This window comes from Mauremys mutica, chromosome 1 (assembly GCF_020497125.1).
Source record: "Mauremys mutica isolate MM-2020 ecotype Southern chromosome 1, ASM2049712v1, whole genome shotgun sequence".
In the NCBI taxonomy this organism is placed as follows: domain Eukaryota; kingdom Metazoa; phylum Chordata; order Testudines; family Geoemydidae; genus Mauremys; species Mauremys mutica.
Window position 1 is genome coordinate 225,006,640 of NC_059072.1, and position 288,358 is coordinate 225,294,997.

At 43.1% G+C, this 288,358-nt stretch overlaps 2 protein-coding genes across 4 annotated transcripts; one reads left to right on the plus strand and one right to left on the minus strand.

Moving 5' to 3' along the window:
- Positions 1-225: 225 nt before the first annotated feature.
- On the plus strand, positions 226-166,047 carry MAP3K15 (mitogen-activated protein kinase kinase kinase 15). 2 transcript variants are annotated; one of them, XM_045015129.1, is made up of 29 exons: positions 282-668; positions 56,951-57,090; positions 61,897-61,920; positions 84,580-84,773; positions 87,000-87,168; positions 92,040-92,146; positions 104,197-104,367; positions 106,108-106,220; positions 107,324-107,483; positions 108,166-108,316; positions 108,662-108,769; positions 110,420-110,469; positions 115,851-115,946; positions 119,459-119,546; positions 125,462-125,595; positions 126,556-126,683; positions 129,102-129,232; positions 129,528-129,633; positions 141,670-141,827; positions 143,702-143,885; positions 146,783-146,957; positions 147,685-147,859; positions 150,498-150,683; positions 152,703-152,808; positions 157,394-157,607; positions 164,071-164,183; positions 164,476-164,573; positions 164,670-164,746; positions 165,404-166,047. In XM_045015129.1, the coding sequence occupies exons 1-29, from the start codon at positions 344-346 to the stop codon at positions 165,483-165,485; spliced, it is 3,963 nt and encodes a 1,320-aa protein (XP_044871064.1). In that variant the 5' UTR covers positions 282-343; the 3' UTR covers positions 165,486-166,047. The 2 variants fall into 2 exon arrangements, with proteins under 2 accessions (XP_044871149.1, XP_044871064.1); XM_045015214.1 differs by lacking the exons at positions 157,394-157,607; positions 164,071-164,183; positions 164,476-164,573; positions 164,670-164,746; positions 165,404-166,047 and adding an exon at positions 155,238-157,376 and having other exon boundaries at positions 226-668.
- Positions 166,048-166,372: 325 nt separating this feature from the next.
- PDHA1 (pyruvate dehydrogenase E1 subunit alpha 1) lies at positions 166,373-190,407 on the minus strand. 2 transcript variants are annotated; one of them, XM_045015335.1, is made up of 12 exons: positions 190,254-190,400; positions 185,385-185,399; positions 182,347-182,415; positions 178,081-178,254; positions 176,943-177,069; positions 175,533-175,624; positions 175,025-175,117; positions 172,252-172,407; positions 172,028-172,099; positions 170,889-170,956; positions 168,844-168,952; positions 166,373-166,758 (listed from the first exon to the last, which is right to left on the minus strand). In XM_045015335.1, the coding sequence occupies exons 1-12, from the start codon at positions 190,320-190,322 to the stop codon at positions 166,594-166,596; spliced, it is 1,209 nt and encodes a 402-aa protein (XP_044871270.1). In that variant the 5' UTR covers positions 190,323-190,400; the 3' UTR covers positions 166,373-166,593. The 2 variants fall into 2 exon arrangements, with proteins under 2 accessions (XP_044871270.1, XP_044871349.1); XM_045015414.1 differs by lacking the exon at positions 185,385-185,399 and having other exon boundaries at positions 190,254-190,407.
- Positions 190,408-288,358: the final 97,951 nt, after the last annotated feature.

Here is a 288,358-nt window from a genome sequence, read left to right on the forward strand (position 1 = left end):
CGCCCAGACCCCGCTCCCAACCGCGGCGCCTCCCCCCGGCTCTAGTACTGCCCCCGGGCCCCGCCCCCGCTCCCAGCTGTTTGCCACCCCCCACCCCCCACCCCCGGGTGCGGTGCGGAGCTGCAGACGCCGCCTGGGAGGGAGCCGACTTCTCCCCAGCGCGGGCAGCGGGCGGAGTCGGGGCGCTCAGCGGGTCCCTGGCCCCGGCGCCGGAGCTCCGCGGCCGCTCTGCGGAGAAGTTTCCCCAACTCCTGCCCCGCGCCCGGGCTGAGCTCCCCCCCCCCCCCGGCCAGGCGGCAGCGCCCCCATGTAGCGCGGGGCCCCGGCCGGGCGGGCGGGCGCCATGGAGGGCAGCGGGGGCGCCGCGGCGGAGCAGCCGCATTTCCTCAGCGGGGAAGCGGAGCAGCAGCCCGGGGCCGAGGCGGGCGCCGAGGCGGCGGGGCCGGGAGCGGAGGGCAGCGCCCCGGCCCCGCGGCAGCGCTCCCTGCGGGCCGTGTACGTGCTGAACGACAGCCCGAAAGCCGGGGCCGGGGCGCGGAGCCCGGAGGCCGGGGCGCTGCAGTGCCTGGTGCGAGCCTGCGAGGCGCAGGGGGCCCAGCTCGCCACCGTCAACTTCGGGGAGCTGGACTTCGGGGAGACGGCGGTGCTGGACGCCTTCTACGACGCAGGTGAGCGGGGCGGGGAGCGCAGCCGGGTGGCGGGGCAGCGCTGGGCACAGGCGGGGCTACCCCCCAATAGTAACCCCCTTATTTCCACAAGCCAACACACAGCCCGCGCCAGCGGTGCTCAGACACCTGCGATAAGAAGGGGGAGTGGGGGGGAGATGATCAGTAGGTCCGGCAATGGCTACTAGCCAAGCTCACCCGGGCTGCAACCCCCTGCTGCGGTGTCCCGAGCCTCAGTTTCCCCAGAAGCTGGGAATGGGCGCCAGGGGCTGGATTGCTGCACCATTGCCGGTTCTGTTCGTTCCCTCTGAAACATCAAGCGTTGGCCCCGTTGGAAGCCGGGCCAGACTGGGCTAGATGGACCCTTGGTCTGCCCTGGTCTGGCTATTCTTGTGTAAATAAATCGGATTCCTTTTGCCGCCAACCCCCAGACCTGCGTGGGGCCCTAAGCAGTTTCTTAGTTTGCTTATGCCTAGTGCCTCCCCTAGTTCTAGGTTTTGTCCCCCTCTCCTCTGATGTTGGGGATTGGTGACTGGAGTGTTTGGCTCCAGGGTTTTGATTCAGACTCCGCTCTGCTTAGTCTTCATCTTGCTGGCTCCCTGGGGACTGTGTGGGCAGTAGAAGATGGTGATCCCCATGCATCCCTTGAAATAAGAAGAGGAGCAGGAACAGAGCCTGCCCCAGGAGTGTGTGTGAAAACATGACAACCCATGCCAGGCAGAGGAGCTGCTGTTGGTAGCTCTAGCACATTTTAAAAGAAGTGGGCGAGATGGAAGGATGAGAGGGGGGGAGGGGCACTTGGAGGGGAGTGGGGTGAGCATGGTAATATCCTTACCTTATGTGGAGGGAAGAAAAAGTTTTTGCCCCAGAATGCCTTTGACAATGAGAACTGAAGAAACTGCCTCCACCCCCACCCCCGTGGGAGCGCTTTCATTTCCTCTATACTAGGGGTTCTCAGACCTTTTCATTGTGCAAATCTTTTAGAGAGATTGTCTTATGGACAGCTCCCTTCTGATAATCTTGCAACCCACCTTACCCACTCCCCCCACCTTTTGTGATTCCTAATAGCCTTGTGGCAGCTATTGCTTCCATGGCAAAGTGATGTTAGCCCAACGTTTAATGTACTATAGTTGGATTTTAATGAGATTTAGTAGCTGGAAGGAGGAGGAAATCTGACTAACCAGCTCTCCGGAAAGTACAAGTGCTCCATGAACCACTATCTGGGAACGTCTTCTGTTGCACTGGCACTGGATTGGAGGACTGAGGGCATTTGGTAATGGGACATAAAACCTGTCTTTAGGTCACTTAAGGGGGTTAGACACTTGAGTTTCATTGAAATTCAGGGGATTTGGACATCTAACCCCTCTTTTAGGCTCTTTTTTTAAATACCCTAGCCATAGTGTTTTAAGGGATTAAATATGATGATCTGGTTTAGCCTTCATTTTCTAGGACCATCGATCCAACACTGCACAAAGAAACTGAATTTTACATTAAAAACAAAAAATTATATAATGCTGTGTTGAAAAGCCTGTTGTCACTCTGGAAACAATCTCCCAGAAGTCCCTTCTTTCTCTCGAGGTGGGGGGAAAGCCCCGGAAAACTCTTGCGGGTCCTTCCGCTCCAGAACCCGCCGCTGAAGTGCCCCGAAGACCTGCGGCGGGGGGTCCTTCCGCCCCGGAACCTGCCGCTGAAGTGCCGGGTCTTCGGCAGCAATTTGGCGGTGGGGGCCCCCTGAATCCTCTGGGTGGCCCTGCAAGGAAGACTGGATTTTAGAGGGGCACAAGTGAATTTAAATTTTCAAGAGCTTACTTAGCAGTTGCTGAATTTGTGAATCCATAACACGATTTAAAAACAATTATTGTAGTTATTTTATTTAATAATTGCTTTAAATTTACTTTTCATTTTCTCTTGCTTTACATTACCTACTTCTGAGAGCTCCCATCCTTCTGGTTCCGATCGAATGCTGCTGATATTCCAGTTGGAAGTAGCCAGTGCTACTGTTCTTTAAAAGGGCAAAGATATTACTCTTCAATGATTTATGGCATCCTAGTCCATTAATGGTCTAAATTAAGAAGGCCATCATGCCAGTGAGGTGCGAATGGGCCTGTACCTCCTCCATTTTTCTAACCCTATTAAAAATTATAATAACTATTGTGTTTCCTTCAATTCATATTCACCCACTCAGTTTATTTTTGGTATCTTTGTTTTCATGACAATGTGCCGCAGGGAGTTGAAGAACTGCAAACTGATGCTGTATCTCCTATCTTATGATTTTTATTATAAATAAAATATGCAGTGATGTGTATAAGCCATCAAATATTAATTTTCAGAATAACAAGCAGAGAAGGCAATGGGCACAAAAAGAAGGTAGAGAATTTTCTGAAAGATGGGTGGGGAGTTTTCCTTGGGTGTGTTGGAAAGACCTCCTTCATTATGGTATAGAATAGAGCATGATCCTCTCAAATGCTGAGCCATATGAGAGAGTAACCTACAGGGCAATAGGGCCAGTTATGACGTTTGGAAAGCTTGCTCTTGATTATTTGGAATGCTCAAATCTAGTTTAAAATATATTAATTATGACATGTACAAAACATTCAGCACCTTTCTAGTTCTGCCCGGTCTATCCTTTTCTCTTCTTTTTTTGCCCTTTTGAGAGTTACAGTTCAACCTTCAAACTACCACTAAAGTATTTTCTACACTATTTACTCCATATCCTCTCTTAAAAGAGGGGGATGGAGAATCTGTAATCATATCTGTTGGCTGTATGTCATGTCATTGTTATCTTATTAATAAAAGTTAGAAACCAAAAGAAATTAAGCTTCCATATAGTAACCTGAGTAAAATAAAGTATTGTTATTCAAATAGCAGCATGGATGTACATGGGACTTTGAAGACAAAATAATCATCTCTGCTTTTAGTGTTCTGCATTCTAATTTATTCCATTAGGTCAGGAATAATGTATTCTCATATTGCACATAATTTGTTGGTTTCCAACTTCCTTTGTTTATGCCCTCTTTCCCATGTACTTCCACTCTTTCAGCCTTTCTGCTCTCCCTACTCAGTTCTTTGATCCTCTGCATTTCTGAGCTATCCCAAGAAGCAGATAATCTCATTCTTTAAAAATAAAAGTTAATGGCTACCTGCCTTTCACATGACTCATCAGGGGACTTAAAGAATGGGCAGCACGGCCTCCTGAAATACCCTAGTTACTTAAATGCACCCTCTCCCAGAACTCCACCCAAAGGTGTGAAGCTTCTGCTTAAGGTTCAACTCTCTCAGGGGCATGCAGCAGCTGTGAAGCATATAACAGCCTCTGTGCAAAGTGTGTAATACATTAATGCTTGCATTGTCTCTGTCTGGTGTGCACCTGCTACAAGCCCTGTCAGCAGTGGTGGATCCACATACATATGAGTGCTCATGATACAACTTATGTTTTTCATAATACAACTTCACAATATCAACCAGAATTTGTAAATTGCACAACCACGTTCCTAATTCATCAGACTTTGTTCCTGGAGAAAATGGACCTGAGGTGAGTGGGTCCCTGACTGAAGGAAAGGGGGTCTTTGCAATCCCAGTGTGGAGTCCCCTAATTTGCTTTTGGGGGCAGGAAGGACATTGGGACTGGGTTTGGCCCAATATGAAGTAGACTTTAGAATAAGCACATATATCTGAGACCTTCTGATCCAAAGGGTCTCTTGAGGGTATGTGATTTCTGTTGTTGTAAATGGAACACAGGTGTCAGGGCTGGTGGATTCAGGCTTGGGACAGACGTTTGTGCAGGAACACTAATATCCTTGGAGAATTTGCAAGGAGATAGGAAAATGGCTATACATTAACTGTATCCAGGAGGACATTTGACCCTATCCCATGACCAGGATTTAGTTGCTGGTGGGTAGGATGGAACACTGAAATGATAGTAGCCGTGGCTAAACACTTGTCTTACTCAGTGGTGCTAGGCAGTGACTGTGACCCCATATCCAGTCTCTTAATGGAGGCAGCGAGGCAAAGCCAGGCATCACAACCGAGAGGGCGAATTGGCCAGAGGGAGACTTTTCCTTCTCTGATTCCAAACTCTTGTGTGAGTGGCCTGTGTCTAAAAGGACACCTCATCATGCCAAGGAAGAGGCTCTGGGCAACCAGGATACCCCAAGGAAAAGAGCTAAGTAAAGCACAGTGGTGCAATGTAATCTGGACCCCACAGCGACCTCCATCATGAGATAGATACTGAGACCACACCTAATGTGTCCAATTTTATTCAAAGCCAGGATGATGCCATGTTCTGTTGGATCTGTAGATGACTGGCTAGGGTGAATGGGGCACTGGCTGACCCTTTCCAGGATTTCAGTATGCCTAGTCTGAGCTTCTGGGACATCCTGGTAAGGGTTGTCTGGATACCCAGAAGATGCTGACCTCAGCTTATTGTTCCCAAACTGTACCAGTGATAGGTATTGAATCTAGTCCATGATGAGCTGGGGTGAGGCCATTTAGGAGTAGAGTAAACTCAAAGAGGGGTGCCAGACCAATTCTTTTGGCCAGTAGTCTACCAAGATGTTCCCCTGGGTCAGTGCGCCGCCGCGGGCAGCTAGTCCAGGGGTTCCCCTGGGTCAGCACGCTGCTGGCAGTGTGCCACCGCCGGCAGCTAGCCCAGGGGTTTGGGCTGCCGGTGGCACACTGACCCAGGGGAACCCCTGGGCTGCCTGCCGGCAGCTCAGACTCCTTCTCCCTCCCAGCGCAGCGGCCACTCCATCCCATGCAATTCTTCTCATTGCCGCCGGTGGCTGGGCAGAGCTCCGTAGCTCTGCTTAGCACACGTGGCACGAGCCTGCCCACGGGTGCGACAGCAGGGCTTCTGGAGCAGAGGTGAGCTGGGGTGGGGAGGTGCCACATGGCTCCCCAGGGGGGGAAGGAGCTGCTGTGGGGGGAGGGGCGCCTCAGGGCAGGGGGGTAGGAGCTGCCACCTGGGGGTGCCTCAGGGCCGAGCTGCCGCGGAGGGGGGGCGGCGGGGGCGCAAGGTGCACCGGCCCTGGTGGTGTGCAATTTTGCTCACTGCTCTTTGTCGTCACGCGAGTCTGATTCTTCTTTATCGTTTCTCCCCTTTTCATGTAAACCAGATTTTTCTTTGTCATTATTCTCCTTTTCGTGTGAGCCCCATCCTCCTTTATCATCATAGAATATCAGGGTTGGAAGGGACTTCAGGAGGTCATCTAGTCCAACCCCCTGCTCAAAGCAGGACCAATTCCCAACTAAATCATCCCAGCCAGGGCTTTGTCAAGCCTGACCTTAAAAACCTCCAAAGAAGGAGATTCCACCACCTCCCTAGGTAACCCATTCCCTTTACGCCGCCAGGAAAACTGGATGATTCTCTATCACTTTCCTCACTTTTCCATTCCTTAGCTTAAATCTGCTAATTCCTTAGTAATAGGGCTTCCATCATTTATGCTTTGCTCCTACATTTTTTCTGCACTGGGAGGTTTGCTACTACCTAAAGCCTGGTCTATGTTGTTCTGTTTCATATATTTTCCCACCAAATTTGCCACTTGCTGCAGACTAGATTGCAATTGAGTTTTTTGCTTCCTGTACTGAGTTCCCAAAGGCTTCTTCGGGGGCATCTTCTTTTCTACGGGGGAAAACAGACAATATTAGGGAGAGCAAAAGTCTGTTTCTCAGTTTTAGAAAGTCATCAAACATTACATATTAAACATGGCAAAATAAGTAACAGTATTACTTTTATATTGTTGCACAGATAGGGGTTCAATAGATATCTCTGGTGTCTCATTAAATATGACCTGTTAGTCACTACTTACACTCTAGACTTGTGTTTTAAGACTTGAACTTTCACAATTACACAGTAAAAGGTTCACAATATTGCAGCTGAGCTTTCACTTCACTTGGTTCTTATATCTCACTGACTGGTGACGCCTTGCCCCTTGTATGCCCACAAGGGCATGGCTGACAACATTTTAGGAGGTTCGAGGAAAATGTAGTTCTCAGAAAATCTGGAAGGTTCCATGAGATCCTACAACGTTCCAGATCATTCTAGGAGGTTAGTGAAAAATGAATACACGTATGGAATACCTGAAACTTTTACTTTCTACTTTCCTTTTTGTCATTAACAGCAAAAATAGCACCCTGAGCCTGGAGCTCCCCGAGCCCGGCATCCCAGGCAGTCACCTGGGTCACCTGCCCTTAAATCCGGCCCTGGTCATATGATATGTCTTGGTCTCCATCACACATCCATTTTAATGAGGAGATATAATTGCGCTTTATTCTAATGAGATCAGGTGGCATCAGATTTACAGCGTGCAGAATTTTCTAATAAATAAGCATATGTTTGTTTACTCAGCAGCCATTGGAGTAGGTAATCTTGCCAATTTTCATCTTTGAAAAATGACTAAAGCAAATATCTAGTTTTCATATACTAAACATGTTTATCTCCAGTGTGTAACCTGAAAGATATTTTCTGCATCTTAACTCATACATGTTCTATGTAATACCTTCTCTAATGTCAAATGCAGGAAGATAGGGACAGGATTTGGATGTGAGTGTAAATCAACAGAAGTAAGGTGTGATGCTCTGTACCTTAATCAGTAAGTGCTGAAGATGGTTGAAGCAGATAAAAAGTGTACCTTGATTTCATTACGGAGAAACACTCCAGTATACTACTACTACTATTGAATCAAATAACTCAAGAAATGACAGTAAGTGAGAAAAGATATCTCAGCACTTTGTTCTTTGCCCTGTTACCATTTCTCAGTCAAGATGAATGTTTATTTTTAAGAAGCTCTTGATCCAAGTTGTTAGAGCAAGGCTCTGGTACTGGATAGGTTTTATGGACCTCAAAAATAAAATGTATAACAGATAAGAGTCAGAAAATAACTTTAGAATTACTGTAAATATCATATGAATTTGAGCTGCATATTTTGAAAATATTTTTTGTGTATGTGCATAGCAGTATATATGGCTGTAAATCAGGATAGCTCCATTGAAGTCAACCAGCTGAGGATCTGTCCCATATTATTTATAGATTGAAGCAGCAAAATCTTTTTGTTTTTTTTAAATGTGAATGTGTACATCTGCAAAATATTAAAATCTAAAATATTTTGAAGATTTCTTTATCAGAGTCCATTTTCAAGACATACAGCATAGCAGATTTAGAGTAAATCTCAGGAAAAACTTCCTAACTGTAAGAACAGTAGGACAATGGAGCAGACTGCCTAGAAAGGTGGAAGCTTCTTCACTGGAGGTTTTCAAAAGGATACTGGATAGCCATGTGTCTTGGCTGCTTAGACCCAAGAAATCCTGCATCTGGGCAGGGGGTTAGATTAGATCACCCTTGTCATGCCTTCTAACTTTATGATTCTGTGTATGTGACTAAGGGGTGGTAAATGTTTCTGAATGTGCATTCGATGACACAAGTGTGGCTGCTGAGTTAAGCCTAAAGAGGATTAGAAAGTGTTACTGGGATACCGAAGAATACTTCTAACAACAATCTATTTTAGAGGAAAGTCCTGATTCTATCCTTAGATCGTTGCCATGAAAGCCTGAAAAATGGAGTATATCCCCGTTATAAGGGCTGTCAGCAACCTCCGTTCAGCCTGGTGCATGTGGGCAAAAAGGAGAATCAATTCGTATCCCAGAGGGACTGCTGAGCAGCCTCATGCTGCCACACTGTTGCCAGTGAAGTGAAAACCTAGCAGGTCCACCCAGGGATCTGGGGTGGAGCAGAATATGACATGCATGAAAATATTGCTAATACTGTATGCAGTGGTGTAGCCACGTTAGTCCCAGGATATCAGAGAGACAAGATGGAGGAGGTAATATCTTTTATTGGACCAATTTCTGATGGTGAGAGAGACAAGTTTTTGAGCTGCATAGAGCTCTTCTTCAGCTATGTGTAGCTCAAAAGCTTGTCTTTCTCACCAACAGAATAAAATAAAAGATAAATAAAATATATTACCTCACTCACCTTGTTTCTGTATCACTACTATTGTTGAGACTGAATGGGTGATTATATGAGTAAATGTTCCCTACCCACGCTTCTCACTGCTGCTGTTTGGATGAAAAAGTTGGATCATACACTGGAGAAAAATAAGTAATGGTAAGCACTTTGGCTACATCCACTCATAAATATCTCCAGTAAAAAGTGTCATATCCTAGGCCCAGATGCTTAGAGGCATGGTCTACCCAGGAATGAGTAGAATGTATGTTAACAGTCTCAAGGCTTTGACTGCTTAGATGCAGAGAAATATTTGTTCTTTGGGGATCTCAGATTAGCATTTTAAAGGGACAATCAACTCAAATCATGTTCCTGCCTGAAAATTTTGTGACCTGTTATAAGTGCAAGTAACATGTCTATAGCTGAAAGAGATTAGAGGAAAAATTGTTTATTTTTTTAAAATGGTTTGTTTACTTTGTACAATTGATGGAATTAATGATTTTATTTTTTCCCCTTCCCCATTTATAAACCAAAGAACAGATATATGTATGTGCTTAAGACCTAGAGCAGGGGTCAGCAACCTGCGGCACGTGTGCCAAAGGCAGCATGCAAGCTGATTTTTAGTGGCATTCTGTTCCAGCCACCAGTCCCGTGCCAGCCGGGGTCCTGGCCACCGGCCCTGCTAAGCCCGCTGCCAGCCTGGGATACCAGCCGCCGGCCCCGCTCCGCTTGCTGCACTATTATTTACTTTACATACAACAATAGTTTAGTTATATAATATAGACTTAGAGAGAGAGACCTTCTAGAAACGTTAAAATGTATTACTGGCACGTGAAACCTGCCAATCCCAAGACTCGGCACAGCACTTCTGAAAGGTTGCCAATCCCTGACCTAGAGTGTCAAACTCATGCTTTGCAGAAGGCAAAATCCCAAAGATCTCCATTCATGACTTTTTTTTTTTTCGTTCTGGCCATCTGTTATTGAGGATTTGTCTAAGACAGCAGTTTATAAAAACTTGGAGTGTAGATAGTAAGGTCTTGATAAGTCTTCAAGTTTCAGTGCCATATAGTAAGAGAGATTTTACGATGATGTTCAATATTTGAAGTTTAGTTTTGGAGGGCAAAGTTTCTGTTTCTCCAGATTGGCTTTCGGGTTGCCAGCATGTCTGGCTTTTGCTTTTCTGGCTGTAATGTCTTAGTCAGTTCCATGTGTTTTTCTTATGATGCTGCCAAAATTTGTGAACTGTCAGACCTGTTCTGTGTTAATCCCAGAAAGCATTTTTGGTGTTCTTTCTTTTGTTGAGTCTCATGGCTTTAGTTTTGACCATGTAGACTTTTCAGTCCCACCAATAGTTCATAGTCTATTTGTTTTAACTTGCAGATCTCTGTGCATATGTGACAGCAGGTTGATGTCATCTGCAAAGTCTTCTACTGTGTGTGTAAAAGTTCATTGTTATACCCCTTGGTTGTTACTGAAGTTGTGGTGTGGCAAAGTTGCTGCCTCAACACAGCCCCTCGTGGCTGGATGTGGTGATGCAGCATCTTCTGCCTCCGTTTCCACAAACTTTTTAGTCTACTCTTGCCATAGGAGTGTCCTGACCTCCTGCCAGACCACTTCTGTAGAGTCCTGCTCCTTCCAGGGCTATGGAGTCCTTTACCAAAGTTCAAAAGATTGTAAACCAAACCTTCAGCCTAGCTGGGCTCAGCTGGCAGCCATCTCATCACAAGTGTGCCTCTGCTGCTCCATACTGTTAATCCTGTATAACGACAGGCTTCTGTGCCTCAGTCAACCCAAGAGACTTGCACACTCTTCCTCTTGCTTCAGAGTTCAGGCAGGCTACGCTCCTCAGGGCACATGCCTCCACTCAGGCTTCCAGGTTACACCTGGAATTCCCTGTCTGTTCAGCTCTTTCAGGCTGCTTCACAGAGAGAGGGACCTCTCTACATTTTCTCCTCTAGGTCTCCTCCCTTCATCTGGGCTCACTCAACTCTTTATGGCACCAAACCCTACTGTCCCCCAGCTGGGCTTTATTTCTAATTTCTAATTGGGCAGGTTAACTGGCTTTTCAGGTCCATATTTGTCCTTCCCTGCCCATATTAACCCTTTCCCAGGTTGTGTGATGTGAGGGAGGGAAGCATACAATTCTGCTTGTCTGCACTATGCCTGTCTGGTCAGTGAATTAAAGAGAGCACTTAAGCTCTTAGGTCCTTTACTTTTGCAGATACACATACTTTACATTATATTTTGTAAATTATTTTGAATATTCCTGTTTGAGATTAACAGTTCAGCCATAAAACCTTGGAAATCTGACTTCATGTTCTGTTTTATTGCATTTCAACGTGGTCAGAGATGTCAGATGGAGCCCTTGGAAGTAGAATGCCAACAGTGTCTGTGGCCAGTGCCTAATGATGTTACAAGCTAATTTTAGTGTTATCAACTCTCATAATTTTAACATTTCGCAATATTTGGTGTTTTTTCTTAAAGCCCCACCTTCTGGCGTCATGTGGCTTGCCCTCATAGTTGTGGAGAAAACTTTAAAAATTGACCAAAATGTAAATGCTCAGAAACCAGAAAACCAGTAAATAGAACCAAATTTTATTAATTTAAAAAAAAAAACCTCACTGTTGTTAAGCTAATGTCATGGTTTTTGAAATCTTGAGGTTAGCAATACTTGGATTGCAGTCCATAGCACATTTTTGCAAATTAATCAGAAATATGGAGGAGGGGGAGAAACATTTCTCCAACTGCAAAATGGGGACAATAGCAGAGCATGAAACTAGTTAGTCTAGTTTTACATTCAGCAATTTTATAACAAATAAGAATCTTCGTTTACCCTCCTCCCCCCATTTTGTGGACTCAGGTTGTAGAAAAGTTGATCTTGTCATTTTAGTCAAAAACAATATAAATTGAAAATGCGACTAAAGCTGAGAGCTTCTGTTGCTTTCGAGTGCTCATGTAATAAGTATTCATAACCTCAAAAGGTAGCAAAAGTTCTTTCCATGCATACAACCATACTTGGAGTGGTTAACTGCAGCACATAATGTTCCAACGTAAAACAGTGCTTTTGTTTGAATAAAATGTAAGTAGTTAAAAAAAGAATGACCTTCCACAAAAATAATCCAACCAGTAAACAAAATTATTTTTCTACATTCACTGCCTCTTTTTCCTTGAGGGACTCCAGGGTCACATTTGAAAAACTTAAATAGTGAGCTTCATGTTCATTGCATTTAGAAAACCTTTTTTATTTTATTTTGTATGACTTGAAAATAGAGCCATTAAACAGGAAAATCTTGGGGGAAACTTTCTTGACACTATCTTTAGGAACAAAATCATAACGCCAACTTCAGAATCTGAGAATAATGGAACATACACAACACATGGCATTTTTCACACGCTCTTATCTGCAGAGTTCCTTGACATCACTGGAAGGCCTCCATAAATTTCCATGACTCTCCCCCCACACACCAAAAAAAAAAAAAAAAAGCTCTTAAAGTAATTTGTCATGCTCACTGAGAATTACTGCAACAGGTCTTTCCTTTGCTGACATTCTTGCTTCCCATGAACCTTTCACAAACTAGCCCATATGGTCCAACATGTATTGTGAAATGGACAAAAATCATATTGCAGGCACTTGATTCATATCAACAAATGGTGGATTTGAGGCAATTAGTGAAATTTTGATCAACAACGACGTCATAGAATTTTACAGATACAGTGTATGGTAATGTGTCTGAGGTAAGTCTCAAGTCCTGTACCTAAAATGTTTGCATATTTGCAAGTTAAAAGATGAAAGTTTCCATACTAAATGTTGACTTTTCCTCCTACAAAATTGATGAACATAGGAGGAAACCATAGTAACTAGTTTCATGCATTGCTTTGTCATGATACACTTCTCCCCATGTAATACACTGAAAATAAAAAACAAAATGCTTCATAAACGTTACCACACTTAGGAATAATAATACTGATTTAACTCACGTTTTCCAAATCGAGAAACTTGAGGTAAAGAGCTTGTGACACGGTACATACAGCTAAGTAGGCATAGTACATACAGCTGTAAGCCCATGGAACAATTTCAGTCATAGCTCTGAAGGTATATATTATAGGTATCATCTAAGGTTGATTTGAAGCAGTTTTGAACCCTTTCACTAGGATTTGTATTTTATTTGTCCTTGACTTTTACATCAAATTATCGGAGAGATGGTCCAGATGCTGTGCAGCAATATATTTGTTTCCCTCCTACCTGTGTTAACCAAAGCATGGTTATGCTCACTCAGCTATAATTCTGCTGCTGCTAGTGACAGGGAGTGCTCAAAAGCTCGAGGAATTTTGCTCAGATCATTACCCAACATTTTGGAGCCTTATTTCAAATGTGCAAAATCTCTCAACAGGCTCTTTCATAAGACTCTCGTACTTGCTGCTTCTAATAGTGTCAGCAGTACTGAGAGAAAAACCTTTCTTCAGTGGTAATATTTCACTGCTTCCAAGCCTGACCAGAACAAAGAGTTGCAGAAACATGTGAAAATTAGAGGCAGGGGGGATTAATACAGGGGAAAAGTTATCTGATCTTGGTTCAAGTTTTGGGTGATGGCTTAGGTCTGCACTTACCTTATCCAAACTCTCTTCTCCCATCTTACTAGTACTATGAGTTAGCATTACTAACATTTGGTAGTTAGCACAGTTAAACTTATAGTGAATCCAAGTGTGTTTATTCATAGTACTCATGAATTCAGTCAGTTTCCCTCAGATAGAAGTCATGGATGTAGGATTGGGCTAATTCAGAGAATTAATCATATGGCATCTGGGTTAATACAGAGAATTATCTGCCATTTGTAAATTAACTTACAAGGTGTTTGTGAAAACTACCTCGTTGTCGTCCCAGACATGGCAGTTGAGAAAATACTTAGTGTGACGATGCGGTTCTGGCGGGACCCAACTGAGAGTGCCAAATTAGGACCAATTGCTCAAACAGGGCAGTCACAGCCCTAGGCTGGGGTTTTTCCACCTCTAAGGCAAACCAAACCAGCCAGACAAAAGGGACTTCGGTCTCACCCCACTGGCTAACCACAAGTCACACAAGCAATTTCCTTAGACACTCCAGTCTCCCAGTATCACCACCAGTGCACCCGTCCTGGGGATGAATGGTTATGAAAACCAACACCCCAATAAAAGAAAAAGGTTCTCTCGATCCCAAAGGACCAAGCCCCAGACCCAGGTCAATATACACATCAGATCTTACCCACAAATCACGCTGTTGCCAATCCTTTAGAATCTAAAATCTAAAGGTTTATTTACAAAGGGGAAAAGGTAGAGATGAGAGGTAGAATTGGTCAAATGGAATCAATTACATACAGTAATGGCAAAGTTCTTAGTTCAGGCTTGCAGCAGTGGTGGAGTAAACTGCAGGTTCAAATCAAGTCTCTGGAGTACATCCCCCGCTGGGATGGGTCCACAGTCCTTTGTTCAGAGCTTCAGCTTGTAGCAAAGTCCCTCCAGAGGTAAGAAGCAGGGTTGAAGACAAGATGGAGATGATGTATCAGCCTTATATAGGCTTTTCCAGGTGTAAGAACCTCTTTGTCCCCACTGTGGAAAATTACAGCCAAATGGAGTCTGGAGTCACATGGGCCAGTCCCTGCATACTTCGCTGAGTCATAAGGCGTGCCTGCCTTCTCTCCATGGGTCAATTGTGTAGCTGATGGTCCTTAATGGGCCATCAAGCAGGCTAAGCAGAGCTAACACCAACTTGTCTGGGATATCACCCAGAAGCACATCACCAACTTGAAATACAAACAATATAGAGCCTATATACATAATTTCAACTAAAAATGATACATGCACACAGACAGCATAATCATAACCATCAATCCATAACCTGGTCTTAGACACCTTATATGACCCCCTTTACCTAAGATTTGGTGCCACTACAGGACCTCGGTTGCAACCCATGTTCTATATGGTCCCAATTTATATCAATAACGTCACACTTAGGAATCCTGGTTTTTTTGGAATGTCATGTTTGTCTTGCCTGCAAAGAGAGTGACAGGATGAAATGGGCGTTTGGAATTTGTAAATGAAAATAGGGTTACAGGATTATACCGTGTGTGTCACTTTCAAATAGTGCCAGACCAGTCAGCTCTACTGCTCTAATCTAAGTTGAAAATGAAAATCAGCAGTAGAAAAGCTAATGTTTACAGTGGTATTGCTTCCTGGCACCAGGTTTCCTTGCTGAGCAGAATTGCTATGTGCATTGTTGTATAATGGGCCAACTGTCCACTTCAGCTACTGGCCGCTTCTCTGTTGGTGTGCTTGGAAGTCTGTGTGTCTGAATTATGTTTCAGGTGTTCTTTTTTTATCTAAATGGATATTTTACATTCATTAAATCTTTTAAAGCAAATTTGAGAAAAGGGTGTAATTATTAAGCTGAAAGCCAAACATTACATCTGCTGTTTTTACTAGTTTTATTCATGCTCCAAAGATACTGACATTATCAGTCTTACTTAGTCAAGTGGAGAAGATGCAAAGTGTATTTGTGTGAAGCAGAACGGAAAGAAACTTAAAAATGGCTAACAGCCAGAGTTCTTTTCTGTTTAATGTCAAAAAGTGCATCTGACCAAAAGTAAGTGTAGAAATTGAAAATTACATTTTCTTGATGCTTAATGTGATGACTGAATTTCTATGGAAAATAAGGATGTCACAAATCAGCATGGGTTTATGGAAGGTATATTGAGTTAGTTTAACAGGATCTTTTTGTTTTGATATTACAGATTTGGTTGATAAAGGTAATAGTGTTGATATCATATACTTATACTTTTGTAAGGCATTTGACTTGGTAGTGCATGACATTTTGATTAAAAAACTAAAATGATATAAAATCAACATGGCTCACAGTAAACGGATTAAAAGCTGTCTAACAGGTTCAATGTATTTGTAAACGGAATCATCGTGTAGCAGGGATGTTTATAGTTGGGTGCCTCAGGTTGGTTCTGAGCTCTGTGCTATTTAACATTATTATTAATTACCTGGAAGAAAACATAAAATCATCACTGATAAAGTTTGCAGATTATGCAAAACTTGGGAGGAGTGATAAATAAAGAAGCAGGCAGGTCACTGATATTTGGATCACTTGGCAACTGGGTGCAAGAAAACAATATGCATTTTAATACGGCTACATGTAAATGTGTACATCTAGGAACAAAGACTGCAGGCTATACTTACAGAATGGAGGACTCTATCTTGGGAACTAGAGACTCTGAAAAAGGTTTGGGGGTAGGCTCCCAGTGCAACGCTGTGGCCAAAGGGCTAATGTGATTGTGATGCTTCCTGGGAGTGCCCAGAATTATGAGGTAGCTCACTACCCCCTGCCCTTAGCATGAAAAAGTCTAGTCCATGCCTACCGTGGGTCAGGTCCCCGATTCCACCAGCCACAGGCAACAGAAGCACTCCCATGTAGGCCTACACAGACCCTGTTGTCTTTCCACAGGTTAGCGATAGGCACACTGCAACCCCTGAGCCCCACAAGTGTCTCCCTGGAGTGTCCAGCCCCTGATCCACTGGACACTCACAGATTTGCTGCTTCCAGAGAAACAGTACAGAAACCCCAGCTTACCACCTCAGATCACCACTCTGCTTAACAAACACCACTTAGATATATTTATAGAGAAATGCCGTATAAAGTTTATTTAGCAAAGAATAGAGATTCAGATGACAGCAAGAAGCAGCTTTGGAAACAAATGGTCACACACAGAATAAAATCATAGCACACATTCTAGAGTCTAGACTTAATTTACAAGATACTCTCATGTCTAATAAAGAATTGCTTGCTAGCACTTTACTGTCAGGTTTGCTATTACCCCCCTTCTGCGAGACACAACACAGTGTCAGCTTGCTTCCCCAGTAAAGGATCCAAATACCTTTTCCTATATCAGGACAGTCCTTTGTTCTTTTTCATAAACAAGAGACCCTAGCTGACCTTTTTTTCCCCCTGTGCTTTCCCTCTCTTGTCAATTTTGAAATCTTTGGATTAGCATCAGGCTAAGTATGTACATAGATCTCCATTGTGAACAGGGGCGGCTTCAGCGTGTGCCTGGGGTGGCAAGCTGTGGGGGGCAGCCTGCCGGTTGCTGTGAGGGTGGCAGTCAGGCAGCCTTCAGCGGTGTTTCTGTGGGAGGCCCACCGGTCCTGCAGCTTTGGTGGCAATTCGGCGGGACCAGCAGCTCACCTGCAGAACCACCGCCGAATCCGCGTGACTGGCGGACCTCCCGCAGGAACACCGCTGAAGGCTGCCTGACTGCTATGCTTGGGGCGGCAAAAAACATAGAGCCGCCCCTGATTGCGAAGCAGAATAATGCACAATACACCTATGAAAAGACTGAAAGATTAACATCTGTTACCTCCTGCCTGAAAGGAACCTGTCCGAGGCATGTTGTCTTCTCCAAGACCTTAAGAACATAATTTTCAGTATAGATACATAACTTAAATATTATTCTTATATACATTTCGCAATGATTGTGATGACCAGTGAGCTACTGGCCTTGGTAGAGACCTTACTTGTCACTCTTTAGTGAACTAATAAGCATATATCTGAGACAGAGGATCCCTGTAAACCTGTAGCATCCTCTGCCATATGACATCAAGAGGGGTCTGGGTCACAGTGGTTCTTGGGTGTATAAGTGAGAATCTAGGACAGGGATCGGTAATCTTTGGCACGCTGCCTGCCAGCTGGGCTGGTTTGTTTACCTGCTGCGTCCGCAAGTTCGGCCGATCGCAGCTTTCACTGGCCGTGGTTTGCTGCTGCAGGCCAATGGGGGCGGTGGGAAGCAGCAGCCAGTAAGTCCCTCGGCCCGTGCCACTTCCCGCAGCCCCCATTGGCCTGGAGCGGTGAACCACAGCCAGTGGGAGCCACGATTAGCTGAACCTGCGGATGCGGCAGGTAAACGAACTGGCCTGGCCCACTAGGGGGCTTACCCTGGCGGGCTGTGTGCCAAAGGTTGCCGCTCCCTGACTTAGGAGTAGGGAGGTTATTTTACCTCTGAATTTGACACTAGTGTGACTGTTGCCCTAAACTATGTCCCTTTCTGGTATCCATAATACAAGAAGGCTATTGATAAACGGGAGAGGGTGCAAAGCCACAAGCATGATTAAAAGATTAGAAAACCTGTCTTATAGTGATAGACTACTAGATAGAAACCCAATTAATTTAGCTTAACTAAGAGGAGGTTAAGGGGTGACTTGATTACAGTCTGAGTGCCTACCTGGGGAACAAATATCTGATGATGGGCTTTTCAGTCTAGCAGAGAAAGGTATAACATGATCCAGTGGCTGAAAGTTGAATCTTGACAAATTCAGGCTAGAAATAAAGTGTAAATTTTTAACAGTGAGAGTAATTAATTATTGGGACGATTTACCAAGCATCATGGTGAATTCTCCATTGGTGACAATTTTAAAATCAAGATTGGATGTTTTTTCTAAAAGAGATGCTGTAGGAATGATTCTGGGGAAGTTCTATGATCTGTGTTATACAGGTGGTCAGACTAGATGATCACAATGGTCCCTTCTTGTGTTGGAATCTGTGAATTATTGGGAGGTCATGATTTTTGGTTTTGCAAAACCAGGGGAGGCATTTAATTTTGGGGCATGATTAGTACATACAGGAATGTGGAATGTTGTTTTATTGTTCAAGTTAAATGAAATAATAACCACATCTGAGTTACTCACAGAAGAAGAATACATAAAATCAACAGATTACTTATGGAGCTACCTGGGAAAGAAAATTCTGCCCCAACCACATTGTATTATCCGCCCCACCACCTCTGACTGAGCTTGGCCCCATCACACATAAAGATGCTCAAGAAACTGTGAAAAATATTAGAGCCACAACCTCTGAAACAGAACCTCTCCACACCTGGCAGGTAAAATCCAGAGAACAACTATGGCTGCTACTAATGGGAATATCAATGCCTCCTCCAGAGGAGCTGTCGGGGAACTACAGCTGAACCTAGACTGATTGTTTCTCTCAGCTAACGCACCCAGGCTCCTGATTCCCTGAAGACTCCAGCAGGCACAGTCTTAAACCCTGCAGCAGGCCTGGGACCTTGTGGAAGGTGTGGGATGCTATTGAGCACCCATGTTTCTGCTGCCTGTTCCTGCTCTCAGCTCCCTTCTTTCTCCAAGCCTTCACTCTGGATCCCTGCTCCTGCTTCCTGCTCCTTGTCCCTGGGTTGGTTCCTGATTTCCTACACCTGACTCCTAGTCCCCTCTCCTGGCTCCTGTCCCCACCACAGCTGATAGTCTGGCTCTAATGCCCGACTCCTGATTCCCAGCTTCAGCTTGCTCCCTGGACTTGGTATTATTATTCTGACTGCAGCTTTGCTCCTGGTCTCTAGCTCTTGGCTCTGGCTCACCTCCTGGACTTGGCGAGACAGTCTTGTTACCTCTGTTTCATCCGGTAAGCCAGCCTCTTGCCCTGACCATTAGGCAAGGTCACTCATGGCCTGGTTGTTACAGTTTGAGCAGCCCAGGAACCAGGGCTGCTGGAGGTTATGATTGTGCCTGCTGGAGTTTTCAGCCAATCAGGAGGCTGGATTCATTAGCTGAATCAGCTGAGGGCAATGAGCAGGGTTTGAGTTCAGCTGTGGGTCCCTGAGAAAAGCACAGCTACTGTCCTCCTTGGGAAAAACAGAATGGGTCAGTCAATCCTCAAGAAGCCAACACTTGACCCTGATAATATTTGCAACTGCCATCTTCAAGCTCCAATTTCTGGGCAAAATAATTGAGAAGGATAGTAACCATCCAACTCCAACGCATGACATCAGCCAGCATCCTGGATTTGTCACAATCAGGGCACAGCAGGGATAGCTCTAGTGGCGCTGAAAGATTTCTCATGGTCTTGGATACAGGTAGGATCTCCATGTCATACTGCTGGACCTCTCTGCAGCCTTTGACACAGTTAACTGCAGGGATCCATGCTATTCCCACTTCTCTTCAATAGCTACATGAGACCACTGGCGGAGATAGTGAGCTGCAATGGGTTCAACTGCCTACATTATGCTGATGGCATTCAGCTGTATTCTTCATTCTCAAATGATGCATCCTCCACCACTGCTAAAAGGCTTGCAGGCCTAAAAGCCGAACTCAGACCCTAAGTCCAAAATGATGCTGATCAGAAACAGGAAATGCTTCAAAGAGCTGGCCAAGACATTGGCTCTGCCTTCCTTTAAAGGCATCCAGCCCCCATTTGTTAAAGTGGTGTGAAGTGCCACGGTCCTGTCTGACTCTTCAATGAGCTTGGCTGACCAGGTAGCATCACTTTCCAAAAATGCTTCTTTGTTTCCAGCCCACTGGGAAACTTAATCTCTTCCTCCCAAGGACCTAGCTATGATCATCCATCAGACTGGATTACTGTAACTCATTATATCTGAAGCTGAATGCAAAGATAATGCACAGGCTCTAGCTGGTACAGAATGTGATTGCCTGCCTTTTCCATTGCCCAAGGCATTGTAAGGATATCAGGACTGTACTCTAAGTCTCTTCACTGGCTTCTAGTCAGCTTCTGGTGTCATTTTCAGGCCTTGGTCCTAATTTTCAAAGCAATTAATGAACTGGACTCTAGCTACGTAAGACTTGCACTCTATGAATCACTGTGACAACTGTGCTCCTCAGAGACAAAGCAGACAACAAAGCCCACAACAAAGTATGTGAGAGCTGGGTACAAAACATTTTCTCGAGAGGATCTGGCTATGGAGCACTCTTCCAGAGGAGATCAGGTGAATCCAGTGACCATCTTCAGGAAACTTTGCAAACTCTTCCTTTTTGAGAAAGCTCTTCCTCTGCAAGAGGCACCGTTTCACAATTCAAACACCCATCTTATTTCTAACCTCTCTCAAGCAGAGTTCTGACTGTGTTAAAGGAGAAGTGCTGGAGATTGGATGAAAGACACTAGAGACTTTCAGAGTGGTAGCTGTGTTAGTCAGTATGTGTACTCAGCCTCCTTTTTGCTGATACAAAAACTATTTCCCCATGCTAATTTCCTCCCCTACTGTTACTTACACCTTCTTGTCAACTGTTTGAAATGGGCCATCCTTTTTATCACTACAAAAGTTTTTTTCCTCCTGCTGATAATAGCTCACTGTAATTGATTAGTCTTATTAGAATTGGTATAGCAACCCCCATCTTTTTATGTTCTGTGTGTGTGTGTGTAATCTTCCTACTGTATTTTCCACTCCATGCATCTGATGCAGTGAGTTTTAGCCCACGAAAGCTTATGCCCAAATAAATTTGTTAGTCTCTAAGGTGCCACAAGTACTCCTGTTCTTTTTACTAGAGACTTTGTAGTTACTATTGATTTTATATGGAAGGCACTCAGATACTATGATGATGAGCAGCAGTATAAAACACTAAGATAGCACTTCCTGGGAGGAATGCAGATGAGTTTGATAAACAAAACATCACAAAGCAACAATTTAAAAACATAGTTTAGAATAATTCTGGTCACAGATGCCAATACCTAAGAATTTTTTTCCTTTCAAAGAAGAACCTGTAACTTCCAAGATTCTGAACTATTATTGTTAAGATTAACCCAAAAGAAATAACATAATTTTTTAAAGAAGGGGAAAGAGTATAAGGAGGCAAATAATCTTAAAGTTAGATATCATTGTGGTCTGACAATGTGTTATGGTATGTAAACTGTGATGCTGACAGACCAGGTGCTAGCTCACGTTCAGGCCCATAGGCCTCACTGAACACTGACAAACGTATAGCTGGAAACCGGACTGGGTCACCTGTGTGTTAGTATTAGATTTATAAAAATGTGTTTTAGAGTTTGGATGTCATGAAATGCTTGTGAATTGCTGCATGCATTAATCTCACTTATGATATCTGTTTCCTATGTTTTAAAGTAATATTTAAGTGTTTGCTCTGTAACTATAAAAGTGTTCGCTCTAAAACTGTAAACCCCCACAGTCATCTGAGAAGCATTACCAAATGTGAAATACTTATGACAAGTCATCTCCTCTCCAACAAAAGAAGGCCTGTAACCCCCAGACAAGCCATTATGGAACATCAATGGACAAAATACTTTGTTGATTACTGCTCCCACACCCATGAAGAAGACACAAGCACTTGTCCCCTCAGCTTGAACTCTGGGAGGAAAAGACTAAAAATCCTTGTCAAGAAGAAATTGTTATCTCTATGCTGCTTGGACTCTGAGGGGCCAAGATGTCTAAACAAGAGTTCTTTAGTTCCTTGCATATTACAGCAACTTTTATTACCTTTTGGAACCTAAAACTGTAGATTGTGTATGTATATTTACCTGTTTTAACTTTTGTAAATCACTCTAATTTCTTTTTCCTAGTTAATAAATCTTTAGTTAGTTGTTATAGGATTGGCTATAAGTATTGTTGACTTTGGTGAGAGATCTAGTGTGCAATTGACCTGGGGTAAGTGACTTGTCCATTGAGTCTGGGGGCAACCTGAATATTGTTGTGATTTTTGGTATAAGGGACCATCTATCACAAAGGGGAGCTTGCCTTGGTGGCAGGCTAGATCAGAGTACCCAAGAGGACTGTCTGTGACTCCATATTAAGGCTGTTACAGGGCTTGAGGAGTTCACACTTGATACTGAGTTGGTGAAATCTAAGTATAGAACACACAACCAATTTGGGGTTTGTGCCCTGGTTTGTAACAGCCTGCCCTGCGGTTGGTATTCATTTTCCTGAGCCACTCCAGACAACGACATAAACATTTATTTCCAGTATCAGGAGGTAGCCGTGTTAGTCTGTATCCACAAAAACAACAAGGAGTCAGTGCCACCTTAAGGACCAACAGATTTATTTGGGCATAAGCTTTTGTGGGTAAAAAAACCTCACTTCTTCCAATGCATGGAGTGAAAATTACAAATGCAGGCATTATGTAATGACACATGAAGACAAGGGAGTTACCTCACAAGTGGAGAACCAGTGTTGACAGTGTTGTTTATTATTTATTTAGTTAGTTGACAGTGTTATTTATTTCCAGTGTTCTATCAGGAGATGGAGCATGTGGTTAAAGAGGTTTTAATCATCGTACTGGGAGTTGGGAAGTCCAGAGTATTAATTCTGACCGGGTTTCCTTTGTGACCTTGAACAACCCACTTGTTTGCTTCGCTTTCCCTTCTGCAGAATAGCAGTAATACCTACTGCACTCATAGTGCTGTTGTAGATACTGTTTGTAACCTGCTTTGAAAATTAAAAATGCTACAGAAGTTCTAAATATTACTGATCATTAAGTACTTGGAGACAAACTTTCCTTGTTCTGTTGGAGCCAGAGGAATTTGTGTGTGTTTATAATGTTGCTTGGTGGAGTGTAAGGTTTACTGCAACAATATGTGGCAGGTCCACAAGCTTCCAAAGAGCCTATGCTATGGAGATACATATAAATCAACAAATTGAAAATACATCTATTCAGCATCCAGACGAGGATGGGACCAGGGATTCTGTATTGTTATTTGATCCTGAGTCTCTTAGCTCAGTGTGTGTGGAAGCTTTGGAACTAGGTACACTTTAGGACACATACTATTGTTGATATAGAAATATAAATAAATTAAGGAGAATATGCACAGTGTGTAACTTAATTTGTGTGTGTCTCCTTTGTATGTGACAGAATCTGTGTGTCACGGTGTCACAGCTGTGAGTGCCAATCTCAGGTCAGACTGTTAGAAAACAGGGCAGACACCCCAAACTGGTAGCATATTGTATTGTTAGATTTCACCAAACCAGTAACAGGTATGCACTCCTGGATCACTATATTAGTCTTACCATGGAGCCACAGACAGTCCCCCTTAGGGTCTCCAGCCCCTACTTTACCACCCAGACAGATTGGCCTTTATGATGAAAGGTTATTAAAAACAAAATTCGCCACACATTAGGTTACTCCCAACCTCTAGGGGCCAGTCACTTACCCTAGGTCAGTGTATACTCTTGATCTCACCTAAAATAACACTGTAGCCAATTTTCTCTAGTAAACTAACTACAGATTTATTAGCTAAGAAAAAGAAATGAGTGTTATTGAGAGGTTAAAGCAGGTAAAATACATTTTAGGTGAATCTTAAGTTTGTAGTCCAAACGATGTCAGAGATGTAGTGTCTGCTGGTTCTCCAGAAGTGTCTCAGTTACCCCAAATGGCTTTGGGAACCTCTGTCCACTTGCTCAGAATTCCACCCTGTCAGAATTCATCAGTCCAGAGATGCAGAGTCGCTCCCAGAGTTCCTTCTTATATTTGAAAACAGCCTGGCAAGTGTCCTCAGCACAGCATGGGCTCTTGCTTTGTTGACTACCTGCAGACAAAGTTTGTGGATTTCCCATTGCTGCATGCAAAGACCCATGCTTTGAGGTTAATGTTTAATCATTTACAGTTCTGAGGCTCCAATCCTGTTTAATGGGCAATTTAGAGATAATGCATTTAGATACAGCCATTCAGACAATCTTTCATTAAGTATCAGGGAGTTTTACATATCAAGTGAACGCACATCTAAACGCTAATACATTCGTTTGATCTAGGGTTAACTAAGTACAAGGAAATACATAATGTAATGGGGTAGCAATCAACAGGTTGATAGGTAAGTGAAGACAATGTTATTAACATTTAATTAATTTTCATGATTTTAGAGCAAATGTAATTACCAGGGCATATGCCTTGTAAATGTAATGTGAGAACATCCCCCTTTGTTCTATTCAACAAGTGAATTGACTTGAACACCTATGACCTTTTAGCATTTCTTTAATATACACACATCAGTGAATTGCCCTATTGGTCTAGCCTGAGCTGGCAATCTGTTACAGCATCACACCTTTGATTTTAATTTATAGAGAGAATTGTAATTTGATGGGAAAGAAAGGGGTTGATTGTGCTTGGTTTGTGCTGCTTAATTCTGTGTCTGTTAAGGACAGAAGCCTGAAGAAGTAGGTCATTTTATGTTTGACTGTATGAATATGGGGGGTTTGTTTCAATGTGTTTTAAAATATATTTGAAAAAAACATTGAAAGAATTCATATTAAATACAAGTAAATATCTAATTTTCTAGTGAAAAATTCAAAATTTTGAAATATTTTGCAGTCTTTTCTTGCAATATCATATTGTGTTCACTTTCATGTTATCAATTTGCATTTTAGTGGGTGGAAAATACTGATCAACCTTACTATTTTTTTTTTCAAATGTTTTTCTTAAACCATGATGGCCAGTGTCTGACCTGATGGAAATGTGCAGCCTTGGCTGACTTCTGTTGCTACCCAGCCAAGGTATTCAACATTCAATGATGAGTGACCATGAAGAGGTTTGGTCTGGATAATTATCCAGAAATTCAAAGCTGATTTAAACCTTTTTTGTCTAGAAATACATCTGGCTGTATTACTGCAGGAATGGAGGGGAAAACAGCCCTTTTCATATAACTTTAAGTACATTTTAGTAAAAAATACCCCATGAACAACCTTTTTTAAGGTACTTCACCATTTTCCACTACAAGTGGTGACCCAGCATAGGAAGTGCAGAGCATTGGGAAAATTAAATAAATAAAGTTAACCTTTATAGTTAACTTAAATAAATAAGTAAGTAAGTAAATAAATAAATAAATAGATTTATTTATTTAAATAAATAAAGTTAACCTTTCTTCAGGCTTCTGTCCTTAACAGACACAGAATTAAGCAGCACAAACCAAGCACAATCAACCCCTTTCTTTCCCATCAAATTACAATTCTCTCTATAAATTAAATGGCAAAGAAATGTTCAGGGTTGGTTCAGCTTTGATTCCATTCAAATGAGTTCACCCAGCCCTAGTTAACACGGCAATAGAAATATTCTTATATGAACCTTGGCACATCTACTACTGTAGTCGGCAAGTGTGCAATGTTTGTTTCCAATTTATTTCTGTTGTGCCCATGAGCTAATCCCGCTAAAGACAGGAGACAGATTCAGCAGAATTAATAGGTTCTTACTGCAAAAAGAATTTAGGAAATAAGGTTATATGTATTCAAAGGACAGGAAAAGCAAAACGTCAGCAGTTGTGCTCTAGGCATCGATTTGTAATGCCATGCAATGCCACATCCGTATGCCAAAAATTTATAGTTGTGTAGTACATGCAGTATGTCAGTAGGAGGCAAGTTATCTAACAAATGTAGTTATTTGTTCATGAATCGTTTAAGAGATCCTGGCTTCTGACTATATATTCATTGTTGCTAAGTATTTGTTTGATAGTTTGGATGAACACCTTTTGAACCCATGGATCGCTTGTTGACTATTCAATTCAACTATTCACTGTTCATTAACTTCAGTGTGTGATTAGCCAGCTAACCCATATGCTGCCTGTTCTCCCTGTTGGATTACTGAAACGTCTTCAGCCAAAGAATAACAGATGATAAAAAGTGAATGACTCTTCCTGTTTGCCTGCATCAAAGAAGAGCTACTCCCCTAATGCTCGTTTGCACAGATGTTCGTCAATAACAAAAATGGTCACGAATGTGGTTGAATCAAATATCTATTAGAATTTGTGGGTGCTACTTTTGTAGTATTCAGGCAGCTCTAGGCAAGGATTGAACAAGCATGGAGGCTGGATTACTTTTGGTCTTTTTAAAAATAGGATTCTGGTGTGTTGGTTATGTGCATGATGGGGAAGCCTATTGCCAGTGGTGTAACCTGTTCTGTAGATGGAGGACTACGGTTGCTAAGTCTGTGACCTTTCATGAATTCTAAACGGGACATAATCATGATGGAAGGTAGGAAGGAATGGTTTAGGCAGGATATTAGGAAGAGCTTTTTTCTTTCAGTGCTTTCTTGGATTTGTCCCAAATCACCTTGAAAATAAGGAGCCCTAATTTTCAAGATGCTAAGGACCCTTGGTTCCCTTTTACTTTAATGGGAATTTGAGTACCCTAGCACTTCTGAAAATAGGTCCTAAAGACCTGAAAAACTATTACTATATTCCTTTTTTTAATAGCTGATAAGCTCAAGAGGTGATATCCTAGCTCTGATGAAGCCAAGGGCAAAACTCCTGTTAGTTTAAATGGATTCAGGATTTCACCAAAGACATTTTCAAGATAATGAAGTAGGCATAGCCATTGGATACAAGGTCCAGAATAATTTATCAGTAGCTGGCAGGATGAATAAAAATAAATGATTTTTTAAAAAAAATAACTAAAAAAAATGGATTTTTTTAAATTGGATTTTTTTTGATAAAATGCTTTTTGAGGAAATAACCTATCTAAAGATAGTTTTAATTAAGATACATTATAGCTCAAAGATATCTCATAATGTAATAGGGATTATAAATTCTAATTCTATAGTATGAGACAATATATTCATTTAATGTTTAAGAAAAGTTTTGTAAATGAGTTCCAATAGTTCTTAGATTAGGGACCCAATCTTATGTGGTTCCAGGGGCTTCTCTATAGATTATTATGTATTTGAGTCACTGCTGTATGTACTCACCAGGAATGCTTGTCTTGATGCAAAGTGAGGTGCACCAGCGGTAGGTATCCCAGTGTCCTGTGCGGTGCCCTGTGGTGCAATGCCTTTTGGGAAATTTTCACAATGTCTTGTGAGGTAGAAATGACTTGCCTGGGGTCTCGGAGAGCTAGGAGTCAAGTTCCCAGCATGCAACTTTTTCCATCCCATTATGTCATCCATATCGCATAATTTCTGCATTTAAAAAAAAAAATCCCAGAAACCCACAAGGCACTTTTTTGTGTCTGCCATCTCTGGCAGAAACATGGAGTCTGCAGAGCTCTGCACTATTCTCATGAACCTAGCAAAAATATGACCCCCGATTCTCCTGCATTTGCCAACCTGCAGAAAGTACTGCAGCAATGGGGGGGGGCACGATTTCTTGGGGGATAGTTTGCTGAGGGACACAGTGAAAGGCAATTTAAGGTGGTTGGTGGTGTTCATGGAGCATAGCACAGCTGCAGATGGTGGAGCCCCACTTCTGGGCACAAGAGACAAGCTCTGACTGGTGGGATCACATCATAATGCAGGTTTGGAATGAGAAGCAGTAGCTGCAGAACTTCTGGATGCGAAAGGCCGCATTCTTGGATCTGTGTGCCAAGCTTACCCCAACCCTCCAGCACAGGGACATCAGAACGAGAGCTGCACTGGCAGTGGAGAAACAGTGGCGATCGCACTGTGGAAACTTGCCACACTGGATTATTACTGGTCAGTGAGAAGTCATTTTGGAGTTGGAAAATCCACTGTGGAGCCAATTGTTATGCAAATGTTTTGGGCCATTAATCATCTCTTGTTACATATGACTGTGACTCTTGGCAATGTGCAGAACATAGTGGATGGACTTGCAGCAGTGGGGTTCCTGAACTGCAGTGAGGCAATAGACAAAATGGGCTGGTGCCAAAATAGGGATATGCCTATCTTGCTGCAGAGTACATCAGCAGAAAAGACTACTTTTCTATGATTGTGCAAGTGTTGTTGGATCACTGGGTACACTTCAATACATATGTGGAATGGTCAAAGAAGATGCATGATGCTCGCATCTTTCAGCATACAGGACTGTTCAGAAAGTTGCAGGCCAGGGACATTCTTTCTCAACGAGCAGATTACGATTGGTGATATTGAAATGCCAATAGTGAATCTGGGGAACTGAGCCTACCTCCTTTCCCCTGGCTCCTGAAGCTATACACTAGCCACATCGACAGCACCAACAAAAGATTCAGCTACCAGCTCAGCAGGTGCAGAGTGACTGTTGGATGTGCCTTTGATAGATTGAAGGGATGCTGGTGGTATTTACTCATTAGATTGGATCTCAGTGAGGAAAATATCTCAATGGTGATAGGTGCCTGCTGTGTCCTGCAAAATATCTGTGAGGCAAAGGAGGAAACGCTCTACCCAGGGTAGAGGGCTGCAGTGAAGCAGCTATCGGCTGACTTTGAACAATTGCTATGCATTCCGCAAAATGTGTTGTGAACTAATAAAGACAATTTTATTCTCCAAAAATAGAAATTTGAGTGGCAAAAACAGTGCCAAAAAACAATGTGCAAAAAACCACAGGTAATGTAATACAAACTTTTAACACAAATTAACAGAGTAGAGCTATACAATTGGAAAGGTACACTTCAGTGCACAAATGTAATCCAGTATGGCTACACATACCTCATTTGTGGTTTTCATAGGTTGGTGTATGTGAAGCTGTGGTTTTCCTTGCCAGCTCCTGGCATGGAGTGGTAGGGGTAACAATGCAGCCATGATGCCACATGGTGTGTTGGGGGGTCGTAGGGAGCTGCAACCATGGAGTTCTCTTAAGTGTTGCAAAAGATGAGGAGTCTGGGATTTTTGGACGTGTAACTCAACCAGGGTCTGCAGAATTTGGGTTTGCAGCCTGAGAAGACCCATTATGTCCTGTACCTCACCTTTTCCTTCTGGGACGACTCCTGTCTGCTCTTTGCTTCTCCAGGCTGTCTACTGTATTCACCATCCAGGCCCTCTGTTCACGTTCTGCTGCAGCACTGACTTGCAGTATCTCGGTGAACACGTCCTCCCTAATCCGCTTCTTTCTCCTCTTCATCAGGGTCAGGCATTCTGCAGGGCTGCGGGGGCACCTCTCAAGGCTGTAACAGAAGCTGCTGATAAAAATAGATAGGTGTATCATTGAATTTACAGTCCCATTGGAAAGATGTTTCAAAACGCTCATCCTTATTCCCATAAACGCTTTTAATAAGATGCTTATTTATACTTCGTCTTTTGAGCATCTGTGCACAGCACCGATCTCCAACCCTAGCCTTGAGGAGTTCGGGGGGCTCGGGAGAAAGGATTTTTGATAGCACAAAACAGTAAAATTTCAGTCCCTATTCCACGGGTACAAGTATAGGAAAATGGCACTGAATGCTGGCACAATTTTCCACAGGTAGTGGTGATTTTAGCTGATATCTTACACCTGAGGATCACAAAGGCATAGCTGGGTTCTGGCATCCCGAAGCTGCCTATGCCTGTATGCTGCCAACCTGTTTACTGCAGTGGTGCCAGCTGAAGTCACAGAGTGGTAGGGGAATGTGCCCTACCATGGAGGAAGAAATAGGACAGACATCCCTAGAAACTTTGCAATATCTCATGAGGATACAAGGGACATCCATATGTTTATAAGCAAAATGCTCCACATGCTCCCTTGCCTAAACAGACGGGAATGAAAAGCACGTGCCAACTCTCTCTTTTGGTTGAACCACTACCTCTTCTCATATGAGTAGAACACTAAGACGTCGATACCCGTGTCTTGTTAACTTGGAGTGGGCTGGGCAATACCTTTTCTATTTAAACATTGTTAGGAAAAATGCACACACAGGCTTACCCGAGGTCCCTTCCACTTCATCAGGCTCATCCATACTTGCTTAGACTTTGGAGTCTCCAACAGGTCCTGTCTTGCAGTATGGCTGGAGGACCTGCCATGTCTCCTCCTCCTTTCTGTTCATGGCAGAGGTCTCCTTTGAGGTATCTATGGTGGTCTGTGGAGTCCTGGTGAGGTCCCTGCAAAGTATGGCTCATTGTGAAAGCAGCAGATCTGTGGCTCAGAATCAGATCCATTGTTGGCCTTCCTGGCCTTGTGGTGTGCCTGGTGAACTTCCTTCATCTTCATGCGGAACTGCTGCTGATGCCTGTCTGTACCCCTTTGCCTGCATCCCCTGTGCAATCTGTTGGTAGCTCTCAGTGTTTCTGTACTGAGTCTGTGGCTGTGCTTGCACAGCCTCTTCTTCTCCCCAGAGGCACAGGAGATCCAGTACCTTCTCCCTGTGCCAGTTAGGAGTGTGTTTTAGTGTGTGGCGCTGGCACACAACAAAGGAGAGCTGTTAGGTATGCTCGCCAAGGTGCGCGATCAGGAAAAGGCATTTCAAAATCATTCACGTGCTTAAAAGAGGTTGGCGGCTTCTAGTCTCCGTGACTCCTAAGCAATGGAGTTTACAATTGTGACCAGAGTGGTCACTGTTGCAGAGAATGGGGCATTGTGGGACAGCTGCTGGAAGACTGTTACGGTGGACACAGGTCATGCAGTGTCTACATTCACACTGGGACGACCTCAATAGATTGACCATGGCTCTAGTCTGCGCCATTCGGGGAGGTGATTTTGTTGTGTTGCTGGACCAGGGTGCTTATGTCGGCTGGAGACAAATGCACAAATAGGTGGATTCAAGGCAACTTATGTTGACCTAACTTTGTAGTGTAGATCAGGCCTCAGGGTTAAGGGAGACTGGAATTGGGGGTTGGTATAAGTTATTTCCAGGCACCGGCAAAGCTAACAGGGCTTGTGTGGGTGAATTGCAGAATTCCACCCCAAGAGAGGTGAGGGCCTGAGGCCTGATGTCTATGGGAGTGCAGGAAGAGATAATGGTGCAATTAGCTTGGTAATGGTGACAGTAAGGACAACTCTTTTGTACCTTGACCTTTCATACTGCTTGTTAGGGTGTATCTCTACACTGGAGCTAGAAGGTATAATTTGCAGCTTGGGTAGACACACCAGCGCTAGCTTGATGAGAGCTAGCACACTAAAAATAGAAGTGTAGCTATGGTGGGAGGTGCTACCTGCCCCAAGTACATGCCTAGCTTCCAGGTGGGATTGTATGAGCCCATCCCACTGCTTGTGCCACCACAGCTTCATTTCTGTTTTTAGTGCAATTGCTGTGATTGAGCTAGTGCAGGTATGTCTCCCCAAACCAGAAATTACACCACCAGTTCCAGTGTAGACGTATCCTGCTGTGTCAGTCAAGAGGCTACTTTGTTTTCTTTGACATTTTAAAAGATATGGGATCGAACATTTGAGAGGGGTATCTGGGTGGGAATCCCCGTATGATTCTGAAAACTACAGATGAAATCTGTGACCCAGCAACCCAGTATGAATTCCATTGACTTTTATGCAATTTTACCACTTACAGCAGATCTGAATTAGGTCCTATAACTTCTTTGGAAGTTTCATTTGATTAAGAACTGAAGGATTGGGCCCTTAGACTAGGAAGTGTAATACTTTGACTCCCTTTTTTAGAGATTAGGATGTAAACTAGGATTCTCATGGGGTTTAAGGAAGTTGGATGCCCAGCTTCCTTTGAGACGCCATTGGAGTTATGTGCCTAACTTCCTTAGGCACTTTAGAAAATCCCAGTCTATGACATTTGAGTCTGTGCATTGGAGTCAAGATGCTTCTTCCACATTGCCAGGGCATCAGCAGGGAGAGCACTGAGATGACAACTCCCTGATCTCTGCTCTGGTGCCTGGTGGCACCTGTCAGGTGGGAGGTGCAATGGCAGGGAACCTTAGCCCTTGACTGAAGCATGCTAGGTTCAGATGGAATCTTTGAAGAATTTAGCTGTCAAACTGGCATGCTCTAAGTGGCCTTTACTGCAGATGTGAAAACAGCAATTTTAACTTGGCCAAATTTGAGCAGGACAGCAAAAGTCACATCTTGACACCAGTGTGACCCCTCTGCCAAATTTAAAGTTCCTGCTCCAAAGCCCTGGAGTCATTAGACCTACTTACTAAAACTGGCATACGATTTTTTTTAACATGGACAAAATATATTTTTCCCTAACCTCATTCTCAGAAGTAGCTGAATTATTTTTAATGGAACTTTGAGGGAAGGAAAGTGCAGATGAGGGGGTCAGCCTGAGGCAGACACCCAGCATGGAAAATTTCAGCCTAAAGCATTCGTTTGGCAAAGTTATAAGCAACTGAAAACAGGGTCTTATTATGGAAAGTGATAGCCTTGCCTACATGCAGTGTTGTTGTAGTCATGTCGATCCTAGGATATTAGAGAAACGAAGTGGGTGAGGTAATACCTTTTATTGGATCAACTTCTGTTGGAGAGAGAGACAAGCTTCTGAGCTTACACAGAGCTCTTCTTCAGGTCGGGGAAACTAACTCAGGCCATATCTACACTAGAGAGCTTACACTGGCACTTCTATTGGTGTAACTAAGGCTCTCCCACTGGGGCCAAAAGAGATGATAAAGTAATATTTGGTATCCTGTATAGTGTAGCAGTGTAAGAAATCTTATCATGAGGATCAATTGCTTTTCCCTTTTTCTTTTCCCCAAGTTGCAGAATAAAAAATAGGCTGGAAATCTTTCACTTCTTTTTAGTGAGTCATAGAACAAAAAAGTGTGTTTAGTAGGTTACAGATTGTTGTAATAAACCGTAAATCCAGCATCTTTATTAAGGCTATGATTTTAATGTCTAGCAAAATTATGAATTTAAGCTTCCAAGCTCAGCTTTTGAAGGTGTGCAGATTTCATTTGAGGACAGGGTCTGAGAGGTCAGATATGGAATGATTGTTTTGTAAAAAGTGTCCACCCACCGGTTTTTGTCTTATTTTTCAGTGTGAGTTCATTTGAGAGCATAGTGATTGTCTGGTTTCGCCCACATAGCTGCTGTTGGGGCATTTAGAGCACTGGATGAGATACACAACATGTGTGTCATGTGTAGCACTCTTGAATCTTACAGATGTATTGTGAGGGGTATTTACCATTTAGCAGTGGAGGTTTTGCATCTGTTGTTGTGGCAGGGTCTGATACCACTTTAAGTTGATGTGTCCTGGTCTGTGGGAAGCTTGCTTCTGATCATGAGTTTGGCAAGGTTGGGGGGTTGTTTGAAGGCCAGGAGAAGGGATTCAGAAAAGATTTCTTTTAGGATGCAGTCCCCATCGAGTATGGGTTATAATTGTTTAATGATACTCCATGTGGGATGATAGGTGACAAATAGGGGTGTGTGATCAGAGGATTTTTGTTTTCCATATTGAAGTAGTTTCTCTCAGGGTATTTGAATGGCCCTTTCTATAATGCAATCTACTTCTCTGGTGAAGGCAATTTTAAGTGTGTTAAGGTGTGTATCCCAGATTTTCTCCTTGGAGCATATTCTGTGGTATCTGATTGGCTGGCTGTAGATAACAGATTTCTTGGTGTGTTTAGGGTGGTTACTGGATTTGTGAAGGTAAGTGTGGTGATCTCTGGCTTTCTTCTGTATAGTTGTGGTTTTCCCCCCTCTTTTGTCCTATAACTGCAGTGGTTAACGGGCCACTTCATCTTAAATGGTCTCTTACAATATGTGTTAACTACTTATGCTAAACAATTTGTTCTAGCTTGTATTTAGCTGTGACACTGTGAATACCTTTCCTAGACCTAAAGAAGAGCTCTCTCTAAGGCTTGGTCTACACTAGGACTTTAATTCGAATTTAGCAGCGTTAATTCGAATTAACCGCGCACCCGTCCACACCAGGAAGCCATTTAATTCGACCTAGAGGGCTCTTTAGTTCGAATTCGGTACTCCACCCCGACGAGGGGAGTAGTGCTAAATTCGACATGGCTATGTCGAATTAGGCTAGGTGTGGATGCAAATCGAACTTACTAGCTCCGGGAGCTATCCCACACTGCACCACTCTGTTGACGCTCTGGACAGCAGTCCGAGCTTGGATGCTCTGACCAGCCACACAGGAAAAGTCCCGGGAAAATTTGAATTCCTTTTCCTGTCTGGACAGTTAGAATCTCATTTCGTGGTTGGACATCGGGGCGAGCTCAGCAGCACCGGCAGCGATGCAGAGCTCTCCAGCAGAGGAGTTCATGTAATCTCTGAATAGAAAGAGGGACCCAGCATAGACTGACCGGGAACTCTTGGATCTGATCGGTGTGTGGGGCGATGAGTCTGTGCTTTTGGAGCTGCGCTCCAAAAAACGGAATGCAAAGACCTACGAGAAGGTCTCCAAAGCCATGAGAGACAGAGGATACAGCCGGGATGCAACACAGCGCCGCGTGAAAATCAAGGACCCCAGACAAGGCTACCAAAAAATCAAAGCGGCAAACGGACGCTACGGAGCCTGCCACCACTGCCCCACCAGTGACCATGGACTCTGACGATGGGACAGTGTCGACGGCCAGTTCCTCGGCGATGTTCGCAGACGGGGAAGATGAGGAAGGGTTTGTGGAGGACGAGGCAGGCGACAGCGCTTACAGCGCTGGTTTCCCCGACAGCCAGGATCTCTTCATCACCGTCACGGAGATCCCCTACCAACCGTCCCCGGCCATTAACCCGGATCCTGAATCAGGGGAAGGAGCAGTCGGTAAGTGCTTTAACCATGTAAACTTTTATTCTTAATATAACAGGAATCTGAAGTATGTGAAAAGGAGGTCTCTCTATATATGGGGATAGAACAGAAATCCTCCTGGGAGATCTCCACGAAGCTCTCCTGGAGGTAATCGAAAAGCCTCCGCAGGAGGTTCCTGGGGAGAGCTGCCTTATTGGGTGCTCCGTGGTAGCACACTTTTCCGCGCGAGGCTTTCATGAGGTACTCAGGGAGCATTGCCTCCCCGAGCACGGCTGCATAGGGCCCTGGTTTGTGCTGGCTTTCACGCAGCATGCGCTCTCTATCTCCTTCAGTGACCGTCCTCAGGGTGATCTCGCTCGGAGACTCCTGCATCTAATTAGGGGAATTACTGTAATGTTACGCCTGGTCCAAAGTATTTTTAAAAAATCTCCGGACAGACGGCATAGCAGAGACTCAGCACGCTGCTGCGTGACGAGCGTAACGGAAAGCCAAAGAATCAAATGGACGCTCATGGAGGGAGGGGGGACTGAGGACGCAAGGTATCCCACAGTTCCTGCTGTCTCCGAAAAGCATTTGCATTCTTGGCTGAGCTCCAAATGCTTCTAGGGTCAAAAACAGTGTCCGCGGTGGGTCAGGGCATAGCTAGGCAATTTACGCAGCCCCCCACCCACCCCCAGAAGTGAAAGGGAAAACAATCCTCTCTTGACTCTTTTACATGTCACCCTATCTTTACTGAATGCTGCAGATAGACGCGATGGTGCAGCACTCAACACCAACATCCTTGCTCCCCCCACGCTATGGATGGCTGATGGTACAATATGGCTGGTATCCGTCCTCATCATCAGCCTATTGGCACATGGGGCAGTGCAAAAGGACTGGTAACCATGCCGATTACCGTCTGTCAGGTCCCCCAGTGTCAGGTGAACCTAATTTTTCATGGTAGATGGTGCAGTATGCCTGGTAACCGTCTTCATCATAGCAATAGGGGACTGAGCTTCATCAGCCCCCAACCCTTCATGTGTAAAGAAAAGATTCAATTGCCCCTGGACTAGCAGCAGGATGCTGGGCTCCTCTCCTCCACACTCCTTAATGTCCTGTCTGGACTATCATAGCAACTGGAGGCTGCCTTCCACTCATTTCTCACTAACAAGTCACTGTGTCTTATTCCTGCATTCTTTATTACTTCATCACACAAGTGGGAGGACAATGCTATGGTAGCCCAGGAAGGCTGGGGAAGAATGGAATGAACAGGTGGGGTTGTTGCAGGAGCACCCCCTGTGAATAGCATACAGCTCATAATCTATGCAGGATCTGACACAGAGCAGCTGTGCTCTCTGGTTCTCTGATACAGTGGTTCTCTAGTACACTTGCCCATATTCTAGGCAGGACTGATTCTATTTTTAGATACCAAAAAGGAGGGATTGACTCAGGGAGTCATTCCCAATTTTGGCTTTTGCGCCCCTGGCTAAGAGCAGCCAGGGGCACTTATGACAGCAGCAAATGGTGCAGTGCAAAAGGACTGGTAACCATGCCCATCTTATTACCAATTTATGGTATGGTAGATGGTACAGTATGGCTGGTAACCATCTCTGCTGTCATGCAAAAGCAAAAGCATGCTGCTGTGTAGCGCTGCTGGACCGCCTCTGTCAGCGGCATCTAGTACACATACGGTGACAGGCACAAAAGGCAAAACAGGCTCCATGGTTTCCACGCTGTGGCGTCTGCCAGGGCAATCCAGGGAAAACGGGCTTGAAATGATTGTCTGCTGTAGCTTTCCCGGAGGAAGGGATGACTGACGACATTTACCCAGAACCACCCGCGAAAATGGTTTTTGCCCCATCAGGCACTGGGATCTCAATCCAGAATTCACAGAGACAGACTAGACTGTGTTCATTGTTCGCAAAAATTTATCTTTGCAAGGAATTCACTCCCTTTTTCCCATCACACAGCTTCGACTGTCTCCAGACCCGCCACAGCATCCCCCTCACAGAGGCTGGCAAAGATTAGGCGGCGAAAGAAAAAGACAGGGGACGAGATGTTCGCTGAACTTATGGGGTGCTCCCGAGACGAGGCGGACCAGCAGAGCCAGTGGAGGGAGACCCTCTCTCTGTACCAGCGCTCACACAGCAAACGGGAGGAGAGGTGGCGTGAGGAAGACAAGCAGTCGACTCAAACGCTGCTTGGACTAATGAGGGAGCAAACGGACACGCTCCTGCGCCTTGTGCATGTTCTGCAGGACCTCAGGCAGGAGGACAGAGCCCCCCTGCAGTGTATCTGCAACCGCCCTCCCCCGCCACAAAGTCCCATACCCCCCTCACCCAAAATAACCAGAAGGAGGGGCGCCAGAGGCCGTGTAAACTGTCACTGCACCCCAGCAGAGTGCTCAAGTACCCAAAAGCTCTCATACCCTAAATTTTGAGAAGTCCTTTCCTTCCCGCCTCACCCAAGCCCCCATCCCAGTTTCATCCCCTAACTGTCTAGTTGATAATAAAAAATACTTTTCTGTTAATTACTGTTTCTGTCATGTTCTTTTAGAGGAGACTGTGTTTGAAGGGGGGGAAGGGGGTTGGTAATTTGACAGGACAATCATCTTTACCAGGGTACAGACATGGGGGCAGGATCAGCAGCAGGTCACACACACACTGCAGTCAGTACGCACCCTGGTCGGTATGGGAGGTGGTTTGCAGGTTCTGTGTGGGTGGGGGGGTACGTGACTTTGTAGCGGGGGAGGGGGGTTACAGATCTCATGCAACGGTCCCTGTCCTGGACCACAGAGCCACGCAGCAGAGGAATCTGTATCCGTCCTCCCCCGCCAAAAGGCCATATAGCCCCCGCACACAGAGTCCCAAAAAGGAGGGATGGCAGGCTCCGTTGAAACATCCAGTCCGGCACTGCAGACCGCTCTGGGAGCAGGAGCCTGTCATTCCTCGAGTTTACAGGCGGTCTTTACATCACTGCACACCCTACCCAGCACAGTCCGTGTCCCAGTTTCAACCCTGTAACGCAAAGTCATCAATAAAGAAACCTTTGTAAAGTTACAGTGGAACATGTATTTTATTTTTAAACGTGTGTTGGAAGTTGGGGAAGCGGGGTGGGCCGGGTATGTAACTGCAGATGCTAGTCAACAGTCACTTGGTAAAGAAACAGGGGCAGGTTCAGCTTCTCTGTAAAGAAACTGAACAGTCACAGGTCACGCTGCTCACTGCTCGCTGGTACTTGAAGAGTTCCTTGTCGCTGTGCAAGGCGCCTGCACAGAGCTTCACGAGCCAGGGCATTAGTGGGTAGGCTGGGTCCCTGACGATCACTATAGACATCTGCACATCCCCAAGACTTATTTTGTGGTCCGGGAAGAAACTACCTTCCTGCAGGCGTCTAAACAGACCAGAGTTCCTGAAAACACGCACGTCATGAACTTTGCCTGGCCACCCGACGTTGATGTTGGTAAAACGTCCCCCATGGTCCACCAATGCTCGCAGCACCATTGAAAAGTAGCCCTATTTCTCAGCAGCTGACTGTGGAAGAGGTGGACAATAAGGTGCGAGGAGTTGACAACGGCCATAACTGCAGCGGGATCCGTGCTCAAAGTGCTGTGGCGCCCGCGCTGTCACTGAGCAGAAAAGTGCACGAACAGATTGCCCGCAGGCGCTTTCAGGGAGGGAGGGAGGGCGTGATTGACGGTTCAATGATGACAGTTACCCAAAACCACCCTCGACACATTTTTTCCCCCAGCATGCATTGGGGGGAAATCCCAGGATTCCAATGGGCAGCGGGGAGTGCGGGAACTGTGGGATAGCTTCCCACAGTGCACCGCTTCCAAAGTCGACACTGGCCCCGTTACTGTGGACTCACACAGTCGAACTAGTGTATTTAGTGTGGATACACAACTTCGACTTCATAAGGTCGATTCCACAAATTCGAATTAAGTTGATTCGAAATAGTCTTGTAGTGTAGACATACCCTAAGCTTGAAAGCTTGTCTTTCACCAGCGGAAGTTGGTCCAATAAAACAGTGACTCTCAATATTTCCAGACTATTGTTCCCCTTTCAGGAGTTTGATTTGTCTTGCATTCCCCCAAGTTACACCTCACTTAAAAAGTACTTGCTTACAAAATCAGACTTAAAAATACAGAAGTGTCACAGCATACTATTATTGAAAAATTGCTTATTTTGTCATTTTTACCATGTAATTATAAAATCAACTGGAATGTAAATATTGTACTGTACTAACATTTCAGTGTATAGAATATAGAGCAGTATAAACAAGTTATTGCCTGTATGAACTTTTAGTTTGTACTGACTTTGCTAGTGCTTTTTATGTAGCCTGTTGTAAAACTAATAAAAAAATAATCTAGATCAGTTGATGTAATAAACACTGGGTCATTATAAAACCTAATTTCTTCCATACTAATTTTCCCCTACTGTTACTCACACCTTCTTGTCAACTTTTTGAAATGGGCCACTCTCATTACCACTTCAAAAGTGATTTTTCCTCCCTTGGTATCCTACTGTTAATTGAATTGTCTCGTTAGACTGACCTCCCACTTGGTAAGGCAACTCCCATCTTTTCATGTGCTGTGTATTTATACCTGCTACTGTATTTTCCACTCCATGCATCTGATTAAGTAGGTTATAGCCCACAAAAGCTTATGCCCAAATAAATTTGTTAGTCTCTAAGGTGCCACAAGGACTCCTCGTTGTTTTTGCTGATACAGACTAACATTGCTACCACTCTGAACCCTAGGGGTACGTGTACCCCTGGTTGAAAACACTGCAATAAAAGATATCAGAGGGATAGCTGTGTTAGTCTGGATCTCTAAAAAGCGACAAAGAGTCCTGTGGCACCTTATAGATGAACAGATGTATTGGAGCATAAGCTTTCTTGGGTGAATACCCGCTTCATCAGATGCATGCAGTGGAAAATACAGTGACAGATATAAATACACAGCACATGAAAAAGTGGGAGTTGCCTTACCAAATGGGAGGTCAGTCTAACGAGACAAATCAGTTAACATATGACTAAGTGGATATTCGCCCGCGAAAGCTTATGCTCCAATACGGCTGTTAGTCTATAAGGTGCCACAGGACTCTTTGTCGCTTTTTCAAATAGAAGATATTACTTCATTCACTTTGTGTCTAATATTCTGGAACAAACACGGCTATAACACTGCAAATTTCTTTTGAATAGGGACTTAAGTGACATTTATTTCTTTCATTATTCAAATAACAATACCTCTCTCTATCTTTAGATATTTGAAAGACAGCTTAAAGCTATTCTGAATATATTATAGATTGTCATCCACAGGTTAGCTGCATTACTTTGTGTATTTGGGGGGGCGGTGTTCTTTGTTTCCTTTTTTGTAAGGATACACAGCTTGTTGATATTTTGCCATGTTCCATTCAAGCACATTAGAGCAAAATATTTGCCTAATCCAGTCATTATTTGAATCTGTTTACACAGCTATCCCAAGACAGGAGCACAGATAAAACATCTGCACCTGGAAACATCTGAACTGTTTGGGGTTTTTTTGTAAAAAATTTTTTTTGAGTGAGTGGGAAGAAATAATCTTCATTTAATGGTAAATTTGATGTTTTTTCTTAAAACCCCAGCTCCTGGAATCAAGAGACTTCAGGAGAATCTCAACCTTTATTTAAAAAAAATAAACAGTTTCTAGCTTCAATAGTGGTATAGAAGAGCTTTAAAACCTGAAGCAAACCCATCCTAATGACTCGTAAACCAAAGCAAATAAAAAGATTCCAACATTTAATGTTTAAAAAATCATGTTTTTTTTAAACACTAGGGGTTGGCAGTGCTCATAACCTATTTTGTCATCTCTTTAGTTAGAATTAAATATAATTTCTTGGGTAATAATTTTTGAAGCAAAATAATTATGTTGGTCTCAAAATATTCGACTTTGTATGTTAGTTCTTAAATGTGCCATGCAGTCTTTTAGTTATTGAAGCTGAAAAATAAAGTCTGTCCAATTTTTCCTGTGAGACATAATAAATGAAAGAAGAGTGTGACAAATATGCAGTAGTTCTATTTTTAATATGTGTTCTGTGTACTAGAAGATGGATTGTAGCTGTGTTTGGGCACAGTTGTAACTCAACACCATGCTGCTGGTATATATTTAGTAGTTATACTATTTGGGTCTAACTGTAGCCCTATGCTGGAATTCAGTGTATTTATTTATTTGTATAGTGTACACTATATATTCACAGAGTTATAGAAATTAGAGCAGGAAAAGACCTGTCAATTTTGTCAGTCTATTGTTTTGCTTGTGTATTATTTTATTAGGCACCTAAAAAAGTGGCTTGATTTTTCAAAGGTGTTGATCTACAATAGCTTCTGTTGACTTAAGAGAGATTTGTGGGTGCTTAGTAATTCTGAAGCCAATCATTCAGGCTAGCCAGGCACTGAAGGCAATGACACCATAAAGCATCCCAGGAGCATACTCCATTGCAAAATGTTTACAGATAACAACTGAACTGATGAATGGTGCCACTTCTGATTAAAAGTCTGCAATGTAAAATCAATAAAGTAATTTTCTTTATTTCTCATGATCCCTAGCTGAATTAAAGTAAAGTACTTTTTAGGCTACATGTCTGATTAGCTCCACCAGGGACGTGCATTATTTACCATGTAAGAGCTCCCTTATTGACTCCACTATAGTTATGCATGTCTTTTGATGATTACAGACTGAATTACTGTAATATGCTTTCCTTGAGGCTACATTTCATCACTTGTACAAATTTTATTTAATCACTGGTACAAAATGTGGCCATTCGTGAATTTACAGGCTTGATCCTGCTCGCATTGAAATGAATGGATGCTAACAACTCCTAGATTTGTGTCTAGTGACAAGATGTTCTCAGCTACAGGATAGAGGAAGGCCTTGTAGTGGTGCTTCTGAGCCATGCTATCATGAAAGACTGAAGTGCAGCTCCCAGTTAGTGTTTGACAGATTCCGTTATGAAAATTGTATTTCTTAGGGCCAGATAATGATAGGTTGGTGGGAAAGTAGTTGACTTCTTTAAATATAGACACATGCACACCACAAACTAAAGTCAGGCTTGATCTACACTAGGAATTTACATCAGTATAACTTAAGTTGCGTGAGCAACTTAATGTAGTTATACTGACCTAACCCCCCACTGTAGACAGCATTATGTTGATGGAAGGGCTTCTCCTGTCAACATAGCTGCCACCTCTCAGAGAGGTGGATTACCTACACCGATGGGAGGAGTTCTGTCGGCATAGGCAGTGTCTTCAGTAAGAGCTACAGTGGTGCAGCTGCACCATTGCAGTGCTGTAAGTCTAGACAAGCCCTCCATCTCTGATCTTGGCTTGAGCTCATAGTTGTCTCTGAAAGATGTGGAAAGGAAAGAGTAATGTGGTGGGAGGAACAGAAGAACATCTAGCATCTTTCCCTCAACACATACTGATGTTAACTGGAACTGACTGGTATGTTCTATGTATTTACAGAAATTTATGGGTAATCCATTTAGGGGAATAATGTTACAACTCTTTATAATACTATCTTTTATTAAGTATCAGAGGGGAGCCATGTTAGTCTGGTTCTGTAGAAGCAGCAAAGAATCCTGTGGCACCTTATAGACTAACAGACGTTTTGCAGCATGAGCTTTCGTGGGTGAATACCCACGAAAATGACTTGCATCCGAAGAAGTGGGTATTCACCCACGAAAGCTCATGCTGCAAAACGTCTGTTAGTCTATAAGGTGCCACAGGATTCTTTGCTGCTTCTATCTTTTATTATTGTCTCCATTAAAGGAGACTACCTTATTAACTCATTCCACTGTACTACTTTTTGAGGACTTATGAATCTTTTCATTGTAACTATCATAATTTTTCTATTTGTTCAAAATGCTTATTTTATAATATCTTGGACTGGTTGAATGTAACTTTTAGTGTTATAGTAGGTTTGATGTAGTGCAAGTATGACCAGTGTCATCAGAATATATTTTCCAGGAAAATAATTTATAATATTCTAAAATTTTCTCTAAATTTAAAGCACTAGAAAAAATTATTAACTTAAAAATGTAGTAGCATATTAGTTTTTTTAATTGCTATATAGATAACTTTAGGATTTACTCTCTTTTTTAAAAGAAATTTTAAAACAAAAGTGGAAAATAGGTAAGTGAAAAGATTACTTAGATTAGTTACACAGAAATTTATTAAAGCATTTTATACTGCCACCTATCTTTGTAATAACTGAATGCTTTCCACATAACATCAAATAGCAACACTGAAGTCTCTAGTGGAATTCATGGGAGAAATGTCACACACCTTCTTGTGATCAAAACAAAACTCTCATTGGGGCATGGCTGTCATGTTTAAAATATTTCATTAATTTCCTTTTTTGTTTGTTTGTTTTGGTAGGGGCTTATAGTTAGAAGGCGTGTCAAGTGATGTGAGTGTTGTTCTTATGATGGAAAGGCTTTTCTAAAGAGGCAAGTTCTTCTTTGCTCATATCCATTACATGTTAGATGTGCATGCACCATTGCCGGAGATTTTTCCCTTAGTGATATTCAATGGCCCAGCTCTAGCGTCCTCTGGAGGTGCACACTCATGTGCCGGTATAAGGGGCACTGCTGGGCACACATGCTCTGAGTTCCTTCTTTCCTTGCCTGGCAAGGTTTTCTTCCCAGTGGTTTTTGAATTCTAACTCTTTGTTCTTCCTTACCATAGTTTAGTGTATATAGCTTCTGTAATTAGTATTAGTGTGCATGATTAGTATAAATAGATAGTTTCTGTTGTCGAGGGACTCCTCCACCCCAGGGGCTGGACATGTCCCAGTTCCGGGGCTTCAAATCTTATGCCTCCTGTGGCAAACCCTTGCCCGTGAGTGACCTGCATTCCAGCTGTTTGAAGTGCCTGGGGGAAACTCATGTGAAGGACAAGTGCCAGATCCCGGACTAAAAAAGACAGAGACATTAGGCTGAAGGCTATCCTCATGGAAGGCGCCCTCAGACCAGCCTCAGAGCTGAGCCGTTCCAATTTGGCACCAAGTACTTGGCGTTGGTGAAAAGTGCTCCTCTGGCACCAAGCTCTTCCTGGCACCATTCACCATCTCTGGTGCTGAGGAAAAAGCACAAAAAGCAGCGCACTGACAGAAGGCACTCGCCAGTGCAGAAGAAAGACCAGCAGCGGGAAGGCAGCACAGTGAGACCAATTCAGGGATGGCCCTAGATCAAATGGTGCCCCAGGCGAGGAGCAGTGTAGACGTACCCTTGATGACCTGGGAAGTGAGAGACTGGAACTGAAGATCAAACTCCATTTTCCATCACTGGGGTTGGTGAGAGAGCATTGCTTTTCCAGCCAAATATTTGATTGTTTTGATTGCAATTTGTGAGAACAGCTCACCCTCAAACTGTTTTGAAGTACTGTGTAGATTATTTTACAAATTAATTCATTTTAATATTTTATACAAACATGTAGTAACCTTCTTTTTTTAACTTATTGAGACTATGATCAAGTCCTAAACAATTAGTCCATTGGCCTCAAGGTAGGCCAACGCTGCATGCTTTTGCTACACCACGACTAAAATTCATACGGAAGACGTATATCACAAAACAAAATATGATTGCCTTGTTTGTTGTATTTGACTCATTGTATGTGATTTGATTCTAATTTGACAGGTTAGGAGTAACTCAGTGAAATGATCAGTTACATAGTATGGTATTGCTAAACTAAAGCATTCAAAAATCAGGAATCAGGCCCCAAACAATCACCACATTGGCCTAAAAATCTTGATTAAAAAATACATTTTAGGTTATTATTTGGCTTTTAGGCTTTTGATCCCTTAGCAGGGTGGATTGATTTTAATCATGATTAAAATCAGCAAGTAGGAAACCTTGATTTAAATAATAGATTTTTAAATGTGTTTTGTGTTTGTATTTTTCAGTTATTTTCCTAAAGCCAGGTTGATTTTCATTGCTTGGTAACCATTAAAACATGTTGATTTGCAACTAAATATAGCTGGTCAGAATTTACATTAAATGTAGTAATTATTTTTGCTAACCAGGAGGTTACATCATACCTAAGGCTAAGATTTTATCATGGTTATTTTTAATAAAGTTATGAACAGGTCACAGGCAATAAACAAACATTCACAGAGTCCGTGACCTGTCCATGACTTTACTAAAAATAACCGGGGGGCAGGGCAGGGTAGGGGCGAGGAATGGAGTCCCATGGGGGGATGGGGAGATTGGGGAGACTGACAGGCCATGTCCTGATGCCATGGGGGGGGTGCACAGCTCTGACTTCAGTGGCTGCAGTGAGGGGAACAGCCATGAGGGGCACACAGCTCCCACTCCAGAGCTGGCCTAGCTGCGGGACAGAGGTGTGCGGCCCCGATTGCAGCCCCCACCAAGCCCCGGCCACAGCAGGGGCTGGGGTGGGGGAAGAAGGGGCACATAGCCCTGGGAAACCGCAAGGGGGTGAACAGCTCCGGCTGCAGCCCCTGCCAAGCCTGGGGCGCTGCACAGTCTGACTTTTTTAACACTTCGCAGCAAATATGCACCACTCAGGGCCAGCTCCAGGCACCAGCTAAGGAAGCAGGTGCTTGGGGTGGCCAATATCAAGGGGCGGCATTCCGGTTGCTACTGGGCGGCACGTCCGGGTCTTCGGCGGCGGCAGGTCCCTCAGTCCCTGTCGGAATGAAGAACCTGCTGCTGAATTGCCGCCGAAGAGTGGAGTGGCACGATTGCATTGCCGCACCTTTTTTTTTTTTTTTTTTTTCCCGCTTGGGGCGGCAGAAAACCTGGAGTCAGTCCTGGCACCACTTGATGTTATTTTTATATTTAATTTAAATGATGTACTACATTGTTAAGAGCAACAAAGAGTCCTGTGGCACCTTACAGACAAACAGACGTATTGGACCATAAGCTTTCATGGGTGAATACTCACTTCATCACCCACAAAAGCTTATGCTCCAATACGTCTGTTGGTCTATAGGTGCCACAGGACTCTTTCGCTTTTTACAGATCCAGACTAACACGGCTACCCCTCTGATACTAGATTGTTAAACTTAGGTCTTAATGTAGATTGTCAATTTCAAATTTTTTTGAAATAGGTTTATTTAAAAAACCCCAACAAACCTGTGTTTAATTTAAGTTTTTAAAAAATCTGATTTTTCTTTTAAATTGATGTTTATCCATCCTGTCATTTAGCATATACTCAGGTCACATTTTCAATCTTATTTTTCTACAGCCATGGGGAGTAGAATCTTACTTAAAAAAAAAAAAAAGCCGAGATTCTCATGAAATAACATGACTCCAAGAGCTGGGGATTTAAGAAAAGCACCAAATATTGTGAGATTTGCAACACAATCATAAGAATTGGCACTACTGTTGGTGGTCAGAATCAGATTTAAGGTATATAATTATAAGTACTAGTTATGCATGGGGATAACAACTATACAGAAAACTAGTGCCTTAGCTGCAGGTATTATCATTACTTGTAATTGTCACCTGTGCTACATCTCTCCCAAAACTCAAGGTAATGGGAAGGCAGGAGCCAGGAGCTGGCATGGCTGGAGCATTGTGCTCTGGCAATGTCCAGTTGGCAGGTTGTCCTTTTGGAATTGTTGAAGCCAGGATGTAGTCTCTGCATTTCAGGTATTGCCAGACTTGTTTCATTAAGGGAATTTCAATACTTTTTGCTAAAAAGAGAGGCCATAATAGGTCAAAAAATTAGTGAGATTATCAGCATCAAACAGTGGTTTATTGAGAATAGATGTTAACAGTTGCTTCTGTAAGAGATACATCACCTCTTCCTGTTCTGAAAAGAGGTTTGACAGTTCCCTCCAATGGACTTAATGCCCCGTCATTCATTTGCACTAGCTATGGCCTATGGAGGACATGGATCCAAATTGCAAATAATAAATTTTTATCCCTGAAGTAAATGAAAATTCCCCAGAGTGCAGAATAGTTGAATCCACAGCTCCATCCAAAGTCTTGCACACCATAGACCTACTCAATTATGTCTTGTCCTCAAGTGGGAGAATTATTGAAGGTCCTATGGTACCAGTGTGACTACCCTGCTTGTTTTCAGACTAGCATAGGCCGCATTTGGCTGATAGGGGAAATGCTGCACATCTGTGGGCTATTTTGCAGTGGCAATTTCTCTTCCTTTACTACTTTCCTCTTTCTTAGAAATATAGAAACTTGATGTGAAAGCTCTTGATTTTATTTTAGATTTCACTAATAGTGCCATGAATCATAACACAGTCACATAAAGATTTATAGGGTAAGCCAGTTCCCACTCGGGTCACTTATAATTTCATGAAATTATATGTTGCTGTAGGATGTGTTTAGGGTGGAGAATTAAACTCCATCATTTAAACTTGTATATTAATGTATTCCATGCAGCATCATACAGTAACTTCAAATTCTTTTCTTCATCAAAGGCAATGTTCTCCTTCTTGTTTCAGTTGTCCCAGTTCTTTATCTCTGGCCTATCCAGTCTCTAAGATGTGCTGGTATGGAACTGTAATATAACAAACTGTACATACAGTGCTCTATAATAACACAAAGACCTAATTAGAGCTAAAGTATTGTACAATTTATTAATAGTGACGAATTACCTTAATACAATATAAACTATATGTGTACATACAATAGTTGTCACAATGAAGAAAAGTTTTAAAATGTATTGCCACTCTTCTTTTAAGAAAGAGCTGAAATCCACTTTGAAATTTTCTAGTCACAGAAATCATTTTCAGAAAGAAAAACTATTTCCCTCTCTAACCATAATATAACGGGGCAGCTAAAAATATCTTTTATACTTCAGAAGAAATGAGAAAGCACGGATGTGTCGGGGTGGATTCTTTGAACGTAATGAAGGTGATTGCTGCTGCTCGAGAAACAAACGCCATCTGAGTAGCATTGCTTCTAAAATAGAACATTTTGGTGTGTCTGCTGTCATTTTAATTAAGTGACCCTCCCCCCCCCACAGTGAATACACTGTGTATATCTTTTTGTAGTATGTTTTGAAAATCTTTCAGCGGAACTGTAAATGTGCAATTTTATATCCTCTGTATCAAGTTCGGTTAAGGAAACATAGGTCAGGCAGTACTTCGAATCTTTGAGAACTTTATTATTAACAGTTATTAGATAACCTTTATGAGGTGCCTTTGTGGGTTTTTTTGTATGAGAGGGACTCTAAGATACAGTCCGCCCTCTTTAACAGACCCTGACAATGTCACCATTAATTTACCAGTGTCAGGAACTCAGCTGCCTCTGGGCTTGGTCGTCTAGCAATCCAATGAGCTTGGGTGAGCCAAGTAAACCTTCACTAAGTGACGCAGAAAAGCCAACAGCTTACGACCTGTAGCAGCAGCAGCACTGTGACTGCTCAGTGCATTCCATGCCCACAGCTCTGCCAAACCTGCTTCCTGTCTGGCCCTTGTTTTGACCTTTGCCTGCTCTGCTCCAGCCATAGTACCTGCCTGCCTCTGACTACCCCCACGATTCTAACTCCTGGCTCTGACCACTGTCTTGTCTTCTGACCATGCCTCTTGTTCTGCCCTCTGACTCTGCTCCGATCACTAGATTGCACCGCCCACAGCATAGTGTGTGACGGTGGGAACTCTTGCTCCAGGTCTTGAAGCACACGCCTATGATACAGGAGGCTGAACCTAAGTTTGAACAGAGAGACCATGGTAGCACATTTGGTGGACAAACTATTCTGCCATGGAGGATATGAGCCAGATAAGAACTGCAGATGCATTTGATCTCTACTTGTATATCATCATGCCACTAGAACTGTGAGATGTCCCTCTGGATCTCAGGACAGCTGTAAGTAAGGTAATCCTTGCTTTTTTTTGCAACAATGCTAGATCTTCAATTCAAGTGCAAGGTCCTTTGTCACTCTAAGGAGATCTGCAGGGTTATGAATTTTAGCATTACTGTAGGGTGGGATATGGCAGTTGGGGTGAGTGTACTTTTGGAGGTGCTGGGGTAACCATCAGCAAAGTTTAGTGAGCCACCCACAAAGCTACATGCAGCAAAAAGATGACTGTGCCCTTGTCAGTAATGGGATAACAAAATTCATTAAAAGCCAGTATAGGTGACCATTGACACTCATTGGTATCAGCAGCAGCAACACCAGTCACTTGGCAAGAGCCTCTGGGCTTCCCTCCTTCCTCAACAAAGGAAGAGAACTGAGATTTAACCACATCATGTTGAGTATTTGTTGCTGCCATGTTTTGCCCCCAACCTTTTACTACTAGTTCTGTGACCCACTGGACTCAAAAGCCACTCTTCTGTCCTGAATTAACTCAGCTAGTGCATAAATAAAGCTTTCCTTTCCATTCCCAGTCCCTCAGTGTATCCTTGGAGAGGATGCTTAGAGTGCTCCAGGGAATGGGATGTCTCCTAGCTGTTCTAGTCTGGATCCTAACCATCTCAAGAAGCCAGTCCTGAAGTTTCTTTCTGTTTCACCATTAGTAACTCTGCTTTCAGTTTCCTCCTTGGCTCCCACTCTTCTTCTTCTATATTGTGCCCATTCAGTTCCAGGGGCTCTTTGTATTTCTCTGTCATGGCTGCCATGAGATCACCTGAAGTCAAGGTACCGACACGAAAAACAATTATTTTAAAAAGGAGGGGGGTGGGGAAATCCTGTTCTCCTTTCTGCCTTTTCTTCTGATGCTGCTGTCATTGTCCTGTTAATTTTGTTCTCCTTAATAATTCTCCTTTATTCTCTCTTCTCCTACACAAAAAAGTCATTAACTTAGAGTTAAGGTTCCCAAGTGTATTTTTTCACACCAGTGCAAACACTAAAAGAGCAAAGGAATTGAAGTAATGCGAGATTCATGCTCAGTGCCGTACCATCAGGATGCTCAGCTACACTTCTACTATAGTATGCACCTTTAAAACCAAATGAAAAAGATGGGGTAATGTTTTCAGTTGGCAGGATGAAGAAGAATTTCAAATGAAATGACAACCAGGAAATGCAGAAATAACGCAGAAAATATTTGCATATGATTCTGATCTTGCACCAGTTCTACACCAGTTCAACTTTTGATCAGAACCTAATGTCCCATTTTACTACTAGAGTGGCAGAAAAGGACCTTAAACTTGCCCAAATGGACAGTTAAGGATCCCATGCCTAAGCTGTGCTGATTGAGTCCATAGCTATCAGTGAAATAACTCCTGATTTTCACCAGTCTAAGGCCTGGTCTACACTAGGACTTTAATTCGAATTTAGCAGCGTTAATTCGAATTAACCGCGCACCCGTCCACACCAGGAAGCCATTTAATTCGACCTAGAGGGCTCTTTAGTTCGAATTCGGTACTCCACCCCGACGAGGGGAGTAGCGCTAAATTCGACATGGCTATGTCGAATTAGGCTAGGTGTGGATGCAAATCGAACTTACTAGCTCCGGGAGCTATCCCACACTGCACCACTCTGTTGACGCTCTGGACAGCAGTCCGAGCTTGGATGCTCTGACCAGCCACACAGGAAAAGTCCCGGGAAAATTTGAATTCCTTTTCCTGTCTGGACAGTTAGAATCTCATTTCGTGGTTGGACATCGGGGCGAGCTCAGCAGCACCGGCAGCGATGCAGAGCTCTCCAGCAGAGGAGTCCATGCAATCTCAGAGTAGAAAGAGGGCCCCAGCATGGACTGACCGGGAAGTCTTGGATCTGATCGGTGTGTGGGGCGATGAGTCTGTGCTTTCGGAGCTGCGCTCCAAAAAACGGAATGCAAAGACCTACGAGAAGGTCTCCAAAGCCATGGCACTCAGAGGATACAGCCGGGATGCAACGCAGTGCCGCGTGAAAATCAAGGACCTGAGACAAGGCTACCAAAAAATCAAAGCGGCAAACGGATGCTCCAGAGCCCAGCCCCAGACATGCCGTTTCTACGAGGCACTGCATGCCATTCTCGGTGGGTCTGCCACCACTGTCCCACCAGTGACCGTGGACTCTGAGGATGGGATAGTGTCGAGGGGCAGTTTCTCGGCGATGTTCGCCGATGGGGAAGATGAGGAAGGGTTTGTGGAGGACGAGGCAGGCGACAGCGGTTACAATACTGCTTTCCCCGACAGCCAGGATCTCTTCATCACCCTCACAGAGATCCCCTACCAACCCTCCCCGGCCATTAACCCGGACTCCGAATCAGGGGAAGGATCAGTCGGTAAGTGCTATAAACATGTAAACATTTATTTTTTAACAAAACAGGAATAAAAACTATATAAAAAGGTCAATGCATATAGGGATCGAACAGAAATCCTCTTGGGACAGTTCTACGAAGCTCTCTGAGAGGTACTCGAAAAGCCTCCGCAGGAGGTTCCTGGGGAGAGGTGCCTTGTTGGGTGCTCCGTGGAAGCGCACTCTTCCACGCCAGGCCATCCTGAGGTATAATGGGAGCATCGCCTCGACCAGCATGGCAGCATAGGGCCCTGGTCTGTGCAGGGATTCACGCAGCATTCGCTCTCTGTTTCTCCTGGAGACCCGCCTCAGGGTGATCTCGCTCGGCGACTGCTGCATATAATTAGGGGAATTACTTTAATGTTACTATTGTGAATGCTTGACTTTTCCTTTGCATAACAATGACCGTCGTTTAACAGCCACGTGTTGTAGGCTGCAGAGGAAAAGCATACAGGGATCTTTCCCGGGGACAGCCGCGAGGGGCTGGAACAGGGTCAGACTTTATGCTTTCCAGATTGCCTGCAGCAGGAGAGCACTGCTATCCATTAACTGTTAAGCAGCCTAAAGTTTACGGCTTACCAGGCCTGGCTGCTACACGGATTCTGCTGTCCTGCCCCGCTTGTCCGATCTCCAGTGCAAGACCCCAGGCAATGAAAGCGAATGCCGAAAATTCGAACTTGTCCTGAGAGCACATGAGATTAGGTGCCCTGTATGGTCTTGTTCACAGGAACTGAGTAGACTGTGTTCAGTGTTCGCAAACATGTATCTTTGGAAGGAAATCACTTCCTTTTTCCCATCACACAGCTGCGGCTCTTTCCCGAACTGCCCCGGCATCCCCCTCACAGAGGCTGGCGCAGATTAGGCGGCGAAAGAAAAAGACTCGGGACGAGATGTTCGCTGAACTGATGGCCTGCTCCAGAGCCAAGGCGGCCCAACAGAGCCAGTGGAGGGAGACCCTCTCTCAGCAGCAGCGCTCACACAGCGAACGGGAGGACAGGTGGCGGCAGGAAGACCAGCAGGCGACTCAAACGCTGCTTGGACTAATGAGGGAGCAAACGGACACGCTCCGGCGCCTTGTGGATGTTCTGCAGGACCGCAGGCAGGAGCAGAGAGCCCCCCTGAACTGTATCTGCAACCGCCCTCCCCCGCCACAAAGTCCTGTCCCCCCCCTCACCCAAAATCACAAGAAGGAGGGCGCTAGGGGCCGTGAAAACTGTCACTCCACCCCAGCAGAGCGCTCATGTACCAAACAGCTCTCATTCCCTAAAGTATGAGAATTGCTTGCCTTCCTGGCTCACCCGATCCCAAATCCCAGTTTCATCCCCCAACTGTGTAGTTGAGTATTAAAAATAGTTTGCTGTTCATTACTGTTTCCGTCATGTTTCTTTGCAGAAGACTTTGTGTGCGGGGGGGGGGGGGGGGAGGGGTTTGTTAATTGCATAGGACAGCCACCATTACCAGGGTACAGACATGGGGGCAGGATCAACAGCAGGTCACACACAGAGTGCAGTCACTAGGCACCCGGGTCACTCTGCGAGGTGTCTGCTGCCCCATGTCAGTCTGGGAGGTGTATGTTGCCCCAGGGTCCGAGCGCCTGGCATCCACAAATGGCAAGGCAGGCTGCCCTTACCATGCCCTTCCACCCTAGCCATGAACCTCTCCGATGCCCTGAGCCCCAGCCAGAGCCATCATCCCCCCACACCTACTCACCCTTCCCACACACCCCTCACCCCTTCCTGCAAACCCACCCCTTCCTGCACACCCTCCGGTAACCGTCCTCCCCCCAGAGACCGCTGTAGGAGCAGGAGCCTGTCAGTCCTCGAGTGTAGAAGCGGTCTGTACATCACTGCACACCGTACCCACCACAGTCTGCGTCCCTGTTGGAACCCTTGAACGAGAATTCGTTAGTAAAGAAAACTTTGTTAATTAAAAATGTTCCAATAACTTTATTTTTAAACGTCTGTTGGAAGGGGGGAAACCTGGTGAACGGGGTATGTAACTGCTGAAAAAAGTGAATAGTAACTGAAACAGGGGCAGGTTCAGCTTCTCTGTAAAGAGACTGGACATTCATAGGTTACCCTCTTCTCTGAGGAACCTAGCTTTCAAAGCCTCCCGGATGCACAGCGCTTCCCGCTGGGCTCTTCTAATCGCACGGGTGTCTGGCTGAGCGTAATCAGCAGCCATGCGATTTGCCTCAACCTCCCATCCCGCCATAAAGGTCTCCCCCTTGCTCTCACAGAGATTGTGGAGCACACAGCAAGCTGCAATAACAATGGGGATATTGGTTTCGCTGAGATCCGAGCGAGTTAGTAAGCTCCTCCATCTCCCCTTGAGACGTCCGAAAGCACACTCCACCACCATTCTGCACTTGCTCAGCCGGTAGTTGAAGAGCTCCTTGTCACTGTCCAGGGCGCCTGTATAGGGCTTCATGAGCCAGGGCATTAGCGGGTAGGCTGGGTCCCCGAGGATCACTGTAGGCATCTCCACATCCCCAACACTTACTTTGTGGTCCGGGAAGAAACTACTTTCCTGCAGGCGTCTAAACAGACCAGAGTTCCTGAACACACGCGCATCATGAACCTTGCCCGGCCACCCGACGTAGATGTTGGTAAAACGTCCCCTATGGTCCACCAGTGCTTGCAGCACCATTGAAAAGTAGCCCTTTCGGTTAATATACTGGCTGGCCTGGTGGGCCGGTCCCAGGATAGGGATGTGAGTGCCATCTATAGCCCCACCGCAGTTTGGGAATCCCATCGCGGCGAAGCCATCTATGACGACCTGGACGTTTCCCAGGGTCACCACCTTTGAGAGCAGTAGGTCAACGATTGCGTGGGCTACTTGCATCACAGCAACCCCCACGGTAGATTTGCCCACGCCAAAGTGGTTCGCTACTGACCGGTAGCTGTCTGGCGTTGCAAGTTTCCAGAGGGCTATGACCACTCGCTTCTGCACACTCAGGGCTGCTCGCATCCGGGTGTCCTGGTGCTTCAGGGCAGGGGCCAGCAAGTCACACAGTTCAAGGAAAGTGCCCTTACGCATCCTGAAGTTTCGCAGCCACTGTGATTCATCCCAGACCTGCAGCACTATGTGGTCCCACCAGTCCGTGCTTGTTTCCCGGGCCCAGAATCGCCGTCCCATAGCATGAACGTGACCCATTGCCACCATGATCTCCGCGGCGCGGGATCCCGTGCTTTGTGAGAGGTCTGTGCCACTCTCACACTTCATGTCCTCACCGCGCTGCTGGAGCCTCCTCGCCCGATTTCTCAGCAGCTGACTGTGGAAGAGGTGTTCGATAAGGTGCGAGGAGTTGACAACGGCCATAAGTGCAGCGATGATCGCAGCGGGCTCCATGCTCGCAGTGCTGTGGCGTCCGCGCTGTCACTGACCAGAAAAGTGCGCGAACAGAGTTCCCGCCGGCGTTTTCAAGGAGAGAGGGCGGGAGTGATGGTTGAATGACGACAGTTACCCAAAACCACCCTCGACACATTTTTCCCCCAGAAGGCATTGGGGGCTCTACCCAGCATTCCAATGGGAAGCGGGGACTGCGGGAACTGTGGGATAGCTGCCCAGAATGCACTGCTTCCAATGTCGACGCTTGCCCCGTTAGTGTGGACTCACAAAGTCGAATTAGTGTCCTTAGTGTGGATACACAAATTCGAATTCATCAGGTCGAATCCACAAATTCGACCTAAGTTAAATCGAACTACTCTTGTAGTGTAGACATACCCTAAGTGAGGTGAGAATCAGGCCCTTTAACTTTCTGTGGTATTCTGTGGTATTGGTGCTCTATGTTTAAAGCACCCAATTGGAGAGAACCAAGAATACTTGTGCATAGTAGAACCCAACTCTGAATCTCTTTACTCTTTTGTTAAGCTAGCTTGTGTTATTATTAGGGCCCTACCAAATTCACAGTCCATTTTGGTCAATTTCACGGTTCTAGGACTTTTAAAATGGTAAATTTCATGATTTCAGCTATTTAAATATGAAATTTCATGGTGATGTAATTGTAAGGATACTGACCCAAAAAGGAGTTGGGGTGGGGGGGTGGTCTGCAAGGTTATTGTAGGGGTGTTGCGATACTGCTACTCTTACTTCTGTGCTGCTGCTGGTGGCAGCACTGCCTTCAGCACTCTCACACTGGAGAGTGAAGGCAGAGCCGCTATCAGCAGCAGCACAGAAGTAAGGGTAGCATGGTATGGTGTGCCGCCCAGCTCTGAAATCAGCACAGAAGTAAGGGCAGCAATAGTGTGACCAACCTTGTGACCTCCCTGAGACTCCCTTTTGGGTCAGGACCCCCAGTTTGAGAAATGCTGGTCTCCCCATGAAATCTATATAGTATAGGCTAAAAGTATACAAAAGACCAGATTTCACAGTCCGTGATGTGTTTTTCATTACTGTGAATTTGGTAGGGCCCTAGTTATTGTTTTAACATGGCTTAATTGATTACATTTAACATATATAAATATGTGTTCAGTTTACTCGCTAGAAATCTCTTAGGAAAAGCAACCCTGTTTTTGGAGCTGGGAGAAAGAAGCTCTTTTAAATGATGTTTAAAAATATTGTGAAAATTTCTTTTCACACTGAACAAAAAAAACTTCTCTGCCTATTGAAAATAGTCATAATGAATGTACAGGGATGAATAATGTCTGCCTGAAAGGCAGGTGTTTGCCTCTGCTTTTATTTTCAGATTATCAGTTTAATGGATTAAATTATGTTCTTGCTGCTTCATACATCACCATCTAACATGCAGGCAAAGAAAATAAATTTCAGTTATTTGCTTGGTGATGCATTATGAATTTGAAAAATACAACTTTGTTTCAATAAATTATATTATGGTTCATCAACAATGCATATTGCTAAATGCAGTATCTATGTCCTACTTGCACACATTGTCTAAATTCTCTCATCAAGAAGGTGATTTTGATTTCACAGCATTGTTTCCACAAAAACAATTTACACAGGCACAAAACCCACGTCTCGAGTTTTTAGACTTGTTTTTCTGAATGTTAGTATGCAGATCCATAATCAAATTCTCTAAATTTCCCTTTGTTATATACCACTTACATTTCTTAAATGTGGTGCTGAATTATTATAAGGAAAAAAAATGTAGATTTTAATGTGTATTCAAAGCACCGTGTACTCTACATCTAGTCCTTTTGGTTTCTATAGGTATGTCTGTACTGCAGCCGGGAGGTGTAATTCCCAGCTCGGGTAGATGTACACATGCTAGGTGTGCTCGAGCTGTGTGCTAAAAATAGCAGCATGGCCACAGTGGGATGGACAGCAGTTCAGGCGAGCCACCTGGAGTGCATACCTAAGATCTCAGATGGGATTATACTCTGATGGCCAGCCTGAGCTGCCACCCATGCCACTGCAGTCACACAGCTAGTTTTAGCTTGCTAGCTCAAGCACAGCTAGCGTGTGTTCGTCTACCTGAGTTGGGAATTATGCCTCCCAGCTGCAGTACAGACATATAGCCTGTGACATTCTGTTATTGAATTCTTCAGCAAACTGGGAACTCTGTGGAAGCTTTGAGAGGATCAGTTGAATTGGTTGGAAAGTACACCAAGATGTGGCTGAGAGGCACCCAATCTGGTTTGGGTTGTGGGGACAGAGGATTCCTCTCCCTACAGCCCCCCATGATTTTTGAAGGAAGTGAACAACTAAGGAATGATGAAAGGGGGTTGGTCTCAGGAGGTGCCTCAGTGTCTTGGTACATGATTTGGGTCACTTGTGCATTAGTATGAATTGGCTACTGACCTGGTGGCTGGCTGGTGTAGTTTGCCAAAGCGGGCCCTTGAGATCTCTTGCTATAATGGAATAGGGGGTAGGCAAATGGGACTTGCTTTCCCTCAGATACAGCATTCTCCTTTCTGGCAATAGTAGTAACTGATGATGATAACATTTTAGCCATTTGTTACTTTATTTACTGCACGTGTATGTGTCTGTCTCTTCCCAGACTGATGGGAAAACTTATTTTTAAATAGACCAAAATGCCATATTGAATGTATGGATTTTGTCTGTTGCCCAAATTTAATTCCATTTTTTAAATTTTAAATTCTGTAAAATAAGAATCAGCTTGGAAATGAGTTTTGGTTTTGTTTTTAGCTGTTTCCCCCCCCCCCTTGTTACAGATGTTGCAGTAGTGGATATGAGTGATGTTTCCAGACAGCCATCACTCTTCTACCACCTTGGAGTGCGTGAAAGCTTTGACATGGCCAATAATGTTATACTCTACCATGATACCGATGCTGACACTGCGCTGTCACTTAAGGTAAGGTCTTCACTTCAAAATCCATTTTAATACAGATGTTGCAAGTGTAGAATCTCATCCTGCAAACACTTGTGCATCTTGGAAGCTTTACCCCTGTGCGTTGACTACTTAACAAAATGGGAGTATTTGTGTTTCTAAAATGACATGCAGGCATGTTTATAGGCCTATAATATGGTAATTGTTTTTCTTCAAACTGCTAGACATGGAAACAAGTGTGTAGTTCTGATTTTCATTAGCTCAGTCACAAGTAAGGTTTGTTTCTTTCTCTTGACTATTGTAAGTATGCTATAAAAAGATTTTAGGATTTTTGTTTAATAATGACACATTTCATTTGATTTAGGCCCATATTTGAACATACTTTTATTATTAGTCAGCGTACTCATCTCCATTACTATAGGTTTGCTTTGTAGTTTCTAGAGCCTGAGTGGGTGAAACTGTATGCACACACACACTCAAAAATTCATCTGCTGTTGCTGTGGGGTGAAGATAAGAAATATGTCATCACAAAAGCTTTTTATAAGCTTGTCATTTCATTTTATATTAGGGCAGGGATCGGCAGCCTTTCAGAAGCGGTGTGCCGAGTCTTTATTTATTCACTCTAATTTAAGGTTTTGCATGCCAGTAATACATTTTAACAATTTTAGACAGTCTCTTTCTATAAGTCTATAATATATAACTAAACTATTGTTGTATGTAAAGTAAAAAAGGCTTTTAAAATTTTAAGAAGCTTCATTTAAAATGCAGAGCCCTCCCAGACTGGTGGCCATGACCTGGGCAGTGTGAGTGCCACTGAAAGTCAGCTTGCATGCCGCCTTCAGCACCTGTGCCATAGGTTGCCTACCCCTGTATTAGGGCAATAAATGTTATTACACTGTAAGCACTCTGGCTAGCCATGGGCAGACTGCCCTGACACAAATCATAACTCACGGGTACGTCTGTCCGTTTTAGCAGAATAGAGGCAGACATCCTCTTCTGTGCAGCAGATTATTATTCCGACCTTCACATCCTGTAGTCTCTTTGCTGTCCCCACTGCTAAAACCTTTGTCGCAGAGTCATAGAGTTTACGACCAGAAGAGACGACTAGACCATCTACTCTGACTTTCTGTATGTCATGGGCCACCAACCCAGCATGCACACATTAAACCCAACAATGGAAATGAGACCAAAGTAAATGAGATCGAAAGAAGACTGGACTAATATTTGCCACAGGCAGAGAATTGGAGGGTCCAAGTTGCACTAGTGCTCAAGGCTGTGGTAATGGCAGGAAAACGATTACTTGAGAGCGATGCAGATAATCCTGGCCAGTGACGTGCATCCATGTGCTGCAGAGCAATGAGGGAAAAAAACCAGTATCACTGCAAATCTGATCTGGGAAATTCCTTCTGAATCCACATATGGTGATCAGTTAGGCCCTGAGCATGCCAGCAAGAACAGCCAGCCAAGCATCTGAGAAAGAGAATGCTCGATGCCATATCAGAGCCCTGGCCCTCCGGCCCCAGTGTCCCATCTCCAGCCTTTGCCATCCCTCATGCTTCAGAGGAAGGAGATTAAAAAAAATCTCCCAGAATACATTGGAGTGGGGAAGGGAAATCCCTTCCTGACCCTTACCAGTGGTTGTCTGAAACCCTGAAGCATGGACATTAGAAACATAAGACACAAACTACAGTGAGCCCCAGCGCTGTTGAGCCCTGCCCCCCACCATCACAAGCAACCTCCATTTTACAATTGCACTCATGAATTTGCCCAGCTCTCTCTGAAAACTAATTAAGTTGTTTGCCCTGACAACTCCTATTGGGAGACTATCCCAGAACCTTACCCATCGCATGGTTAGAAACCTTCTGCTAATTTCCAGCCTGAATTTTTTCATGGCCAGTTTATATCTATTCTTGTTCCAACATTGTCCTTTTTAGCTTAAATGGTTCTTTGTTCTCCCTGATATTTACCCCCCTGTAGATACTTCTGTATCTACAGAGAGCATTCATAACCCCCTCTCAACCCTTTTTTTTTTGAGAGACTAAACAAACCAAGCTCTTCCAGTGTCCTGTGATAAGATAGGCCCTCCATTCTCCTGATCTTCCTAATAGCTCTTCTCTGCACCTGTTCTGGTTTAAACTCAACTTTCTTGAATTGTGGTATGTAAATCAGCTTCTGTAACAGATGACTGGAGGCTAGCTAATGTGACTCCAATTTTTTAAAAAGACTCCAGAGGCAATCCTGGAAATTACAGGCTAGTAAGCCTAACTTCAGTACCAGGAAAATTTCTTGAAACTACTATAAAGAACATTACCGGACACAAATGAATACATTTTGTTGAGGAAGAGTCAGCATGGCTTTTGTAAAGGGAAATCATGTCTCACCAATCTGTTAGAATTCTTTGAGGGGATCAGCAAACGTGGACAAAGGTGATCTAGTGAATATAGTGTTCTGGGATTTTCAGAAAGCCTTAACAAGGTCTCTCACCAAAGGCTCTTAAGCAAAGTAAGGGATAAAAGGGAAGGTTCTCTCATGGATCTGTAAACAGGAAACAAGAGGTAGGAATAAATGGTCAGTTTTCAGAATGGAGAGATAAATAGCAGTGTCCCCCAGGGGTCTGTACTGGGACTAGTGCTGTTCAACATATTCCTAAATGATCTGGAAAAAGGGGTAAACAGTGAGGTGGCAAAATTTGCAGATGATACAAAACTACTCAAGATAGTTAAGTCCAAAGTAGACTGAAAAGAGTTACAAAGGGATCTCACAAAACTGGGTGACTGGGCAACAAAATGGCAGATGAAATTAAGTGTTGATAAATGCAAAGTAATGCACATTGGAAAAATTAATCCCAACTATACAAATAAAATGATGGGACTAAATTAGCTATTACCACACAAGAAAGAGATCTTGGAGTCATTGTGGAGAGTTCTCTGAAATCATCCATTCTATGTGCAGAGGCAGTCAAAAAAGCTAACAATGTTAGGAATCATTAGGAAAAGGATAGCTAATAAGACAGAAAATATCATAAATCCATGGTATGCCCACATCTTGAATACTGCGTGCAGTTCTGGTCACCCCACCTCAAATAAGTTATATTAGAAAAGATACAGAGTAGGGCAACCAAAATGATTAGAGGTATGGAACGGCTGCCATATGAGGAGAGATCAATAAGACTGGGACTCGTCAGCTTGGAAAAGAGATGACTAAGGAGGGGATATGATAGAGGTCTATAAAATCATGACTGGTGAGGAGACAGTAAATAAGGAAGTGTTTACTCCTTCACATAACACAGAAACCTAATTAAATTTAATAGGCAGCAGGTTTAAAACAAAGAAAAGGACGTATTGCTTCACACAACACTGTCAACCTGTCTCATTGCTAGGGAATGTTGTGAAGGACAAAAATATAACTGGGTTCAAAAAAGACATAGGCCAAGTCTGCACTACATACATACTTCAGGATAACTACGTTACTCACAGGTGTGAAAATCCATATCCCGAGCAATGTAGTTCTACCAACTTTAATCCCTGATGTAGACAGAGCCAACATAGCTACCGCCTCTTGTGGAGATGGAGTTATTAAGCCAGCGTGAAAGCTCTCTCCCATTGGCTTAGAGTGTCTTCACCAGCAGCACTGCAGCAGTGCGGCTGCACTGATGCAAGTTTGTAGTGTAGACCTGCCCTCAGATAAGTTCATGGAGGGCAGGTCCATCAATGGCTGTTAGCCAAGATGATCAGGGATGCAACCCCATGCTCTGGGGGTCCTAAGTCTCTAACTGCCAGAAGCTGAGACTGGATAACAGGGGATGGTTCTCTTAATAATTGCCCTGTTCTCCTCATTCTCTCTGAAGCATTTGGCATTGGCCACTGTCAGAAGACAGGATCATGGCCTTAGATGGACCATTGGACTGACCCATTATGGCTTCTTATGGTGACCAGAATTGTATACAATACTCCAGATCATGTCTTATCAATGCCTTGTATGATGCCTTTTACTTCCATGCCCTGGTCTTCTCCTGTCTTGATTATTATAACCTCCTCTTCACCTGCTCTGCTTTTCACTTTTTCCCACTCCACTGCTGTGCAAAAAGCCATTGCTAAATTCTGCTTATTGTCATAACATTCTAACCGTGTTGAGCACCGAACATGAGGTTCTTCATTATTTTTGTCTCTTTTCAAATCAAATTCTGTCTCATTGTCCTCTTCTCCTCCTAACTCAGACTCAGAACCTTTCCCAGTCCTTCTTTCATCTTTTTTTCTACACTCTCAAGCCATCTTGTATTCTCCTTCCACTTGTCCATTGAGCATGCTTTTCCTTTCCTTACGGTCTCTCCTTGAAAACAACTTCCTTTAGAGAGCCTTCCTTGGTTCTCCTCATGGCAGCCTCCCTCATCTGAAATGATATGCTATTTCTTTTGTATCTTAGGCCTGGTCTACACTGGGGGCGGGTCGATCTAAGTTACGCAACTTAGTCAACGTACTTAGATTGACTTACTGTGGTATCTTCTTAGTCGACAGCTGCCACTCCCCCATCGACTCTGCCTGCGTCTCTCGCGGCGATGGAGTACAGGAGTTGATGGGAGAGTGCTCGGGGGTCGATTTATTGCATCTAGACTAGAAGCGATAAATCGATACCTGCTGGATCGATCGCTGCCCGCCGATCCAGCGGGTAGTGTCGACATACCCTTAGTTTGTACCTTTACTGAGGCAGGAAATATGACTTACTCAGTCTGTAAAGCAATATGCACACTGATAGGGCTATGCAAATTATTTTTATTGAAAATAATAATCCAGACAAATGTTCCTAAACTTTTCCTTGATCTTTGTTTTCCAGGACATGGTATCTCAGAAAAACACAGTAAGTATTAAATCCTGATTTTTTTTAACATAATGTGAAGATGCCACAAATGATTTAATTTGAAGTGACTAACATGAAAAATACTCCTCAGTATTGCATAAGTGGGTTTGCCAAGTCATGCAGTAGTTGCTATAATGTAATCAAGAAGGCTACTTTGTTTAGATGCAGGGTAAATTACTGTAAATCATGCTGACTTCCTCTCCAAAGCATGTTGTTGGTGACATTTTCAGAAATTAGTTTGTCTTTGTGACTGTTGGGAAGATGTACAAAATAGATTTTATTTGACTACATGACCCTGGAGGTCTGGTGAAAAATCTTGAGAGAGATTTTAACTATTATTATATATTGTAGATGGACAACCAAGACAGCACATTTAAGAAGTTTTTTGGGGGAAGGTGTGGGGGGTGCACGCTAGGGTGCATTTTAAATTCCAGGAAACACAGAGAGAGATTCATGGTTCTGACAAAAGACTTGTGGGTGCAAAAGCTTGGTTCTCAAAACAAAGTTTTAGTATTACATTTTCTTAATATCAACTAAAACTAAACAGACCAGGAAACCAGTCCAGTATAAAACATATTTTTGGATGTTTTATTTCTATTGCATTATATATATATATATAATATGTAGACTCATATTAAAGGATGATTTAGCTCCTTCAGCAGTTACATAGCTTATTATATTTCAGATCATTAAAAGTGGCCATTCCCAATTTAATACTGTACTTTCTAAAGTTGAGAACTGACTTAATTTGTACAAAGCTGAATCCTTGCTTTATCACTTTTTGTTTCCATTTGCGCATACACCTAAAACTTGTATTCTATTTTGCATCTACAGAGCAAGAATAAAGACATGAACTTGTTATTTTGTTGTTTGAAAACAAGCAGTTTTAAAACTTTAATTGGAGTTACAGGTTAAATTTGGTAACTTTAACACACTGTGTAGATAAAAAGGCTGCTGTGTAGACTAATATATGGCTAGATTAGACTAAGTAAACATGAGTAAGGGATGTAAGGCCCTCAACCCATTTGCTTGGCCTGCCTGGTAAGGCCCATTTTAGCTCCAGATGTGGTATGGAGTATGCCCACCACTATCTCTGAATATGCTCCCTGCAAACAAGAGTAAGGGGTATGGGTGGTGGAACCTTGCTTCTGAACCCGACCTACCCTCTAGCTGGTCTAAGTAGCTGGCTAGGCGCTAGGAGGAGAAATAAACTGACTTTTTCCAGAGCTACACTCACTGCATCCCTACCAAAAGCAAGAGAGGAGCAGAGGAAATGTGATTGAGTCACAGTTTCTTCTAGGGGATGAAGCAGTTATGTGCTGCCCCTTCATTTAGGACTGATCACAAAAGCATCATCCAGCCTGTAGTAACTCCTGACACCTTTTACTAAAGTGTTTACTGGCATTTTTTTTTGGTAAAATGCCATCAGAGAGAGATACTAGTTTTAAGTTCCAAGCATGTATTCTTGACTACTTTTGGCGGGGGGGGGGTAGGGAATATGGCTTGGTTGAAATTTGATAGTAGATTATATTTAAATTTATATTCTTAATTTGTTATCTCTGATCAGTTTTATCTGAGATTACTGTGGCAATGTTGTTAAATAACAAACTAATTGCACTAGTAGATCAAAGTTTTATAACTAAGCTGAAATTACGGTCTCTGTGCATAAACAAGAGTCTGTTTTTTTCCCCTTCCAGAAGTAACTGCATGCTGTAGACAAGACTGTGTTTTGTCACTGTTACAATATTCTACCAATGCTTCATTTGAAGCTTTTGGATAAGGAGGGTCACTTTACTTCTTGGATAATTACAGTGTCAGTGTAAATGTAAATGTAAATCAGATGAAGTGAACTGCTAATTAACCCTTTAGGTTTAAATGGCAAATATTTACATTAGAATTAATGCTGATGCTGTGGTGTTTGTTTTTTGTTTTTGTTTTCTGGTTTAATTGTTCTCCATTGGGGAAATCCCAACACAAATTGGCTGTGCTTTCTGTCCGGCAGTAGAGATCAGTAGGGGAAAGACTATTTCCCATCCCTGCCCTGAGCCATGGAGAATCCGCAGAGCTGCTACTGCAGTCTTAAGGCAGTAGTGATGCCTGCGATCCCTTATGCTTTGTTGGGGGAAGAGAGCAACTGAAACTGTCCCTAGCTACATCATCCCTTTTTCCTGGCAGTGCAAAAGCAGTCCCCTGTGTGGTGTACACTAGGTGCAGAGCCACTGTGCAGAATCCTTGCCCTTAAGGACTTAATATTTTAGTGTTGCCCTTTATTCTGGAAATCTCAAATCCCAGAAAAAGGGCAAAGAAAATCACAGTGTAGAACAGTAGTTGAAACACATAAAGATGTAAACTAGATGTCAAATGTTTCCTTTGCAGTGATTGTTTCTTCATTCTAAATAAATAAGTAAACCTAGAAAAATGATTAATGTTTTCCCTTTAAGGAAAATGTAAATCATTATACTAATTCTGCTTCAGGGAAAGAGGGAGTAGAGAGAAAGTTGAACGTAAACGGAGAATGCTACATTGCAAACAGTCCAGCAGTTCATTTGGGACTTGGTCTGGGTCCATAGCTGAAACGTGAAAACCACAGAGCAGCTCTGTAAGGCTGAGTGATAAGATTGCAACATAGATTTAATAACTGATTTGAAAAGTGTAAGGGTGGGAAAACTGGGGGATGTAGCTTCCAACATCAGTAATGAAATATTTTGAGATTTGGATAAGAGTCTGTTCTATTTGACTTTGCCCAAAGCAAGCAATTAAAATTCTGTGTTGCTAATTTACTGCCCCACTGAGATGTTTAAGGCATGCAATCTACAATTCGGAGCTCAGTTCCCAAGACAGAATTGCCCTAGCGTGTACCTAAAGGTCAAAATTCTCTGTCCCTTCCATTAGGTGGTTCTTTTTGTGTGGAACTGATTGTAGCCTTAAAGGCAGTCAGCTGCTTATTTCACTCAGAGATGGTGTAGCTCTGCTGTTTCTGTCAGTCGTTATTTATAAAATAAATCACAAATATCCAGCCTTGTGGAACAGTCTCATCTTCATCTCTCTGTTACCATGAAGCAATGAAGGTTTGGGAGCTGGCTTGAGGATATATTCTTGGACTTGTAGAGAGTGTGTATGGGGATAATGTATTTTATCCTTAGAGGGAAAGGATAAACTTGTGTGTTTTATTAGGCTTCCGAACTTCTCTTCTCCAAATCACAACTGGTGGATTGTAGGAGTGCAACTTCAGAAAAACATGAAAACCAGAGCTGGTCAAAACCTTGACTTTTCACAAAAAAAATTTTGTAACAAATTTGTCATTTTTTTGGGATGAAGAATCAAAAGTCAGAAAATTTCTACTCGATTTAATGAAAACTAAGGCACAGGATCTAGAAAACACAAGACATAGAAAGAAGTGGGATTAAGCCATTTTTAAAGATTTCTAGAATCAAAGGGCAGATGGACGGTGCTTTCCAGAATAGTTCTGGCCCTGACTGCCCATCCTTCATGATATATATAAATAAAATGTCAGGGTGGTTAAGCAATGGTACAAATTGCCTAGGGAGGTTGTGGAATCTCCATCACTATTGGTTTTAAAGACAGGTTAGACAAACACCTGTCATGAATGGTCTAGTTATTATTTAGTCCTTCCTTGAGTGTCGGGGACTGCACTACATGACCTGTTGAGGTCCCTTCCAGTTGTACATGTCTATGATTCTATGATAGTGGGACGCATTTGTTTTATTTGAATGTGAGTAGTGAGGGGTGGTGAGTTAGGTACAGCTCACCCTGGAAAGCAATCACAAAATCATAGATGTGCCCGACTGGAAGGGATCTTGAGAGGTCATCAAATCAAGCTCCCTGTGCTGAGGCAGGACTAAATAAGCCTATACCATCCCTGACAGGTGTTTGTCCAACCTGTTATTAAAAATCTCCAGTGACGGGGATTCCACAATCTCCTTTGGAAGCCTATGCCAGAGATTAACTCACCTTATAATTAGAAAGTTTTTCTTAATATCTAATCTAAATCTCTCTTCCTGCAGATTAAATCCATTATTTCTTGTTCTACCTTTAGTGGACATGGAGAACAATTGATCATTGTCCTCTTTATAACAGCCTTTAACATATTTGTGATTGGGTCCCTTCTCAGTCTTCTCGTCTCAAAACTAAACATGCCCAGTTTTTTTTATCCTTTCCTCATAGGTCAGGTTTTCTAAACCTTCTATAATGTTTGTTACTTTCTTCTGGACTCTTTTTCCAATTTGTCCACATCTTTCCTGAAGTGTGGTGCCCAGAATTGAACACAATTCTCCAATTCAGGCCTCACCATGTAGACAGGGACAATCACCTCCAGTCAGGGGTGAAAGTAACTTAAGGGACTTACTGGTACGCAGGGTGACCGGGGTCCTGAGCAAGGTTGTGGGGCGGCTCTAGGCCCCTGGAAGGGGCAGGGCTTTGGGCAGAAGGGGCAGGGCTGAGGCCAGGCTCTGGCGGCAATTTAAAGGGCCTGGGGTTCTGGTTGCTGGAGCAGTAGCGGCGGCTGGGAGCCCTGGGCCCTTTAAATCATTGCTGGAGCCCTGTGGCAGCGGCAGCAGCCGGGAGCTCCGGGGCTCTGGCGGCGATTTAAAGGACCAGGGGCTCTGGCCATGGCAAGGAACCCCAGACGCTTTTAAATTGCCAGGCCCTGGGGAACCTGCCCCTTTGCCGCCCCCTTTCCCCCATCAGTGGCCCTGCCAGTATGGTTGGTTTTGTACCAGCTCTTACCGGTGAATACATCCCAGAATGATATTAGCCTTTTTTGCAACTGCATCACATTAACTCACATTCAATTTGTTATCCAATATAAACCACAGCATCTTTTCAATAGTACTACTGCTTAGCCAGTTATTTCCCATTTTATAGTTGTGTATTTGATTTTTTTTCCTTCCTAAGCTGTAGTACTTTGCACTTATCTTTATTAAATTTCATTTTGTTGATATCAGACCAATTCTCTAATTTGTGAAAGTCATTTTGAATTCTAATCCTGTCCTCTAAAGTGCTTGCAACCCCTTCCAACTTGGTGTTATCCACACATTTTTATAAGCATACTCTCTATTCCATTATCTAAGTCATTAATGAAAATATTGAACAGTACCAGACCCAGGACTGACTCCTGCAGGACCCTACTAGATACACGTTTCCTGTTTGACACTGAACCATTGATAACTACTCTGTGAGTGTGATCTTTCTAACAGATGTGCTCCCACTTTATAGTAATTTCATCTAGACTGCATTTTGCTAGTTCTCTTATGAGAATGTCATTTGGGACTGTGTCAGAAGCCTTACTAAAATCAAGATATAGCATGTCTACAGCTTCCCTCCATCCAGTAGGCTAGTTACTCTGTTGAAGATAGAAATTAAGTCAGTTTGGCTTGACAAATCCATACTGGCTATTCCTTATAGTCGTATTATCCTCTAGAAGCTTACAAATCGCTAATAACAAGGACAAAAATAGAACATGGAGATAATAGAAGGGAAATAGTTAAACTGATTTTCCCTTAAATTGGTGGTTTTCTAATGATTTAGAATTAACAATCTGATTGTAATACTCTGTATATATTAAATATGAAAAATGTTAATGCAAGTTAAGGATATATATTTAACCGTAAAGAGTTCTAGAAATGCAAAAGGTAAAGTTTTAATAGGCACACACTAATTTACCTCCAACAATATATGTTGTTGTATGTAGTTAATTACAGTGTTCATGTAATAATCTAACTAGTGATTGTATATAAGACTTCCCTGAAAGCATGTCAGCGATAAAACAAGAACATATGCTGGCAAACTTGTCTCTGTAGTATTGTAGTTATACTATAATTTCTGCAGACTTCTTTGTGTTTAAAGATTATATATAAACTTGCTGTATGTGTGTTTTCATCTTCTGTTGTATCTTTCTAATAATTTCTCTCTTCATGTGTCCTGTGTCTGTCTCTTTTTTTTTATTATTTGTATACTTCCATATTCTTTATTTTCCATGCTGTTCCATTTCAATTTGGAGCTGGCTGCAGTTGCCAACCACAAAGCTTTTCTTCAGGTCCAAGTGCCTCCTGAGTACCACAGTGGTTATGTGATAAGCAAAGTATGTATTACTTTCTATTCTGCTTTCTGGCTGAATAAAAGTAATTTTAGAATTATTTTATTACTGTGCCTTTCCAATTGTATTTACTTAAGGATATTTTAAAAATAATACTGGGCTGGCTCTTATTTTTCAGGTAACTGTTATCTTGGAATAGACGTTATTTTGAAATTATATCCTGTAGCCTAGGGATACATTGTGTTTTTTTTAAAGAGAAAGCCAAACCCTGCATTTTCAAAAAATATATTTACATTCAGACTTTTAAGATGAAGTACTGCATATAAAGTACTCTAATTTTGCTGGGAAATCAGTCATACGCAACAATTTTCTGTGGTGTCCAGTCCATCATATTTTTCTGTAGTGTTGAAAATTATCTTGATCCTTAAGACAACTGATTAATTTAACTCCCCGAGCGTGTTCAGATAGGCAATGTGTTTAGAAGCATCCAAATTCGTCTAATGAATTTGGTTTGTTCTTTGTTGTCCAATTGCATGGGTTAAACCATATTGAGAGAGTCTTTTACATGTTATCTTAAATACTCTTAAGACTTGTCTACACGGGGAACTGCATAGCTCTAGCAGCATAATTCTACCACCATAACTATGCCAGTATAACACCCCATGTGGATACTCTGATTTCAAAATATAAGTAATTTAAGGTATGGGGTGGTAGTATAATTATACTTTTGTGGAGGTATATGTACAAGTTTGCTACTCACTGGTGTTATCCTCACCTAGCTCCAAGGACCCATTGTGCCTAGCACAGTACAAACATGTAGTAAAAGAGGTTTGCTTTCCCTAAGAGCTTACAATCCTAGTTTAAGACAAGTCATGACAGATTGGTGAAACATAAAAATGAGAGGAGGGAGAATGGGATAACAGTAATATAAGCATTTTTTTTTCATAGCCTAGCTGTGTGCACAATTTGTAGATGTAGAATTTTTTTTTTTAAATAATGGTGATATATAAGCAGATCAGTAGCCGTAGTCTTAAATTGCAGCCTGTCTAACCACTATCAGCCAATAATATGCTATAGGCATCACAGTAAAAGTAGGGCAATCAGAGGCCCTATGCACACCAGGACCTCAACCTCAGGAGCAACAAGGGTTCCCTCCCTCCCTGGAGAAACAGAGTTGAGAAAAGAGGCCCCTCCAATACTTACCATAACAGCCAGTGTGTATCTGAGTGGGTGGATGGATCAGGACTGCTGCATTCCTCTTTTGTGTGTTTTTTGTGTGTCTTTTGTGTGTTTTTACTATACTATGCAGATTTCACAGGGGAAAACAGTGTTTCTTAAATGGGGGGTCCTGACCCAAAAAGGAGCTGCAGGGGGGTCGTGGCGTTGCCACCCTTACTTCTGCGCTGCCTTCAGAGCTGGGTGGCTGGAGAGCGGTGGCTGTTGGCTGGGCACCCAGCTCTGAAGGCAGTGCCCTGCCAGCAGCAGTGCAGAAGTAAGGGTGGCAGTACCATACCATACCATACCATCCGGACTTCTATGCTGCTGGTGGTGGTGGCTCTGCCTTCAGAGCTGGGCTCCCGGCCAGCAGGTGCTGCTCTCTGGCTGCTCAGCTCTAATGGCAGCGCTGCTACCAACAGCAGTGCAGAAGTAAGGGTAGCAGTACCGCAGCTCCCCTGCAATAACCATGCAACCCCCTCCCCCCTCCACAACTCCTTTTTGGGTCAGGACCCCTACAATTACAACACCATGGAATTTCAGATTTAAATAGCTGAAATCATGAAATGTACTATTTTAAAATCCTATGATTGTGAAATTGACCAAAATGGACCATGAATTTGGAAATAGGGCCCTACGCATAAGGGATGATATGGAAGAAGGGGTGAAGCTTCTTGTGGGAGAAATAGACAAGCAGATGGCTGAGACTTTTATCATTGGCCAAGTAAAGGGGAAGGCTGATAAGATAATAGAGAGGGTTAGGTAGGATGGAACTGAACTGTGAAAGACCTTGAAGACAATCTTGTATTTGTTGCAGTGGATAAGGAGGGGAGGGACCCAAAAAGGCCAGGAAGATTGTCTTAGGAATAGCATTTTGAACAGACTTCAAACTCTGCAAGTTTTTGATCAGAAAAGAAACCCAGAACTGAATCTTGCCTTGAATTTGAAATGACTTTTCACTCTCTTCCATATCAGGCTATATGCTTAATGTTAGAGGTGTTTTAGAGGAAGTCTTTTTACAATAATAGATATCATCTTCCCCCTCGACTCCAAAAACTGTAAATAAAATGGTTCTCTGTTACCATCTCTTTTGATCACTGATTCCTGCAAGGTGCTGTTCTGGTGCGCGTGGCCTAAATTGATGAATGGGTACGAGGCAGCTAGTTCATGCTGTACTTGGAAAAAATTGAAAGTGTTGCTTTTTGGGTGGGGGAAGGCTTTTGTAAGATCTTGTTTATTTGGAAATTGCCATGTTTGTTGATGACTGTGGATTGATAGGCCCTTCATGTGAGGACTCTTCATTTTTTACTGAGAGCTGAACGTGGAAACCCATGTTTCATTGATGGTCAGATATCCACCTGCCTCCCTCCAAAATCTTTTGAAGTTGTGACCTTTTCTTCTGGAGCTAGACCTTGCCACTGTAATCTGTGTCTTTGTCATCTATAAAGACAATTTTTTAAATTTCAGTAATTTTTTGTTATGGTATTAGTATTAACAACGGGCTCTATTGAGGGCTACCTTTGAAAACCACTTGTAATTTGTAACTCTTGCAGAATGCAGTAGCACAGATTCATTAAGTCCTGTAATATGCACTGGCCGTCTGTTAACCAGTGAATGTGCTTCAAATACTTTTGTTTGATTTTGAAAACCTTAAATGATAGAGGACTAGTTCAGTGGGGAGGGAAGGGGACATGTTTTCATCTTGATTCCTTTATGTCAGTGGTCCCCAACCTTTTTCGTCTGGCAGGCACCAGACAAAGGACCGTGGCAGCGGTCGAGCATCTGCCGAAATGCTGCCGAAATTCGGCGGCATTTCGGCTGCGATGCCTCTGGATGACGTCGCTTGTCGGTGTCAAGCGGCGTCATCCAGAGGCGTCGCCGCCGAAATGCTGCCGAAATTCGGCGGCATTTTGGTGGATGCTCGAAAGCCGGCCAGGACGCGGGCGCATTTAGATGCCCCTGCGGGCACCACATTGGGGACCCCTGCTTTATGTCAATAGAGATTCGTTGGTTTGGAATTACTGACTGTCCCAAGGCACGTATTTGAGAAGATGGGAGGGAGGGTCAATGTTGTTGAGGTCTTGTAGCTTTGGAAGGGCCTTAATCCTTAACCTATTGGTCATTTTTTCACTGGAAAAAAAGAAGTTAAAAGCCTAGTGAAGGCAAGGCTGGCAACTGTGACTTTAACACTAGTGAGCCTCTACTGTTAAACCCCAGGTTCCCTGTAGACTTTGACTTGACCTGTTAACTCATGTGATCATAGGTGCTGGAACTCCTGGCTTGAAGTGGTTTCCATCATGTACAGGGTTTACAGTTTGGTTCAATGCCTCTCAGCACCACCACTATACACATTGTCCCAATGCCCCTGCAGGAGATGGCTGCCTAGTCCCCATTAAGATTTTAATTCCAGTTAGCTAACTTGAGTGAGTTAGTTAATAACACACCTTTTTGTTTTTCAGTGAAGATACACCCACATTATGCCAAAACATAGCAATGGCATCCTTCCAGGAAAAGATTGTAAAACTTATTATTGTTTAGAGGTGGATTTTAGGGTTCATTTCACTGATGATTCTGATATCGCCTTCTTGAGCTGAGTTGTCTTTGTTTAGATTGTTTTTAGTTATATTCTGGTAGGCCACCTACATACCTCAATTGAAATAATTTTTTAAAATTTCCATCATGTTTTAAAGTGCTATGAAAAATAGATGTATAAATACTAAGAATTATTTCTTAAATCAGTGTATAAGTGCCAAAAAATTATTTCCTTATAGTTCACTTACAGTGTAACTGAATAATAATTCTGTACTTATTCCTTAACAACTTCATTTTAAGTTCTTAAAATGTATTGTTTCTAACTGCAAGTGCTTATTTTGCTTGTATTTTAGATTGGAAATATTTCAAACTAATTCAGATAGCTAATAACTTTAGACTATCCAAATGTTGCTATACAGTCTTGTGCAGGTATTAATTTTATTTATCTTGCACAAGTAGAGCTATAAGTTTAGCAGGCAGATACTGGTCCTGTTTGAATCACTGAGTAACAGCACTTGCATTTGCTGCACATGTGGCAAAAAAGTTAAATTGACAAGACTGTTTCCTTTAGACTTTTACACAGTACTCTCACTGATGCCAACAGGCGTTCCTGTTGATGGAACAATCATAGAATATGGCTCCAGGATCAGCTCTTACACTAGCGAGCACTTACTTATGAATGGCAGTGAAGTGTTCACCTGCACGAATAAAATCAATATATCATAGGGCTGGAAAAGTTTATTGGAATCATCTAGTTCATGGACCCTTGCTTTCTCTCCTTCTACTTTCTTACCGAGTGTTTTCTTGAATACCTCTCATGATAGTGCTTCCCCTACTAGCTCGGGTAGTTGAAATTCCTGATTGCTCTAATGGCTAAGAAATTTCTTTCCTAATGTCCAATTTGTATTTATTTTCTCATTTAATTTTAGGCCACTACAGCTTATTTTGCAATACATTTAAATACGAATTAAATCTCAAAAATATTTTGCACAATAAAGCTATTACATCATTCTGTTCCTTGCTCTTCCTAAAACATCTTGCCGCTCTTCACTTCCTCTCTACTAAACAACTTCTGCATTTCACTGACTAGTGAAATGATGATTATCTGCTGCATAGAGGGCAATTTCCTGCTCACGTAATTCTATTAAAATCCGAAGGACCATTCCTGTGATGAAAGTGAGGACATTAGGCCCATAGAGGAAAAATTCCCATTGACTTCAATGGGCATTTGATCAGTCCTATAGCTTATAAAGTGTCACGGGGTCATTTGCAGTAAAGGGGCTATGTAATGTAAAACATTCAACATCATTGCGCTTCTGGTAGCAATAATGAGAGTAATCAGCATTTAAAACTTTCCTGATTTGATGTCACTAACTTAGGTTCCAATCCTGCAACTGACTCCATGCAAGTGGACCCCTGCGCTCATGCATCTAGTTACAGGATCAGGTACTGTCTGTCAAGGTGGAATGTTTCTCTTAGGACGGTCATATAAGCATATGACCTGAGTTTGAGTCTGGATTTTTTAATATATATTCTATAGAAACAAAATAAAGTCAAACTATTGTTGTTTCTCAAATCACCACTTTGAATACGGTAGCATGTGTATGCCATGCGTATCACCTGTACTTAGTAACGCTTTTCAGTATTAACCGAGGTGTCCTGGTAAATCGCTGCCACCTGCTCACAGCAGGAGCAAGCCTCGTCTCTGCCCACCACCCTCCCCCTTGGCAACACAAGTGCTCCAATCCAGGCTCCATAAACCCCACTCTTTCCCAATGCAGGCTAGCAATTTACATGCACCACTTTACTCAGGGGCGGCTCTAGGAATTTGGCCGCCCCAAGCACGCCGGTCCCGCGGCTCCGGGGGACCTCTTGTAGGCACGCCTGCGGGAGGTCCACCGGAGCCATGGGACCAGCGGACCCTCTGCAGTCATGCCTGCGGGAGGTCCACCGGAGCCGCGGGACCAGCGGACCCTCCGCAGTCATGCCTGCGGGAGGTCCGCTGGTCCCACGGCTCCGGTGGACCTCCCGCAGGCATGACTGCGGAAGGTCTGCCGGAGCCGCCTGCCGCCCTCCCGGCAAAATGCTGCCCCAAGCGTGCGCTTAGCGCGCTGGGGTCTGGAGCTGGCCCTGACTTTACTACATTCAAGTGCACAGTTTCTTGTCTTGTGGACACCCTCAATTTACATGGATCTGCTGCCTCCGTGGAAGCAGTGTATCTCAATTTACCGGTTTCACCTCAGTTCAACACTCTCTTAGGACAAGGTGTCTATACGTGTTTATAGTAAAAACAAATTTAAGTTTATTTAACAGAGAGAGAAAGATGCAAAATAAAAGTAAAAGGGTTTGGAAAAAGACGGTTACTCACCGTTGTAACTGTTGTTCTTCGAGATGTGTTGCTCCTATCCATTCCAGTTAGGTGTGAGCGCGCCGCGTGCACTCTCGTCGGAAGATTTTTATCCTAGCAACACTCGGTGGGTTGGCTGGGCGTGAGTGAGACGTGGCAGAGTGTAAGACTGCTGAGCCAAAGGCTGCATCGTCTCTGGACTGTTGCACCAGTGCATAGTGGGAAGCAAAGGTGTGAATTGATGACCAGGTCGCCGCCCGACAGATGTCCTGAATGGGGACATGGGCCAGAAAGGCGGCAGAAGAGGCTTGTGCTCTTGTAGAGTGAGCGGAGAGATGACCAGCCGGAACCTGGCGAGCTCGTAGCATTTCTTGATACATGACGTCACCCAGCCCGAAATCCGCTGGGAAGAGACTGGCATGCCCTTCATGCGATCTGCTACCGCCATGAAGAGCTGGGGGGAATGCCGGAAAGGTTTCGTTCGCTCTATATAGAAAGCGAGGGCCCTACGCACGTCGAGGCTATGAAGCTGCTGTTCCCTACGAGATGCGTGTGGCTTCGGGAAGAAGACCGGGAGGAAGATGTCCTAGTTCACATGGAAAGCCGACACCACCTTAGGCAGGAAGGCGGGGTGTGGCCGAAGCTGCACTTCGTCCTTATGGAAGATAGTATACGGCGGGTCAGCCGTTAGGGCACGAAGCTCAGAGACTCGTCTCGCTGAAGTAATCGCGACGAGGAAGGCCGTTTTCCAGGACAAGTAGAGAAGGGAACACATGGCCAAGGGCTCAAAGGGGGCTCCCATAAGCTTGGCTAAGACCAAGTTCAAATCCCAGGTAGGAGTTGGGCGCCGTACCGGAGGGTATAAGCGTTCTAGCCCCTTAAGAAAACGAGAAACCATGTGATTGGAGAAAACGGAACGTCCCCCTATGCTGGGCCTAAAGGCGGAAATTGCCGCCAGGTGCACTTTCAAGGAGGCGATTGCGAGGCCTTGCTCCTTGAGGGACCAGAGATAGTCCAGGATCTTGGGAATAGGTATCAGGAGAGGGTTGAGACCTTTCTGATTGCACCAGAGCGCGAAACGCTTCCACTTGGCGAGGTAAGTCGACCGAGTGGAAGGCTTCCTGCTCTCTAGCAGCACCTGCTGCACTGCAGCGGAACAGTCCCGCTCAGCTCAGGTTAGCCATGCAGGAGCCAAGCCGTCAGGTGGAGGGACTGCAGGTCCGGGTGGCGAAGCCCACCGAAGTCCTGTGTTATGAGGTCCGGCCATAGCGGGAGGGGAATAGGATCCGCTACTGAGAGGTCGAACAGCAGGGTGTACCAGTGCTATCTCGGCCACGCCGGAGCAATGAGAATGAGGTGGGCCCTGTCCCTCCGGAGCTTGAGCAGCACCCGGTGTACGAGGGGGAACGGAGGGAAGGCATACAGCAGGCGATCCGTCCATGGGAGGAGGAATGCGTCCGAGAGGGAGCCCTGGGAGCTGCCCTGGTAAGAGCAGAACAGATGGCATTTCCTGTTCTCTCTGGAGGCAAAAAGGTCTATTCGGGGAAAACCCCACCTCTGGAAAATTGTGTGCACCACATCGGGACGAATGGACCACTCGTGGGAGAGGAAAGACCTGCTGAGACGGTCTGCCAGCGTGTTCTGCACTCCCAGGAGAAACGATGCCACTATGTGTATGGAGTGGGCTATGCAAAAGTCCCACAGTTGCATCGCTTCCGTGCAAAGCCGGGAGGAATGTGCTCCGCCCTGCTTGTTGATGTAGAACATCGCTGTTGTGTTGTCTGTGAAGACGGACACGCAGCGACCTTGGAGGTGGGAGCGAAAGGTCTGGCATGCCAAGCGAACCGCTCGCAGTTCCCTGACGTTGATGTGGAGGGTCAGCTCGCGGGGTGACCAAAGGCCCTGGGTGTGTAGGCTGCCGAGGTGCGCACCCCACCCCATGGCCGAGGCATCCATAGTTAGAGTGATGGAGGGGTGAGGGGGGCAGAACGGAACCCCGGCACACACCACCCCTGGGTCCAACCACCAGTTGAGCGAATCGAGGGCTGATTGCGGGATCGTGACCACCGTGTCTATAGAGTCCCTGTGCGGGCGGTAAACCGACGCCAACCAAGTTTGAAAGGTGCGAAGGCGGAGCTTCGCATATGGGGTCACGAAAGTGCACGCTGCCATGTGGCCTAGGAGGCTGAGGCAGGTGCGCACCGTTGTCGTCGGGAAGGACTGCAGGCTTTGGATGATGGAAGCCATGGCCTGGGGTCGAGGCAGAGGGAGGCAGGCCCTGGCTAGATTGGAGTCCAGGACCGTGCCGATGAATTCTATCCTCTGCGTTGGAGTCAAGGTAGACTTCTCGGCATTGATCATAAGGCCTAGGTGTTGAAACAGGCCTAGAATCTCGGCCATTTGCTGCGTTACGAGCTGCTGGGACGTTCCGCGGACCAGCCAGTCGTTGAGATACGGGTAAACATGTATCCGGCGAAGGGCCGCGGCGACCACCGCCATGCACTTGGTGAAGACCCTTGGTGCCGTGGAGAGGCCGAAGGGGAGCACCGTAAACTGGTAGTGCTGGTGGTTGACGACAAAGCGCAGGTAGCGACAATGAGGAGGGTAAATCGTAATATGGAAATACGCGTCCTTCATGTCGAGGGCGGCAAACCAGTCTCCCGGATCCAGGGAGGGAATAATGGTATCCAGGGTTACCATGCGGAACTTGAGCTTGACCAGAAATCTGTTGAGCTCTCGGAGGTCCAGGATTGGTCGCAGACCTCCTTTTGCCTTGGGGATTAGGAAATATCGGGAATAAAACCCCCTGCCCCTCATGCCTTCTGGCACCTCCTCTATGGCACCCAAACTCAACAGAGTCTTGACCTCTTGCAAGAGGAATTGCTCGTGAGAGGGGTCCCTGAAGAGGGACGGGTAGGGTTGGTGGGGGGGGGCGGCGAAACAAATTGGAGGCGGTAACCAGACTCCACCGTGCGGAGTACCCAGTTGTCTGATGTTATCTGGGACCAAGCCGGTAGGAATTGGGAGAGATGGTTGAAAAACAACGGGGAAGGATCCGGTAAAGAAACTGGTGGGCCGTCCTCGGGCGTCCCATCAAAAGTTCTGTTTGGGTCCTGAGGTAGGCTTCGAGGGCGGTTGGGCCTGGTTTCCTTGACTGCCCGACTGCCTGCGCCGGTTCACTCTGCCCCTGCGCCTATTATCGGGCCGCGGTCTGGGCTGGTTGAACGGGCGGTACGGCTGTGGCCGGAAGGATCTCCGCTGGGTAACTGGCATGTGCATGCCCAGGGAGCGAATCGTGATTCGACCATCCTTGAGGGTCTGCAACCGTGAGTCTGTCTTTTCAGAAAAGAGACCCTGGCCATCAAATGGCAAGTCCTGGATGATGTGTTGGACCTCTGGCGGCAGCGTGGAGGCCTGAAGCCACGAAATTCTCCTCATGGTCACTCCAGAGGCCAAAGTCCTGGCTCCCGAATCTGCAGAGTCCAGAGAGGCTTGGAGGGCCGGGACACCTTCTTACCCTCCTCAACAAGGGCCGTGAACTCAGGCCGGGAGTCGGATGGCACGAGCTCAGAGAACTTCGAGAGGGACACCAAGGTGTTATAGGTGTACCTGCTGAGGAGAGCCAGTTGGTTGGCGACTCTCAACTGGAGGCCACCGGCCGAATAGACCTTACGGCCCAAAAGGTTCATACGCCGCGCTTCTTTGGATTTGGGCGCTGGCGCTTGCTGGCCATGTCGCTCACGGTCGTTAACCGACTGGACCACCAATGAGCATGGAGCTGGGTGCGTGTAGAGATACTCGTATCCCTTGGACGGGACCGAGTATTTTCTTTCCACCCCCCGAGCAGTTGGAGGGATGGAAGCTGGTGACTGCCAAACAGTGTCCGCATTCCGCTGGATAGTGCGGATAAAGGGCAGGGCTACACGAAGAGGCGCATCCGCTCCGATTATGTTGACGACGGGGTCGTCGTCTTCTGCCAGCTCCTCAACTGGCAGGTTTATGTTTTGGGCCACCCGTCGTAACAAGTCCTGATGGGCCCGAAGGTTGATCGGAGGAGGGCCCGAGGAGGACGCCCCTGCCACCGCTTCATCCGGGGAGGAAGAGGATGACAGGCCCGGGACTAGAGTGTCCTGCGGGGGTTCAGTGAACTGCTGCAGGGCCTCATCGACGGGGGGATGCTCCGCATCTATGGATGTCAGCGGCCCCTCTACCACGGCCGTGGGAGGAGGTCTGCTGACCGTAGCCTCAGGTGCCCTGTGGTCGGATGTCCTGGAGCGCTGAGTGGAAAAGGGCACTCCTTGAGTCTCATGGTAGGCCCTTGGAGTCCAGAAGCCCCATTGAGGAGGACCCTGGTCTTGCCCTTGAGGCTCGGTGCGCTGATCAGCTGCACTGTCGGCCCGAGAGGAGACAGACGGCTGTCTCGAAGGCCACGGCGGTGCGGAGAGACTGTGCGACTGCGCCGTCGACGCCGCCGGTCTGTCCCTGGACGGTGCCGGGGAACGGTGCCAGTCTTCACGGTGCCGGGAATGAGACCGGGACCATCGACCGTGCCGGTGCCGGGAGGTCGACCGGGATCTCGAGTCCCGACGGTGGGAGCGGCTGCGGGAGGACCGGTACCGGGAACGGTACCGAGAGCCGGATCGGTGCCGATAGCGTCTGTCAGGAGACCGGGACCGGGATCGTCTCCACGAGTACGACCAGTACCGCGATGGAGAGCGGTACCGGGACTGCGAGCGGTGCCGAGATCTGGAGCGACGTGAACGTCTCCGGGATAGGGACCTGGAGTACCGTCTGTCCTGTCTGTCAGGGGAAGGAGGCCTCATTATAGCCGGCTTGCCCGCTGACTTAACAACCCGCACCGGTGGTGCCGGGGGTTGAGGGATGCGTTGGCTCCGTCAACGCTATCAGCTCTCTCGCCGTCGAAAAGGTTTCAGGTGTCGATGGGAGAGCGAACTCGACCACGGTACGGACCGGGGAGCAAGGAGGTACCGGACTCGATGGCCCTTGCGGTGCCGGAGTCAACGGTACAGCGCACGGTTGATGCGCTGTCGGAGTCGGTGCCGGGGGTCGGGCGAGAGGTCCTGGAGCAGAGACCTTGGAGGACGTCTGTGCAGCCTTACGTTTCCTCGAGGGAGAGAGGGAACGGTGCCGGGGGGCCGGTGCCGGCTGCTGCTTCGCCGTGGCCTTGGTACTGGAACGGCCAAGAACCGCTGGAGCGCTCCGCACCGAAGAGGTCTGTGGAGCGGCCGGTGTTGGCACCGCAGGGCTAAGTGCCGACTCCATCAGGAGCTGCTTCAAACAAAAGTCCCGCTCCTTCTTTGTCCTTGGCTTAAAGGACTTGCAAATGCGGCACTTATCTGCAAGATGAGACTCTCCTAAGCACCGCAGGCAGGAATCGTGAGGGTCTCCAATCGGCATCGGCCGCTGGCAGGCCGAGCACGGATTAAATCCCGGTGCCTTGGGCATGAGCCCGCACCGGGTTGGGAAAAAGAAGGGCTAGGCCCCTCGATTTCCCCTAAGTAACTAACACTAAGTATAACAAACTATGTAAACTAATCTAACTATATTTTAAGAACTATATACAACAAGTATGAGAAAGAAAGCAGTGAGAAGCTAGGGCTGTGGAGGTCAACTATGCACTCCACTATTCCACCAACCGTCACGGGCGGTAAGAAGGGACTGAGGAGCGGACGGGTCGGCAGGGGTATATATCTAGCGCTATAGCGGTGCCACTCCAGGGGGCGCCCAGCCGACCCACCGAGTGTTGCTAGGGTAAAAATCTTCCGACGAGCGTGCACGCGGCGCGCGCACACCTAACTGGAATGCATAGGAGCAATCACTCGAAGAAGAACATAATGTTACAGGTAAAAGAAACAAACTGCAATCTATAGCCTATACTTATAAACAAGTTACCTTCCTAGACAGGAAAGTATTTCTCATCCAATGGTCCATTCTTGCAGCACTTGTTCAGTCCAGAAAGCTGGGATCCACCGTTCATGAGACGCTCCCACTGGCACAGTGGCTCTCCCATAATGAATAACACCTTTGCCCTTTCTTCTTCCCCTGTACAGTTACAGACTGTTGTATCTTAGCCCAAGGAGGTCCCCTAACCAGAGACTTTTCTTAGGGGTTCTTTTGTCTTGGTAAACACTCAGGCCTGCATCTGGTCCAGACAGCAAATCCAGGGCTTGGGTTGGCTCCACTGATGGCCCTTGTTCTCATTGTTGATTGAGTCAGGTCTGAGGCTCCTCCATCTCAAGTGGCAAGTTTCACTTTCAACCATTTTGGAATACAATAGCCTACATGTTTCATAACTCTAAAATGGTTTCCCATACAAACACCTCGCAATAATCATGACATTCAGCTAGTTCTTAGCGCTCAGCAGATACCACCCATGACCCCCTTCAGTGAAATATTGAGAAGATGGTCAGACACAGGGGTAATATACCTCCCTGGGCATGTCTGTGTCACACTTACCCCATAGCTCCAACTGAGTTTGGGTATGTAGCAGGGCACTGCAGAGCCTCTCTTTGCTTCTGCCCCTGCTGTGCTGACAAAGTCACTTGGAGACCCTGGGGTTCAGTAACCACTGGCGTCATTTATTTACAGGTTAGGCTCCTACCATCTTTTCACCGTACACAGCTTGGGTTCTAGAGACTTCACCCAGGAAGGAGGAGCTATCACCCTGCTTCCACTCCCTCCCTCGTCCCTCCCAGGCTAATTGGGCAGCTGTCTTCCAGTCACCAATTAGGTGCAGGTTTTCTCTAGCCAGCTCCAATTTATTTCCCTTCATGGGAATTGGCATGACAGAGGGCTGAGTCAGCAGTTCTTCCCTTTGGGAGGCTGTGAACAGTGACCAGGCAGCTTCTTAAATGAAAGTATTGTTTAATTTTGACAGTAGGGACAAAGCATTTAGAGGCCAAGATATTAAAACAACAGTCTAGACACATGTCTATCTTTCTAACCCCAGATGATAGCCTGGGTAGGCCTAACTTTTCAGACCCCATAATGGGTGCCTCTGTCTGTTGCTCACAAACACCTATTCCTTCTCTTGAGAGAGAGAGAGAGAGAGAGAGAGAGAGAGAGACCTTTAAAACCCTGCTATACTCCTTTGTTCTTCTGTATTCCTGAGGTTTTGGCCCTTCTGGTCAAAACTAATTTCCCAGGCTAGTTGGGCAGGAGGTAAACTCTTCAAGGCTGAGAGTTTGGATATTGTCACTTAACAACCCTCAAGAGTTTGCTGAGGAATGGCTTATCGTCAGCCATTCTTTTCACAATCTGCTTTTTTTCTTACAGCTTCCTGTTAAACTAAACCAATATATTCATAAAGTAAACATTGTGATAACCAGATCAACATATACTATTCATAAATTATTAGAGAGCTGCTCCAATTCTGTCATAATGATCTAAGCCAATCACAAATTTTGCGGAGCCTGGCTGATGATTTATTAACACTTGGGGTTGGCAATACTACATAAGTTGCTTAAGGTCATCGGCTGCTTATTCCTCACCTAGAATATCAGTAATTTCTTTGTGACATTACAATAATTTTCCACAGTGGCTAATTTTGGTGAGTCAGAGGGTTTTCTTAGATGAGGAATAGGTAACTAGAGCAGAGACCTCCTAAGAAATAAAAATGTTGTTTTCAGACATCTGTGGTTCATAATAAAAACAATATAAAGAAAGTAGAGAAATAGAATTGTTTCTAAGTAGTGAAGATTCGATGGAATCTTTTAGAAATTTCAGTCCACATATTGTACTGCGTGGGATGTTTGGATTTTATTTAGTGCATGCATATGTTAAATAGAAAAGAGAGGAGTCAGGAAACTGTTGATCACTAGCCATGAGGTAGTCCAGAAATACTAGGCTTTGATGGGTATCCCCTACATACTAAGGTTACTTCTGCCAGGAGGTAGCCTACCTCTTTTTGTATAACACTGATGGCTTACGTTGGCAGCTGATGATGTGGCTTGTGCATCACAAACTTACGGGGCTAAATTTTCAGATGAAGTCCCACTGCTTGCACCTCTAGAACTCTTCACATAAGGTAATGTGTTTAAATACAGATAGGCCTTAATTTCTGCATTAAAAATAGGTGCTTCTGCATTGTGGATGAAAATTTGTGGAAAAATATGTGGGGTGCAAAAATCCAAGAGGAGGCAGGGGACATGAATAAAATGGTTAAATGTCCAAACAGGTGTATTGCACTATTCCACACAGGTAACTTTGAGAAACATCTCTGAAGGCTGGTTGTGAAATTTAAAGTTTTCCTTCTCCCAGCAAATAACTACAGTTTTCATTACTGTTACAAATTGTAGCCATAAGAAAATTATATGGACTATCAAAGCTGATCTTCATCTTCTCCCCCAGAACTAACAGCTCATGGATTGTTTGAAATTTAAAACCAAAATTCATACACAAAGAGAATTATTGACCTAAAGTGTTTGTCTTTAGTGGTTTGAGGGGCGGGGGCAGACTTGCTTTCTCATGAGGTCACAATGTTCCAGGCCAAAGACAACCTTAAAAATAATAATAGAAAAAAGCAAAACTAATTTTTTGCAAAATGTGCACTGAGCAACTTGACATGCTAGTTGCTTGAGTTGAGCTTGATTTAAGTAATTAGTTTTGGGGAGGCGGGTGGTAGAAAATAAAGACAGCAGTGGGACCGATGATCACAGTGTTAGAAATGTGAATGCTGTACTGTGTGGTGACATTTAGCTCAAGTACAGTCAATAGGAATGTGGTATTATTTTTATTAGAAATGATGGATCTTTTATAGTTCGGAATCATCATGAACTCACTGTGCCTCAGTTACTTTCTCTTTCTCTGCCTTTAGGGTAACCACATGCCTGAAATGAGGGTTTCAAATGAAAAATCTCCCCTTCTAGTGACTGGTTTATTGGCATGCAACAAAATCTGTTCAGCTCTCCACTCTTGTATCAAGGCTTCTTAGTCCTTCGTTTCCAGGGCTGTGCTAGTCTCCCCTCTTTCACAGCAGCTGCCAGTCTACTACAGGCGGTGGTCTTTCTGCCAGTCCATGGAGCAGTCCACACAAGGTCTTTCCCAGTCTGTGGCACCTCTCAGACTCAGCTGAGAGCACTGCTTTATATAGCCCTGCCTGGCAGCCACATGCCTCTTTCTAAATGCATCTGCACTGATTGTAAACATCTGTGGCCCTTCTGTGGGGTGGGCCGGGAAGGCAGCACAGGGGTTAACCCTATTCCCTGCTGGACTGGGGAATGAGATCTGCGCAGCTGGTCACAAACAGCAACAGTTTTCCTAATTCATTTCTCTTCAGGTCTAGTGCCTGATTCCTTCACCGTTAGTAATGTATATATTCCTCCCATACGTAAGGAGTCCCGCTGAAGTTAATTTTGCCAACACTTTTATTCTCTGCAAGTCACACAATATTTGATAGTGTTTTTAAAGCCATAGCTCCTGGGGTCATGAATCTCAGCTCCCCTCTTTTTTATTTTTTTAAAGGAAGTTTTCAGCCCTCATGGTTGCAGGGGATACATAGGTTGCAAATATGAACCCTGAAGTCTCAGAAACCAGAAACGTTTAATTATTATTTAAAACTTCCTGATTTTGGAGGGCCTGAGTCATAATTTTTGAATGCTTGGGGTTGGCGATACTGAGCTGGGCCTCTCATTCTGGAATGCAATAAGATCTCATCTCTGGATCTTAAAATACTAAGTATGGTCCTCTTGCCGTTGTTACTTCCATCTCCCCTCTTCTCTCCTCCCCTCCTCTACAGAGAGCCTTCTACCTGCTTCCTCCAACAGTAACTAATCCCTTATTCTTCTTTGACTACAGTGACAGCTTCCCAGCAACTGCTTCCTGCCGTAGTGCCTTCTCAATACGGGCCAGATCAAAAACCCAACAAAGTGTTATATAAGAAATGTGTCTTTTCAGTTATAAGAATGCTACTGCCAGTCCCCTTTTATTATGTTGCCATTGGACTGATCTACTGAATAACAGAGATAATATCGTGACAGCTGTCACCCTACACAATTTGTCATACTCACATTCAGAATATTTAATTAAACATTTCAGTTAAATAAAAATAACTAAGGTAATTTAAAAATTAGTTGTATTATTTAAATTCTAAAGCTCTGGTGACAGCACCATGACATCCCGAGGGTTGCTGCTTTTTAAACAAACAAAAATTTATACTGTACAGTAAACTTGGATGTTTTAAAAAAAATCTGGATTTCCAATTAAGCATATATTTACATAAAGACTTAATTCTTCCCTCAAGAAAGCAACTCCTACTGAAATCAATAGGAGCCGTGGTCCTTTTGGCATGCCTGAAAATCAGGCCCAAAGTATCTCAAGTTGAGCATCCAAAAGTGGAGGCATGCAAAATTAGTGAACACTTGTGCAAACCTAGCTGCCCATTATTTGCTCTTAAGGAATTAATCAGAAGATTCAGAATGAGATCACTCCATCCAATTTGAGTGTGCAGTGCTTCCATTTGCTATCTGAATGTGTTTGCTTTTCCTTCTAGGCTTCCAGTGGGAATTACTATTTTATTCCATACATTGTAACACCCGGTGCTGATTATTTTTGCTGTGAAAGTGATGCCTTGCGGAGGGCCTCTGAGTACATGCAGCCTAGCTGGGACAACATCCTGGGACCACTCTGTGTTCCACTGATGGACAGGTTTATCTGTCTTCTGAAGGACATTCACGTTACATCATGGTAATTTTGCCACCTTTACACTTCCTGCTTGTGGATATTTTTTCCTACTCTGCAAGGGGTTTCAGAATCCCCACCAAAGTTCAGTGTGTTTAACCCTGTTTTAAAATAAATACCTTAATTTAATCTAAACTATATTTCTGTCATGAAGCTGTTGTAGTAAACTAACTATTTTATGACAGCAGTGGATTGCATTTACTATCCAAAATATCAGCCAGCAGAATCAGAACTGCGGATACAGCCCTTGGAAAAGAGAGGGTATAGAAACTAAGTGTGTGCATACAATATGGTATTAACTGTGGTCACACAGACTAGTGTCTGAGTGGAACCTTTTTAACAGTTGAATTGCATAGTAATTGTAGAATGCTGCTCTGGGCCTCAGCTGTCCTATGGTGACTCCTGTTTACTGACACATCTTGATACCCCTTTGTTTAGTAGGCACTGCCCATTGTACCTCTTCTGCACTTTTCACATTCCCTTCCTCAGTCAAAATGGAGGAGCAAAATAATAATTTTGTAATCAGTTACTTTTAAATTAATGTAAAAATACAACATAAGGACACTGTAGGAACTGAGTGCTTCATAGCAGCTGAGGCAAACAAAAATGCACCAACTTAAACCTGAGCTCCACTGATAATACTGAATGAAGGCAACTCTGTTCAACAATATAGCTGCAGTTCAGCAACATTGAAATAGACTGTAAGCTCGTTAGGGGCAGGGACCATCTTTTTGTTCTATGTTTGTTCACAGCCTTGCATAATTGGGTCTCTGCCCCTAACGAGCTTACAGTCTATTTCAATGTTGCTGAACTGCAGCTATATTGTTGAACAGAGTTGCCTTCATTCAGTGTTATCAGTGGAGCTCAGGTTTAAGTTGGTGCATTTTTGTTTGCCTCAGCTGCTATGAGGCACTCAGTTCCTACAGTGTCCTTGTGTTGTATTTTTACATTAATTTAAAAGTAACTGATTATAAAATTATTATTTTGCTCCTCTATTTTTTTATCCTGCCATTTACAGGCATATTAATATGAAGGAGAGGCAGTAAAGATTAGGGTAATGTGATGCAATCAATAAAGCTTTTGTTTATGTGGTGCCTTTTATATAAATTCTCTCCTAAAAAGCTTTAAAGAGTTAACTGTACAGTTATAGAGTTAGTAAGAGTGGTGGCAGAGAGATGTGAAGATATACAGTAGAGGCAAGTGACAAAAGATAAGTTTTAATGAGACACAGTCTAAGTCACTTTTGAAAATGGAACTGGGTCTTCTAGGTGACTTAGGGTAAAATTTTCAAATCACCTATGTGCGTTCTTATTAATGCAAGAAGAACTGATTAACATAAACCTGGAAACAGTGCACGAGAACTAGGAGTGATAGTGTGCAACAAATTAGACATAAGTTTGCAGTGACAGTAAAATAAATAAAATGAAAAAGCCTTCCATTGGCCATTTCTTCAGACTCTCACTGCATTATCTCATGAGAGTACCTTGCAAGTGATATATGCTGTGGATATTAGTATCACAGTATTAGTGGATATTAAGAGAGAGCTTTATTTCCTCTTCTGCATTTAGGATTTAGGATCTGAGCACTTGCAACTCCTTTTGGACAAGAAAAGCAGTTATATGTGCTCAGTACCTGTCAGGATCTGGCTATTAATGACTAAGCCCTGGGCTTAGTAAATGCTTGCTACAAGTTACGTTTCAAATAGACTGCATCTTTTTTTTTTTAACCTCCCTACATTGCAATATAAACTGATTTTTAGTGAAAAAAAGACATGACCGTTGTTACTGTGGCTTTTGCATGCTTCCTGTGTAATAGTATGCGTTATGTTCACTAAGTGAACTACAGCTAATCAGATAATGGATGGCTCTGGTTGGTTTATTTAATAAGAGCTGCTAGTCTCCATTAGATACAAAGATGAGGGATTTTGTTTTATATTACTGTAGTCTCTTTGTTTAGCATGACACTTTCTGCTTTCTTAAGGATGAATGTGTAGATTAATGTGTTTATTTTGAGCACTGTTCCTCTACTTTACTAGGTCTGGTAAATAATTTTAAAAATTAGAACTTGTAATTTAATAATGTCTCATATAAAATATTTCTTAAAAGTGTAAACTGAAAGGAATAGTTAAATTAAACCTCATTCCGATAAACAAATATTAGTGCTGTTTTAATGTTGTAACCAAACCTCCATTTAGAAAATTCTAACACTTTATCTCCACTTTTATTTCTTTAGTGCATATTGCAAGGAAACACTGTTGAATGATATTAGAAAAGCTAGAGACAAGTATCAAGGAGATGAACTAGCAAAGGAGCTGGCCAGGATTAAACTCCGTATGGATAATACTGAAGTCCTGACTTCTGACATTGTCATAAACCTTCTTCTTTCTTATCGAGATATCCAGGTATATTACTGATGTGAAAGTAAGGAAGATTCTCTTTTTGAGTGGGTTTTACTCTTGTTTATTATTGTTCTTGTTTATTGCCTGTTTATTTGATAGCTTCTTGAATTTGGACCACTGTATTATTTTAATTTCAAGTTAAATCTGGCTATATTGTGGTTTTAATGTAGATTACTTCTTTTTCTTTTTCATCTATGAAAAAAGTGTATTTGGTTTTTAATTTTTAAATCCAAACTTTAAGCCTTTGGAAACTAAGAAAAAGAATTTGTTGTGATTTCAACATTTGCTACAAGAGTCCAGGTTTACTATGTTTCAGAATTGGTATAAAAAGGAATATTGTGTTTGTTTTAAAAACCCTACTCTCCACCCTCCCCATCCCTTCCACCTCCCTCCCCCACCCCCCGAAAAAACAACCTTTTGGATTTTTAAAAAAACTCTGGTTTTGGTAAAACAGGGCCTCTCTTATAATACTTATGAACTGTCCATCTTTGTGAGTGACATTCCTCTTAAGACTTGGAAATATAGGATTTGTTCTTCTGATATTTAGCACTTTTGTTTCTTGTGTCCCTCCCTCAGAATACATCTACTCGGCAAATGAAGATGTGATTGCAGTGCGAATTGGCATACCCACTCTTATCTTTAATCTAGTTGGCATGGGTACAATGGTAGTGAGGAAGTGGTGGCACAGGCTTTGGCACCCCATTACAAGCCCGCTGGGTTGCTGACCCAGGTCAGGGTCTGTGACCCCATGATTGTTGCCCGCACTACCTACATTAAAGTTAGCATAGTTAGGCCTACCCAGGCTGCAATAATTCCTCTTCTCCCACCCCTCCCCATTGTGGTGGGTGCTTTAAATTCTCCTGGCCATCAACACCAGATGAGATCCCCTTCCTATGATAGAACTGAATGATTTTATTGAACAGATTCCCAAGCTGCATCGCGACCAATTTAAGGCCATCATTCAGGACGGTCAGCTAGTAGCAAAGACAACGCTACAATGTGCCCTCGATACAGCTGACACTCTGGCCAGCTGCATCTTGATTGTGGTGGTGATGCAGTGTGCCTCTTGGCTCCATCTGTTGGGCTTCCTGAAGGAAGTACAGTCAACCATTGAAGGTCTTCCCTTTGATGGCACTAAGCTCTTAGCGGAAAAGACCGATGCCTCTCTTCGCACCTTGAAGGATTTTCAGGCCACTCTCCAATTGCTGAGCATCTACACGCCAGGACAGAAGAAAAAATTCAGTCTGCAGCCCATCACAAGCCATGCACCTCCCAATACTCAGCTCAATGTTACTACAAGACCCTGAGAAAAAACCCTAAATTTTCAAGACGTAAACCATCTGGCCCACAATCTTCCTCATCCAAGCCATCCACATCCAAACATCCATTTTGACATGTTGGTCAAGGTGCCATTAGACCATTCCCCATAACTGCTACAATTGGCCACTGCTACCCACCCATTGGCCACTGACTCTCAGTGTTCTGCGGCACCTGGGAGCGCATAATACCAGACTAATGGGTACTCTATCCATTTTACTTTCCTGCCCCCTCCACAATACCCATCCCCATTTTTCTTCAGGTACGCTTCTCACAAGAGTTTGCTACAACAAGAGGTAGATCATCTCCTCCAGTTAGGAACCATAGAATCAGTACCTCAACATCTTTGAGGCAAAGGGTTCTACTCTTACTTCCTAAAACCCAAGAGGAAGGGAGGTTGAAGACCAATACTAGACCTCAGAGTTCTCAACAAGTTTGTCAAGGCTCAAAAATTCAAGATGATCACTTGAGCAACTATCATTTCAGTGTTGGAACAGGGAGACTGTTTTTCAGCCCTTGACCTTCAAAACACCTACTTTCATATCTAACTCCTACCAACTCACAGATAATTTCTCAGATTCATTCTGGGACAAGACCACTACCACTACAGAGTACTCTTCTTCGGGCTATCATTGGCCCCAAGAGTATTTTTCAAGGTTCTCTCAGTGGTGGCTGTCCACTTACGCTCCCAAGAGGTCATGATTTACTCTTTTCTGGACGATTGCCTCCTCAGAGTCCTGTCTTTCCAAGAGCTCACCAAGTCACCAGAGCTGCAAAGCATTTGTTTACAGAACTGGGCCCACAGATCAACACCCAGAAATCAACCCTCACTCCAGTGCAGTGCCTGGAATTCATAGGTGTTGACCTCGACTCATTACAGGCCAGAGCTCTCCTACCTCAATACAGATTCCTCTCTCTGGCGACACACATAGAGACTGTTTAAAACAGGCCACAAATATCAGCCAGACACTGCCTACAGCTCTTGGGGCACATGGCAGCGGGCACAGCAGTGATACCACACACCAAGCTTCACATGCGGTGCCTTCTGATGTGTTTCAGCTCGGTTTACAGACCAAACAGGGACAGACTAGACAAACCCTGGTCAATACCCACCAGGGTCAAAATCTTCCTAGACTGGTGGAAAGACCCAACCAACATTTGCAAAAGGATCCCCTTCTCGCACCTCTGCCCATCATTGCTTCTCACCACCGATGCATCACTTATACAGGGGGAGCTATCTAAATGGCCTTACAACACAAGGCAAATGGTCACCCATGGAGATCTCCCTTCACATCAATCTCCTCAAGCTAAGGGCGGTCAGGAATGGCTGTGCTCACTTTCTCCCACTGATCAAAGTATCACACACGAGAGTCCTAACGGACAGCGTAGCCTGCATGTTCTACCTAAATCAACAAGGGGGAGCCTGATCACCCTCCCTTTGCACAGAAGTGATGAGACTATGGTGTACCTCTCGTGACATCACACTGTCAGCAATCTACCTCCCAGGCACACACAGCTCAATAGCAGACAGTCTTGGTTGCAAATTCCCACATGACCGTGAGTGGGAACTAGACCCAGTAGTGCTTCACGATCTATTCAGGTGACCACGGACTTGTTCGCCACTTACCTGAACAAGAAATGTCCATGCTACTGTTCCAGAGCAGGGATAAGACAACTCTCCTTAGGTGATGCTCTCCTCCTCCCCACGATGGAGATCTTCTTTACGCCTTTCCTCCTTTTCCTCTACTATCCTCTACTATTTATTTCCTGCTGAAAATAAAGAGATGGAGCACATGTCATTCTGATTGCTCTTACGTGGCCAAGACAGACCTGGTTTCCTTACCTGTCACAGCTCATGACACATCCACCAATCTCTCTACCAGTCATTCTGAACCTCCTCTCGCAGAATAGAGGATATACCCGACATCCCAACCTGGCGATTCTCCATCTCAAGGCATGGCTCCTTCTTGTTTCAAACACGTAGAAAACTCCTATTTGATAGAGGTGCAAGAGATATTATTACACAGCAGAAAGTCCTCAACACAACAGACTTACCTGTAAAAATGGTCTAGGTTTCAGATTTGGTATATTTGCCAACAAATCTCCCCGACATCTATGAATGTGCCACCTATCTTAGACTATGCACTGGCCATAAAGGATTGGGGCGCTCCCTATGCTCTCTGAGTCTAGCTAGTGGCTATACCAGCCCTTCCACCATCCAGCGGAGTGGTACTCGGTGCTGTCACACCTGACCACCAAAAGATTCCTCAAGGGTATAGTTAACCTCTTTCCACAACCTCGGCTTCCTACGCCTACCTGGTACTTAAACCTGGTACTAGGCCTCCCTTCGAACCTATGGCCACCTGTTTGCTTACGTAGCTCTCAATGAAAACAGCATTCCTTTTAGTAATTACTTCGGCCAGGAGACTAGTGGCTCTGATGGCATATTCCCCCCTTCCATCCCCCACCCCTCCACAATATTCTTTCAGGACAAGGTTACACTCAGGCCACATCTGAAATTCATTCCAAACCATTCTGTTTCACATGAACCAATTGATTAATCTTCCAACGTTCTATCCCAAGCCTCACCGAGACAAGAGCGAGGCTATATTACACACACTAAATATCAGGAGAGCCCAGGCCTTCTACCTGGACAGGACGAAGGCCTTCAGAGACTCCCCCCAGACTTTTCCTGTCCATTGCGGAAAGATCCAAGGGTTCAGCAATATCAGCCCAAAGACTTTCCAAGATGGTCTCAGAGTGTATCAGACAATATGACCCCTCTAGATACTGTTCGTACACGCTCCACAAGGTCTGTCTCCTTATCCCTCATCTTCTTCAAGAATGTGCCTGTCTCAGAGATCTGCAAAGTGGCGACATGGGTGTCAATCTACTCCTTTGCAGAACATTATGCGATCACTGGGGACTCTGCCTCCCATGCCATCTTCGGCTCCACAGTGCTGACGTTGACCCTGAAGTCCCAACCCTGCACTGGGATACTGCTCAGGAGTCACCTACGGTGACACGTAGGGACCCTACTCGAAGAAGAAGTTACTCACCTTGTGCAGTAACGATGGTTCTTTGAGATGTATGTCACTATGGGTGCTCCACAACCCACCCTCTGACCCTCTCCTTTGGAGGAGTTGTCAGTGACTCTGCAATAGAGAAGGAACTGAGCGGCGTTAGCCCGTGCGTGCTGACTAGCCTTGTGGCGCAGCCCGAGGAGAGAAAGCGCATGTGCGGGCCTCATGAACACTGCTACCGAAGTTCTCCAGTCAGCAGCACAGGGACGCAAGCACACCTACAGTGGAGCACCCATAGGGGGACACATCTCAAAGAACCATCATTACTGCACAAGGTGAGTAACTACTTCTTGTGCACAACTACCTCGCCTGTTAGTGAATGTGAGCTGTCCTTGTCCACACTGACCAGTAATTATTACTGTAACTAAATTGATTTACATTTCCAAGTGAAGAGCCTGATCCAGCTGGGAGTTTGATCAAATGATTTGGCTTAGTGATATTTTCTTTGATTGTATTTTTTTTTATTGATATCAGGACTATAATGCTATGGTGAAGCTGGTGGAAACACTGGAAATGCTGCCTACCTGTGATCTGGCTGATCAGCACAACATTAAATTTCATTATGCATTTGCATTGAATCGGTAAGGATAACTGCTACGTTTTCTGCATTCTCTATAGGTGTGTATATGTATATGCACACATTTAAAATGTATGTGCATATACTTGCATGTGTGTGTACATGCATATACACCTCTACCCAGATATAACGCTGTCCTGGGGAGCCAAAAAATCATACTGTGTTATGGGTGAAACCGCGTTATATCGAACTTGCTTTGATCCGCTGGAGTGTGCAGCCCTGCCCCCCAGAGCACTGCTTTACCGTGTTATATCCGAATTCATGTTATATCGGGTCGCGTTATATCGGGGTAGAGGTGTATGTGCAACATCTTTCTCACTCACACCCACACCACTGGGGATACTATTCATGAAATAAATTACTTTGTTTGCAATAACCATGTGTTAATCCATTTGTGCCAGGACAGCTTTTAACATTTGAAATCCTTTCAAACAGCCCCAATTTTGGTAAAAGAATAGCCTGCCCACAAGACTGGATAAAAGACCTGATTCAAAGCCCATTGAAGTCAATGGAAAAACTCCCATTGACTATAGTGGGCTTTGGATGAGGCCCAAATTCATTAAATGTTTGAGTTCTTGCTTACCCATGTTTCCTTTTTGCTAAATTGCTTTTAGTTAAAGGTAAGTTATTAAAGTAATCAGTGACAAGTGGTAGCTGAACCATACATTGTATCTCCGATTGAGGGAAGAAAAGCCCATTTGAGCCTGCCTGCTTTCATCCACTCGACCTCTCCTGAAGCGACAAAGATAAATGTTCTGTTTTCTCCCTGTATTCCTCTAGGCAGGTCTTTCCATAGCACTTCTCTACAATGGCTACTGCATTTTAAAATTATAGTAAGAAAGCTTTTAGCTTGTTTCTGTGGAAAATAGGTCTTGTCAAACAAGCCTGATTTTGCTCTTTGATGAGATTACAAGTTTGGTTGATAATAAAGTAACTAAATAATAAAGTATAAATGTAATATACTTAGATTATTGTAAGGCATTTGACTTAGTACAGCACAACATTCTTAAAATTTTCCCAGAATGCAACCTTTTGGCTGAAATTTTCCATTTTTGGTGCCCGCCTCACTGTACTTTTATGTATATGTGAGAGTTTCAGCAAAAGGGATTCAGGCTTTCTGAGAATGAAGCTTATCAAAATTGTCTTCCTCTCGCCCCCTTTATTGACTTGGGAATTTGATGTAGAAAATGCACATTTGAAGATATTGATGGAGTTAGAGTTCTGTAAAAGACACATGCAAAATAATCTGCACCTGTTCTCCTCATCAACATATGCTGCATTGAGTTACCAGTCTGCTCGAGTATAGTATTCTAATGTTCTTTTGGAAATACTTAGGAAATGTATTATGGTAAATAGTTTCCTAGAAATGAACAACTAATTTTCCAGCAGTGAGAACACAAAAAGTACTCTCTCCTGTTTATAGATTTTTGGTCCAATCAAAGAGTAATCTTTTTAAATTACTTCCCTTCAGCAATTTTCAAAATGTATTTGCTACTTGATGCATTGTTTTGGACTTGAAAATATTTTTAGATCAGGTCTATTCATATTTCTGGTCATCCTAAAAACGTAATTGTTAACTACTTTTTCTACAGATTGCTTGTGCTATTAACTTTGTTTTTATTATTCCTGTTTTATTGAAGTTTGTTAGTATTCACAAGAATACAAAATGATAAAGTTATACCTAAGATATTGATTCTTGCCTTGCAAAACAGGGTAAAGATTACCCAGAATGTACAATAAAGTGCAGCAGTAACAACATGCATCATAAGTAATAACAGAATAACTGATTGTAGGAACCCGAGCATACCAAATGTCAGACACTGCTGAATCTAATAATTAATATTTCACATCAATTATACCACAGTTCTAATCATAATCAGCAGAAAATCTTATTAATTTCCTCTTGTTCTGCTTTAATTAAGTTATTGTTGGCAGTTAATTTCATTTAGTCTTTTCAGTTAGATGGTTGGGCTGTGCTACAAAGAGCTAGAGATATGGCACTCAGATGGTAGGAAATCATTTCTGGGGGCATGGACTCTCCAAATTATGTGGAGACAGGACAGAGAATTGCATACACATTTATGGCACTATTCTAAATAATAGATTATGATAATTCCTCAAGTGTAGGTCCTGCGGTAGGATAGTTATCTGTCACACTGGTCTCAACTGGGGACTCAGCTTTGGAGCATAGAACACATATTATCAGGGACTCTTCTCTTTGCTTCATCTTATTTAATGTAAGGTCAGTGGCTAATAAAATTTCTAACTACTATGATGTAATTGTAAGGATGATGTATAACTGAGGATCTGTGGAGCAGTTTGTCATGTTTGCATCTGTTTTCAAATGTAGATGTTCCCTCGCTTCAATCAGTGAGCGATTCCTGGGTGAGAAATAGCTGGGGTGTACAGCTTGTACTGTGGCACTTTGTCTGGGTTGGCACTGGAGTTGCCTAGACCTATTGTACACCGGACCCTTGCTAGAACGTGGGATTTGGGATCCATGCACGGTACCACGTTAACGCAGGGACCGCGTTAAAATGAATTGCAATTAAAGTAATTAAATTTGGGATCCATGGCCGCGACCACGTTATATGTGAATTCGCGCTATATAGATACGCGTTCTACCGAGGGTCCGGTGCATTATGTGACTATGTGGACATGGCTTCACGGCTGACTCAGCATTTCATGACAATCATGGGTCTGTTCCAAGTGATTTCAGGCTCTAGGAATAGAAGTAGGCATGCTCTGGACCTTAGTATAGTTTTGCGTTTGAGGAGGGTGAAGATTATATTTTGTAATACTCCTGGTGTTTGAGCTCTGGGCTCACCTTTAAACAAATAATGTCCTCTGCCTATGCCTCCAGAGAACCCCTCCTGTCACTGTAGTGTGCTGCCTTAGTGTTTTATATGTAGACATAGCCTAGACTGGGCTGGAGGAATGACTGGGGCCGTGAGCAGGCAGACCAGGACTGGCTGGACAAGGAAACTGGGACTGGGAAATGGGAGGAGGGTGAACTGATATCAGATTGGGTGTGGTGGGGGAGAAGAATGGGACTGGGTGGGTAAGGAGACTGGGACTGAGAATCAGTGGGGCCGGGGACAGGAGATGAGAGTTGAAGGGAGACAGATCTGATGAGGAGACAAGTCTGGGCATAGAACTCGGACTGGCTGAGTGAAGAGAATGCAACAGAGAGCCGGAGGGAGATGGGGACACTGAGACTGGATGAGAAGCCCAGGAAGGGAGACTGTGATAGATAATTTGGGTGAGGGTTGGATAGGGAGGGGGTTATCTAGAGGCTAAGGTAGAGCTTCAACTTGCCTGTAATTAGATAGCTTAACGCTAAGAGAATAATTAAATGGCACATTAGACTGGCTCTTTGTTGTTTTACTTACTGCAGTAGTTTGTCTGAATATTAATAAAGTCTAAATTTTCACTATCAGCTAGAATTTTAACGTTATGGCTGTCCATAGGTGATTTAGAGTTTAGTCACATCAACTAAAAAATGATTTAATTAATATTTTGAAGAGGTCCTTGTAGACTAAACCAAGACAGTCCAAATATTGCTCAAGTGGTGGCTGCATTCGCCGCTTTCCCAGCACCCAAGGGCTACATCTGATTTTTTCATAAAACAGAGCAGACTATAGCTACCTTAAAGCCGAATTCAGCCCTCACATAAGACCTAGGGTGGAGATATTACAGCTCCTGCTATTCAAAATTCTGGCGTGTGTGATTTCTTTGTAGCCCCCCACCAGTTCCATCTTGACTCATATTAAAGATGAGGGAGAATGCAATCATCACTGGTTATTAACAATGAACTAGCATACAAAGAGCAAGCTATTAGCAAGTGAGGGAATAACATTGTGCAAGGGATTCATTAGTAAATAACTAGTTATTACTGGTAATGAAAGCCATAGGAAATTATTCTCCTTGAAAAGGAATAAGTGTTTTAAAATGTTCTTCTTCTGTAAAAATGGCATCATGGGGGTATGTGGTTTATTATTTGTCAGTGACGTGCATCTGACGTTTCAAAATTTCAAGAAAAAATGTTCTTTCCTAACTAGAGCCCTGCAAGTTCAACCTACAATCTGAAAGTCAAGCTGAGTTCTCATCACCTTGTGCATTATCACCAGTATTAAGGGATCTGCAGGCCAAATTATGCCCTTTTTGACACATATATAATGCCATTAGCCTTCAGTGGGATCAGTATTGTGTCTTTAATGAAAAAGTATGTGGAATACCACTAAATTATCTGCTGTAAATTATTCTAGGCCTATTTCTTGCTGTAGATTTTAATATACTTAGTTATACTTTGGATTATCCATCTGTATTTATAAACCGTGCAAATCTGATATGGAGTAACTGAGATGCAATAAATATTGTAATGCTGTGATGCCATTTTTTCAGCAGTCATCAGACCTCATCCTCATTTTAAGACTGCTTTGATATGCATATTGATTATTTTTATTAGCGCAAGTAAGTGTTCCAGAATGTATTAAGTCAGAGTAAACAGTAAGTGCTGCTTTTGAATGCTAATTACTTTATGAATGGTTGTATTTATACAGTATTTATTATGGATTAGGCTGCCTCGTGTTCTCATTACTCTGCAATACGACACTGAGGTCACGTTTATAATGATAACATGCATAGTAAACTGTTTGACAGCTGTTTGAAGGCTGAAATAATCAGTCAGAACAAAATACTGGCTTGAATGGATGCCATGAAAACCTGGTCAACCTAACTGCCAGCCCTGATATGTGGGGGAAAAAAATATGTTGCCTCCTTCCACTGATATTCAATATATCTTGTCTAACAACCAAAATGGTAGGTAGTAATTCCAATCTGATGGGGATAGCAAAGATGGAGAAAATATTTTATGTCCTGTATGAGCAGACAAATAGAGACAAAATTAAATTAAAGATGAAACCAAAGCCCCCTGCCTCGAGCAACTTTTCTTTTGGTTGAATTAGGGCCCTTCTATAATCCAGTCTCTCTTCCAGAATACACTGTATTCTATCTACCTGTCTAATCATGGTGCAAACAGAAGGCATACAGGGCAAAATATCAACAAAGGTCCAGACCAAAACTGGTAACATCACTCTTGTTTACAAAGTGGCAAATGCTTCCGCTGGCCTAATCCCAGACAGCCAAATCCTGGCCCCACTGAAGTTAACGACAAGACTCCTGTTGACTTCAGTGGGGTAAGAATGTGGCTCACGATGTGAAGCTCTGACTTGTTAATCATGCTAGTGTTCCAACGGGGATGAAACCAGACTGGAAATGATCAAGGAGGCTGTTTTTGGAGATATGGAGAGAGTGATGACAGCACAGTTACTGGAAATAAAGACTACAGGGAAGGGTTTATGTGAAGAGTGAAGGGCATAAAAGAAAAATAGTAGTGTATACTTAGTGGTTTGCATGTTGCTGTAGTGCAGAGGACAGGGGGGTAGATGAGAGGGATTGGGCATGAAGATGATACGTTGGGTGGGTTTTGAGCGGCTGAAGGGAAAGGGAATTGAGGGGGTAAAGTTGTAAGAGGATCATATTCTTGTGGATGCTGATGATCCTTAATGGGAAAAAAACCAGCAAATTACTTGTAAGTTTAGAGGAATGAGAGTCGCTGGTGCCATTAGCAATTATGAGTATGTAAAATGAGCTCTTAATATTCCACATCCATTAATCATCAAAAAGCAAAAAAGTGTAGTAGATCATTTGACGTGCATAGGTGTGAGAGAGAGAAGATGAATGCATTCCTGTGCATCACTGAGACTTATTCCTGCCAGCTGTATTTGTTCCCCCATGGAAACAAGAAAGCATAACTCAGTAGTACATAAAATACCTATGGGTTTCTAAATGCAGGCAAAAATCCCTCTAATCTGAGTTGCCAAATTACAAAACAGTACAGTGTATTTGGGGGAGAAAATCCTTTTATTACTTAGTATTAGAAAGTTTTCAAAACTTATCCTGGCTTTTTAAAGAAGTCGTATTGATTCAACAGTTTATAGGTGTGTATTTGACAGAACATTTGATGTGGTAAATAGGAACCATTTATAGAGAACACTGTGAGAGAGCACTGTCATTTTGATTCTAGCCATAAGTGGTGATCACTAAATAGGAGAGTATGAACATAGCCTAAGAAGGGTATGAAATTAAGATCTGAAAAAATAAGTGGTTTAGAAGATCTAAAGGCACTGAAATGACTGTATTTTGGTTCCATTGTCCTCCAAGTAGCTAATCCATTCCAAAGAGCAAGTTGCTGATACTCCTGTGTTTCACGAACCTCCCCTTGGCTGCTTTCCCTCAACAATTCTAATAATAGCTTGGATGAGAATAGACAGAAGTCAAAAAAGAGGAGCAAAGTAAGGCAATGAAGTAGGAAGAGTTGGAAGCAATGGAGAGAGAGAGAGAGTTCAAGCACCCTTCCCCACCCAACCCCCTCGTGCCATCAATAATAAAGTGGTGGAGAAAAGTCCTTTTGACTATGACTTTCTATACTATGACCTAAGCATGTGATTCCCAGTTTGCATACACATACTTGTGCTAGCTCACTTTGATCTAGCATGAGTTATAGAAGTAGTGTAGCTGCAGTAGCATGGACAGTGGCAACACACCACTGATTGCAGGCAGGTTGGTACTTGGCACAACCTGTGCTACTGCAGCTCCGCTACTACAGGTATTTATATTTGTGATAGCTCAGTGAAAGCTAGTGAGAGTATGTGTATGCGAGCTGGGAATCATACTCCTGGCCCATAGTATAGATGTAGCCTGTGTATATACTAACGTTATCTTGTCAACACTCAGTTACCACCATGCTGAACACATTATAAATACCTAGATAGATATTATAAACACCATCCAAAAGCTTTCAAAGTATGTCAGTTAAATTAAAGAGACACTTCTCACCCCAAAACGCTTCCAAATATATGGATCATATCTGTAAATACATTGAATAGTACCTTGGCTGCAATGGGAAGACTTGAGGAGCAGGGTACTACTCATCATGAATAATAGTCTCTGAATCTGGCCCTAAATTAAAACAGGATGCAATGAACAAAGAGTCTGGGACTGTAGAATGATTGAGGGCAAGGGATACGACAGTGAAGTTATACAGTAACTTACGTTTGCTCTGTGCATGACTTGACTGGTCTTTCATATATAATGTGTGTGTTTATATGCACTTTAAAATGTAATGTAGCTTGATTGTGAACTAAAACAAACGTGTGTGTTTGTAGTTGGTGTGTGGTGCTGCGGTGATAGAAGTGAGAGAGCCAGTTAAGGAGAAGGGGATTGCTTGGCAGGATATGGAGATATGGGAGTTGAAGAGGGTATTGGGAATGGGGAAGTGGGAGGAAAGCTTAAGAGTAAGTCTCAGAAGGTGATGGTGTAGCAGACAGACAGGTAAAATAACTTGTTGACAAGTGAATTAAACAAGCAGCAACAGTGTGAGTGGTTTCTGACAATACGAGGGTGTCTGGTGATAGTGATGAGCTTAGGGTGACCAGATATCCCGATTTTATAGGGACAGTCCTGATTTTTGGGTCTTTTTCTTATATAGGCTCCTATTACCCCGTCCCAATTTTTCACATTTGCTGTCTGGTCACCCTAGATGAGCTGGATAGAGTGCAGCAGGGCTGATGTTGCAGAAGTGCATGGAGGCTGTAAAGGTGTATTGCTGTTGTGGAAGCTTCCTGGGGAGGGGTGGAGCATGCTACTGAAATCCAGTGTTTCCACTGGCTCAGTTCATCCCTGCATTCCCTCTTGCTGTGACTGCTGAAGCTAGAGTTGAAGCTGCCTATAAGTCCCTAGCTGGAGTTACTGTGCTCTGGATACCTCCCACTGGCATGTGGCCCTTGAGAATTGTTGCAAGGTGGCACAAGTAAAAGTTGTTCCCAGTCTGGTCTAACCTCTGCCATGGCTGGAGTGGGGCAGGATGGTCGTCTTTGACTGTCTATTATGATAATGATGCATAAAGAAGGTCAGCTGTACTGTATGCTGGCTTTTCTGTAAGCTAGATCACTTAATTGATAAGCGACTGGCATATAGTTGCCCTGACACATGTTTTAAGTAAGAGCATTGCAAGCAACATGATTGTGGAGATGAAAATAGCAGTTACTTGCAAACACTTATGTACCTGCTTAGCTATAAGGCCCATTGACTTCAGTAGTCCTGTTTGTGTATATAAAGTTATGCATGAATGCAAGTGTTTGCAGGATGAAGGCCTGAATGACAGCGATCAATACACATGTACATTTGCTGACCCATTCCTGCAGACTGGCCAAGATAGTTCATTTAGTTTTACACTCAGAGGATTGCAAAGTTTTTGTTTGTTTATGTGATGGAAATTTTTATGAAATCAACATTAATGTCTAAAATAGCCTTATTTGTTTCTGTATTAGTACAAGCAGGAAAACATTTTTTTAAAAAAAATATTGTGATCTAGTTTTCTGCCAAAAACTTTCTTTGGAGTTATGGGAATGATCTTCGTCCCCTTGAGCTGTGATTGCTGATAGAAAAACCCTACTCAATGCAACTTGTTTATATGCATTATTTTAAATGATCAGGAATACATCTTACCTTTTATTGCACTGTTACACAAGAGGGTAGAAGATAGGGAGCAGCAGCAGTTATCCTAATTCAAACAGCCAAGAGTATGGTAGGAAGTACACTCGATTAACATACATGAACTTGATCCATTGAAAAGGAGGGCTATTTAGTCCCCAAATTAACTAGCACATATGCTGCTAGCAGCAGCAGGTGTGTTTCGTAGCAGGTTGGCAAAGTAGCAGTAAAATACACAGAATGCATTGTGACGTCCGGTTATCTGGAATTTTGCTTCTGCCAGTAGGATTTCTTAGGCATGCTTACCTTGGTCAATTCATCCTTGCTGTGCTGACTTACTCATACCAGGAAAATATTTCATGCTTTCTGTTAGGTCTGCTGGGACATTATAGCGTAGTGTACTTTAACTCTGCCACTCTTCCTTCTGCTGTTAGGACTCTGAATGAAAAACATGTTAATACAATTGATGATGGGGCAAGGACAGTGTTAAACAGAATTACCATTTAAAAAAACAAAAACAAATTAAGCTGATTCAGTTGCTCTATTGACAGCACTGGAGCCTGAAATATACATTTAGACTTTGTCAGGCGTTTGGTTACCATAGTGATGAACATGAAATAAATAGGAGTCCTCTTATCTATGGAGTAGGTATAACAGTGTCATGCCAAGTGTCAGACGTTATCCCACCTGCGTACCTCCATGCTGAGTTGGAGAAGCTACCTGTAGGCCTTAAGAGAGTGGTTCAGTTTTTCATCCCATTCATACCTTGGCTTCTCAGCTGAGATTGCCTTACAGAGTGATAGTTAATTCCCAAGACTGGTGGTAACGTAGATGCTTACCCCATAGAAACTGGACTCATTTCACATAGGCCACATATAACTATCCTATGGTAATAACTTTGTCACTATTGACCTTGCACCTAGTGTACACTGGGCACATACTGGGATTTAATATCTCTTTAACTGCCTAAATTAGCTATTAGGTGCCAAAAATCAGATGTTCAGGTGACTAAGTATGGGCATCCATGTTTGAAAATTTGGCCTAGGTAAATATAGTTAAGATGAGTTGCTTGATGCCATGCTTGATAATGTCTCATATTAATTTAAATCCACAATTAATTGATCTAAAAAAGATTTAAATGCACTGTTCTAAATTCTATTAAAAGTCCCTTCCCTCCCCTACAAGGGAACTGAATAATTCATGGGATTCTTAATGAGATGTGGAGGCTTTTGCCCATTAGAATCTGGAGTACATATTGCATTAATATTGATATTATTTATATTGAGCTGATCCTTTGAAGACAAAGGGAGTCTTTCTGTTGAGTTGAATGGGCATTGGATCAAGCCCATGGTGCCCCAAAAGTGTTCAGTGCTACGTAGTGATAGAAAACTATTACCAGCTGTTCATTAGCCTATCCCAGGGATCGGCAACCTTTGGCATGTGGCTCACAAGGGTAATGGGTGCTGGGAAGCGGCGGCCAGCACATCCCTCGGCCTGCGCCGCTTCCTGCAGCCCCCATTGGCCTGGAGCGGCGAACCGCGTCCAGTGGGAGCTGTGATCGGCCGAACCTGCGGACACAGCAGGTAAACAAACCGGCCTGGCCCGCCAGGGTGCTTATCCTGGCGAGCCGCATGCCAAAGATTGCTGATCCCTGGCCTATCTTAAGCAAAACTATCCTTGTGTCATACTATGTATTGTATTACAGATGGCTTTTTCTTTAAATTTGTGCTTTTTGCACAGACAATTTATAAACGTGGCTTAATGGTACGAACCTACACCAGCTAACTGAAAGTACTGTAAGTTATATGCTGGTTGTGTGATGCCTTTAAAAGCAAATGTAGTAGACATTATTGTGTCAGCGATGTCTTAAGCACATCCCTAAATTCCAATATGTGCTAATTATGGGACCTCAAAGGAACCTGTTTTAAGACCAAATATTGTCCTTGGCTATGCATGCACAACTTTCATTGTATTTATGTAAAAAGGGTAGAATTTGGCCAACATTCCTTAGAGAATCTGATTAATGTAGAACAGGTTTAGTGAGAGAATGTGACACAGAGGACATTGGACTTGTCCTTTCCTCTTTTTAATTTGTTACCTCTATAAAGTTCCAAAAAGTCCTTTTCCTTTCATTTGGATCTCATTAGAAATGGTCAGGAAGAACTTCAATTCAGAATTTAATCTGAAGAAACAATGCACTCTTTTAAAACTCTCTGGTACTTGCTACTGTACAATTTACATAATGCCTCTGGCATCACAGGCAGTACAAAATGTAGAGAACTAGTGACAAATATGTATAGCAATATTGCACTTTTATCCTGCACTTCTCACGCATAGAACATGTTTTACTGTAGGTATGTTCTATAGGCCCTGGTCTATCTGCTGGTTACCCAAGTAACTGAGCAGCTGTACCAGAGATTAAATCCTTTCAGTGGAAAAAAATTCTAAAATTACTAGAAGCAGATATCTGCCCTTGGCATTGCTGGCAAAGCAAGCATATACGTTCTTAAGCCTAAGTTTGTTTCTGTATACCTAGATACTAGGGATCAGGAAACCATAAGCAGATCTGAAAATGGGTTGGTAAATAGTTTGAATCCTAGTTATTAGCAAAATGCTGGTAAGTGGATTTTAAACTCTAAAACCGTGCTTGCTTTTCACTTGCAAATGCATTTGTTTTCTGTTCACACTGATGTGCCTTTTTGATGTAATAGTGAGAGTGAGTTTTAAATTTATTGAAAACAACGAGGTAAATCTAGGTTTATTTAGCCAGGAATTCTGAAGTTATGTTAACAAAAATGTTAAGAGCATATAATATTTTACTAGCTTGATATTTGTGACGACTATGACTGTTACATGTTTTTAATTAGAAGCTCATTACAGTTGTTAATTTTTAGATCTTTTACACTTTTTATTTCTTACCGCCACAGATTAATCAAGGAATAAAAGTAGTTCACTTCAATACTATTTCCCTCAATATCCGTTTCCCCAAAGACTTCATGTTGATCTCTCTTGTCTTGCTGGACAAAGAGAGATCAACCTGGCTTTCCCCCACAGCCAGTCAATATCACCACAGGACACGCTGGTACTGGTCACTTCCGAATTATGGGTCCATGCCTGTAAACACTATTAGGCATCGTGCAGTGAGGAGTCCCATTGACTACCATGGGAATACGACTGTTACCCTGTAGCAAGTGTTGTGGGGACTGAGCCTCATGTGAAGTGCTTGTTTCCCCTTCACAGCATGCCCAACACCTGTCTGTTCATGGATGGAAGAACCAGGTGAGAGATGGAGAATCTTTAATATACCTGAATAGTCTGAACTTTATTCAGTTCTTAGATTTAACAAGTAGTTCCCCTATGACAGTAGAGTTTTATTTATGCCAACCAATACACAATTACATTTCAGTGGAATGATAGCAAAAACTAAATCTATTGTGCATCTCAGACTTGCTGTTTTGGATTTGAACTCATTCGTATCATTTTCTGCATTGATTTTAGAAGGAACAATACGGGCGACAGAGGGAAGGCATTACAAGTGATGCTTCAAGTCCTGCAGACCTGTGATCACCCTGCTCCAGATATGTTCTGCCTGTGTGGGAGAATCTACAAGGACATATTCCTTGATTCCGACTGTAAAGATACCAGTAGCCGAGATATTGCCATTGAATGGTAACAGAAAAAGCAAACCCATTTGAAAATGCTGTTAAAGTTTTACATCTGGCTTTGAAAAAACAGCAGAATTTATCTAAACAAGACTGCCGAATTATAAGACTAAACTCCAAGATCTTTACTTCCACACAGTGTTTATTTAAGCAAACTCCTATTGAAGTAAAATTTGCACTTGGTTTAGTCAGAATTGAGAAAACTTTGAGTAAGGATCTCCATTTTGGCCAACCATATCTTAGTGTTTTTTGTTTGTTTTGTTTTAAGGCAAACAAATTCCTGGTCTCTTACTCTTCTCTATGTATTGGTATGGGTTGGGAATGCTGCACAAACAGCGAATTCAGGGTGAAATTCACCTCCGTGCAGAGACACCACAGAAGACCTAGTGCTATTTACATCTCACTTAAACCCCACTTTGAGGGTTTAAGTGAGATGCAGGTAGCGTGTAGGCCTCATGCTGGTCTTCTGCACAGGGAGGAATTCTATCCTCAGTCCCAGGAGGGGGTGCTGAGAAAGGAGATGTCTCATGTTGCTCAATAGCAAGTTGTCCAGTGAGTTTAAGGAGCCGCATTGATAAACTCCATAATAAAGTCACGGCACAGACATGTGTATACACAGATGTGTGTGTGTGTGTGTGTGTATATATATATATATATAAGCCGCATATTGTACAGTAATTATTCAAACTTCTGCTGATTGCAGTAATGTTAATGGTGTATTTTCTGGATTGTTACTGTAAAATATTTTTTTTTCAAAGGGGATGTCTCAAGCAGTGTGTGCAGGGAATAATGAACTCCCAGGATGTAAATGGGTCTCTCCTGAAATTAAATATATGCATAAAAACTGTTGGCCCTAGATAATTTAGCCAAGTTCATGGGAGTTTTGCTACTAAGGAACAAGATTTGGGGCATAGAGACATAAAGTACAGAATATGTGCAACTCTCAGCCCCTTTTGTAAAATTCTCACTAAGAAAGAACATCTTGCTGCATTTTCCTTGAATATTCCTATATCACCAATGGAATAAAATGACGTTCTGTTGCATTAAATGTTAATTTTTTTAAATAACTAACTCAGATTTTCCTTCCTCCAAATCATGCAAATTGATGGGACACAAAATTGTATGCAGGTCCTCTGCTCTCCTCTCTTCTTTGACAACAGGTTAAATCAGTGGCTCTCAACCTTTCCAGACGACTGTACCCCTTTCAGGAGTCTGATTTGTCTCGCGTACCCCCAAGTTTCACTTCACTTAAAAACTACTTGCTTACAAAATCAGACATAAAAATACAAAAGTGTGACAGCACACTATTACTGAAAAATTGCTTACTTTCTCATTTTTACTATATAGTTATAAAATAAATCAATTGGAATATAAATTTTGTACTTACATTTCAGTGTATAATATATAGAGCAGTATAAACAAGTTATTGTCTGTATGAAGCTTAGTTTGTACTGACTTCGCTGGTGCTTTTTATCTAGCTTGTTGTAAAACTAGGCAACTATCTAGATGAGTTGATGTACCCCCTGGAAGACCTTTGTGTACCCCTGGTTGAGACCCACTGGGTTAACGCATGGTCTCTAAAGCATTCCCTTTTCAAGGTGGTGTTGGTACAAAGTAATGAACATGTTACATGGTCCCTAAAAATACTTTCTTCCCAGGGGGCGATGAGCCCCTTTTTTCACAACTGTGCCGTGTTTTGTGTTTAAGGCACAGTAAGATGTGAGCTCTAGACTCTTTGTCTCTGCAGGTACCGCAAAGGATTTGAGCTCCAGTCAAGTCTATATTCTGGAATTAACCTTGCAATTTTGCTGATTGTGGCAGGACAGCAGTTTGAAACCTCTATGGAACTAAGAAAAATAGGTAAACAAACAAGAAGTTTGTGTTCTCTTTTTAATAAAGAACAATTGAATTTTATTTTGCTGAGATGGGTCTGAGGTCTATTCATCATTGCCCCTTGGTCCCTTTATGCCAGCTACATCAGCATAAAAGGGGCCACAGAAGGAGCATAAATCTGCTCCAGGGAACAGACCCCAGATATGTGTGACCCCTACAATTGCTGCAGAGACAGCTCTGTGCCACCTCTTCAGGAGCCCTGGGAACAGGCGGGGGAATTAGAGCACACAGCAGAGGTGGAGGGAAGTGGTGTAGGCTGGACCTGTGGCCCAACTGTTCTGCACCACTGCAGTGGTTCAGAGTTGCCATTGCAACAAAGGTGTGAATTAAGGGGCATTGAGGGCCACTACGGACACTGAATCAGGGAGACCATCCCCCCACCCCCTTTGTATCAGTGCAGAGATTAATCTGGCTCAAAATTTGGTTTAGCCCATTACAGCATTAGGAGCCAGTTGCCCAACTCAGATTCCAATTTCCCCAAAGTTCAAGAGCTTGATTGAAACCCATCCCTGGGATAGATAGATTTATAAAGTAAAACTGTTGTATTATAGATTCAGTTACATTATAAAAAGGTAATAGCCAAAAATCAAAGTTCTACATTTGGAATCGGATCCTCAGCTGCACCAGAGCAGCCCTCCCCGCAGCAAAGGAGGTCAGGGGGATGCAAAAGTGTCTTTTTAACCACTTTACACCTCAATCCTGGGACCAGTCTGCACCAGCCCCTGACCTAGGGACTGTTCCAGCAGGTGGGGATCTCTGGGACATAGGGACACCTAGGTACATCCCCTACACTGGGAGCCAGTGTAAGAGCTCCTACAGTGGCCCTTCAAAAAATAAATCCTTCCCTGGCCAGCTGAGCCATGTCTAAGTCTGCGTTTTGTCACCACAGCTGTACAAAGTAACCTTAATGGGGTCAAGCACCTGGCCCATAATCTCCAGGTAGGAGTAAATACTCCCCATTCTTTCATTAATGACAATTCCATCTCTGAATGATCATTGTTACAGTGATAGCAAAATATGCAAAAATTTCATTTAAAATAGAAGCATTCTTTCAATGTGGAATTTTCCAGGTGTGCGGCTGAACAGTTTGTTGGGAAGAAAGGGAAGCTTGGAAAAAATGAATAATTACTGGGACGTGGGACAGTTTTTCAGTGTGAGCATGCTGGCCAGTGACATTGGTAAGGCAGTGCAAGCAGCAGAGAAACTGTTTAAACTGAAGCCTCCAGTTTGGTAAGTAGTGTGTGTTCACATTAAATGCACATAAAGTCTCAGTCAAAAGAGCTACCTTTTGGGATTTTTATAACTAGACTGGACAAAATACTAGAAAATGTCCAGTAGGGAACAATCCTACACAGACAATTGGATGAACCAGATGACTTAATACATTTCTAAATCTCAAATTTTTGCAACTCTGATTTGAACTTGATTCTTTATTGTGTTTTTTTTTCTGGTAGAAAATAAAAGTATCCATCAGACTGATAGAGCTGGTTTTAGATTCCCCTGAAATGTGTATGTTAAGGGGAGGAGGATGGTGGAGATGACTCAGACTGAAGTAGAATTCTCTTCTAAGTATTGATATGTGCAACCCATTCTGCCCCCCATGTGATCAGTCCATTGGCATCACTACATAGGGATCCATTTAACCATGTACTTCTCAAATCAGTTGTGCATAAAAGCACACTATAGATTCATGTCTAAGCTTGATATCAGGCCTATAAATCTGTAAAATCAGCACAGTCATATGTAGATGACAGTATCTTGTAGACTACATTTAATTTTGTTTTAAATTACATTTGAGCTACTAACTTATTAAAAAGCTTTGGGAGGGGAGGGGATTCTGAGTCAGTCTCAGAGTCTCTCTCTCTCTCTTTCTCTCTCTCTCTCTCCCCTTGATTGACTGTATATGTTCTAGGTACTTGAGGTCATTAGTCCAGAACCTGTTGTTAATTCAGCGTTTCAAGAAACTCATCATCGAGCATTCTCCCAGACAAGAGAGACTGAACTTCTGGTTAGATATCATTTTTGAGGCAACGAAAGAAACAACTAATGGACTGAGATTTCCAGTAAGATGCCCAAATAGGTTTTGTAACATATAAATCCTAATTTCCCCAGGTCTTATTGAATGGCATTAACCAAAATCTAGCATATTTTCAATCTCCCTTCTTCTAAGTAGTCATTTGACCAACCTAAAAACATCTGATGCCCTCTCTAAAGTACAGTAACAAATATACCATAAAAATATTGTTTTATTGTAAATAGGAAAAAAACCATGGATTTTGTAAAACAAAAAAATATGTATGTAATGTCTAGTTTGAGATTGCTTATTATCCTATATCACTATCCTTCTTGAGATCTTATGGTATAGTTGCTGTTACATTTCACTAAACAGAACTCTGTTTTTTTTTTAGGTTTTAGTGATAGAACCAACTAAGGTCTATCAGCCTGCATATGTGTCAATCAACAATGAAGCAGAAGAGAGCACTGTCTCTCTGTGGCATGTCTCACCCACTGAAGTGGTAAGACAGATGGCAAACACATTTCACATGGCTAATGATGCTTTGTACTTATATGGCTCCTTTTTCACCTATGGATTTTGAAGCACTTTAGAAACACTTTAAACTTTTCTACATCCCTGTGACGCAGGACAATTAATATCTCCATTTTACACATGGGGAAACTGAGGTACTATAGAGAAGGGTGAAATGACTTGCAGATCTGGGATTATTCAGTGGCTGATCTCAGATAAGAATTCAGGTCTTTGTTGCTCCCAGTCCTGAGCTCATTTTACTAGAACATGCTCTATCAAAGTCTTCCATGCATCTGATGAAGTGGGTTATAGCCCACGAAAGCTTATGCCCAAATAAATTTGTTAGTCTCTAAGGTGCCACAAGGACTCCTCGTTGTTTTTGCTGACTAACAGACTAACATGGCTACGCCTCTGAAAACTTTTTGGGTAGCGTGATTGATTCTGTTATCCTCTTTAATTTTTGTTTTTTTACATTAGCACATGTGATTTTACAGAGATACAATTCGGAGCTAACCTACATTGATTATTAATTATTATTGATAAAGCACCATAATGGCATTGTTGAAATTGTAAAGGTTTTCCAAACGTAGGGAGCAGCATGAAAGAAGATATCAGGTTGTGAGCCAGTGAAGGACAAAGTCAAGAGACAAACTTTGTTGGAATATGGGGTTATGAGAGAGGGTGTAGGAGGAAATTTATAAAGTGATGGGATGCAGACAGGTATGGAGTTGTCCAAACCCTTGAAAGTGAGAAGTAACTTGAATTTGATGAGAAAGGAGAATAGAAAGCCCAGAATGATCAAGAAAGGGGAGATACTGTTGGAAAGGCATGAGAGGAGGACAGCTTTTGCAGCCTCCATGAGTGAGATCTGGAAAAGAGGTATGGTAGCCAAAGAGGTTATGATAACCAAAGTAAGAGATGACCAAATAATGGAACAAGGTTTTAAATGTTTGTGCATCCCTGAAATCTAATCTGACCTGGTGTGGTGGGGTTGTGCACTACTCCCAATACAGGCCACAGCATATATGACACAATTTTACCTTACAAAGAAGATTCCTTGTTGACTGCCCTAACCTATGTTAGCTGACAACAGTAACCAAGACACCATCCACTTGCTGGGGACAGCTGGAGGGCAGTACTTATGGTCATAATCTGTCCATTTCCCTCTCTGCCTCCAATTATTTCTGTGCCAGAGCTTCCAGGGGGAGAGAATTCATAGGAGCCAATTACGCTAGTGCTCTGTCTGCTGAAAACAGGAGAGTTCTATTCCTAAAGGAGAAGAGCAGGGTAGTGGATCTGCCCTATGTGTATTTTTTAATGTGAAAGGATTGCTTAATCAGTCCAAAGATGTACTGTTTGGTAAATTACACTTCAAGCTTCAACTTTGCTTTTGAAACTGAATTTTACACTAGAAAATATGTATCTTAATTCACTGTGATATTTTTAAAATTGCTTTTCCTCAAGTGAGTAAAGCTAGCATTGAATATACATCCTATATCTACCCAAATCTATTCATCCTTTCAAATAAAAATATGGAGATGTGGCTAGTCTTGCCAAGATCCTATGTATTGTATGACTTTGCTTTCAAATAACAAGCTGAGACTAGCCTTTGGTTGACTTAGATCTTTGTTCCTTACAGAAACAGATTCATGAATGGAATTTTACAGCTTCCTCCATTAGGGGAATAAGGTTGGTATGTTTGAAAACAACTAATTACGGTTTCACATTTAATGTTTCACTTATGTCAAATGATCATGCCTTACGATTTGAGATAATGAACTCTGCTTTTCATTTCCTGTTAAATCTTTCTTCTACTTAAACCGCTTCAGAACATTGTAATAGGGAAGAGTCTGTCTTTCCTTAAGTCAGTGGGTTCTCAAACTTTTGTACTGGTGAACCCTTTTAAATAACAAGCCTCCGAGTGCGACACCCTCACCCCCTTTTTATATATTTAACACCATTATAAATGCTGGAAGCAAAGTGGGGTTGGGGGTGGAGGCTCACAGCTCGCGCCCCCCATGTAATAACCTCACGATCCCCTGAGGGGTCCCCAGTTTGAGAACCCCTGCCTTAAGTCAAGCAGAGCAGTGAGCTTCTGCTCTAAAGAGTCCGACCTAAAATGTCAGAGTTCTATTTTGAACTGTATTTACAATTTTTATATTCAGCTAAGCTGGGGTTGCCAAACTTTTTGACATCATGACCCCATTTTAACTAATTATTTCCTCCCAGGACCCCAGACAGCCTGGAGGATGCCATTTTGTCCTAGAATATGATGTCCTCTGCACAGAGTGACCTTGTATGTATGGTGCATGTGAAGTCATGTGTAGAGCAAAATGGCCTTCTCCAGGCATCATGACCTGGCACACACTGTACATGTGAGCAAAATGGCATCCTCCTCACACTAGGGATTGCCACAACCCCATCTGCTGATAGTGTGACCCCGTTTGGGAACCATTGAGCTAAACCCACCCTCAATTGGTGCAATCACACTTTGTTAGTTCCATGTCACTGGAAGCTAGATTTCCAGGAAATAAATTGTAGTTTCTTTTCCATGGTTGACACTTTTGTATTTAAAAACAAGGATGAGAGAGGACTGGAAGAGGCTAGCTGAAGACATCTCTTACATTAGGAGACGTCTATAGAGAAATCTTCAGGCTGCAAGAAAAGTACAAGGTCTCAGACTAGAGTTGCCAACTGTCTAATCTCACAAACCCCAACACCCTTACCCTGCCCGGCCTCTTCTTTGAGGTCCCACCCTGCTCACTCCATCCCCCCTCCCTCTGTCGCTCACTTTCCGCCACCCTCACTCACTTTCACTGGTCTGGAGGGGATACGGGCTCTGGCCTGGGTCCAATGGGTTCGGGGGTGTGTGGGGCTCCATGCTGTCCCTGGGGCAGGGGTTTGGAGTGCAGGAGTGGGTGTGGGGTCCAGAAGGGGGCTCAGGGCTGGGGCATGGGATTGGGATTTGTGAGGGGTGCAGGCTCTGGGAGGGGGCTGGGGTGCAGGAGGGGGCTGTGGGCTGGGGCAGGGGGTTGGATGCAGGAGGGGGTGAGGGGTGCAGGCTCCGGCAGGGTGGCGCTTACCTTAGATGGCTCCCAGTTGGCGACACAGCGCAGCTAAGGCAGGCTCCCTGTCTGCCTGCCTTGGCCCCACGCTGCTCCCAGAAGCAGCTGGCATGTCCCTCTCGCCCCTGGGGGTGGGCAGATGGCTCTGCACGCTGCCTCCACTCACAGGCACCACCGCCGCGGTTCCCAGCCAATGGGAGCTGCGGAGTTGGCGCTTGGGATGAGGGCAGCACGCGGAGACCCTTGCCTTCCTCCCCCCCAAGAGGCTGCAGGGATGTGCAGGCCACTTCCGGGAGCGGCACAGGGCCAGGGCAGGCAGGGAGTCTGCCTTAGCCCCGCTGTGCCACCAGACTTTTAGCAGCCTAAAATCTCCCGGTTTGGCTTCAGTAGCCTCTGGGAGATAAAGCCCGACACTGAGAGACTCCCGGTGAAACAGGGAGGGTTGGCAACCCAATCTCAGACCCAGATAGATGATGTATATAAAAAAAATATCTGAGATCACATCAGCAAAGGTGATTACCCAATCTAGGTGTAGGAGCTTCTGAGAGAAGTGAACCAATGGGTAACTTCTCTTCTCTTCCTGGACTTTCTTGATCAAGAAACAATTAATTATATTGTCCAAAAGCTTCTTCCCTCAGTTTGACAAAGGATTAAATTAAACTGAACTCTAAATATAATGTTGCCAGATAATAGTAAAAAGTCAGCCCTGTTTTCTAAAACTTAATTAATTTTTTTTAACAAAGCTCAGTTGTAGTTTCTTAGGCCATGAATTAGTTTAGTTAGCATAAAACATCAGTCCAATAAAGAAGATACATTACAACAAAGAGCTCTGAACTCAAAATCCTGGAAGCATTACAAATAACCTACCTGTGTAATTGAGCACTTGAAGATATCACATAAAAAACCAAAGAATTTCATATTTCCTCTCAAGTACAAGTAATGACCTCAGAACAGTACCCCTTTGATTAAATAAAAATAATACTACCTTTCTTGGTTCATTAACCAAGCAATAAAATAATATAACCAGATTCTTCTGCTCAGAAGCTACACTGATTAAAGTCCCCAAAAGAGAGGAAGCACAGAGATGAAATAGATGGGAATTCTCTAGTGGCTCTGGGGAAATAATCTTACCCCCTAAGACTGCCGTGCATCCGTTGCTGCAGCCGCACGCTCCTGTGGGTCATGGCCCCTTCTCCACCCAGCTCTGTTGCAGAACAATGGTTGAGGGAACCACTTGGCCTCCTCACTCCTTTCCTAGTGTCCTTGCTCTGCCTCCCTCCCCCACCCCAAGTGCAGGTGCTGGGAGCGTGGGTGCTGGAACTAGGGGTGCTGCTGTACCCGCTGGCTTGACGTGGTTGCCATTATATAGAGGGTTTACAGTTTGGTTAAATGGCTCTCAGCACCCCCACTATAAAAATTGTTCCAGCACCCTTGCTGGGAGCCTTCACAGAGTTGTTGTCCCCTTGCTGTAAGGGTCTGGAGCCTGGGTCTGCTGGTCCCTAAGCAACTGCTGCATCCACATTGCCACCAGACAGCTCTGTAAGAGCAGCAGTTGACAGGCTGTGAATGTAGTGGGCCCAACAGTACTGGATATACTACCCACAAAGGAGCTGATTGGCTCCCAGAGTCCCTGATTGGTCCAGGTGCACTACTTAAGCTTGGAGGGAGCACCAGGAACAGGAAGTTGACTATGCAAATAGGCGAATCCTCAGCTAGCTTCTATCACAGCCTTTGCTCTTAGTTACTGCTCTGATCCCTGGCTTTAGTTCCTGGCTTCTGACTCTGTCTCTGACCCTCAGCCTTGACTCCTGGCTTCCAACCCTGGCTCTAATCCTCTGTGCTGGTTCCGGTCTTCCAGTTACAGCTCTTACCTTTGGTTCTGTTCCTGACTCTTGACTCCAGCTCTACCCACTAGGCCTGGTCACCCAGGCCCCAACTGTAGCACTTGCACTCAAATCCTGCCTACCTGGCCTTCAATACTGCAGAACTACCACTAGTCCTTCTGCACCTGTGCAACTGAGATAGGTGCAGCCAGGATTTTCCCTTTGTTGCACTGGAGAAATGTTAGGTTATTTTTGGTCCCAACAAGTTTCCAAGACCAATGAAATGATTATTGTTGCTGGTGTGCACCGTTACCAGATAAGGTGCTAATTTTCTAAAACACACATTACTTACTTTACAATGGGCTTAGTTTGCATTATTAATCATTGCTTAGCATGGTAACTTTACTTAAATAGTGACAATTCATTTGCTTTGGCTCCTTTCTTAATCATTTCTGCGGACTCTAAAACCCTTGGAAGTAAAGTTTTATGTGATTGAATTAGGTATGATTTCTTTTAACGTTTGTATTTGTTGATTTTGAGTTATTTTGACCTCTTCATGCTTTTGAAACTCTCACCAGTTATTTAATATAGAATAGTACTTGTAATCTTAATAAACACTTTTGTCAAATGTAATTGTTCTTTATGGTAGCCAGTTAATCTGAAACTCCTGAGGCATTCCTATATAGTTTGTTATATTTAGTAAACTGAAAATCATATGCATGGATATTGACTTGTTTCACCTGTGTATAACCTTTGAAAATTCACATTGTTTTTTATTGTAGTTTAGTCAGATAGATTAATCTGCCTCATACATTTCTACACCGGAGATTGCTTCATCAAAGCCAAATGATGCAGTGACATTTGAAATGGAGAGTTTTATTGTGTGTTTTGTAAAGTAATAGAGCTGGCTGCAAAAAATGAGGGTTTCCTCCCATGTTACATTTCCAGAGTGGAGTTATTACTAAATATAACTTTTATTAAAATTATACAAAATGTTTTTTGTTTTGGCCGAATTCTTTCTATGTATTTTAGAATGTTGGCACTGTTGTTACCCTTAAATGTTACAGCAACCCAAAATATTGAGCATTCAATTAATTCATGTTCTCAAATGAACAATGCCTTTACAAAACAAGGCACCTCATACACATAAGTAAAGTGCTAATAAAAAATTATTGAATGGGGGAAAAATAGCATTTAGAGTGAATTTTGCTTGGGATCATAAAGACCATGAAAATTTCCAAATGCAGCTGAACTGCAGAGGTTCTCTTACAAAGTGGACACACAAAAGACCTCTTCAAACTCTACACTTAGTTGAACAGGGCTTCATGACAGTTCTGTGCAGTCTAGTGTGGAGGGAGAGCTTGGTGGCTGCTCAGGGAAGGGAGGAAGGGGTTGCAGGAGTTTGCAGTTATGCAGATCCTATGACTATGAACTCCTGTATGGGGGATGGAAAATGTTTAGCAATTCAGAAGCGATTCCAATCCAAAAGCTAGTAGCAGCTATAATGGGATGGTAGGACTTCTGTGTGCATTGTGCATGGACTGAAGGTGGATTCCATTTCTCCCAGTTCCTGCAAAGTTCTTCAGCACGCAGCCCATTTATTTGGGTTCTGTGCAGGGGTGATCAAAGAGGCACTTTTTCAACAAAGGGCCTGGCCTCAATGGCAGATGTTGTTGTGCATTAATCTGGTTTTTAAAGGGTTCTAAGAAGCTTACACACTAATGTATGTTGCCATTATTTCCTTTTCAAGGTTTATTGCAAATGTAACCGAAGTATAAACTAAATTCGTTAACATAAACAAAGACAGCCCTGGAATCCAAATAGATGTTAAATCAGTTCAGTTTCCACACAAGGGCAGTCAAATACTAGGAAATCATATGAGTCTACTAAGAAAGGTTTAAAAAAAACGAAAAACATCTGGGATGAGATCAAAATCAACATTAGTTTTGCCATTGACTTAAATGTGGCCAGGATTTCACCCTCAATAATAGGTGACACAAGACATTTTATATGTAAGGAGAACAATTACAGCGATTCTTGCATTTGTGAGAGAATTAACTGTGTCCTTGAGAAAAGAAAAGTTGTCTGAAATTGAATAATTCCTAAGATATTACTGCTTCCTCCTCCGTGCTGTCTAATATGAACATATAGAGTAAAACTTTTTTTGATGGAAATTTTACAGCATATCCAAGTTTGACGAACGATGTTGTTTTCTTTATGTCCATGACAACTCTGATGACTTTCAAATCTACTTTTCCACAGAGGACCAGTGTAGTAGGTGAGTTGATTTTACCACTAATAAAACTTCTCTGGTATGTGACTGTTAAGGGTGTTGGAGCCTTCCCAAAAGTGGGGGAGCTGGGGGCCCCTGCCCCTCCCCTGGCCAAGCCAGAAGCTGGAGCAGGGCCGGGGAGCCCACTGTCCCCCTCACCTGGGTTGGAGTGTAGCCGAAATCATCCCCCTGCCCATGTCCCCATTACCCAGGCCTCCCGCCTAGGGCAGGTGGAGGGACCCAGGCTCTCCCTGACCCAGCTCCAGCCAGGGGGCAGGGCCACGGAGCCGCAGCCCGGCCATGATAAGAGCTGTACGGGCAGCTGTAGAGAGCTGCAGTGGGCCCTCCACCTGCCGCGGTATGGGAGGCCCACCAAGAGAAGCCCCCAGCCCATGTCTTCCCCCTCCCCCCAGCCAGAGCTGGGTCGGGGAGCGCCACGTGGGCAGCTGTGGTGAGCTGGCCTGGAGTCATGGATCTTCCACCTGCCCTGGGCTGGGCAGGGAGCCCGGGGGCAGGAACATGGGCCCGGGGGCTGCTTTAGGCCCGCACCATGGGCAGGTGGAGGGTCTGCACAGTCCTCACAACTGCCCAGGCTCCCCAGCCGGGCTCCACGCTGGCCTGGCCATGGAGCTGGGGCTTGGGGAGAAGAGGAGGGGAAGGGAACAGGGTCCATCCTGGTGAAAAGTGGACCAGTCAGACGTGTCCACATTCAAAAACTGGGAGGGCCATGGCCTCCCTGCTCCCCCTCCCTGCTCCCCTCCCTCATCACGGGTGACTGGTATATAGCACTTAGTAGAGGACAAAAACGGACAGTTTTTCAGATAAGAAATAAAAGTTCATTTGTGCATTTATCATCTTGAAACTTTTTTTCTTATTAAGAAACTGTGGGCTGAATTCAGAGATGATATATAAGATGATATGAGCTAGATCCCATTACACTCAGACTGTCCCTACACCTACTTTGCAATATTTAAGGCAGTCTCTGTTGGTACAACTTGCATGTAAACAAGCTTGAACCAGGGCCGCCCAGAGGATACAGGGGGCCTGGGGCAGGGCCAGGGCCAGGTCTTCAGCGGCAATTCAGCAGCGGGTCCCTCGCGGAGAGAAGGACCCGCTGCCGAATTGCCACTGAAGAATGAAGTGGCGGCGGTAGAGCAGCCTAAGTGCCGCTGATCACAGCTTTTTTTTTTTCCCTCGCTGCTTGCGGCGCTTGTACTCACCGGGTGACACTCCAAGGCTTCTGCAGCAGTTCAGCGGTGGGTCCTTCACTCACTCCGAGTCTTTGGCTGCACTGAAGGACCCGCTGCCAAAGACCTGGAGCAAGGGAAGGGCCCGCTGCCGAAGTGCCGCCAAAACCTGGAGGGGCTTGTGGGGCCCCTGTGGGGCCCGGGGCAAATTGCCCCACTTGCCTCTGGGCGGCCCTGGCTTGAACTAAGGTATAAGTTAAAGTAGCCCCCATCCTACTTTAACCTACACTTTCTTCTAGCTCGTTGGCATGTAAATTACACTTACTTGGACTTCCTTAAACCCTGCAAAGTGGTGGGTAAGTAGGTTTAAAGAAGTATAATGGAGAGTCTAACTTACTACCTCGCATGTAACCCTTCTGAAGTTTGCCATGGGTATCTGAATATTCTCTGCAGATAGAGTATATCAAATCTAGATAATAAGTACAGTAGTTGAAATTCTGGTGGAAGACGTACTAGGAGAGTATTTGGTCTATAACTCTCCTGGGATTGGAATTTGACTGGTGACATCAGTGGAGTTTCTATCAGCAGTGAATTCATCTCTGTTTGTCTTAATATATCTAACGTTTTTTCCCTCTTTTGGGCTGTGATCTGTGTTTAGTGTTTATATAAAATGGGGAACACACAACAATATGTTAAACATTATTAAGGTTGTAAAGTCAAGCTCTCAAAAGTTAGCAAATGCCAGAATTAGGGTTGTTTGTTTAACCTTAAATCTGGCCCCTCGTGTATATGCATTATAATACAGTCTTTAATTACATGGTCGTGTGATATTTTTTCCACAGGACCCCTGGCTCTCTCAGTGCAGAGGCTGCATCTGCTCTGGGGTGAATGAGAGTGTGTAGTGAAGTAGGTGCGTAGGACCCCTGCCTTATTTGTTTGCAGGAGTCGGAAAATGTGCAGTGAACAAGGCAGGGGATTGTCAGAAGAGAAGGTCAATGGGATCTGTGTTTTGAACTTATAAAGTGTTATGTGATGCTAAGTACAGTACTCTCAAAAATTGGGTCCAAATTAGGCACCCAAAATTAGTGCAAAATTTTGACCTTAATCGCTCTCTGCCTTAAATGACATAACAGCTGTACTGGGTCAGACCAACCATCCATCTAGCCCAGGATCCTGTCTTATGACAGTGGCTATTTCCAGGTGCTTCAGAGGGAATGCACAGAATAGGGTAATTATGTAGTGATCCATCCCCTGCCATCCAGTCCCAGCATCTGGCAGTCAGAGACCTAGGGACACCCAGAGCATGGAGTTGCATCTCTGACCATCTTGGCTAATGGCCATTAATAGACCTGTCCTCCATGAACGTATCTAATTCTTTTTTTAACCCAATTCCACTTTTGGCCTTCACAACTGGCGATGAGTTCCACAGATTGACTGTGTGTTGTGTGAAGAAGTACTTCCTATTGTTTGTTTGTTTTTTGCTTCCCTGGCGATACCCTCTCACCTGAGAGATATTGTGAAGATAAATTACTAAATGGTTTTATAGCACTCAAGCACTAAAGTAATGAATGCCATAGAAAAAACATGCAGAAATTAGCATTTCTTTCTTCAGAGCAGAGTTTTAATAGTTTGCCGTAAATAAGGCATGGGCCACACATGGAACAATGGAGCTAAAACAAAATATTGCATAACTGCTAATTAAATGAGCACCATTCATTCTGTGTTCTTAGGGAGACAGGAGTCCTGTGGAGAAAATAGTATGTGATCATTTAATTAAGGACTGCAACATAAGGCGGCCAATTTAAAGTTGCACCAGGCCACAATGCTATTCACTCAATTTTGGCCCTGCCCCCTGCCTGAGTTTCACAGGCTGCTCAGCACTTTCTAAAAGAGCCCTTACCAAGGTGTATCAGATTGTGCACCCAAAAATTGAGGCACTGAATATCTCTAGCCACTTTTAAGTATCTTGGTTTTCATGTTTCTGTAATTGCATTTATAGAGAGACTAGGCCACACTGAGGCTAGTTTACAGATTTATCTGACTAAAACATTGTAGTTAAAAGAATTACAATAAAAAACCCCAAACAAATCCTTGGGTACACTGCAGCTGATTAAACCACTTTGTAGATAAGCAAGCTTTTATTTTTCAATGTATGTTTGATATCTTTCCTCAGATAAACTATAGTAAATGTAAAGATGGAAAGTTAATGAAGGAACCCTATTACAGTTTGTTAGTAAATTTATTGCTTTGCACTTGGCTTACAAAGTTTTAGCTAATCTTTTATAGCGAGGGCATTCTCTTTGCTGATTGTTTGATACTTACTGCTTGCAGATTCTGTGGCTTGGTTAAGGAGATTTTGACTGATGCCGTGGGCAGTGCTTTGGAATTAGAAGGAGAGATTGATGGGGACACACTGGAAGTAAGTCATGTTTATGGGTAAAATAGCTGAAAACCCTAAACCATTTGTCCTTTTCCATTTTTTCTCTCTCATATGAATTTGCCTGAGAAACAAGGATAAGGAAATAACGTTTAAATCCTTCAAAATATATAGAACATTGCAATACCCCTGTAAGTCTTTATATAAAACAGTTAACTTTCTTGTGGGGGAAAAATACAGGTTTGTATGTAACATAGTGAGCCAGCTACTACAGTGGCTGGGGTCATACAAGTACATGAGAATGTGAGTTATTGATCTTGAAAATTATTGCACATGTGATGGATAGTTGAGAATCACCTGATCCTGGGTGGAGTTGGTTAGATAATGATAGCAGGTGTTGCATACTTCCCAAGGAAAACCTCTTTAGAAATTGCCATTTAGTTTTTCTAACCAGATCCATGATGTTGCCATCTCTTTGGATAAATTAAATTGATAGGCTCTTTCGGTGGTGATTGAATACCGGACTCTTGGTAATGTGAACACTGGTCTTTTCATCCAGAAAGTTCGGAATTGTCAGTTTTGAGGGTGCACACTGCATTCTGTTGTTTTATTGCAATTGGGAAAGCATCGCTAAAAGATTGATGTCATTTTTATCTATGGACAGGTAAAAGTAAATCCAGCTGCTGTTTTTAAAAAATACTTACTCTTTGTAGTTCACCTGAACCTAAGTTCTTTCTGTCTCTGTTTATCCCATCAAAAACCATTGCCAAATGGGCACTCCCCGGGAGCAATTTACTTACCTTTAGGATGCGACTAGGTCTTCATGATAATGAATCTCCTGTAGGAGTTGAAACTTCAAGCAGGAATTGGAGGAGGGAAGAGTTGTTCAAGATTGGGTACTAGCTGAAAGACAAGGTTCCACAACCAAGTCTGAGAGTTCTGGCCACAGAATTCTCTCATCCTGCCAATGTAAAGTGCATCAGTTGAGAGAGTCTATTAAGGCTCAACTAAATAGTTCATATCTGTGGCCTCAGGATTTACTGTAGAGAAAATAGGATCCGGAAAGCAGTATTTTGCTTGGTCAGAGATATAGTTATATCTGGGGCAATGGGTTTTACATTGCATATTTGTGTACTTCGCTAACAACAGGAACACTTCCTAACAATACAGTGTATTTGATTGAGGAATAGTCTCTCAAAGGAAGTAAGTTCACCATAGCTTGAGCCTTTTAAAAACTGAACTGAGCTAAATGCTTGAGGATACATTGTAGGGAATAATCATGCATTGATAGATTCCATTTGTAAAAATGGTGGCCTAATGATATTTTTATATATATATCTATTGCATCTTTAAATTGCATGATTCTATAAGCAACCTGCATTTTTTCACATGTATTAAATTAAGTTTACTCTATTATGCAACAAGGGGCAAAGTAGAAATCAAGGTGTGGAAGGGAAAGGCAGAACTCTATCCATACAGGACAGCTATTTGGTTTGAAAGCGCCTACGCAGATTTGTCTATATGGGAGAAGGGTTTTTTTGGGTTGGGGTTTTTGTTTTTGTTTTTTTTCCACTGTTATAACTTGCACATTGGAACTTTGGTTGATTTGACATTACAATCCCTTAAAAAAAATAGTTTTTAGCCAGAAACAACTGGTTCATAAATGAGATCAGACATGTTATATCACTCCACAGTTATAGGTTATGGAGTCTTTTCACTTAAAGAGGGACTATCATGCTGTCTGAAGTGGCTCATGACCATGAGTGCCAACCTCAGGGCAGATTGTCAAGAAGCAGGGCAGAAACCCTAAACTGGTTGTATGTTCTGTTATTAGATTTCACCAACCCAGTAACAAATGTGAATTCCCAAAGCACTATAATAGACGTACCATGTAGTCACAGACAGTCTTACCATCAAGCAAGTTGAATTTAAGGATAGTTGGTTGCTATACACCAAAGATTGCAAAATATTCAGGTTGCTTCCAGTCCCAAAAGACCAGTCACTTACTCCAGGTCAGTTTGTACCTTAAATCTGTCACCAAAGACAATGCTTGTAGCCAATCCAGTAATCAACTAACTAAAGATCTATTAACTAGGAAAAAAAAAGTGAGAGAGTTATTACAAGGTTAAAGCAGGCAAATGTGTATACACAAATGAGGTAGTCTATAGTTTTAAAAGGTGACAGAGTTGTAGTAATATGTCAGCTCTGTTTCATAGCTCCAGTCCTGTGAGAGTCCAAACAGAAACGAGATGAAAAATTTTCTTGTCAGTTATTTTTGTTTTCTTCTTCCCAAATTCAAGTGCTTTTGCACTTTTGCGCTTAGCCTCTTCATGAGTATGAAAGGGCAGTTAACAAAGTCTTTGTTTTGTGATGTCCCACAATGGCCCGTTTAGTTTTGACAGGCCTTCTTGATGGTTGGGAGATGATCCCTCCTGATTGAGTTCACAGTTTCAGAGCAAACATTTTTTACAGTCATAAATCAAAAACTTAAATATTATCATATAGCATGTGATAAAGATATAATAAGTGAGACTAATGCATGCAGCAACCTACAAGCATTTCATAGAGTCTAAACACTAAATTTGTTAAAAGTCCAATACCGATCTGAACTGTACTAACACACAGGTTTAACAGACTGGTTTCCAGAAATGAATTTTTCAGTGCTCAGCTGACGCCTTAAACCATGGCAAGGGCTTACACCCAGTCTGCCAACGTCGCAGTGACAACATGAAAAATGTTAGGTGACATGTTCTTGATGGACTTGACGAGAAAACCTCACCTGGAAACCATACATGGTATTAAGGGGAAAAGAAACTTTGGAAGGAAAAAGAAAACCTGTGATCTTTCAGTTTTCAGTCAAAACTCTTGTGATTACGAGTATCATCTGGGTAAAGGGCTACAGGATAGGGACAATGGTAGCATTTGAAAATGATTGTAACTTGGAGTAAAAGCTGCAGTTAACAAGGATTTAGATTTAGAACTAGAGCCAATTTTGGGATTCTTTGAACCAAGTGGGATTTACTTATATTACTTTTGTGCACATCTGGACATTAATACTGAGGAAGTTTCCATCACTGGAAAAGTTGTTACTGAATCCCAAATAGGCCTGGGAACACCAGACGGTGTGCCTTGACCAAGGTCTTAGGAGGAACACCTGCTTGTTCATAACTGCAGTTGAATCACTCACCAAGGAGGCTCAGTAGTTGATCATGTGCACAGATTTTCTGCAGTGGCAAACTGGTATGGATTTATTGTCCACCTAAAGAAAACAGAATGGAAACATACCAAATTGCATCAGGTACACAGTCTACTAAACCTACTGTCAAGCACCAAATTACACATCTCAACAGACTTCACATATCCTGGGAAGCATGCTAGGGAACATGGACTCCTTCTCTAGGCTGAGAAGAATTACCTTAGGACTCTTCTGTTGCAGAGCTGCACCCTGACCTCAAACTCTGTCATGCCATAACTGTGAAACCAGGGTGTGCTACTGCCAAAGAACTTGACAAGTTTTACGTGTGACACTTTGGTCAATTGTGCATGTCACATAACAGGATAATGTTGGAACTTTGAAGAGCTAAAACATGGAAAATGAAACTATATTAAGGCTACATTAAACCAAGTACAGATCCACTGAGTAGGTGTTAGGGTTAAACAACAACAGAACTCCTTAGCATGTTCTATACAGTGATACGAAGATGGGGATCATTTTGTAAATGAACAGAGAATTTTGAAGGCATATTGAGACAGCAGCAACTTAACTCAGGATATGCTCGAAGAAGACAGATCTCGAGGTTGCATTCAGTTCCACTGCATGACATGGACATATTTGACATTGCAGAAAAAATGGTATCATGAGACAAGTGTCTATTAATTACAGCAGTAAAAAACATTAAAAATGATGTTACCCAGGTAGGGAATTCATATAGACACAGCATGTGAAGTCTGAAGTCTCACAGCTTGGGCATAAACAGCCATTTGGATTTGGGAAGGAACAAGGGGAAGTCTACATGCTCCAGTCATTCATCTTGGAAATTATAAAGCTACACACCTCTTTAAAAAAAAAAATCTCTGTTTTCTGTTTGTATAAAAGCTTTCAAAATGTCCTACGCTAATTCCTCACACTCAAATTTGTTTATGAATCAAGACTGCACTGTTTAACCCATCTCTCATAATAGAGGTTCATTTAGTGCCTGTGAATTTGCTTCATGCATCAATAGGCCTTTTGTCTGCAGAGATCTTTGCAACACGAGTTCTCTACAATGAGGTCACAGTAGTGGACCAGATCCTCAGATGGTGTAAACCATTGTAGCACCATTGAAGTCAGTCACCTGCACCGATTTATACTAGCTGAGGATATGACCCAGTATGTTCCAACAGAAATGTATACAACTACTTAGTTTTGTATTTTTAATTTCATTTCAGAAGATCAGCTTTAGGGCTGTCAATTAATCTCAAAAAAAACAGGAGTACTTGTGGCACCTTAAAGACTAACAAATTTATTTTAGCATGAGCTTTCGTGAGCTAAAGCTCACTTCTTCGGATGCATAGAATGGAACACACAGACAGGAGATATTTATACATACAGAGAACATGAAAAGGTGGAAGTATGCATACCAACAGGCAGAGTCTAATCAATTGAGATGAGCTATCGTTAGCAGGAGGAAAAAAAACTTTTTGAAGTGATAATTAAGATGGCCCATAGAAGGTGTGAGGAGAACTTAACATAGGGAAATAGATTCAATTGGTGTAATGACCCAACCATTCCCAGTCTTTATTTAGACCACAGTTAATGGTATCTAGTTTGCATATTAATTCAAGTTCAGCAGTCTCTCTTTGGAGTCTGTTTTTGAAGTTTTTTTGTTGCAAAATTGCCACCTTCAAGTCTGTCACTGAGTGGTTAGGAAGGTTGAAGTGTTCTCCCACTGGTTTTTGAATGTTATGATTCCTGATGTCAGATTTGTGTCCATTTATTCTTTTGCGTAGAGACTGTCCGGTTTGGCCAATGTACATGGCAGAGGGGCATTGCTGGCACATGATGGCATATATCACGTTGGTAGATGTGCAGGTGTACGAGCCCCTGATGGTGTGTCTGATGTGATTAGGTCCTGTGATGGTGTCACTTGAATGGATATGTGGACAGAGCTGGCATCGGGCTTATAAACAGCCTCCCAACCTGAAGCAAATACTCACCAGCAACCGCACACCATACAACATAAACACTAACCCAGGAACCTATCCTTGCAATAAAGCCCGATTTACTTCCACCTTTTCATGTTCTCTGTATGTATAAATATCTCCTGTCTGTGTGTTCCATTCTATGCATCCGAAGAAGTGAGCTTTAGCTCACGAAAGCTCATGCTAAAATAAATTTGTTAGTCTTTAAGGTGCCACAAGTACTCCTGTTTTTTTTGCGGATACAGACTAACATGGCTGCTACTCTGAAATTAATCTCAGTTAACTCAAGTGATTAATTCAAAACAAATTAACTTGATTAAAAAATTAATTGCAATTAATTGCATTTTTAATTGCACTGTTAAAAAGAAATAATGGAATACCAATTAAAATTTATTATAGATATTTTTGGATGTTTTCTACATTTTCAAATATACTGATTTCAATTACAACACAGAATACAAAGTGTACAGTGCTCACTTTGTTATTGTTTTTTATTATAAATATTTGCACTGTTTGGGCCCAATCCTGTATTCCATATTCAGGTAAAATTCCCTTTGAGTAAATCTATTTAGCAATTATGTATCTGGACTCCTGTTAGGGAAGGCCACATTTTATAAAGCAAAAAGTAAATAATGACCAGTGAGTTTTTAAAAATTATGTATGTATGTATAGACCAATATATATTTCATCATTCTTACTAAAACTTATTTGCAATCTGAAAGGTGGCTGCAGTTGTAACTATTTGTGTACCATTACGTATACCTTTCTGCTTTCAGTATGAATATGACTATGATGAGAATGGCGATAGAGTGATATTAGGGAAAGGTACTTATGGAATAGTTTATGCTGGAAGAGATCTTAGCAATCAAGTTCGAATAGCCATCAAGGAAATCCCTGAGAGAGACAGCAGGTGAGTCTTGGGCTTTGTCTACACTACAGGGGAAAGCTATGCAATTTGAGTTACGTGACTAGCGTAACTCAAGTCAACGTAGCTTAGATGTACTTACTGCGGGGTCCACACTACGTGATGTCGATGAGAGACACTCTCCCGTCAACTCCCCTTTTCTCCTCTTGATCGATGGAGTATAGGAATCAACAGGAGATTGATCTGAGGTCAATTTAGCGAGTCTTCACTAGACCCCCTAAATTGATCACCGATGCATCGATCACCACATGTCAATCCCCCAGTAAGTGTAGACAAGCCCTCAGTGTAGTAATAAACCTGCATCACCAATGAGAAATGCAGTTTGTTGCTAAGACTTTTTTCCTTCTAAAATGGATTTATGTATAATGGTTTGTAGTATAATATTCCAATGCATGATCATTGAATTAATCTATATAAAATATGGCATTAATCATTCTGTTTAGGGGCAACTTTAATGTCTTCCTCTTTTCCCAGTACTGCCAAACCACCAAAAATATGTGCTAATTTGATAAAATCCTTTGTGGGGATCAGGATTTTTTAATTGTTTGAATAAAGAGTCCGACATTATTTCCTTGAATATTTTAAATAAGAAACAGTTTGTTTTCCATGTAGCAATCCAATAATTTTTTTATCCTTTTTTGAGAAAGGGTTTTAAACCATTTGAATATGTCAAACATAGAGCTGGAAAATGCTAGGAAGAGATGCATGTGCATCTCTATCTTTGTGGGAAGCTTTTCTTGCACTCCATTGCTTTATGTTTTCTGAAAAGCCAGCCAGTCAAGCTGCATTTTGAGTTTAGTGACTAGAAGGTTTTTGGGGACTTGGATGAAACCACTAAACTCATTTTATTTGTAAACCAGGATTTAAAACTAGGTCTCCAAAGATGTTAGTCCAGTATATTTGCATAAATCTTCAACTGGTCCTCAATTTACTACTTCTTGATAGGTATTCTCAGCCACTGCATGAAGAGATCGCGCTGCATAAATATCTAAAGCATCGGAACATTGTCCAGTACCTTGGTTCTGTTTCTGAAGATGGATACATTAAGATCTTTATGGAGCAGGTGCCAGGAGGTTTGTATCATTCTGGACTGGGATTTTCAAAGGCACCTAAGGGTATTAGGAATCTAACTCCTGGGAACAGTCAATAGGAGTGGGGCACTTAAATGCTTTAGGAACTTCACTAAATCCCAGAACTAATGCATTGCTACACTGTAGGTGTCCTTCCTGTTGAGAAGTTACCATAATTGCAAGTGGCATTTTTCTGTTTATAAGCAGATTCTCTGTATGTGAACAATAGATATGAAGTGGTACAGTTCTCGAGATCCTGTGAAATCCCTTTCTATAATAATTACACCCACACAAACTATGTTAAAATAATATTAGTAAGGTTAAAAAGTAGAGCACTCAGAAATTAAGAAATGCCAGAAGTAAGGTTGTTTCCCCTTTGTCCCAAGCAGTTAGCCAGTATTCGGGGCATTGCTGTTAGGAGGAGGACTTGATGATACGAGTCAGTTATTTCTTTAGTGCAATTCTAATGTACACTAATTCCAGTTTCCCTGAACAAAGTAGAGACAAATAACAGGAGGCAGTTTCCTTACTCATAATTTCCAAGTCCAACCCCTCCACTTGATTCTGTGCCTCAGTGAGCTTTGTCTCTCTGCCACATCTTAGGATCTTGCTCATGACTCTTCTCTCTGTCTTCTGGCTTTCTCCCTCTCATGCACACATTGTTCATCAAACAATAATCTAGCTCCTGTGTGTGCGGCCAAGGAACCCCTCAGATCATATGGCTTAGCTTCTGATCAGATTTTGGCATGAGGCCTTGGGTTGTGGCTTCTGTTGTTTCCAGCTATCTCATTACATAAAGAGGCTCCTTTCATTTAGACTGAAAAAAGAGTGCTCACTGCATCCATTGGTTTTAACTGTGTCTGAGGGTATTTTTTCTTCATAAGACCACTGCCTCACTCAGTGAACAGAATGGACATTGCCCACTTAATGAACAGCTGTTCAATATGTGTTATATCCTCACTGCACACAATTGCTCTGAAGACAGAATTATTAATTTAATCACGGGCTTTTCTATGACACTCATCACTATAGTATCTTAATGAATTTGTTTTCACAATGCCTCAGTAAGATAAGGGATTATTATTATACCCATTTTACAGATAGGAACTTAATGGCACAGAGAAATTAAGGTAAAAAATGTAAACTAATGTTGGATGCCCAGTTGGAGACAGCTGGGACCTGATTTTTCAGAATACTTAGCATTAGTTAGCACTTCATATGTTCAAAGCATGGCTCCTATTGACATCAGTTGCTACTATGAGTGCTCGGCATTTCTGTAAATCAGACCCTCAAGTAGGGCACCCAAAAATGAGGAAAACACATTTAATGACCACTCATGAAAAGTTTGGGTTAAATGTCTTGCCTAGCATCACATAAAGAACTCTGTGGCACAGGCAGGGATAGAATCCAGTTCTCCAGAGCATCATTCAACTTCCTTAACCACAAGATCATCCTTTCTCTTCCTGCAATCACCTGCTTCATTTACTACATGCTTTCCAAATTCTGCAACAAATGAGATGGGGTCCTGTAGACTACAGCTTCTTTCACTACACAACCCTGATTCATCCCCAGAGCAGGTCCAGCCTGTGCACTGAATGAGGCAGGGATCCTGGGGGGGAAATATTATGGTAATTAAAGACTGTATTATAATGCACGCACATAAGGGGGCCACCTTAATTCTGGCATTTCCTAACTTTTGTGTGTTTAATAATAATGCTTTTTTTTTTCTGCGTGTATAATTGCTTTTCATTAAGTGCCAGAGTGTCGATGACCCTAACGTGCACACCTAAAGACTTAAAGGGGAGTGAGACCAGTTCTACCCTGGCGTACAGCTTCCTCACATCATGGTTTAAGGCATGGGTTGTGCATTAGTTACTTTCTGCCCCTTTCAATCAAACAGGTGGTGTAGATGGGTTGGAAATGGGTAGACACTTCGCTCTGCTGTTCCACCAGGGCCGGCGCTTCCATTTAGGCGACCTAGGCAGTCGCCTAGGGCGCCAGGATTTGGGGGGGGGTGGCATTTTGCTGGGAGGGCTGCAGGCGGCTCCGATGGACCTCCCACAGGCGTGCCTGCGGAGGGTCCGCTGGTCCCGCAGCTCCGGTGGAGCATCCGCAGGGACGCCTGCAGGAGGTCCACCGGAGCCGCGGGACCGGCGGCGAAATGGGTAGAGCTGGCCCTGCGCCTAGGGCGCCAAAAACCCTGGCGCCGCTCCTGCATTCCACTGATGTGCCAGCTAATGGAGCTGAGCTGGCATGAAGAGGGAAATAACCTGCATCCAGGCAAAGACTGCAATAAATCACTTCTGCCCTGGAGGAAGTGGGTGACCAGAAAAGTCTTGGGCTTATCCTGGCGTGCAGACCTCCAAAAGTTGACCTTGTGACTGTGCTATCCTGACATGTTTTCCTCTTTATCTAACCCAGGAAGCCTCTCTGCTCTTCTAAGATCAAAATGGGGCCCAATGAAAGAACCCACAATAAAATTTTACACCAAGCAGATTCTGGAAGGGCTTAAATATCTCCATGAGAACCTGATTGTACACAGAGATATAAAGGTGAATTTTCTCCAAGTATTGTATTTTGTACAGTAGAGGCGAGTGTGTGTGGGATGTGTGCGTGGGGGGGGATTAATTTCAGTACCTCTTGCAGGATAATTAATTTTGTTGTAAACAGAAGTAGTACTTTTAGTAGGAAGGAGCTTTTAAAAAACAACAACAAAACACCACCTCTGCCCCTGGCAGTTTCCTTTGTAAAAAGTGTTGTTATCATCTTTGTTATCAATCTTTCTGGAATCTTGTTGTCAGCATGCTGGAATCTGTTTACATCTATCTGTCTCTTTCTTGTCTCCAGGGAGATAATGTTCTGGTGAACACATATAGTGGGGTGGTAAAAATTTCTGATTTTGGGACTTCCAAGCGGCTCGCAGGTATCAATCCATGTACGGAGACATTTACAGGTAAGAGGAACCGAACACATTTCTGAACAGTCTCCTCTTTGGTGGTGGTGGTTTGATGCTGTAGTTAGCATTCTTATTTAGGATTCAGTTTTGGGTTCCTCACAGATCCAAAGTGCCTGTTGAAGCCACCAAGAGCTTTTGGTCGGCAAAGAAAGACGGGACTTCTGCTTTGAAGAAAACAAAGAAAGTAGATTGGTGTAGGTCAGATGTAAGGATAGGCTTTTTTCTTCTTCTTCTTAAGGAGCCTATTTAAACCTTATAATTTAAAATCGTAGACCAAAAATGTCTTTGAAAAGTTTTATTGCAAAACTTTAAACTCCTCCACCTCACAAAATACCACAAACTGCACCATACGAATCAGTGAGAACCTAATTTTGACTGACAAAGCTTTCAAAACTTTTTTTTTTTGGTAGCCGGATCCTCTGAAGATGTTTTTCCTATAGTCAGTTAAGTGTGCTGTGTGTGTTTAAACAATAAAATAGTGTTGTGCTAATAACAAATAGTTAAAATGTGAACTAAAGTCGGGCCTACATAATTTTATGTATGTCATCCTTTGTAAGAAAACCAGAGGAATTACATGACCACTGCCAGAGTGAGATGACGGAAAAGGTATTTTATCACCCTTTAGAAGCTGGAGGCCATTTTCTGTCTTCACCATCTATGACCAATCACAATGTCTATGTAACTTTTTCCAAACTTAAAAAGATTGCTGCCATTTTGCAGGCCAGTAGATAATCTGCACTGTGATTTTTAGGAAATAGATGATCGTTCTAAGGATGAGAAAATATTATCCTTCCTGTTTTTTGCTGTTCAGACTGAGCAAAAAATTGAGTAATTATGTAAGCATATTTTTCTTTTCCTGACTAGCTTCTTTGTTACACAGCAAGTTTTCCTTCCCCCTTGACTTTGCAAGCTTTTACTTCCTTTCCTGTGTAAGAGTTCTTTTTGCTTTATGCAAATCAGAATCTGGCTAAAACCAACCAGCCTTTTATTTCCAAACAATGTGAGCTCTTTTTTTATTGACCATAACGAACAATGGGTCAGCCAGTTTGTCTGTGTTTTATAATTAACTTCTCAAACTAAAGTATTCAACATAAAGACTCATGTCTAATTTATTTCATGTTAAAATACAATTTAGGAAAGTATGCATTCATGAATTACCAAATGAATAAAACAAAAATTTAAAACAATTTACTAGTTTTAGTTAAATATTGAAAGAGAAATTTAATCTGTAGAAATAAAGACCAGTAGTATTTCATGTAAAAATTGAAGTACTTGAAAGAAAAGTTGTAATCACTTTAGTATTTTTGGGGACCATATGGTATTAAGTTTATGAATGGTTTATGTATCACTTTGGGCCAATGATTGTATGAAACTTTGGGGAGGGAGAGAGCCAAAAACAGTGAGGGGGTGATTACAGTAAATCACTTAGGTTGTAAACGCCTCTAGAGAGGTACCACTCCCAGAAAGGCTTATATATACTGGTTGGAGATGAGTTTTCCAGACGCCAACAGACTAAAAAAGGGCTTTTGGTATAAAAAGGCTGAGTTGAGCCTTTTTTGATTCAGCCAATGGACAGGACCTTCTCCCCAACCAGTGTGGAGGGGTTGGAATGATTTTGGCTTACTAGGGCCCTGTAAGACTGAAGATTGACCTCTGATGAGTTTTAGCATGCATATAGGAACTTCTATTGACTTTATGTATTTTCTCTGTAATGCTTTTACTTTAAGGATAAATGTATTTTGCTTTGTGAAGGCTGGTTGGTAACTTGTAGACACTGTCATAGCCCCTGGAGAAAGGTTAATGACAGGTACTGGACCCCAGTCAGACTAACTGCAAGCCTAAGCCCCTGGTCTGGAGGGACAGAGATGTGAGTCTCTGCCCCAGAGAGGTGACAGCTGGGAGCCTGAAACCTTTAAAAAAATGATAAATTTAACAGTAATAAGTCACCAGGACCAGATCCTCTCACAGATTAGTAACTGGTTAAAAAACAAGAAACAAAGGGTAGGAATAAATGGTCATTTTTCAGAATGGAAAGAGGTAAATAGTGGTGTCCCTTAGGAATCTGTATGGTGACTGGTGCTGTTCAACATATTCATAAATTATTTTGAAAAAGGGAAAACAGTGAGGTGGCAAAAATTACAGATGATACAAAATAACTCAAGATAGTTAAGTCAAAGCAGACTGTAAAGTTACAAAGGGATGGCAACAAAATGGCGGATGAAATTCAATGTTAAATGCAAAGTAATGCACATTGAAAAACATAATCCTAAGTATACATACAAAATGATGGGGGGTCTAAATTAGCTGTTACCACTCGAGAAAGAGATCTTTCTATCATCTTGCATAGTTCTTTGAAATCATCTGCTCAATGTGCAGAGGCAATCAAAAACACTAACAGAATGCTAGGAACCATTAGGAAAGGGATAGAAAATAAGACAGTAAATATAATGCCACTAGATAATGCCATGGTATGTCCACATCTTGAATACTGCAAGCAGTTCTGGTTACCTCATCTCAAAAAAGATATATTAGAAATGGAAAAGGTTTAGAGAAAGGCAACAAAAATGATTAAGGATATGGAACAGCTTCCATATGAGGAGAGATTAAAAAGACTAGGACTGTCCAGCTTGGAAAAGAGACGATTAAGGGGGGATGTGATAGAGGTATGTAAAATCATGAATGGTGTGGAGAAAGTGAATAAGGAAGTGTTATTTATCTCTTCACATAACACAGTAACCTGGGGTCACTCAATGAAATTAGTGACAGAGTCCTGTGGCACCTTATAGACTAACAGACGCACTGGAGCATGAGCTTTCGTGGGTGAATACCCACTTCGTCAGACGCATGTAGTGGAAATTTCCAGGGGCAGGTATATATATGCAGGCAAGAATGAGTCTAGAGATAACGAGGTTAGTTCAATCAGGGAGGATGAGACCCTCTTCTAGCAATTGAGGTGTGAACACCAAGGGAGAAGAAACTGCTTTTGTACTTGGCTAGCCATTCACAGTCTTTGTTTCATGCTGAGCTGATGGTGTCAAATTTGCAAGTGAACTGAAGTTCAACAGTTTCTCTTTGGAGTCTGGTCCTGAAGTTTTTTTGCTGCAGGATGGCTACCTTTAAATCTGCTATTGTGTATCCAGGGAGTTTGAAGTGTTCTCCTATAGGTTTTTGTATATTGCCATTCCTAATATCTGACTTGTGTCCATTTAGCAATGAAATTAGTAGGGAGCAGGTTTAAAGCAAACAAAAGGAAGCACTTCTTCATGCAACACAGAGTCAACCTGTGGAACTCATTGCCAGGGGATGTTGTGAAGGCCAAAATTATAACTGTATTCAAAAAAGAATAAGATAAGTTCATGGTGGATAGGTCCATCACTGGCTATTAGCCAAGATGGTTGGGGTACAACCCTGTGCTCTGGGTGTCCTTAAGCCTCGGACTGCCAGATGCTGGTACTGGATGACAGAGATCACTTGATAATTTCCCTATTCTGTTCATTCCCTTTGAAGCATCTGGCATTGGCAACTATTGGAAGACAGGATATTGGGCTAGAAGGACCATTGATCTGTCCCAGTATCTCATTCTTATGTTCTTAGGTAAGTGGGTGCCCTTGAAGAAGACCAGGATCAGGGTCAAAGGCGCAGTTAACCATGAAATGGTGACAGTTTCAACAAATATAATTTCTCTTGCAATAAAGACCAGTTCTATTTGATTTAAAAACTGAAGTATTTCAAAGAAAAAATCTCATCACTTAACATTTTAAAAATGGCAAAGTAAAATTAAAGAGCAAGTTATAGTCATAGCATTTGTAAAATTCATCAATCTTGATTCCTAATAAAATGCTGCACTTAAGTGAAATTAAAAAATTATGTGTCAGTTTACATAGATCTGAGATAGTCATTTCACATATTCCAAAATGGGCTATCTCTTTAGCTCACAGACATGAAAACATGAAATACAAAAAACAGAGTACATTTTGGGGTAGAGTTTGGTTGAATCATTTCTTTAAGAAATTTCACCATAGTTTTCCAAATAAATTATTCAATACATATTTTTTTATTATCCAGCTGCATAAACTATGTGAATAAATAACAAATATATATATACAATTTTCATTAAATATTTGAAATAGAATACTTGCAATTGTTATTTGCAAGTATTTGAGCAGTTCTATGCTGTTGTATAAAATAATGAGACCAGAACAGCATGCTGCACATGGTAACCATATGAAATAGATGCATTTTAATACCATCCTAAAGGAACTACCAAATGACAGCGTAAGAATAGTTGCCATATTGTGACAAGAGCAGGTAAAAATTTCATCTTGTTTCTGCATTCATCCCCTCCTACATTTTTTTCAGTGCTTTGTGTGGATATATTTTACCTACATGTAACTGTAGTAGTCTCCACTGGATATGCCCATACTAACACAGGCTAGTCTCCCTCAATTTGTCTTCAACTGGAACAAATCTACATTAGGCCGGCCCATTGCATTCTTGTTTTATTTCCTGTCATGGAGTCTCGAACTGTTTGATCATCTCAGCATATTCATTTCCATGGTGGAGAGCATGCTGATTTCCTTTCTTATGGCTGGCCAAGTCACTGATCTGTTAAGTTCCATCAAATGACAGTTGTATACACTCTACCTTTTATTGGCATCTTTTTGTCACAGAGAACTGGAGTCAGCTCCCGCCATTTGTACCCACCCAACTTCAGTACGATGCCAGGCTTCACTCAGGGGCACCACTCTCAGCAACCATTGATCCTAGGAATTTAAATACTTCCGCTCTTCTAAGTTCACTGCTAGTGATATACTTCATGTTGAGTCCTCCTCCCTCATAGCCTCGGTCCTACCAACGTTCACTCTGTGTAACCTCTTCAGAACTATGTTGCCACTGTTCAAAGTTGGCTTGCAGGGGCTCACAGTCTTCCACATGTAGCACTAAGTGAACAGCGTGTTTCATGGTGGCTCCCTTCATGTAGTCTCACTTATTGCATTTATGACAATCACAAATAAAAAGGGGATAAACACTGACCCATGATGCAGACCAATCTTTACTGCAAGTTCTCTACTGTAGTCCCATTTAATTTTGACTATGGTAGTCACTCCATCATACATATCTTGGATAAGAGGAACGTATCCTTCTGGCACACCTCTCCATCGCAAACTCCACCAAACTAATTCTCTTGGAACATGACCCTATGCCTTCTCTGGGTCCACAAAGACCATACCTAGTTGCCATCTCTCTTCTCTGAACTTTTCCATGAGGATTCATGGTGCAAATATGGCATCAATGGTGTTCCTTCCCAACACAAATCCATTCAGACCCTTCCAAATTTCAACCATTCCATGCAGATGCTTTTCAATAATCCTTTCCAATAACTTTCATAGCATGTGACTTCAACTTAATTGGACTATAATTAGTACGCAGTGTTAAATATCTCCTTTATGTTTCAAAATAGGTACCACAAAGCTTTTCATCTGGCATTTTTCTCTTTCTTACTTCTTCTGGCCCAGGTGCTTTCTCCTTTTTCATTTTCCCAAGTGCCTCTGCGACCTCTTCCTCTGGTATGCAATCTGTCATGCTCATGTTCAGCTTACATGTTCTTAATTCCGCCATTGGGTTCTCCTCATTCATCATACTTCCAAAATAATCACTCCATACTTCGTTGATTGATTCACCATTTGTTTGCAAAATGCCATATGCATTTCTAATGTAAGAAAACTTGCATCCTTTTCATCGTTTTCTCTCTTGCCTTGGCAAGTCTACAGATGGTCTTATCTCCCTCCTGTCTTCCTAGTCAGTTATTTAGCTCATCACAGGCCATACTTTTAGCTGTTGCAACACTTCTTCTAGCCTCATTTGTGCCTCCCCATACACCATCTTATTATTACTGAAACCCACTGGCCTGCCATTTTTTGAAGATTGTCCTTTTTCCCCCCTCAACAGATTCTCTGACTTGAGGATTTCATCACCAAGTCTTCCTTCTTATCCTTTTCAACACTGGTTTCATCTCTCCTAGGACTTCTTGTGCCATTTTCAGCAAAGCTGACCTTAGTTTGAACCAGTTGTCCTCCATGCACCCCTGTGTGTAGTCAGGAAGTCTGTGCATTTCTCCTTGTATGAAGTTTTTTTCATTACCATCTGTTTTCACCAGTTAGGCCTCTCCAGTGCCAAGGGGTTCAGATACTTCTGAGGCTCTGCATTCTAGTCCGTAAGGATAAGTCTATGCTGTCTCTCAGTGCACTCACCCCGTTTACCTTATAATTGATTATGTGTGATCTATCTCTGGTTAGTATTGAAAAGAAATTGATTTGGGACTGGTGTTCTCCACTGGCATAAAATATGAGATGGGTTTCCCTCTTTTGAAAGTGTGTGTTTGCGGTCATCAAGCCCAATGCCAGACAAGTCTGTAGGACCATTTTTTCCCCCTCAGAGTTTCTGGTTCCAATGCCGTGCCCAACACGGGCACCTTCATATCCAGTCTTCTCAGTTCTAGTGTGTACATATAAATCTACTCCTATAATGATCTTCTTGTTGGATGGTATATCTTCAGTAAGGTAAAACTCCTCATAAAAAAACTTTACCTTTTGATCCTCTCCTAGCTGTTGGTGCATGCCAACCTGCTATAGAGATAGTTACCGCCTTCCAACACAGTTTAAGACTCATCAGTTGGTCCAATGGTCTGGTAACCTCTGTCACATGCCTCTGCAGGGTTTCATCAAGAATAACTCCAACAGCATTTCAGGAGGTTGAACTCTCTGAGTAATAGATTTTGTGACTCCTCACCACCCTCTTGTCTCTGCAGCCTTTCTGTTTGGTCTCTTGTACACATGCCATATTTACTCTTCTCTTCTTTAAGAACTCACATAGCTCCAAACTTATTCCAGTCGGCATTCCTACCCCAACTTGCACGTCTCAGTTTACTCATTGACTTTTTTAATTTTATCAACCCTTGCTCAGTTACTACAGTCAGGCACAGCTGATGTATGTCACTTGTGGGGAACATCTTTGCCTTCTGGGATACACTTTTTGACAAATATAGCAATTTCCTACAATATCATTGAAAGACCTTGGTGCATTACGTTTCGTATTATTGTGAGATGGGGTTGTGTGTAACCTCTCCGGGGGGATGATAGATGTGAGACCTGGGAGTTCAAAAGACTATATTGAAAATGAGACACTTTTGGGACAATAAGTGTTAAGTAGATTTCCTGGGGAATTTCTAGGGAGAGGTTAATGCAAATTCCCTAGCTCTGGCTATGCAAAAATCCAGACTTTCGAAGAGGGTGAGGAGAGGGTGACTGACTGCTGGTTACCTGTTACAGAAGGCCAAGATCAAAGGGCCGAGCTGTATAAAGAAATGACTGATCTGTCCAGCGTTGGTTCTGGTTTTGGATCCAAGACGGATGAACTTGTAACCACAGGGAAAACCCAGATTTGGGTTTTGAAGAACTGAAACCTATCAGAGCTCTAGATTGGAGTTGTGGGTGACCACTTGTAAGCTTTTTAGCAGGCATGTCGGTTGTTTTATTGCCTTAATATGCTTTCTCTGTAATATTTTTACCTTTAGAATTAATATGTGTACTCTGTGATAACTTACGACTGCAGCAATACACTGGTTGTAGCCTTTGGAGAAAAAAGCAAAGTGCAGGCGCTGGCCTTTTTGGGCAGGCTGGCTGGGGATATCACAGCGTAAGGCAGGGAGCTGTGCAGCCTTGGTCAGGAGAGGTGACGGCTGGGAACAGGAAGGTTGAAGTGGGTGTCCATTGTGGACCATGGAGTGGGACTAGAGGTGCAGTTGTGCTGAAACCGTGTCACACTTGACATGGACGTCAGTTTAACGAGCATATCTATGGAGTGACATTTACAGGTCAGCTGTCAAAACCTTTGCTTTGAAACCGGACTTTTCCCTCTCCTAGGTGAGCTGCCTTCTGAGGCTTGTCAGCCTTAGCAGACAGCTCACCTAGGAGAAAGAACACTCCGGTTTCAAACCAAAGGTCCTGGCCCAGCAAGACTGATTTTAAGGCAGTCTTTATTCACCTTGATGTCGTCATGGGGCCTAAGTGGCATTTTATGGAGGTAACTGATACTGTGCCACTAGCTACCCCATCACGTCCTGCTGAGAGATGTCACCAGTTGGTCTGCGACTGCTTACTGATTATTTGCAGCTGCCCTGCATATCTGCAGGATGTTGCCCTATCTGCCATCTGGGGGTGCATGTGGTGGGAATTGGCCATTCCTACGCAAGTTTTATCAGATTCCTAAAAAGAAATATCCTTGTTGGCGACATTATTTTTTAATGGCAACTTTTCCACATGCTTTTTATGGAAAAGAGTCCAAGGAAGCAATTCACTTGCAGAAATATTATGAAATCTGTGTTGTATTGCAAACTGTGTATAAATTATAAGCTGTCACTTTAAATCGTGAAGGCTTTCCTGATTCTGCTAGCAGGCTAGGATTGTGCAACCTGGGTCTTTCAGCAGTCAATATACAAAGAGCCAGCCTAGAGCCCGGTGAATTGTGCCCTTTTGGCTTTGGAAGCAGCCTGCTTTCTCTCTCTTTTTGGTTTTTGTATGTTAAGGTTCTGGATTTTTAAGTAAGAGCGTTACTTGCAACCTTCCAGAGAGAGTATATTATGTTTTTCTCTAACTTCTCTGTTTGTAATCTGTGAACCTAACAAAATCCTTCAAGCACCCAAGTGCATGTGTAGAGTTGTTCTACTGCGAATGGAGAGTTATTTATGTACTGACTGAAAATCCATTAAACTTTAAAGAGCAACTTTACAGTATAAAAGAGGGTACAAAGTGCATTTGACTTGATGTCCTAGTAAAAGATCACAGTAACTGTTCCAGACTAACTTGCTGCATGTTTTACTACTTTCTTCGATGTTTGTTTCAACAATATTACAATCTTTACCCTTGGTCTTGTAATCAGATATGCACAAACAGATTGATGGCCATGGGACTCTGTACAGGCATGCAGATCTGTCCATGCAGATCGGATTGCAAGATCCAGGCCTTCTTTTGTTAACAGGTAGAGTTGTAAACACTTGTGTTTTAGCACTGCAATTCAGTATTCCAAGAATAACCATTTTTGTTGTGTTGTTCTTGAATTGATTGCTTGCCGATTTTGTTGTAACATGAGTCAGCTATGAAATGCAAAACCTTAGTGCTATCTAAAACCAAAAAACCCATATACAAACTACATTTTATATTAAAATATTTTAGCTTTTGCAATCAGCATATAATTGAATTTCATTTAAAAATGTTGTGACTTTCAAAAATGTTGATTTACATTTCCCAAGGTTTTAGTTTTTCGCCCTTTTCTTATTAGGTTGTTACTTTACTTGTGACTGCCCCCGCCACTAGCACAACTCTGATGTGTGGTGTTTAGGCATTTGTTTCTAGTGGTATTATGAGACTATTATGTTTTAAATTATTTGTGTTTTTTCCACCTATAAACAAACTGATGTTTTGGTTAAGTATAACTTCTGGAATATATAATTGTTACAAAAATCTCTGAGATGGGCAGCTATTTGAGTATGGTAAGTAAGCTGCTAATGCCTGTTTTGTTTTGTTTTTTAATTATTGGTATTACATAATTTTGTAAACCTATTTCTTAACTAAGTAATCCAAATTAATTTATTAACATTCCAGGCAGAGCCTTTTCACTGTTGTCACTAGCATCTCTTTTAGCCCAGAGGAAATTGTATAATACGTGTGTTCGTCTTTCATTAGAGTTCATAGATCTCTTCATAATGTTTTGTACTTGTAATATTTGCAGGTCTGTTAAGCCTGTTTCTTACTCAATAACTTTTGATGATTTAAAGTTACTAAGACCCCTCACTGAGTTCTGCTTCCTCAGTTTATTTCTGCTTGAGCAGCCAACTACACATACGAAGTTAGTTATAAAGTTAAGGAAGTTTAGCTTTCAGACTTATTTTTCCTTGAAGCAATGAGAATGTGCCTATACTGTATTACAGACCTGGGAACTGAAAAGGACACTCTTCCATAGTGGCAGAGGAAACATGCCCCACCCTAAAAAAATCTTTCTTTGCATTAATTTATATCTGATAACAGAAACGTTCTTTAAAGTGTATGAAACTACGTCTTATCATCAGTAATTGTGGATTGTCAAACACACTTTGCAGCCCAGCCCAGTCCCCCCACATGGATGGAACTCAGTCCATTATGATTGGATCCAACTGCTGAATCCCATATGCTTCCTAAGTGCCCTGGTCTCAGGTGCTGAACCTGTGTCTGACCCTCCTTGGGGAGCAGGACCTTTCAATTGGCTGCCTAGACCCTAGAACCAGCTTCACAGCCCTCCCAAGCATCCAGTTGCTTAGACATGTTTCCCCTGGCTGTCCGAGCTCTGATTTTCTAATTAATCCCCCTAGCGACAATGTGGCAGAAAAGCAATGAATACGGGCTTAGCAAAGGAATTTCTTAACCACAGTTACATTTACTCTTAACAAAGCACAACAGAGTTACAGATCCATGGGAAAACAACAAATCCCTAAACATAACTCCCTGGTCTGATCTCGCCCCATCTGAAAGCTCTAGTTCTGGTCAGCATCCTTTGGCAAGGCAAGCCCCCTTCTCCCCCCCCAGCTTTCTCCCTCTCTCCAGCACAGGCTTCTGGCATCTGGTGTTGGATGGCCCCCTTCTTCAGAGAAGCAGCCTCCATAAGTAAAGTCTCCTGTGTTTAGTCAGATGGTCAGGCTGAGAAATTGCATGCTCTCCTAGCTAGGTTTCTGTGTATGAAGTCCATTCAAAGTCACAGGTCCTGCTAGTAGAAACCCCATTGCTCCAGCATGGAAGAGTCATTCAGTGTTAATGGCCCTTGATGGCTCTCTCATTATTAGCCTCGTCAAGGTGCAGGGCCGGCTCCAGGCTTTCTGCCGCCCCAAGTGGCCAAAAAAAAAAAAAAAAAAGGCCACGGCAGCACAATCGTAGTTCGGCGGCAGGTCCTTCACTCCCTCTCTTCCTCTTCGGCGGCAGCTCAAAGAGGAAGAGAGGGACTTGCTGCTGAATTCCTGCCGAAGACCCGGACATGCCGCCCCTTGGTATTGGCCGCCCCAAGCACCTGCTTCTTTGGCTGGTGCCTGGAGCCGGCCCTGTCAAGGTGTCCCACCCTCTAACATGAGCACACAGTATCTGCAAGACATTTCCTTTATCAAGATTTCATCACCACCTGGATGTCTGAACCCACCATAGAAATTACAATACAGACCAAAGGTCACAGTGAAGGTTACAATCACTGGTATTCTCAAAACAAATGGGAATCCCCCAAAATGTGGAGTTCACAATTTGACCCAGATATTCGCCCTGTTTGTCTCACATTTCTGCCACTTGCCTCCACGAGGTTGTTTCTTTTGCTTTCTCTTAGTCCAGCCCTGATATTTTGTTTGTAATGTAGGACACTTTTCCTCTTTCTGCAAGCCTTATCTCTTTCCCAGATCTCATCTCTCTAGCCCTACCTCTTTCCATCTCGCTCCCTCTTCAAAATCTCTCATTCAGCTCCTGATCCTCTCCTACCAGGCCTGACCCTCTCTCCATGGACTAGCTCACTTCGCTATTGCTGATGTTCGCCTGCTCTGTGTTCCCACCAGAGGTGGTGAATACAGCAAAAAAAAGTATTCCCTCAAAGAAAACCCATCAACTAGTGGCTGCTCTCTGCAGCCCTTTTTATTCACATATCTTTCCAATTCATCATTCTCAGAAATGGAGGTAGGTTTAGTTTAAATAAGGCAAGGGAGAACTTTCAGATTGTACGGTAAATATATTTTCTCCCATTTGAAGTCCTTCATGAGAGGGGAAGAACTAAGAGTTTGTATAGAAAAGACATGGGAAAATACAATCTTATGTCTCAGTATTGGTGGTGGAGTTTGACTTAGAGGGCTCATCTTTCAGTCATACAAGCCGCATTTGAAGTGACAACCTGCAAGGGGTTTAATGATATGGTGTATCTATTTGATAAGAAAAACAAATATATGACTTGGGTTCTTCCTTTTTTGTCTTGATTCAGGAACTTTGCAGTATATGGCTCCAGAGATTATAGATAAGGGGCCTCGAGGCTATGGTGCACCAGCTGATATCTGGTCACTGGGTTGTACTATCATTGAAATGGCAACAGGAAAGCCTCCGTTTCATGAGCTGGGGGAGCCACAAGCAGCAATGTTTAAAGTAAGAATTGTTTTATTTGCTGGCCAGTTTGTGAAACTTGAAGTAGTACCTGTTAATTAAATTGTCATATAGTTACTATTTACAAGTTAAATATTCTGGGCAATTTAATCTACACTGACATTGTAATCACCTCTGCACAGGGTCAAGGTCCAAACTGTGATTTCCTTATGCATGTGAATGATCCCATTTGCTTCGAGATGCATCACTGAGGGAAGTGCTGTGTTCATGGTGCTTTACAAATCAAATAGAAATGTTCCCTCAGACAGGTTAACTGAAGTGCAGAGAGACCAGGTGGCCTGTTGTCACATAGTGAGTAGTAGCGGAGCTTAGAACAACTATAAGCCTATGGATTTGCTGCTTGGAATCTTACACTGCACAGGAAATATGACGTCTGGCTTTTAAAGGCATTGTTTTGGGTGCGCATGGAGACATAGCTTGGAAGTGGTTAATGCATTGGCATTTTATACCCTGCACTACAATTCAAATACAGGCTCTACTGTTCAGCATTTTGGCTTCAGCCTGCATTGCGAGTAGACCATACTGGATCTCACAAAGCTAAATTGCTATTGTAAATGTATAATAGTGCCACAGTGCGTTAATACAGTTATCTAACGTGATTATTCAGACGACTCTTTATTTTAGCAAGCTGCTGCCACTTGTTTAACCACTTAGCTACTAGCTGCCTTGTGGACAGCATTATTTCCAGGCTCCTGCTACTTGTTCTCCAGAGTCTATTTTACATAAATATTTCAAGGATGAAAAGAATAATTTTGCCAGATTTGTATGGCATGTGCAGAATGAGCGGCACAACTCTGTCTTAAAGAGTACGCCTACACTGCAAAGAAAACCCCCTGCAGCAACGAGTCTCGGAACTTGGGTCAGCTACTCCGGTCTCATGCTGTAGGGCTAAAAATAGCAGTGTGGACATTCAAACTCAGGCTTCAGACCTGTCAAGGGGGTTAAGGCTCAAGCTCAGGGTTCTGCCCTCACTTGAACGTCCGCACTGCTGTTTTTAGCCCTGCTCGAGACTTGCTGCTGTGAGTTGCTTGGTTTGTGTGTGTTGTAGACATACCCAAAAATAGTGCTGTAAAATCAGCCCTGGGGATTAAAAATGGGTAGCTCATGCTGATGCACCAGAGGGCAATATCAAGTTACTATCCAGTAATGTTTTGAAATAAATAAATTTCTGTCCAATCACATTATCCAAGTGTGGGATTACGTTAACCCTTTGAACATTGTGTAATTTCCAGTTGGCTGCCATTGAAGGGCTAAGAAAGACACGGGTCTCAGCATTGGGTATAATGAGTGCATCTGGCAGCCGGGGACTGGGTGTTCACGCTTGTGCTAAGAGTGAGCACTAGGCAAAGCAGGACAGGTCTGGGCACCAGACAGAGGGAATGGGCTATGAAGCGACTCAGCTTTAGGGCTGGAAGTTGGTTTTGGTGTTTGGGGAGAAGTGTCCTGAGCGGGCTCAGCAACTGGGAGGGAGGCGCTGGCTGGCATATGGAATAGAAGGGCTTGGTGGCTAGTAGGGAGAATAGTGTCTGGAGCACTTGTGGTGAGTATGGTCAGACCCAGGGGTTGCACAAGGCTTAGATAGTTGGATATGTCCATTTCTTGACATAACCACTTAGGATACACATCTGCAGAGTTAAACATTTGCAGTAGAAATACAGCCAGATCCCATACTGGCGTAAATGGAGCCCCGTTGATGTTCCACTGACTTCAGTGGACTTCTGCATTGCAGCTGTCAAACCCTTCACTTGCCGTCAATGGAGCTATGCCAGTTTACACCAAGCGAGGAGCTAGCTAGTGGCCCTTTTGCAGCTATTTGTTTGAGGCCATATAATTTTCTGTCCATATTTTACTTACAGGTTGGGATGTTTAAAATTCATCCTGAAATCCCAGAATCACTGTCTGCTGAAGCAAAGGCCTTTATTTTGCTCTGCTTTGAACCTGATCCGAATAAGCGTGTCACAGCATCTGATTTACTCAAAGACCTCTTCTTAAAACAGGTGAACAAGGGCAAGAAAAACAGAATTGCATTCAAGCCTTTAGGTAAGGAATTATCAGCCAACTACAAGTCAATATAATTAAGTGTTACATAAAAAGATTTGAATCATTAGCCAATTCCTCTCTGTTATTCAGGATGTTGAACATACCAAGAAATCAACTAGAGTTAAACTATAGAAAGTACCTTGTAGTTTATATTTATATCTTGTTTTGGCTTGTTAAAATCTCCCCACTGGCCAAATGTGTAAACCATTTGTAATAAAATAAAAGTTCATTCGGCCAAGATTTTTGCAAGTTACTTAAATTTTTCGGTGCCCACCAAGAGTCACCTCAAAGAGGTATGATTTTCAGAAGATTGGTGCTCAGCGCTTTCTGAAAATCAGGTCCCTTTTAAGGTGTGTCAGGTTGGGAACCCAAATTTTAAGATACCCAAAAGCCTAATCAGTTTTGAAAATCTTGGCCAAGCATCTTGATGTTTTGTGTTTAATTTATACATATTGGACAGGATTTTCAAACATTGGTGCTGTCACTGTGCCTCAGTGGTTCACAGAAAACCAGATTCAGGAAAAACTGCTGAGAAATAGGGGCAGACTCACCCCACACTGGTGGTTATTCTATCAGTAGATATACCAAGCCAATAACAAAAGTAAACTTTTTGTTATCCAGTGTGATGGGACAGAAGTAAAAAAATGCAGTCTCCATAGACATTGCATCCCTTATTTCACCACCCAGACACTAGACTTAATGATGAGTTGTCATTGAAAGCCAGTTTCATGAAACAAAGAGGTCTTCTGATCTCAAGAGATCAGCCACACAGCCAGGTCAATATATAACTTTATATATTTACTCAATAATCATGCTTCTGCCAATCCTTTAGTAACTAATATCTAAAGGTTTGTTAATAAGAAAAGAAGAAGATGACTTAAAATGGTTAATAGATCATATACATAGTCATTGCAAAGTTCTTATACCAGGTTTGTAGCAGTGATGTTATAGACTGCTAGCTTGTAAAGTCTCTCTGGTAACTTACAAAAGATTGGAAGGTCCTCAGTCCATAGTCAATATGCTCCTTTTAGTTGTAAATCCATAGTCTGGAGAGTCAGAGCAGGAAAAATGCAACATGGAAATATTTCAGGGGTCTTTTATATCCTCTGCCAACTGCTTAGAATTTTGCTATTCCAAACAAATCTCACAGCACAGTTTGTGGAAAATTAATGGCAGTCCAGGGTCATATGAGTATGTCATATGTCCTTACATGGCTTGATGACTCCAAGGGGTTGGTCCCTTGGAGATGGCGATGTCAGCAGGACGAGCCATCTGGGCAGAATGAGTTTCTTCTATGGCCCATTGTAGGAGTGAAGTGTCCTTAATGGGCAGCCAAGCTTGAAAAGTCCCTTCACAATGTGTTGGCTAGACTGATGTAAACTAGCTTGTGGGTGTTACCTCAGGAACAAACACAATGGTGAAACCAGTACATAACCAATATTCATAACTTCAGATACAAAAATGATGCATGTTTTAGAGTAGTAGCCATGTTAGTCTGGATCAGCAAAAAGAACGAGGAGTACTTGTGGCACCTTACAGACTAACAAATTTATTTAAATAAATTTAAATTAAATTTAAATATTCTTAAATAAATTTGTTAGTCTCTAAGGTGCCACAAGTACTCCTAAAAATGATACATGCATATAAACAGGATAATCATCTTTAGCAAATCATAACTTTTCCATTGACACCTTACATGATATATTTTGTACAAGTTTTGTTGCAATTGTCTAACAGTGGCAATATTCATGATAAACATGGTCATATTCCAATCATAGATCATTAGGCATCACAAGTGCCTAATGTGGAGTATCAATATTTTGGCACCTAGTGGCCTAATTTTCCAGTTACTGATGTTTCTACTGAAAATCTGGCCACTTTGTTAGCAGGATAAATAGTGAGCCTGAACTTTGACCTACTGAAGAGCCCCATTCATATCTGAGAAAAATACCCGTACAAATATCACAGAATGCAAACTGGAAAAGTTATTTTCTTCCTCAGCTCACCTGTTCTCATCCTCCTACCAACTCCACCCCGGGAAAGGTCTGCAGGTGCCTTCTTCCCACATTAGGAACTGCTCCAGGCCAAGCAACCTTGCTTCCTTTCTTTTCGCTGCAAGTGGTGGTTCCTTGGCTGACCGATATTGGGTGGCCCCAGCTGTCCCTCATAAGACCACAGGCAACTTCCTGATGTTGCAAGTGGAGGTGGGCCTACCCAGTAAACATAGGACTGTGAAGAGCCACAAGTTGACATGTTTTTATTTTGGTGGCAATTTAAACTCCTATTTGAAGAGTAACTGTGTCCTAATGACTATGCCAGAATTTTACACCCAACCTTCCCTTCCAAAATATCAACTATTTGCGATGGTGGAGACAAACACTCAGAAATTTGCCTCCCAGACGAAATATGTACCCCCAGCCTGCAGCACCTCTCCTGCATCGTACTCTAGTAAATAGGCCTGTAGGGAAGTAGTGGGCACCCAACGACTCATTTATTTTGTTCTCGCTTCTGCATGAAATGGGAGGGATTGTAGGAGGCTTCTTGGCTTGTCCTGAAGGAGATAACTGAAGGCAGGGGATGCAAGAGAGGCAGATAGCTAGAAGGCCAATGAGAGATCAAATCTTGGTCCCATAGTCGTGGCCTTGGAGGGGTAATTGGATGCACCTGGTGTTAGTATGTCATAGGAGGAAAATATTAATTAGCTAAAAATGCCAATTCTTTATATTCACAATGACCAAACATGCAGAATTACCTCTAAGTACCTGGCCAAATGAGGGCTTTATAGCGTTCAGTGTGTTGGAGTTCTGTGGTTTTAAAAGCACTGCCCTCTCTCACAGTTGTGTGATATGCTCTATTTAATGATGGGTGTGGTTTGCTTGTTTGCTGTCCCTTGCTAGATTATAATCGTAGTACGTCCCTCCCACTGCCAGTCCATGGGGAACAGGCTGGCAGTAGCAGCAGTGAACATGGCTCTGTCTCACCAGATTCAGATGTACAGCATGAATTGTTCTTTGAAAAGACAAAGCGATCTGTTTCAGAGAACCCAGCGAAGCATCCCATTTCCCACTTAAGGTAAAGCTGTCTAATTGCTTCTGGCACAGCCTCCACAAAGCTTATGCAGGTTAGAGTCGCATGACATTTTATCCAAGGCAATTTGTGCATGTAATGAATAGATAACCAGATGTGTTCAATAATTAAATCTGTTGCTTAATCAAAATGTCAATTGATTTAAATATTGATTATATTTATCCGATTCATGGAGATTTCCCCCAAATGTCTCCAAGTATTATGCTGGTTTATACCAGCAGATAAAGCCTCGGGGGCTCCATAGTCTTTCTGTTGATTTCAGCAGGATTTGGTTCAGGCCCTTGAACAGTAATTGTAAGAAGCCCGGGAAGAGAATAGTTTCCTGATCAGAGGAGAACATGAAACATGACACCTTCAGATACATTTGTTGCAACGTGTGCTCAGAATGAAATTCATTGTTATACTCATTCTGCGTTATTTTCACTTCTTGTTATTGATTGACTTGGTGCACAAACAGGGCCAGACTAAGCTGAAGTAAACTGGTGTAGTTCCATTGACTTCAGGGGAGCTAGATGAATTATACCAGCTGAGGATCTGAACTGTCTTTAAGAATGATTCTGAAATGAAAATTGCAGTGACAATGAAATAAGATGAGATTAGTACTAATTATTATTTATTTATCTATGTAAATATCCCTACCCACTCCCGACTGTGATTTGTTATTTCTGATGCTTAGTTGTGTCTTCTACATTTTCTCTTGTCTCTGATCCAGTGTTCCTGATGAGAATTCTGCCTTAGAGGATCGGAGTGCTTCTCCTTCCCTTGAGGATAGAGATTCTGGTCTCTTTCTGCTAAGGAAGGACAGTGAACGCCGGGCAATTCTCTATAAAATTCTTAAAGAGGAACAAAATAAAGTTGCTTCAAACTTACAGGAGTGTCTCACACAGGTAATATTTTAATACTTCTTTTTGTGTTTAAAAAGGAAAATTAAAAATTCAGTAATATGTAGTATTCCTCTTTTTATGACAGATGAGAGAGGGTACTTGTAGATTTTACCATTCACAGCAACTCACAGTCGCATCTGATTTTTTTAACTTTCTGTTCCTTTATTGTCTTCCTACTGGAAGAAGTTTCTGTAATGGAATGCTAAGCTGTATTACAGCATGTGTCACATACCTTACTTCAGTGTGTAACAGCTATAGGTCACAGTGCATTTAAGGATCTTCTAGAGTGCACCTCTCTTGTACTCTCTCTGTGATGGAAACTCTGTAGCCAGTCCATATCTGGTACAGGACCCTGACTTGCTAGTAGCAGTCTGAAATCTATTATGTACAATGAGTACATGACATGGTGTCAGAAGTGATTTCCATGACAATACTTTATCCATTTAAACACAAGAGGAACTTAGGCAGGCAGAATTTAATTATCCAAACTGGAAACTGGCCAGGAAACTGGGGGTTATGACCTTACTTGTATGAGAAGCGCAAAGGACAGTATACATTGTACTGGGGTGTTGGTTCAGTGTTCAACCAAAGGGAAGAGCACCACCTTCTGAATCATCAACATATAAACCCCAGCTAGCCAAGTGTATAGGGAAGTACTTGAACAACCAAAGGTAAAAATGTCTTTCTCTCAGGGGGAAAACCTTCCTGAATAGCCAGGCTGTGTAAGCTGGTGATCTCTGCAGGTGTAGGAAGAAAAGAGTCCGTTCCTTGGGCCACACTGAGTATATCTACACTGCAAATACAAACCCGCAGCTGGCCTGTGCCAGCTGCCTTGGGGAAAGGGGCTTGGTCTGAGGGGGATCCCAGAGCTCAGGCTGCAGCCTGAGACCAAACATCTACACTGCAATTAAACAGCCCCTTAGCCCAAACTTGAGTCAGCTGGCATGGGCCAGCTGCAGGTTTTTAATTGCAGTGTAGACCTACCCATTGTGAATGGGAAGTCACTGTGTTGTGCCCCTGCTCAATGAAGAACAATAGCTGTACAGGTAGTTCCACCTTCACCTCCCCCTCCTCACATTCCCTCCCCGCATTCCTGGCTTGCAGAGCAAAAAAGCCTGGAGCCAGCCCTAAGTGTGCTGAGTCAAGGAGGGTTCCAAGAGAACTGCAACAGTCCAGTTGTGTTTGAGGACTTCCACACCTACAGAGATAGGGGCAGCAATTTCCTTTTAGTGGGGAAATTCTCCAGTAATATGAGAGCTTGTGTGGTTGCAGAAGTGTAAATTAATTAGAGCTGGATAAAAAACCAAACCAATTCTGGTTTAAAAAAAATTATAGACATTTTTGGGGCTTTTTTGGTTGTTTTCAAGTTAAATTTTTGCTGAAAATGCTCCGAATATGTTGAAGAGCTCCTAACATAATCAGCAGGTGGGTTCTTTACATACTTATTGTATTCTGTATCAGTGCAATTAATCTGCAAGCAAGAGAACAGAAGTAAAATTGTCATCATCAGATAGATATGAAAATGTATGTTTGTTTGTCTCTTGTGCGTTTTTGACATCTCTAAACCTCTCCCGCCCAGAAATGATGGTGAATTAATAGGTTTAAAGTTCTCCTTTCTATTGGATTCTGAAAGTGCATGGCATGTTTGAAAACTACCGTCTTCATTTCACTGGTCAATGCAGCTCTTCTTATTCATCTACATTTTCTCTGATACAAAACAATCTAAATTCTATTAGAGAAGCACAGAGTGAGTCCAGGTAAAATGCTGAGTGGTGTCATGTCAGTGCACTGCATCCTTTCTAGAAAGGGTGCAGTGCACAGGCCTCCTCTATAGTACTAAACATAGTTGACATGAGAACAGTGACTTCGTCAGACATGTTGAGCCAAGTTCAGCCCTAATGTAAGCAGGTGGAACTCTATTGCACTGTGGCTGAATTTAGCTCATTATCTGTATCCTGCCTTAACAGCCAACTTAATCATGCAGTACAATATTGACTGGTGCAGTTGCAGTGAATTGGTAGAATTACATGAGAAGCCTATTGGAATAGAAACAAAGCAAAAATATATTTTAGGGCTTAAAATAATCAGTGCCAGTGACTGCTTCTGACACAGTGATTTTCATGCTATGAGTTACGACAAATTATTTCTGTATTTAACAAACTTACTAGGTCTTTAATTTGTCACAAGAAGTCACTAACTGTAAATTCTACACTAGTTACACGTCTACTAACATGTTAAACTGAGAGAATCCATATTGTGACTGGACTTTCATGTGTTTGTCATCCTCTCTATTTACATACAGAGAAGGGCACTGACTAAACAGTCAAGTATCCACGCTCTTCATTTCAAGGACAGTCATTGCAGCCCTTGGTTTTGTTTTCACAAAGTAAATATTAAGTTACAGTAAATATAATTCTTAAGGTTTGACAAGAGCAGAGAATAAATACAAGTTTAGTAGGACTTGCAGATGGGTGATTAAATTTCTGTCACTTTTGTGTGGTTGTGTGAGAAACAGCCGCAGCAAATATAAACTGTAACCCTGTAATGTTAGCATTGCTAAATCATTAGGTTCATAAGTACAGGGGATTTATTGTTTCCTTGTGTGAGTCTTGATATCGTGCACGGAATACCTTTTCTCCAGAATTCTGAAGAACTGCAACTTTCAGTCACCCACATCAAGCAGATAATTGGGATTTTAAGGGACTTCATTCGCTCTCCCGAACACAGAGTGATGGCATCCACTATATCCAAGCTGAAAGTGGATTTGGACTTTGACAGCACTTCCATCAATCAGATTCACCTGGTGCTGTTTGGATTTCAGGATGCAGTAAGTCCTCCATTTGTCTAGAAGCAGAAGGGAGTGGCATTCCACTCTGATAAACCAAATCCCTGTACTCCTTTTCCTATTCCCAGGGCCTTCCTGGCTGAACCCCTGCTACTTCCTTCTGCTTTCCCTGCTCCCCATCCCTGCTTATTCCCCTCCTCACAGCCATTCACTCCTATAGCTCCTCTCGGCCCTTCTGCGTGATGTGTCAGGAACTGGTGGGATATGTTGGGTAAGTGAGAGAGGTGACTGGGATGTGATGAGCTGGGAAGTGAGAAGGGATGTGTGCTCGATGCTATTGAGGGTCAGGGGAAAAGGTCTGTTTGGAGAAGACCTGGTTAGCAGGGAACACAGCTGTATGGACAGGCTAGGGCGAGGGGGGAGCCCAGTGCTTCTGTGCTGAGCCATCAATGCTAAATGGTCTCTCTTGATGCAGCAGTCATTGCTACCTGGCATACTGAGCACTATGCAGAGCTCTAGGTGCATGGAAGTCTCAGTGCAGAAACACCTGGGCTCCCCAAGCACTATTGCCTGGTGCATGAGTGAGCCGAGACCATTGGTGCTTGAAGGGCTCCCCCCATACTATGTCTTGGCACCCTGTGGGTGATCCCAGGATCCTTGCACACAAGCCTCATCCCAGCAGGCACCTGATACATCACTAGTGACCCCCACTAGGGCCCTACTCATCCCAGCTCGCTGTTTGCTGCCCCATCCTCACTTATACTGCAGCACCCTGTTTATCCGATCTAATTGGGACTGGACTGGATAATCAGAAATTCAGATAATCCAGAGAATGGGAACGTTCGAGGCTGCAGCGCCATCTGGTGGCCACAGGAGAGATCACCTGCTTCTGGACCTGTGTGCGTTGGTTATTCGGTTAACTCAGAGAGCTGGATAATGGAAGGTCAGATAAATGGGGCTCTGCTGAACTCCAGTATCTCCCTACAATCCCATCTCTTTTGTTGTCCTGTGCCATGATAACTGTATCACGCCATGTAGTTCAGGAATGAATTTGGCCACTGTGACGGGCTTTTGTAAGGGCTTGATCCAAGATGTCAAATCCTAAGAGCATCACTTTCCCTACGATCTCTCCTGCCCCAGAGGCCACTCCCATACATCCCACTGCCCCCCACTGTCCTGTTTTTGTGAGTTTTTTCTTTTTTCTTTTTTTTTTCCAAAATATCAAAAGGTTTATATTTTTGCTAGTCTGGGGGCGGGGAGACAGCTTAGAGCCAGATCCTTCAGCACCTCCATGTACAAAATTTCTACTGGCTTCAGTGGGAGCTGGTGCTGCACATGTAGCGACAACAGCAGCATTGTGCTATTATCAGTGAACAACTTCCTTGGGACACCAATAAGGTTGGTTGACTCCTCCAGACAGAGGATCCTTTGACGTATACATTCCATGTAATTATTTTTATTTTATTTTATTTTATTTTATTTAAATACATGACTGCTTGGCTCCACTATCTCACATGGAAGCCCATTCACCAATTTTGCTGTAAAAAATTCTTCAAATTCTTCTTATGCACTGAGTATATACCCTTTGTGCCCTAGTTCTTGTTTTATCACATCTCCTGTTAATCCTGTCAAGGCTAAATAAGGTTTTTTTTGTCAGTATCCCTTCATCTGTGAACCCCTCAATTGCATTTCTCAGTCTAGTTATTCTAAGCTAAATTGAAGAGAGTTCAAGAAACTCATGTTATATATATGTAGTGTATCCTTAGTCTTGCATAATTTTAATTTTATTTAGTATGGCTGCAATGCTGAGATATCTTAGTCGCTGCTTAGAGCACTGCATTTTATTAGCATATGGGAGATTTGGAAGTTGTTGTTCATGAGCTGGTGAAGTCTGAACTCAGCAGCTAATAATTTTAGTCTCAAGAGGAAAGGGTTGTGCTGACTTATTCTATACAGATTCCCATTAATTTACAGAGCTTTATCTGAATCTTTACAAAACAAAGTTTTGTCTGTGGTGACTAGGTCCTTCACTGATGCTTTTGCTTATTTCTATACTTGTAGGTGAACAAAGTATTAAGGAATCATTTAATTAGGCCTCATTGGATGTTTGCAATGGATAACATAATTCGCCGTGCAGTCCAAGCAGCAGTCACTATTCTTATTCCAGGTAAATCAAAACACATCAGTACTAGTTTCTAAATGAAACACTTCCAAAATGCATCATAAATGGTTTCATGTTCTTTCCAGCTGATTGATCCATCTCATTTCTGAAGTTTGTGAGTAGGGGGGAAATAGGGGCTTGAGTGATTTCTCTTCAGCTGGGGCGGGACGGTGCTGTGGACAGGGACAACATTTTTTTCAAATAACCAATGAACTAGGCCGCTCAGAGTAAAATGGATTTACTCCTTTATATCTGGTAGTTTTATAACTGGGGAAACCTAATTCTAAAGGCTTTTGGAATTAGGCCATAACTTACTCTTAAACTGATGGGGAAGTGCTTCATTGGATGGTCTCCGTGTGTATTCCATTTGAGGTGCACCTGCACTCCATACCCCTGAGACTGGAAGACTTTTCATTTTAGCGTCCATTGGTCCGTGCCTGTGGCCTTCTTCTCCTGGTGCCTCAACCGATGGAATAAGGGCTGGTGCAGACCAACTGCCTCTCTAGTTCCATTCTATCACCTGTGGGCTGAGACGGGGTCCTCCATTGTCCGCAGCTTTAGCTAGTGTTCTTTGTTTATGTGTAAAAAGTTGTAAATGGTTTGTTATTATATAAGTTCCTCCAGAGCTAGTTAGTTTTAGGAGCCATTGTGTGAGGGTACCGCTGCACTTTGCACAGCCATGTAGGGGATTCCTAGCATGTCCAAGATGCCAGGCTTCAAGATCTCTATGGTTTTCCCCCGGGCCTTCCTGATCAGCAACAACCACAACACTTGTCTGTATTGCCTCAGGGAATCTCACGTCCCCTCCAAGTGTAAGATCTGTCAGTCCTTCCCTCACTCGACCCACCAATCCTGAGAATTCTGACTTCAAACATTGCTGATGGATCGCTCAGGGAGGCCACAGTTCAATCATGGCCCATCAGACCTCACGTACACTGGGCAGAGGCACCAAGAAGCAGTCTTAGAGCATGTTTGTGTCCACACTGGGAACAGAAGTAAGGACTCTAGCAAACAGGACAGACATGAGAAGGGTAAGAGTAAACACTCTCACAAGATGTATGTGAGAAATCCCCCTCTAAGGAGAGGACTTCTTCGCCAATGCATTCTATGTTGAGTGACACTCTGCACCCCAGTACAGGTGTGTCAGGAGGACCAAAGGAGCACAGTACCAGCTCCATGGCCCCGAGTGGCAAAAGTGCCCCGAGACCATCAACCACTGAAGGAGCAGAACCGTTCTGTGTACCAACGAGCGAAAGGAGTGAATGGACAACTCCTACACAAATGCTGACTTGCATGGAGAAGGATTCATTGGTACTGAGAACCACTGTCTGCTCAAAACTGGCACTGCCAGTGCCACCAAGAGACAGAAGCCCACCAGCATCAGTGATCAGATATGCTATTCTGGAGAATCTTACAGCCTGCAGACCCAGAATCACTGACTCTGTCCTCACACCATTGTTTCGTCACTCATTGGTACCATCTATCAGTGGAAGCATAGTAAGACCATCACTGGTTCTAACAGCCCTGCCCATGGACACAGAGGCCTTGTGCTCCTCCAACAATCCTGGGATCATTGGAGAGAGCTTACCAGTCTTATCAAGACAGGAAGTCAGCTCCAGCAGAGGCTCTAAAATCTCATGGGCACCTTCTCACTCCCACAGGACCTGGCTTGGGACCAGTAATACCCTTCTCCCTGGAGACCACCCCATTATCCCTATGAACTCTCTCAATGGCTTTATTGGGGTCCCAGGGAACCCTATTTGGGACATACTGAATACAGACAAACAAGAATGCAAGTTGAGGCATGTACCCCTGCATTGGGAAGAACCCCAACCCACTCAGGAATGCTCTGAGGAAGAGAAACAAGAGAAGCTCAACAAGGCAGAGCAACTAGCCACTGTGGGGATATCATTGTTCTCACTAGATGAGGCAGTCACACCAGCCTCACCACTTGATGGCTATAGGCAATTTCAAGATCTCCTAAGGAGAACTGCAGACATGCTTCATATCCCCCTGGAAGAAGCATAGGCTATCCCTCATAAATTACTTGGATATCCTTCAAAGTTCAGATCTTAGTAAGGTGGCACTGCCAATCAATGAGGCTATATTAGGGACTAGCCAAGATGGTCTGGCATATTCCAGCCATCTGTATTCCCACTCTGAAAAAAACATAGAAATATTTTATACCATCTAAAGCAGCAGAATACTTATTCTTGCATCCCACTCTGAACTTCTAGTGGTACAAGCTGTCACTGAAAGGAACAAGCAATATCAACCCAGATCTACACCCACAATAAGGAGGCCAAATGTCTAGACTTCTTTGGGAGAAAGAACTTCCCTTCCACAAGTTTACAGTTCTGCATAGCAAACTATTAGGCTTTAATGACAAAGTATGAGTTTATAAATTATAATCCGTTCTCTAAATTTGTCAACAGGCTGCCTCAAGAACACAGACTTGAATTCCATACGATCATAAAAGAAGGTAAATTGCCCTCCAGGCTTTGGTAGAGGCAGCAAATACAGCCTCCCACTCAATGGCACCATCTGTAGTCATGAGATGGGCTTTGTGACTCCAATCCTCCAGATTTCCAAAAGAAGCCCAATCAACCTTGGAAGATCTGCCCTTCAAGGGAAATAACCTATTCATTGAGAAGACGGACTAACCATTACATACCCTTAAGGACTCAAGTGACATTCCCTTCGCTGATATTTGGATGGATGATGAACTGAGAGCATGCTTGGAGATTGTATAGTCCATCCTCAGCAATAACAGAAAATGCTAAGCAGCAAAATGGAAGAAATTCTCCTTATGGCATCAATTTCAAGACTCCCTACAATTATGACCGACCGACCTCTTTCTGAAAATATCAGAGTTCTCTAGTGCACTTGGTGCCCATTAGTGCCTTTCACCCTCCAATGGACAAATATTCAGTCTTCACCCACCTGACTATAGTCAGGTCTCTGAAGGGACTTGTCAGATCCTTTCCCCCAGTACTGAAATCTACTCTGACATGGGACCTCAATCTAGTCCAGTCAGCATTAACAAATTCTCCCTTCGAACCTTTAGCCTCATGTTCCGTCACTCCTCTGTCTATGAAGGTTGCCTATCTGGTTGGCCACCTCAGCCAGAAGAGTAGGTGAGCTGAGGGCCCTTGCGGTTGACCCACCTTATATGTCCTTCCATAAGGATAAAGTTTCCCTGAGGTTACATTCTAAATTTAATCCAAAAGTAATCTCATAATTCCATCTGACTCAGGTCATCTACTTACCTGTCTTCTATCCAGAGCCCCATGCCACCAGAGAGGACAGTGTCCATTGAGCCTTGACCTTTTACCTACAGATTTCCTTTTACTTTCAGGAAATCTCCTAAACTATTTGTCTCCTTTGCTTCCCCCCTCATACATTTGGCCATCTCCTCACAGAGACTTCCTAAATGGATTTTGGGCTGCATCGCTGTGAGTTGATAGAAACCGCTTCCCCACAACGTGTGAGAGCATGCCTGACCAGGGCCCAGTGTACATCTGTAACTTCATGTAGAGATGGCCCTCTTCTAGAGATCTGCAGAGCAGCAGCATGGGGCTCTGTGCATACCTTTGAGACACTTTGCCCTGGTACAAGCTTCTACACATGTATCCTTCAGTCTGTGATACAGCAGAGTTCCTCACACCCTCCTCCTCAATGGGTACAGCTTGTGAGTCGCCTCGAACGGAATACACATAGGGACCATCATTCAAAGAAGAAAGTCTGGTTGCTTACCTTGTACAGCAACTGGAGTTCTTTGAGATGTGTCCCTGTGTGTATTCCACTGCCCACCTCTGCTTCAGATCCTTCTCCTGAGGTTATTTGCTGTGGATAAGGAACTGGAGAGGCAGTCAGTCCACATCACCCCTTGTACCCTTGGTTTGGAGCAGAAGGAGAAGGGTGAAGGCATGAGCCAATGGACACTACTAGTGAAAATTTTCCAGTCTCAGGCATGTGGATCACATGTGCAATTCAGAAGGAATACAGATAGGAACAGAACATCTTGAAGAATGCCAGTTAGTGCACAAAGTAAGTAACCAGACTTTTCTGGAATTCTTCCTCTAAAAGCAACTCTGTTCCCCCATTATGTAAACAGAATCCTGAGTCTTTACTGCCTGCCCATGCTATTTATTACTTCTGCTACATCACCAGTGCACCTGTGATTTTATAGACAAGTAAGATTGTGAACGCCATACAAACAGGGACCTATCCACGCTTGAATGCACTAATACTGCCATTGCTGTTGTTTGGAAATGGTGCCACAAAGTCTGTGGTTCCATTAATGTAAGAGACTAATGCTATCATGTGTTAATATTTGCCAATGTTACATTTCACTCCTAGCTACTGGTATCTCCCTTATTAAACACCGTAGGAAAGTACATACCATGTGGAAAGCATCAGGATAAAATCTCATCACTACTTTACTCAGCTTTTTTCAGTTAAAGAGGAAATATGCCACCCATAAGATGTCCAGAAAAAGTGTTGCTTTCCTGTGGTTTTCCCACATTAACTGCCCCCCAAAAAGCAAGGGTATGTGGTACTAAATTGACTTCTTCATTGATTTGTGCAGAGCTTCAAGCTCACTTTGAGCCAGCTTCAGAGACTGAAGGAGTGGAAAAAGATGCCGATGAAGTAGAAGATGATTGCCTCCCAGTGGAACAAAATGGAAATGAGGAGCCAGTTGTCACATCTGGAGTGAGCACACTCAGTTCTGTGGTGTCACATGAATCACAGCAGCAACATCTTAATCTTCAGCTAGCCAAACTTAAACAAGAGACAAACAGGTAACTTCTCTTGTAGAACTATGCTTTTTTTCATGTGGTCTTCAGAAAACCTTCAAGAATAAACAACACACTCAAAAAAGAATGTTTATTCATAGGCATATGTTCATCCAACCACAGTATCCTCTAGTCAAAGTAGAATTTGCAGTTCACCCAGTGGTCTCAGAAAGGTACTCAGCAATATATATATATGCACTTGTATAACTTTCACCAAATCTTACAACACAGCTTAGGATCTTTCAATTCACAGAAAGTACACTGAAAAAATGTTGGATTCCCACTAAGCATTGACACACTCTTTTTATTTGTAAGGGTCTCAAGTAAGGGTGCCAAACACTGGATATTAAATATAAGCACAGGATTCCCAGTGTGAGCTGAACTTCAGTTTTCTCACCACTGTTGTGGAGTAGTGGCAACTAAAATGAGACGTTCTCATTCACCAGGTGTCTAAATTTCATGTCAGAAAATTCCAGACAATTATTGGTCTAAGAACTCATGATGTAATGCCCAGTGCTGGAGACACAATCTGCATTAGACCACTCAGAAGGTTTTATATATTCCTATACCATAGGACTCACATCAGCCCCTTTGCCCCAGTTATGAAAAATCTGGAGTTCTTGTCAATAGATGATATTGTAAAAGCTGCAGCTCTGTCAACACAGGCTTAATATGGGACTACACAGTAAAATAAGGAATGCACTGATTTGTTGAATTACTAAAACTTTAGGATCTCTGGGCACCATCATGATAAAAATAATCAATCAGGATTGGGGCCTTGTAGGGTAGGTGCTGTGCAAACATAAAGGGAAGACAGTCCTTCATGGCGGAGAAAACTCAATATTGATGTAAAAATTCTTATTAATGAAAGAACGGTTCTTTACCCCATTATAACTATGGTTTTGTACAGTAAAGCGCTGTGGTTCTTTAAGATGTGTTGTCCATGTTTGTTCCACTTCAGGTGTAGCGGTAGATTGGACTCTTTGAGGAGCAATGTCCAGTGAGGCCATGCATGTGTCCTCTGGTGCTTCGTAACGGAGTGTATAAAGAATTGGGACAGCTGCCCCTGCTTTCCAGTTCCTTCGCTAATGCTGAATCCAGCGGGGGCAAGGCTTGTACAGTAGCTGGGAAAGAGGGTGGGCCATGCAATGCATGTGGACAACACATTCTGAGGAATCAGTTTTTGTAGGATAAGTAACCTTTCTTCTTCGAGTGATTGCCCGCATGGATATCACTTCCAGTGCCTCTCCAGGACATGTGTTACTGTTTGAGGCAGACGCTCTGAGTTTACTGGAATAATGACTGCAGGCCAGCTCTGCTGAAATGAGTGTCAGAGCTGGAGCTGTCCACCAGCAAACAGTGTGGGGTGACAGTGTGAACTGAATTCCAGGTAGCTACTCTGAAGGTTTCGATGATTAGGATGCCTTTCAGGGAAGTTGCAGAAGCTGCCCAATGTACCCTACTGCGCCTCTATGTACCACCACATAGCATGCCTTAATGCAGTCAGAGACCCATTTTGACAGTTTTTAGGTGGAGATAGGTTAACCCCGCCTCGTTCTGTGAGCAAATGATAGGAACATTCTTAAATGACTGTTCTGTCCAGATAATACTGTGACACCTTGAAGCATCAGGAACACTAGCCACATGGCTCTCAATTCCAGGATATGTCAGTGAATATTGGCCTCCTGGGGGCAGCAGAGGCATTGGGTCTGATGGCCTAGATGCAGTCCCCATTCTACTATGGACAAGTCTGTCACTAGTGTTGTGCTGGAGAGAGGTAGAGGGTCTTTCAAACAATCATATGAGAGGACCCCTTGGGGAATTGTGACCTCTGTACACCGTCATGACCTTTAACATGACACACTGTACAGAGACTTAAACATTACACGTGTTCTGTATCTCAGCCCCTGGCAGGCAGAAGAAACTGGAGTGCAGTTAGAGCCATCCTGTGGGAACAGGGACCGCAGGGGAGTCCTCCCAGCACACAGCCCCTAGCTATCCCTCTCCCTGCACCCTGAGCTACTCCCCCTGCCTGCACACAGCCCCTAGCTACCCCCCTGCCTGCACCCTGAGCTATCCCCTGCCCGCACAGCCCCAGCCACCCCCTGCACACAGCCCCTAGCTACCCCCGTCTGCACCCTGAGCTACCACCCTGCCCACACACCTCTCTGCACCCTGAGCTATCCTCTGCCCGCACACAGCCCCTAGTACCCCTCTCCCTGCACTAAGCTACCACCCTGCCTGCACAGCCCCTAGCTACCCCCCTGCCTACACCGAGCTACCGCCCTGCCCACACAGCCCCTAGCTACCGCCCTGCCCAAACACAGCCCCTGCCACCCCCCCGCACCCTGAGCTACCACCCTGCCAGGGGATTATTTCAATCATCTTTGCATGCAGGGCAGGGAAACTCTGGCAAGCTGTGTCACATGGCATGAGAGGCATATCAAACAGGTTCTGGGCCGATGCTGTCAGCTGAGATGGAGGCTGGTTGACAAGAAAGGCGAGAAAGCTGTGCCAGGGCAGATAGGCCTTTGCCAGTAAGGTGTCCAGTACAGCCCCCATGAATTCTATGGTGACAGGGATGAAAGTAGACTTTGGTCTGTTGACTCTGAGGCATGCTGTGGCAAATCATTCACATGCAGAGATGACTGACCTCGAAGCAGCCAATCCGGGGTCGACTTTAATTCCATGGCTTCTCAGATGTGTAGCCAGGCATTCGGTGACAAGGCCAAAGGTAGTGAGCCTTTGGCAATAAGACTTCCCCATTAGAAACCTGACATCTTTTCTGTGAGCCAGGTAGACTGCACCATGACTGTTGGTCTTGCAAGCCAAGAGCTTGTCCTGAGGAGCCAGCATGGGGATTATGCACACTAGGGTTACCATCCTGAACTTGAACCAATGGATGAACTTGAGTTGTCAGAGGTCCAGGTTGAGGTGCCAGCTCCCTTTCTTCTTTGGGAGCAGAGAAATAATGAGACTAAACTAACTATAACCAGCTAGAAGATAAATGACATAGTGTAGGAGTTCGCAACCTTTTTCTGACCCCCCCCCCCCCTTGATGTGCTATAAAAATGCCAGGGGCTTTGGGCATAGGTATAGTTTGGCTTCTAATTGGGCCGGGGGATGAGGGGGAAGAGCCAGCAGGATGTGAGCCACCTCTGCATGGTGGGGTCCAGGGAACGAGTGCCACCTCCACCCCCTGCCTCACCTCAACAGGCCACCTGGCTGTCTGGGTTGGGGGGGGGGGGGTGCAACCAAAAATTATAACTCAAAAGTGGGTGGCTTAGCTCAAAATGTTTGAAAACAGCATAGGGTGCAGGGAGGGGGTGGCTATGAGTGCAGGGTGGGGGGCAGCTAGGGGCTGTGTGCAGGCAGGGCGGTAGCTCGGGGTGCAGGAAGAGGGGTGGCTAGGGGCTGCATGCGGGCAGAGGGTTAGCTCAGGGTGTAGGGAGGTGGTAGGGCTGTGTGCTGGGCGAACTCCCCTGCAGTCCCTGTTCGTGGAGGGCCTTGCCAGCCATGGAGCTGGGTCTGGGATGGGGGTGGTGCAGCGCTTACCGGCTGCCTCTGTGGGAACAAAGGGAGCTGAGGAGCAGCTTCAAGCTGGGGCATCAGCAGGAGAGGAAGGAACACTACAGTTGCTGCTAACTGCGCCATGACACCAGCTAGAGAAGCAACTGCCACGCATGGCCTGGCTCCGGCTTCCCGCCTCCGACGTAGCCAAGGGGTGGGGAGAAGAGATTGTTGGGGGAGGGGGGAGGTGTGGAGCTGCCGTGCTTTTGCCTTGCAGTATTTTGGGAGTGTGTAGTTACGGCTACCTTGCCCTTTATGAGTGCCAGAGGGCATGCAGGGCACAGGCTTGGTGCCGGCAGACACTGCTATTCAAAACTATTCCAGTCTCTCGTCTATGAGGTGCATGCACATTAGAAGTGGAATGCATGTGGACAGTCACTCAATAAGTACTTGAGCTGTTCGGTGATTACAAACTTGCCTTCGCCTTGACTGAATTTTAAGAAAGCCCTAGAAAGGCTGATTTGTCCACAGCACAGACTCCTAGGGTGTACAAAAAAATAATAAAATAACCCCCACCCCCTATCAAAACTTCCATGTATATTTATACAGGCTCTGAAATACAACTTTTATAATTTCAGTCTTCCTTTAACTTTTCATATTTTTCTTATGCTGTTATGAAATGTATATATAATGCAGTAGTTTGATTTGTTCTTTGTATACAATATTTAGTAAGCAGTTTTTAAATTGCAAGTTGAACATGTACTGCAAATTGTCAATCTTAAATCTAAGGACCATTTTGATCAAAAGGGCCAGTAGACCAGCAAAACTGTTTGTTCAAAGACCCAAGTGCAGCTCTCTGGTATGTGAGACAAGGCTGAGTTTTGTCTAAAGCAAAAGACTTTTTGTAGGAATATTCAGGGCTGCACTGTTATCAGGAGCCATACATATGGGCCTTCTCACCCATGAAAACACCTTCGTTTTAAAACCCCAACAAATACTTAGTGATGATTAAGCGCCTTATGTATTTGCAAATGTTGTGTGAATAGATTTTATAGCTAGATCATTTGATACTTTAACTGGTTAAAGTAATAAGTCACTTTAGTAGAGAATTATTTATATTAATGTGTGGAACTAGTCATCTGGCACTGCTTGGGCAAATTACTTACCAAGAGTCACTTCTCCAGTGCCTTCTTGAATGGCTATTTAATTTTCAGGACGGTGAAGTTTAAAAAGACTATTGAGCTGTAAGACCTTTACATATGACAAAAGGGTATTTGGACCCATTTGCAGTAGAATCTCAATTATTAAACCCCCAAAGGAATTCAAGGGATATGTTAAAAAAAAAAAAAGTTTCAACTGTGTTAGAAAGTTCTCAGAGCATCTTTAAAGTCAATATAGTCAATGAATGGAAGAAAAATTACCACCCTGATGCACAGACAGTAGCAGAGTGCATATTCAGGAGCTGAAGATGTTGCTAGAGCCAATCCATGAAGGCACTGAGTCAGTGAAAGGATGACAGCAGCTAATTTTTTAATCCAGTCAAAGAGGGATGTTTTCCTCCTTCAGTAAGACTATGGAAAGAATATAAAATCTTGCTGTGCTGAGCAACCAGTAGCCCTATGCTCATGTGTGTCAACCTCAGCAGGCAACTCTCAGAACCACACTCAGCCTGTTTGACACTTCTGCAAGCAAGCAATTGGACAGCTAACAAAGAAAGAAGCCACAGAACAGCATTCAGATGCAGCAACCTTCCAGTTCAGCATGAGTGAGATGCAATTTACCAAAGAATTTAAATTTTTCCTGCAGTGACTTTCAGAATATTGGACTGCAGTTGTAATTTAGGGTATTAACAGCTTCTCTTGTTAAAAACAAGATTATGGCTCTGTAGGAATGCATAACAAACTAACTTTGGCAAACAGCAAAAAAGTGGGATTTACTTTGGGTTTAAGATTCTGGATTATTTTGTCTGTCTCAGGACAGCTCCGTGAAGGGCTTCTTTTGAGTAACTGATTTAAACACTGTCTTTGCATAAGACTTAGCCTCTGATCACTTACCTTTGGTATATCATCATAAAACAATTTATAGATGCGCAAACAGGATTCACCCTTAAAGTTCGTTTGCCCTTCTAGAAGCTGTTTTACATTGAGGCTGGACTCAATACTAATTCGGGGAATAATATACTTTGGTCTTAATTTAGCAAGAGAAGAACTCCCCTATGAGAGGCAGACCCACTCTTAAAGGTGTAATCTTGTTTATTCTCCATATATGAAAAGACTGTAACTGAAGTAACAGTTATTGCTTGACTATTTAGTTTTAATTTTATTAGTAAAGTCAATAATTGTGATTTTGCTTGTTTATAATTTTGGTGTCCCCTAAGGCCTAGCAAAAAGCCCCATGCGATTAAAATAGTGGGAGGACCATTGCTGCTTTGGCACATCATTAAAATTTGTCCTAGCCTTTCTTGTTTCTCTAAACTATAAATTTTAGTAATATTGGAGAAAAAATTATTTGACACTTGTCAACCTGAAACATCCTTTTCCACTCACACTCTGCACTGAAGAGCTTACGAAACATTTGTTAGACAGGATAAATCTCTCAACGACACTTTTATCCTAGTTTTCAGAGACTCTAAATGTCAAACCAAAATTACTTAATTAGTTAAAAGGAAAACAGTTCCTAGAATATTTGACTACAGTTACTCTATTTGTATGGTTACAGGAAAGGATTTCAACTCTGGGTTAGGAATTAGACTGGGTTTTGTTTGGCTGTTTGTGTAGGGGAAAGTACTCATTTGGAAGGAGAATTAACTCAGAAATGTGTACATATAGCTCTTGGGTAAATACTGGTATTTAACATCTCTTATTTTTTGAAAGTACTCAAGATATTCTTTGGGACATTTAATAGGAATACAGATTTTATTCTCAACTTCACTGTCTCTGGCTTTGGTCATGTTTGATAGGCTGTTGGAAGTCTTGATTCAGAAGGAGAGAGAGTATCAAACCCTCTTACAGCAAACTCTAGAGCAGAAAACCCAAGAGTTTCACCTGCTTCAGTTACAGTCCAAGCCTGCAGGTAGGAGGGGTTTTATTTCTATAGATAGCTATGCACTCAGTTCCAAATGCTTACCAAAACCTGTTTGAATCAGCTTATTAAATGGGACTTGCTAAATAATTTTGCATTATTGTATTTTTGGGCTTGGAATAGTCTAAGAAGAAATCTGTGGTCCACAAAACATAGGTTACCCTCTACGTGAGGAAAACATCAGGTTGCTGAGGCTAACTATTTTTGCCCTAGAAAATACTGATACAGCTGTACAATTCTACATGTTGTTGACCTGTCAACCTACATATTTAAATTATTACAGAATTTCGAAGGCCTCCAGGAGCTCCTGTACAGAATGTAGACCTGGAGCTCCTAGACTGGTTAAGACAACAAGGAGCTGACTCCGGTGCAATTGAGAGGGTAAAAAAACAAAAATTAACACACTGTTTTATGTTATTTCATTGAAACCAAACTAGTATTAACAATACTTAATTTAGGAACAACTCTGTCTTTCAGTTTGCTGAAGAGGATTACACACTAAATGATGTCCTTAATGATATCACTAAGGATGACTTGAGATACCTTAGACTATGGTAAGGCAATATTTGAATACTGCCAGAAATGTTTGCCAAAGTACCTGCTTGCCATTCTATTGGTCTTAACATAAAGATGTCAAGGATCACTGTAGTGGTCCTTATCAAAAAATGAGTTTAATTTTCTATTAAATAAGCTCTCACAGCTTCATTGCACAAAGGGTTCTTGCTATTATAGTAAACTTGAAAGAATATTTAAACATGTAGGTGTAAGGGACATTTACATGCAGGATCACTGGGGCAAGTTAACATTAAGTGTGTGGCATCCTAAGTGAAGTTTTCTTTACATAGTCTTCCTTTCTTTGACATGAGGGCCATTATGGGTGGCTTGTCTATGTTGTCATTCTAGAAAGTTCACATTGATTGAATTCCTTACTAGCTGAGGAAGAGTAAATTTTTGGTAATTATGCACAAACTATTTACAGCCTTCGATATATTTAGTGATAGATGAAAATTATTATCCCCAGCTTGCTTTGGGCAGCTGTCCCCACTATCACTACTTGGAATTTCCTGTTCCCTAGGAGAGAGCACACACAGGCACTTAATTGCACTCTTGGAAAGGGTTGGAGAATTTTTTTATTATTGGCATAATGTTTTGGAATTTTAAATATAGTTTCTAATTCAATGTTGTTCCCTATTTTCATTTCATCTTTATAGTGGTGGTCTTCTCTGCAGAATTTGGAATGCAATATTAAACCACAGAAAAATGGCCAATAAGCCCTCAGAAACCAACAGTTAATTCTTTCTCACCGCTGAGAGGCAGAAAACACATTCCAAGTAATCCTTAAATTATTAGATTGTTGTATATTTGTTCTGCAATTTTGCACAGCTAAGTGGCCTGTTTATCAATGTAACTTCAAAATGTAATGCAAAGTGGACATAAGCACAGCTTTCTTTAAGAGGGTGTTTGATTTTTTGCCCATTAGATACTGGATGTTGAAACTGTAAGACCCCTCGCTAATCTTGCACTTAATTTTTACAAATAATTTGTATTATTTATGTAATGCATCTGTCAATGTAAATACAAACTGCAGCTGAAGAAAACAGCTTGATGTTTTTAATAAAGCACATGCCGTATACCTAGAGCAGTCTATTTGTTGAATAGTCTTGCATTTAAAATGCATTCTAATTTTAGATACATTGGATTTTTTTAGAATGTGTTGTACAGTTCTGCTATCATGTGCACTGATTAACAAGTATCAGCCAAATGTATATAAGATGGGGAAATGTATGTGCTTACAAGGGCACCTAGAACTTCTGGATAATTTTTTTATATTAAATATTAAAATGTTTGCTCTCTGCGACTAGAGTTTCATTTACAAATCAGTGTTTATGATTTTGCTGATTAAGGATAGTATTAGTCCCATCTTCAAATTCTATAAACTTCTGCATTCCAAAATAAATCCTTATTTCTCTTTACAACTCATTGAAAGAGTTGGGGCCTGACATCTGTGAAAAAAAATTGTATGAGGAGCCTCTGATCTCATACCCAAAGCAAACAGGCACAGTAGACCATTTCAGTGCGACACTTAATATATTTATATACTGTACAGAACATGATTTTTATTCAAAACATTTAGAAGAGTAACTTGCATAAGTAAAGCAATCCAAAACAACCCACTGAAGCAATTTAAATAACCATTGCTTTAGCTTAATTCAGCTCCTTATCCATGGGTTTGTGCATTTTTCTACATAATGTTTAGCTGTCCTTGGCTGAAAGCAATTTTTACTCTTCCAAACAAACCTACCTTAAATATGAACAGTTTGTTCTTACAATGAATACAAAATTTAATCCCCCCCCAAGAAGGCCATAATGTAACAGGCTGCTGGAGTAAATTGCATTCAGTTTAGCCAACAGACTTGTATTTGATCCACTGACTGGGGCCACGTACTTCAAAGGGTGGCTCATTTTTGTAGATATGGTTGCATAATTCTTCTAATGGTGGTTCTGGATCAGTGGTAGCAAACTGAGCCGCCTCCTCAATTTCCTTCCTTACTTCCACATCAATCTCCTAAAGCACAGAAGACAAGTGAGGCTGTGACAGTCTTAAAACCAATGTTGGTCTGTTCGTATAAAAGGGGGTGGCAGATGGACCAGTTACTGCCCATTGCTGGATTTCCTCCTTTCAGCAACTAATGCAGAGTGAGATAGGGGTTACATAAGAAGATCCACAGTCAGGCAAACGTCTAGTGACATTCAATAGGAAGTACATTCGCCTGACTAAGAACTGCAAGATTTGGTCATAGTGCAAACATGGGAGCTTCAAGTGCCTAATAGGCTAAAATTAAACTTCAAGCCCAAAGGTCACTTGTCATTCCATAGGGATCATGATCACGCTATCCCCTTCCATTACAGCTGCTGACTGCCAGACACATGTGGCAAGATCTTTTGCAAACTTTACCTGTTAGTTAAGCATACAAAACACTCGCAGAGAATAATAAGCCATTTCCTGAGGGGTTAGTGAACTCTGGCAACTAACTCCTCCCCACAGCACCAAAGGACTGTACTGCAGTCATTAACCCCAGTTAGTTTATTAATTCTCAGTGTCCTGCATGTGATTAAAAAGTAATTTACCTACCAGAAGTCTAACTTTTCTCTAGAATTACCACTAATTATGTTCCAGTGACTTGTTTAGTATGACTATTAGTAGAGTCACAAGATGAGCTTGACAGAATTTATATTTTTAAGTGCACTGTACAAGATCAATGATTAAGCTCCCCCCCAATTTAAATTTTCAGAGTTGTTGAAAATTATTGGGGGGGGGGTTCAGACAATTATTTAATGACAAAGTTTTAACTTTTTGAATCTCAATGTCTATATCATATCAAAATATATAAAGTAAATATCCCTAAATAAGTTAATTCTTAAGCAGAATTTTTCTTACTTTTCCTTTCTGTAAACGTCAATGGAAATATTTTTTTTCCATGCCTTTGTGTGTGGTTAAATAGATAGTTATCAACATTTAATCCTTCCAGGCCTATTTAAAGGATGCAAATTTAAAACAAAATAACTCCCTCATCATGAAATTTATAATGCACCAATGGAACACCTCAGAGTTGGCATATGCTCACATTCCAAAGGCTGGGATTGGACCAGAATAAGGAAAGAGCTCTTATACATAAATTGCCTTCAGAAGGTAAAATAAAACCACCTTTCTATGAACCAGGCAGAAAATGAAAGTGTGTATATCTGGCTGATCCCATTTACTTTTACATGGAAGCACTATGATCAAATAGTGTGGCATTCCATTGTTACAATTTTGCATGTCAGTTTCTAAAACAAATAGTTCAGTTTCCAATAAAGAACAGAATTTTAAGTGCTTCTATTTTGTAGACTCAAACCTACACACAACTTAAAGGAAAAGAGCTACAGCTGTAATTAATAATATGCATATTCTACATTTCTTCTTTTTCAGGTCTGGTTACATATTAAGATGTTAAAGATTTCATCTTTTTAACTGGGCTGTGCCTCTTGCCAAATTTGTTTAGCCAATTCAAAGAAGAAAAATCTTATCTCGATAAACAGCAGAAACTGAAAAGAAGTGCAGAAAGAGTTTAACACAGCTGTAGCATAATCTTTGAGACACTTGGGTAGAGATGTTATAGAGGATTTTCTTGGACCTGCCACCACCAAACTGAAAGGGAATGGGGATGACAGCTTTGGAGTTAATCCCTAGTAGCAGTGATTTATCCTTGGGGCTTTCAAAATAGCCTAATTAAAAAAAATTGTTTTTAAATGCACCAAGTAGTAGGTCTTTTAAAATACAATTCCCAGGTGACAAAAACTCCTCCCCTCCAAAAGCTGTCACTCAAAAGTTTGCAAGGAGAAATACTGCCCTAAATTCTGTTGTTCAGAAACGTGTAACCTCACTTGCATTCAGTTTTGTCTCTGTTAGTTAAAGTTATTAGACTCCTTTTGTTTAAATAGGAAAACAATGAATATTTTCATTAGTCCCTTATCATTTCTCACCAATAGCACTTTTATGCAGGCTGGGGGGGAACTATTGGCAGCACCATCACAGGGCTCTTTCACAGGCTGCTCATTTATGCCTTCACAGATTATCACCAAGAGTAGTCTGAAAAATATCACTTAATACCTTCAATTCCTCGACACTAGAAAGACTGTTGTTAAGAATTCTGTCCTTCAGCAGAGTAATAGGGTCACTTTTGCTTCTGACTTCTTGAATTTCTTCCCTGGTACGATAGCTATGGGAGTCAAGGAAAGACATGCATTATACAAGTTCCACACATTACCACCCAGACATATGAGTTGTGATTACCCATTGACACACAGCAAGAATTTTAATGAAGACAGTTAATTTGCCACTGAAATAAGGTGAAAAAAGTAGTTATTGGTGTGAAGGCTAATACAATGATTGCGTTGGGAGATCTGGATCCAACTCCCATTCTGCTAGACTTTGTGTGACTGGGCAAGTGACTTACTCTCTAAAATGGATATTTCTCTATCTCACAAGGGATGTGTTAATGAATTAATCTCTATCAGATGATGGGGAATTTAAGCTTGGAGAGAATATACTTGTATTTGTAAGACAAGTGCCTACATTAGGCAGTGCCTAAAGTTAGAAATTAAAGCCATCTCGTGTCCTAGCCACTAGAGGACTGCTCCCTACAGTATCATCTCTCCTCTAGGTTTAAGGCTTCTACTTATAGGCTTCCATTACTTCCCTTTTCAAGTTAAACAGAACTTTCTGAAAATTCAGACTTACTGCTCAGTTTGTTTGGAAAAAAATTTCCAACTGTCTTCACTGGCCCCCTAAACTGGGTTCAGAGTCTTTCCTTTTCTCACATAACAACCAGCAAAAACAATCTGCAGGAAAACTAATCCTCCACTGATACACATGCAACTCCATTATTTTCAAGTTATGCTCTCTGAGGGCTGGTCTACACTACCGCGGTAGATCAACTTAACTTATGCAACTTCAGTTACGAAGTTGACATAGTTAGATCCACTACCACAGTGGCTACACTGCGCTGTGTCAATGAGAGAGCGTCTCCCATCCACTTCCCTTACGCTTCTCAGGGAGGTGGAGTGTACAAATTGATGGGAGAGTGCTCTCCCATCGATTTAGCATGTCTTCACCAGACCCACTAAATCGACGCTGCATCAATTGCAGCAGTGCCAATCTACCAGTAAGTGTAGACATGCCCTTAGATCACACAGGTGTAACTTGTTAGAACTCAGAAAAAAAAAAATCTTAAAGATGAAGCACAAGGAGGAACAGAATCCTGCTCTTATACTCAGCTGTGAATCAAAAAATTGTTTGATCGCTGAAGAAATTGACAGCCAGCCTTCAGGGACTAAAATCAAATATAATCACACACAAATAGAATGAATGGTGTAACAGGACCACCTCCTCCTAGAAATTCTCATCACCTGACCTCGTTTTCCAGCAGCTAGAAAATATCCTTCCTGAAATACAGAATCCACATGGAAACTCTAGCACAGTGATCAGTCCCCAATGTGTTTAAAAACACTTGGCATAGAGCTCGTGCGCTAAGGGTGACAACTACACAAAATACTAAAATGGAATTTTTCATTCCAAATTAAAATACCGTTACTTTAACTTCTCTACCAAAGGACAATCAACACCTTCATTGAAAGCATGCACCAGAGAGGTTTAAAAGCAAGCTGTTTTTCAGTTAAAGCTTACATAAATAGTGGGAAAAGGAATTTGTTGGTGCAGAATAAACACGATCTTACTGAATGTAAAATCTTTGAAAAAGCTCTCTAACATTGGGACTTATGCCATTTTGAAGTATTATGAGTCAAAGCAACTGAGAGAGATATTAAGTCAGACATTACTGTGATGTGTGCAATATAAACCTATTAAGAGATACAGTATAGCATTGGTGATGTGTTATTAGGCAAGGGGATATGAGTGGTCAAATTGATTCTCATAAGCAAGATTTCAATCTTAATTTTTTTTACATGCCTAAAGGTGGATTTCAGCAAGGTATCTACATTTCTAAATTTTTGTCCGTGGCATGAATTTTTTGATACTGAGTGTGCAGGTACAGAGAGAGAAAGAGGGAAACATTACTACCATCTTATCTACCACTCACTAGGCTTTGTGTGTAGATTACCCAATAGAGTAAGTTCACACAATCCTTTTTACTGTACCTTATTCCGGGGTCACTCATACTGTGTCCATGATAACGATAGGTCTGTAACTCCATCAATATAGGACCCTGAAAAAATAAATAGTTTATGGTTGTTTTCATAAGCCTAAAGAGCAACAATAGCATATACTACAGATCCAGGCATTACTCACTCGCCTCAGCTCTCATTTTGTGTTTGAATGAGACAACACCAATGCTCGCCTAAACCACCTTTCCAAGCTCACTCTTTGCATTACACATGATCTCTTGCAACATGGACAAGAAATATGTCATTATCCTGAAACTATTCCTAGATGGGTATCAAGAAGAACCTTGGATATATGTTTTGTGAAGGCAATTCAATAACTTCACTTGGCAGCTTGTTCTCATGTATTTAAACAGCATAGCTCCACAGCTTCAGATGTCAGTCCATCATTATTCAGCAAGTTTCAGTTGCATAAAATTGTCCTTCCCTTTCAAGACTGTAATAGAGTTGACCTTGCTCTACCAGTACTGATTAAGTCTCTATGCCAGAACACTTTTAGTGTCAAAAATAGTATTCAAAAATAAATTCATCCACTTCATAAGTGGTTCTAAAGTTGTAGATGAAGTGGAACAACCACTCCAATACAGAAGATCTGCATTGTCATTTTATATCATGTCTGAGTTAATGCAAATTACTGTATATGCCTTCTTTTTACAGTTTTACTCTTCCTACATGACCTCACAAAGATTTACTTTAGTTATTTTATATTTGTTGCAAATACAGCAGGATTGTTACTCTTTCCCCCACCCTTTAATTGGTAAATAAAACGTTTAAAGCATACTCAGAAATCCTCTCAGCAGAAGACATAAAATGGATGAAAATACATGCTTTTCAGTTTTAATATGATCTTTTTACTTAAGTCAATACATTTTGGTAAAAGGTATTTAGACAATCCATTTCCGTAAAACTGATAGAGAAAAATTTGGTGAAATAAATATTATATAAATAAATGTTTGATACTGAAACTTTCCTTAATTGAGAAAAAGAGATAAAGAGAATTTCAAAAATAATTTAACTGCAGAGTATTGGGTTGGTATGAGATTTTGTATGTGAGAACAATATAGCACAAAATAATTACCTTATCCCTGGTAAAGGACTGATATTGAGTAACTTACTTTTCCAGATCTACAGTGTTCAGCTGCAAACTTTGTTGCCTCTCTCACACAGAGAATATCCATACCATCCACCTGTTAACAGAAAAGCTTTTTAATTAGAGCAGAGCAGAACAGACTTCAGAGGGTGAACATTAATTTAAGTATTCCCATAGATTCAGTATGAATTCAAGATCTCTAATCATCTGCTCCATTATAAATACGGAAAAGATGGAAACTGTTCTCACTCTTATCCCTGGAATGTAGTCTCCTCTTTTGTAGTAGTCAGTGCTGGCTGCAGCTCTCTCTACTGAAGTACCCATTCCATACCTGTTGTTCTCACAGATGAAAATGCATGGCAGCTTCCACAAGGCTGCCATATTATATGTTTCAAATATCTGACCCTGGAAGAAAAACAGTAACATGTAAGTTGGGTCCCTCTTTGGATTCTTTAAATTTTAAGTATCAAGGCCTACAGGGGGTCTTTCACTTCCACCAAAGGTCTGGCTAGTATTTGACTCTGATAGTGAACTCAAATTCTGAGTCAGTTCAGTCTTGAAAGAAGAAAATCATAGAGTTGAAGATCTATTTTTCATCTTAACCTGTATGTAATAAAATACTCTCCCATTAAAAAGTATTATCCTTAACCCCTAGATAGCAACATTCAGGATAAACTGGTGCACCAAAGAGTTCACAACACTAAAATATTTTCAACAGAAAATTTGAAAATTACATTAATAAAAGCAATGTTGGTCTACATATGTAACATGCTACAGTTCTACTTCAGTTAAATAAAGAAAGTTCCAACAACACTGTTGTATCAACTACTCTATGCAAGTAGAGGTCACGGAAAAGGTCATCACTTGAGAATTCTATTTGCTAGTGGAAACTGGGATGGCTTCCATAGCTGTGGGGAGAGGAGATTTAAAGCACAGATTTTTGTAGAAGTTGCTATAGTTAAGTTTCTAGCCCTTATTGGTAAAAGAACCTTCTCCTGGGGGAATTCTGCACCACTGCGCATGCACAGAATGTATGTTGCCCTGTAGATTTCTTTGCTTCCCCACAGAAAAATGACTTTCAGCTGGGGAAGCAAAGGGAAGCCACAAGAGCAGTATGTTTTGGGTGCCCAGGGCAGCCAGCAGAGAGGTAAATCACTGTGGGGCAAGGGAAGACCTGGCTGGTGGCTCCTACCCTGTGACAAGGGACACGGGACTTCCCCTGAATGGCATCTGGGGCTGTATCAGACCCAATCCCAGATTTCTCTCCCAGCTGTAGGAAGCTCTGCAAACTCCTCCCTCAGCCCACTTCCTGCACCCATCGCTCCTCAGCTGCAGAGGGAGGGATCACTGTACAGGGAACTGCTCCCCCAACTGCCCACCCCGTGCATCCTCATACTCAGACCCTCCTGCTGGGCCTCACTTAGGGTGACCAGATGTCCCAATTTTAGAGAGAGAGTCCCAATTTTGGGGGATTTTTCTTATATAGGCACCTATTACCCCCCACCTCCTGTCCCGATTTTTCACACTTGCTGTCTGGTCATCCTAGCCTCACTTCCCCCCTGCACCCGGACCACCTCAACTAGCCACCCACACCCAGATCCCCACCCTACTGAGCCCCCACCACCTTCACCTGGACCCCCCTGCAGAGTCCCATTATTGTTGCACCTAGAACCCAACAAGCCCCTGTGCATCCAGATCCCCCCCACACCCAGATCTCCCACTAAGCCACCTGAACCCAGACTGCCCCACACAGAACCCTCTCAACCCACACCTGGATCCCCTCACACTAAGCCCCTCCACACTTGGATCCTGCCTTGTTGAGCCTGCCTGCCCACACCTGGTGCATATGGCATGGAGAGGCAGGGCCCTGGAGTGTTTCTGGGGCAGGCCCGGTCCTTGCGCTGTGTCAGGGTTGGGTGCAGCCTCGCCACTGAGTCTGTGTCATTGGGGGGAGCTGCCCAGTGATCTCCCACCTCTGTGCAGCCAGTGGCCTGTGCTCCCCAATGCCATGATGGAGCCTCCACATTTGACAAATAATATTTGCAGAATTTTAAACACTTTACACAGAATTTTTAATATTTTGGCGCAGAATGCTGTCAGTAGTAAATAACCTTTCATATGAGAATCAAATATAAGCTGATGAGGTGCTATTCCCCACCCCAGGTCTTCAGGAAGACAGGTTTATTGTGTCTGCTACTGCTCATGGATTTTTCCAAGCACCAACAGAGCAAAGTCAGAATGAAATTAACACCACTAGTCAGTTTGTGCTGCACTTGAGAACTCTGGACAGCAGAGAAACTCAAGAATCACATCAATGTCATGCGTCTCCTACTTAGGAAAGCCATGAGCAACAGCAGAGGCAGGCACTGAAAGCTGTTCACAGGGCAGGTCCAGAGTATGAAAAGACATCTCCCCACAGCACTTGCAGGCTGAGACAGGGCTAGAATAGTGAAGACCTGGCCCCACTCCCTCACAACTTCCTGGAGGGGAAGAGAGCACCAAATGCGGGGAGTGGTGGGGAATATGGTGCTTCAAAATTATAAGAAGGCACCGACTAGCAATAACTTTAAGTGAAAGATGTGCTCCCAAGCATATTCGAGACCCTGGTAGGAATTCCAGGATCCTTTGCACTTCTGGTATGTGAAGAACCACTAGGGTGAAGACTTCCACCACCACCACCACCCCTTCTCTTGTCTTTCAGATCTACCTTTGGAAAGCGAGCCTAATCCCCTAATTTATAAGCTTTCCAAACTTAAATTTTCCAAGCTCTAAAATATTTTTATAATTCGATCAGTGTGAATGCCTAAAGTATGTAGAGTGATCAGACAGAGCAGCAGCCTGATAGTGACCAAAAGTTATCTATATGACATAAGTCTGGCTCTTAGCCACATTATAAAACCCTTCATCACAACTGCCAAACTTACTGACTTCTACATACAAGTCACAAAGTGATTGAAACGAATGTCAATAGGGCATACATAGGACAACTCTTACTATACACATTTAAATCAAGAAAGCTTACTTGATTGGCAGCACCATCTCCATATAAAGTCAGACAGATCTCATCTTTGCCAAAGTACTTACAGGCCAAGGCAATCCCAGCTCCAAGAGGAACCTACAGTGAATTTTAAAACAGATTTAACAAGTCAAACATTTGGAGCAACATTTGGAATAGTTGGAGACACACAGCTGTGAACTATAAAAATTAACATTTGTAAATGTATGCAATTAATAATGAAAAGTATAGCTACAAAGGCTGTTAACTCATTTCCATAAGACTTGATTCCTGTTACAATCTAAACTCTAGTTTTCACATAACATTAAATAATATCAATAGTTTAATCTCTGTTAGATTCAACTATATGTTTTGATTTGTAAAGAATTAAGTGGAAACCAATTAGACTATGGTCACGTATATCAATGATTGCTGTAGGCAGGCCCATAGCAAGAAAGGTGATGCTGGCACAGAATCTAAGTGAGATTTAATTTGATTTTCAAATGCTAGACATTTGCATACTGTATCATAGTACCTGAGCACCAACAATGCCATTGCCACCATAGAAGTTCTGGGCATACAAGTGCATTGATCCTCCTTTTCCCTTAGCACATCCTCCTTTTCGACCTGAAAGGTGTAGGCATATAATGAAAAGAGGTTACATTTTAAGTATCTGACAGGACACAACAGGTAGCTACAAACAGATGGAGAACAGAAGAAAACAGTGCAACAATTACAACTAGCATCAAAGTAAACACGAAATGAGATTAGTGAGAGAAATGAAAACAAACATCTACTGGAAGAGTCCCATCATTCTATAACATCTTAGTATTTTCTAACAAGGAAGTAGATCCTACTTGTGTTCAGACAACCCCACCCACCCCACCCAAATACCTCTGATACATGCTGTAAGCTACAGCAGAGAAACACTGTTAGTCACAACCTTGGGTAAATATGGTTCCTGGGAGAAAGGTTCTAACCTGGGTTTTCCTGACCAGTCTAATCTATCATCTCAGCTTCACTGTAGCAATTACCATAACAAGAGTACCCTCATGTAACCAGGTCATCCCTGACACAATTCAGTTGTGCATTACAGGTGAAGCCATGCTGTGCTACAACTCCAGTAAAGACCCAGACAGTAGTACAGCTCAAGGTCAGAACCATCCAAACTACAAAACTGGAGGGTGTCAAGCCCTATCATGAATAAATAAGATCCACCAAAAGCATAGTTTAGATGGGACCTATAGCACAAATAATAATAAAGCTACTGTAGCAAGACATGCTTCTAGATAATGCTCATGTAGACAGAGTCTATGATATCAAGCAAAGCTTTCAGAAGTGGTGTAAACTGAAAGGAATAGCATTTTGTATTACTCCAAGTCATGAGAAGTATCTGAGTATTAAAGTTACCTTGTGACTTTATTGTGAGGCATCAGGAGAGGTCACAGAATACTGATGATTTACTTTGCCATATTACTGTGTGACATCCCATGTCCTGATTTATTTAGTATGTCATAGTCAGTTTAGATCAGCGATACTCAGACGTCAGTGGTTCAGGAACCACATTAACGATCAACATTACCCAAAAGAGCCACAGCAGTGTAAATTCACGGTTTCATTTACTATAGTACTATATATATTTAAACAGTATGACAGGAAATATTTAGTTTTTTATATATATTATTCTCACAGCAAAATGACTAAGTATTATTATTTTATCAACTACAATTGGTTAATAACATAGTAAAAGCATCTTGACTGGTTAATAATTAAATCACACAGTGTTTTAATATCATGTGCTGCAAAGAGCTGTAGGAGACACATTAAAGAGCCACTTGCGGCTCGCGAGCCTCAGTCTGAGTAGCACTGGTTTAGATGTTCTCTGGAAATTCTGATGCAAGCTAAGTACAGCAGTGCCTGAATCCCCATTTTATTCAACATGAACCTGTAAGCTCAGCAAGGATCTCTCGGACAGAAGTTCCGCGTGTGTAGGCATAGCCATGCGCCCGGTATGCTGTTATCAAGTGATCTGTTGGTTTTATGGCAGCTTCGAGTCCAACACAGCACGCTTCCTGTTGTAAAGGAAAAATAAGTCTGACAACAGAGGACAAAACATGAGACTCCTCTAGCCAGCTCTTGAGGCTGAGGGCCAAGGTCCCCATCCATACTTAGAAGATCTGTAGCAATGGAGGGCAGCGGGTACAGTTGACTGCCCTGCACCTCAAAAGGAGACATATGCTTGACATATGGGGCTGGAGCTAGGTCCTTTGAGAGTCACTGGACTACAACAGTCTGCAGCTCCAAAATAATCAAAACCAGCATAGGAGGAAATTGATGATTAGGTCAAGGAAGGTGAGAAACTAGGAAAGCTTACGGACCACCGTCACTGCCTGTGTGTTCAACCACTTAAGCACCGCTCTTCCGATGCTCACCATGACTGACCTTTCCATTCCCCATGACCAGCGAGCTGGGGAGACAAGTATCACCAGCCCTCTCACAGAAGAGGGGATTTTGCACCACACACCCAAAAAGGGGGGGAAAAGGACAGGCAGCAAAAACTAGGCCACAGACATCCCTAAAGTTCTTTCCCTGCTGACAGATACTATTTTAGAGGCCAAAGGTCTTTTGCCCCAGCCTTCCCAAAGGACATCTGGGAAGCTTGATATGGAGGAAGCAGGCAACCCCAGCCCTGCTTACACCTCCAGATTAGCTGTAAACAGAACATTGCAGATGCTGGTTCCCTGTGCCCATCTTCAGCAGCTTCCTGCTTTCTCCTTTGCTGCTGTTGCCCCGGGGAAGTACAGGCAGATCTTCTTCCTACCTCATTAGCTGGGGCACATATGATCTAAAGTGGGTTTTCTGTTTGTCTTTTTAAATAAGGAAAAAATAGACCAAGTTTTGGTTTATACATATATTGAAAGAGAACGGGTGTCTGTGATCCGAGCTATGCTTTAAGACTAAGATATTTACCATTGATATATGCTTCTAAACTTAGCTCCCTCTTCATTCAAACCCCTACATTAAATAATGCAACACACAAAGACTCCACCCTTTTTTATGAACTCTCTGGACCTGTCACTCACCTGACCATCATACAAGTGGCAGAAGCCACGAATAATCTTCTGTTTATACAGTTGGTCTGACTTCAGTTCCATGCGCCGAATTGTCTGCATAGTCTTGTAGTAACGGAGTCCCTCTTCCCGAGTCAGCACTGCTGTGCCAGGAGGGCCCTCTTCCAGACGATGGAGATCGCATTTCTAAAGAAACAGTCAAGGAGGTATTTCAATATTTTAATTTATGAGGTTCAAGTTCCAGATAGTTATTGAACAGTAAAACCTGAATATTTATGACTAAACCAGTGGTTCTCAAACTTTTCCAGACTACTTTACCCATTTCAGGAATCCGATTTGTCTTGCGTATCCCCAAGTTTCACTTAACGTAAAATCTATTTGCTTACAAACTCAGACATAAAAATACAAAAGTGTCACAGAACACTATTACTGAAAAATTACTTACTTTCTCATTACTACCATGTAATTATAAAATAAATCAACTGGAATATAAATATTGTACTTGCATTTCAGTGTACAGTATATAGAGCAGTATAAACAAGTCATTGTCTGTATGAAATTTAGTTTGTACTAACTTCACTAGTGCTTTTTATGTAGCCTGTTGTAAAATTAGGCAAATATCTAGATGAGTTGAGTTGAAGCTCTGGGGTGGGGCCGGTGATGAGGGGTTTGGGAGGGGGCTCAGGGCTGGGGCAGACAGTTGAGGTGTGGGCTCTGGGGGGGGGGGGGGGGCTGTGAATGAGGGTTTTGGGTGCAGGCTGCCCCAGGGCAGCAGCGGGAGAAGAGGACTCCCCCTAACCATCTCCCCGCCTGCAGCAGCTCCGGGGCTGGGGGAGAAGTGCTTCTCCTCGCCGGCAGCCCTGCACAACCCAACTTGCTCCCTTCCCTGTCCAGCCCCTACCTCTCCAGGCTCCCGTGGCTTGTGCCTGCAGGGCCCTTTATAGCCAGCTGCGTGGCCACGCAGCTTAGAGGGAACTTAGATACCCAGTCCTTTAGTAGGGCTATTCCTTTTCAGAGGATGGCAGCATTTTGCACCCCACAGCTATTATAGCAGTTTCATCTCCAATGCCAATCCACTGACACCAGTGGGCTTACACCAGGAAGAAGCTGACCCAACTATTCTATCAGCAGACTCAGGAAGACAGCACTGCTTCACAAATCACATTCCAAAGACAATCTAATCTAAAGACCATAATGGCTAGCAACACAGGTGTGACACTCTGTACCTCAAAGTAGCACCCTGGAACCGCCATATTCACCACTGTGATATTATGATGTTTTGTAAAAAGTATGCCTTGAGAGATATCATTTTGTAAGTTTAGGATTTAGAATGCATGTTTCTATTTTTATTTCTTAAGGTAACTATCTCCTTTATGCCTACCACTTATAATCACTTAAAATCTATCTTTCTGTTAATGTTTTACCCTTACCAGTGAGTTTGTCTAAAGTGCTTGGGAAATCTGCTCAGGTCACAAAGGCTGGTGCATGTTCACTTTCCTGTGAAGAAGTGGTGAACTAAGTAATGAACTTACAGTGTGCAGGCTTCTGACCAGTGCAAGATGGTACAGTTCTGGGGTGCAAGGCTGGGAAGGATTGGCTGGAGCCTCTCTACTGATGGTTCATGAGTGGCTGGGAGATCATTCAACTGAGTTGGGTGTGTCCCTGCCTGTGGATGGCTGTGTAAGTGCAATGCCTGTCAGAGGCTTGTAGCTTGACATCAGCAACACAGTGTAGGAGGCGAGCCAGGCGGTGGGTTTGAGGGCTCAGCGGTCCCACAGTCCAGGTTGCACCCCGGGGACCCCATCACAATAGGACCAGGTCTTATTCTATACACCAGCACATAGAGAGCCTTTTGTACAGGATCTCCCTTTGCCTGCTAAAAGGGACACCACTTTTGCAACATACTGCACTCCCCCACCCTTATACCATGCAGGAAGATTCTGTGTGGTTCTTCTCCCACCAGTCTGGATGAGTGGGAAGTGGGTACTTCCCAAAACCAGAACAGGAAGTGAGCATAAATTATCGCAGATGGAGTCTGAAGAAACAAACTGTTTTCCCTCTCTGTGCTCCAGAACCACCTCTTCTTCCTGGGGTAGCTAGTGGCATAGGGAACACATTCTCCAGGGGCTGCAGCAAGTCAAACAATTACAGAGGATGCCCCACTCCCTCTTGCATGTTCCCCAGAATCCACAGAGACCTGAGGGAAAGGGTGCATGTTGGGATATGGAACCCATGGCTTCTGCTATGGTGTGACGTTTTGGGATCCACCCAGACCAGGCTACTGCCTGCCCTTTGGATGCCTTGGTGCTGTGCAGCCATGGTTCAGATCTCCGACACCAGCAGCCAGCCCACAAGCATAAGGTTTCAGCCTAGCTCTCACCATCCCAATTACTCTTTGCAGGGTGATGCCAGCCCTTCCAGTCCCTAGTCTCCCTAAATATGTCCATCCCAAGTTCTTAACTACCAGATACTTGGATTTTTCACATCTGAGCCGTCAGCCCTGAAGACATGAAGCCAGTCCCCCAGATACCAGTTTATTTTGGAACACACGCTCCACACTCTGTTTGCACAACAGAGACCTGCTTGGTATGAAAATAAAGATAACCACAGGCTTTGCACTTTCCTATTGGATAAAATCCCTTTTCTAATAGGAGTTACATATTGCCTTAAAAGTTTCCCAGCTTACCCCCTAATTATAAGGGGGATCCAGTATTCACTGGCGCCGGCTTCCTCCTTGCCCCGGCTTTGCCCGACCCTCACTCCACCCCTTTCCCCAAGGCCCCACCCCCAGCCTCCTCTTTCCGCCCTGGCTCTGCTGGAACAGCTGACTGTGGCAGGCAGAAGGCACTGGGAGGGAGGGAGAGGATTTGATCAGCGGGCGGAGGGGGGAGGGGGAAGAGACAGCGCTGGCTGCCGGTGGGTGCTAAGCAGCCGCTTTTTTTTCCGTGGGTGCTCCAGCCCTAGAGCACCCACCGAGTTGGCGCTTATGCCAGTATTCACTGATAGTCTCAAGGCAGGATGCTGTCTCCCAAGTTCCGGATGCTCTTCAATTCAAACCACTTCCATTTTAAAATGGTTTGCCTTCCCCCCCCACTTCAATCGCTACTCACAATAGATATTCAAAGTGGGGAAAACTCCCTCCTTTTAGTTTCCAAAGACTGATTTTCTTTTCAGTTTCAAGCCATTTCCCTTTGCTTTGATGGTTCCTCAGTGTTATTTCTTGGACCTGACAATGGCTGCATAGTAGCTGGGGAGGTAGTTCCTCTCTGCCTGATTGCTTCACCACCCTGGTGTGAGGTGATGCTGAAGTTGCACCACAGTATCTACCACAATTTTCTATATATATTCACTGTATAAACTGTATACATCTCATAATGACTATGAGACTAATGACTAAAACCATCCGTTCTCTCCTTGGGGTATCTGGACCCTGACTGTCACACATGGGGAGCAGCAAATACCATTCCTCTGATAGAAGACTGTCAGGGAAACCAAATAGGAGAGAATGACCGAGCCCCTTAAGAGAACTCACTGACTTCAAACTTTAGATTCTGTCGACACTGATAGGGCCAAGAGATGAACAATGGTATTGTGTACTACTAAGGGCCCGGTCAATCCAATGCCCGCTGGCATGGTGGGTATAAAGACAGGAGACCTTCATCCTCACAGGTCCGTGCAGATGCTTAGTGCATGTCTCAAGGGCAATTTAAGCTAAAGGACAAAGCTGGCACAACAATAAACGGGTATAAACTAGTCATGAATATAGACTGGAAATTAGAAGGTTTCTAGCCATCAGAGTAGTAAGGTTGGAACTGCATTCCAATAGGATTAGTGGGGGTAAACAGTCTCCCTAATTTTAAGATAGAGCTTGATGTGTTTATGAACAGGATTATATGTAAGGGTTGCCTGAACATCAGGGGATTGGGCTCCAGGACTCAGGAGGTCCCTTCCAGTCCTAAATTCACGATATTTCAGGTTTTTCATCTCAATAATTTATGCTATTTTTTTGTTTTTTAGTTACCTCAGAATCTTACATTAGCATTTCAAATATCCCAAACAGCAACAATTTTTACTCTTGCCTCGTAACTTGACTTTTTTTCATGCACGGAGGGAATATCAGTTGTGAACTCCTACCAGGTGCCGATAGATATAGAAATGTTTGGTTCTGAACATTCAGAAATTATGTCTTTTCTTAGCGAGAAATCCACAGTAGTAATATCTATAACAATACTTCTATTTAATGCTAATTCTCAAAAATGAAATATTCAACTTCCTTACCTTAATATCAAATGTAGCCTCACTTGCAAAGTCTGCATAGTTACGAGATGCCACCACCACACGGGAAACCTAAAAAAAAGCAATACATGTTATTTAAATTTAGAAGTCAACAACAATCCCAAGGAAAAACGAACATTTCCTCATTCATTTAAATACTCAGTCACCATTATATGTAGCACATACAGTACTTCCAGATACTAAAGGAATGCGTTTAACTCACCAATTATGTTTATCTTCCCATAGTACTAAAGAGTAGTTTGGATTTTAACTTGTACCCTCCCCCAGATATTAGACCTCCGTTTCTAACTTGATTTTTAGAGGTTTTTTAAACAGACGATTGGGTGCCATCTTAAGCTCACAATCGTGATCAATAACTAAGTAATAATGGAAGCATAAGGATTCTGAACAGTTCTTAAGATCCTGCAAGAATCAACAGCATCAAAATCAAAGGGCAGCTGTCTTTCTGTATGAAATTTACCCTGCGAGAACACAGCTTGAGTGGGACATAGGCTTTGTCCTGGCCCTCTGCATAGGGGTGAATTTCACCTGTATTAGAATAGCAAGAAAAATACTAGTTTTCTGAAATTTAGGCTGCTCTAACCATTTCAAGTTAACAGCTACCCTAGACCAGTACCCATGACTTGGCAGGATTTAAAATTATTCACTTCTAGAGACAACCCAGACCCACTTTAGAAAGGTAATGACAGGAGCAGATAGTTGAGGAACAAAGAATAGCACAGATTGAGCCGGAAAAGCATAGTCATATCTTGGAAACAGTGTGAAAACATAAGGGCAAGGGACCTAAGACACAGAAAGCTTCAAGAAGGAAATGTACCAGAACAGGCAGTACATTTTAAAATAAAGTGTGCATGGATTAGGGGGCTATTCCACACTCAACACTCCTTTGTAACTCTCATAAATGATGGTTATGTTGCAATGTAATGAAGCTGAACCCCCCTCCCCCCCCCCCCCACACACACTCTACAGAAATCAGGATTATCCATCCATCCAATCACCGTCTATACAGCATAGTGAATACAACATTTTACCTCTGGTTCCAAAAGCTCAAGCTGCTATCTAGCTATATAAAAGAGCAATTCCAATAACTCATTCAGCCAAGCTGCTGACATATATGGTCACATGAAAGGGTCATATAGCACATCATGTAGTTCACCTCCCATAACACATTGACAGGATTTTTTTCAATTTTACTTTAAAAAAAAATCCTTAAAAGATGGAGGTCACTCTAGTCTGTTATGATTGTGATCCTACAAGCTACCTTGGCAATTTATTCTATTGTTTAACTGATTATAATCCTAATGTTTTTCCTAATATGAGCAGGTTAAGACATTCTAATCCAGGAGTGGGAAAACAGACATGCCAGTACATAATACTGCATGTACATTTTTGGAATAAGAGTCCATGGGGTATGTCTACACTACAGAAATACACTGTAGCAGCACCATGGGGTAGACACTTCCTAAATCAACATACAGCGTTTTCAATCAATGTAGTTAATCCACTTCTCTGAGAGGTGGTAGCTACGCTGATGGAAGAATCCTTCCATTCACCTCACCACATCTACACCCCGGGTTAGGCCGACCTAACTGTGGTGCTCAGGGTGCAAAATTTTTCATATTTAAAAATAAAGTAGCAATTAATTACCAGAAACCAGAGTGAACTGCAGCCTAAGCCTGGTCGACTTAAAACTTAGGCCAGGGGTAGACAACCTATGGCACGCGTGCCGACGGTGGCGCGCGAGCTGATTTTCAGTGGCACTCGCACTGCTCGGGTCCTGACCACCAGTCCAGGGTGCTCTGCATTTTAATTTAATTTTAAATGAAGTTTCTTAAACATTTTAAAAAACGTATTTACTTTATAATATATAACTAAACTATTGTTGTATGTAGACTTATAGAAAGATCTTCTAAAAACATTAAAATGTATTACTGGCACGCGAAACCTTAAATCAGAGTGAATAAATGAAGATTCGGCTCAGCACTTCTGAAAGGTTGCCGACCCCTGACTTAGGCTGACCTAGCTACATTGCTCAGGACTGTGAAAAATGTATACACACACAAAATTTTATATTATATATACATAAATGTATGTCTATACACAAATACTACATTGTTATATATATTGCCTCTCTCAAGCACATTATATTTCAACATACTACAAAGTTACTACCATTCTACAGAATATCAGCAAGCTAAATATGATCCCATTTCTTCCTCCTCTATCCCGCAGCCCATCACTTTTCATCCACATTCACCAAAATTTGGCATACCATGCACAATCCACATTACATGACTGAATTCACTGGTACCATCACTACATTTAAAAGGACTTCTTTACACTCTTCATTACTTATTCTTTAAAATCTTGTGGGAAGAGGCTGCACTTTCATCCTGTTTTGATTTACATTTGGGTTTCCCTCCCTCCCCAATGTTTTGAATGCTGCAGATGACATATACAATTATTTTTCTTTAGTAACAATTCAAGTTTGCCTGAGGGTTGGTAAACATCTCTCCATGATAATTAATATCAGTAACCAGGGATTTGGGATACTTATTGTTAGTTTGTTGCTTGGCATCAACTTACAGAAAAACAGAACTATTTTCATACTTAACAAGAAATATTGTTCTGTTTTACTTTCCCAAAAATTGAGTACAAATTTAAAAACTAAAAACAAATAACTCTCCACTTTTAAACTCTGAAGAACTTTCCTCAGACTATAAACATTTTGAAGCAACCTAAAAACCCCAATATCCTTTTGACACTTCTTTAATGCAACAGATTAAAAGAAAAAACAACTAAGATTAATGATATTCAAGAAAAATTCTGAAAATTAGACTAAATTAGTAAAATGTAGCAATACTAACTGTGCTCTCTAACCATTTTATATGTGAAGTTAACAATGAGCAAGGAGTTTAGGTTTATATAAAAAGGCTAGCAAGTTTGTAAAGCAGATTATGTATGTATATAATTTTAACTGGCTAAAAGCAAACCTTTACAGAAGTGATGATGTGCCTTACCTCACTAACAGCTCCCTAAAGTAGCAGCAATTGGAGGAAACAAAAGAGAGAAGAGTCAACAGCTGTAATAAAGCAATTCAGGGAAAAAATAATCAACAGACTAGCAAAATAAAAGACAGTACTATCATTTCTCTTGCTTATGGATGTACTTTAAGGCCTCATGGTTTGAATCTTCCCCACTCTGGACTTCATGAAGTCATTTAACACCTGTGCACATGGAGTGCAAAGTCGATGTAAAACATTACCTTATGAAGTGCATGTAAGTGCTACTCTTGATTGGAAGTATGTTAATTCTGACTTTGCACCAGTGTAAGTAACAAAATTCAGGGAAAAGAATCAAACCCCAAATTTTCAAACCTGGAAGCCTAAAATTGGGTTTCTAAATCTATATTAAGATATCTCAATAGAACTAGCTTGGGCACTCAAATGTGCAACACTCCAGAAAGCCCAGGCCATTTCTAATTGGGTGCCTCAATATAGATCAGGGATCGGCAACCATCAGCATGCGACTCGCCAGGGTAAGCCCCCTGGTGGGCCGGGCCCATTTGTTTACCTGCCGTGTCCGCAGGTTCGGCCAACTGCGGCTCCCACTGGCCACAGTTCGCTGCTCCAGGCCAATGGGAGCTGCGGGAAGCGGCGCGGGCAGAGGGATGTGCTGGCCACTGAACCGCAGCCAGTGGGAGCTGCAATGGGCCGAACCTGCGGACACGGCAGGTAAAGAAACCGGACCAGCCCACAAGGGGCTTTCCCTGGTGAGCCATGTGCCAAAGGTTGTCTATCCCTGATGTAGATTCAGGAGCTAGCTATCAGCACCTGGATTTTATGACTTAAAGATCACAGGTGGCAAATAAGATGCATCAGAGGGGACAGATTCAGAGAAAGATTACCTCCTGACCTCCAGAAAGGGCAGTCTGCTACTTCCAGTTACAAAAATGACAAATAGCCCTTTAACTTATTAGAGTCCCTGTTGTTCAGGGAAGAATCCTGAAGTTTCCTTCTATAGGGACTATAATTCTGAAAGTAAATGCCAATAAATGTAGTCTCATAATATTAAGTGTCCTGAAATGTATTTAATATTTCAGTTCTTGATTAAAATGATCTTCACAAAAGCAGTGACAACATGTATTGTCAAGAACTAATGCCAGCAGTATAGAAGGACACCATAAGAGTTAAAAGCCTGGTTCTCGCCTGCTTTAATACTGAGTGCATAATCTGAAGGGAAAAAAAGGTTTGTTTACAGATTTACTTTACAGATTCTCCTAAAGACATTTTTCCTCTCAACAGAGGCTCCCTCCCCTTCTGCAGAGTTCCTGATTTCTGCAAGAGAGCTTTCCTCCCTTCCTGAGGTAGCACTCTGCCATTGTACTGTCAGTCTATACAGCTATAATTTATAAAGGGTTTTGGGGTTTGTTTTTTGAGTTTTCTCAAAATGAAATTTACTAGAAATCAATTTTTAAACTGCTTCATAGAGCTTACATTTAATACATTTTATTTTGCTGTAAGCACACTGAACATAAAGTGGAGCAACAGGCAAAACCCCCCAAACATAAGATTAGTGGGGTATACAATACACAATGAAAGGAGAATGGGGGGGGGGGAGAAACCCATAAGAATTGGGCTGCAGAGACATTGAGTGAGTGGAAAAGGAAAGGCAATTGACAATTGAAAGAATTCTCTCTGCTTCTACTCATGCCCTCATCCATAATCTTGGAAGCTGGTGATTGGTGAGTCAGCCTGGCATGTTTAAAAAGCAGAAACAAAACTCATTGGTCCAGGCTGCAGACCAAGCAGGAGCACAAACCTGATTCAGAAAAATCTACCATTTTAGTGTAGTGCTCCAAAGTGTGTTTTGTGCTTTCCAGATATGTAATAAGTCAGGTAATAAGACAATGTGGTGTGGAATAAGGAGGAGGGAGTAATAGCTCACTAAGCTCATTTGTCCCTGTTATATTCCTACCCAGCCCTCAAACTTGCCAATTTTCATTTACAAAATGTCTCTATTACTATTCTCCTCAGAATGTTGCCCACTCATCCACTGTGCCTACTGGATGACCTTAGGCAAGTCACTTCACCTCTATGTCTCAGTTTCCCTCTTCTGTAAAATGAGGATAACTATATTTATCTCTTTTGTAAAGTGCTTTGAGATCTTTGGATAAAAAATACTATATTAGAACTAGGTATTAGTAACCACTTTTACTTTCTATTTTTAACCCATTAAATCCTCATCTTTGTCAAAGTAACTCCTACACATGACAATCCCCCTCTCATCCCATGTCCTCTCTCCATACAGCAGGCCTGATTCTGGTTTGCCTTCACTGGTTAACCAGAAGTAACTCTGCTAAAGTCAAAGTTACAAAGATATAAAACTAGTGTAGAAAAGATGAAAGTCAGACCCATTAATTCTCTTAGCCTCTCTGTGGTAGGACGTTTTGACAGTATCTGTAAATTAGCATTTTTGTTAGCATTTTGAACTTTCCCTCTCAACCACCTATTCTCACTTTAATCCTTATGTTTAGCTATTTTTTTTAATCACTAAAAACAACTGAAGAGAGTGAAGAGGGAATTTTACACTAGATTACTGTGGGCAGACCCCAGACCCAGGATCACTGAGATTAGCAGTCAGGAAAAGATTAAATCCCCTTTTCCGTCCCAAAATATTTACCTTTCATTAACCCATTCAGTATTGAACTGCTCTGCATATTACTCTGCTGATGTTTTAAATTGATATTCTATTTAAACTCATACATTCTTGTTCCATTAAGTACATCTGGCAAAAGATGCACTAAAGACAATTGAAGTCTTAGGGCTAGTCTACACTGGCAACGCTAAAGCGCTGCTGTGGCAGTGCTTTAACATGGCTTGCGTGGTTGCGGCACAGCACTGGGAGGGAGCTCTTCCCAGCGCTCTTAAAAAAAAAAACAAAAACACCTCCACGAGGGGCGTAGCTCCCAGCACTGGTGCACTGTCTACACGGGCACTTTATAGCACTGAAACTTGCTGCGCTCAGGGGGGTGTTTTTTCACCCCCCTGAGCGAGAAAGTTACAGCGTTGTAAATTGCCAGTGTAGACAAGCCCTTAAGAAGCTCAAGCTACTCCCTGCCCTCCTTAACCCTTTCAGTGCCTCAAGATCACTCCCACTTTTGTTCCTTACTTCCCTTCACTATCAAGAGTTCACAAGCTGGGTGAAGGAAAGGTTGGACTGACCTAAATAGGGTAGGACAAAGCACTCTGCAAAGCCTGTCAAAAAACAAAACATTTTTCATTCAACTATAGGAAGTTACTAAACAGTGTCAAACAGCACACCCTTCCAGCTCCTAGTGAGCCCAAACCAAAAAAGACTGTTGCTCTGCCACTAGAACACAGGACCAGCTCCTACTATCTGGTTTTAATAGCATTTCATGTGATAATATTCATATCACTGCAAGTTTATACTGCACTTTACAAACCTGTATTGACATATTGTGCCCCGAACTATTTACAAAGTAAGTTAATCAAGACAGACACAAGACATGACAAGCTGTTACAAGGAAAGGCTTGGGGACTGATATTGAAAAGGTAAAAAGGATCTCTGGAAGTGAGTTTTGAAGAAAGATCTAAGGAGCAAACAAGATTTGGCCGATGAAAAGAGGGAGACTATACCAAACGTACCAGCAGCATGATGGGATGTGTGTAACAAAATAATTGGGAAGAACATACAGAAACTGACAGAATGACGACAGTTTGCAATGCTCAAGAAGAATAAGTGGTGATGCTAGGGAGAATTCATGAAGCAATCAGAAAAAGAGCATTAAGCAAGAGTTTGACAGTGCATCTGCACTTAAAACGCTACAGCGGCACAACTGCACTGCTGTAGTGCTTCAGTGTAGACACTACCCACACCAACAGAAGAGATTCTCCCACTAGTGTAGGTAATCCACCTCCCTGAGAGGCAATGGCTAGATCAGTGGAAGAAGTCATCCTTCAACCTAGCACTGTCTGCCTGGGGATTTAGGTTGGTTTAACTACACTGCTCCAGGATGTGGATTTTCACCCCACAGTTAACCTAACAAGTTTCTAGTGTAGATCAGGCCTGAGACAGAGGACCAGATACTCAGCTAGTGTAACAGAGTACCCATTTACACCCACTGATGATCTGACCTGAATTAGGAAGCAAGACAAAAAGTGATGCAGCAAGGGCTAACAGAAACAGGCAGGTAATGGCAGGTGACCTCAAGGAGATATGTTCAACTTGTAGTGAATCTAAATAAACCGAAGCCGTGCTCGAATTTACTATGTATATCTGTGTACATGCATGAAGGGTAATTGTGCCTGGACCTGCAAGAGAGAGCCCGGTGGGGGGGAGAGGGAGGAGGAGAACATCCTCTGCTGGCTTCAACACTCTGATTTGATAAAAGAGAAGCTCCCTGTAGCAGCTTGTACCCAGACCCTGCCCTCAGCAGGGCCCCTTTCTGGGCCAGGGATCCCCCCCCCCCTTCAACTAACAGAAGGCAGAGACTGAATCACGCCGTTCTTCGCGTTCTCATTTTAAACGTCTTTAAAAAGCGCAGTGACTCCGGAGTGCGAGTGACATCAGCCCCCCCCCCCCCGGTTTCAGCAGCGGGCGGCCGGGCGGGCCCGTCGTGCGGGGAGTTGTAGCAAGACACCAGGGGGCACCTCGGGGCGGCTCCACGGCCCCGCTCTGACGCGGCCCCGCTCCCGGGGCCCTGCCCGGCGCACGGGCCCCGTTTGCTCCGGCCACGCTCACAGCCGCGCTCCGCTTCCGACCCGCCCCGGGGGCCCCGCGGCCGGGCCCGCCCCGCTCCGCTCCGCTCCCGCCCAAACGTGGCTCGACCGCGCCGCTCCCCGGGCAGCGACGCCCCCGCCCCTCACCGGTCTCGCGGCGGCGGCGGCCGGGCCCTGCAGCACGCGGGACAGCGCGGCCAGCAGCATCTTGCGCATGAGGGGGCGGCTGCGCCTGGCACGAGCGGCCTCCTGCCCTCGAGTCTCCTTCAGCGAGGGCCACGCCCTCCCCCGCCGCTGGGCCGACCCTGAGCGGCCCGGAGTGACGGCGACGGCGGCGACGGCGCTGCGTTCCAGCCCGCGCGGCGGCCGACCGACGCCTTTCCCTGAGTGTCCGCGCGCTGCACGCGCCCAGCTGGGTCCGCGCCCGCGCGCCCGGCCCTGAGCGGGTGGAGGGGACGCCGCGTGCCGGGGGGGATGAAGGACGCCGCGTTATGAGCCCCAGCGCGCTAGCGAGCTGCTGGGCAAAGCGGGGCCCGGTGCAGCCTGGGGCAGTAAGTGCGCAGCGCCTGCGTCCGGCTCCGCGTCCTGGGCGTGCACGTGCGGAGCTCTGCAGAAGGGAACGGGGGCGTGGGGTGAAATGTGCGTGTCTAGCCCTGGTTGCTGGAAACGTGAGTCCTCAAGCGTCCGGCATGGGAGAAGTCCCACTCAAAAACATCAACTTGTACTATATTCATGTGCTTTTTCAAAATCTCAGCGTCGGGCGGAGGGCTTGGGGCATGATCTTTTCATGCTCGTGGTTAGCAGTGTTGCACTGCAGCAGGGAACTGCAAAGGAGAGTTAGGAAGGCAGAATGTAACGAACTGAATGGGAATCTAGCCAGCAAACCACTCAGCCTAGATCTGACTGAAAAAAAAATTATTTTTTTTTAACAAAAAATGGATATATTTTAAAACAAATTATGAAAAATGTTTCTGTTTTTCCACCTACTCTAGATAATTTCTCTTTTGACTCTCAGTAACTAGACTATCCAATATGGCTGATATCTATAATACAGGGTTAAATAGTAATATTAATTTTTTTATTAGTGTTGACAATTAAATATGCACAAGAGGGAAGGTACTGTACATCTGGGGTCAGGCTTGAGTTATGAGGGATTACAGGTATCGGTTACAAGGATCACGAGATACATACATATCACATAACCAGCATAGACCCAGATTGGGGTGCAGGAGTTTTAAAGTGTCAGTGGATAAGTGGGCTCGGGTGTGCCACCCATGGAATGTATTAAGAGTCCAAGTCAGTATCAGTGTAGTGAATAAGTACGTGGGTGGGATGTGTCCCTTGGTTCGTGAGGGAAGGAAGTGGGTTATTTCCCTGGTTGGCGGTCTCGATTACTCAACCTGGTATTAACGGTGTCCTGTGATGTGTTCTGTATAGATGTCTCTGGACCACCTGATGGTGTCGGACACCATGAGCTGTCTCATGAGCCAGGCATAGCATTGACCGACGCCACACGCTCTCAGTACCGGCTCGTTGTGGGGGTCCCACAAGCCCAGGGCTCCCACAATCAGGGCATATATCTGGACCTCGTAGCCCTGGGCTCTCAGGGTGTCGGCCAGTGGGGTGTACTTCAACGCCTTCCGTGCTTAGGCCTCGTGGAAGGCCAGTGACCTGTTTTCAAATGGCACCATGACGTCTACCATGAGGACCTTCTTTTCTGCGTCTGTCACGACGATGTCGGGTCACAGTTGGCTGTCTGTCCCTGAGATGGCGTAGTCGACGGTGATCTTCCCCAGGGACAGCGGGATGGCTTTCAACAGCCGGTTCTGGATGGCATTGTGGCGGTGCAGCCAGGCTCCAGAGTGCTGTTTGCATCCACACAGGACATGGGGCAGGGTCTCGTTGTCATAGCTGCACTTCCTGCAGCACTTGTCCTGGTTGCCGTGGTGGATGGCTCCGTTGAGGGGAACGCAGTTGAGTTGGGCCCAGTGGACGAACCGCCAGTCGGTGAACCTGGTGAAGCTGCCCCCGGGGAGGAAGTGGTTGTTGGTGTCCCACTTGCTGGACACCTTGAACACCTTGCCTTGGTCTGGCTTCCGCTTGAGGTTCTCGGCATAGTGGCAGCATATGGCGTCTTTCAGGGTCCTTTCCAGCATCATTCTGGCTGTCGGGATGATGATGGCGTGGTCCAGGGTCTTTATGTGTGGCACCAGTATTCCCAGCTCCCGGCGCACCTCACGCCACTTCCAGCGGCAGCTGATCCTCTTTTCTAGGTATCTCAAGGTGCTGCGGGCACGGGAACAGAGAGAGGACAGGTCTCCCCACTCTCTCCCGAACTCAGCCTCCAGGGAGCCGCTGAAGTAAGTGGCGACGTCCTGCTCAGAGGGGGCCCTAGCGATGTGTTTCCTGACCATGTCCCATACGGCGTCCTGCACAATGCTCCTCACCGTCGGGTCCGGGCATGTCAGGAGGCGGAAGGCATAGGTCACTGCCACGTCGCATAGGTCACTCATCCGAGGTACGTTGGCACCCCACTGCCTGTGGGAAATGTAGATGATGTCGATGCTGACCTGGGGAAGGTAGAGCCATTTCCTCACCAACTGCCTGATGGTGCTGTCGGCCTTGTTCAGGGGCACCTTGGCTATGGCCGATGCCCTGAGGACAACGTAGATGCAGGGGATCAGGAAGATATTGAGGGCGTTAATCTTTTGCCGGGGGCGAGCAGGGAGGAGTCAATTTGGGCCATATCGCGCAGGATCTCCATGATGGTGTCTTCGGGGGTCTATCAGACGTGGACTCCTGTGGGTGTGCCCAGGTGCTGGTATACCTCTCTCTCCTCGAGGGAGGCCATGGGCTCACCCTGAATCAGGAACCATGATGCCTGGACCAGAGCCATGGCCCTGGAGGGAGGTGCATTTTGGGGGGTTGAAGCGGAGGCCCATCCACTCGGTAGCTCGGCTGGCGATGTCAAGCAATTGCTGGAGACTTTCCGAGCTGTCAGCGACCAGGGCCAGGATGCTGATTTTCTTGCCGTGCAGGTTGAAGCCAGTCGGGCCGCTGGAGATGGCTTGGATGAGCGGTTCCATGGCCAGGTTGAAGATGATGGGGCTGAGGCAGCCCTGTTTCACGCTGCAGCGGATGGGGATAGCGTCCGTCTCTCCCTCTGTGGCGCGGATAGTGGTGGTGCAGTCCTTGTAGAGGTCCCAGAGGATCTGGATGAAGGTTTCTGGCGTCCCGAACTCTCTCAGGGTGGAAAAGATGTGATGGTGGGAGTATGGAGTCAAAGGCGTTGGTCAGGTCAAGCCATGCTACGGCGCACTGCCTCCTGGACCTCCTGGCCTCCTGGATGGCTGTCTGAAGAAGGAAGTTGTGCTCATAGCATCCCTCGCAGGACATGAAGCCCTTCTGCGCTGAGCTGACAGCAACCCCGCACGCTGACCAGGCATTGAATCTGTTTCCTCATGTTAAGTATCCTCACAGCTTCTTGTCAAACTGTCTTAAATGGGCCATCTTGATTATCACTACAAAAGTTTTTTTTCTCCTGCTGTCAACAGTTCATCTTAATTAATTAGCCTCTTAGAGTTGGTAGGGGAATTCCCACCTTTTCATGTTCTCTGTATGTATAACTCTCTCCTCACTATATGTTCCATTCTGTGCATCCAATGAAGTAGGCTGTAGCCCACGAAAGCTTATGCTCAAATAAATTTGTTAGTCTCTTCCTGTTCTTTTTACTGACAGTCCGTGATCTTTGCTGCGAGGCAGCTGGCATACAACTTGTAGATGGTGGAGCAGAGGGAGATGGGCCTCCAGTTGCCGGGGTCGTCTCATTCACCTTTTTTGTGGATGAGCACAGTCATAGATTTTTTCCAGGAGCAGGGAGCGCAGTGGAACTGCTTGCATTTGTTGAAGATGGCGGCAAGCACCAAGCAGCCAGGGTCTTGCTTCTTCAGCAGGTGGTAGCGGATGCTATCTTTTCCAGGGGCGGGGTTTTTGGTCCTCATCAGCCTTGCCAGAACCTCCTGCAGAGAAAATTCTTGCTCCAGGTCCTCCATGAGGTTGATCCAGGGTAGCGGGAGAAGGCACTCTGGGCGTCGCATGTCAGTCTGGGCCTCGCGATCAAACACGTCCTTGAAGTAGGAGTAGAGCCTCTCGGGCTGGATGGCGCAGTAGGAGGAGATCCCATCGAGGATCTCCCTCATGGCTTTTGGGCGGTTCGTCCTGTATAGTTTCTGAATAAGGGATGCGGCCACTGGATCGTAGCCACGGCCGGCATCCCCTCTCCTGCCTTCTCTGGCAGTGTTGTTACGGCTCAGCGCAGGGAATCTGCGAGTGGTCTGTGCGCTCTCCTGGGATTCCCTCCTTCCGGCTGTGATTTCTGCAGAGAGTTCTGCGGTGAGTCTGTCCATCAAGGTGTCAAAGTTTTTGAAGTTGTCAGCCTTTGACAGCTCCTCCGTCCAGGCGGATTGCCACATCACTTAGTCTCTGAGTGTGCATGTCTGTGTGGCTCAGTAAACTTAGGCAAAAGGACACAGAATCTTCTTTAGTGTTGTTGCTGTATTAATTAGGGTTCATCTGTTTTAGCTCAAGATAGTGAGGTATATTGGAATCAGACACGTGAACTGCAAAGTTTGTGGCATGACAATATGCTATTTTGTCATAGAATCATAGGGTTTGAAGGGACTGCAAGGGCCATCTAATCTAACGCCGTACCAAAATACAGGATTTGTTGTGTCTAAACCATCCAAGACAGGTGGCTATCCAGCTTCCTTTTGAAAACCTCCAGTGAAGGCGGTTTCACAACTTCCCTAGGCAGTCTGTTCCATTGTCAGAACTTTTCTTACAATTAGGATGTTTTTCCTGAGATTTAAACTAAACCTGCTATGCTGTAGTTTGAACCCATTACCAGGGCCGTCCCTAGCTATTCTGAGGCCCTATGCTGCCCCCACCCGGGGGGGAGGAGTGTGGGGTCCCAGGCAGGGCCGTCCTTAGGATTTATGGTGCCCTAGGCAGGATTATTAAACTGATGCCCCTGTGCCTGTCTTGCTCTTAGCAACACAAACATAAGCTTACACTATTGGAAAACTTGCCACATGCATGTTATTAAAACCAGTTTAACTTAATTAAGCACACTGTAGTGCTGATGGACTAGCACTATAGAAGTAGCACTATAGGAAAAAATTCTGATTTGACAGAATGATGCAAATACTGTAATTTTTTTAATTTGTCAACATTTTATTGGAAATTTATATGAAGAGGTATTGAAACAAGGATTTGTTTTTAATTCAAAGCAATCTTTCTGGCTTTTTTGGCTGCAAAATCAGTAATAATGTAATTGTATGACAAAGACAAAGTGATGTCTTGTTTGATTGCAAGAATAGCAAGACCAGTCAAGTGTTCCTGACTCCTTGTAGAGCGGAGATAGTTTTTAATGAGCTTTAGTTTTGAGAAACTCCGTTCTCCTGATGCTACTGTAGAATACGAGTGGCAATGTACACATAGGCGGCTGGTTCGTATAATTTTTGTTGTGGTCCAAAATGGTGTCCCCCCCCCCCCCCGCTCTCACCCTGTAAGCTGATATAAAATGAAGCTACAATGCGTCAGCACCACAAGATTACAAGGGTCAATTAAAAGTGGAAAGTCAGAAGCAGCACTTGCCTGCTTCAATATACGGTATTAAATTTTGTTGCACCTGTTGTGACAAAGTGGGAATGTTCTTAATGTTTTCTCTGAATACTGTGTGGGTGCCTCAGTTTCCCCTGCAAAGTGCCAACTGACGGTGTTGGGGACAAAGAGATCAGGTGGCCTCCTTGTCCGGAAGAGACACAAAGGCCAGAGGAGGGAGTGTCAGTTTGGAGCTGGCTGGGGAAATCGGGAGAGGCCCAGAACTTGGGTCTGGGCTCCCCACCCCCCAAGATGGACCTGACTGAGGGGTCCTGTTTTCTGTACTTACAAGCTCTGTTTTAGACTGTATCCCTGTCATCTAATAAACCTTCTGTTTTACTGTCTGGCTGAGAGTCACATCTGACTGCGGAGTTGGGGTGCAGGGACCTCTGGTTGCCCCAGGACCTGCCTGGGCAGACTCGCTGCGGAAAGTGCACAGTGTGGAAGGGCATGCTGAATGCTCCGAGGTCAGACCCAGGAAGGTGTAAGCTTCTTGCCCTGGAGACAGTATGCTCAGAGAGGAGGCTCCCCCAGAGTCCTGACTGGCTTTGTATGGAGTTGTTCCAAAGCATCCCAGCATCCCCTTCCACACCATGCGCTTCCCGGAAGTCTGCACAGGCATTGACACTCCCTCCTCTGGCCTTTGTCTCTTTTCCAGGCATTAGGAGGCCATCTGATCTCTTTGTTCTCCAACACCTTCAGTTGGCACCTTGCAGGAGAGTGGCCCAGGCCATCAGTTGCCTGGAGGCAGGGTGTCGGCCATTCTCTGTGCAGACGGCATCACACTGGCCCTCTAGGGCTTTACAACAATCACACCCCCTTATCCCACCATCTAGAGCCTTAAGAAATGCATTGGGGAAACTGAGGTACACAGACAGTATTCAGAGAAAACACCTGTATACGACAAGTTACATACTTTGAAGGGTGTAAAATAATCAAATATTGTGCTAAATACAATGATACTCCAAACACCTTCAGTTGGCACCTTGCAGGAGAGTGGCCCAGGCCATCAGTTGCCTGGAGACAGGGTGTCGGCCATTCTCTGTGCAGACAGCATCACACTGGCCCTCTAGGGCTTTACAACAATCACACCCCCTTATCCCACCATCTAGAGCCTTAAGAAATGCATTGGGGAAACTGAGGTACACAGACAGTATTCAGAGAAAACACCTGTATACGACCAGTTACATACTTTGAAGGGTGTAAAATAATCAAATATTGTGCTAAATACAATGATACTCCAAACTGACCACCAAATTTAAGTTGCATGTTTTTCCCCTCAGGTGAGGGTTCTGGGGTGGGGCTGGGGATGAGGGGTTCACAGTGCAGGAGCGTGCTCGGTGCTGGGGGTGCAGGCTTTGGGGTGAGGCAGGGCTGAGGATGAGGAACTTGGGGTGCAGACAGGCTGCCCCAGGGCTAGGGCCAGAGAGGACTCCCCATCACCACCACTGGCAGCAGCAAGCTCCAGGGGAGGGATCCCTCCTGCCCCCCATGGCACACATACTCTGCACATGCTCCTAGAGCCCCTCTCAGGTCCAGAAAGCTCACTCCCCTCCCCTATGATGGGTACTTGGGGGGGGGGGGGCCACAGGTGGCCTTCCCTGTTGCTGCCCCTCACCATAACTTCACTGTGGATGGGGGATGGGGCTGCCCCTTGCCCAGCATGGGGCAGAAGTGGGGTAGGCAGGGTGGTGGCTGGCTATGGGGCGGGGGAGCAGGGTGTTATAAAATTCACCCAAGCCCCAGCTGCTCAGGTCTAGGAAGCCTCCCTCTCCCATCCCTCCTGTGGCGGGTGGGTTGGTGGGTGCTGGGGGAGGGGGCATTGCCTTCACATGTGGCTTCCTGCCTCCCCTGTGCAGCCTGCTGTGCCTCACTGGGAGTAGGAGTAGGGGCTGGGACTGGGGCTGGGGCAGGGGGGGAATCATAGGGTCAAACACTCAAACATAATAAAAAATCATAGGGTCAAACACTCACGGAAGCCCCAGGAGCTGCTAAGGTGAGTGATGTCTGTCTCCTGGCCCGTTTGTGTCTCCTCCAGGTAGGGGCAGGAGAGGGGAGGGAAGGCCCCCTCCACTCCACTCCCCTCCCCCTCCTGAGTGCTTCAGCAGCAGTTAGCATTCCTCTTATGCTAATGCTGCAGCCCTTAGGCTACGGCAGCAGCAGCAAAGGAGAGACAGACGTGCTGTGCGCTCTCTTTACATTCAGGCAGGGAAGCTCCGGGGAGGGGGAAAAATCTAGCTCCAATTATTGGTGGAGCAGAGCCCCTGATTATGAATATTCCTGGGGCTTTAGCTCCAAGAGCCCATATAAGTTGGCGCCCATGAATGTACACATTAGGATATATGTCAACAAGTTTGCTGGTATGAGTAAACTGTACAATGTCCATTATCGATTTTGCATGTGGCAACATTGATGACAGTGTACTCAATTCTTCGTACAGTTCAAGTCCATTTAAATCAAAATGATCGCCGTGCTTCAGGAGGCTCTCTAGGTCAGGGATCCACAACGCGGTGCCTGTGGGTGCCATGGCGCCCGCAGGGGCCTCTCAGTGCACCTGCGTACTGTCTGGCGGACGAGCATCCGCCAAAATGCCGCCAAAATTCGGCGGCATTTCGGCGGCGATGCCTCTGGATGATGATGCTTGCTGCCGATAAGCAGCGTCATCCAGAGGCGTCGCCGCTGAAATGCCGCCGAATTTCGGCGGATGCTCGTCCATTGCCACGGTAAAAGGTTGGGGACCACTGCTCTAGGTTCTTGCACTTTGTCATTAGTTACTCTTGTTTTCCTATTTCATTGAATTTAGTCCTGCTCAGCCTGCTACCAGCTGAGTGAATGGAACCCCAGGCCGACAGTGGGTTGAATGGCTCAGCCAGTGTATCAGCCGCCAGCCTGCTCAGCCCACTGCTAGCCTGGGGTTCCTTGGGGGTCCCCAGGCCAGCAGTGGGTGCTGAGTGGGGCCGGCGGCCGGGACCCCAGGTGGCAATGGGGCAGCAGCCAGAATCCCAGAGCAGAGGCGGGCTGAACCGCTCAGCCCGCCGCTGCGTGCCATCGAAAATCAGCTTGCGTGCCACCTTTGGCACGTGTGCCATAGGTTGCCGACCCCTGCTCTATACATTAGTAAGGAGATGATCATATTACAGTTGTTGGAGGGCTCTATTTAGCAGTAACAGGGCTATAGGAAAGTCAGTCAACATTTTTTGTTTCTCTGATGAAAACTGGCCCACTCCCTTCCCCATACCAAACTTGTCACAAATAATTGTCAACAACTTAATTTTCTGTTTTTGGCTAAGATACTGATTTTTAAAAAAAAATATTGAAATTTAATTCAGGATTGTTAGCAAGCTCTTTTGGCAAACAAAGTTGTTAAATGACAATCTAAATGGCAACTCAGTACTGCTTTCATGCTTGGCTCACTCCCCAGCCTGCTGGTCCAACAGCTGCAGTAGAGGAGGAGATAAGTGGAAAACTGCAGGACCCCAAAATCCACCTCTTGGGGTGCAGAGTGGCAACAGCAGCAGCAAACCCTCATCTCCGATCACACGCCAATGGGCACCACTGCCAGCCCAACGACCATGGTGAAGTTAGCACAGCATCTGATCTCAGGGACGGGGCACCCTGGAGCCACAGCAGCTCATCCTGCCCTGTGCAGCTCCCCCCGGATGAGATGGATTGCTGCCAGCCCGGGGGAGAGACGTGCTCCCCAGCTAGGGTGACCAGATCCAGATGTCCTGATTTTATAGGGCCAGTCCCGATATTTGGGGCTTTTTCTTATATAGGTACCAATTACCCCCACCTAGGGTGACCAGACAGCAAATGTGAAAAATCGGGACGGGGGTGGGGGGGAATAGGAGCCTATATAAGAAAAAGACCCAAAAATCGGGACTGTCCCTATAAAACCGGGACATCTGGTCACCCTACAGATGAGTTCCTTCCCCCACCCCTTCCCAGAGACCCCAGCAGCCAATCCCCTCCCTCAGACTTGCTGCATTCGGCTCTCTCTAGGACCCAGCAGCCCTGCTCTTACATGCTCCACTGCTTCCCATCTGTCCGGGCTCACAGCAGAGCGGTGCCCCCAGACCTAGTGGTGCCCTAGGCGGCTGCCTGTTCTGCTTATGGCTAAGGACGTCCCTGGTCCCAGGCCTCTGTGGGGGGAACTGGTGGGGCTGGCCCCAGGCCTGTGTGGGTGGGGGGTGAGGAGCAGGCCCCAGGCCTTCCTGGGGGGGGGGCGAGGCTGGCTTGGGGGGCAAGGGGGAACCACCCCCCAGCACTCACCAGCAGCATGGCTGGGGCCAGATTGCTGCATTCCCACCGCGGATGAGTGCAGCCCCGGCCCTGCTGCAGAGCTCAGGGAGTGGGGGTGGGGCTGGGCAGGGGCAGGAAGGGCTGGGGCTGGGACAGAGCAGAGGCGGGGGCCCTGTGGAAGAGCCGGAGCAGGGGCTGGAGCAGCACGCTGCTGCACAGGGCACCAGGAAATTTGGTGCCCCAAATTTCCTGATGCCCTACGCAGCTGCATACTTTGTGTATGGGTAAGGACGGCCCTGCCCATGACCTCTTGTACTGCCTTCTGTGGCAAGAGAGAACGACTTTTCTCCATCTTTTATATGGCAGCCTTTCAAGTATTTGAAGACCCTATCATGTTCCCCCCTTAATCTCCTCTTTTCCAAACTAAACATAGCCAGTTCCTTCAGCCTTTGCTCATATGGCTTGCATTCTATCCCTTTGATCATCTTTGTTGCTTGTTGCTGGATCCTTTCCAGTTTCTCCACATCCTTTCTATATGTTGATGACCAAAATTGGACACAGTACTTCAGCTGAGGCCTAACCAGTGCCGAGTAGAGTGGTACTATCACTTCCCGTGACATGCATGCCTCTGTTAATGCAACTTAAAATCACATTTACCTTTTTTGCAACAGCATTGCATTGCTGATTCATGCTGAGGTTTTGATCCACCACAACTTCCAGATCCTTCTCACCCATGCTGCTGCCAAGCCAGTTTTCCCCCATTCTGTATTTGTGCATTTGGTTTTTCTTCCTTGAATGTAACACCTTACATTTGTTTTTATGACATTTCATTTTGTTGCCAGTAGCTCAGTTTTCCAATTTATCAAGATCCCTCTGAATTTTAGCTCTATCCTCCAAAGTCTTGGCACCCTCCCCCGTTAGCTTTGTGTCATCTGCAAATTTGATCAGTATGCTCTCTATTCCTATATCCAGGTCATTAATAAAGATGTTAAGCAATAAGATCCCTATGGAAACCCACTTGAGACCTCCCTCCAATCTGACATCATTCCATTAACAGTTACTCTTTGTTTGCTGTTTGTTTAACCAATTATGTATCCACGTAATGGTAGTTCCGCCAAGCCTGCATTTCTCCAACTTATCAGAATATGATGTGCAACTGTTGCTGAAGTCCAAGTGTATTATGTCCACCGCATTCCTCCTATCCAGCAAATCAGTTACCCTGTCTAATAAGGAAATCAAGTTGGTTTGGCATACTTTGTTCTTGGTAAATCCATGCTGGTTGTTAGTGATTTACCCCTTCATCCTCCAGGTATTCACAAATTGAATGTTTTATACATTGCTCTAATAGCTTCCCAGGTATCACAGTCAGGCTGACACAGCTATAGTTCCCCAGTTTCTCCTTTTCCCCCTTTTTTAAAAGATGGGCACTGTTAACCCTTCTCCAGTCTTCCGACACCTCTCCTGTCATCCAGGAGTTTGCAAACGTTATTGCTAGTGGCTCTGAGATTTCTTCAGTGTCAAGAGCAACACTATGATACAACCTCCAGCCTGACTTAAATTTAGGACTCTAATATCCTGCAGAATGCAGGTGAGACTACTGAAAATCTGCAATGTCCTGAACATTTCAAGAAGTAGAAACCCTAAGTCTGTGAATGTAGCAGTTACCATGGTGTCATCTCTCCTGCTCAAATAGAAAATGTCAGGATTAGTTAAAAAATATAAATAAATTGGGGCCATTGCTCTTTCCCACCCGCATTCAAAAAATCAGATTACTTTTCATAATTATATTTTTATAAAGTGACATATTATGAATATTTTAACAATCATGGAAATGCAATGTGTTTCTGACTGGAAAGGGACCCATTTTATATGTCTTGAAAAATTATAAAGTAGAACTCTAAATCATTTCTGTGTTTTTTTAAAAACTTGTTCATTCTGTTTTATTTGTATTAATACATTCTCACCATTTAAAACTGAAAAGCACGTCATTTTGAAAATTCTGAAGTAATTTGAATGCCACAGAAATTAATACAGAAAACTAACCCTTGAATGAGGTAAATGATCAAAAGGAGGATATAATAAAATGAACAGTAGAAAATGCCAGGAGAAAATAACCCTCTTGCTGAAAGCAACAGTTTTATATAACTTCTCATAATTAAGCAATAACATATTTAGAATTTGACTTTATAATTTTGATGCATAATATTTAAGCATTTTTATTGTTTTTATTTAAATTTTCATAGTTGCAGGAAATTATGTGAGGTGTCAGATAATAGGGTTAGCAGTCAATAATTATTTAATGACAGTAGATTTTGAGATTCAAGAAGTTTAAGCTTTATAACCATTAAAACACAAATTGCCAACATCACATGTCAAAATTTACAAATTAAATAGCATTAAATAAAACTGCAATAAGTTCTCAAGCAGCAGCATTTGCCTATCTGTAAATTTCAATTTAGATCAATGGAAAGTGTGCCTGTGCGTGTGTGTGTGATGAAATTGACGTTTATTGATAAAAATCTAGTCTTTCCATGCCTATATACAATGGATGAATGATCTTAGGGACTTTTCACAGTTGCTAAAACAGTCAAATCTCAATTATCTGAACCTCAGATATCCAGAGTCTGAATATTGTCTATAAGGTTTGACTTCAGCACATAAAAATGACTTTCCCCAATTAATCAGACCTATGATTATCTAAAGACGTAGATGCTCCCAGAGCTTTTGGATAACTGAGGTTGTACTATATAGCTTACATGTTTGAGTTATAACAACTGGAAACCTTTCAAGGTCAAAGACCATATAACACAGATTAAAAAAGCATAGCATTGTAACAAAAATGCCACAAGGTGTCACTATGGCATAAGGAATAGAGAAAAGCTACCTCCCCCTCTTTCAGATACTGACATCAAGTAGCTATTGGGAGTCACAGTAGTGACTCAATTTATGTTAGAAGAAAATCTCTGTATGTTGCTTGGTTACTTGGGAAAGCAATATTAGGACAATATTGAGATGAGATGAAAATAAAATTGTTTCAATGCTAAAGGCGGGGCTGCTTGGTATACGTCCCTGTTTCATATCTAGGCTATTTATTTCCTGTCCCTGAGTGCAAGAATTTATTGTTTTAGTCTCAACATTAAAGCAGTGGGAGCTGAGACAATCTTCCCCAGTTATTTGCAGTTTAGTTTTGTCTCCCATGTTTCTGCTACGCATTTGGTTTTAGTGTCATTTACAAATTTGATCACAGTTGTTACAGTATTTATAATAGTGGAACCCACAACAAAGAAAGACAGGAAACAGCTGTACATGGTAAAAAGTTTTTGGAGCTCCTACAAGAGTCCTGAGTGGCTCCACAGTGAAGAGGAAGTGTCGTTTCTTAAAGACTGGGGGATATGTCATCACCAGTGTGACAAAAGGAGCTCCGTGCACTGCCAGACATCTATGCTCCACTGACCTCAGTTTAAGACCCATTGCACTAAACCAGGGGTGGGCAAACTTTTTGGCCCGAGGGCTACATCTGGGTGGGGAAATTGCCATGAATGTAGGGCTGGGGCAGGGGGGTGGGGTGCAGGAGGGAGTGCAGGGTGTGGGTGCGGGAGGGGGCTTAGGGCAAAGGGTTGGGGTGCAGGAGGGGTGCATGGTGTATGAGGGGGCTCGGGGCATGGGGTTAGGGTGGAGGAGGGGGTGCAGAGTGCAGAAGGAGGCTCGGCAGGGGGGTTGGAAAGTGGGAGGGTGTGAGGTGCGGCAGGGGGCTCAGGGCAGAGGGTTGGGGACTCAGGGCAGGGTGTTGGGATGCAGGAGGGGTTGGGGTGCGGGCTCTGGCCCAGCGCTGCTTACCTGGAGTGGCTCTGGGGTGGCAGCGGCGCGCAGCAGGGCTAAGATAGGCTGCCCGCCTGCCCTGGCCCCGCACCGCTCCCAGCACCACCTCCCTGCGGGAATGGGGAACCTGCTGCCGTGGTTCCCCATTCCCGGCCAAGGGGAGCTGCGGAAGGCAGTGCCTGCAGGTGAGGGCAGTGCACGGAGCCCTCTGCCCCCCGGGGCAGCAGGGACATGGTGCCGGCCGCTTCCAGGAGTGGCATGGGGCTTGCGGCGCCACAAGGGTGGCAATCCTGCAAGTTGGATCCAAAGCCCTGATGGGCCGGATCCGGCTGGCAGGCCGCAGTTTGCCCACCCCTGCACTAAACCATGTTATCTCTCAATACTGTTAGTGGGTCTGATTTGCTACGGGGTTACTCCAATTTTATGCTGATATAACTTCATGGTGTTTTTCTCCCTCTTTTTCTCTGTAAAACATACACAAAATGATGTGAGATTGTGTTAAGGTTTTGTTGAGGTTTGTGTTAAGATTGCAAAATCAAAACTGCAAAGGTCAAAATTGACCCCTCATTAGGGTGACCAGACAGCAAATGTGAAAAATTGGGACGGGGGTTGGGGGGTAATAGGAAACTATATAAGAAAAAGACCCAAAAATCAAGACTGTCCCTATAAAATCAGGATATCTGGTCACCCTACCCCTCATGAGTATGCATTATGGGAAAATCTTTCCCTACACAGGAAGTTTATGGCAGAGCCCAGTCCAGTGCCACAAACGTTAAAGAACATCCTTTCTCTTCTTGCTACCGTGAGGAAGGGTCTTGTTCAACATATAGCATATGATCAAGTAGTTAGAGACTGCATTATAATGCATACACATAAAGGGGCCAAATTAAGTTTTGTGCAGGTTCCCCTAGGGTCCCTTTACAGCTTGCAGGTTCCACAGGATCTTATGTGACTGAATAATACCTTAACATTTTTTTAAAAACCTAAGGGCTAGATTGTGATCTGCCCTTGTGACGGTGCAAGTGCCACCTCAGGAGTAGTTATAATTGCAATCTAGGCCAGTAGAGCTCAGGGGTTGTTCATTTCCTGTTCTCCCAGAGGCAAACATCACCCCAAATTGGCCTTTAACAAACCAAAATGTTGGGGTTTTTTTGTTTTGAAATGACTTGCTTTTGAATAATACAAAATTAAAAGAGGTCAAAATCAAAATGAAGTATTTCAATTTTGTCAAAACAAATAGTTCAACTAACCCCTCCCACCCTCTGTCCACCAATTTGTTTTTTAATTTTCCTTTGTGGAGAATTTCAAAATGTTCTGGTTTTGTTCCAATTTGGAACAAAGCCAAATTCAAAATCTCATAATCCTTTGCAAAATGGAACTTGCATCCTCTGCACAGCTCTAGTGATGGGTGTGGGCTTAGTTTTTGGTAAATGTTATCCTACACCTCTATTGTTGCTCTCATAAATAGGTGGTTATATATTATTTTTGGCCTAGAGATTTAGGAGAAGCTTCTTGACCATATCACTTGATTAAATTTGGATTTAAAATCTCTGCTCAGTTCAGTACTTGAAATGATACCCAAGAAAGCTGTCAGTAAAATCCCAAACAGCTGCCAATGTACAAAAGCATATTTCACATAATTTATTGTTGTTGCTGTATAGCTCCCACCGGGTTTTCCAGTGGTCTGTGAGCATCGATAGTCTTTCCCCACAGAGCCTGTCCTATTTACAACAGTGACTTCAGGACAAAAAGTTGCTCACAAAGCCTGCTGAATGGAGCCTTGGCTTTGTCTCCAGTTGTCATACCAACAAGAACTCACCTGTCAGAAAGCAGCTGATGGAGACAGGGAAAGGTCATATGTGGACCTTCACCCAGCTTGATAATATAAACATTTATAATACTAGTTTTCATATTATGGGCCTATTCCAAAGCCCATTTAATCAATGGAAAGTCTTTTGGATCAGGCCCATTATGCACTAGTTTTCAAATATATCAATAAATATAGATATTTATGGTCATGCCTATGTGAGTATATAGTAGTTTTTACATAATATATACAAGTCAGCAAAAGACATTGGTGTGTGTAACACTCCTACCTTTGAAGTGTGAAAGACATGAATTACATTGGGTATATTGGCTCATTGTACTTAAACATTTAGTTCCATGTGCTGTGATTCGTCACCACCTTGCATTAAAAAAAAAATACTCTGTTTTTGACTGTTGACAAACTAATTTCTTTCTTTTTTTTTTTAAGTCTTAGTTTCTGTGCCATTAGCTTGTCTCTTTAGCCTCACTGGCTTTAGTTGGTCTTGGGCAATGGATCTATTTTATAAAGATTATGCCTGTGATTTTTTTGTTTTTTGTTTTTTGCAGTGTGATACTATGTCTCTTGACTTTGCTTTTTCCTCCAGCATCTGTCTCCTATTTCATGTGACAAGCAATCCTCTTCTACGTCCTTCCTATCCTCTCTCGCCAGCTAGACTCCAATAGTCTTGCTACGGTGCCATGTAAAGTATCTCAGGGTCAGTTCCCAATTATAAACCCTATTATTAACTAATTTGCCTTAAATGACATTGGGTGGAACTTTTCACATTTGGTCGTTTAGATGACTTTGTTCTCTAATACAAAACATTATTTACATTGGTCAATTACTTTTGATTAACAGATTGGCTAAATAAAACAACCTTGCAAAATGGCCCATTCATCCACATGCCCATTTTGGTGAGGGTGGGAGATAGGTATGTGGGAGGTGGGATGAGCAGGGAAAATTCTTGGGCTATATTCTTCCACTGCAGGGCAACAGTAATTCCCAATGCAGCTAAAGGGAGTTTCTCTTATCCTGCTGGAGAATTGGGCTCATTAGTATTTTCCATCGTCAACTTTACAGTGAGGGTGGGTGAGCAGATTGTGCATCTGGCCTAGTAAATTTCCATGATTAATTTGCAAGGCTGAAATAAAGAAACTTATTTAGATTTTCAGGGTTATTGGGTTTTCTTTCTAACCTCTAGGTCACAAACAAATGAACTTCTAAAAATAAAATGTTTTAAGCTGTTATTAGTTGCAGAGCACAGTCCTTTTTGATATTCAGCTAAATCAATGCTTTGAAAGAATCCAGAGATTTATGTTTGAAAAATACTTAACTAAGCCCATTGCAGAGCACTTTATGATTGTACATCAATTTCCAGTACTACATTTCATCCAGAAAGTATTAGTATGTCATTCCTCAATGATTGTTAATGGTAATCTGTGAGGAATAGCTATTATTGAGATCAGGGATATAAACAGAATTATTTTTACTTAATGGTCCACTCAGGAAGGTTACAGGACATTATGAAATAGATGAAGACACGATCTTAATTTTCAGATGTTTTTTGTTATGGGATCCTTGTAGTGCAAACACCTTTAATTTAAAAAACTAATAAGGTAATGCAGCAAGTGAAAACATGAAGAAATGGTGGGAAACGTTTCTTAAACATGAGCCAGCTGGCTGAATTGGATCAGCTAAGGGTTGTGCTGATTTCCAGTGTGAATTTTTGATGGCTTTTTTTGGAGAAGTTTATGCTGAAGAGCAATTCTGAAAACATGAGCAAGGGAGATTTGAGCCCCCATCAGATTTCCTGTTATGTATCCAAATTGGAGTTGAAGAGTTGAAGGGTGATTGTCAATTTTCTTCCTATTGTCTTAACTCATGGGAAAGATTTTACATTGAGCTTATCATTTGATTAGTAATTATATATATATTTGTAGGGGTGGCATGATATATGGTGTATTGCCACTCTTATTTCTGTGCTGCTGCTGCTGCTGGTGCTGCCTTCAGAGCCGGGCGCCTAGCCAGCAGCCGCTGCTCTCTGGCCACTCAGCTCTGACAGCAAAAAACCAGAGAACAGCAAAATTACAAGAAATTTGTCACATTGTCACAAATTTGGGAAAAAAATTTCAACTTCAAAATTCTATACCGAAAAACAGATCTTTCTGTACATCATAAAAGAAGTCACTTCCTACTAGAGCTTGTCTCTTATATCTGCTCTATCCAGCTGGTTTAATATAATGCCATGAGAAAGGATAAAGACAGACTTATTTTACCCATTTTGTTTTTGCATTTGTAATTTTTTTTTAAAAAGTAGGTGGTAAATAATCTAAAACAGAAGTACATGCTTTCACACATTCCAGTAAAATAGGCTAGACACTGCATCATCTACTACAGGAATTTCCACTATCTATAGCTGTGGAACTGGAGTCTCAAAAGATTAAGGATTAAAAAACATATTCATAGATTCATAGATTCTAGGACTGGAAGGGACCTCGAGAGGTCATTGAGTCCAGTCCCCTGTCCTCATGGCAGGACCAAATACTGTCTAGACAATAACCAGTCAGAATATAGAACACAAAGCGTTTGCTCCTCCAGGCTTCTGTTCTTATAACTGTATAACTTAGCAACCACTTTGCAACTTCTATGTTACCTAAGAAATAAAAAGCAAAAATAAAAATATATAAGCAAGTGCAAAAAAGGGTATACATTTTGGACTTGGACATACACTGTATGCTATTAAACAGTCTTTACAAAAAATAATAATTTGAACAGGCTAATCAATATTGCAAAAAATTATTTTAGTGCTTATTCTGAAGAAATTATCTTTATTAGGAATTAATTTGTAGGGAAATTCCTCCTGTGTAAATCCATGCATTCTAGCTTTAACAACATTACACATCTGCAATGTGTGTCGCAGAATCGGCAAGAAAATATGCTGCTGACAGGTTTCTGCATGCTTCCAAGAATAAAATAAGGGAAGGAAAGAACCCAGGCAGATGGAGGGGGAGATGGGCCCATCTTGTGCTAGTGCAGAGAAGTTGAGAGATAGTAGTCACTGATAAAATTGAGTGTGATTTCAGGCACCTCGTCTGAGAAATAAATCTGAAATTGTTTGTAAAATACACAAGAATAACAATAATGATGAATAATGCCTTCTCCCCAACCCCGCCTTCACCTAACCCTGCACTTCCTGCCTGCACCCCTAATCCCTGCACCCCCTTTGCCCCTTACCCCTGTACTATGCCCCTTCTCCTCAACCCCCTCTTGCGCCCTTTCTCTCCAAAGTGTTTGTGCACCCCCTTCTCCCCTAATCCTTCCTGTACACCTTCTCCCTTAACCCTGCTCTCCCCGCTTTGCCCCTAACCTCTGCACCCCCCTTCTGCACCCCTAACCCCTGTACTCCCCTCCTGTGTCCCCTTCTCCCCAGCCCCTCCTGCACTTCTTCTCCCCTAGCCCTGCACTCAGTCAGATATTAAAAAACAATTTTAACAGTTTTATTCAAAACTATATTTAGCCGAAGAGGACATGAGTAAAGATGCCCTAGATAACTTTTTTAGTGGCTTGTCTCTGCCACAGATCTCTGACTCAGAAGGAACTTTTAGATGTTCCTCTAGAAATTGCGGAACTGACTCAATGTATAAAAGAAATGAAGGTCAGAAAGACTCCTGGGGCAGATGGGTTCTCAACTGAATATTGCAGAAAGTTCTCTGGAACTTTAACACGTGGATTATTGAATATGGTCAATGAGCCCAGGAATGAGCAAATTCTCCTGCCTACTCTAAAACAAGCTGTAATTTCAGGTATTCCTAAAACCTTAGACTATGTAGCAATTACAGGCCAATTTCTTCAATCAATTGTGATGCTAAGATTTTAGCTAAAGCTTTTGCTATTTGATTGGGCAAGTTTTCTCATGTATGATACACATAAATCAGGTAGGCTTCCTTAATTACAGACATGGCTTAAATACTTTATGTCAACTGATTGATAGTATTGCCACTTCGAGAGATTCTAAAAACCCTTAGCTGTCATTTCTTTAGATTGCAAAAGGTCTTTGATTGCATAGCCTGGGACTATCCTTTTCAGTTGTTAGCAAAATTTGAATTTGGTAACCTAGTTATTGCTTGGATTAAGCTTTTGTACACTTCCAGGGTAGTTACCAATGGTATTATTTCCGCCCCATTTCCATTCAGAGAGGTACAAGGCAGAACTTCCCCCTTTTTCCTCTTCTGTTTGTTTTAGCTCTAGAATCTTTAGCCGTTGCCATTCAAAGCAGGTAAAACAGAGCACAAAATTATGCTTTGTGTGGATGATGTTTTAGTACTTTTAGTTAACTGAAGTTACCATTCCTAAGGATATAAAATTAATTGGGGTAAATAAAAAATCTTAGGCATTAATAAATATGCCTACAAAGACCTTTTCTCAATGGCAATCTTCTTATATGAAATATTTAGGAATAATGATTCCCAAAAATATTCAGGACATCACTAAAATAAATATAGAGCCAATTATTATGCAAGTGGCTAATGATTTGGAGATGGAGTTCATTAACCCTCAGTTTGTGGGGTACAATTTATATACTGAAAATGAATGGCTTTCCCAGCATTTCATATGTCCGCAGGGGTCTTCCTACTTATAATCCTCAAACTTATTTTAAGAAATTCAATAATATTTTCAGGAGATTCGTTTGGGGCACAAGTAAGAAACCTAGATTGGCTCTGAACAAACTACAGCTCCCCCTATCTCTGAGAGGATTTCGTTTTCCCAACTTGGAAAATGATCATATCTCCTTTTTGTTGATTCAGGCATGACTAGATATGACTACACAGACCCCACCTTGGTTTCAGGTTGAACGAGGATTTGAGAGTTGCTTGGAATAGAGATTTGGATACTCATCTAACTCCAAAACAATGGAATGGAATTGTATCTAAAGTTAAAAAAAAGCAACTATAGACCTGAGGCTACAGTTTATTCACCAAAAGACACTTTTTTGAATATACTAGTCCCCACATGGGCTACTTGTCATGTGCCTAGTGCTAAATCAGCTCATATCTTTTGGAGGTGCCCCGTTATCAAGAATTTCTGGGATGAGGTGAGCCACAGGACCAATTTGATATTGGATGCTATGTTGGAACCTTCCCCCTTAAATTTCATTCTGAGATATATTCCTGATATCTGGAGATTAACGGGTAACAAGGCAGCTTGGTTCCAATGTGCAGATTTGGTTGCTAAAAAATTAATCCTGCAAAAATGGAAAAGTCAATCCCCACCAAATATTGATACCTGGCTCAGTGATTTGGCTGACCTTGCAGCTAACCAACTACTAGCATTCCACAGAAAAAGAATGCCCAAAAAATTCAAAGCAATTTGGGCTGACTTTTTAGAGGTCTATGATTAACATGGACCCTGAAGATAGTAACCTAATACTCTTTATTCACTTTGAATCTGGTATGTTGGTATATTTGTTATATTTGGAAAAATTAATTAAAAATATAAATATGAAAAAGAAAAATATGGTGCATCAAACTTGTTTGCATGGTTCCAAGGCAGGGGTGAGATTGGTGGTGCAGTTACATAATTTGAGGATGGGATCCATACTGGTATTCCATTAAAGACTGCTTTAATCTGCCACTGATTATTAATTAATTTCAGGTGCTAAATCCTTCAGGAACAATCTTGAATCCACATAATTACCCTAATTCTGCATTTGGCCTCCAATATAGCTGAAAGATTTATAAAAAATTAGATTGCAAGGCAGCTCCCAATTGGACATACATCTAAGGAAATCCAAGAGCATAAATTATTCCAGGAAGGATCTGGAATAAATTACAGAACAAATTGCCTCCAGATCCTCCTTTTTTCCAGACAGTAGAATAGGAATAACTTATTCATTCACCTATTTTTGGCCACACCATGACCCTTTTTGGAGACTGGCCGTCATGACTGGAAAGGACATGAGGATAGGAGGACACATTTTGCAGGAGAAGAGAATAATATTGGTCAGACAAAATGTTTGGAATGAAGAATGCTGTCAGACCCTCAAAAGCACATTTAATCTGAGAGTGATGCAGTAGTCATTAATTTTGCAATGTCATTGAATGGGGGTTACTGTCACCCACTGAAGATTTACCACTTAGGGAGTGCGGAGCCAGTGCTCGGGGTGGGAGCAGTGCGAGGAGCCCCATGACCCACCCCCTACCTAGGAGCTGGACCTGCTGCTGGCCACTTCCGGGGCACAGCACGGTGTCAGAACAGGAAGGGACTAGCCTGCCTTAGCCGGGCAGCACCACCGATGGGACTTTTAATGGCCCGGTCGGCGGTGCTGACCAGAGCTGCCGCAACACAGTGCCTTACATTCCGCAACCCAGTACTGGGTCACAACCCACAGTTTGAAAACCACTGATCTAGACCAGGCCTGATGAGTGTTTGTCTAACTTGTTCTTAAAAATCTCCAGTGACAGGTGTTCCACAACCTCCTTGGAAGCCTATCTCCTTATAGTTAGAAAGTTTTTCCTAATATCTAACCTAAATCTCTCTTGCTGCAGAAGAAGCCCACTACTCCTTGTCCTACCTTCAGTGGACACAGAGAACAACTGATCACTGCCCTTTTTATAACAGCCCTTAACATATTTGAAGACTATCAGGTCCCCCACCCCCCTGTCTTCTTTTCTCAAGACTAAACATGCCCATTTTTAAAAATCTTTCCTCGGAGGTCAGGTTTTCTAAACCTTTTATAATTTTTGTTGTTTTCCTCTGGACTTTCTCCAATTTGTCCACATCTTTCTTAAAGTGTGATGCCCAGAACTGGACACAGTGCTCCAGCTGAGGCCTCACCAGGGCTAAGGAGAGTGGAACAATTACCTCATGTGTCATATATATGACATTCTTGATAATACATCGCAGAATAATATTTGCCTTTTTGCACTGCATCACATTGTCAGTTCATATTCAGTTTGTAATCCAATATAATCCCCAGATCCATATCTGCAATACTACTGCCTAGTCAGTTATTCCCCATTTTGCATTTGTGCTTTTGATTTTTCCTTCCTAAGTGTAGTACTTTGCACTTGTCTTTATTGAATCTCATCTGGTTGATTTCAGCTCAATTCTCCAATTTGTCAAAGTCATTTTGAATTCTAATCCTGTTCTCCAGAGTGCTTGCAACCCCTTCCAGTTTGGTGTCATCCGCAAATTTTATAAACTTATTCTCCATCACATTATCCAAACCATTAATGAAACTGTTGAATAGTACCAGACTCAGGACAGATCCCTGCAGGACACCATTAAAAATGTTCTCCCAGCTTGGCAGCAAAACTCAAAATACTGTAAATATAAAGTATTAAAGTATGCTGACAACATTCTCTTTTTTCCCTCAAGCACTTCAATTGGCTAATGGTATATAATTCCTACGAACAAACTAAGGACCCAGTCCTGTCTTTGCATGCACAAAATTTCCATTGTTGTCAATGGGAGATTTATGCACATAAGAACTGATGGATCAGGGTCTAAAATAGGGACTCAGAAGTTTTCTTCAAAGCATCTGTAGACAGACCTTTCAATGGGTTCTTAATGCATTTGAACATTTGCAGTTGCTAAACTGAATTGTATTACTACCAAGAGTAAAGTAAAAATGTGTGTGCTTGTTCCTGCAACCCTCAGTCATGTGGGTCGTCCTTACACAGACAGTGTCTGTCTCTCAAGCCTATAGAGCAATGGCATCAATGAGACTAGTCACATAAGCAAGGATTACTCAGTTATGTAAAGACTGCAGATTAGGGGACATATTTTGGGTTGCATGGAGCACTAGAGCTTGAGTTATAGTGAAAATGAATCTTGAGATGATCCCAATTTTCAGAAGGACAATTAAAAACACCAAGCAAAAACATTAAGCCTGATCTTCCTCTCACACCTATTTTATACCAATGCAACTCCACTGATTTAAAAGGCATTACACCTAATTTTCAATGGTGTTATGGAGCAGAATGGGGTCATATGAGATTACATGCTAGGGACACCACTTAAATTTCATTGCATCAGTTCACCAGCTATGATAACTTGAACATAGATAGCCTGTATTGACATTGACTAAAAGAGAAGTTGTACATTTTACAAAAATCCAAATGTTAATCTCTGATACTTATCACCATGTATAAGTAAAAAAAATCAACTGCTATGCTATGGGTTCAGAGCAATGCTTACCAAACACTTAGGATTAGACACTCTTCAATGGTGTATAAAGTCAGCAGCCAGGTCTCATTTGTGGATTTGTACTACTCCGGTGAGGACATGGTTAAAATATAGAAGCAGCATGTTTTTTAAAGTACAATCTTCATCTTTTCATATTTTACATTACTACAGATATTTGTTAAAATTCTTTTTATGAAAGAAAAAATGGAAGTAAGAAGCAGAAAAAGAAATTTTGGCCTCCTCTATCAGTTACTTTTGTTTCTTCTTTCCGAGTTCCCATAAAACAGTCAAAAACCACAACAGCTCTTTAACAACAATGCTCCAGATGACTTTGAGGAGGTTTTTTCCCCTTCTATGTGGCTAAAGTCAAAGCAGGACAAACATTTCAGGTGATCTTTAAAATCATATTAAAAACCCCAATTATATGCTTGTTGACCAAGCCAAATGCTACATAGGGATGAAATTTACAGAACAGCTTGGCTTGGCTTGGTCAGCAAACAGATGGTAAAGTTGTTTTTTTATTATTAAAAAATCTCAGTGTGCCTGCTCTGCTTCATCTCCAGCCAGTGATGGAAAATAAATCAATGGGAAGTCTATGCTAAGGATGGTGCACAGCTCCTCGGACTTTCTGCATAATAATTAAATTATTTTAATGAAGTGCCTAGTCTCTAGGATCAAAGCCAGAAGTGTCCACTTGCATCATTCCGGGAATCTTCACCTGTCAAACTGCAGGATAGAGACTCCTGGAGTGCATCTTGACCAGGTGCTGGTTTTGTTCTCTGGAAAAACAAAGTGTCAAATGAATTTTTTTTTAAACTCACCTTTTGGCATTCTTATTTAATCCTTAAACCAGTATTTTATAAAGCAGGGTTACTCTACATAGTTTAACTTAAGAAAGAGACTACAGTCAGACTGTGCTTCATTCATAGAATCATAGAAATGTAGCACTGGAAGAGATCATGAGAAATCATCAAGTCCAGCCCCCTGCTGAGGCAGAACCAGGTATACCTAGACCACCCTGTTTGTCTAACTTGTTCTTAAAACCTTCAGTGACAGGGATTCCACAACCTCCTTGGAAGCCTATTCCAATGCTTAACTATCCTTATGGTTAGAAAGTTTTTCCTAATATCTAACCTAAATCTCCCTTGCTGCAGATTAAGCCCATTACTTCTTGTTCCAACCTTCAGTGGACATGGAGAACAATTGATCACTGTCCTCATTATAAAAGCCCTTAATATCTGAAGACTGTTATCAGGTGCCCCCTCAATCTTCTTTTCACAAGACTAAATATGCCCAGTTTTTTTAACCTTTCCTCATAGGTCAGATTTTCTAAACCTTTTATCATTTTCATTGCTCTCCTCGGTACTCTCTCCAATTTGTCCATGTGCAGAGCTAGAAAACAGGAAAAGGAATATATCTGATTCACAGCGATTTAGTCAGACTACCCTTATACTTTGTTTTTTAAACTCAAGACTAATCTCACTAATTCTCAAAAAACAAACAAACAGACAAACAAAAAACAAACCAGCCAGGCTTCAAATGCACATTTTAAAAACTCTCTAGGTGTGTGCAGCTGATAAGGAGTAAATATAATGGAACCCACTTATGGTAAACTCATATAGACTGACACTCGCTTTGGCTCTGATTCTGCAAACACTTATGCATGTGCTTAACATTATCGCTGTGAGTAGTCCCATTGAAATCAATGGGACTGCTCATAGTAGTAAAACATAAGTGTAAGCGATTGCAGGAACTGGGCCTTTATGGGCCTTTTAAATCAAGATTGAATTTTTTTCTAACAGATGCTCTAAGAATTATTTTGAGGAAGTTCTAGAGTCTGTGTTATACAGGACATCAGACTAGATCACAATGGTCACTTCTGGCTTTGGAATCTGTGAATCTAGGAAGTATAGAAAAAAGGCCCTTCATTGTTTTGGTGGATTGCAATGTGTAAAGTTACAAACCTGGTTGACGTGAACCTTCATGTACCATATGGTCTAATCCTGCAAGGTGTTGAGCTTCCTCAACTCCTGTTAAAGTCAAAGGGAATTGAGGGTACTCCTGTGAGTTGTTCAGTACTCTGGCAGAGTCCAATTCTAAAGTTCAACTCAGAAACAACAGGAGACACTTTAGAAAGAAAACCCTCTATTGGGAAAAAGGCCTGACTCTTTATCTTACAAGAGCCAGCACAAAATAAGGTGTTTAAAAAAAAAAGCCCTCAGTTCTGTGGCCTACTTATTCCTAATAATATGAAGAACACAATAAGCCATAGATATATTTTAGAGTTCCCTTCCAGTTCACACAAATAAAGAGACTAATGGTTCCCCTGGTAGTTGTGTGACACATCCTGCTGGCCCTGAGAAAACAGCAAGTGATACAGATTATAGCAGAGCGCCACCTCAGTAACACAGAGCCCATCTTCCACTTACTTCACTGTCTCTTCAGAGGATACTGTGCCACATTTGAAATCTCAGGCCCAGATTTTTAAAGGTAGTTAGGTGTTGCTGCACTCAGCACTAAAATACCTAACTGATTAAGGAGCCTAAATCTCATTTTCTAAAGCACTTAAATCAGTGGAATTTAGGCTCCTAAGTACCTACATAACCTTTGAAAATGAGATTTAAGGTATGTCTTAACTATGAAATTAGGTCGAATTTATAGAAGTTGGTTTTTTAGAAATCGTTTTTATACAGTCGATTGTGTGTGTCCCCACACAAAACGCTCTAAGTGCATTAAGTCGGCAGACTGCGTCCACAGTACCGAGGCTAGTGTCAACTTCCGGAGCATTGCACTGTGGGTAGCTATCCCACAGTTCTCGAAGTCGCCGCTGCCCATTGGAATTCTGGGTTGAGATCCCAATGTCTGATGGGGCATAAACAGTGTCATGGGTGGTTCTGGGTACCAGTCATCAGGCCCCCCTCTACCTCCCTCCCTCCGTGAAAGCAATGGCAGACAATTGTTTCATGCCTTTTTTCCTGGGTTACCTGAGCAGACGCCATACCACGGCAAGCATGGAGCCCACTCAGCTCACCGTCACCGTACGTCTCCTGGGTGCTGGCAGACGTGGGACTGCATTGCTACACAGCAGCAGCTCATTGCCTTTTGGCAGCAGACAGTGCATTATGATTGGTAGCTATCGTTGTCGTACTCCTGGGTGCTCTTTTAGCCGACCTCGGTGAGGTTGGTCAGGGGCGCCTGGGCAGACATGAGAGTGACTCAGCCAGGTCATTCCCATCTTCTGCCAAGCACCCAGGAGATGACGATGGCTAGCAGTCGTACTGCACCGTCTTCTGGCGAGCAGCCAGGAGATGTCGATGCCTAGCAATCGTAATGCAGCATCTTTTGCCGAGCACCCAGGAGATGACGATGGCTTGCAGTCATACTGCACCATCTGCTGCCAGCCTAAGATGTAAAAGATAGATGGAGTGGATCAAAACAAGAAATTGACCCGATTTGTTTTGTGACATCAACAGCCTGTTAGACCCAGGGTTTTGAGTTCAATCCTTGAGGGGGCCATTCTGTGTGACAGTTGTTTGTGTTTCTCCTTGATGCAAAGCCACCCCTTTTGTTGATTTTAATTCCCTGTAAGCCATATTGTCAGTCGCCCCTCCCTCAGTCAGAGCAACGGCAGACAATTGTTTCACGCAAAACCAGGTGAGGAGGCGATTGCAGCGCAGTGACGAGAGGGACATGGTCATAGACTTCTCACAAAGTATGGGCCGGGCAATGTGCCCCAGCAATGTCCACATCATGCTGATAAGCTCTGCATGAGCTCTGCAAACACGCTGGCCAAACAGGAAATTAAATTAGAAAGTTTGAGGGCCTTTTCTTGTTGAGAGCGCTGTCCAGAGCATGGTCACAATGGAACACTCTGGGATATCTCCTGGAGGCCAATACCATTGAATTGCATCCACACTACCCCAAATTCACCCTGGCAAGGCTGATTTCAGTGCTAATCCCCTGATTGGAGGTGGAGTAAATAAATCAATTTAAAGAGCCCTGTAAGTAAAAAAAAAAAGGGCTTCATTGTGTGGACGGGTCCAGGGTTAAATTGAGGTAATGCTGCTAAATTTTACCTAAAGTCGTAGTGTAGACCAGACCTATGTTAGGTGTTGCAATGCTGAGTGAAGGGAACAATCAATGTTAAACATAAGCAAAGTTTGTGAGGTGGATGGGGCCCCTCAGGGTCAATATGCCACGAGCATTCCATTCTCACACAGAATGAACACTGCCATAAGCTACTCTGAGACGTACCTCCATGCTGTTGAGGGCCCGGGGTGATGGGGCTCAGGCTTTGGCCCTGGGCCCCAGCAAAGTCTAAGCCAGCTCTGGCAACCCCATTAAAATGGGGTTGTGACCCACTTTGGGGTCCCAGCCCACAGTTTGAGAACTGCTGGGCTAGATGATATAAAGGTCCCTTCTGGCCTTAAAATATTCCCATCTTTGAAATGTATAGGCCTGATCCTGCAATTCACATGTGTATTTTTGTTGATTTTAATGGGCTTACTGGTGTGTATAAAGGTTTCAGGATTAAGTCCTAAATTAACTTGCTTTTTTTCTTCTCCCCTCTCTACAGCCTACCATTTGTTGTAACAGAAAAGAACAACTCGGTGCATTATTTAGGTTACTAAGGAATTGTTTTACCTTAAAACTTCCTTGAGAGTCATACCTTAGTGAGGAAGACCATACAGGTTCACTTGGAAAAGCCTGTTAAAGTAAATTGATTGCTGTTCGCTCATTAGTAGTGGGGTGAAAATAAGGGTTAGAGCTTCCAAGATTTATAGCATTATATTTGGCAATTTAATTGTTTTGATCTGAAAAAGAGACTGGTTGGGAACTTTGCATATTTATGGACCAATTTATTTCTCACTGTGGTATTTCTCATTTGACTTTTCTTAAGCCTTCACTGGGTTTTAAGAGCTAGAGAGGAAGTATATTTTGCCATCTGGTTTTATTTTTGAGAACTTATGGCTCATAATCTTATGGCTTCATAAACCAATTATGAAGGATAATTTGAGAGAAAGTAACATTAAATCCTATCTCTAACAGCAATTCAAAGTCATAGTCTGATTTAAATTATGTATAGTGTAAACACATTTCATTTGGTGTGACAAACTTGCCAGGTTACTAATTTGTGGAAAGCATATTATAAGCTCTAGATTTATATTTAAAGTAAAGAACGTTAACTGCCTGTGTACCTGCAAAGTTCATACACAAGATTTTTCATAGATCAGAAGCCAGATCAATTTGGTCAGATGAAATCATAGGCTTGATTACACATGCAGCAGCATAATTTCATTGTCTTCAATAGAGTTACTCCAGACTGACACCGTTTTAATAAGAGCAGAATCAGGGCCCTTATGTTTTCATAGTGTACATTATCCAATTATAATTTTGAATTTCTACTCTCCTGGGAAATAATGGGCTGCCTTCAATGTGACGGTTACAGGACTCAATCCTGCAATACAAAGCAACCTCAGCTCCCATTTCCTCAGTTTTCATTGCCACAGTCACATTGAATCCAACAGGAGCTGAAGGACACAGATCCTCAAAGGTATTTAGGTGCCTAACTTTCATTGAAATCAATGGGAGTTAGGTGCTTAGATATCTTTGAGGATCTGGGCCCAGGTGTGTTGGACCATATAGGAGCTGGACTACTGTTCCATCCAAACAAAGTGTAACTTGTGTACTAATAATGTTACATATGTGGAGGAGTGATAAACCTGATTCTGAACCATTTCTTATTTCCACTCTGACCAGAGCACATCAGCTTAGAATTTATTTCCATAACAGTGTGCTTCCTTTGCAGCAAAGGCATTGACTCATTGTAAGGAATGTATTCCATTACAGCTGTGCTGGCTTGTACTATAACTTTATGTAGAACCAGTTAGTTGCCATGGTGACTGTCCAACAAACAAACAAAAAATCAGGAACTCTTTCAGGACTGGTCAGAGTACTCTTAATGAGAACATATAGCTTAAGGCTACTTGTGTTTGGCTTTTTATGGAAGGGTCAGCCCCTTCTATAAACATAATATCTCCCTGAGGCCATCCACGTTCATTTCAAAGAAATCCTGGCTGGCTATATTTTATATAGTTCTGAGAGATAGATACAAAAATGTAAACTAAAACCATTACTCCATTTCCAACTGATCTGAAGTAAGTGTAACTGAACAACAAAGTGGACCAGATACACCCTTGATGTAACTCCCAGGTTTGAATCTGAGCTAGTATGGCTAGAATAGTTGTCATTTGGTATTTAGATCAGTAGAATGCCTTTATATAATCCTTTGGTTACTCTAATGCTCCAGACAGGTGAGACAGGAAAGCAAAGTTGTCATGGACAGTTCTTAAGACAAATATGATTTATTAGTAATAACACACACACACACACACTGCTTAAAAACCTCACAAAAAACAAAGGCCAGGTGATCCTTTCTGTAGTTGTTTTTGCCACTTAAATATTTTAATCACCTTGAGAAGGTTACAGTGTAGAGGAGAACGTTTGAAAAATTGGTAATTTCTTTTGGAACTTGCTTTTATCTCACACTGCCGCCTTAGACCACTCATCATCCCACAGGTGCCCACCACATGAGTAACTAATAATGTGACTGATAGGATGCAGGGTTACTATTAGGTCCCTGGTGAATGAGGCATCTCAGCTTCCCACTCTGGTTTCACAGATGCTCTAGTGAAGAACTATAAATTAGCTGCTTAGGCGCTAGAGGGGCTGAATGGCTTAGGAAGCTGGAACTCCCCATGTTGGGATGTAAGTCTAGGTTGAATTCCAAACTGGGGAGTTTTTTGTGTTCATTTTTTCCTTATGTTAACTGTTTTTATTTTCTTGCTGTGACATTATTCCACTGGGGAAGAGACCTTGCTGAAAGGAACTGTTATTGTTTATGCTGTCATTTCACCATTTTATAATGACTGTAAAGAGTATGGTAACAGTTGTGCCTGTTGTGCAGTCATTTGGAGAGAGAGCAAGGGGTCTCACTTGCTCTCTCTGCATTATACAGCAGATGGATATATATATGGTTAAAAATAACTGTGAAAAGCAGTGATTTTAGTATAACATAGACACTATGTTGTCTATGAAAGTACCAACTTCAGAAACTACTTCATGAAAACGTAATGGATTTCTTTAAATTGAAAAAGCTCAGTTTAAAACGATGCAATTTCACAGTTTTATGTAGACATTTTTGCATAGGCCTAGATTTGGACTTGTGTGCACAAATTGCATTTTTGTACACCTGCCCAAGTCAGTATCTTTTTTGGCTGAAACTTGGCCATGTTAAATTGCGCATGCAAAAATGTATTTGGTTTTATTTGATTCTCTAGTGGTCTCATATAGCAGCATCATTTGAATTAAAAATGAAATACAAAATTGAATAATATAAGAAATGCAGTAGCCCCTTTGTTATTTATTCTCATCTGAAATTTATTTAAGCCTTTCAAAGTGCTGCAGATCTTTGCTACTGATGCTGCATAATCTTATCACAGAAATTCTCAGGGGACATCAGCCAGTTAGGGAGCCGTTGGGGCTTTTGGCACCTGGGAAGACAGTTTAGGATTGTGGGATAAGCACATAGGCTGGTAGCTTCTGGTAACATGATCAGAAGTGAATTAGTTAAGAGTACAGTTTACCCCTTTAAAATTAATTGTTTCAGGCTGTCTGAAGACTCATGAAGGCAATGCTGCATCATTTTACACTCCGTTTATATTTTGAGGTTATTTTCATAATCGTATTTTCTACCTGCCTAGTTGTCATGGGGATTTATGTAGCCACTCCTCACTGTAGAATCTGAGCACATTCCACTTAGAATTAATAGCAGTAGTGAAGCTTCTGGTGGGGACTTTGAAGGAAAGGAGAGATTATTCATCTTGTGCAGTAACTGGAGTTTTTTGAGATGTGTCCTGTGGATGTTCTACTTCAGGTGCGCCTGTGCCTTTGATTGGAGCTTTTTGGTAGCAGTGTCCATTCAGCCCACACATGTGCCCCACACATCCTCGTGCCCCACACTGAGGCTATGTGGGCTGTGCAGGCAAACTCTCCTCGGTTCCTTTTCAACCACAAAGTCCCAAATGGGAGACTCTAGAGCAGTCAGGAAGGAGGGTGGATAGCAGAGCACTCACAGGGACACCCCTCTGAAAGAACTTCAGTTACTGCACAAGGTGAGTAAACTCTCCTTCTTTGAGTAGTGTCTCTGTGGTCAGTTCAAGTAACTACTGACCAGTACCCATCTAAGGAGGTGGGAGGTTCGGAGCAGAGTCAATATACAGCAGCATCTGATCCAGCCACAGGAACCAATGCATAATGCTTAGAAAAAGTATGAACAGAGGACCAAGTTTCCACTCTGCAGATTTTTGCAACTGGTATAACTGTTAGTAAAGCTATAGAAATAGCTAGTGCTCTGATGGAATGTGCAGTCACCCTCGAAGAGGGCTGAACATGAGTTTGGTCATAACAGATCTTAATACAACTGCAGATCTACTTTGACATTCTCTGTTTTGAAATTGCTGAGCCCTTGCTTCTGTCCTCAATGGACACAAATAATCTAGCAGATCTTCTAAATGGTTTGGTCTTCCCTAGATAAAAGTCTAATGCCCTCCTGACATTTAGGCTATAGAATATGACTTCTTGAGTAGTTCAATGTAGTTTTTTGGGAAAAAACAGAAGATGAATGTATGAAATTCTGAGGACATCTTAGGTATCTTGGATGGGCCCATAGCATTACTTTCTCTCTGGTGAATACTGGAAATGGGGGGGGGGTGTCTGCCATTGAAGCCCCCAATTCTCCAACCCTTTGGGCAGAAGTGATAGCTACCAGGGAGTGTGTCTTCACAGATAAGTCTAATAAAGAACTCGTAGCAAGTGGTTCAAAGGATGTTTCATAAGGCAATTAAAGACTAGGTGGAGGTTCCAGCTAGGAGTAGGATCTCTGATTTGTGGGGAGAGATTTGACAAACCTCTCAGGAATTGTGTTGTGGTAGGGTGTGCAAAGAGTGAAAAATCCCCTGTGGGTGTGTGAAAAGTTGTTATTGCCACTAAGTGTACCCTAATGGCATTCATAGAAAGACCTGATGTTTTTTGTTCCAACAGGTAATCCAGTATGCTGGGAACAGAATAGGAGAGTGAGTTGGCAAAAGCTGATGACTGTTACACCAAAGATAATCTTTTCCACTTCTGGAGGTAAGTAAATCTTGTGGAGTCTTTTCTATTATTTAATACAATGTGTTGTTGAATAGGATACCTCTATTCTCAAGAACTATCAAGGAACCATGCTTGAAGCCTCAGAATCTGTGGGTTGGGGTGAAGTGTTTGACCAGTATCTTGAGTCAGTAGGCAAGGATTGAACGGAAGCTGCCATGGAGGGTGACAGGTGAGTCTGATTAGACTGGGATACCAAACTTGTCTTGGATATGACACTGGCCAATCTTGTTTGATCTGGCTGAGAACTTTTAACATTAACAGTGTCAGTGGCTACTCATAGAGAAGCCCCTTCAACCATGATATTAGAAAATGTATTCTAGGGATTGGGGATTGAGATCCTCTCTGGAACAAGACCTGATGCATTTAGTGTGGCAAGCATAATGTCCTCTGGGAATCCACAAGCTAGAACTATCATGTAGAGGACTTGCGAGTCCAGTTCCCATTCGTAATTTAGAAAGAAATGTCTGCTGAGGCTATCTGCCATGGTGGATTGAATACTGGGGAGATGAGTCACTGAGATGACTATCTGAATGGCTGTGCACCAATTCCAGAGCTTTATCGCCTTGGGACTCAGAGTTGGGGAATATGCCCCTCCCTGACAGTTGACATAATGCATGTACGCCCCATTGTCTATCATTATCTTTTTTTGACTTGGGTCTGATGAGAGGTAGAAAGTATAGGCAAGAATTTCTGACTGCTCTCAGTTCCAAAAGATTGATGTGGAGAAGCTTTTCTGGTAGTGACCATTTGCCTGCACTATGTGAAGTCCCAGATGTGTCCTCCATCCAATAGCAAAGCGTCTGATGTTATTATGGTAGGGGTATTCTGCAAGAACAGAACAGTTGCACACTTCTTGGTCAGCTCCTTCCAACAGCTGAGTGATTGGTGAACCCACTGGGGGACAGACAGCAGCCTGCCTAGGCTGCGTGGCTGCTTGGTTTGTAAACTGTTTGAAGCCACCCCTGTAGACATCTGAGATGTATATGTTTCACTACAATGAAACAAGATGACAGGTGCCCCAGCAATTGAAGGCAGTTTCTTACTGTTATCTGAAGACTGCCCTGAATCTTTGAGGTGAGTCATTAGTGCAAGAAATCTGCTGGAAGGGAGGTATGCTCTGCCTGTCATTGCATCCAGCGAAGCTCCTATGAAGTCTAGATGCTGTATTGGAGTCAAAACTGACTTTTTGAGGTTGACTTGAAGTCCTAGGCAGTGAAACAGAGAATATGTTACCTTTACTACCACCAACACTTCTTGATACAATCTGCCCTGATCAACCAATTGTCCAGATACAGGAAAACAATTATACCCAGATAACATAGGTGGGCAGCAACTACTACCAGCAACTTTGAGAACACCTCGGGGCAGAAGATACTCTAAAAGAGAGCACCCTGTATTGGTAGTTGTTGATTAGAAAACAAAGAAACCTCTTGTGTGAAGGGTGAATAGTGATATGAAAATATGTATCTTGTAGATCGAGAGTTGCAAACCAATCTCTTAAATCTAATGAAGGAATTATTGCTGGAAGGGTCTCCTTCCTGAATTTCTACTGTTTTCCATATCTGTTTGGAGACCTGAGGTCTAAAATTGGACTCCACCCTCCATTCTTTTTGGGGACCAGGAAGTACTTTGAATAGAATCCTCTTTCTCTGCACTGTGCTAGAACTCGTTCTATTGCTCCTAAGCATAGATGTGTGGTAACATTTTGTGCCAGCAACTGATTGTGAGAAGGGTCCCTGAAGAGCGATGGGGAGGGAGAGTGGATAGCAGAGATGGATTTAAAATGGATAGTGTAACCTGACATTACAGCTTCCAAAACCATTTTGTCCAATATTCTATTCTCTCAGGCTGCCTGAAAATGGGAGAGGCGACATCTGAATGCAACATCCTACTCCACTCCCTCCAGCTGTAAACCACTGTCAATTGGATGGTTGAGATTCTCAAACACACCATCAGAACTGTTGCTTGGAGGATATAGGTGTCTGAGAAGATATAGTTGTAGGGGAAGCAGGTTTTTGTCTTAGAATATTTTAGTCTCTTGGCCAAGAGCTCAAATGGTCTATGATAAGTAAAATATGGGGTGGGGCATGCTCTTTGTGCCATCTGAGACCCACTAAATCTCCTCTTATTTACAGGAGTATAAATCCCTAAGGATAACAGCATGGCTTTCAAGTCCTTTAAAGTGTGGAGAGATGTATCCACTGAGTACACAAAGAGCTTGTGACTGTCAAAGGGGAGGTCTTCAACAGTACGCCGGACTTCTCCTGTGAAGCCTGACAGCTGCAGCTAAGACACTCTTCTCATGACCACTGCGGTGGATATAGACCATGTTACCATATCAGCAGCATCCAAGGAGGCCTGGAGCAATGTCTTTGCCAATAGCTGACCCTCTAGTACCATGGCCTTAAATTGTTCATGACAATCCTCTGACAAGTGCTCAATAAATGAATTAAATTTGTTGTAATTCAAACTGGGGGTGGGGGAGCTCAGCCCCTGGATCTGAAGCTGGTCATAAAGCTTGCTTCATCATCGGGAGCTTGAACTTGATTTCTCCATTTTTCAGGATCTACCCTTGAAGGAAACGCAGAGATTGCACTTACTGGGGATATGTCTCCTCCAAACAGTGGAGGCACTCGGGAATCTCTGTTACTGATGGGAATTGCCTCCTGACTGGAAAGGCACTTTTTGAATCCCAGGGAGCCCAGCGTTCCTGAGTAATATCTCAAAAAATGCCCCCTAGTAGGGGAAAACTCTAATTACTATCTAACTATGTCTAGTGATGGTTTTTTCTATTTTATTTTTAGGAAAAGAAAAAAGAGAACAACTTTTGTAACAACTATACCCACTATACGGTAACTAACTATATGCTAACTAAGTACTTATAGACTATTATAACAAACATATGGTAGACTCCATCTCCTTCCAAAGGTAGAACTGAAGGTGGTTTGCCAACTCCACCCCATATAGTTTTGGTGCGGGGCAGGAGGGTGTGTGGGATGCATGTGCAGGCTGAAAGGGCACTGCTACTAAAATTCTCCAATCGAAGGCGAAGGGCTCAGGTGCACCTGAAATGGAGCAGCCACAGAGACCCTATTCAAAGAAGTTTCAGTTCTTGAGAACAATTCTGAATCAAGGAGTGAGCAAACTGTTATATTCTTTCGCTGAAGAATCAGCAGAGCTCTGGCTGTGTCTCAAAAGAATAGTCTTTGCAATGCAAGTCACTGGTTTTGACCTACAATACAAAGACCTGTGTGATTGGGACCTGTGTCTCTCCTGGCGTGGCCCTATGACAATGGAGACCAGCTGAGGTGCTTGAGCTGACAGTTCTCCAGTTTGAATGAGAGTGTGCTGGTTATGCTACATTTTCAGTAGTGGGGATCCCTCTACCTAGGGAGCTCACTTCTCTTCTTAGTCCACAGGACCTGAGCCTGTTGAACTTCAGGGCATTCTGAGAAGGTTTTCTGTTCTCTAGATTTTCAAGGAGAGGGCATGGTTTAAAATGGATCCAACAGCATGCATGTAAATGAGGGGGAAGTTAGTAACTGCCAATCATCGCAGATGGAAGAATTTAGTTTATTAATTCTTTCTTATACGTTTGTTTTTACTGTCTCTTTGATTTAGTTTAGCACCCTTCTTTGATACTAGGCATTTATTAAGATAAACAATTAATCCAAAAAATGTAAAACATATAATACATTTAATGGAGTGCCCATGTCAATAACAGTGCTCCCCTCAATAACATTAACCCATAAACCCTCGTAACCCATCAACCAACCAACCATCTCCTTACTGAACCAATCTTCTCCTTTTCTTGCAAATGCCAGTGAAAAAATATGGACTTTGTGGCATGCTTGGAAGGTGTCCAAACTAAAATTTAGGTACATTTAAAAAATTGAAAACAGAATCATCTGCATATACATCTTGCCCAGTATCATTTAGGCTTTGCTGCCTTCCCCCTCCAGTCCCCAGGAAATTAAATCTGAACTTGCCTTGAATCTGAATTCTTCAGGTTTTGCCTACTAACATAGTTCTGTTTTATAGATTATTCATTTTGTTCTTGTCTTTATGAAACAAAGTGAAATCTGAAATTTTCCTGGACTGCTCTAATCTTGAAATAGCTCTACTGAAAGATTTAGAGTGGTTCAGGGACAAATTAAATATATAGCGGAGTCAGCTAAAGCTGTGTTAACATTTCCTGCATGTCTAAAACAACATTTTAAGCACCTGCACTTTTGCCTAAGTTAACTGGACAGATCCCATTTGTAATCTTAGTATGAAAAAGCAAATTCTTCTGGATACTCTAGGGTATTCTGCTGCACCTCAAGAAAAGGTTTTCCTAGCCATTTCCGAAGCGAATTCTGGGAAACATAGTGGTGTGCTTAAGATGGGGGGGGGGGGGAAGTCCTGTTACTTTAGATCTTGTATAAAGCATTCAACTACCTGAAATATATTATATTCAGCATAGGACATCCCTGTCATTGGTGGTTCCAGTTTCCTGGTGCTTATAACAGTATTGCCAACCCCAAGAGATTAAAAAAATCATGGGACTGGCCCAAAAATCATGACATTGAAAAAAGAGACTATATTGTGGGGGTTTTTGGTCTGTCTTTTTACATTTGAACTCCCTCTGCCCACCCACAGTGTGTGTGTGTGTGTGAGAGAGAATTAGTGTTGCCCATTCTTCCAAATTGATCAGATCAGGCTATTTTATCTACTGCTGCAGTAGCTCTCACCTCCATTTCTGCACATCCCCTGTTCAGCCATTAGTCTCGTTCCCCCGTCCCAAACTCAGTTCAGCGCTGCCCCTCTCCCCCCACCCCCCAGTTTAGTCTTCTCAGTCTCACTTTTCCCAGACCTGGGGATGCTGCAGCAGATTCCATTGTCCTCCTTCCCAGACGGGGAGGGCAGTTCCAAGGGCTTTTCACTTCCCTCTCTCCCTTCCCAAGCTGAGTGCTGCAGGGAGGGAGGGGGGAGGTGCAGAGGCATTGTCCTGTCTGTGTTTCTCACAGAAGTGGTGGAGGAAGAATAATGGAGGCACACTGAGCTGTTGGGCTCTCTGCTCCCTCCTCATGTGAGAATGGCGAGTTGGGGAGAGAAACCCTGACAGCTTCTGCAGGACCAAACTTCACAAGGGGGCTGGAGCTTCTCCCATCATCACAAGAGGAGCTCCAACCACATCTGAAATCCTATCACTCATGAGAAAAATGGCAAGAGTTGGCAAGACTGATATTGGGCTAGGTTGCTTCCTGCCTCTGCTTACCCACAGCAGGGTAAGAGAATGCAAGGAGACTCCCTTGCTACTTACACCATTCCTCCACCCCTGCAACATTCAAGCATAGTTGCAGTCCTTGTGCTCACCTAAAGTGCAAAGATTATGTGGCAGGGGTGGTGCTAGCCAAGCCACCCTTAAGGGGAGTATGGAAAAAGCAGGAACATGGCCCTTATACCCCCTCTGAACTGGTCTGCAGAGATGGCTGGCCATCAAAAGGAGCAGTTGTTGCACCTTTTTAAGGTGTGCCATGGCAACCACACTCCCACTACATTCCGGGGAGCTCTGGAAAATATTGTGCTCTTGACGTACAATTTCTTTTGGGCAGGACAATACCGAGAGCACACAATCGAGACCTTTATATTTATGTAACCTTAAATCAATGCTGGTATTAAATGCTCAGCAGTAATCCTCTTGATGATCTTCAGCAGAAACAATGTACATACGTGAAAATGCTATGCAGAATGACTAATACCAGGGCTCAGGACAACAAAGAACCCCCTACCACTGTAGATTAACACCCATCTTTTCCTCAAAGCATACCAAGGTTAAACCACCTGAGTAACAAATGCTGTCACACCTCTATTAAAAACATCTCTGAATGCTCTTGCATAGAGCCAGCTCATCCAGGGCATTGTTTGTCTGAACTGTTTTGTTTATTTAAATGTTAAGTTTCATGGCTCTCCCTTTCAGTTTTGCATAGTACATTCTTACAGTTTAATCACAGATTAGATAGACAAAGGGCCTAGGCCTGTGAGAGGTTATCCATAGAAATCCCTATCTGGTCAAGCCCACAGTGACCATCTAATTTTGAATACATCTAGTTCAGGGTACATCTACACTGCAATAAAAAAAACCATGGTACTGGTCTCAAAACCCGGGTCAGTTGACTCAGGCTCTCAGGGCTTGGGCTGTGGGGATAAAAATAAAAGTGTAGATGTTTGGGCTCAGGCTGGATACTGGGCTCCATCCAAGTACCGGGTTTACAATCGTGCCAATGGCACTAGCCCATGCTCAGAAGGGGTCCCGGTGCCTGGTCTATGCCCCCTCCCACTCCGCTTACGTTCTGCTCCGAGTCCTTGTTCCTCCTTGGCCTTCTCCCCCTGAGGCCTTGCGCCTATCCACCCCCTCCTTGCCTTGTCCCCTTCTCTCCCACCCTCTGCTTGCTCCTCTCTGCCCCCTCCCCCCGAGCGAGTGGTGGGCAGGGCCTTGGGGAAGAGGCTGAGTGGAGGTGGGGCCTTGGGACGGAGGGCAGGTGGAGCTGTGGGGTGGGGCCTTGGGGTGGAATATGGGTAGAGTGGGAGGTGAATCTGGCCCTGCTCCAGCCCAAGCCCGAACATCCACACCGCTATTTTTAGCCCCCAGTCCAAGCCCCGTGAGCCTGAGTCAGGGCAGCCGGGGTTTTATTGAAGGGACGATGTACCCTCAGTCTCTAAGCCTGGGCTTCTCTATTCTTTCTCATCTTGATCTCTATAATATTGATTGTCACAGTGTCTCAGTCACTCAGCCTCACTCCATCTGTCCTTCATCCTCCCATCGTCCCTTTCCTCCCTGTTCTCCCTGCCCTGTTTTCTTCATCCTTCTCCTTTCAAAGTCCTCTCTCCCCTTGTCTTTTGGTCCTCTTCTAACAAACCCCCACCGCTACTCTACAAATTGTGGCACCAATATGACGTTTGCAGAGCACCTCCTTGCGCTTGTATGTTCTCTTTCGCACCCTTTGTCTGTCTTGTCTATTTAGACTGCAAGCTCTTTGGGGCAGGGACTGTCTTCTACTCTCTGTTTCTACAGTGCCTAGCACAATGGGGCTATTTTCTCGCTCAATCCCAAGGCATTATTGCAATAATTACAACACCACAAATAGAAATACTCCTGAATCAACAGATACATGTAATTTTCAGTGCTGTTTAAACTAGGGGTTCTCAGCCTTTTTTCTTTCTGAGGCCCCCCCAACGTGGTATAAAAACTCCACAGCCCACCTGTGCCACAACTGTTCTTTCTACATAGCTGTATTAAATTATAGAGTTACACACACACACATTTATAATATAAAAAAGAAAAGGATGATATAGCTATAAAAATAAAAAACGGACTATTTTTATTTTACTTACTCAGTGTGAAACTTGTGGGTGGCCCACTGAGGTGAGTCAGGGGTGGAGATAATGCTGCTTCCCTGAGCCCTGTCGCCCGGGGCTGACGCCCCAACCCGAGTCCTGTTGCCTGGGACTGAAGCCCGAAGCCGAATCCCATCGCCTGGGGCTGAAGCCCAAGACCTGCCACTCAGGGCTGAAGCCCAATTTATTTTGACAGATCCCTGAACCCACTCATGGCCGGCTGGTTGAAAACTGCTGGTGTAGGATGTGGTTTAACTTTGTTGTTTAATTGCTACAAAAATGATCACATTGTACTAATACAAGCCAGTTTAGGCATCTGTTCAGCTGGTCACTGGGATAATATAAGAAAAAGTTGGGGACAACATAATATTGTAAATTTGCTCTGAAATATAATATAATTTCCTTTGGAAAATGACAAACTCAGTGGGTGCTGTCTTACATGTAGCCTCAGGATGGAGTAAACTCTGTCTGTAGCCAGAAATGAACTAGAACGGACTCACCTTAGCCAAGGTAAGCCTCACAAACCCAGGATAGTGAGTTTAACAACTTAGCTGGGCTGTCCTTTTCAGTTAAAAGTTTTTACCTTATTCACTTGAATTAAAAAGACAGAAACATCTGTATGCTACAGACTTTGCTTTATCCACACAACTTGGCTGTTCTACAATTTTCTCTATCCAGCTAAAACTATTTGATACCAAAATACAATCAGATATCATCAGTTAACAGAGCAATTGCTACTTTTAAAAATTGCATTGGATGGTTACAGTTAATTCTGGGTTTGGATATTATCCTCTATTTATATCAGAAACAGATTTTTTCTTTTTCTGAAAAGAAAAACACTGGTATTACTCAGCCAGGATATTTTGATTTTTTTATAAGGGCATTTTTGTGGGCCAAGTGATTTGAATGTTGTGGCAAAAAAGTGTAACGAAAAAGGTGTTTGAGATTCAACAAAAGCCAAATCAAAGATGCCTTAATATAGACAGCAATGTCAAATTAAGGTGTAAGTTGCCTAAGAGGTCTTGTATTAACATAATAATTATTGAACTTATTGATCACTATTCAAAATGTTTTGGAATCAAATGTTGTAAATTGTTGTGTGTGCAGTTATATAACAAATCACTAGAGAGGTCCTACTCTCACTTGTATATTATCCTTTTGACAGGTTAGAATATAAATGCATGACGGCATGTTGGTAGAATTTAGTGCATTCCACATTTTGCTAATGACTTCCTGTATGGGCATACTCACTGTATGGCTCATGCACTTAGAACTAGGAATAAGCACGAACTCAACTTGCAAATTCCAGTTAAGAAGCAGATATCCTGATAGCCTTTGCAACGTAGATGACTTGGGGGTCAAATTAATGAATGGTATAGTTACACCAAATTCAATAGGATTTCACCAGAGTTTAGCCTGGCCCACTGTGTCTGTGTTATCTGGCAATATGTATCTCTAGTATTTCCTTTACCAGCCAGTCTGATCTTGCCTTGAGGTCTCATGTGACAACCAGTCTGCCTGTTAAAAAAGTAATAAGTCTTGTAGAACTGGTATATTATAACCTATTTTTTGCCTCACAAGGAAAAGAAATATACACATGCAGAAACTAGAGGGAGATTTTCACTCTGGAATAAATTTGACAAGAGAACATTTATAAGTGTAACTGTTCTGCCAGGTGGAGCCAGCAGCAACCAGGGCCGAGTTCACTATCTAGGTGTTCCTTTTCAACAATAGAACCCAGAAGTGGCTCGAGGTCCAACCCAGTAATCTGGGAAAATTACATACCACCCTGGGTGCCTTTGAGAGGCAATACTTCTCCACTCGCAAGCACAGAGTCTGAGTCTAGAAAAGAAACTTTTAATGAAAGGAGGGAAGTCCCCTGAGATTAATTAGGGAAAATGCCACAAGCAGGATTCATAATCATAAAACTGTGAGCAGGACACCCACCCGAGACTGTGTGGTGCAGTGTCTTCTGCCTCATGTTCTTGAGCTCTACAACCAAAAGTTCCTTTTCTGTGCCACTCTCTGCTCCCTCACCGTACCCCACTTACAGTGGTTGGCCTTGGTCAGTGAGGACCGAGGCTTCAGAGGTGCATCTGTGTGAGTTCACCTCCCACCCAGGGAAGAAGGTACCTTGCTTGCTCAGCCCTCTGAGCACTTTGTCTGTCTGGCTGTCCTGCCAGCCACTGTTCCTACCCGCTGCCCACTGTGCCAGCCACAGTTCCTCTCTGCTGGCTGTCTTGCCAGTTGCTTGTTCCACTCTGCTCGCTGCTTCGCCAGCCACTCGTGCCGGTCACCTTCTGCCACCTGCCTCTCTGCTGTAACCTCCGCAGGTCAGTCTCTTTAGTTCTACCCAGGTCTTAGTGATTTTCAGCTCTTAGGCTGGGGAGAATCACTCTCCCACCACAAATGATTGTCAACTCTTTTGTGCACTTAAAATAACAAAAAGCTCCTAATGGAGCCTATTTAGCTCTATCTTTACCAGATCAGAGACCCTTAGGGAGAGTCCACACCTCCTGACTAGGACACCTGTTCCCACCTCTCTTACTTTCACAGGCGTCTGGCATTTGAGCCCCTGGCTCAATGACCCCCTCATTTGTGGCAAGTTAAGCATAGTTCTGCTCCCCTTTACTCATACAATAAAGACAATAATGTTGATAACAACATTTCACTACCCCGCGTTCAGTACTAAAGTGATTTGTAACCCAACACCAGCCAAAGTTGATCACTTTGAGCACTTAAAGTCGTCCCAGTTAACGTTGTTTCGTTGTTATGTTGCTGATCAATTAGGGAACATGCTCATTTAAAGTTGTGCAATGCTCCCTTCTAATGTCGTTTGGCAGCCGCCTGCTTTGTGTTCCGCTTGCAGAAAGAGCAGCCCATTGCAGCTAGCTGGTGGGGGCTTGGAATCAGGGTGGACCAGCAACTCCCCAGTCAGCTCCCCATATCAGCTCCCTGCTTTCCTAAGTTCCCTGTGCAGCAGCTGCCCAGCAGGCTAGCAATTACAGCTGTGCCTCCCCCCACTGCTCCCTGAGACTCCTGTTTGCTGTGAGGGTGGAAGGGAAGGAAGGGGGGGGGCTAATGTCAGGGTGTCCCCCTCCCCCCCACTCCTGCACCCCAGTTACCTCATCTTCCATAGATCAGGGGACACACACCAGGGCTCAGGACAGAGGGAGATTGCAGCAGCTGCGGTCTCAGTAAGCTGATTTAATTAACAAGGAAGCGTACTTAAAGGGAAAATGCCCATATCTCCCTCCATTCCTGCTGCCTTGTAGAGTGAGAGAGTTAATTTTTGAGGGCTCAGCCAATTGCTAGTTCATTTAGCAGTAAGGGAAATATCCCACCCTCTGACTCCTCCACCTCAACCAAGCTTCATAATCATCATCACTGTGTACCAGTATTAAATTGTTTGTTTAAAACTTATAGTGTGTGTGTGTGTGTGTGTGTGTGTATATACCTGGAACCTAACCCCCTCATTTACATTAATTCTTATGGCAAAATTGGATTCGCTTAACATCACTTCACTTAAAGTCGCATTTTTTCAGGAACATAACTACAACGTTAAGTGAGGAGTTACTGTACTGCTCTATCTGCTGGATATCTAGGCAGAGTAGGTGTATTCATATAAATACAGTTTGCTCCTGAAGTCTATCCCCCTCCCAGCTGTCAGGGGACAATTCATTCAGACCCTACTTACATAGGCAGTATTATTACCAACTCCATGTGTTTAGAAAACAAGTATCAGACCTCAAAAATCAGGAAACTAGCTTAACAGTTTGTGATTTTAAAAAACAATAATATAGTGGGATTCTTTTTATTTGTCTTTTGGTTTGAGCCTTTATGGTATACGTGGGTAACATTTTCAAGCTTTTCTCTGCAACCATGATGGCTAGAAGATTTTTTTTTCTTTAAATGAGAGCTGAGATTCTCATAAAATCAAAGGGCTCCAGGAACTGGGGCTTTAAGAAAAACACCAGCTATTGCAAAACTTGCAATAATATTGTGAGTGTTGGCAAGACTTAGGAACATTTTTGGTACATTATTCTTCTGCATTCCCTCAGCTTTTATTTCAGATATTTATGTTTTAGTAAGCAGCCTCTATCAGCCTCTCATTCATAATATTGCACAGAAGTGCCTCATAAATGGTGTTTATGACAGCAGTCTGTTGCTATAGGAATGGCTGATGTCACAAATTTAACATGATTTCAATGAAGTCTCAAATCTGAAAAGATGGTATAAAAAGAGCAAGCTATTTAGATCATAAATCACATTGATAACATTTGTAAACATGCTAAAACAAAGTTATGAAAAAACAAGTGTAAATGGAATTATTTTTAAGTCTGCTTCAAAGTTTCCCCACTATGGACAGTTAGCTTTAAAGGAATATTATCCGCTCAGATTTACTATTTTAAAATATTTAGACTCTCTGTCCCAGGAGCATCAGTCTACCTATGTTTTCTTTAGCTTTGCTCCCAAACATGCTTTAGCTGGCAAGTAAAGATGCCGGGCTAGGCTAGTTTGAAAGACTCTTGCAAATGTTAGCCTAGGAATGCATAAGCACAAGAGGCATGAGGCACTGAAACACCATTTAGGAAAACACCAAGCTAGATGGCTATCACCCATAGGGATTCCTCCAGAACAGTCACAGGAGGAGCACCTCCTGGAGAAGTCATGGAGAATAAAGAGACATTCAAGACTGAAGCAAGCAAGCATGGCTGCTCCCTCCTCCCCAAAATCTTGCAAGTAACAGCCCACTTTCCCAAATGTCAGGCGTCTGTCCCCACCCAAAGCATCCTGTGTGTCACAGAGGGATTGGCCACCCCCTGTAGGCATCTTTTCAGGGACCTTTGGGGGGATTGGGTGAAGAGAGAAATCTGCTGGTATCCTGGTATTTTTAAAGGAAGATGATTGCTGTGGGGTTGGAGGAAAGTTGGGATAGTATGCTGCAAATAGAACTAAATAAAAAACAAAAACATGCAGGAAATCCTTTAAAAAAAGATTTTACAGTGGTATCATGAAACAGTCCAGTATGTTATTTACACACATTCAGTTCTCTAATAGTTAGAGCTGGATTCTGTCACCTACTCTGAGTATTAACTTACTTCCCAGAGAGCCTGAGGCTCTGCATGGAGCAAGGTACTACTCAACATGAGTAGTGGTAGCAAAATCTCACCCAGAGATTGAAGCAGTTGTTGTACTCATGTCCCGTTCCTACTGAGTGAATGGGGAAGAGTGCAAGTGGCTTCCATAGCAACTCAGGAGCTTGATTATAGCACCATGCTGAGGCATATGATCAGGAAGCATCAGGCTGTGTCAGTAGTCATCCCCGCCTCTACAGGAAAAAGCAGATGAAAACATGTAAAATTGGAGAATTACAAGCCCCATTTGAAGGCAAGTTGTACTTTGAGGTTTCTAGGTCTAATTATTAAGTTAATGAAGGATAACAATTAAAAATATTATTCTTAAATTGATAATGTCCCTTTAAATATATTTAATCTGATGCCTACCAAATGGTCACCATTAAAAATAAGTGACCATTTGCCAGCTATTCATAAAATAGGAAATAACTGCGGGATCTCTGTGGTAAGTCTTGACTTTAATGGTAGCCACTCTAAACATTAACCAAATTCAAGAGGAAAACTGCATAGTCTGTTGGTTAACTGGGAAGTAAAAAATGCTTTTCTTTGAAGAACTAGAGTATAGTAAGTCTCTCTTCTCAATTTTTTGGACTGCTGGCTGAACTTGTCAGCTTGTCCACTATATGGTCTGAGGGGCGCCACTTTATGTATTGAAGAGGCAAAACAGAAGCTGATAGCATGACAGTAATACAGTTTCAGTACACAAGTCCATGAGCATATTATCCACCCATTTAACTGACATCTCATAGCAACATATCCAAACATATCTTAATAGAACAATAGGGCTTTGTCACATTGGGAGGAAAAAAGACTTTTCACGATGTATTCCACTCTTTTTACTAAGACAAACAGACGCTTACCCAGCACCTTCAGATCTCCGTATTACCTAGAACCCACTCTTGTCTGTAATCTTCAATATTTCCAGGGTGGATAAAAATCCATGATTTAAAATAAAAAAATACAGATTTTTTTTACTTAAATTGGATTTTTTTGATTTTGTCATTTAAATTATAGTAAGTTTTTCTTTTTAAAAATAAACCTGTTTAAAGTGAAATCTGAATTTAATACAAAAATGTGTTAAGGCCTAAATTTATTATACTCTCTTAAAACAAAAATAAATATGCTGAGTCCAGGAGCCTCTATCAAAAACTTTGAGTTAAAGGCTGCTTTTCTATATAAGGAAAGAATTGGGGGTGTAATCTAACTTTTGAGGTCAAGCTTTATAACTATCGCACAATAGGTCAGATGGTGTATTAAGGGGTTTTGTTTAATAAAAATAAATTGTATATGCTGTTTTGTGTATTTAATTAAATTCCAGTTACCATCCTAATGCAGCTTGATACAAATTATGAGCAAAAAGTTAATTGTATAGTAAATAAGCAATATATTATTCAACATTTTCTAACATACAAAAATGTACAATTTGTTAATAAGAATCTAAAAATATTAAGCTACATAATTGTTTAACAAATGTATACAATTATAGCATTTCCCACCTCAGGTAGCAAAAAGATATACCAAATCTGGCATAAAAGCTCTGTTTAATTGTAAATCAACATGTTTTAATGGTTATATCACCAATGAGAATGCACCTTTCATTAGAAAATTAAGTACAAATGGAAAAGTTGATTAAAATTGATGATTTCAGTTAAGGCTTTCCACTTGGTTATTTAAAAATCATGCTTTAAATCAATCCACCCTGAATATTACTATTGTATTACTAACAAGTTGTATTTGTTAATAATAAAAATTTTATAAGCAGTGAGTGAACACATAACACTTTAAACACATAACTTCCTGAGTGAACACATAACACTTTAAATGCCATATCTAAATATCTAATCTGCCCACCATCTATTTCTTGCTCCTAAATCTATCAAGGAGACGTTTTTCTCTGGGCACATGCTACTATATGTTTTACATAAGTAAGGTTGATGTTCAGTTGTTACTGATTCAGTTAAAATTGCAAATGGTGAGTACATCTGAAGTTGCCTGTAGACATTTCTAAAGCGCTTATCATCATAGCATCTAGGTGCTGGAATGGGAAAACTTGCTCAGTTAACTTATCCCCACAAAAACATTTATCGTCCAGAACTCAGATTCATATCTCAGTTATGTGAAACTCAGTACCGGTATTTTTATTTCAGCTGAGATCAGAAGCAGTAGTGCTTAAACACAACAAGGAAAGCTGTTCTTGTGGTATTTGTAGTCAGGTCAGGACTACTGGAAATCTCATAAGAGCCTGTTCTCACGGAACTTCCAATCCAATTTTATAGACCTAAGTGTTTTGGATAATTCTGATTAGAGCTCGTTGACCAGTTAAAAATATTATAAATAAAAGCACCACTACAATTCATAGATTCAGATAATTATTCACAAATATTTGTACAGCTGCCAAGTATTGTTGAAAACGTTTATGAATCTGGAAAGTTTTCATAATATTTAGCATGAAGATTAATTGGCTGAAGATTTCAATCAGAAATGCTTTATTTTTACTGTTCTCCTGTTTGAAATGTTTCAGGCCAAGCAGAAACAATGCAATAATTACCTCTTCACAACAGAAAATAGTTAATAATCAAGGCAAATTGATTGCAAAGAACTCAGTCTCAAAATTATTTGTCCAAACTATAAATCAAAAACATATGAACACATTATTGCCCAAATTAAATCAGGATCAGTTCACAAAAAATTTACTCTCCAAAAGGGATGCTAAGTTAAGAATAATATATTTTATAACAACTAGGTCACTCAGCTCTGATCCTGGTAACCCTTTAAACCAGGGTGTCGGCAACCTTTCAGAAGTGCTGTGCCGAGTCTTCATTTATTCACTCTAATTTAAGGTTTCACGTGCCAGTAATACATTTTAATGTTTTTAGAAGGTCTCTTTCTATAAGTCTATAATATATAACTAAACTATTGTTGTATGTAAAGTAAATAAGTTTTTAAAAATGTTTAAGAAGCTTCATTTAAAATTAAATTAAAATGCAGAGCCCCCTGGACCGGTGGCCAGGACCCAGGCAGTGTGAGTGACACTGAAAATCAGCTCACATGCTGCCTTTGGCACGCGTGCCATAGGTTGCCTACCCCTGTTCTAAACCAAGAGTCTGAGGTCTAAATCTTGAAGTCCTTATTCAGGGACAGATTCTGATCTTTTTTTCATGTTGAGTAATACCATACTCCACAAATAGTTTAACTTAGTTCTGCGGGACTACTCATTGAGTAAGGTGCTACTCAATAAAAGGCAATCAGAATCTGTCCCTCAGTTTAGACCTTATTCTCCATGAACTTCATCCAGAACTTTGCCAATGACTAGTTTAAACCAGAACAAATTCTTCTTGTATATACTCAGTCATTGCTCTCTGGCTTCAACTTGTTCCTCTTCCAGATCCTCAGCTGGTGTAAATTAGCATTGATGGAGCTATGCCAATTTACACCATAACATACAACCCTCTCAAATCCTTCATATATTGTGTAGCATCTTCCCTGCTAAGGTGGAAATCATCATCATTTGAGGACACACTGTGATTCCTACTAGTTACTCCCTAGCTCAGGGTCAGGATTTTAATTTTTCCTCTATCAAACTCAGGACAAACCCTGTCCTACATAGCCTCTTCTCTGTCAGAAAGTAGAAAGCTCCAGCTCCAAGTAATGAAATTGTTGGTGTTAGCCAGCTAATACTCATGTTTCCTTTACAGCTCTGGATCAACCAAAAGTGATATTTGTTTTCTTTTGCTACTAAAGGGGAAATATCATTGCACTGCACAGAGAATGTCTACTTTCCTCCATGATCTTGATCACTGTATTAATACTTTTTGCTGTAATACATCTTGCTGCAGGGACTTCCAGCCAGCCTCAGATTCTGCTTCATCTTGCTATCCACGCCAACTGCCAAATGCTAAATTTTTTGTCTGGCCAGCGAGTTGCTCTGTGAGTTCCATTGCTGCTACTTCTGCTCTTCACACGTTAGAACATGGGTTAGTCAGCTAAGGAGGGCTGTGGTTACACGTTGTTTCTTTGTGTCTGGCTGCAGCTAGATGTTAACCAATAAACCGCCATCAGAGGCTTGTATCAGAGGTGAATGCTGTGTTGACCCCTCACCTTTTGGTATTCATTGCTTGAGCATCAACTTCCCTCTTGCCTGTTTCCCATGTGCAGCCACTGTAAGGGAAAACAAGACTCCAACTCTGGAAGAGGATGAAGTAGAGGCTTGGTCTCTGACCTTGCCTCCCACTTCATTTGGTTGTTTGTTTTTCTAAATATAAAATTAATTACCGTCAGCATGTACTTAGGGCCTGATTCAGAGCCCTTTGAAGTCAATGGGAGTTTTTTCACTGACTTCAAAAGGGCTTTGGATCATTGGTAGAATATACCAATTAATTATTAAGCCATTATTACTGGGTAATTATTACTTGTAATGTGTACTAGACTATTACTGTAGACAAGTTGGCTTAAGTATTCTACAGAGCGTAGGCTGACTACTGGGGAACAAGGATTTATTTCTTTAATCCTTATGTGTTTTTCTATTATACATTTCTGTTTTAATAATTTTGTGTAATTATCCTCCTGTTTTTCTACACACATATATATTTAGAGTGTGCCTTTGCTACAGCCTGTCCTCTGCACCACAGGGCATGATATTAGGTATATAGTTATTTTTACCGAATATTTTGGGATAGAAAGGATTTTTTGGATTGGTTTTAATATCGTGTTTGTATATCAGTTCTCTACATTTGCATGCATGTGCTTAGCAATTAGGGCCAGACTGTGCCACTTGGGGGCGGTATGGAGCTGCACTCCCCAAGGGGAGCTCCAGAAGGCACTGTGCTATGGCGGTGGAGGGCACACAGTGCGCTTCCTATCACAGCTGGCTGGTGTGGAGTGAGGTTATGTCTATGGCCCTTCTCCTCCCTGCTCCAATATGGCCCTATTTGGAGTGACTAGTGCCCCACAGGGTGCTGGCAGGGAGTAATCCCTGTGTTCAGGAGAGAACCCAGGCCGCAGTAGTGTCTGGCTCTTGTTTATAGGGTGTGCAAAGAGGGAAGGGCTGGCCTGTGATTTTCTAAGGGGCCTAAGGTTATTAGGTGCCAACTGCCATTTGCTTTCAATGGGAGTTGGGCACCTAAATCCCTTATTTCTTTGGAAATCCCATCCAAGGTCCTGGCACTGATTCTCTCCACCCTGACTTCTGCACCCACAAGAAGTCCAAGCACAATATAAAAAATAATTCAAAAATAGTTTTTACAAAGTGTGGAAATTAAGCAAAGGGGAATTTAGTCTGAAGAGCAGGAAAAAATTCATAACCCTGAATTTGATTATGGAATAGTCTCCCAAAGGAAATAGTGGAAGCCCAACTGCTTGAGTAATTTAAAACAAGACTGGACAAAGCATTCAATAATAATATACTGCAGGGAAAAATCCTGCACTGGAGCTGGAGCTGGAGTAAATGACCTAATAGGTCTTTTCCAGTTCTTGTTTCTATGATTGCATGATTTATTACTGCAGAAGAATGTAAATTCAGAGACAAGTTAACAATGGTTATTAATGATGTTTGGTTTACTTCCTCCCATCTTCATACTGCAGACTCACGTACACCCATATTGTAGTTATGTCAATGAAGATTGCCATTTGGTAGAGGAAAGACATGTTCAGAGAAAATAAGAATTCCACATTTGCACTTAACCTTTTACATGGGAGAATAGGATTACTGCATAAAAACACATTAATTTACCATGCCAAATATTTTTCCTAAAAGACAACAGAAGAAATTGGAAAAAAAAATCATAGGAGAAGATTGTTCTAAACGTGGTACGAGGAAGCTCCTTTGTGGGACCCTGAGGATAAAGATTCATCAAAATAAATAACAGAAGCTGATACTAGAGAGCTTAAAGAATTTGGCAGCTAAAATACCTGTGATAAAACTAGTTGATGCTGCATTGCAGGAAAGCTCAAGCTCTAATGTTCAAATCTATCTTGGGCCACATTAAAATGAAAGCCAGAATATGACAGAATAAAATAAAGCACTTAAATACATTGACTGAATTCCTGCTTTTAGAATGCACCGATTTTTAGAAACAGCAGTAGACTGTGGACCAGCTGTATTGTGAGGCACTATTTAAATACACTAAAGCCCAGATCCACAAAAGGACTAAGAATCATAATGAACAGGATTAAATCATAGTAATGCCAAATCTCATTGTTTGGGAAATGTCCAGTTTCTGGAAATGGTCCTGTTAGGCTGGTTCTGACAGGGCTTTTTCCATCATTCTAAATGCTCTATTCTTGCTAGTAATGTGTAAACCTCAAAAGGTTCAGATCAGAGAGCAAGCTGAAAGAAAAAACTGAAAAACCTGTGTCTGTGAAGATCGTTAAACTCTGAAAAAACTGGGGTCAAAATCCAGGACCCATCTCTAGTTCAAGGGTTTAGTTTGGATAAGTCAAACAGCCATGAAATGCTTATCCAACTTTCTAGAATCCTAGTGCTTTGTAGATTTTGTACCACCAGCTCTCTTCAAATACATTTAATTACTTTCCAAGCTCTCTCCCATTTGCATCAACAGTCAAAGACTTTTCCCAATACTTTTCCTCCACATTAATGAGTTTTGGCCTGCGGCACTGGATACATTCCAGGTACAAATAGTCTAAAACAGTCCATTCTAATATCTGGGTTACCACATGGAAAAGTTACCTCAACCCTTCAGTTATCGCTGCACCATAAATCTCTAATAGAGCTTTAGGCTAGGTGAGATCTGCATTCATTAACATCTGAAAATTGGCTGAATATTTTTTCTACCAAATATGCCTTGGGTCTCTACACCCAGTCAGTCATGTTTTAAAACATTTGCAGGTAAAGGACCCAAAAAACAAATGGCAAAATACACAGGCAAAATATTAGCTATGTTCTATGATGGTAAATTTGAATATGCTTTTATTGCTATATTTAGCTTTTTAAAAGTTTCTTTTCCATACTGGTGAAGATTAACTGGTAGACTATAAACCCCTATGAGAGGAGATGTGGTATAATTTTTTGTAGAGTGATTGTTCTCTCTTTCCTTCTACACTGAGTAATTCACTTTTTTTACTTTTCTCATTTCCAGATTATGTTCTCCCCTTTATTTCGCTCCTTCTACTAGCTTTCGCTATGTTATTACTGGAATTAATACCATAAATTGATGAATACGAGCTATTCACTCACTAAAGCCATCACTCTGTACCAGTTACCAACAGTCACAATTTCCACAGCGAGCAGCTTCATAAAATAAAAGGAAAATATCCCCAACCTCCTACCATGCCAAGAGTCTGTAGGTCACGGTTCCCTGCAACCCTGCTAAGATGTTTCAACAGTATTACTTGCCAAGGACCAGCTACTTGGCGAGTTCCTTGAGAAAAATAAAGCTGTTGGTGGTACAAACAGACAGCTTGGAATGTTGTTGCTCTTATTTCCCAGTTATCTCTTATTTTTTCCCATATCCAGCCACCAATGTCATTACAATTCTAACCTTTTTTTTAAAGCTGCACTGTACAAAATAGTTTGGATAGTCATGCTGTAAGCCCAATTCAAAGCCCAGTAAGATGTCAGTGGGAGCCTTTCAATTGACTTCAATGGTTGGATCAGGCTCTATCACAGGGATTGGCAACCTTTGGCATGCGGCCTATCAGAGAAATCCACTGTGGGCCGGGACGGTTTGTTTACTTGCAGCATCTGCAGGTTCGGCCAATCGCAGCTCCCATTGGCCACAGTTCACTGTTCCAGGCCAATGGGGGCTCTGGGAAGTGGCGCAGGCCTGGAACAGCGAACCGAGGCCAGTGGGAGCTGTGATCAGCCGAACCTGCGGACACTGCAGGTAAACAAACTGTCACAGCCCACCAGTGGATTTCCCTGATGGGCCACATGCCAAAGGTTGCCGATTCCTGCTCTATCATTTTCATGGATCGCATTTTTACCCCAACACTTCCATTTAGCTTCATCTGGAAAAATTTTTAGTTGAAGAACTACACCAAATCTGTGGGACACATAAAATCAGTCACAGTAGATGATTAAAAGTAGGTTAGTTTAATAGGGTGATTAAATGTGGTTAGATTTCTTGGGTGGAACTAAAAATGTTATCTATGTTGTGGGTGAGGTAATTCAGGGGTAATCAATTATTTTTTATCAAGGTCCAAATTTCTTGGTCAAGGTATAGTCAAGGTCCAGACTCCAGATAAACATTTTTTCACATCTCAATAGCAATAATGATAATAAGTAAATAGAAAGATTTTGCAGTCCATTCAAAAGCACTTGTTGGTCTGGATTTGGATTGTGGTTCGCCTACTGACTACCACTGAGGTAATGTCTTTTATTGGGCCAACTTCTGTTGATGAGAGAGACAAGATTTTGAGCTTACACAGAGCTCTGCTTGAAAAAAGAACTCGAAAGCTTGTCTCTTTCACCAGCAGAATGTGGTCCAATAAAAAATATTCTCACCCACCTTGTCTCTCTAATATCCTGGGACCAACACAGCTACAACAGCACTGCATATTATCTATACTGTAATGGGCACTGATCATTTCTGCTACAGTTTACATTCCTAGATATCAAGCTTAGAAGAGACCATTGTAATCTAGTCTGACCTTCTGTATAACACAGGCCATAGACAGGGCCGGCTCCAGACCCCAGCATGCCAAGTGCGCGCTTGGGGCGGCGTCCCGTGGGAGGGTGGCAGGCGGCTCCGGTGGACCTCCCGCAGACATGCCTGGGGAGGGTCCGCTGGTCCCGCGGCTCTGGTGGAGCATCCGCAGGCGTGCCTGCGGGAGGTCCACCGGAGCCGCGGGACCAGCGACTGCCAGAGCGCCCCCCGCGGTGTGCCGTCCTGCTTGGGGCGGCGGAAATCCTAGAGCCGCCCCTGGCCATAGAACTTCCCCCAAATAATTCCTAGAGCATATATTTTAGAAAAGTGAACAATCTCGATTTAAAAATTGTTAATGATGGAGAATCCACTACAACCCTAGGTAAATTGTTCCAATGGTTAATTACCCACACTTAAAATTGTACACCTTATTTCCAGTCCGAATTTGTCTAGCTTCAACTTCCTGCCTGTGGACTGTGTTATATCTTTCTCTACTAGCATGAACTCTGCTATAGTTAAAGTTGCAAAACAATCTCCATTAAAAACTGCCTGTAGATGACCTTTTTTTGGAAGTATGAGCAAAATCCCTTCAGCTGCTTTTGAGTTAGGTGATGGTGACAAGTCATGGGTTTTCTTTTTTTTTTAAAATCCCTGTTTTTCAATAGGGCTACAGCTGAAGTTTGATGTTTTAACGTCTGAATTCTGAAAATTGGCAGGGATGTATTCCTCACTGAGGAGGATGTACTTTGCTTGGTTTCAGGAAAAACAGTTTAAAATAAAAATTACAAGTGATTGAAAAATCCCTTTCAAGCATGCTGAGAGGGCATCTACTAAGATTTTTAGCAGATCTTAATGAAGCCCCACCTTTATTGCTATCACAAATCACATTCTCCCAGCCTGGCCTGATTAAGGCCAGGGGAGAGAGAGACACTGCTGCTACCAGCCAGGCCTCTGCTAGCATAGTTATTATGAGGGAAGTGTTGATTGTCTAATGGGAACACACACAACAAAATCCTCACTTCCCCACAACACAAACACACACAAAAAAAGGACAGATGAAAGTTGGAGACATGAAAAGAAATCATGAATCCACTATATTAGAGTCTCTAATTTTTCCTGCATTCTGCAAAATTCTAACTTCTCATTTTTTTAAATAAAATTAATTATCTATAGTTTGAGCTATCATCACAATGTAAACAGACCTGCTGCAATTATCTCTCTCATATATGTGGGGCAAACTATGTGACAAAACAAGGAAATTAAATGCAAAAACCATATTGATATGTTTTTAAGGCTGTCCCATTCAAATCACAAAGGCAGGAAATGCAATAGCTATAATTTCCGCAGTAAATTAGCGCACCTAGACTATATCTGTTTACCATACCTATTTTTTTTGTTGGTTAAATGTGTAACTTAATTTTGTCTTGATGGTGCCTCCCTCTGTGTGAGTATAAGGAGCCTTCCCTTGCACAGAAGCTGGGCACAATGCAAGAATCCAGTTGTGCAATCAGTGTGCAGGTGCTTAATTTTATGTACATGACCAATCCAGCTGGCAACTGGTTGCAGAAGCAGAGCCTAGCCCTTTTATTCAGGGGAAAAGACAGGCTGCTCTGGGACAGCACCTGCAGCAATGACGGTTTCTCAAAAAGAGGTATAGAGGAAAGAGAGTGGGGCTGGGGTAGAATTGGCCAATCACAGAGGGCTAGGTGCATGCTACACTTCTTTATAGGGTATAGTAGCAGCAGCATTGACAACCCTCGCAATTTTGTTGCAAGTCTTGCAATATGTACTGATTTCAGAGTGGTAGCCTGTTAGTCTGTATTAGCAAAAACAATGAGGAGTCCTTTTGGCACCTTAGAGACCAGCAAATGTATTGGGCATAAGCTTTGGTGGGCTAAAACCCACTTAATCAGATGCACCTGATGAAGTGGGTTTTAGCCCATGAAAGCTTATGCCCAAATAAATTTGTCAGTCTCTAAGGTGCCACAAGGACTCCTTGTTGTTTTTACCAATATGTACTGTTTTTCTTAATGCCCAAGTTTCTGGAGTCAAGCATCTTAGCTTTCATTTTAAAAAAAATTCTAATTCTCGTGGTTGTAGAGAAAAGCCTGAAAATGTGAATTAAATGTGCCCTGAGTAACCAGCCACCAAAAAGCCATATAAACAATACTCACAATTGAGTGCTTTTAAAAATCTCATAATTTTTAAGCTAATCTCATGATTTTGGAGGGTTTGACATGTGTTTTGTGTGCTTGAGGTTGGCAATACAGTTGCACTGACTGCACTCATCCTGCAGCCTAGGAACCATCTGCATAACGTGTCAGGGAGCTCCTCCCTTCACTGAGAGAAAACATCTTAAACCCCACAATTCATCCCTTACTCTTTGTTGTTTATGTAATGTCATAAAATACTATATACTGTGGGGGACATGTAATGCGGATGAGTTAATGTTGGTATGGGAACTTTAAATTTTTGTCTTCCTTAGGTTTTTGTTATTTTAATTGCATGACCTTAATGTTATATTAACATAGTCCCTTGAATGTACTTAGATTTGAAAGCTAGAAAAGCATAAGTGACAGTTATATTGTGGGGGTGTTGGAAAGAGAGGAGTTGGAGCCGAATTCTCTAAGTGATGTTTTCTTGGTGTAACCAAGGCCAATAAAGTATTTCTCCAAGTGTTATACAGTGATTAAACTTTCCAACAATACAGAGTGGATCTGTTCTCACTTGGAGTATGACCACATTTCTGGAGTTTCCAAGGGATTTTAAGCGAACACTGGAAATAGAAATCCCTCTTCCACTTCTTTCATCATTTCCTAAATAAGATGAAAAATGTTTCCGAGTTTCTTTCACTGCACTTAATTTAGGAGTATGACAAGTCCACTTATTTTTCAGATTGGCTAGCTGAAAGAACGTACCAGCCCTGACATTTACTCAGATACCAGATAAGACACATTACTTAATGTTTGAAAAAGGAAAAAGATGTCAGATTTATTTCAGCAGCCTATTTAAAGCTAAATAATTAAGACTTAGGGCCGGCTCCAGGCACCAGCTTAGCAAGCAGGTGCTTGGGGTGGCCACTCTGGAGAGGGGCTGCATGTCCAGGTATTCGGTGGCAATTTGGCGGAGGGCCCCTCGCTCCCGCTCGGAGCGAAGGATCTCCCGCTGAATTGCCGCAGGTCGCTTGGCTGCTTAGGGTGGCAAAACCCCTGGAGCCGGCCCTGTTAAGACTACACTATATAACAGTTCTTTATATTCAGCAGCACATTGCCTGCATTTCATAGGAAGACCCCAGTCCTACAATTGATAGCTTGCAGGTGGACTGATGCTCCTACATAGAGCTCTGTTGACTTTTGTTTTCGATAATCTGTGATAGCAGAAAAATGCTGTTTGCACACTGAAACATGTGAATCAAATATTAGTATGTAAAATAAGTGCTCAATGTGTTAGAAAAAGAGAAGGGCTGAAGTCCTGGCCCCATCAAACTCAATGAAAGTTTTGCCATTGACTTCAGTGGAGCCAGGATTTCACCCAAGATCTCCCAAGTGTTGATTATATTTTCAGCACTGGTTTTCTTTACAGGTTGCTGGATTAGTACAGTATTTCTTTGCCCTCTACTTTTATGAAATCAGACTCTCCAGTTCTCACATTCTTTATATGTATATATTTTTCCCAGTTTCAGATTTATAATTTATATTACAGTTCCCCAGTATGCACCAAAAAGTGTGCTATTCTATGCAAGGTGTTGGATTGTTAGACTAGATGCAGGAATCATTTGGATGAAATTCTGTGTCCTGTGTTATACAGAAGGTCAGCCTAGACCAGGGGTCGGCAACCTTTCAGAAGTGCTGTGCCGAGTCTTCATTTATTCACTCTAATTGAAGGTTTCAAGTGCTGGTAATACATTTTAACGTTTTTAGAAGGTCTCTTTCTATAAGTCTATAATATATAACTAAACTATTGTTGTATGTAAAGTAAATAAGGTTTTTAAAATGGCCAGGACCTCGGCAGTTTGAGTGCCACTGAAAATCAGCTCGCATGCCCCTTTGGCATGCGTGCCATAGGTTGCCTACCCATGGCCTAGATGATGACAATGATCCCTACTAGCTTTAAAATCTAGGAATCTATAAATGTGATAAATTCTCACATTATAGATAAGATGACTAGTTGCATGACTCAAAGAATTACCATTGTAATTTCAGACATTATACAATGGATGGGACATTAACATTGGGTCTGGAGGGGGAATAAGGACTAGAGCTTCCTGAAAGTTGGAATTTCTGTTCTACAGAAAATTCTGAAGTTCTTAAAATAAATGTGCTCCATTTCAGAATGAAAAGCACACACTTTGAAATTTCCAGTGGAAGGGAAATTTGAAAAAAAATTGTTTAGGAACTTTTAAAATGTAATTGACCCTGAGACCCCAACCTCGGAGGCTCCCATCTCAGCTCTGCAGTAGGAAGCCTAGAAGCTGTGAGAGCACTCAAAGTTTCCAGGCTCCTGACTCTGTGGTAGACCCTGGAGCTGCTGATTGTGGAAGCTCTGGGGTCCCCACTCCAAGGCAGTCCTCATGGCTGTGCTACCCTAGAGCCACAGACCCTGGAAGACATGGGGTCCCTAGCAGTCCACCAGGCCAAGCTGTCAGAGCATCAGGCAGGTTTTTGTTGAAAACCTGTCTGTGATTTAGTGGAAGCTTTATGAAACAGATACCTTGCCACAAAATATTTAGGTTTAATTGGATGAGCATTTTCTGATGATAACGTGTTTCATTGTAAAATTCTTGACTAACTCTAATATGGACAGGATTTGCAGCACTAAGATTCGGTGGCTACAGTTACAGTAGCAGTTAGCAAAGTTACAGTTGAATTTGTCTTAATATGTAGCCACATGGATTGTGTAGTACAGTAATCCAATCGCATGACCATGTCAAAGTTCTCTTCCACATGACGAATGTGGAGTATCCAGACAAAGCACTGACTCTGTAAATAGGAAGGTTACAAACATCAGGGTCTTATTCTACTGGGTTGGACTCCCAAACTGAAAAACTTCTATATTATATTGCACTTCTTTTTCAATCAAGCATTCTATCCACAAAACATCAAGATGAGGTAAAAATATCCATTGTCCTTGATCCTACACACCTTACACATTTGTTAAACTTTACAAACATGAGCCATTCTATTGAATTCAATGGGACTATTTACATCAGTAAAGTTTAGCACAAGTGTAAGTGTTTTCAGGTTTGGAGCATTGGTGTCTATTAGTGAACAATGATCAATTACAACACATGGTAAATTGGGCATGACGCATCACAACACCAACAGACTATCACCTTTTAAAAAAATGCTATCTGAGTTGTGCTGAATACCTTCACTATTATGGATCCATGTACAAATATAGTGTGAATGGGGTAATCCTCTCATATCTAAGTTAATAGCAGTAGAAGCAGGACGTTAGGGCAAATGATGCTACTTTAATAGCAATGTTTAGAAATGCTTCATTTTAAAATATAAAAATACACGCACATAAAGGAAGCACTTTACCATTGATTTTATGTGTCCAAACAGAGGATGTGATATTGTAAAACAGTCATGAGCTGGGCATCTGGATTTTCTGTGCTACATTCCTGGAATTTCCATTTAAAATTTCTAGAAATAAATATCCTCTCCCTCTCCTTCAAATCCCTTCTCAACACCTGCCTTTTTCCACAGCCTCTGAAAGAACTGTTCCACAAATCTTTGTACCTAAGACTCCAGCAGGAATGTGGTAATGGGCGAAGAAATGTGCAGCACACATAATGTGTGACACTTGGCAAGTTTACACTTTAAAAAATGTACCTATAGCATTTTGTAAGCAATCATTACTTTTTTTATTTTCTATTCAGACTACAAAGGCAGACTTCTGGTCTTCAGAAGAAAACTAATTTTCTGAATGGAGAGTATAAGGATACAGTTAGACCCCACTCTCCTTGGCGGCCTGCAGAAATAATTGGACCCAAACATAAAGATATATGCTGGAATAACAGACACAATACAGGCAGAGCGGGCAACGAGCAATCTTTGGGTAAAGAAATGAATGCTTGACAAGACAAAGCAAACACATTATAGGTGCAGCTGGTACCACTGCCTTAGTTAGGGCTGACTGACACTTCACTATAAGACCCTATTTACAGTTGCTCATAACTTTGCCAAAGTTAAACTTTTTGTGCTGAAATTTGCCAAGCTGGGTGTCTGCCTCACACTGTTATTTTTTTGTGGGGAGGGAGGGGGAAGGGAGTGCAAGAAGATTTCAGCTAAAATGCCTCAGTGATTTCCAATAATGTGTTTAGAGAAACTCAAACATGTTTTGTCCATATTAAAAAATTCTTACAACCAATTTGTTGAGAAGCTGTAGTGTCCCCCGTGCTTTGGAGGAAGGGCTTGAAATTTGGCAATCACTCTGGTGTCATGTCAGGGTTGTGTCTTTTGTTATTCCTGTGACAATTCATGGAAATTTGGCCACGTTATGAGTGTCTGAAAAATCTGTGTGCACATGCTCAGTAGAGACATCTTAAAGTTTGGCAGCTAAATTCTCCAAAGATTCCATCTGTAGCGAGCCTGCTCCATCCCTTCAGAACTCCTGCCTGTGACTGTACTGCACATGGGCCATTCCTACAAAGCAACTGAACATGCTGTATTCCAGGGCTGCAGGGACAGAACAGGCTTTCCTAGCAGTTGGTTATCCCAATCACCAGTAGCCACTGTAGTGCCAGGCACAGGGACTGAAAGCAGGGAGGCTGTTTCACCTGAGCTCTCAATAGTCACCCAGCTGGACCCCCTAGCAGTATGAAAGAAGAGGAGGAAGCAACCAGAGTACAGCAGAGGGGTGAGTAGAAGAAGAAAAGAGAGGGCCCAGGGGCATGAGCCAAGCCTAAGAATCTACATTCCTCTACTGTCAGCAGATAGTTTTGAAACCCACTGGTAGGGTATGTGTCTCAACCCCTTCTAGTAGTTGCACCTCATAAGAGATAACAGCCTACTACAGCTTCGCAACAAATTGGTTTGCCAAAGTTGCCAAAGTTAAACTTTTTGTGCTGTGGATCTAAAGATCTGAACCCTGCTGATGACCTAAACTGGGGGATCAATGTGGTTCCCCATGATAATATTTCTGGTTTTTCTCAGTTTTTTTTTTAATTTGGAAACTACATCCAGAACACTATGATTAAAGGACATTAAGATTACAAATTCAAGTGCTCAAATTTTGGGAAATGCCAGAATTAAGGTTACCCACACTTAACTCAGCCTCTGTTTATGTATCCATTACGATGCAGTCTTTAATTATATGATCCACGTGTATTTTTTTCCATGGGATGCTTTTCCAGGGAACCCTCAATTGACAGGAATTCTACGTACATTTGCATCGGAGTAGAGTTGTACACGTTATGAGGCTTTGGATATGAGCAGGGGATCTGTGTAATATATCCTTTAGAGGTGTCTGGAGGACAGTGATTCCATTTTGAGTGACATTTGGTGTCGAAATGTTCTTTTTCAGATGAAAATTGAGCCTTTGGATTTAGGAAGATTTTAGTAAGTAAGTGACTCATGTGCTATAGCCTGGTAGTTAGGGCACTGGCCTAGCACATGGGAACCAAGGTTCAAGTTTCTATGCTGGCTGACTCAGAGCAGAGTTTGTCAAGCCAGATCACCCTGAGGTTTTTGTTGAAACCGATATGTCTCCACTAAAAGTTTCTGCTTTGTTGAAATGAACTAGCTCTATTCTTTATGCATTGTAGTCCCTGGAAAGAACCGGGGGTGTTTTGTAGAATAAATAAATTTCATTTTGTTTTTTAAATAATTATTTTATAACAAGTTCAAGTTATTTTAGGTGCTTTTAAAATATCCCTTTGGGGTGTTCAATAGTACTGAAACACTTATAACATGCTGTTAAGTGTGAATGCTCTGTGATAAAAGTTGCTGTGTCCCATTTTATGACCAAGAGATGTTCTTTATTTAATTAGACAATCTGGTTTTTTGAGGAAACAATTTTCTCTTTGACCGGATGTTCCGCCTCGTCAATGTTTAGAGTAAATACAGTGCCAAAGCTTACATCAGAGGCACCTGTTTGCATTAGGAAACTTTTGGTAAAATATAAATGGGCCAGCACAGGCTTGTTCAACAGAGCCATGTCAAGCTGATGAAGGCAATTTAGAATGCTTGAGACAATATAATTTCATGGTTGTTACTCTTGATTTTGGGTTGAAATTAGCATGGATAGTAGTTTCTTGCTTTAAGGGTAGCATAATTGTTTTGCATTGGAGTAGATTTGTACAGGTTTTGGATAAGAGCAGGGGATCTGTGCTGAGGGTAGCATAATTGTTTTTTGAGGTAGGTATTCAATCACACAACTGTATTGTGCTTACATGCCTTTTGTATCGCCTTTTATCAGACATGCTAAAAGTCTTCTGTTTCAGTAGACTCCCTTTACCTAGACCAGGGGTAGGCAACCTATGGCATGGATGCCGAAGGCAGCACATGAGCTGATTTTCAGTGGCACTCACACTGCCTGGGTCCTGGCCACTGATCCGGGAGGCTCTGCATTTTAATTCAATTTTAAATGAAGCTTCTTAAACATTTAAAAAACTTTATTTACGTTACATACAACAATAGTTTAGTTATATATTATAGATTTATAGAAAGAGACCTTCTAAAAACGTTAAAATGTATTACTGGCACGCGAAAACTTAAATCAGAGTGAATAAATGAAGACTCGGCACACTACTTCTGAAAGGTTGCCGACCCCTGAGCTAGACTAATAGTCATCTCCTACATTGTGGAATCTTTCTGGTAGAAAGACTGAACATGGCTGAGAGATATACAACTGTAGATTAGTTTATATTATACGGAAATTCTCTCACACACAAAAAACTTCATTAAGATGCATTTAAGTTACTGATATACATTATCAGCCGTAAGGCCAAAGAAACCTTTCTAGACCAGTGGTTCCCAAACTTATTCCACCGCTTGTGCAGGGAAAGCACCTGGCGGGCCGGGCCGGTTTGTAGACCTGCCACATCCACAGGTTCGGCCGATCGTGGCTCCCACTGGCTGCGGTTCGCTGCTCCGGGCCAATGGGGGCTGTGGGAAGCGGCGCGGGCCAGGGGACATACTGACCGCCACTTCCCGCTGTCCCCATTGGCCTGTAGCAGTGAACCACGGCCACTGGGACCCGCTATTGGCCGAACTTGCGGACGCAGCAGGTACACAAACCGGCCCAGCCCACCAGGGGCTTTCCCTACACAAGCAGCGGAACAAGTTTGGGGACCACTGCTCTAGACTGCTATAGTTTTAAAAACCAACAACAGGCTTGCATTGGAGTAGATTTGTACAGGCTTTGGATATGAGCCAATCTCAGAAAAATAAGAGTTTAGGTTAAACTTTAAAGAAATCTAAACATTTGAAAATATGGAAATGCACAGTTAAAACACCCAAACAATCCAGAACCTGTCCCTGTAGTAATACTAATCTCCAAATTTTCTTTTATTTTCTTTTCATATTCAGGGCCTGATTCTGAATACCCTTACTTATACAAATAATGGTTTGCAGAATCAACTTTCTACTTTGTCAGATGTGCTATATTTGGACCAAGTATATTTACAGAAGGGTTTTTAAGAAGTTACAGACTATGGCTCAAATTCGGAGTTAATCTCAGTGCAATTTAAGGGTAGGGAGCAAGTTCTGCATTCCATGGATTCTGGAGATTTCCTTTGTGGCTTCTCAGGTTTTGGAGCTGGCTTGCAATCATTCTGGTCCCAGTGTAAACTAGAACAATTTACACCACATTGTAATGGCCTCCAAGTAGCTGAGAACAGGCAGAGTGCAGAGGTGTTCGGTCATATTCCTCTCTCCCAGCTATGCAGGTAATCTGTAGGATTGCAGAAATAAGTATGGATCAACATCTCTGGAATTTAAATAATGGTGCTTCTGCAAAGATATTAAGATCTGCTATGGTGTTGTAGTTAGGCCTTAGCAACTTATCCCACTTGAGCCAAATAACTTCCCCTGTGACAGAAAGATCCATCTTATATTCCTGATGTTTTTTATCTTCATATCCAGTTTAAAAAAAAAAAACATTTTGATTTCTTTTCTTATTGGACTATGTAAAGATTTTTTTCTCTAAAGGAGAAACACCTTTGTCTACTAGATTCTTCTTCTGTATCTTTTATAAGTTGCGAGTTAGCCTTTTATAATACCTCCTATAAAAATATTTCTTAGTACTAATTCAGATTCATTACTTTTATCACTTACTTCAGGCATACTGTACCCAATTTTTCACCATAAATGCAGGATTTTTCAGTTTACACCTAGAAAAAGTACACATTTAACAAGATTTTTTTATAACAAATATCTGCTACGGTGTTTCACAATACCACGTTACATTTTCAAGTAAGAGTCATATGAAAACTGAACAGTGTATATTATTTGTGGGGATTGAAAAAATTCTTTGTATTTATTCAGAAAGACTTTGAGCCGAGGTCAGTTATTAAATCATCGTACTTACTGTGGTGTTTATGAGTACAGTGTTGTTCAAAAAATCACTATTAACATTGAAGGATGCATGATATTTCCTGATGCAGGCCAATTTTTGGGCAATGTTGGTTGGTTTTTCAAAAGTAATAATCCTATGGCAGGCTCTGGTTTTATTTTACAGAGCAGAATCTTTTTCATTTTTCTTACTTACATGTTTAGTTTGGGAGGTTATCTTAATTACTATTTGAATGACAAACTATGGGGAAAATTGAGATGTCTTACTACACTAAATTCTGGAAAAAGGCTTAGAAAATATTTCTCCTGGATCCCCATTCTCTGATTCCATTCATTGCCCTCTTTCCTGTGGTTTTCCATGCAGGAGTTATTACATGTTCAGGATAGATTTTCAGCCAATCACAGTTCTATACTCAAAGTTCCAGAGCTTCTCTGGAAAGTTGGTCTCATGAGAACATTAGAAGCTGTTTCCTTCTAGTTCTTGTAAATGTATATTTAGTTAAATAAAGATTAAAACACTATTTTTTCCATCATTTCTTTTGTATTCCACTTGGAGCTATGAAAATGTATTCCAGACAAGTATCATTATAAAGGTTATTTTAGGAGGAAGTCTTGGTTTAGGTCCAGTAACTGAAGTGAGACCCATCAGAGCACTGCAAATTTGTATGCTTCTAATGTTCTTCTGATTTATGTTCTGATTCTGTTGCTGACTCACCGTCTTTCCAGTGTTAAATTTGCAACATTTAGTCTAACTCTCTCTGGGCTTTCTGAAGTCCCTATTGTTGTACTATCTAAGCTCTGTTTCAACAACAGGAACAAAAAAAATCAGAACTTATACAGTAAAACTTTTATAGCACCTCTCAAGGATCTCAAAGTACTTTACAAATATTAATTAAGCCTCAAAACATCCATATGTAGTAACTACATATTAGTAAATTGTCTTTTCATAGATGGAGAAACTGAGGGTATATCTACACCACGAAATTAGGTCAAATTTATTTAAGTTGACATTTAGCCTCCAATTTTATGAAGTTGATACTGCATGTCCCCTCTATGCACATTCCATTGGCAGAGCGCATCCTCACAACATCGACTCATGGAGCAATGCACTGTGAGCAGCTATCCCATAGTTCCTGCTGCCGATTGGAATTCTGGGTTAGGCTCCCAATGCCTGTTGGGACAAAAACATTTTCATGAGTTGTTTTGAGTACATGTTGTCAGCCTTCCATGATGCACTTGTCTCCTGCCTCCCTCCATCCCTGAAAGCAACGGCAAACAATCATTTTCGCATCTAAGCCTAGGTTACTTGTACAGATGCCATAGCACGGCAAGCATGGACCCTGCTCAGCTGTACACTGTTGTTGTGAGCGTCCCAAACACCTCGCGCAGCATACTGCGGGATTTGCGGAGCCTAGCCAGGAGCCGCAGCGCAGAAGAATGTGATACCATGAAATTAGCCTTGTTGGAAGCCATGGAATGGAGCAATTCATACATGGTGGCAGTGGCAGCTGAGCCTGTTAACATGGTGGAATGCCTCTTCTGGGCCCGGAAAACAAAAACAGACTGGTGGGTCGGCATAGTTATGCAGGTATGGGATGAGGAGCAGTGGCTGCATAACTTTCGAATGTGTAAGGCCACTTTCCTGGAACTTTATGAATTGCTTTTCCCAGCCCTGAAGCTCAGAAATACCAAAATGAGACCAGCTCTGACAGTTGAGAAGTGAGCGGCAATAGCCCTGTGGAAGCTTGCAACGCCAGATTGCTACCAGTCAGTCTGGAATCAGTTTGGAATGGGTAAATCTACCGTTGGGACTGCTGTGATCCAAGTAGCCAGGGCAATCAGTTCACTTCTGCTAAGAAGGGCAGTGACTCTGGGAAATGTGTAGGACATAGTGGATGGCTTTGCCACGATGGGGTGATAGACGTGTAAGCGTCCGGTGTTGGGGCTCGGCCCTCTCAGGTGCGGCCGGGAGCCAGGCCGCCTCACTATGCGGGGCCGCGTAATCAGTTCAGTCTCTGAAGTCCAAGCCCTAGGTCAGGGCGGGGCAGCAAATAGTAGGTCACGGGCTCAGGCCCTCAGGCAGGGGCTGAGCAAAACAAACAAACAGTCAGTGAAGCCCTAGCCCTAGGTCAGGGCGGGGCAACAAACAGTAGTTCAAGGGGCTCAGACCCTCAGGCAGGGGCTGAGCAAAACAAGAGTTCAGGGGCTCAGGTCCTTAAGCAGGAGCTGAGCAAAACAAACAGTCAGTGAAGCCCAGCCCTAGGTCAGGGCGGGGCAACAAACAGCCGTTCACAGGCTCAGGCCCTCAAGCAGGGGCTGAGTAAACAGCAACAGTTCAGGGGCTCAGGTCCTCAGTCAGGAGCTGAGCAAACAGCCAGTAAGTCCAGATTTCTATGTCTGAGCGTTGGTGTGAGGGGGAGACTGCCACCCGTGAGTGGGGTGGCGGGGGGGGACACAGGCCCACCCACTCCACTGTGTCCCAGCCCGGGGCCCTAACAGCGGCAGTCAGTATGCTGCTATGTCAGTGGGGTCCTGACCGCAACACACCGACATCGGCTTGAAATCTGCTGTAGCCAGACGGGGGTCAGCTACCCACGGGCTACTTCCCATCTCCCCCTCCATGGGTACCTGCTCATCACTGGTGTCCGCTGTGGGGTCCCACACCATGGGCTCCTCGGTGTGCTGAGGGCTGGCTAGGTCGGGCTGCTCATCAGGACTCGGGTCGGGGGGACGCTCAGGCAGCTCCTCAGGGTACCGGGCTCGGGGAAGGCTCGGCCAGTCTTCCACAGGGTACCAGGCTCGGGGCAGGCTCGGCCAGTCTTCCACAGGGTACCGGGCTCGGGGCAGGCTCGGCCAGTCTTCCACAGGGTACCGGGCTCGGGGCAGGCTCGGTCCAGCAGGAGCTCGGTCAGAAGCGTCTGTCCTCTCCGGCCGCCGGGCTGCAACTGAGCGCTGGGCCTGGGCCTTTATACTTCCTGTCCCGCCCCTTGACTTCCGGGGGGCGGGGACAGGCGGCAGTGGCTCCGCCCACTGTGGCGGCTGTTCTGGCTCAGCCCTCTCAGGTGCGGCCGGGAGCCAGGCCGCCTCACTACAAGACGGAACACATATCCCTATCTTGGCACCAGACCACCTTGCCAAAGAGTACATAAACTGCCAGGGGTACTTCTCAATGGTGTTGCAAGCACTAGTGGATCACAAGGACCGTTTCACCGATATCAGTGTGGGATGGTCGGGAAAGTTACATGACGCGTGCATCTTTAGGAACTCTGGTCTCTTCAGAATGCTGCACGAAGGAACTTTCTTCCCAGACTGGAAAATTACCATTGGTGATGTTGAAATGCCAATAGTTATCCTTGGAGACACAGCCTACCCCTTGTTCCCATGGCTCATGAAGCCGTACATAGGCAACCTTGACAGCAGTAAGGAGCAAGTGAAGAATGGTGGTAGAATGTGCCTTTGGACATTTAAAAGGGCGCTGGCACAGTTTACTCACTACGTTAGACCTCAGTGAAAGCAATAATCCCATTGTTGCTGCTTGCTGTGTGCTCCATAATATCTGTGAAAGTAAGGGGGAAAAGTTTCTGGCAGGGAGGGAGGTTGAGGCAGATCACCTGGCTGCTAATTATGAGCAACCAGACACCAGGGCAATAAGAAGAGCACATCGAGGCGCACTGTGTCTCTGAGGCCTTGTCTACACTACAGGACTATTTCGAATCTACTTAATTCGAATTTGTGGATTCGACCTTATGAAGTCGAATTTGTGTATCCATACTAAATACACTAATTCGAACTTCTGAGTCCACATTAACGGGGCCGGCGTCGACTTTCGAAGCGGTGCACTGTGGGAAGCTATCCCACAGTTCCCGCAGTCCCCGCTGCCCATTGGAATGCTGGGTAGAGCCCCCAATGCCTGCTGGGGGAAAAAATGTGTCGAGGGTGGTTTTGGGTAACTGTCGTCATTGAACCGTCAATCACGCCCTCACTCCCTCCCTCCCTGAAAGCGCCTGCGGGCAATCTGTTCGTGCACTTTTCTGGTCAGTGACAGCGTGGACGCCACAGCACTGCAAGCATGGAGCCCGCTGCGATCCTCGCCGTTTTCTCCTCCTCGCACTTTATCGTCCACCTCTTCCACATTCAGCTGCTGAGAAATTGGGCTACTTTTCAATGGTTCTGCAAGCACTGGGGGACCATAGGGGACGTTTTACCAACATGAACGTCGGATGGCCGGGCAAGGTTCCTGATGCGTGTGTTCTCAGGAACTGTGGGCTGCTCAGACGCCTGCTGGAAGGTAGTTTCTTCCCGTACCACGAAATAACTGTTGTGGATGTGCAGATGCCTATAGTCATCCTCGGTGACCCAGCCTGCCCGCTAATGCACTTGCTCATGAAGCCCTATACAGGCGCCTGGGACAGCGACAAGGAACTCTTCAAATACCAGGGAGCAGCGAGCAGCGTGACCTGTGACTGTTCAGTTTCTTTACAGAGAAGCTGAACCTGCCCCTGTTTCTTTACCCAGTTACTGTTGACTCTCCTCTTCGGTTAAATACCCCGTTCTCCCCGTTTCCTCCACTTCCAAGACACGTGTAAAAATAAAATACATGTCACACTGTTACTGAGGAGAGGTTTCTTTATTCATGACTTTTCGTTAAAGGGTCGAAACTGGAACGCAGACTGCGGTGGGTAGGGTGTGCGCTGATGTAAAGACCGCCTCTAAACTCAAGGAATGACAGGCTCCTGCTCCTACAGCGGTCCGCATTGCCGGACTGCTTGTTTCAACGGAGCCTGCCATCCCTCCTTTTTGGGATTCTGTGTGCGGGGGGCAATGTGGCCTTGTGGCGGAGGAGGACGGATACAGATTCCTCTGCTGCGTGACTCAGCGGTCCACGACAAGGACCGCTGTATAAGATCTGTACCCGCCCTCCCCCGCTAAAAAGTCACATCCCCACCGCCCACACAGAACCTGGAAACCACCTCCCATACCGACCACGGTGCCTGCTGACTGCACTGTGTGTGTTACCCGCTGCTGATCCGGCCCCCGTGTCTGTACCCTGCGAAAGGTGCCTGTCCTATGCAATTAGCAACGCACTTCCCCACGCACCCCATTCAAACACAGTCTTCAGTGAAGAAACATGACGGAAACAGTACTTAACAGCAAAGTATTTTTATTACTTAAGTACACAGTTATGGGATGGGACTGGGATTGGGACTTGTTTGAGTCCGGAAGGGAAGGACTTATGCAAACGTAGGGTATGAGAGCTTTTGGTTACTTGAGCACTCTGCTGGGGTGCAGTGACAGTATTCACGGCCCAGGGCGGGCATCCTCCTGGTTATTTAGGGTGAGGGGGGTATGTGACTTTGTGGCGGGGGAGGGCGGTTGCAGAGATACTGCCAGGGGCTCTGTCCTGCAGCGGTCCTGCAGAACATACACAAGTCGCCGGAGCGTGTCCGTTTGCTCCCTCAGTAGTACAAGCATTGCTTGAGTCGCCTGCTTGTGTTCCTCACGCCACCTCTCCTCCCATTCGCTGTGTGAGCGCTGGTACAGAGAGACTTTCTCCCTCCACTGCCTCTGCTGGTCCGCCTCGGCTAGGTAGCAGCCCACACATTCATCGAAAATCGTGTCCCTTGTCTTTTTCTTTCGCCGCCTAATCTTCGCCAGCCTCTGCGAGGTGGATGCTGTGGCAGGTCTGGAGACAGTGGAAGCTGTGGGATTGGAAACAGTTAGTTAATTCCTTGCAATGATACTTTTTTGCGAACAATTAACTGAGTCTAGGCTGTCTCTGTGAATTTTTTGTTGAGACCCCTGTGCCTGCTGTTGCACAAATCATTTGCGCGGTGGATTCTGGGTAAATGTCGCCAGTCATTCCTTCCTCCGGGAAAGCAACGGCAGACAATCATTTCGAGCACGTTTTCCATGAAATGCCCTGGCACACGCCATAGCGTGGCAACAATGGACCCTATTTTGCCTTTTGTGTATGTCACCGTATGTGTACTGGATGCCGCTGACAGAGGCGGACCAGCAGCGCTACACAGCAGCATGCTTATGCTTTTGCATGACAGCAGCGATGGTTACCAGGCATACTGCACCGTCTACCATACCATGAACTGGTAAGAAGACTGTAATAAGATGGTCATGGTTACCTGTCCTTTTGCACTGCGCCATTTGGTGCTGTCATAAGTGCCCCTGGTCGATCAGCCAGGGGCGCAAAAGCAAAATTTGGGAATGACTCCCCGAGTCAATCCCTCCTTTTTGGGTATCTAAAAATAGAATCAGTCCTGCCTAGATTATGGGCAAGTGTACTAGAGAACCACTGTATCATACAACCAGAGACCACAGCTGCTCTCTGTCCAATCCTGCATAAATTTTGAGCTGAACGCTATTCACAGGGTGTGCTCCTGAAACAACCCCAGCTGTTCATTCCGTTCTTCCCCCAGCCTTCCTGGGTTCCAATACCATTGTCCCCCCTCTTGTGTGATGAAGTAATATAGAATGCATGAATAAGACACAGGTAGTCGTTTGTGAGAAATGAGTGGAAGGAAGCCTCCAGCTGCAATGATAGTCCAGAGATGACATTAAGGGGTGTGGAGGAGGGAGCCACTCATCCCTCTGCTAGTCCAGGGGCAATTGAATCTTTTCTTTACAATGAAGGGTGGGGGCTGATGGAGCTCAGCCCCCTGTTGCAATGATGAGGACGGTTACCAGCCATACTGCACCATCTACCATGAAAAATTAGCAACAGGCGGCCTTGACCGACCGGTCCCAAGCAAGTTGGTACGGTTGTCATGGTTACCAGCCCTTTTGCACTGCCCCATGTGCCAATAGGCTGATGGTACAAAAAGATGGAAATGCATCCTCATCATCAGCCATCCATAGCGTGGGGGGAGCAAGGATGTTGGTGTTGAGTGCTGCACCATCGCGTCTATCTGCAGCATTCAGTACAGATACGGTGACATGTAAAAGAGTCAACAGAGGATTGTTTTCCCTTTCACTTCTGGGGGTCGGGGGGGTGCGTAAATTGCCGAGCTATGCCCCGACCCACCGTGGACACTGTGTTTGACCCTAGAAGCATTTGGAGATCAGCCAAGAATGCAAATGCTTTTCGGAGACAGCAGGAACTGTGGGATACCTTGCGTCCTCGTTCCCCCCTCCCTCCATGAGCGTCCATTTGATTCTTTGGCTTGCCGTTACGCTCGTCACGCAGCTGCGTGCTGAGTCTGTGCTATGCCGTCTGTCCGTTTATTTATTAAAAATACTTTGGACCAGGCGTAACGTAACATTTCTTCCCCTACTTAGATGCAGGAGTCTCCGAGCGAGATCACCGTGAGGACGGGCACTGAAGGAGATAGAGAGCGCATGCTGCGTGAAATCTAGCACGAACCACGGACCTATGCAGCCGTGCTCTGGGAGGCAGTGCTCCCTGAATACCGCATGAAAGCCTCGCGTGGAAAAGTGTGCTATCACGGAGCACCCAATAAGGCAGCTCTCCCCAGGAACCTCCTGCTGATGCTTATCGATTAACGGCAGGAGAGCTTCGTGGCGTTCTCCCAGGAGGATTTCTGTTCTATCACCATATATACAGAGACCTCCTTTTCACACACTTCAGATTCCTGTTATATTAAGAATAAAAGTTAACATGGTTAAAGCACTTACCGACTGCTCCTACCCCTGATTCAGGATCCGGGTTCCTGGCCGGGGAGGGTTGGTAGGGGATCTCCGTGACGGTGATGAATAGATCCTGGCTGTCGGGGAAACCAGCGTTGTAAGCGCTATCGCCTGCCTCGTCCTCCACAAACCCTTCCTCATCTTCCCCGTCCGCGAACATCGTCGAGGAACTGTCCGTCGACACTGTCCCATCATCAGAGTCCATGGTCACTGGTGGGGCAGTGGTGGCAGGCTCCGTAGCGTCCGTTGGCCGCTTTGATTTTTTGGTAGGCTTGTCTGGGGTCCTTGATTTTCACGCGGCGCTGCGTTGCATGGCGGCTGTATCCTCTGTCTGTATCATGGCTTTGGAGACCTTCTCGTAGGTCTTTGCATTCCGTTCGTTGGAGCGCAGCTCCGAAAGCACAGACTTCTCGCCCCACACACCGATCAGATCCAAGAGTTCCCGGTCAGTCTATGCCGGGTCCCTCTTTCTATTCAGAGATTACATGAACTCCTCTGCTGGAGAGCTCTGCATTGCTGCCGGTGCTGCGGAGCTCGCCCCGATGTGCAACCAGAACGTCAGATTCAAACCGCCCAGACAGGAAAATGAATTCAAATTTTCACGGGTCATTTCCTGTGTGGCTGGGCAGAGAATCCAAGCTCGGGCTGCTGTCCAGAGCGTCAACAGAGTGGTGCAGTGTGGGATAGCTCCCGGAGCTACTAAGTTCGATTTCCATCCACACCTAGCCTAATTCGAACTAGCCATGTCGAATTTAGCGTTACTCCACCTGCCGGGGTGGAGTACCAAATTCGAACTAAAGAGCCCTCTAGTTCGAATTAAATGGCTTCCTGGTGTGGACGGTTGAGCGGTTAGTTCGAATTAACGCTGCTAAATTCGAATTAAAGTCCTAGTGTAGACCAGGCCTGAGAGGCTTTGAAAACCAGTTTCATGAATGATCCAACCCTGATGTGAAAGTTCTGTGTGTTGTTCCTTACCAAGCTGCCCCCTTTTTTGCATGTACTGCCCTGTAAACTAAACTCCCATCAACCACAGTGTGCACAGTGAATAAAGAGCCTCTTGTTCTCAATCCATGCATTTTTATTATGCTAACAAACATTGATCAGAGACAGCAATGAATAGCAAAGATAACCTGGGTCTAAGGGCCTAATAACACAGGGGATGGGGTGGGGGAGGGCAAGGATACACAGCTTATTACAATTGCACTGTCTAGCAATCAGAGCTGTGGGAATGAGAGCCTTCTGCTCCATGAACCATCCCCTGGAGTTGAGTTCAAGGGATAACAGAGCTTCCACCCCCAACCCCCTGCATTCTAGGACATCTGGGAGACGAGGATATGGAGCTTGGTGAGGAGGGCAGCTGGTTCATCATTGGGTGCAGCAGGACTCTAAGGTCTAGCTGCCTTTCCTGCACCTCAACCAGACACCTCAACATGTCTGTTTGCTTCCCCATAAGCCGCAACATCTTCTCTTGCATGTTACGCTCTTGTTCCCTGCATGCTTTCCTGACCTCTTGGTCTCTGCGCATGGTCTCTGACTGTGTAAGCCTCCATGCATTCAGCTGGGCCCTGTCAGTCTTGGAGGAATGCATCAAATCACAGAACATGTCTTCCCTGGTCCGCTTTTTTTGCCTTCTAATCTGGGACAGCCGTTGTGCTGGTGTGGAGGAAGCACCCACAGACAAGGTTGCAGCTGCAAGAAACCCCCCCACAAGGGTAGCCTTACAGAAAATACATTGTTGAAAACAGAAGGTTAACTCTTGCAATGAATGAAACACTTCACAGCCGTAAATACATTCCCTGAGGTACACGGACACATTTTGTCTTTTAAAAGAAGTGCTTACCAGTAAGGTACAACACACGGCAGAGAGCTGGGCAGCAGATTTCAGTTTGCAAGCAGGCATGGTAAGCATGCAAAAAAGAGTAGGAGGTGTCAGGGCCACCTGGGGACATTTTTTGGTGGGGAAACTCTTGGCACATAAACAGGCTTTTCTGGGGAGCACCCTTTGCATAGCTGGACTGGCCACCACTGTAACCCAATTGTTTACTTCAGATTAAACATTAACCACAATTGCATTTAACCCCTGTAGTGTGATTACAAAGTGTGCACCCACCAGAGGTGCCTTCCCCACCATCACAGTCCCGCAACAATAGATCCTGGGTGGGGATTGGCTCCAGAGTTAGGAAAAGGTCCTGGCTATCAGGAAGAATGGATCCTCCACTTGCCGGCTGCGCATTCTCCTCCTCTTCCTCCTCAACAATGTCCTCCTTGTTGTTGCCCGAGGCAGCCTGGGGCCCCCGGGAGCAGGGCTGGCTCCAGGCACCAGCATTCCAAGCTGGTGCTTGGGGCAGCAATCTGCAGGGGGCAGCAGTCTCTGTTGTTTTGCCCCCAAGCAGCGCGCCAAATTGCCGCCGCGGGCGGTGGGGGCAGTCTGTGTGCCCTTAGGGCGGCTCGCACGTTTCCGCGGTGGCAGCAATTCGGCGGCTGTGTCTCTGTTTAGCTGTCTGCGGCGGCTTCAGCTAAACATAGAAGCTGCCGCCGAATTGCCGCCGCCGCGGAAACGTGCCTGCCACCCTAAGGGCACACGGACTGCCCCCCGCGGCGGCAATTCGGTGCGCTGCTTGGGACGGCGAAAACTGTAGAGCCGGCCCCGCCTGGGAGGTATCCACAGAGAGTGTTGGAGTACTGGTGGGGTCCCTGCCTAGAATCTTATGCAGCCGCTCATAGAAGCAGCATGTCTGTGTCTCAGAACCAGAGCGACTGTTCACCTCTCTTGTCTTCTGGTACGCTTGCTGAAGCTCCTTTATTTTCACACGGCACTGCTGTGTGTCCCTGGTGTAGCCTTTGTCCCCCATGCCCTGTGTGATTTGGGCATAGACGTCAGCCTTTGTTTTGCTGGTTCGGAGCTCTGTCTGCACAGACTCTTCTCCCCACACAGTAATAAGATCCAGCGTCTCCTGTATGCTCCATGCTGGAGAGCATTTGTGGACCTGGGCAGGTATGGTCAGCTGTGGTGGAGAACTCTCCAAGGTGATCAAACAGGAAATGAAATCCAAAACTTCTCAGGGCTTTTCCTGTGTACCTGGCTGAAGTGCAGTGGAGTTGAAAGTGCTGTCCAGAGGGGTCACATTGGAGCAATCCCATCGAATTACACAGTGTTGTGTCTACACTACCCCTAATTCAACCTGGGAAGGTCGACTCTAGTGCTATTCCTCTCACCGAGGTGGAGTACAGACGTCAATTTTACAAGCCCTTTAGGTCGGCGGAAGGGGCTCGTTAGTGTAGACACACACATTATAAATACGACCTAATGTGGCATATGTCAACCTTATGCCATAGTGTAGACCAGGCCTGAGAGATAGAACTGTTAACTCACTTGCCCAAGGACCAAGGTTGTAGAGCAAGTCACCAGCAGTACTAGAAGTGTGGAACCAGGACTATCACAGGCAGGGCTGGTGACACTTACCCCTGTAAAACCCTGTTTATGGTTGCACATAACTATGCCAAACTGTAACTGTTTGGGCTGAAATTTTACATGCCAGTTGCCTGCCCTGGGCTGGTTTTTGTTTATGTTTTTGTTTTGTTTTAATTCCAGCCAAATCTGTTTAGCCATTTCGGAGAACAAGAGCGGCCTTCTCAAAGCTGTTGCGACTCCTGACACAGTGCTCAGGATCAACCTTGCTTCCTGATGCAGTTTGCAGCTCCACCGTCTCTTTCCTGGGCTACCAAACTGTTCTATCACTGGTAACATGCCCTGCACCTATGGCTCTACTCTTAGCCCTGGGTTCAGTGTAGGGCCAGTAGACCCCAGCACACTCCCCAAATTTATAAACCTTTGGAAAATCACAGATCGCATGTGCTCAATTTTAGCAGCTAAAATCTCTGAGGATTTCATCCTCAGTGAGCATGCTTGAGTCTCTCATAGCTCCTAGTGCTGATTAGACCATGTATCCCCATCCCCACAGGGCAACGGTATGAGCCCTCTCCTCACAGCTCCTGTGAGTGACTGGACTGAGCATGCACCATCCCTACAGAGCAACTGAGCATGCTGCAGCCCAGGACTTTCTCTGAAATTGCTTCTCCCAGATTCTCTGGGGCAGGGTGCTGTTGGATACTGGAACTGAGAGCAGGGAGCCTGTCTCTCCTATGGTGTCTGTGACCCTCCTTCTGTCCACCAGACAGGGGAGAGGAGGAAGCTGCCCAAATCAAATGCAGGGGGGACAAAAGCTGGACCTGGGGTAAAGAAGGGGATAGATTAGGACAAGAAGTCTGGTGAGACTGGGACTGGAGTGGGAGAGAGTTGGAGGTAAGAGACTGGGAGTGCCTGGTAAGGAGATGGGGAGTTGGTGGGTGTGTGTGACGGACATGGCAATTTTCTGCAATAGCCTTGAAAAACCTTATTGAATAAAGTTTAAGTATTGTTGGGGTCCATTGTACTAAATGCAAATGTTATATATTATTGTGGCCAGGATTGAATGTGATCTCTCCAGATGTGATATGAACCTTGGGAAGTGTTATGAACTTCAAAAGGACTGTACTGAACAATGTGTCAGACAAGAATGGACTTTTGGGACAAACAGAGTCAAGTGGTTTGCCTGGTGAATCTCTAGGGGGAAGTGAATGCAAATACCACCCCTCAAGTTATATCCACCCCACCTCCCCAAGCCTTTTGAAACTATGCCTTGAGGAGATGACCATTCTCTGCTGACTGTCTGCTCCTGGACTCTCAAAATCAAATGCCCAAGCTATATAAAGGGAAGACTCAACTATTCATGGGTGTGCTAGTTCTGAGCTAAGGCAGTTATGAACTTGCAACCACAGATATACCCCTTGGTGGGGTCTGAAGGACTGACTCCTGCCAGAACCCTCATTGAAGCTGAGGGTGATCTCTGGTAAGCTTTTTAGCATGCATGTATTGTCCTTTATTGTTTGTAATGTGTTTTCTGTGTAATGCTGTCACCTTAAGAATAAACACGCTTACTTAGAAAGAATTGAGTGACTGCTGGGAATTCACACTGTCATAGACCCCACACATGTTGCTACCACATATGCCACAATTCAGGGCAACTGCGCCTGCATTGCCCCTGTGTGGTTCCTTGAGAATACGCTCGGCTCTTGGCTCTTCAGCCATCATTCTCTTGGGTAGAGCAGCGTGTCTCTCTCCCTCCATACGAGGATTTTTCCAGGTTACACAGTTCCCTGCCTATAACAAAAACATTCAGATCAGAGCGAATGTATATAAAAGCCTGTTCCAAAGTCCACTGAAGTTAATGGAAAGACTCAAATTACTTCAAAGGGCTTTTGGATCATGCCCTAGTTGCTTTGTTACTTTTAGTGCAATGCATTTGTTTGTATCAAACAATCCAATTAAAGTATTTCCTGTGACTCACTGAAAAGTAAACAAGTGTTTTAATGCAGTCACCATGTTGGTTTTATGGCAGCACTCTAACACCAGTCCAATGTACAGGCAGTGTTACATAGAGCAGTAAAATATTGTAAGCCACTGATATGTTAATATGGGAATGATAATTAAAACACCACTAGCAAGAAATCAATCCCTGGGGATTGGTCCATGTAAAAAGAGTGTTCAGTTAAAGATTATTTAACTTGCAGTATGAACTGATTTGTGAAACTCTGCTCTCTACAATTAGCTATATAATTTAATTACTGAGCTCCTGTATTTATTTTCTTTTGCCATAGAAAATATTATTTAGTGTGGTAATTTATAGATGAGTAAATGCACTGAGATATAATTAATTACCATAGTTACTTTACTATCTGACTATTATTGAAAATATAATCTTTTGAAGACAAAAGTACTCGCATCCACATTTCATAAACTTTAGTAAGGAACATGGGGAAAGAAAATATATAAAATCCCAAATAAAGAAAAAAGTCCAGAATTCCTTTTCAAACTAACATAAGAAGGGAACCAAGACTGGTGTTGATTTCTCTGGATAACTAAAATTTAAAACAGATTGAAATAATTTTCTATTGCAATGTAGTCGTTACACACAAGTAACTACACGACGTGTCAGATTACTTGTCCCTCCTATTATATATATTAAAACCAGGACTATCCAGTGCCATCTAATCCAGATTGTGTTTTATACTGGGAACAAAATTGTCTTTTGCCTAAACAATAACAGTTCACCTGAGGATCTTAAAATGTAGAAGGATTTTAAATCAACTGAAAGCTCTTCCTCTGCTTGCTAATTCAAGTGAAACATGATCCATTCTAAAAACCTAGAATAATGTCAAGGTCACTGCCAATAGCTTGGCTAAGCAATAAAAAGGGACACAGGAACAGGCTAATGGTATAAGGACATTAAAAATTAAAAAGGAGCTATTGATTTAAAGGTGCTATCTCAGAGGCTAAGTAGCACTAGCTATTGACCAAATGGTGGATCGTATATTTCTGACAATGTGTGCACCAACCTATTAGTGTTTATCAGGCTTTTCCAGTTGCCTTGTAAATGTTACCTATTCTGCATTTTATCTGGACAGTTTGCATGTAGTTTTTAAAAACATAATAAATAAAGCAAATGGGCATTCCAACCTTTTCACAACTCATTACAAACACTCATTTGAGCTTCTATATTTAGAAAAAAATTAGGAAAGGTAGTAAATAACAGAGATTATTTTAGGGACATTGCCGGCCTCATGAAAAGGTTTTGCACTGTGGCACAAATCTCTCCGAGCACTAAACTCATGTATCTTGACTGAACATTTGGGATCTCTGCTGATGGAGCAGGGGAATCCTCCCTGGAAGATGAAATAGTCTTTTCATTATGTATGGAGGTTGGGGCTGCAGAGATATGACCAGAGAACTGGTGAAATGGTGAATGCCCTGGCCTGGCCTCTTCCCTAGGCATCACCAGCCCTGCCCCAAACAACCCTTGTGCTCTCTGCAGAGTTGGCCTATGCACTGTACAAAGGGTGCATATCTCTTGTCTGGTTCTCTAAAATCTTGCTCTCATCTTGTGCAAGAGAACTACACTGCCAGGAATATTTCCATATGACCAGAGGAGGGGTAGGATTTGTCCTTACGTGTTCAAATTTTAAATGTAGGCATTACCTACAGCGCAGGTCGCCAAAACGTGCAACTATTCCATAGGTGCAACTTCCACTGTACACTTGCCATTAAATCTCCAGACACCCTCCTTTATGGTAGTTACTGTAAGGAGAATGTTACATGCTTGAAGTGCATGCTGCCACTGGACCTGCTACCTCGGGAGCCCCAGTTCCCGCCCTGTCTCTCCCCTTGCTCTGAGTGGGGAGCAAATTACTTGACTCTCTTTTGGAGTGCAACATACTCCCCCTGTGCGTTAGGGGCAGCCATTTCAACTCCTCCCTGCCACCTTGCTCAGAGGGGGAATATTGTGTGAGCAACCATTGGCTGCCTCTTTGTGTCTAGAGCCCCCATCTGAGCGGCCCTCACTTGGCTATGCAAAGAAAGTAGTTATGGGGCCTTCCACTCCTGCACAGGCAAGGAATATCTAGGGAAAATCTAGATCACTACGTTTATGCCTTGGGAGAATCAAACACCAACAGAAACTAATGATGGATTGAGCAAACTGAAGTCAAGGAGTATCTCAGAAAAAAATTGTTCTTATTTACCACTGTGTAAATCCAGAGTAACTTCATCAGCTTCAGTGGAGTTCCTCCAAAATTATACCAGTGAAGTGAGACAGAAAACCAGTCCAGCTGTTCGATGGAACATTATTACATTGCAAAGCTGATCTCAGCACCCAGAAGAACAACACTTTTCATTTGTATTAAAATGAATGTTTAGGTTATAGGGAATCTCGTCACATCCCTTTGGGATGGCTGAATTCTGAGACTGTGTACTTTTATAATTAAATTCAGGTAGAGCTGTTTGTCTAAGGATCAACTTTCAAATAGTATAATGAGTGATGTTTATGTTGCCATGAATGCAGGTGGTTCTCTTTCCCTAGAGGATCTGCACAACCTTAGCATATGTATTGTATGTGGCTCTGTAGAGGGTGCACAACCGCCTAGTGGTCAGGCGAGGGTTGACCTGTCACCTCTCTGTTGAAACACAGTCCTCAGTGCCCCATCCCAAGGGTTTCCAGTCCTCCCTTTTAGCACAGGGCTTTGCGGGTGGGGGACTGGGCCCTTCAAACAGTCAAAGTCTTTTCCAGCGAGACTTTCACATAGGTGAAAGCTCTTGTTGTAACATCCTCTTGGAGTAGGTAAGGGAGCCCTGGCCCAACCCTCTCCACCAGGCTCCAGTCCAGGGGTGGGCAGCTCCAATCGGCACCTTGAGATGCTAATCAGCTGCCAGTGGGACCTCTTCTGACCCCAGCCTCCTTTAGCTTCCCAGAGTAAATCACTTCAGTCTCGTCTCTGACGTGCACATGCTGTGCTGTCAGTCCCAGGCAATGAGCTTCTGGGTAGTGCTTTCCCCACGGAGCAGCCATCTGTTGCCTTCTGCTGCCCATCCTCCCCAAACTGCTCTGCACTCCTTTGTAAAGCCCTGCCTCCAGCTTGTGCAGGCTTTGCAGTGTGTGTCCGGGCAGGGATACCTAAGCCCAGAGCTGTTCCTTGCTCTCCAGTGTGGGGTTTGTGTACACCATGACAGGCTCAAAAAAGATTACATTGTAACCTTGTGAACATCAAATCCTGGGATTAGAGGTACAGTTACATCAGTGATCATGGGGCTAGGATTACCTGAAATTTATGGTACAATAGGATTGGACCTGGAGGCCATTCGGATAAAGATTGACGCTACCTACTGTCTTCCCCCACCCCTCAGTTCGGGAGCTTTTGGGTACAATTCACTCTGTATCTGAGGTTAGACTGAAGTGTGTGGTGGTGCTTCAAAGTGCCCTAAACAGTCCCTTCCTTATTTTACAATCTCTTATAGACTATCATCAGCATTAACTGAAACATATTCCTGTTTGTGCTAGATAATCTGAAAAACTCTCTGTCTTACCCCAGACAATCTTTGCTAACATCATCACACATCCTTATTCTTAGCAATTAAACTAGAAATATCAAAAGGGCTTATTTCTATGAAGATAAATCCTGTTTTATAACTAGAGCTTACCCATAAAGTAATGGCTTTTGATTCATATTGTGGAAATACAGATATTACACCCAAAGCCACAGACGCTGATTGCTAAAGAGGGTGATGATGCCCTCCATGGCTAAGGAGCAGCCCAGGCTCGGCTTGCGTCACTCATTGGCTAAATGGTAAAGGCAATCATTTTCAGCATTACTGATCCTTTCATCTTCATGAACAGAAAATACATCCAGAAAAAATGAGTGAGCACTGATGGAAACAGAACTGCCAGAAAGGGAGGAGAAAGTTAAATCTCTTTTTGTTTTCTGCCTACCATATTATACTGATTGACAGTGAGCCTCAGCCTTCTGCGGCCCAATTTCATCCATTACTGTTAGGTTCATTCTGCAGACCAGTAGGAAGGACCTTATGAGCCACTAATGATCCATGCACCCTACCCTGCGAATCACTGCCGCACGAGGGACAAACAGGTCAGAATCCTCATCTCATGATATGCAACAAAAGCCTACTCCATTAAAGTGTTGAAAAATAATTTTCTTCCTGTTTAATAAAGGTCAAGCATATACTCTTTATATTGTAATGGCTGACATGCACATCTAAGTTTTACTCCTCTCATTCACATGTAACTGTAAAATAGGGCTGATTAAAAAATTAATCGTGATTAATCACAAAATTAAAAAATAATCTGTATTAATTGCTGTTTTAATTGCACTGTTAAGCAATAATAGAATACAATTTATCTAAATATTTTTGGATGTTTTCTACATTTTCAAATATATTGATTTCAATTACAGAATACAAAGTGTACAGTGCTCAGTTTATATTTATTTCTGATTATAAATATTTGCACTGTAAAAAAAATAGTATATTTCAATTAATCTAATACAAGTACTGTTAGTGCAATCTCTTTATCATGAAAGTTAAATTTACAAATGTAGAATTATGTACAAAAATTATGTGCGAGATGAGCTAAAGATTGATATGTCCCTTCATACTTCAACCACCATTCCAGACAGCATGTGTCCATGCTGATGACGGGTTCTGCTCGATAACGATCCAAAGCAGTGCAGACCATCATTTTCATCTTCTGAGTCAGATGCCACCAGCAGAAAGTTGATTTTCTTTTTTGGTGATTCGGGTTCTGTAGTTTTCATATCGGAGTGTTGCTCTTTTAAGACTTCTGAAAGCATGGTCCACACCTCATCCCTCTCAGATTTTGGAAGGGACTTTGGATTCTTAAACCTTGGGTCAAGTGCTGTAGCCATCTTTAGAAATCTCACATTGGTACCTTCTTTGTGTTTTATCAAATCTGCAGCGAAAGTGAACAACATGTGCTGACTCATCATCCAAGACTACTATAACAGAGCCGGAGACATACAATTCTCCCCCAAAGAGTTCAGTCACATATTTAATTAATGCATAATTTTTTTAACGAGCATCATCAGCATGGAAGCATGTCTTCTGGAATCGTGGCCAAAGCATGAAGGGGCATACAAATATTTAGCATATCTGGCATGCAAATGCCTTGCAATGCTGGCTACAAAAGTCCGATGCAAACACCTGTTCTCACTTTCTGGTGACATTGTAAATAAGAAGTGGACAGCATTATCTCCCATAAATGTAAACAAACGTGTTTGTCTTAGCGATTGGCTGAACAAGAAGAAGGACTGAATGGACTTGTAGGATCTAAAGTTTTGCATTGTTTTGTTTTTGAGTGCAGTTATGTAACAAAAAAATCTACATTTGTAAGTTGCAGTTTCACAATAAAAAGATTGCACTACATTACTTGTATGAGGTGAATTGAAAAATACTGTTTCTTTTATCATTTTTACAGTGCAAATACCTGTAATCAAAAATAATATAAAGTAAGCACTGTACACTTTGTATTGTATTGTTTTGTACACTGTGTTGTAATTGAAATCAATATATTTGAAAATGTAGAAAAACATCCAAAAATATGTAATAAATTTCAATTTGTATTCTATTGTTAACAGTGCAATTAAAACTGCGATTGATCACTATTAATTTTTTTAATTGTGATTCATTTTTTTTAGTTAATCACACGAGTTAACTGTGATTAATCTACAGCCCTACTGTAAACCAAACAATAACGATATAACACAGGTTCACATACAAGTATCAGAAATGGGTCCTCACAAAGATAAATTCTTTTGGTTACTAGCTCTACGAAAACACAGAAGCAGCCTGATAATATACAGTAAAATGTGCGTAGGCAGGGAACAGGTTTTTCTTCTGACATTAAACAAAAGCTTTACCTTCCTGCATAATTTTTGCATGCCTCTGGCACCCAGATAGAAAAAAACTGCAGATTGTATGGATTTGCCATCAAAGAACCTCAATAATTCTCCAGGAATGTATAGCTTACAATCAGACATTCTTGCTACATTTATAATTCGATGATGATTATGATAAAAAAAATCGAGAAATACAGAGTTCTGCTTTTTGTGAGTTTGAAACTGCGAATGTCCTTTGTATTGTGTGAAATTGACCTAGGTACAAAATGCCAGCACAGGGACCTCTGTACCACTTAAATGGGAGCATCATACTGCTGAGGTCATTCTGCAAGAGAAATAAAAATTATGCGCCAAAAATTCAAATTCTGGGCACACTATTTTAAAATTCTGCAAATGTTATTTGTCAAATAAATCTGGCGACTCTAGCGTGGCATTGGGGAGCACAGGCCACTGACTGTACAGAGATGGGAGATCACTGTGCAGCTCCCCCCTGGGACACGGATTCAGCACCCAACCCTGACACAGTGCAAGAACCGGGCCTGCCCCAGAAACACTCCAGGGCCCTGCCCCTCCATGCTATATGCACCAGGTGTGGACAGGCAGGCTCAGTAAGGCAGGATCCAAGTGTGGGGGGATCCAGGTGTGGGTTGAGAGGGTTCTGTGTGGGGCAATCTGGGTGTGGGCAGCTCAGTGGGGGATCCGAGTGCAGGGGGAATCTGGATGCACAGGGGCTTCTTGCGGGGGTTCTGGGTGCAATGATAATGGGACTCTTCAGGGGGGTGCAGGTGAAGGAAATCGGGGCTCAGCGTGGGGGGTGGGTCTGGGTGTGGGAGGCTCAGCGGGGGGTCCAGATGCTGGGGGAGTGTGGCTCAGTGTGGGTGGGGATCCAGGTGAAGCTGGCTGGAGCTTGGTAGGGTGGGGAATCCAGTTGTGAGTGGCTTGTCGGGGTGGTCCAGGTGCAGGGGGAATGGAGCTTGTCGGCGACGGGGGCTGAGGTTGGGGGGGTGAGGCTCGGCAGGAGGGTCTGGGTAGGAGAGGGTCTGGATGCATAGGAGTTGGATGAATGGGGGAGCAGCTCCCTGTACAGTCAACCCTCCCTCTGCAACTGAAGAGCAATAGGTGCAGGAAGCATGGGGGGCAAGGGGAAGAGAAAGAGTTTGCAAAGCTTCCTATAGTCAGGGGAGAAATCTGGGGGTGGGTCTGACACGGCCTCGGATGCCGTGCACAGGAAGAGGAAGTCCCATCCTCCCCAGCCCAGCCGGGACTAGCATCTGAGCCTAGTGCAGGGTAGGAGCTAACAGCTGGCTCTTCCTCAGTCTTGCGCCCTGCCTCACAGTGATTTACCTCTCTGCCACCTGCCCTGGACATCCGAAACATACTGCTGAGGAGGATCTCATGACCACTCTTGTGGCTTCCCTTTGCTTCCCCATCAGAAAGTCATTTTTCTGCATGGAAGCAAAGAAATCTGTGGGGGACATAAATGCGCAATGGTGCAGAATTCCCCCAGGAGTAGCATAAGTAGGTCATAAGGAATGCACAAATCTGGCACTGGCCCACTGCACAGGGATGAATTTCATCCTATATGGAAGGGTAGGATATCACTCATTGCCTTTCAGAAAGTTCTTGTGTGTCTACATCTCAAAATGGGGGCACATTTAAAGAAAAAGATGCTGACAAGTTAGCAAAGAACAATACCAAAATGGTTTTGGGCCCAATCCTGTAAACACTTAGACACAAGAGTAATCTTATGTACAAGAGCATTGCTACTGTATTCAGTGACATTACTCATGTGCATAAAGATAAGCATGTATTTAAGTGTTTTTAGGATCAGGGCCCTAGTTTGTAACCTCTCTAGAATAAGGACTTTTTTCCTGTGTGTTTGTATAGTGCTTAGCACAATGTGCCCTAATCCAGATTGGAATCATTCTGTGCTACTGAAACACAAAATAAATGGAATTCACTTAGGGAATAAAGATAAATACCATGTGCTGATATAAATAAAATGTACACAGGACTGGACAAAGCACTGGAGAATATATTGTAGGAAATAATTCTGCATTGGCAGTGGGGATCGACTGGATTACCTAGCATGTCTTTTTTTACTCTCTTAAATCTGTTATTGTGAGTCAGCTGTGGCGTTACCCTACAACTCTACACAGTGATTTGAGCCTTTCCTATTTACTAATTATAGCTCTAAAATAATTATTTTAGTTTTGTTTTTAACTTCAGTCTTCTTTGGATCTGCCTGTACTGGATAACGTGACAGCAGAACGCTAATAACTCACAAGTAGCAATGTGCTAAATTCACTTGTACAGCCCCACCTTTGCCTTTGCTCTCTACGTGCCCAGCCTATGCATGGAGGCTGCTGTCAGAAGGTAAGTGATGATGGATCTCCTTAAGAATGAGACAAAAGGAGGTTTGGGGTGTGTATGCTGCAAGTACATAGATACTTTTCTGTTCTCATTTCGGCCACACCTTCTAGACTAACTTCTAAAACAGAGATTTCGTTGATGGGCGGAGCAGAGGTGGGTTGTGTTTTTTTGTTTTTTTTAAATGCTAAGGCCTCCATTCAGAAAGTCACTTAAGCATTTGTTTTAACTGATCTCTATACCGCACATCATTGGATCTTTCCTCTTGCATTCACTGTCACGTGCAGCTACTGTGCTTGTGATGATAGTTGCACAAGCATAGCTAGGGCCAAATCTCAATGTGAATATTTGGTATTTATTCAGGCAAAATATCACTGAAGTCAATGGCATTTTGCTTTCATAAGAACCAAGGAATGCAGGATTTGGACCTCTATTTGGATAAAAAGGATCACATCACTTATCTTCAAATATGTTCGTTTAAATAGCAATTGTTGTCTTCTTTTACAGAATTGTAGTTTCATACACAAAAGCCACATAAGGCATAGTGCTGCTACATAGTCTCACTCAAAGAACCCTCAGACATTTTTTAGTAAAAGGTTCAGTGCAGTATAAGGATTAAAGGACCTGGTCGTGCCTACTGCAGGGAAACCTGCATACAGGCCCAGAGATGCTGCCAATGTCTGACAGGTCACGCCATCAGGGATGGGAGAGGATTTGCCTACAGAGCAGGCAAAGGATATGGCCCACTGATCTCAATACATCTGTCTCGGTCTGGGGCATTTGTACAGTCTAGGCCCAGTAACAATTTTTTGGGCCTGCACATCCCTCATGGCAAAATGGCTCCTTCAAGAAATGTGCTTCCATTGCTTCCACTTCTGCCCCTGCCCCTAATTTCTCTCTCCAAGGAGCACAGGAACTCACATAAGCTCACAAGTAATGCAGTTGAGGTCACCATTACACAGGGAAACCTCTGCCTAACAGAGGGGAATGATGCCAAAGACAGGTGTCATTGGGGTGAAAATAAAATTGAACTCTTACCCATACGGGGCCAATTCCGGCCCCCCGGAAGGGGCATGGCCTTGGGCGGGAGGGGCGGGGCTGGGGGTCAGCGTCCCCCAGCCAGCCCAGTTGCGCTGCCTGGCCCATGCTGCCCGGGGCTCCAGCAGCAATTTAAAAGCCCTGTGGCTCCGCGGTAGCAGCAGTGGCAGCCGGAGCCCCGGGCCTTTTTAAATCGCCAGCCCCGGGCCAGCTGCTCCTTTTGCCCCCCCCCCCCCATTGGTGGCCTGGTGGGGACAAAAGGGGCAACGTCAGCTGTAGGGGCCAGTACCGGCAGCCACTTTTTACTGGTACACCGTACCAGCCCATACCAGCCTGTACTGCCTTATTTTCACCCCTGGGTGTCATCTCCTTTAGGCACTAATTCATGCGCTCGAGGGCTGATGAAAAACTTCCCTGTGAAACTTTTTTTTGGGGGCAGACAGAAAATTGGGTGTTTGAATAAACACATTTTGGCAGACAGTGTTTGCTTTCCTGGAGATCTTTCTAATTTTTGTTGGAAACCTGAAATCATGAAAAAAAATTGGCCAAAAACTGAAATATTTTCAGTTTCCAGCTGTTTTGGCTGAAAATGTTTGGGTTTCAGATTTTTTGACCAAGAGTGGCTTTTGTTGGTTAGAGGAAGGATTCTGTCGAGTGAAGGGGGATAATTTTTCTATACACGCTCACTAAAAAGCATTTAGCCTTTCTGCAAACATTTATCAGTTTTCCTACCCTCAGTAGGACTCTTGAGAGGACACAGCCTAGCCCAAAGTAATTTAGTTAATCATTGATATTCTCTCTGTGTAACAGTTTCAAATAATATGACTGTGTAAATAATAGATTGAACTAGTAATATAGGGGAAGAATGTAGTAAGTAAATATTATGTAGAACAAATGGAGCTATGTACAAAATGCCATTTCCTTGCCATGGAAAAGAATTGGTAATACCATTAAAAGATGCTGATTTTACTGAACAATAGAGTAACTATGGATTTTTCATGTCATTTCAGCTAATAGACAAACATTGGTCCATTAGGGAATATTTTATGTGCTGTCTTTGTTTATTCTATGATTGATTAATGTTTAAATTAATCTTACGGAATTACCATATGTTGTGTATTTGGTTGTCATGGTTTTTGTTGCTATGGCAACTGAGTTAGATTATTATGGGTTAGCTCAGCCGGTTTCAACCAGCTGAGTGAGCTCTCTGTATATCTGTAAATAAAATGGAGGTTTTGCTTAGCTGCCTGCTCTCTGGCCTCAAGTGATTGCTTCCTACACCGGCTGCCCCAAGGATAGAACACTGGCGACGAGGGTGAGACTCGGTGCTGCTCCAGTAACAGAAGGAAGTAGAAGTTAAGGTAAAGAACAAACAAACAAAAAAAGCTGCTTGTTTGCACTGACTGTGAAAGTGAAACTAAAAATCATGGCTACTCTGACCAGGCCCCTGGAGCCTTTTGATGAGAATACAGAGCAGTGGCATGTGTATACTGAGCGTTTTGAGCTTTTTGGTATTGCAAATGACATTACAGAAGCGAAGAAGGTGCCAATATTCTTAACTGTTGTAGGGGCTAAAACCTACTCTCTGCTACGCAGCTTACTACACCCTGTTAAGCCTGAGACTAAATCTTACAGTGACATTGTGGAAATCCTGGGGTATCATTTCTCCCCAAAACTACTGGTAATTGCTGAAAGATATAGGTTCCACAAAAGAGACCAAAAGGAAGATGAAACAGTTGTACAATTTGTAGCCATTTTAAAAAAGCTAGCAGAACACTGTGAATTTAAAGAGATGTTAAATGATGCCCTGCGTGACAGGTTAGTGTGTGGCCTCTGCAGTGAAGCTATATGGAAGCGCCTACTGACAGAGGCTCAGCTTACATTACAGAAAGCTGTTGATATTGCTGTCTCCATGGAACTGGCTACAAGGGAGGCACAATACATCGGTGCATCCCCTAGGGTGCAAAAAGTGTCACAAGAACTGACCCACAAAACGGTGCAGAGTCAAGAATGTTACCGCTGTGGTAAGCTGGGTCACCAGGCATCAGAATGCTGGTGTAAGGACCTGGTGTGTCGACACTGTGGCAAAAAGGGACACATTGAGTATGCCTGTAAACAAAAGAAAAAGAGGCCTGTGGTCTGGCCGACAAAAAGAGGAACCTTGCATACCCTAGAGCAGACCCAGGATGATCAAGGTGACACCTCCTCACAAGAGGAAGTGCCACTGCATGTTTTGTCTTTGGCAGCGGGCTCACATGAATACTGGGTAACCCCTTTATTGGAGGGCAAACCTATACGCATGGAACTAGACACCGGTGCAGCTGTCTCGCTGGTTCCTGAGACTGTGTATAAGGAAAAGCTACAGCATCTTCCGCTTAAGGCAACAAAAACTGTTCTGAAGACGTATACAGGTGAAGCTGTGCCCATGTTGGGCACTATTGATGTTAAGGTGGAGCTCAATGGACAGGCGGCTAAATTGCCACTGTTTGTGGTGAGAGGTGACTACCCAGCCTTAATGGGTAGGTCTTGGCTTGGGAAGATTCAACTGAACTGGGCAGAAGTGCACCGGATGACTAAAGAAGAAACCAGTCTAACCCCTATTCTAAGGAAACATGCTGCTGTTTTTGGAGATGATTTGGGAAGTATGAAGGGAATCACTGTGACATTGAACATTAAACCTGACAGTCCACCAAAATATCTGAAAGCCCGAACTGTGCCATATGCCATCAGGCCAAAAGTTGAAGCAGACCTGGAGCGCCTGGTCACCAATGGAGTCCTAATACCAGTTACCCATAGCTCATGGGCCACTCCTATCGTTCCAATCGTGAAGAAAGATGGCTCTCTCCGGATTTGCGGTGATTTTAAAGTCACTGTCAACCCAGTGTTGTGTGCAGAGCAATACCCGCTTCCCCGCATCGATGACCTCTTCGCAGGCCTGGCTGGGGGACAAAAGTTCAGTAAGATTGATCTGAGTCAAGCATATTTACAGATGCATGTCGATGAAAAGTCCCAAGAGCTGTTGACTATTGTGACTCATAAGGGGCTTTATCGATACTGTCGCCTACCCTTCGGAATAACATCTGCTCCCGCCCTGTTCCAGAGGGCTATGGACCAGATCTTGTGTGGCTTGTCAGGAGTTCAGTGCTATCTGGATGATATCCTGGTCACTGGAAGAAATGAAGAGGATCACTTAAAGAATTTAGAGGCTACCCTACAAAGACTGGAAGAGTATGGCCTACGAGTTCGCAAAGACAAGTGTGAATTCTTCAAGCCCTCTGTTGAATATTTGGGACACATCATTGATTCTGCAGGTCTTCATAAGGCCCCTGCAAAAGTTAAAGCTATTGTGGAGGCTCCCCCACCTCGAAATGTAAGCCAGCTGCGCTCGTTTCTAGGACTCCTGAACTATTATGGAAAGTTCATCTCACAGTTAGCCACACTGCTAAAACCACTTCATGAGCTCCTTGGGCAGAACAAGGCCTGGAAGTGGACTGAAGCCTGTGATGTTGCGTTTAACAAAGCTAAGGATGCATTGCTAAATTCTGAAGTTCTAACGCACTTTGATCCATCCTTACCACTGCAATTGGCCTGCGATGCCTCCCCTTATGGAGTGGGAGCAGTCGTGTCACATATTATGCCTTCAGGAGAAGAGAGATCTATTGCTTTTGCTTCACGCACTCTAAGCAAAGCAGAAACTAACTACGCCCAAATCGAACGTGAGGCATTAGGAATTGTTTTTGGAATTCGGAAGTTTCATCAGTACCTGTTTGGGCGAAAATTTACTCTTCTCACAGACCATCGACCTCTGACATCAATTTTTGGACCCTACACAGGCATTCCCCCATTAGCTGCTAGTCGTATGCAACATTGGGCATTGTTACTTTCAGCACACACATATGAAATCAAATATCGGAAATCCACTCTGCACGGCAATGCAGATGGCCTCTCAAGGTTGCCTTTGCCGGTCAAACACCAAGATAGTGCCCAAAAGGAAATCTTCTACTTTGAACAGGTAGAGAATACACCCATCACTGCTACTCAGATAAAGAAGGCAACTCGCGTTGACCCAGTATTGTCCCACGTTATGGACCTGGTGATGCATGGAAAATCTCGACAAACCTCTCCGGTCTCATCCGACCTTGTTCCCTACATGTCCAAGCGGACGGAGTTATCGGTCCAATCTGGTTGTTTGTTGTGGGGGAGACGTGTCATTATTCCACCACCACTGAGATCACAGATGTTAGAACAGCTACATTCCGGTCACTGTGGAATAGTGCGCATGAAGGAAATTGCACGAAGCTATTTTTGGTGGCCTGGACTGGACAGCGCTATTGAAGAGAAGGCAAAAGCTTGTATGTCATGTCAGGGTGTGAGGAATGCACCCCAGTGGGCACCCCTACACCCATGGGACTGGCCTGAAAACCCATGGCAATGTATTCACGTTGACTTTGCTGGCCCCCTTGAAGGAAGCATGTTCTTGGTGGCAATAGATGCCCATTCTAAATGGCCAGAAGTCTCTATAATGCAGTCCACTTCTGCAGAGAGTACTATCCAAAAACTACGAGGACTCTTTAGTCGTTTTGGTCTGCCAGAACAACTTGTGAGCGACAACGGACCGCAGTTCGTTTCTCAGGAGTTTCAAAATTTTATGAAGGCAAATGGGATACACCACATCACGTCAGCACCATATCATCCGTCCACCAACGGATTAGCTGAAAGATTTGTGCAGACAATGAAAAACGCTTTGAAATCAGCAAGGGGACAACACTCCATTCAAAAGCGTCTGGATACCTTTTTACTTTCCTACAGAAACACACCTCATGCTACGACCCACGCATCTCCGGCCTTTCTAATGATGGGACGACAGCTGCGCACTTGCTTTGATCTGCTGAAACCTTCTGAACCCCGACAAATTGTGCAACATCAGCAGCAATATCAAGTCATCAGACGGGCACCCAGAGCAAAAGATCGAACCTTTAGCCCGGGACAGCCAGTTTTGGCTCGGAATTATACTTCCAGAGCTAAATGGGTTCCGGCCACAGTCATCACTCAAACAGGACCTGTTTCCTACACAGTCCGGACTGCAGAGAATCTTACCTGGCGGCGACATGTAGATCAGCTGTTGCCAGGTCATGCCAGTCCTCAGGACCCATCTGCAGTTGAGGGGTCTGACTTCACCTCTTCTGGTGAGGGACCGAATCACGAGTCACCTGTTTCTGACTGTTCTCCTCCATTACTGCCGGCGGCTGAGATACCCCTTTGCCCAGCACGAGCTGATACCACCTCCTCACCTGTTCGTGCTGCGGACCCTGAGCCCCTAGTGCTTTCGGGTGCAATAACACCAGAAGTTCGCCGTAATCCACCTAGAGACAGAAGGCCTCCTCATCGGCTGGATCTTTAGCTAGGGCGAACCCACGGTTATGGGGCAAAATAATCCCCAGGGTTTAGCCGGGAATGGAGGCAGTCTACCCTCCTTCTCTAGTCTAGTGTGTGTTTTATTTAGGGGATGTTCTTATTAGGGGGGAAGGAATATGTTGTGTATTTGGTTGTCATGGTTTTTGTTGCTATGGCAACTGAGTTAGATTATTATGGGTTAGCTCAGCCGGTTTCAACCAGCTGAGTGAGCTCTCTGTATATCTGTAAATAAAATGGAGGTTTTGGTTAGCTGCCTGCTCTCTGGCCTCAAGTGATTGCTTCCTACACCGGCTGCCCCAAGGATATAACACCATAGAAAAGAATAGACATAAGATTTTAAATGAATCTCAAAGTGATTAATTAAATTTGTGTTTTAAAAAATGATTCTGAAAAGAAAAATCCAATTTTAGAGGAATGGTTCAAAAACATGGGAGGTTGATGTTATGGAAATATTAACACCAATTACATACCCAGCAAAATAAGCAGAAATAAGCAGAGGACAAATAGGTACCAAAGGTACATCCGCACTGCAGCTGGTAGACAGATTTGCTCTAGCAAGGCCCAAGCAGGCATGTTAAAAATAGCGGTGTGGACGTTGCAGCTCTTGTTGAATCTAGGGCTGGCCACCCAAGCTCAGACCCAGGGGATCTGGTGGGCTTGAGTGTCCGAGTTGCTACCCAAGCTGCAACATCCGCACAGTTATTTTTAGCATGCTAGCTCAAGCCCTGCTAGTGTGAGTCTGTCTACCCAGCGTGCAAAAACAACAACAAAAATCAGCAAAGCCATCCAGTTTTTTTGAATATTAACATTTGATAGACATGCCTGTCTTTTAAATATGTGTAATCAGAGATTTCACTCAGTTCAATAAAATCACTAGAAACCACGTCATAGGTGTAATGATGCTCTCTGTAATATCATAACACCCTATTAAATAGGAACATCTGATGACTATATTCCTGTATAATGTCTCTTTAAACAAAAGCTCACAGTTGCAATGATTATTTCTGATCTTTTCAGGGCAAGGATTGGTAAACCTGTTAATACTTGCTAAAAAAATAAATAGTGGATTCTGAAAGCATTTACATTTGGTTTGCACTTAGTGTTTGTTTCAAGGGCACTTTATATTGGTCTGTTTCCCACTAGATGCAGTTCCCCATATAGAATTCACGTGTGTTCTAAGATTTAAAATGTTTTGTGCGGGTGTTATGTCAACTATGAGCCTTGCACTGATCTCATTTCATATTTATAGTTAATAATTTAACCACAGATTTCACATTATCTGCAGGTCCTCGGGAAAAACAGAACAGTAAGAAGCTGATGTTAACCCCTGCACACACAATAATTTCCATGGAATTATGAAATTGTCGTTATGTAATCAGCATGAGCAAGACACTGCGGCAAAACTGGGAACACCCAAACTGGCCATGCATATTCTAATGAAGGAGACACAGAGTGTTGGTAGTGATGTGTTATAAAGCACTCATATACTTTCATTTAAAAATAATAAATATATGACTCTTTTAAGCCATTTCCTCTTCCAGTAGTTATAATGGAATGTAACTTTAGATGCTCTGTTCCACAAGCAGGTGTCATCTTTTACAGAAGATGTGTGCACATGTTCAGTTGGTACCATGTGAGGTTGTTTTTAAAATGTCGTATAGGTGGTTTATTCATTATTTGCTATTCTTCGTCCATTATTGTCCTGTTTAAAATGTTTTGGTTGTTCAGTAAGAAAGTTGGGACAATATCACGAGATAGAAGAGACTAATCATATACACTGAACAGCCAATAGTCAAACATTTCCTAAAAAAAACCCCATGGTTGAAATTTGTTTGCATCAACTATTGGGCACGTATTTAGCAATAACAAATGTTTGTAGACATTAGGATCAGTTAGTGAATTAACCATAAACGGAAAAAAGGCTTATTTGCAACCAATAATTCAACTAGACTAACAATGATAGCTAGCTGCAAGGGTTGAGAATATATAAATAACCTTCGGATATCATCCCTCAGGGCTTTGTCTTCACTGCAACTCGATTTACTGAACTTGAGCTAGTCTAGCTCCCAATGAGAGCAGCCAGGCTGCCAAACAATACCACACAGAGCGATTGGATTAGCAGCACAGAGTGTTGGGATCAGCAGTTGATGAGTTGTGCTAATTCTGTAGCTGCAACAGCACTGTATTGTTAGCTTCAGCGTCAGCAGCACTTCAGCTTTAACCCATACCTCTGAGTTCCATCTCACTTGAGCTAGAGATCTGTGAATATGAACAGGAGTTGGGTTGGGGTAACACTTGAGGTATTCCTTAAGCGAATACTGCATTCAGATGAGGCCAGGAGACTTGGAAGACACAGATCTACTTAGACATCTTTAAAGAGTACAAAATGTGTAAATGGTCTCTGAACTCTCCTTCACCCAATATTTAATTAGGGATACCTGCAACTCACAGGCAGAGGCAGAGTTCACAGGCAGAGTAGAGAAGAGGTAATTATTTTCCTTCAGATTGTTATCTGGATATAAATGTTAATGGGCTATTAGCGTCACAGGCTCAAGGATATTTGTAGATAGGAAGGATTGGATTTCTTGTAATATCTCTTCTCGATATTGCTGAACTTAAGTGCTCTCTTGAAGGGGACAAATTGGAGGAATTCATTTATATTGCCTCTCAGTGAGCCATACTGTGCCATAATTGCCTGAACAGATGGACAGAGATAAGACAGATAAATCCACTTTTAAATAGAGCTCCCCAATCGGATAAATGGAGACCTCTGCTTAAAAATGAATGGCATGATAGGATCAATAACTTCAGCATCAAGCTTACTTAATTTACAAATAAAAATTTAAAAAAAATGTTCTTTCTTTACCTTCAAAGGTCAGACTGGGAGATGAATGTCCTAGTGGGATCTTTTTGGCTTGCACAACATCAATAGTCATAAGGATTCTGTAACTGAAATATATTTGACAACTCTGTTGACATTAAGGTTAACTGGGCAGAAAGTCTGGTCCAATATACATGTTGTTTCCCTCCTACTTTATTTTTTTTAAAAATACTATGGATAAATGTATGTAAACACCATTCCTGATGCTTAGTCCTCACTCAAAGTATTAGGCCCACGTCATGACTTTCATGTTGAACAGCAAGTCAGAAAAGAATCCTGCTCACTCTTCTACAGCTGTATTGGCCCTGTAGTGCTAACAGGATTATAGTGGTAATAACTTAGATTTGAAAGTAATGTAAGCAGGTCTAACTTAGGAAAAATACAAGGAAGAGATCTTTGGAGAAGATAAAAACTGTATCTACAGCAATTATTATTATATTTACCAATAGTTACCATGCTGTGATATCAGAGGTACCAGAGCTTTTTCTTACTTTAGATGAGATTCTGATAGCATTACTCATATTGAATAGTACTTTATTCCGCAAGCAGCCCCATCAGTTTCAATGGGACTTCTGGACGAGTAAAGTTAATACCCAATGTGTTCAAGAGTAGCAGAAGAACCTGGTCCATTTTCATCTCTCACATTCCATGGTCTGGCAACATGTTGACTTTTTAATTGCTATCACAGTAGTCATTTTCCTGACCATAAGCAATATTTTAACTTCCTTACAGGCTGAGGATGTTAGGGAGATTCCCAAACCTGAGCTGGCTTTTGTAGGTGACAAATCTGAGGAATTGTCACAGATTGAAGTGTCACTAGAGGAGGTTTTGGAATTAATTGATAAACTCAACATTAACAAGTCACCGGGACCAGATGGCATTCACCCAAGAGTTCTGGAAGAACTCAAATGTGAAGTTGCGGAACTATTAACTAAGGTTTGTAACCTGTCCTTTAAATCGGCTTCGGTACCCAATGACTGGAAGTTAGCTAATGTAACGCCAATATTTAAAAAGGGCTCTAGGGGTGATCCCGGCAATTACAGACCGGTAAGTCTAACGTCGGTACCGGGCAAATTAGTTGAAACAATAGTAAAGAATAAAATTGTCAGACACATAGATAAACATAAACTCTTGAGCAATAGTCAACATGGTTTCTGTAAAGGGAAATCGTGTCTTACTAATCTATTAGAATTCTTTGAAGGGGTCAACAAACATGTGGACAAGGGAGATCCGGTGGACATAGTGTACTTGGATTTCCAGAAAGCCTTTGACAAGGTCCCTCACCAAAGGCTCTTACGTAAATTAAGCTGTCATGGGATAAAAGGGAAGGTCCTTTCATGGATTGAGAACTGGTTAAAGGACAGGGAACAAAGGGTAGGAATTAATGGTAAATTCTCAGAATGGAGAGGGTAACTAGTGGTGTTCCCCAAGGGTCAGTCCTCGGACCAATCCTATTCAATTTATTCATAAATGATCTGGAGAAAGGGGTAAACAGTGAGGTGGCCAAGTTTGCAGATGATACTAAACTTCTCAAGATAGTTAAGACCAAAGCAGATTGTGAAGAACTTCAAAAAGATCTCACAAAACTAAGTGATTGGGCAACAAAATGGCAAATGAAATTTAATGTGGATAAATGTAAAGTAATGCACATTGGAAAAAATAACCCCAACTATACATACAACATGATGGGGGCTAACTTAGCTACAATGAGTCAGGAAAAAGATCTTGGCGTCATCGTGGATAGTTCTCTGAAGATGTCCACGCAGTGTGCAGAGGCGGTCAAAAAAGCAAATAGGATGTTAGGAATCATTTAAAAAGGGATAGAGAATAAGACTGAGAATATATTATTGCCCTTATATAAATCCATGGTATGCCCACATCTCGAATACTGTGTACAGATGTGGTCTCCTCACCTCAAAAAAGATATTCTAGCACTAGAAAAAGTTCAGAAAAGGGCAACTAAAATGATTAGGGGTTTAGAGAGGGTCCCATACGAGGAAAGATTAAAGAGGCTAGGACTCTTCAGCTTGGAAAAGAGAAGACTAAGGGGGGACATGATAGAGGTATATAAAATCATGAGTGATGTTGAGAAAGTGGATAAGGAAAAGTTATTTACTTATTCCCATAATACAAGAACTAGGGGTCACCAAATGAAATTAATAGGCAGCAGGTTTAAAACAAATAAAAGGAAGTTCTTCTTCACGCAGCGCACAGTCAACTTATGGAACTCCTTACCTGAGGAGGTTGTGAAGGCTAGGACTATAACAATGTTTAAAAGGGGACTGGATAAATTCATGGTGGCTAAGTCCATAAATGGCTATTAGCCAGAATGGGTAAGAATGGTGTCCCTAGCCTCTGTTCATCAGAGGATGGAGATGGATGGCAGGAGAGAGATCACTTGATCATTGCCTGTTAGATTCACTCCCTCTGGGGCACCTGGCATTGGCCACTGTCAGTAGACAGATACTGGGCTAGATGGACCTTTGGTCTGACCCGGTACGGCCTCTCTTATGTTCTTATGTTCTTTAGGAGTTGGAGACTTCTTTTGAACTTACACTAGGAAATTTTAGAATCCTGTGTCAAACCTTTTTATTTGAAATGATTATTGTTGCTGATTTACCTGTAACAAATCTATCAATGTATCTATGCCAAGCTTATTATCATGGTTTATATAACAGATCTTTGGTTCACCTATACATAACACTTTAAAGCATCTTAGAAATGTCCTGCCAACTAGTTTGCTTAACTAAGTAAATATTTTGGTGCTTCATTATATGTTTGTTTCCCTAGATAAATATTTGTATTAATTTTAGGGATCTGGTCATTTAAAAAAAAGTATAGCTTGTTTTTGTTTGTTTGGTTTTTATTGAAGAGAATCAGAAATAAAAATACATTGAGTTTCTTCACTGAATAATTCTAAATGGGGCTAGGAAAGCCTGGACACTAGAAAAACAAAACCCACACCTCCAAAACAGGCTCCAAGTTTGATCCTGCAAAGCTCTGAGCACTTTGACCCTG

What these genes read in the sequence shown, in the direction of transcription:
- MAP3K15 (XM_045015129.1), top strand. Translation starts at nt 344, where the DNA reads ATGGAGGGCAGCGGGGGCGCCGCGGCGGAGCAGCCGCATTTCCTCAGC. An exon ending in CTTAAACAAGAGACAAACAG is followed by an intron (nt 157,608 to 164,070) that starts GTAACTTCTCTT and finishes CATGTTTGATAG; the next exon opens with GCTGTTGGAAGTCTTGATTC. An exon ending in ACTCCGGTGCAATTGAGAGG is followed by an intron (nt 164,574 to 164,669) that starts GTAAAAAAACAA and finishes TCTGTCTTTCAG; the next exon opens with TTTGCTGAAGAGGATTACAC.
- PDHA1 (XM_045015335.1), bottom strand. Translation starts at nt 190,322, where the DNA reads ATGCGCAAGATGCTGCTGGCCGCGCTGTCCCGCGTGCTGCAGGGCCCG. An exon ending in GCCACTTGTATGATGGTCAG is followed by an intron (nt 177,070 to 178,080) that starts GTGAGTGACAGG and finishes CCTTTACAACAG; the next exon opens with GAAGCGTGCTGTGTTGGACT. An exon ending in AACACTGTAGATCTGGAAAA is followed by an intron (nt 170,957 to 172,027) that starts GTAAGTTACTCA and finishes TTATTTTTTCAG; the next exon opens with GGTCCTATATTGATGGAGTT.